Below are 226,292 nucleotides of genomic sequence, written 5' to 3' on the forward strand. Positions count from 1 at the left end.
GTATTCAGGGTTTGTTAATAGTATATTGTTGAAAGTTGACACTTACTGTCTTACATTTGATACTCTGTAGAACATAAAAAAAAGTTTTATAACTTGCCACTGTTTGTTGTGATTATGACAAGTTGAGGCTTATGCCAAAATATTCATGTTATTGCTTTTTATTTGGCAATTTAGTGTAGAAAAGTCTTTCTAGCATTGTTAATCAAAGATGTTGTAAAATGTAGGAGAAAAATGTTGTCATTGTAGACATTTAATATTAAAGGCCAGTGCTACTTTTAATGGGAAACATTATTATCTCCCTTTAACAAGATTCAAAGGGGACATACTTACTGTTTTCTTTAATTCTAAGGGTAACACTGGTTTTACATCTGAATGAATGAGTCCATGATAGTTAAATAACTCATTTGCTGGAAATATATACAAATTATTGTGAAAAGTACAATAACAATGACTGATTTTTACATCCTGCATGCTACATTCTAACATGTAGAATTTCTATTGCTAGGTAAGCTATACATGTCTTGCTACAAGTAGATCTGTTTATAAATAAGGGGAAAATGAACTACAAAGATGAAATTCAAGTCCTGAGTTATAAAGTGCTAGTTTCTTGGCTGTGTGTTTTGATGAGTTCTACATTATTTTGACTACAAAACAATCATCTTATACCAGGAGCCATTTTGAGATAATAAATTATTGCAACAGTCCTGAAAATGCTGTAGAAGTAAATAATAAAACTGACACAGACCATTCAAATAACAAATATGTATTTTTTTTACATGTAGATTGACAGAATTGTACAGTTCTTTAAATTAACATATGTGATAAATAAATCCCAGTTAATACTTAGCTAATATGCTCTGTCCAATGTTAGGAAGCTTGTAAATGCTTTGTGTGCTGCAAGGAGCTTGTAAATGCTCTATGTATTCTAGGGAGCTTGTTAATGCTCTGTGTATTGTAAGAAGCTTGTATATGCTCTGTGCATTGTGAAGAGCTTGCAAACTGCTAAACAAAAGCGTTAGTAGGTGCTTCAATGTTGTAGACACCACTTGTTATGTATAAACACATTAGGCCATGTTGGCTTGTTTGCAAAATATTTGTGTATATAGGCATAGGTAATACTTTAGATTTCTTTTTCAGTTATAATTATTGTGTATTAAGGATGTCGCAACAAATATTAAGTTTATAAATTGTTAAAATGCAAGCTATTTTGTAAGATGCAAATTTTAAAAAGATGTAGCAAATTTTGATATATTTGTATGGAATTGAGAATGTTACATTGTATTGAAAAATAACGGATAGACAGGAGAATGAATAAACTTTAAGTTTCATATGGACTTCTGAAATAATTTTGATTAAAATAGGTAGAAATAATTGAAAAAGACAGCATTTATAAGTGGAAAGACTGCAAAATCCTTCTTACGCCTTAATATTTATAACTGAAAATAGATATTGTTTTTGTTATTGAAATGTACTATAGGAATGTAGACATTTTTTTGTTAATAATCTATATATATATTGTTATTTGTTATATAAATAAGAACTAATTTTGAACATGTATAATTATCATGTATTGTCTGACCACTCTATTTATTTCATACAAAATTATAATTGCAATAAACATATTAAACGTGAATGCGTATTTTTTTACCAGACCAAACACCCTGAAAATATTTGTGAAAAACTTTATATGCTTATAGACTTCCTTTAAAATAAAATTCTTGATTGACACAATTTATATGACTACCATATATAAGAATACTATCAGTAGAGAATTTAATTCATAAACCTTAACAATCAAAATACCCATTCATAAGTTTGAAATATTTCTACCATCGTACAAAACCAAACTTCTACATTAAAAACACTAGAGAAAGATAATTGCACCAACATTAACTGTTCATAAAGAAGTTTGCTATTACTATATCACAACAATATTTCCTGAATAAGGGGAGGTTAGCAGTTGTTATCTCACCAAAGTGTCCGAGTGAGATATTCCCATCACTTGGTGTTTGTTTTCTGTTGTGTGTAAGCTTTTACTTTTACTCTGAAAACTCTCTTGTGATAAAACTGCTGGGCCATTTGGAACAAAACTCTCTTGTGATAAAACTGCTGGGCCATTTGGAACAAAACTCTCTTGTTATACCCCCGCTTTAAAAAAGGGGGGGTATACTGTTTTACCTCTGTCTGTCAGTCCGTCCGTCCATCAGTCCGTCCGTCAAGCAGTCCGTCCCATGAAACTTTCGTCACATTTTTCTCAGGAACTACACATCCACCCTTTCTGTAATTTGGTATCAACATTTATATATGTCAGCCATACCGTGTGATGCGTTTTCAGATTCATCACTTGACAACTTCCTGTTTACCGAACACTTGTCTGATTTTACACATGATAGCCAAGTTGAAAATTTTCGTCACATTTTTCTCAGGAACTACAATACAGGATTTCTGAAATTTGGTTTCAGGATTTATATAAGTCAGCTATACCGTGTGATGCGTTTTCAGATTCATCACTCGACAACTTCCTGTTTACCGAACACTTGTATGATTTTACACATGATAGCCAAGTTGAAAATTTTCGTCACATTTTTCTCAGGAACTACAATACAAGGATTTCTGAAATTTGGTTTCAGGATTTATATAAGTCAGCTATACCGTGTGATGCGTTTTCAGATTCATCACTCGACAACTTCCTGTTTACCGAACACTTGTATGATTTTACACATGATAGCCAAGTTGAAAATTTTCGTCACATTTTTCTCAGGAACTACAATACAAGGATTTCTGAAATTTGGTTTCAGGATTTATATAAGTCAGCCATACCGTGTGATGCGTTTTCAGATTCATCACTCGACAACTTTCTGTTTACCGAACACTTGTATGATTTTACACATGATAGCCAAGTTGAAAATTTTCGTCACATTTTTCTCAGGAATTACAATACAAGGATTTCTGAAATTTGGTTTCAGGATTTATATAAGTCAGGTATACCGTGTGATGCGTTTTCAGATTCATCACTCGACAACTTCCTGTTTACCGAACACTTGTATGATTTTACACATGATAACCAAGTTAAAAATTTTCGTCACATTTTTCTCAGGAACTACAATACAAGGATTTCTGAAATTTGGTTTCAGGATTTTTATAAGTCAGCTATACCGTGTGATGCGTTTTCAGATTCATCACTCGACAACTTCCTGTTTACCGAACACTTCCATATTTTTACACTATTAATATTATCCACTTGCGGCGGGGGTATCATCAGTGAGCAGTAGCTCGCAGTTTCACTTGTGATAAAACTGCTGGGCCATTTGGAACAAAACTCTCTTGTGATAAAACTGCTGGGCCATTTGGAACAAAACTCTCTTGTGATAAAACTGCTGGAACAAAACTCTGCCACAATCATCATAAGATTATGTAGTTTAATTGCTGATTCCATTTCAGTGACAGATATAGGAAGCGTCGATTGTAGAAAAAGAAACCACAGAAAATTAAGAGTTTTTTTTCTTATGACATTTTCAACAGTTTTCATGATTAAACTCCATGAGGTGAACCAACGCCTGTGTGAATCATTTCGATAGAGTCCCTGAAGTGGATACCTTGGTATGCAGGGTTGTCAAATTATGCAACTGAATGCAACATTAAAATAATACTCCAAATTGACAACAACACTTCAAATGGTCTGCAATTTTATTTGCTATGGTCTACATGTTTCGCCTGCAGGACAGTTTTCATGATTGTTTAATCACTGACTCACTTCCATTATGGTGAATTTTGTGTAAAATTGGAAATTTAATATGGCTTTTACTGGTTGAACATAGTTTCTTGTACATGTAATCTATTTGGAAACATGCTTACAGCAATCAACATAACATAGTCTTTTTATACGACCGCAAAAATTAAAAAAATTTGGTCGTATATTGGTATCACTTCTTCGTCATTGTCAGCGTCGTCTGAAGACAGATGGTTTCCGGATGATAACTTTAGTATAAGTAAATAGAAATCAATAAAAATTTTACCCAATGTTTATTACCACAAAAGGAAGGTTGGTATTGATTTTGGGGTTAAGGTCCCAACAGTTTAGGAATAAGGGCCCAAAGGGGCCAAAAACAAGCATTTATCTAGTTTCAGTTGTGTATGAGTATTTCAATTGCTCCGAAATTGTACCACAATGTTTAATACCATAAGTAAAAGGTTTGGATTTATTTTAAGGGTAATGGGTGAAACAGGAATTGAGGGCCAAAAAGGGGACAAAAAACGAGCATTTTTCTAGTTTCAGGACAAAGCATTGTGTGTATCTGTGTGGATCTCTCTGACATTGTACCATTGTTCCATATAACAAAGGGAAGGCTGAGATTGAGTTTGGGGTTAATTTCCCCTAACATGTAGGAAGAAGGGGCCAAAAAGAAGCATTTTTCTAGTTTACAAACAATAACTTGTGTTTAAGTATGTGGATCTCTCTGAAATTATACTACAAGGTTTCTTACTACACAGGAAAGGCTGGAATTGAGTTTGGGGTTCTTGCTCCAAGGGGGTTTCAATAAGTTGGGGGTAAAAAAGGGGCCCAAATAAGCATTTTTGTAGTTTCCAGTCAATAACTTGTGTCTAAGTGTACAAATCTCTCTGAAATTGTACCACAATTTTCCATACTACAAAGGGATGGTTATGGAAGGTTGTGGCTCAAATCATTTAGCAAAAAAAAAGGAAAAAAACAAGAGTTTTCTGGTTAAAGGACAATTTAGACAAATTAAAAGCAGTTAAGGGAGGTAATCCAGTTCCATTTCAAGATATAGTTATATATATATATATATAAGAGAGGTTATCAAACATTACCTCCCTTACACTGCTTGAAAATTATGTATTAAGAAATGATGATTGTCTTGAGATGATAAGCTGTATAAAAAAAATAGAAGTTACTATTGATTAATATTAATTTTAACCATGACTGTATGACATTTTATACTTTAATATTTTATGATGTATTTAAATTAGTAGTTCATGTTGCAAACTCAATTAGAAATTAGATTATTATTGGAATACTGGAAAGGGGGAGGTGAAAAAAAAAATTGAGGTACAATTTTTCTCATTTCAGATTTCCGAAATTAAAAATCAAATTTCTTCAAAAAAAAATTTTCTAATATTTTTAACAGCATAGTAAATTGCTCAAAAGCAAAAACAATATTTTAACTTCATTAGACCACATTCATTCTGTGTCAGAAACTTATGCTGTGTCAACTGTTTAATCACAATCCAAATTCAGAGCTGTATCCAGCTTGAATGTTGTGTCCATACTTGCCCCAACTGTTCAGGGTTCAACTTCTGCGGTCGTATAAAGCTGCGCCCTGCGGAGCATCTGGTTACTGGCTGTTTGTACATGTATTGAAGGTGTGCATGTAGTCAAGGTTTGGGTTTTTGTCTAGCCTGCGACTTATGTTGCAGAAAGCTGGACATATGTATAGTGATCCAGTGGCAGTGAAGGCATTAGCTATCATCTTAAAAGCTTTATTTTTTAGAAGGTTCAGTGTCTACTTGAAAAAAGGTTAAGATTTTCTGAAATGTTAATTTCTTTCTTTTTATGACATGCCAAGAAATTGCCTCAGTTGAAATTCTGCAAACACCCCATAGAGCAAATTACATGGATGATTAATTTTGACCATTTGATATATGGTCGTGTTCTAAGCGACACGTACATGAAGGTCATACATTAATTTCTTGAATGAAATCAAATCTTTAGCTACTAATGACTGCCGTAGGGGGTCGACCGGAATTTTTAGCGAGGATTTCTTGGCATGGTAATAAGATAACTATTTTAGTATGTGTGTACTTTACAACGTCCTCATTTCTGTCAGACAGTTTTCAATTGACCTTGACCTCATTTCATGGTCAGTAAAGAAGTCGGAGAAATTTCATGGTGTGTACTCTTGTTATTAATATTCGCTCTTTTGGGAGCTAGTTGATAGTTATCAAAGGTACCAGGAACTTAGTCATTTTTGGAATACCAGGTATATACTTGCATAAGAAGTGCAAAGCGTTTCGGGGTAACTCCTACTACATTGAACCATATACCTATGTGCTCCCATGCTCATCTTTGTGTATTTAAAAATAACAATTTGCATCAGTGGGGCATCATTGTGTCTCCCAGACATCTCAAAGAGAGTCCTACATTGACTTTGTTATATCACTGTTACTTCAGAGTGGAGTGCGGTGGCATCAGTTGTCTAGTTTATAAGATTTGTGTTTCTGCATTTGACAATTTCCTTATCTTGAATTGTCATTGATATTAATAGCTAGCTCCTGTATACATTACGAATTGTATCGTTTCACTATTGAGTATTTATGAAGAGCAATTTGAGTTGACTCCCTTTATTTCTTCATCGGACAATAGTTAATCAACTGAAAACTTAACTTGAATTCCTCCATTTCACAGACATAGAAGAAAAAGAAGACTTTATATATATATGCTTTCTATTACATGGGCTCAAAAAGAGCATAATATAATTTTAAAAAAATGTGTATGTCATCTGAATGGAATGCAAAAAATAATAGTTTTTAATAATAGCCTACAAATTCAACCATCCCGTTGAACTGTGAACTATATAACTACCGAACAATAAAAACTAATGTTAATCCCTTTGTAATCCACTCACAGTTTGATATAGAATTAAATGTCACCTTTGTTTTTGTCAGTCATTCAACCTGATAGAATGGCCTATTCTGTTGGTAGGGGAATATACCGATTTTAATCAGTAAAAAATATAAGACATATAATTATTTTAAAAAATAAGTATTTTTAGTTGTCTAAGATTTCGGCAAGTCCATCCAGAAATATTCCTAGACATAAATTTCTATAAATCAATGTCATCGGGTGTTAAATCATTACCGTCATCTAAGTTATAAATACTTTATGAACCCTATTTCGTGTAATTTGAACCAGTCGGATTTGTTTGATTACAATAGTAGATTTAGGGTATTATCTTTTTGGTATCAATTACTTGTAGTGTATTTTAATCTTTTGATATCGAACATTACTATTGAAGATGGCACTATCTCCGGAACCCGGAACACAAGGATTTAGTAGTGATTCTATTCTGGACAGATACAGGCCCATGAGTAATACAAAGTAAGTCAAATATTTTTTATGATGCGGACTAGGTTCCATGTGTAGATTTTATACATATGTACTAGTAAAAGAGTACCATTACATCTATGGTATCCCGAAAGACTACAAAATGGCATATTTAATTTGGGTTTCACGGCGTTGAGCGCATGGAAAATTTGTATTTAAAATGAGTTTTTACCATTTTGTATATTTTAATTGTATATCGAGGGAGTTACCTCCCTCAACCTCAAACACTTCATTGATAGAGATGACTAGAAAGAAAAGAATACAACTAATAGTGCAATTCGAGAGTGGATAACGGATCTTTCTTTTTTTTGGCGTCGATTGTGCAACTTAGAAAAAAAGGAAAGACACACTTGTAGAGTTTAGATCTATGGATGATAGTTTGTGATTTGTGTATTTCCTTTACTTTTCTGTTTATGGAGTTAAGAAAATGAGATCTGACGAAGTGAGAATGTTTTCTGGCGAATCAAAACTGATATTAAACTTCCATTACATTATATCTTAGAAAGTCCATCTTTCTTAAATAAGTATACCTTCTATTACAAGGTTTTTGGTGGCCATAGCCAGAGTTTGGCGGAACAATTCGCTGTCATTGTATTATAATTTCTTTATGGTGCTATAGGCCCACAACAGTATTTATTCCTTAATGATAAACGAACAGATTCCATTAAATTATCTAACGTGTCCGTTCAGCCTGACCGTTGGTATTTAACTGACCATGCCTACACACAGAAACGATATAAGAATTGTACAATCTTATTGCCAGCTGAAGGACGCCTACGGGTGTGCCGGGAGTTTCTCGCTACATTGAAGACCCGTTGGTGGCCTACGGCTGTTGTCTGCTCTATGGTCGTGTTGTTGTCGCTTTGACACATTCCCAATTTCCTTTCTCAATCTTTACTGAATTCACGAAAAGATAAATGAATGTAAATTGTATAAACGAGAGAGGAATAAAAGGATGATTTCAAATACATGTAATATAAAAGAAAATGTATAACTTATAAGATCAAAAAACCTTGAGTAAATCTATTTAAATGAAAAACTTGAATCGACAAATTGTCGCTATTACCTTGGGCCAATACATAAAGACAGTTGGTCCCAGCTATTACAGTTTTCATTACCACATAAAGATATTGATGTGGGTGTTTTTTACGATAGGTAAACTTTTGATTTGCAAATAACTTTTTCATTTATATACCTCACATAAAAGATTACATAGACATAATCGTTTATCATTTAAATCACTGTGATTTCAGGGGTCTCGAATTTCAAAAGAATTTGACTTTTTTAGGTCACATGGTCAAAGGAAATATGAACTTTAGCCATCACTTGGCGTCCGTCGTCGCCCGTCCGCTGTAAAGTATTTCAAACATCTTTTCTTCCGAAACTAATGAACCAATTCCAACCGAACTTAAACTGGGTGGGCTTAGAGTATCTAGAATAAAGTTTGTGTTTTATTTTCTGGTTCGTCAAAAAAAAAAAACCAACATAAAAACATGGCCCCAATGGCTAAAAGTAAAACAGGGATAAAATGCATTTTTAGGTTTATATCTCAAAAACTAAAGCATTTAGAGCAAATCTGACATGGTGTATACCATTCAGTAGGTCAAATTCTACCAGCCCTGGTGAATCTGATAACCCTTTGTTGTGTTGCCGCCACTAAATTGACAATGTTAAGGAAATTTTGCAGTTTTTTTGGTTATTATCTTGAATATTGTTATATAGATAAAGATAAGCAAAACAAAATTTATAAATAAGTTAATTTGACAAAACTTGGCAATTGACCCTTTAAGGAATTATTGCCCTTTAAAGATGATTTTTCACAATTTTTGTATACAGTTTGCTTACTTTAAAAAAAAATCTTCTCTTTTGAAACTGCTGAATCATTTTCTGCCACATTTAGGCTGAACGAGTTTCAGAGTATCTATTATAAATTTTGTATTGTATTCCTTGTATGTAAAAAAACATAGCCACTATGACTAAAATGGAACACAGGCGTAACATGCATTTGTTTGCTTTTGGATACAAAAGAAAATTTGAATGGCATGTATCATGATAACGTATTTTGTTAAATTTGAATTGTGTTTATTTTTTATGTTTTTGGGATTAAGTAACTTTCGATATCGATATATCCTTTTGGTGGAAGTATCTAACATCGAAATTATACAATGTGTTTAAAAACATCGATTTATTCTTGGTATGAGGAATAAAAAAAACTATAAGTGAACATAACAATTTCATATGCATGGGTACTTTTTACCGTTGTGTTATTTATCATATCAAGCTATCAATTTTAGGATTTGTCCATTAGCTATTTCTTTTTGATAATAAATATACACAGGTTATTATAAAATCGCTTTTTGTTCGTTAATTTCGTCTTTTATTTTGAATAAATTCTGTAATATCAATTCTCTAAATAATAGTAGGAAGTTTTTATGCATTGAACTTCTGCATACATGTGTAGGTTTTTTCTTTGCATTAGAAAGTTCTATGTCTTCGTTCCTGTATGGATTATGACACTCTAGTGAATGGGTCGGCATGATACCAAACCAGAACTTTGACCTTACATTAAAGATCGATAGTTTCTGTTCAGATTCGGCCGATCTACATCTGGGCATGTTGTATAAATAGACATTTAATTGACATCTGGATGGCATCTGGTTTTTTGGTCGTTGTGTTGCTGTCTCATTGACATATATCGAACACCTTCTAGTATCTCAAATTGAATCGAGAAGTTAACAGGGGAAGTCCCATCATGTAACAAATGGTGAATAAATTGTTCCCCAACTAGCATACAAGGACAGTCCCTTTACTCGTCTTTCAGCTTCTCTGTTCAATATTTAGATTCATTGATAAATATCACATGTAATCGGTTGTAATAATAAGCAACAAACAAACTGTCAAAAAAGTGCTCAGCAATACTAACCTTGTTGATCTGTTAAAAACTTGTTTCCAAATCAACATACATGAGATATTTGCCACTTGACGTAAAGCAACAAGTTACCCGTGAAAGTTATAAAATGTGCATCCATCTGACACCCTCCCCCTAACTAAAAAACTGTTGTTAATTTTATTTTAAGTTTGAAATTTCTACTCCATGTCTGACTTTTAGTTTTACCTTCTCGAACCTCAATTGATCCGCATGCAATTTTGTGCATCAACACAAATGAAATAGGTTTATTTGAAAAGCTCGTTTGTTTGTTTTTGGAATTTAAATCTTGAAATTTGATATGATTTATTAATTTTTAAACAATCAGTCTGTCTGAATTGGCTTGTAAAGTGTTATATATATCGATCTAATATAATATACAAACAGGTGAACAGTTTCTAGATCGATCAAAAACCTACCCGTCACGGTTATACGTATCTAGGCATTATAATGCAATATGTAGATATTCTTTTTATTAATAAGGGATTTGCTAAAGTTCACTCTAACAGCTTATCTCTTTCAAAAAGTATGTTTAGAAGTCTATGTAGACAAGTCTTGCACCATACAATTTAAATCTCAGAAGTTTACGAAAGGTTAAATTAAGTTGCCAAATTGGCACCAAATCTGAAATTATAAAAAAGTCCCCCCGTATGGTCCTCTCATATATTCAAATTAATGTGAACCGTTAACTTTCAATTAATCACAAGCAATTTAAAGGTTCATTTTTAGGTTAGTTGCTTGTGTGGTTGGAGTTTAAGTTTGTTATGGTGTAAATTTAGATTTTTTTCGGATTAAATGAATAGTTACGATTTCCCAAGGAGAATGTACTGTGAAGACCCAACTCCGTCTGTTTATTTCAATAGACCACTAACAGCTTCTAGAGTTATTCCACCATGTTTTTCACAGGATTTTGCGCCCCCAGAAATGCATAGAGAAAGGTATGTAGCGCGAAAAGTGTTTTTTTTTTTATATCAAGATAGTTTTTAAATCAGTATTTAACTACAACATTTAACTACAGCTTTTAAATTTGAACTTTAAATTATACTTCGACAAACTTTTTTATTTATTCAGTTGTGTATACGTCTATTCTTTATTATAGTATTTATAAAGAAAAATAGTTTGGCATATAAAGGAAGAATTAAATATCGTTTAGTATTAATGAATATTAATTTCTTGTGCTTCTAGTAAAATAGAATTTCCTACACTTATATGAAAACAATTTCCCATTAGCGATTTATTCCGTTGAGTCACACAAACTCATCAAACTGACATAAATTTTCCTGGATTTGATTGAAATGTTTGCCGTTGAACGTTACACATCCTACTATAATAACTATGAAACAAGCAAATATAACCTAAATACAGTCAAATTGAAAAGTTCGTGTTGGCATTTCGGAATCAAAATGCGAATTTCGTGGACAATTCGTGGTAGAAACAGCCATACGATTCCAAGACTTATGTCATGGTTTTAAGTTGCGTCTACAACAATAAATCATTCAACAGAAGGCGCATTTATCATACTTAGCTTTTTAACAAATGTTCAACAAGAATTGAATTTTATTAAATAATGATGATTCAGAATACAATATTAAAACTACAGTCATCATTTGTCTTTCCCACGTCGGTATTTTGCAGAGACATATAATTATATATGTCTTCAAATGGTATAAATGATTAATGGACCAATATAGTCTATGTCTATCATATTGGATGGCACGAACTGTATCGGTTGTTCTCTGGATAATAGTAAGGTATTTGTGTGTGAGCGGAAGCTTGCAACCATTGCATTACCATGTTGTCACGCACAAAACTAATTAATCACTTTATGAAGTTGGTGCGTCTGCGGCGCTTCTTGATTTACCTTTATCAGGAACGCTAAAACCCCTAGATGGCCACAGATTTTTAAATGCGGATTTTGAACTGAGACAGAAGCCCAACAAAACTTCGAAATACATATAGATGCAAGCATATGGCTTCCTACAATATTTAAGTGTCTATAAAATATGCCAATATAAATAAGAAGGTCCGGTATACGTGCCAATGAGACAACCCTCCATCTAACGACTGTTTTTACTTTCTTTATACCAACACAGTAAAATAATCATAGATTTACAAAAAATTATCTGTCAAACCAGTGAATTCCGATATTTATTCGATGGTTCAAGCTTGTCTACTGATCCTTGATGTTCTTCTTCAGCTCATTAATTAACATTTTCATAAATTTGTAGAAACAGATAACATTAACGCACATTAGAAAATTAACAGAACATATTCCAGGGGCGGATCCAGCCATTTTAAAAAGGGGGGGGTCCTAACCCAGGACAAAAGGGGGGGGTTCCAATTACATGTCCCCATTCAAATGCATTGATCGTCCAAAAAAAGGGGGGTTCCAACCCCCGGAACCCCCCTCTGGATCCGCACCTGTATTCATCCCAAACTAATTGTTATTTTCAATGTATTGTAGAACCACCTATGGATATATGAACAGTTGGACAAATTTGAGAGACGCGCCATCAGGTGTTCCACAAACCATTGGAGACACTAACTATAAAAATGCACAGAAAGTACGTTAAACGTTTATCTTGTAGTTGGGGAAAACAAACGCACGCAAAAGCATGTCGTCCATATATAATCATAAAGGTTCAAATGTAAATCACCTTAAAAGGTTTTTAATTATTTAAGTTTGTCATCTTGATATCCGATGAAGGAGTACAGTGATACGTATGCTGAAAAGACTGGTAATTATAAATGGCACTTTTAAAATCAATGAAGTTAGCTCGGCGTATAATTTTACTGTGCTATCTATAGACTGTATTTTTGCCAAGGAGGAGTTAAAGGCAAATTCAGGAGTTAATTTTCAAACTTTTATAGACCAACATGCAAAAATTAATAATTTTAAAAAAGTATCCTCCTTTTTTCAGGACGAACACGACGTATTGTACAATAAAACATATGCAGATTTGACCTCCAAAATAGCCTACAGACATCCGAACCCTGGAGTACCAAGGTAAATTTAACAACGTTTATAACTGTCGAACTTCAAGTGTTACTGAAGAGCTACCAAGACGATACAACTGGTGTTTATTCCAATTGAAGTCTCTCCGTGGGCAACGACTAGAAAACTGACCTAATTCAGTCATACATTGTATCTACATATACCCAACAATATATTACAAGAATATAATGTGATATTAGCAAAAACAATAGAAGATGTTATCTTTGCCGTAGGAAGGTATTTCTCGTGCGTTAAGGACTCGATTGTGACTGTAGGCCGTTTTCATCCCTTTTGTCTGGTTGTTGTTTCTTTGACACACTCCCCGTTTCTATTCTCAATGCTACCAGGTCAAACAAAGCATAAACTTTTACAACATTTTCTAAGATTCTTTTTAAACAGTTTTTTTAATGATTCAATATTGATATTGACCAAACCACAATAAGCTTTGTTTCCAATAAATGTCTTCTATTCGGCACCAAAAAGAAAAAAAAGCAATGAAACGAATTGCAAGATTCATATCTGCAATTGAATGAGATAGATTGTTTAAAATTTAAATATTGGAGAGTTAAATTTATCTTTGATCATTCAAGTAGAAGGAAATGCATAACAACGTCGAGCACTTAGTGCATTATTTGCACCTGGAGAATTAAGTGAATGTTTTAAACACTTAAATTTATTTAAATTTACTTAATACTTTATTTCATATTGAATATAAATACATAAATATTTAATTGAAAATACAAAGAAAATTTCCTAATTCAAGCAATTAAACTGGGTAATAAAGATTAGTGATTGTAACCTTATCATGCAAAATTTAATGCCTAAAACAAAACTTGAAATCGGATATGAAAATTAAGCTTAATAGATTTATAAAAAAATACAATCTAAAATAATATATCAATGTATAAAGTATAGCTGCCAGCTATAGTTTCATTGTATTATACTGATGTTTCCAAAACCATTTCAAGATGGTTTCATTAAAATGAACTGGTTTTAATAGAAACAACATCGCCTGCTTTTACTTTGATTAATTATTTTTTTTCTAAAAAATAGATAAATCATAATGGAATATTTATTTTTAGGCAAAGACAAGGAAGAATTGGAGGTAGTTGGAGACATATAAAAGAAGTTTTAGGACATGGTGGTAGTAGAGTGGTTTATGTTGATGGTAGGTGGGACATAAGATGTGGATCCAGGTTTTTAAAATAGGGGGCCCTTAACTAGGCACGTTTGGAATGGGATAGGTAAAAGTTCTATGCATTAACCATAAATGTAGCTCCAGAAGGAGGAAGCCCTAATTCTGCCTCTGGACATATAAACAGAATTTTACTGTGTTTCTTTAAGGTTCTTTACGATGATTGAAAGTGAAACAAAATGATTAATGATTATAAAAGCCCATATGATGTCATATACAATTTTCTAGGAAATGACGGTAATGTCGGATTATTTCTGTTGACAGTATGTGACCGCGTGAACAGATGACAAAAAAAAATCATATTCCAGATTTCCCTCACACCTTCTAGACTAGTTGCTAGCGAAAAAATTATGTTAGAACAAATAATTCTAACTAAGACCCCCCCCCCCCCCTATTAATACCAATACCCCTTTAAAGTGAAAGGTTGTTCCCTAAGTAGTATTAGAAATTGATGTTGCCATTATGTCGCCGTATACATTGCTCTAGAAAATGGTGGTAATGGGTTTTATTTGTAGACGGTAATTTGCGAATACAATTATCTTGCCCTTTGAGATGGTGGTAATATGGATTGTTTTTGTTGACGGTATATTATCGTTAACATTCTTAAGGATGTATAGTAATGTATGATGATTTGTGTTGACGGTTTGTTGCCGGATGCTTTTCTCTAGGACAAGATTATAATGTAGAATTGTATCTGATGACGGTTTGTTGTCGGATGCTTTTCTCCAGAACAAGATTATAATGTAGGATTGTATCTGTTGACGGTTTGTTGTCGGATGCTTTTCTCCAGGACAGTTAATGTAAGATTGTATCTGTTGACGGTCTGTTGCTGGATGCTTTTCTCCAGGACAAGATTATAATGTAGGATTGTATCTGTTGACGGTGTGTTGTCAGATGCTTTTCTCCAGGACAAGATTATAATGTAGGATTGTATCTGTTGACGGTTTGTTGTCGGATGCTTTTCTCCTGGACAAGATTATATTGTAGGATTGTATCTGTTGACGGTTTGTTGCCGGATGCTTTTCTCCAGGACAAGATTATAATGTAGGATTGTATCTGTTGACGGTTTGTTGTCGGATGCTTTTCTCCAGGACAAGATTATAATGTAGGATTGTATCTGTTGACGGTTTGTTGTCGGATGCTTTTCTCTAGGACAAGATTATAATGTAGGATTGTATCTGTTGACATCATGTTGCCGTTTACCTTGCTTTAAGTGTTGACAATACATTGTCTTATACGTCGCCCTAGGACATAGTGGTAATGTAGGATTATTTGTGTTGACGGTTTGTTGCCGGATGCTTTTCTCTAGGACAAGATTATAATGTAGAATTGTATCTGTTGACGGTTTGTTATCGGATGCTTTTCTCCAGGACAAGATTATAATGTAGGATTGTATCTGTTGACGGTTTGTTGTCGGATACTTTTCTCCAGGGCAAGATTATAATGTAGGATTGTATCTGTTGACGGTTTGTTGTCGGATGCTTTTCTCCAGGACAAGATTATAATGTAGGATTGTATCTGTTGACGGTTTGTTGCCGGATGCTTTTCTCCAGGACAAGATTATAATGTTGGATTGTATCTGTTGACGGTTTGTTGTCTTTCTCCAGGACAAGATTATAATGTAGGATTGTTTCTGTTGACGGTTTGTTGTCGGATGCTTTTCTCCAGGACAAGATTATAATGTAGGATTGTATCTGTTGACATCATGTTGCCGTTTACTTTGCTTTAAGTGTTGACGATACATTGTCTTATACGTCGCCCTAGGACATAGTGGTAATGTAGGATTATTTGTGTTGACAGTATTTTGCCGTTTTAATACATTGCTCTATAGGACATATTGATAATGTAGGATTGCATGTGTTGATGGGTTGACGGTATGTCGACGTACATATTGCGCTTAGCCATTGTGGCAATGTAGGAATGGTGAAGTTGTCGGTTTTTAACGTACAGATTGCTCTAGAAGATGGTGGTTATACATGTAGGATGTTTTTGTATGATTTTGTAGAAGAGATTTTTTATATTATACCCAATATTTGTAATTGTTGACGATGAGCAATATGTATGTGTCTTGGAATAAGATTGTGATTTTACGATATTAACTTCTAAAGCAGGTCTTAGAAGACGAAGAGCACAACTGTTCACTGTCATCGACCATCCAAAACCAACGCGACGTACATGTAACAATGCGCCAAGGCCTGGATTATATAATATTATCGATTCTTAAATATAACTGTTATTTTACCTTTTGTATCATTTGCATGGGATGTACAAAACCACAATGATTAATTACAAAATATAAAGCAATGAACTGCGTGTTGTCCATTAAACACATCACAATACGATCACTTTAAATTTACAATAATATGCCTCTATTCATGTAGATGGATATATGTCGATGTCATAACTAGGTCTATAATATTTTATATTTGAGTACTTTAATTTTAGAATAATGAATTATGATAGAGGAAAGACACAATAAAGTTTTGTTTGTTTCTATAGACCAAGTTTGTTTAGTACTTCACTTTTATGTGGTCTGTCGACACAATGTTAAGAAGTTTGACTGGGTAATCTGGTCCAATTTATAAAAACCAAAAGGATTTAAACATTTATATTCTTAATAACGGTTAATTGTATTTCCCCTTTGATGAATTTAATTTACCAAAGTATTTAAAACTAGTAGACGCTACAAAGTTGTGTCCTGGATCTAGTACCTTTCATTCAAATATTTTTAATATCCATCTTTACTGGCAACTATAGAATACGAGCTGTGATCTATTAACAGTCATAATTTATAAAAATTAAACAAATGTTTAAATATTGAATATCATGAACAAATATACAGAAGATTGAAACCTGACGTATTGCATATATAGTATAACATGTTCTTTTCTAGGTTTGATAAGTGTATATGACAAAGAGAACTTTAACCAACACCTAAATGCTCAATTGCCATTCCGTCCACACTTGAAAAAGACTTTATATTCACCGACCCGCCATGACTATACAAAGCAAACTTACAATCCATGGGAAGACTGTGAGGGAAAAGTAGGCAAATGTAAGTATATTCGACAAAAGCCACAGCATCATACAAATTAGAAATCTTAAGCTGTATTGAAAAGTATTCAGAAATTAAACAAGTGTGCTATCAAGAAATCATTGTGAATAGTTGCATTGCAATGGAAAAGAATCTAGGAGCGTTTTGACTATCTCATCCTGGGGATTGTATATGGTTTTCATTTATGTAAATTGTGATTTGTTTTGTTTTTACGTGAAAAAAAAACGTACAACCATTTTCACAACTGCCCGATTAAAATTCGGTGAGTTTTTGAATAATACATTAAACTGCTTTTTCAAAATAGCAAGTGCGAACTGTCCGATTTAATTGTGTTTTAAATTTTTCCATTTAAACCACTTTTTGTCAAACTGGCACGTGCGATCAAGTCGTTATATTGCCGCACATAACTGTTTTACAATAATACGAATTGTTTTCTTTTCTTAAAACTTCTCTTCGTCACAAGAGAGGCGAAATATATGAACGGAACATTTAAAATCATAAGTCGACAACGAACTTACAGTACCATGGCAACGAAAAGCAGTAAAAAGACAAACAACATTATATACAAATGACAACGTGGAAAACTCAAGACTGAGAAAGAACAAGATAAACAAGATCCGGAAGAAACCACAACAATTGTTCAATATTGTGAATTTTTAATTGGCAAATATATTAGATTTATATATATTAAGGTTTAATTGGCAAATATGTTTAATAATTTGTGTGTTCCTTTTTAGTACCACCAGTATCTGCTTCCCATGATCCTGACTTGGAGAGAAAGCTCAATATACAGAGTGCAAATAAATACAAAGGATTTTACCATTACAACAAAAACTGAATGTATTAAAGCACTGTAAAGACTATGAGGCTCGCTCAAATTACACAACAGTATTACACAGAACAATTAACACTCATTGTTATTATTTAATTGTTTTATTTATTGATGGAATTATCTATTATAATCAAAATAAAATGTTACTGTTGTTTTTAAATGTACCTGTTCCTGTCTTTCAAAGCCGGTATAAGAGAAGCATTATTAATAATCTCCCTGAGAGTTGAAATATTTTTTTGTTTCTTCACATAGAAAACAGTAGTCATAGAACTAATACGTTGCTGGGTATGTCGAATGAAAGTGTCTGTCCGCCAATTCACGCCCTCTAATTTACAAGTGTCCCTACTTTGACAACAAATAGGGCATTTAATTCCTTTTTTGCTTAAACTTACCAACAAATTTGCAGAAATGATTTTTTATGTGAAAAAGAAATGTATTAATTAGACATAGAAAGATGTGGTATGAGTGCTATAAGACAACTCTCCACCCAAGTCACAATTTGTAAAAGTAAACCATTATAGGTCAAAGTACCGTGCATGTCTTCAACCCGGATCCTTGGCTCACGCCGAACAGCAAGCTATAAAGTGCCCCAAAACAGACTAGTGTAAAACCATTCAAACGGGAAAACAGATGGTATAATCTATATAAAAAACGAGAAACACGTATGAACAACATAAAAAAAAACCGACCCACTACGTATACTGAACATCAGTGTAGACCATTTTGAGCAATAATTTACTTGTCTATGGGTTTGCGTTAAAATTGAGGTTTAATGCGCTCCATATTATACTAGTTTAAGATTTCCAGAAAAGCAAGGGTTGTTTCAGTAGTAGCTGTCTCCGAAAAGGCAGTTCTTTCTTTTAAAACATGTACAATTCAGGAGATAGCTGGTTTCTATGAAGTTAAACTTAAGGTAAAAGAAAGCTGTGAAACTTGCAAAAGGTTGAATAGATTTTGAATTGGTGGTCTGACGCCATAAACTTGCTATTGTCCGGATAGCCGATAAATAAGTGTACTACTGTTTTTAGAAAGTGCGTGAAATAGTTGCCCTTGAAACTATATATATATTATCAGATTTTTACATGGCATTTTTCATATCGCATGTATTATCAGCCCAAGAGCCTCATGGCTGTTCAAGGGCTGATAATACATGCGATATGAAGAATGACATGTTATGATCTTTTTATCATATGCTTCAACAATGGAGAAAAATAACAGATTCATATATTGATACTTTAACGTGGTTCCCAAATAAAAGTTCAAAGAGTGAAAAATTCACGGACGTCGGACCCCAAATTTAGTACATACGATATGAAATCTTTTTATCATATGCCTCAACAGAGAAGAATCATATTCCAAAATGGCCGAATCGACAAAAATATACACAATGAACACTGTTTGGAAAAGTCAACTTTTTTAAAGTAACTTTCTAAATTATGTTCGAAACTTTTAAAAATGCATTTTTTTAAATAATATGTTTGTAAGGTTTTTGTTTTTTGTTTTATTATTTTACACAATATACTTTCCAGTATCCAAATAATTGTTTCGTACACTACTTTGTAATGTTTTTCATAGAAAACGTAGCATTGAGGTGTATTTACCGGAATTTGCCGAGTATCACCGGAATGCCATGCGATAACGTTACGGAAAGGCATGTGATAAAAATCGAAGCATGTGATAAACTTTTCATTCAGCACGCTAAGCACCAATTCGAAAACATATGGATAGTCTTTAATTTTTAATAAAATTTCATAAAAATATAGTATTTATTCGTTTATAATTTTATAAAGAAAATTCACACTGAGGTATATTATAAAAACACATGGTTAACGTTGTATAATGCGTCACCAATGGGTCAATAACTGCAGAGAAATGCACATGTGAATTAAGAACGTATTTACATATCTATCTTAGTCTTGCAATGATATATTGTCATAGTCATGCCGTTATATTCCAGTATAAGTTGTTTTTCTAAACTATATATAGTACATTCACCATAGCGATTACTAAATATATTTATGGCTTGTCTTGTGTGCACTACATTTACTTGGGTGAATTTTGACACACGTATCGTGGTTTAGTTGTTAAAGATACAACAGATTCAATAACGTTAACTTGATACTTTAAAGCTGTTGTCTCAAAAGTAGAAGATGTTGTTATATTGAGAGTTAAACATGGGGTTTGACATCGTTAAGACCTTGTTACTCTTCTCTTAGACATTGAAAACTGTCAATTTCATAAAAAAAATATTTAGATTTGGTCTTTGGTAACCATCATCCAGAGCCCAATGACGTAGATGTAAGCAACTTTATGTCACTTTAGTACAGGTTTCAACAATGAACAAACTCATACCATATGGTCTGCTGTCATATAGTTCCCGATATGAAAAATTTCAAACAATTTAAAAGAGAATACCAGTGGCCTGATCTGTGACAAAACAATCAACGAAAAGCAATACAACAGACAGCAAACAGGGACAAACTATGGCAAGCCGTTTTGCTATTTATTCTTACTTCAAGATATCTCAGAAACTTTATAAGATATCTTATATAGTTTATAAGATATCTCATATAATTTATCAGATATCTTTTATAATTGTCTTTATAAGATATCTCATAAACTATATAAGATATCCTATAAACTATATGAGATATCTTATATAAAAATTGTTTATAAATTATCTCATATACTTTATAAGATATCTTATAAACTTTAGAAGATATCTTATAAAGTATATCAGATATCATATAAACTTTATGAGATATATTATATAACATTACAGATATCTTATGTAATATATGAGATATCTTATAAAAATGAAATTATATAAGATATCTTATATATTAAAGGAGATATCTTATATATATATAAATATTATATAAGATATCTTATATATTATAGAAGATATCTTGAAATTCGAATAAATAGTAAAACGGCTTGCCATAACAAACACTAAAATACAGGCTCATGGCTTGACACAGGTCTAGAAGAATGTATGAGAGCTCTCAGCCTTCCCCTGCTGACCTGAGACAATGGTGTAACATCACAACATAAGAACAAACTGTAAAAATAACTTGGGAATGTATTGGCTAATCAGATTGGCACAAAGCACGAAAAACTTAAAAATAAAGACAAAGACACAACGAACCGATCTAAGAATACTCGCAGTCACTGAAAGCTATAGTGCAAAGCCAATAACAACTAACAAATAAACAATGTGAAAGTTCTCCCAGACTAAAGTATCAATCATATATATCGATGATTCAACAGGCTTAGTGGAAAGACGTCATATAAATAGTCATAAGAAAAGCATGACATTACATGCAGTACCAAAATATAAGTAAATATTATCAACAGGATGAAGGACTGGATAGCACTGCATAACAAAATCCCTGTTAGTACCGATAAAAACAAAAATTCAAAGGTCTTACTAAGGGCTCTATAAAACTTTTAAAACTATGAAGTCATATCCCGTTTGTAATAAAACTCAAACTGGTGCAGTCAAACTTCCAAGGATCTTATATCACTTGATTCTTTAAGTTGATAGAGTTTCCCATCTTATGCTTTTAAAATCTATATTATTCATATAAAGAGTATTAGATTTTAAAAAAAATACTAGAACACACCCGCGAAATCGCTGGAATTTAGAGCTTGGTTGAAAGTATGTATACTGTTGTAGGGAGAAATTTTGTAAAATATTTTGTGTCTGGAGAATTTCAGTAAAATAGTTCATGTCTAGAGAAATTCAGAAAAGGTATCAAAATTCATAGGTACTTGGAAACAGTTTCAGTCCTCTCCCTTTTTTTCCAAAGTCGACCGTTATTTCTTTTTCTGTTAAATTCCATTATTTTCGCGTTTCTGTATACTATGAACATAGTTAAATAAAGTGTATTTGTTATTAACTTTCAAATTTCTTCTCATAGGCGATCACTGCTATATTATAGAGAGCGTCTCTATCAACACGATAATTATTGTGCTGTCCCCGAGTACTCTTATGAGATTTATGTGCAAGTTTAAAACCGGAAGTCCTGTTTGACTTAAAAGCGATTTTGCGGGAATTTTAAGCTTGGTTGAAAGTATGTTATCTCTTTTATTGAAAGTGTGTTATATTTTTATTGAAATTATGTTATCTCTTTTAGGAAGAATTTTTGTAAAAGATTTTATGCCTGGAGAATTTAAGAAATGATATCAAAAGTCATATAGGTACATGGAGACAGGACAACATTTTTAAGCCCTCTCTTTTTTTCAAAGTCATTTATCATTTTGTTTTCTGTTATATTCCATTATTTTGGCGTTTCTGTATACTATGAACAGAGACATTTTCTGTATACTATGAACACATTCTATGTCTCTGCCATGAACATACGTATCCATATTATAAATATAAAAGTGTATTTAATTTTCTATTCACTATTAATTTTATTAGTTTCTTCTCCATGGCGATCACTGTGTTATATCATATAGAGTGTCTATATATATTATTGTAGTACTTTAATCATAGTATATAGTGCATGCAGATAAACTCAAAAATTAATTGTCCTGTCCCCGTCCGAGTACTTGTGAAAATTATGTGTAAGTTAAAACCGAGGTATAATAGTAGTGGTTCTTATGAGCTAAAAAAACCACGATATGGACAACACTCTGATTGGCTTATTTATTTTTTCATTTTTGTTATCTATCATACAATTGGTTCTCAATGTTAAAAGTCTTAAAACCGGTAGTCATGTCTGACACAAAAGTCGGTCTGATGACGGAATGAATAATCGGACGTTTTTTTTTCGTTTTTCTCCCAAAATAACCCAAACTGAATAGTCATAAGAATGGATGACAAATGCGACTATGCATGGTACCTATAGGACACAGAGGCATGATGATCAGTTTATTGTGGGAGGAAGAGAAGCGACACATAAAATGAGGTCTTCTCGTTTAATAGTACAGAAGATATATATCTGATCATCAGATGTCGGATTCTGATTGGTTGTCATGTTTTTTTTATTTTTTTTTTTATTGATCGTAACCTCGAAGAGCTGAACGAATGGTCAAGAAGGTGGCTTATGTCTTTTAATCCAGACAAAAAAGAAATAATGATATTTTCAAATAATGATGCACCAGATCTAAAATTTTGCTTAAATGATAGAGAAATCCCTATAACAAAATGTCACAAACACCTTTGGGTAACGTTTTGCTCTGATACTCGTTGGAATAGTCATATAGACAATCTGATTATCAGTGTTACGAAACATGACATTTAATATACTGAGAAAACCCAAGTATCATGGCAACTTTGTAGGAAAAACTTAGAAAAACTCTTTTTAGTATTTATTTCGATTATGCAACTGAAGTCTGGGATAATTGTAGGATAGGATATATGCTAATAAACTTGTAATTCTGCAGCTAGAATATATACGGTTTTGCCTATATTTACAAAATCGGAAAATCTGTATGAGGAAATTTTGGGAGAAACTTATGCAGACAGAAGGAAAAGACGAAAATTAAAAATATTTTATAAAAGAGGGACGAAAGATACCAAAGGGACAGTCAAACTCATAAATCGAAAATAAACTGACAACGCCATGGCTAAAAATGAAAAAGACAAACAGACAAACAATAGTACACATGACACAACATAGAACACTAAATAATAAACAACACGAACCCCACCAAAAGTACCAGGATTATAATTGTATACGCCAGACGCGCGTTTCGTCTACATAAACTAGGGGTGATCTCAGATGCTATAACATTCAACATGACCAAGCTCCGGATTATCTATGCAATCTTGTTCCACCTAGTTAACAGAGCACAACTGTATATCCCTTGAGATATGGCAATGCTATCATTGTTTCTTTTTATAGATTTTCTTTTACTAAAGAATCTTTTATACTATCAACTATTAGACTATGGAATCATACCGATTTTTCCCTACAAAAATCAGACTCCATATCAAAGTTTAAACCCCAATAAAAAGGTTAAATACCACAGATAAATATGGACCGAGGAAACTTAATATGATTCTAACACAATTCAGATGCTACTCATCTTTCTTAAACTATGACTTGTTTAGAGTCAATGTAATTGCTGACCAAACTTGTTTTAGTGGATGCTACATTGAGACTGTACACCATATGAACCTCTTGCCATTTAGTTTTTCCTTATGATGGAACGATTCTTTTTTGAGATAGGGAATGAAGTTGGGTGCGGTTGTTTGAGGATTTTTAGATTTGTTTTTGGCTTTGATCTTTGAAATGTATGTTGAACTATTTTAAATGCATGATCTTAGAATGTTTAGTGGAATATAGAGAGTGCTTTAGTTAATATATTTTGACAGTGTTTGGGACAATACCCGTCTTAAGTTTTCTAGCAAAATGACAATATTAATGCTAAACCGTGCATTTTTTGTTGTTTATTTTTTCATCTAATTATCATAATATAAATGTTAAGTGTATTTCTTTCTTACAAGTATCTAAGAGAATGAAATTGAATACAAATGAAACAGACGAAGGTATGAATGAAAAATTATGCTTTATTTTTTTCTTTGCACTCAAAGGATAGAAATAAAGTCTTAGTACTTTATCTACGAGCAGTCAACTTTCAACATGAAAATCGAAACCAGAAACAGAATCATGTCACAGATATCATTCAAATAGACAGGCAACAAGAGTACAGTAAACACATTGATATATTACATTCAGATGGGAGGTTGAAGAAATACACAAAAAAGACCAGACGGTTACAATCAAGAGGGAACAAAGTGTCGATCCTAATCTTCTGATCTTAGTTTCACTGTCAATGCCATGTATGAAACGGATTAACGTCCGCAGTGCCATTGGTCAACGGTGGCGAGGTATTCATAACATCAAACATAGGCAAATGTAGCCGCCAAATCATGGGTCCAATTATCGGTCGTATTATTATCTTGACACCTTAAACATGCATTATGCTACAAATACTAGTGCACTTGTAGTATACAGGTTTAGGTTTAATTGTAAAGTTGACATTAAAGAAAATTTCACAAATATAACTTCTATAAAAGGATCTCGAAATTGTATGATTAATTTGACAGTAAAATATACGAAAAAAACTAAATAAGTAAAAGAACGCAAATGATTTTTTTTCAAACGTACTTTAAAATTATTACCAAAAAGTTTTTGTTAAAGACTTATCTTAATAATTTTTGTAGAATTCTACATGAATAAATGCAAAAGAGACATGGATTCGGGTATTTTTATCTAAAAAGTGAGGGAAAATTGGAGTTTATGTAGTATAATGCAAAATTAGATAAATATATATATAAACCATAGTTTGAAATGAAGGTTTATCATGTAAAAAAAAAACCTATAAAGTATCTCTAAAATCGTGTTCTACTTTTGCAAAGCTCCCATTCATGCAATCTGAAATATAATTTAAAAAAAAAATTCTCATCTCATAAACATACATTATATTAAGACCCCCATAAAGGACAGAGAGATAAATAAAAAAAAACAAAACAACAAAGAGAAAGATAAAACAATGAAATAGAAAATATGTTTATAATTTTTCGACATAAATGAAAGACAGATAATCTGATAGATAGTGGTATCATCTATTAATGATATGTAGTATCTACATGGAATGTTATGTTTATATTTAGAACTTCTTGTTTACTCCCCAACAGATGATCATTCTAGCAGGAATCATGTGATTTCATAGATTGTTGTTGTATCTTGTCTTTTGGGAGGATCTTAGGGGTGACATACAGTGCTGTAACAAGTGTTTGCTGATTGTTTCTTGAAAATTTTAATCAGTTTAGTAGGATCTTGGAATGGCGACGGTTCAGATACAGAAGAGCGGCGGACAACCGTGGGGATTTCGGTTAGCAGGAGGACGGGATTTTAATGTACCACTTCAAGTAAAGAAGGTAGGCGTGGTAGCATTTCAATGTCAAGTTGTTTTACTTCGATAGCTGATATAAGAAAAGTTTTTAGATTGATTTCTATTTCGATCACAAAACTATTACACATTTTTTTGGATTGACTGAGGTTATTGTTTTAATTACATTTTATAATTTTTCATTGTTTATTTTATATTTCTTTAGGGGTGCTTGTTTCATTGGCGTATATGCCACACATACATGTGTCTTTTTCTTCATAAATAAATTTCAATTGAAAATGCAATATGATTGACCGATAATATTTAGTTTCATTTCAATTGAACAATCTACAATTGATAAAAGCACAATAACGTAATTTTTCATCTTATTGCTAAAACTTCTTCCATGCCTCATAGAAACATAAGTGCTACATTTTTAAGATAAAGGCGCGATAAAACGTACAATTTGATATTTATATGATATACTGTTGTGTATAAGTTGTTTTAAATTAGACAAGAAATTAGTTAATTGTTCTTTGCCGGAAAAACAGAAGCTGCCATCAATTAACCTCTAATCATTGTATAGACACGGGCCAAATTAAGTCCGACTGAAACCTAATATTTACTGGTTCTCTGTCAATATATATAGCATATGCTCCATGTACTACGTTATTGCAGACGTCAGATTGATAAGAAATCAGAAAATTGTTCAAACAGACAATATAATTGGTTTCACACGCCCCAACATACGCATTGTATTTGTACAACTATCAGCAATAAGCACTTCAATCAAATAAACTCTGTAAAGAATAATTCTGGTACGAACTTTTCTGAGGAACTTTTCAAATGTCAAATAGATATTTTGCATGAAGCTTTACACGTGTGTGCCGCAATACACGCCTAGTGGTGTAATGAACAACTTCAAAATATAAAATGATTATACTGGAACCAAAGTACTAGCGAATTGGATAAACATTTTGTTGTCCTCATTTTCCCTAAATTTGTTATTTTAGTTTTTTTTTCGTTTAGATTTCAATTATTTTCCCGTTTTTCTGTGTTTTATATATATACACACACACGTAAATATACTACAAATAACATGGATTTACTATTTCCTATCAATTTTCTAGTTTTAATATCTACAGAGGTCACTGATAACAATATATCCAGAATGACATTATCAATGACCTCTGTGGCTATTAATTTAGAAATTGATAGTAAATAGTAAAAACATGTACATGATATATCTAGCAAAATCACAGAAAAACGTGAAAACAAGTATAATTATAACAAAGTTTTGAGAAAAGGGGGAAGGGCTTCAAATAACTGTCCACCCGTTGCTCAAGTACCTATGGCTGGATCAAATCTCGCTTTTTATCTATTTTTTTAAGGAACCAATAAGTTGTTTTACTATTTTGCTGATAACAAGGTCCCGTCTTGCATTTTTTTTTTGCCGGTGTTTGGTGTTTTATTGTTATTAGTATATATAATGGTTTTTGGGCGTAGATTAGCAATAGTGTTTGGAACTTTTGGTTCCAGTTGAAAATCTGGAACTTTTCCCTCGCAGTGATGGTCAATTGGGTTTTGCATTTGATATTTCACTAAAGTAATTCAATTTAGAACCCAAATAATTGAGTGAATTTAACAGTATTTGGTGTGTTATAGAAGCCGTTTGGTTGTACATTTTCTTCATTCACGCATTTGACATTCTTGTAGTATACCGTAGTAAAACATAAAAATTGAAATTATATTTTATCTATTTCTTTCTTAGAAAAATATTAGCAGAACATAAATGCCTTTTGTAGTTGTTTTGACCATTAACATATGTGTATGGCACATACAAACTTTATCACAATTTGCATTGTCCATGAGGAATTTTCTGATGATGGAAGAACTTTGGCAGTCACTGTGAAATGTGAACTCTTGTGAAGGCTTATTATCGTTATCGGTATAGACACCAAGTCTTGTTAATTGTTGGGGATTATATATTGACGATGCATCATCTTGATTTTGTTGTGTAGTTTGGTCGTCTCGTTGACTCATGTGCCACATCTTTTTTTACCTAGAGCCTTTGTTTCATAACCGAAACAATCAATCGTAAGAATTACACAAGAAAAATAACATTGTTTGATGCTTGGCAAATGTTCCTGGCATTGTGACAAGCCTCGACATGAGAGGAAAATTACATCTCCAATGACACCAGACTTCCACACTTCAAACAGGAACATATATATTATTACCCCCATCATCTAAGATACGTATGATGAAAGTTTTCTTCATTATTTTTTTACCAGAAAAGTTTAAACCAAGACCTAACTGTAGGAGTAATATTCAAAATCATCAATATAACATTACTGCTTAACTACTACTGTTCCGAAGAAAACCGTCTTTTTCCTCCTCTCTGAAAAGGACGAAAATTTTGGATCATAGTTCATGTCATTTTATATTTTTCTTTAAAATATGCATCAGATTTGACATACAGCTTAAAACATCCTCTCTACTAATACAAATCTCCACATTCAAAATCAGATTTCAACGGTTTTCAAACAAATCAAGTATTGGAAATAATGTATTGTATCTTTATTTTACAATTCAAACCTATTTCATACATGTTTTTAAGTTTCTGATATATACTTCATTATCTCCATTTTTTGCAAATTATCGATAGTTTACCTCGACCTAAAGCTATCTCTTCTTAATTAGTATACCACCAGCATATCAGCCACACACTTAAAACATTTCGTTAAATTGGCATATACATAAAAATTCACAGAAAAAAAATGTATGTTTCTTCGACTTGTTTATTTTAAAGTCATATATTAAAACTTTTTATGTATATTTCCTTTTTTTGGTGGTTAAATCAGAATCCGTAATTTTCTAGTTTGTAAGTTGTCATTTAGTTTTACAAACATGATTTATTTTCCAGGTTGAATCTGGTAGTCCAGCGGCCGGTGTTTTAGCTCCTGGTGATTCTATAATAGGTATCGGAAACTCCGATGCCAGGGGCATGACACATATGCAGGCACACCAGACAATTCGAGGATCAGGAAATTATCTACAGCTTACAGTTGTTAAGTATGTACTGATTATCATAACACCTGCATTTTGGATCATTTCCTCTAGATAAGTAAATCGATGATGATTGCAGTGGGATTCGAGATAAAAAAAAACTATAAAAAAACTCCTTTTATTCATATAACATATATATAGACAATTAAATACTAGTAGATCAGAGTGGAATACTGTGGAATTTCGGCCGAAGAATAATTAAAAGATATTAATGTTTCATATATTTTGTTAGTAGCACAAAGATAACTTGAACATAATATAGTAAAAAGTGGATATTATTCAACAATTTAAAAATGAAAAATATAATGAAAAATTGTGTGTTTTTCCTATACTTAGATGATGTTTAATACAGTATTGCTTATTTTACAAGCTTTTTTTGGAATTCTGCAACAAAGGGCGTGATCTGTTATCGTAATAATTTGATTTGTATCTGAAAAGAAAGCTTATCTTTACTACCAATAGAACTCGGTTTGGGTTTGGAATGCTCTGCCCATGCATCAACTATTAACCACTCCGACTTTTCCATTACCCGTATAATGTGTGGGACATCTCTTATCACTTATAGTTTGGTCATTTGTTTTTTATCCGAAATACGTGATTATGTTGTACCAAACTCGGGCTACGTTCACATTTTAATAGCCATTGGTAAGTGAAGTGCATGCTGTTCACAAAAACCAAATGTCCTAAATCATGTTTTTTTTCTGAAGTTGGCTTACTCTTAGGTAAATATATGCTTAGCAGTAGTCCCCCGCTACCTTTTTTTTAAATCTCAAATCTGCAACAGGGTCCTATATCTTTTCAAAATACGCTAATGGATCATCAAATTAGCTTTGATAATATGTATTTTAGTTTCATAGATGTTTCCTCCAAGTGTTGAAATCATAAGACATTTTAGAGTGATAATTACAATATACACAGTCAGCAATTTTCACCACCACAGTCAGACGACTACAGTAGAGATGCTATATATAAATCAGTAGAATAATTAACTGTCAATAATTAATTCCTTCTGACAACAGCATACTCAAACACAGGAGTCATCATTCTATTATCTACATTATCATCTGTTTTCAGACAAAATATTCTCTATTGTTTATGAATAAGTTTATTTTGGGTATAGGTTTCTATAACTGTATTTTCCTTGGCGCATTTGTGTACTAATCCCGATCTCAAATTTTATTGTCTTGTTTATATGACCCTGCTCGTGAGACAGTTTTTTTTTAAAAGTCGAAGTCTGAAAACGGAGTTTATTGTATATGTCTCTTCTTTTCTTGACTTAAAATAAAAAAAAAATATAGAATTTAATTCTTCTTTTAAAAGTTCTCACTAAATTTTTGTCTTTCTATGATGTGATGTTACACAATTGTTTCAGATAATGGTGAAGGTTTGGTACCATTAAAACCCGCTGCAATTGTTTTCACTTGTCGTAAGTCAAGAATTGTTTGTTAATGTGGTTCATAAGTGTTCTTTTTTTCTTGATTTTTTTTTATATGGATTAGACTGTTGGTTTCCCTGTTTGCATGAATGGTTTTTACACCAGTCATTATTAGGGCCCTTTATATATAGCTTGCTGTAGTGCGGTGTGAGGCAAGGCTCAATGTTGAAGACCGTACTTTGACCTATAATGGTTGACTTTTATAAATTGTGACTTAGATGGAGAGTTATCTCATTGGCACTCATACCACATCTTCTTATATCTAATTATTATATGTATTTATTTCAGAGGACACGGCGGAATGGATAGACTATCTTCTATAAAACCGAAAGGTCCCGTCAAATTCTCACCTTGGAAAGCACAATCAGCACAATGAAAAATATAATGATTGAAGTAAGTCATCAAGCCATTCCTTGGACAGTCAACAAGTCAGAGACGTATCAAGAAGAATAACTAGCTGGAATTCTATTTCGAGTCTTAAATTTGTGGACGTTCAATTCGAAAATGTATATTATCTTTTTTGTATATAACATCACGAAGTTGTGTGTAGTCATTTCAATTTGTAGTGATATAAATTAGGACCACTACGCTCTGCTTTCATTATTGGATTCGTCATTCGCTTTGGGAATAGGAATGTGATGATTCATATTTAGAATTTTATTCGAAATCAAGGTTTCAAAGAATCGACATTTATCAGTGGTTCCAAAAAAGGGGGACATTATCTTCCCCGAAACTGACCCTTGGAGATTATCATTGATTTCATATTTGTTTCTATTTTTCATGTTTAATTTTTTCATCAGTCGTCGTACAAGGCCGTTACGTGCAATAAAGGATGTGAATTTATCGTTTTTGGTGTATAATTTAACTTTTAATATATATGATACATATTTATAACATTCTGTTAAATCATGAAGGAAAGTTTTTATTGTATAATTTGTTTAGATAAAATAAAGATTTTGTAAGTGATCTTCGTTATATTTGTTGTACAAAATAAATAATGAAGAAAATACTTTATTAATATGCGCCCGAGGAACTTTTCCTAATTTCCTTCATCATCAGGAATGCTCAAAGCCTTATAATTGAAAGCCAAGGATATATCAGAACCGAACTGGCCAGTTGAGTAGTATAACTAAAAAGGACGTACTTAAAATAATACTTCAGCCAAATCAATCTAAGGTCACATCGACACGCTGATGTAAAAATGAATACAAAAGTGTATAAATTTCATGCGTTTGATGGGAGATAACTCGGATGTGACTGTTATGTTGTGTACTCCTGAGTAGCTGCGCTTAGTATGGAATATGATTTTGAATTGTTAAAATGACAAAATTGTAAGTCGGATATTGTTCAGATAATGGTTGAAGATTAATTAATCATGATGGTACGGAAAATTATCATAATTATTAAAATTAAAATGTACAATTATAGTAGCGAAAAAAAAATGTTTTGTTTTTATAGTTCAAATATCATATATTACAAATTTTATTATATTGCCTTATGCTTTTGCAGTAATTGCTACTTTTTGTATAAGACATACTAATTGTAAATTATCTGAACACCATATTATATACGTGATTGTGTGCTTGCCAGATACTTAATTATTTATTTTACGAAAACGTCTTACAGAACCAGAAGCCGACAATAGCTCTCATCAACAAATTAACATTGATGCAGATAATCTAACATTCTACAATGTAACTTAATTTGATACCAGCATTTTAACTTCTAGTCTTTACAAGAATCTGAAACGCATGATGATCAAACATGTTGAAAGTATCAACCCAATTACATCCATTCGAAAATGTATGTACGGTATTAGGTTATACTTAAAAAGGTTATCTTATAAACAACTTAGATACATCTGTATGTATGTGCCTGTCCCAAGTCAGGAGCCTGTAATTCAGTTTTTGTCGTTTGTTTATGTGTTACATTTAAGTTTTTCGTTCATTTTTTGTACATAAATGATTAGGCCGTTAGTTTTCTCGTTTGAATTGTTTTACATCGTCATTTCGGGGCCTTGCATAGCTGACTTTGCGGTGTGGGCTTTGTTGAAGGCAGAACGGTGACATAGAGTTGTTAATTTCTGTGTGTCATTCGGTCTCTTGAATGATCTACAAATATGGTGAAATGGTGGGAACTGTAACTCGTCTCATCATAGAAGTTGCTGCCTTTAAATTAAAAAAAAAAAAAAAACAAATGGAAATCTTATTTTTATTTCAATTTGCTTCTTTGCTTATATAATCTTAAAACACGAACGAAAAACAAAAATTTTCATGATAAAAGCAAAAGTAATCTGCAAGAGAAGTTCTATAAATGATGAAAATCAGTCTCGATAAAAATCAATAAATGCATTTGTTGTGTTCAAGCCTCAGTCACACCTTACCGGAAAGCTCGAACGGACGCCTAACGGATAACTTTTTTTTCAACCGTGTGAGACATTTGATAATTTGATAATACTATAATACACTTCAAAAAATTAATACGGATTGCTTTGATGATACTGGTACCCAGCATTTGACAAGTATGACAATTTTCCGATGGCATATACTGAATAGTTGACGGAGGAAACAGTCCAACCTAACTTTGGTGGTCCTCTACCATTAACACTACAAAAAAAAGATATAAGAACAATGCCCATGAGACATACTTAAAATGTGTGTTTGGGCAATTTTAAAGGATAAGTGATAAACTGCAAAGGTGCTGCGGAAGGTTAACAGATCCTGCTCTACACGTGGCACCCCATCGTAATGCTCATGTTATAGTTTAATTCGCTAGGTCACATTCGGAAAAAGGTGACGGGATAGTAGTAACGACATAAGAACATATTCCTTATATTCCATAACGGTCAATCAAAAACTTACGAAGGGATGATATCAACTTTCAAACATGGAACTCTTTGTTTAATAACTTCCTTGTGAGCTGTAACCATCTATCAAAGAAATAATGATAGGAAATACAAACCCTGGTATATCGTTTCAAGTGGGAAATATATACTCCGTATGCAGGCGCTGGTGGAATGTTGCTACATAGTATTGAAAAGTTCACTATTGGAAAGCTGAAATCATCTCTTTTGACGCAAAGTTTGTTTCCAAACGACCCTCATTGTCAATTGCAAGATATAAGGCAGACATATTTTTTACAAAGTAGGATTTATCCTTCTCTAATAAGACAAGACACTTTGGCGTTCTTTTTTATGAAACAAAGCAGGACCAACTCGTTCGATTTGTTGTTCAGTTTGGAATAGGGAATACTTGTGTTAAGTGTAGAAATGTCAAATGTTTTAATACTATTGCAATATAAAAGAGTCTTAGATTGTATAATCTCTAACGGATCTTTGAAATGTTTTCCTAATTTATAACTTAAAATTATGTAGTTAAGGTGTCCAATACAGTGATAGAAAATCCAGTTCTTCATCTTTGGTTAAAATTCCAAAAGAACATAAAACAAACCTATAATTATCCAGGATTTCATTTTTAGTAAGTGTCGTGATGTATATTTTGAGTTTCCAAGTGAATTGTCAATTCCATAGTTATCAAACAGAAACGCAACCTCTGATGTTAATAGTCGATCGGTAGTGCTTTCGTCCGAAAAGAAGAGTAAAAAATGTTTTCCTATAAATTTTCATCATTTCAAATCTGAACCAAAAGCCAAACATTTTTAATGACTTCAAAACCAAAAGAGTAGAACAACCGTCCAAGATCGTTGTTTTAGTAAACTGGCATTTTTTACAAATAGACCGCAAGGATGTATACAACGACATAGTCCATCGGAGACGGGGCTCTACAACCACTCCATCTCTCTTTACATGTGTCAGATAACTTTGTACTAAACAAAAAAAGATGTTAAATCTATTCATAGGATATTCCTTTGTGATTTATGAATCCTCAAAAGGAATCAGACATCTTGAAAAAGTATTATTTTATATGGATCTCTTTTATAAAATTTGATGGAAAAATACCTTACACCATGGAATTGTTTGTGTAGTTTAACGATGAACTACATTCATGAACTTTTGTTTTCTATTTTGAATCGTTTCACATGTTGTCATGCCAGGGCCTTTTATACCTTAGTACACAGTATGTGTTTTGCCCATTGTCAAAGTCCTTGCGAATACTTAATGAATGGCTATTATTTATTTTTAATTTATTGAACCATAAAATTAATTTTTGACTCTTCACATTGAATAATCCGCGAAGCGGATTATGTAAAATACGAAGAGTCAAAAATTAATTTTATGGTTCAATGAATTCAAAATAAATTATTGCCATTCATTATAAATAAATTTCTATCAAAAATAAAGCTCAAAGAACTTTTTATATTATGTATATTAACAATAACAACGTACACACATGTTGGCGTATGAATACACAACGTCAGCGGAGAGGGCGTGTCGCCATAAAAATTGACAACATTGAAAATAAAACTAATAATTTCAACCAATCAGAAGACAGTAAATACACCAAATTTATTTATATGTTGTTGTTTACAAACTTGTCCTTTGATTTCTGGTAAATTGTTATCTCATTATATTTTATTTTTTATATTATATAAAAACGACTACAAAACAGTCATTTTATTGATAAAATTGAATATTGTCAATGCATATATGCAAATTTTTACATTTATTGAAAAAGATGAGAAAAAGGTTACATAAAAAACAAAACAGAAAGCGACCTTATGCTACAGAGTTATTAAGTTCACAAACATGTCATATCAATACGATTTTTTATGGAAATAAAGATAAAATGTAATAAAACATAACAAATCTTAGGAAAAAGGTTTAACATAAACTGTAGGAGTGACGGATATTGAATACAAACAGACAAGCATCCGTGCGTCCTTTTGTTTCCCATTTCAGTCTCTGGTCTCTTGTTTTATACAACACATATTCATACGTCTTCCTGTTATGATATATGTTATTAGAAGAGTATAAAATATTCCACAATTGCATCCGCACGACACCGAAGACAAAAACAAAGACGGTGTCGTGTTTGATTCAAAATCATGTTTTACTCTCAGGGTGAATGTTAATATTTTGGTATAATGAAACAGCTCTTTCTGTATGTTCATAACGTAATGTCTCTAGAATCGATATTTCACATGAAGCAGTCTCCAAACGGATATGTAAAATAACTATAATAATTTCGAATTGACTTACTGAATAAAGTTAGGAATCAAATCAAAAATTCGTTTATATCTCTTACTATCTCTGATATTTACTGCTCTAAATATTATGGTTTGTTTATATAAACTAGAGACCCTAAAGAGCCTGTGTCGCTCACCTTGGTCTATGTGCATATTAAACATTTGGACACAGATGTATTCATGTCAAAATTTTGTGTTTGGTGATGGTGATGTGTTTGTAGATCTTATTTTACTGAACATTTTTGCTGCTTACAATTATCTCTATTTATAATGAACTTGGCCAAGTAGTTATAGTGGAAAATATTCTGAAAAAGTTGAAAAATGACTATACAGGGCAATAACTCCTTTATAAGGGGTCAATTAACCATTGTTGTCATGTTGACTTATTTTTAGATCTTACTTTGCTGTACATTATTGCTGTTTACAGTATATCTCTATCTGTAATAGTATTCAAGATAATATCCAAAAGCTCCCAAATTTTCTTAAAATTACCTATTCAGTGGCAGCAACCCAACAACATGTTGCCTGATTGGTCTGAAAATTCAAGTTCAGGCCAGATAAAACTTGACCTAATGAATAATTCTATCCATGTCAGATTTGCTCTAAATGCTTTGGTTTAAGAGATATGAGCCAAAACCTGCATTTTACTCTATGTACTATTTTTAGCCATGTCGGCCATCTTGGTTCGCGGGCGGATTCATCGGTAACACTTTTCAAATAGATATCCCAATGATGATTTTGGACAAGTTTAATTAGATATGTCATAGAAGTTTCAGAGGAGAAGATTTTGAAACGCGCGTCTGGTGTACTTAAATTATAATCCTAGTACCTTTGATAGCTATTTACACCACTGGATCGATGCCAGTGCTGGTGGACGTTTAGTCCCCGAGGGTATCACCAGCCCATTAGTCAACACTTCGGTGTTGAAATGAATATCAATAATGTGGCCATTTTTATAAATTTCCTGTTTACAAAAGTTTGATTTTTTCGAAAAACTAAGGATTTTCTTATCCCAAGCATAGATTACTTTAGCCGTAATTGGCACAACTTTCTGGAATTTTGGATCCTCGATGCTCTTCAACTTTGTACATGTTTGGCTTTATAAATATTTTGATATGAGCGTTACTGATGAGTCTTATGTAGACGAAACACGCGTCTTGCATACTAAATTATAAATCTGGTACCTTTGATAATTATTTTGTAAAAGATAACAAAAATTTACGAAAAATTGTTAAAAATACATAAAGGGCAATAACTCCTTAAGGGGTCAACTGACCATTTTAGTCATATTGACTTAGTTGTAGATCTCACTTTGCTGAACATAGTTGCTGCATATAGTTTATCTCTATCCATAATAATATTCAAGACAATAACCAAAGAACAGCAAAATTTCCTGTCCGATTTGTCTGAAAATTTCAGGGCAGACAGGCCTTGACCTGATAAACAATTTTACCCCATGTCAGATTTGTTCTAAATGGTTTGGTTGCAGAGATATAAGCCAAAATCTACATTTTCCCCTATGTTTTATTTTAGCCATAGTTGTTTGGCCGGGTCACCGGACACACTTTTAAAACTAGATACCCGAATGATGATTGTGGTCAAGTTTGGTTAAATTTGGCCCAGTAGTTTCAGAGAAGATTTTTGTAAAAGTTAACGACGACGGACGACGGACGCCAAGTGATGAGAAAAGCTTTGGGCAGGTGAGCTAAAAAGAGGATGTGGTATATGATTGTCAATGAGACAACTCTCCACAAGAGACCAAATGACACAAAAATAAACAACAATATGTCATTGTGAGGCCGTCAACAATGATCAAAGTCCATACCGCATACTATACCCATAGTCAGCTATAAAGACCCCAAAATGACAATTTAAAACGATTCAAAAGAGAAAACTAACTAATTGTACCAAAAATGAACGAAAAACAAATATGTAACACATAAACATACGACAAGCACTGAATTACAGGCTCCTAACTTGGGACAGGCACATGCATAAAGAATGTGGCGGAGATAACATGTTAGCGGTACCTGGGATGGTGGTGAAACAGTACAACATAAGAACGAACTCTAAAAATCAGTTGAAAAAGGCTTAACTCATCAGATGGATACAATACAAATAGTACACAGAGTGAACGTACCAACATTGTCATTGCCACCAAGATTTTACAAGAAGACACATGCATTAAGTGTTTTGTATGAACTGCAGACTCATTTCTTTCCAAATTCCAGTAAAGGATTCAACGTATGATAACTTCAAATTTTGACCAATGTTTCGTGTTATAATTGTAGGCGTCAGGGCGCTTACAAGTTGGTCTGATGGCAGACGACAGTCGTCCACGAGTAGCTTCGTCCCAATGACAACCATACTTTAAAGAGATTCCTGACTTGGAACAGGGTTGAGTTCAATATCGTAGCACTACGTAGCTATCAATATCTATGTAGCAACTAGTCTATAGCTTCACGTTCAATAGTCCACATCTACGTAGCACTACTTAGCCGCTACGATATTGAACGCAACCCTGGTGATGATATCCTCAATCCTCCCGGTATTACTAGTATACCGATTATTTTATTATATTGAAGGAGTACAGCGAATACCCATGCGAAATCGATGTAGAAAATAACTAAGTTCAATCTTTAAACAACGGTGTAACACACAACAATAAACTTATATTATAGCAAGACGATAATAGATGAAACCTTGATAAAATGAAGATACTACAACAACGTTCAGTATCTACTTTTACAGAATTTTTACCCTCTTACATTATGAAATCGACCCACTGTACTTTCGACTAGGTTTCATCCATACAGAAATGTCATGACCAATTCAGAAAAGCAGAAAAAAATCCTATATACATTTTGTAACTTTTTTCTGAGGACTTTAAATGTGGATTAATTTAAGGACAGTTTACTTGAAATCGAAGAAAGCTTAAACAATGTAGAGTGTTCTTAATAAGAAATATTGAAATGCGTTTGAAACTTCATTTAGAATTGGCTTCCCGTAATTTCCTAACCGGATTAGCAACATAAAAGAAAGCAAGATCTTACTTTCTTTAATCGCATACCTTTATAACTTGTAAAATGTTAGCACCAAAAGATGTTTTTAAATAAATTGAATTAATTCTTCATTTGATTACCCTGTTTTTCATGTTTTCTCCATGATATTAAACTCGGCGGTCGCTCATTACCACCACGTTAGTTGTAAAATGACATTCATACAAGACAATGAACTAAGGAAGACTTCCGATACAGTAGCAATCACCTTTTTTATCTTCTTTTAATGGAAGATTAGTCCTTTTGCTGCCGAGACGCTGCCGGAGTATTTTTGTTCGGATGTATAGGCGCGTAACTTAAAGACATTTTATTTATTATTCCTTCCTAAGACATCAACAGCGTTAACACAGAAAATGAATTAAAATTGACGGAGAAAAACAAAAGTTGGTCTATAAGACGTTATTGACTAATATATCACGAGGCAATTAAAAAGATATTGTGACTTTTCCGGAATAGAGACGGAAATCCGATGACGACCATTCGGAAATATAAAATGCCTCAGCTATTGTTCGAAATCAAATTACTCTCTGCCTTATTAACATGTGTGTAAAATTAAGCATTAATCTTTAAATTATTTATAGGTATATACAGTGTAAAATTAATCCGCATATCAATCAGAAACTCGTACCTTAGTACCCCCTGCATTGATCTGCGGCAGACGATTTCAGCTCATGTCAAAATATCGCTGGCATTTATATAGTATTAAAATTCTAAAATCAGATTAAAATTTTACTAACATGAAATCCAGGGTATCTGTAGAAAAAGATGAATAGCTTGAAGACAAGACAGGAGATACAAAATACCGGTTATCTGCTGTGCTTCCAAAAGGTCAGGGTAAAAATGTAGTAGAACACCACTGGGCGGGAAAAGAAATCGGAATAATTTCACTGCTAACATTACATTATCATTCTGAATATTCATTAAAACACATTTGAAAATGGCAATCAAGATAATGTAACTCAATAATTGACGACATTACACTCTGAGAACTGCATTAAAGAAGCTATTTCACTGTCTCATTAACATCAGAGGATTATGCATATATTTATACAAATCTCTTTTTTAGAAAAAATACAACCTTATTTACCCTTTAACAAGAGTTTGCTTATATCTTGAATGGGATTAAATCTGTAATCCGTTTTATGCAAAGCAATTTTTCTTTTCTTTTTTTCTAATTTTTGTTTCCAAAATGTTTACTACAAAAATCATGTGTAAATCATTACTCACTTTCAATACAATTCCAACAGAATTAACAGATTCATTCTACAAATTCGTTTTAAATGTCGTAGAATAAAAAGAGAAATATACTCGCTCACATATTATAGAATATAAAAACTTTTATTCAATTGTTATTTTTTTTCTTCTTCAAAATATGGCCTTTTCCTTGTATTTTAGTGATACGTTTGTTCCAAGTTGAAGGCTTCACCCCTTCTGTGACTTTTCAATGAAGAGAAAGTCTATGATCTAAGCCCAAGAATTTGCATGAGGGTTTGGATGGGGTTAAATGATTAAAGAATAATGCCCTTAAACAATGAAGATTAGAGAATAACGGGCAAACAAATGAAGATTAGAGAAAAAAAAGGGGTTAATTTTTTGAAGATCAGAGAAAAAAGGGGTTGTGTTTTTGAAGATTAGAGAAAAAAGGGGTGAAAATTAAATGTTTACAGAATAACAGACCCCTCCCCCCTAATCCAGACTCTCTTGCATCAAAATGAAAATGATGTTGAATAAAAAGTGAACTTATCTCCTGCACCACTTAGAAAATACCATATTTTTAAATTAAACTGTCATATCAATTATATTATGTTAGTTCACAGATACCACATGGTTTCTCTCTCAATTTATAGGTGACAATGGTTGAATCATGGTTGCAAGAAGGGATAAAAAGGAATACACAATACCAATCAAGTATCTTTTTTTCATTATATATGTGATTTTGATTTTTTTTACAAAATTTAATTTTTCAATAAATTGCAAGATAAGAATGATTTAAAAACCATATATAAAAATAATTAGTTTTCAAATAAATCTTGAAAGTCATGATAAACAAAATCTAAGAATATTTTCATTTTTTTTTTAATTAAAAAAAAAGGGGGAGTCTAAACCCAAAATGTGCCTGTGCATTTTTCAAAAACTGAAAGTTTTACAATTTTGTGTTTAAAACATTTGTTTGTTAAGTGATATTATCAGTCGCCTTATCAGTATGAAATGACCTATTTATAGCCTTACTTAACCATTTTATAATTGAGAGAAGATATGAAATTTTCACTTTCTTGTGTATGGATCTAGGACTGAAACTAGTTTTTATTTGAATGAAATACCCACCTTTATATCAGAAAATGTCATAAGAATAAGAATTTGGCATACAGACATCTACCATTTAACTGTTAATAATTTTATCCAAAAAAATAACCCAATTTCAAACGCGTTTTTTTTTTGTCATAATGTTTTTGCAAGCTGCATGTAGGTCCATGGAATCAATTCTGGTATTCCAACTTTTTCATAAAAAAATACATATATAGGTTTTATGATTAATTAGAAACAAATGCAAATATGCAAAGTTCTCAAAGAGGCTATTTCCGTTTATTTTTTTCTGCGACTTTAGGGCAGACATTGAATATTCTTCGAAATATTGCTTAGTCATAGGTCTATTTTTTTCCAGGCCGTGAGAGAATATTAAAATGTTCCCGTTCCCACACTGAATTGGTAACTTGAATATTTTTGTAAAAAATATGTAAAACCAGAATCAGTTATTAATTGACTGATAAAAGATATCATTTTAACCACAAACCATTAATATTCGCTACCTTTTTATAACATGCGTTTAAATTAATTTTAATTTTCTAATTTGAATCATAAACAAATAAAACGATATCATGTTAAATGCTCCGAGTAAATACAACAAAATTTATGAAGTTTTGAAATCAGAGATTCTATTCAACTCAACAAAAGCTAAAACTTTTCTCTCTCATTCAAAATAATGTAAAAATTAATTATTGCATTTTGTATAGATGACAATTTATTTATACCCATTAGCCATAAATGACGCACGCAATGTTTATGAATGGGACTTTTTAACTGTAATTTTCAGGTTAAGTTTAGAATAATGAAAATGAATTTCATGGTCAATTGTTTTTGAGAGGCTTAAACATCAGATTTCATAACTGTTTAGGTTTTAATGCTCATCATCAACTAAGATTGCATCTGAAATGACGCGCAATACATCATATCGGGTTAACACGTTTACCTTGAATTTCAAAAGCGACTGGCACAAGTCAAACATTTTATTCGATCCTATTATTTTAAAAAGATAAAGCATTACCACACGCGCAGGCACGTGCCCTGTTTTAGGAACCGACACCTTAAACCTGTAATTTCTGTGAGAAAGTTCCTAAATGAGAAAACAACATTTAAAATAGCTTTGATGAACCTTTTAATCACGTTGTTGTAAATTAAGCCAGATAAACATAACGACATATTTATGGATATGGTACTAATGTTCTTTTTAAACAACCATTCCTGATATGCCTTTTATTTCTCAATAAAATGTGATTTAAGGTGAACAAGCTCCAGTTTCATATGCAGTTTACATGTTGTTATTACATTAACTAAGGTATCACTAACTGGTGTCTTTTTAAGATTGCAAAACGATCAATTCCAAAAGAAAACTTCAATATAAAGTCTCTGTCATTATTCATGTAACGGTTAAAATCATGAAGCAGAGAATAAAAATTCGAAAGGCGAACTTCCGTGCTGGAAGGTTTGTTCTTCAGTAGTTCGACAACTTAGACCAGTCGGCCATCGAGATCCCGTCGTGCTCTTTATTGTTTATAAAAAAGTTAATGTGTTATACCTTTATTATATATATAACAAAATATATCATGAAAAGTAGCATGGTCAATCACCACTACATTCAATCACGATTTTAGTACTACAAAATCTTTGATTTAATCAGAAATATCTAATAACGCTTATGGTACTATATGTTTCCGATCTTATCGTTTCCAGCTACAGAAGATTTTACTTTGGGCTCACTCTAGAACAGAAAATTAAATGAGGCATGGATGAAGTGATATGTAATTCTTTAACATCAACGCTGAGGTGAGAATTATTTCCAATTAGAAACCATAACGAAATTTGAAAGTTTGTATCCAGTTCGTTGAAACAATATTTTCGTCTCTTGATAGAATTTGTGTGATATTGTTTGTCGTTGTACATTGTAAAATAACCCTGAAGACACAAAGCAAAGCTTACAATGAATATGTAAGAGGAAGACGGCACCAAAAAACATAAGCCAATAGCCAAAATTCAGGTCGAGACCCAAAAAAACTAAAATATTCAGAAACTAAAAGCAGACAACCCCTTGAAGGTGATTACAGTTAATTGTTAAATAACTGATTGCGGCTATAAATAATCAAGTGAGGAACAATCAGCAAGTCTTAAAACGGGGGGAAAATATGATTCTGCAGTGGTCGGTATGTGTAAGTTATTGTGTTCAATATGATTACCTGTGTAAGTTTTATATTTGTATTAACCAAAAAGGGTCGTATGAGCTTAAGCCATAATTTTCGTCTGTCCGTCGGTCGATTCCTTCACTTTGTTAAGTAAATTTTCATGGTTCTCCTCTTAGACTACAAGATGCAGATTGTAAATTCGAATATCATCTTAACAATCTATATGTAATGTTGATCGGGTGACAAAAATAGAGTTCGTGGCAAATAGTTCACACTGAAACCGTGTGGAAATCATGATAATAGTCTTCTTGTGTGCTTAAATCATCAACATGATGCATGCCACATATGGAACAGTATACAAATACCCTTCCAGAGCACATGAGATCACACCCGGGTTATGTTGGAGTTCAAGTTGCTCAGTCTTCAGTTTTATATGTTGTGGTTTTTCTTTTTGTCGTTTTTCGTTTTGTTTTAGGCATGGATTTGTCATTTTTTTTTTTGACTTACGAAGTTATGAGTCTGAATTCTCTCTTGTATCTTTCGCCTCTCTTTCCTAAACTTGGCTAAGTTTACAACTTATTTTTGATGTTATTTTTAAAGCATTATATTAGTGTCGAATGGTAGCTATGTATAGGTCAAAATATTTGTTGGTGTTAATTTTTGTATGACAAAGTTTCTCATTCCATTTTACGTAGTTTAGTTTTAAAAATAAGAAAAATGAAAAAAATGGGTTAAGGATTAATGATTCAGAAGCAACAACTTCCAAAAAGTAGATAAAAAACAATCTTCATTTAGACGTAATTGTAGATCTTGTATTGCTTGTCATTTTCCATTTCAAAGTTTCAGTATATCTTTGATAGTTCAACGATATAAGGAAGAAAGAACTACTGAATAGTCACTTAAGGAAACCTTATATAGATAACTATACCTCATTATCGAAGGACGTACGATCGCCTATAATTGCTTATATCCACATTATTTGGATTTTGGTGGAAAGTCACATTGGCTATCATACCACATCTCCTTATTTTTACGCAAGACGTCAACTGACAATTTTGATAACTTTCAGAATTTATGTTTTGAGAATTCAATAAGTCTTATTTCAATTCTGAAAATTATTAGTAATTTTAGTTTCTTAGAAGGTGGACAAAATTTTTTTTATCCAAAGAATGATTGTTCCCATTATAATATAAATAAAATATCTTAAACAAACACTTCTTGAAACAGGTCTTATGAATAATACTTTATAAATTCAATAAAAAAAAAAACTTTATTCATAAATTTTAAAAACAAACAAAATTGAATTGTTACATAAGCTATGGTATTTGGAATTCAATTACAACTGATATTGACTAGCAATTATTTTTTTTGATAGCAAAAAAAAATATGAGTATATAAATAGTTGTGAAACTTTGATCTTCTTCTATACGATTACCATCCCTTGAAGAAAGGCTTCATGGTTTACTTTTATAAATTGTTATTTGAATGGAGAGTTGTCTCATACCACATCTTCTTATATCTATTAACACAAAGTTGGTTTTCTGCATTTTACCTAAGGTGTAAGCTGACTCTTTTGTTATCCTTTTACTCAACATATTTTTGAAGGGCCAGAATAATACATTTATTTATGTAATTTCAGGAACCAAATAATGACTCTTATCATATCTCCTTATATAAACAGCATTGATTAATTGCTTGTTTAAGTCTTTAATTTGCTTACATTACCCTGTATCTGTGTTCTAAAATGCAAAGATGTAGTGTGATTCACATCTAGCAAATAATTCCAAACAAACTGATAACAGGGGCTATCTTGAAAGTGCAATGAGGTGTGAGTTTTCAGTCGCCATTGTTGGCCACACTTTTGTTTTAGAGATAAACAAAAACAAAAACAAATGCTATTCCTCTGCTTATAGTAAGTTGAAAAAATGGAAAGAGTTTGTTCCACGAAATTATACATCATACCTATTTCCCAACTTAACTTAAATAACATTATTAACTACCCATCAAACTGCTATACCAGAGCAATGAAAAACATATATTTTATGAAAGCTTACACCAATCAATACCATAAATACATTGGAACCAATCAGTTTTATATAAAAACACAAATATTTGAATGAAAGCAGACAACACTTCATTTGATTTTGTTAGACAGTTGTTTCATTGGCAATCATACCACATCTGCTTATTTTTAAAATGTACTTCACATGTAAAGATCATTTTATTTTCAGCTATAATGGTATGATAGTTAGGCAAAACAGCTTTAAAGATTGTGAAATGTGGTTTCTAGTTTCTTTGTCCAAGAGAAGTATGCTTAGTCAGTCCAAGTCATCCTAAATCAACTTCATGTCAGACATGATGTCAATGATAAATTAGAATGACTTCTGGATAATTGTAGAAAAGAATAAAACAAATTCATATACTGGTATATATTTTAATTTATTGTCATTATCTCTGTTTAACCTTTTTTGGAGGTGGTTGTGGAATTTTTTGTCCACTTAGTCTAATTTGTTTCTTTTCCATATAGTCTTTCATATTCTGGTCTATTTTTTGTTTCGTCAACCCTTGGTACATACTTGGAAGATCTTCTGATGCTACAATAAATATTAAATTTTATTAATATACATGCAAGCACAATAAGGATGTAATAATTTGAAACTAAGTTATTTAATTGAAATAATATGTTTTAAAAATCTTACATCATCTGATATTAATGCAATTCTGTATATTGCAAAGATCACTAAAAGAGGAGCCAAAAATACCAGAGGGACAGTCAAACCCATAAAAACTCATTAAACTGACACTAATAATTCGGTGAAATTTGATAGGGTTAGACCTCAATTATCCAGTACATGAGATATAGAGATGCCCTTCCTTTCATAGTTGGATTTTTCTTGATGTTTTGGTGTATAATATGCTGGATTCAAGTGTGGTATCTTATACAATGCTGCAAATCCAGGTTCAACCCACCATTTTTTTTTTTTTATTAAAATATCCTGTACCAAGTCGGGGAAAATGGCAGTTGTTATCTTATAGATTGTTTCTGTGTGTATTGCATTGTCGTTTTGGTTTTTTGTTGCACTTCATTGTTTCTGTTGTTTCGTTGTTTTCCTCTTATAGTTGATGTGTTTACCACAGTTTTATTTTTTACCCAGATATGTTTTTTCTCAACCAATTTATGACTTTCAGTAGTCTTTTTGCAATCAAACTCTAAAGGAGCAATCAGTTTCCAATAAATTAACATTTACTTCAAGTTATAAAAAAGTAAAATGTATAAGTTAAAATAAGACAGCTGTTCATAAACCATAGTATTATTTTTTAAATATCATTTTACTTCCTTTTTCAAATACAAGCTGTTTTAATATTTATTTCTTATGGGTTTTGCTTCATTTCTTTGGACATGCTCTCTCTGAACTTCCTTAATTAGTACTAAGTACAGGGAATTTATTTAAAACTTCATATCCGTTATAGTAATGAAATGATGATTTTTTTGGTGGACATTTATTTGGAGATGAAACATGTGCCTGGCATAAATATAAAATTTCAATCCTGGTATCTATGATAAGTTTATTTATGACTGTTAATTGCAGATTATATCTAGGCATATAGTTTTTAAATTTTTATAAATCAAGACCACAACTTTGTTTGAATTAAGCAAGTTAAAAAAACTAAATATTAAACTGATTGACTATTATTTTAAATAAGAGCATAGACTTGATTGACAGAATGTCAGAATAAATCTGCTTCAGAAGGAGTTTTCTTAAATAGACTTACATTCTGAAATTATGAATGTGAGAAATGTTTATTTCAAATTTTAAATGATTTTTATCTTGTTAATTCATTCAAGATAGGATTCTATTTCAATATTAATGAACATTTAAGACTTTAATAGGACAAACTCAAAATTTATTAACAAAACACTATACCCTGCTTTAGCTTTGTTCTTCTTCTGATACTTAATAACCTACCTTGGAAAAACATCCAGTCTTTGTTTAAATTCTCTAATGCTGTTACCCAGGGATCTGAAGTTTCTGATTTTGCTTTCACTGCCTATAAGATAAAAAAAATATCAGCAAAAAAAAAACATTTTAATGCAGAAAAGTGATCACATCTAAAAAACTACTGTTAATTCGTTCATTTTCATGAAAATTGATTTTCGAAGATAGCAGAAAATTTCTACATGTATCTTAATGCATTATGATAACTTGGTTTTGCCAAAAAAAAAAAAAACGATACAAAACTTCTACTCTGTTGAAAATTTGAATTGATGATAAGCCTTTACCCACAAAATACAGAAAAAATACATAAAAGTAATCCATGATCAATCATTAATTATGAATCCACATCAAAATTATTTTACAGCAAGAGGTGCAAGAACAAATGTTTAAGCTATGGCTGATCTCATAAAAAAATATGCTAAAAACCAATTCATTTAAGCATTATTTTTCAAAAATATCCTCTTTCTTGTTGTAAATTAAAAGTAATCATAAATGGTTTAAGAGCAGCTACAATAACTGCTTTAACTTCAGTTCAAGTAATATCCCATAACAGTTGTCCTAAAGAAGAAGTGCCAGGTCTGGTCTAACTCTGTTTTGCTAATTAATGTCAGTGTTTTTTCTATATAAGAAGTCTATATTATTTCAATACAAACCTTTACTGTATCATTCTGACAAACCAAATTGTATACTACGATTGTCTCCCCTTCTACTGGCTGTAACACATTCAAGTTTTGACATGAATCACAGCAGATATCCCAGGGTTCCTTGTTAACCAATATAACATCACATAAATCACAGCTAATCACACCATCTGTGATGTTCAATTTGTATACATGTACTCTAGTAGAACTAAAAGAAAATTCAGAAAATATTATTACTTTTTTAAACTTTATAATAGCATATCTTTTTTATGATCATCAGTCCTATGGCATGCAAATTTGTATCCTTAATCAGTTGAATATAACAAAAAAAGCTCTTGAAGCAACAAAGGTATATTAATGTTAGCATACTTAAGTTTCTTTCTATAACACAAAGTTGTGTTTTTTATGTATTATTCAATGATAATTTTCACAACTTGAACTAGCTGTTTTTTGTCATACATGTAAATATTTATGTAATCATGATTTCCAATGTTTTGTGAACCCAAGGCAACATTCTGCAAAAAAAGTCATATAAATGTCACATGTGTCTCAAAAATTTGATTCGAAATAAATCTCATTCACCTTGAAAATCAATTTTCTGAAAATATTGACATTTATTTATCAAAAGGTCAATTAAAATCAGAAGCTTTCGATTTTGATTTTGTAAAACTGCATCACAATGTGTGGGGGGAGAAAGGTGTAAATAAACATTACCATAAGTTATAGACATATGTATCAAATGGATATAATAATATGAATGTCAAACAGAAAAATTATCATAAATTATACATCAAACACTAATAGCATACTCATTTTGAATGCTTTCTTACTCTTTAGCAATAAGAAACAAATTGAAACTAGAGGCTCTCAAGAGCCTGTGTCGCTCACCTGTTACTGTATATACTGATGTCAGCCATCTTGGTTGGCAGGCAGGGTCATTAGACACTTTTTTAAAATAGATACCCTTGTAATGATTGTGGCCAAGTTTGGTTAAATTTGGCCCATAGTTTTAGAAAAGAAGATTTTTGTACAAGTTACAAAAATGACGAAAAGTTGTTCAATATTGACTATAAAGGACAATAACTCCTTAAGGAGTTCTCTGACAATTTTGGTCATGTTGACTTATTTGTAGATCTTACTTTGCTGAACATTATTGCTGTTTACAGTTTATCTCTATCTATAATAAAATTCAAGATAATAACCAAAAACTGCAAAATTTCCTTAAAATTACCAATTCAGGGGCAGCAACCCAACAACCAGTTATTCGATCCATCTGAAAATTTCAGGGCCAATAGAACTTGACCTGATAAACAATTAAACTCTGTTAGATTTGCTCTAAATGCTTTGTTTTTGAGTTATAAGTCAAAAACTGCATTTTACCCTTATGTTCTATTTTTAGCCATGGTGGCCATCTTGGTTTGATGGTCAGGTCATCGGACACATTTTTTAAACTAGATACCCCAAGAATGATTGTGGCAAAGTTTGGTTAAATTTGGCCCAGTAGTTTCAGAGGACAAGATTTTTGTAAAAGTTTACGGACGCCGGACGACGGACGCCAAGTGATGAGAAAAGCTCACTTGACCTTTCAGGTCAAGTGAGCTAAAAAGAGAAAACATGGCCTGATTTATACTCAAACAATAAATAAAAACAACTATGACAGACAGCAACCAAACATCTGTTGTCAACAGAGAAGTAACACATGTGTCGTACTGTTTTCAAGGCAAGATCTGTGACATCTAGCTTCTGCTTTCTGTTCTATGACAACATTTTATCAACTTCATCAAAAACAACCCCTACCAAAAACTTTAACCTGAAGCGGGACAGACGGACGGATGAACTTCAGATGACTGCCATCACAGTCTTGTACTGGCATCCTATCATTAAAACCAAATTATGATCGTTATTCTCCCATATTTTGCTTAACGATGTAGTATTAAATACAGGTATTGATGTTATTCACATATATTTTTCTATTGATTTTGAAATCATATCAAATAATTGATTTTATAAATTGAAACAGCCAAATTATATTTATTGAATACAAGAGTGCACACACTGAAATGTCTCGCCTTTTTTACTAATCATTGATTTTATGTTGATAGTCCTAAATGTAAAGCTTTATTACAACTGTCACATAAACTTAACATTAACCAAGAAAACCAAACATTGATCAATGAACCATGAAAATGATGTCAAGGTCAGATAAACATGATAAACCATGCCAGGTAGACATGTACAGCTAACAATTCTTCCATACAACAAATATAGTTGACCTACAGCTTATAGTTTAAGAAAAAACAGACCAAAACACAAAAACTTAACACTGAGCAATAAACTGTGAGAATGAGGTCAAGGTCAAATAAAATCTGCACGACTGACATATGATCATAAAATATTTACATTCACCAAACATAGTTGGCCTATTGCTTATTGTATTAGAAAAATAGACCAAAACTCAAAAACTTAACTTTGACCACTGAACCATGAAAATGAGGTCAAGGTCAGATGACACCTACCAGCTAGATATGTACACCTTACAATCATTTCATACACCAAATATAGTAGACCAATTGCATACAGTATAAGCAAAACAGACCAAAACACAAAAACTTAATTATAACCACTGAACCATGAAAATGAGGTCAAGGTCAGATGACACCTGCCAGTTGGACATGTACACCTTACAGTCCTTCCATACACTGAATATACTAGACCTATTGCTTATAGTATCTGAGATATGGACTTGACCACCAAAACTTAACCTTGTTCACTGATCCATGAAATGAGGTTGAGGTCAAGTGAAAACTGTCTGACGGGCATGAGGACCTTGCAAGGTATGCACATACCAAATATAGTTATCCTACTACTTATAATAAAAGAGAACTTAACATTACAAAAAATTTTAACTTTTTTTTCAAGTAGTCACTGAACCATGAAAATGAGGTCAAGGACTTTGGACATGTGACTGACGGAAACTTCGTATCATGAGGCCTCCATATACAAAGAATGAAGCATCCAGGTCTTCTACTTTCTAAAATATAAAGCTTTTAAGAAGTTAGCTAACACCGTCGCCGCCGCCGCCGGATCAATGTCGAGCTTTCTGCAACTAAAGTCGCAGGCTCGACAAAAATAATAACACTTTGAAAAGTTCCTGAAAATGGTGGTGATAAGGTACTTTTATCAAACTGCCTCCCTTCAAAAAGGCTTGATCTTTATCATAACTTACTTATAAAAACACTGCCTCCCTTCAAAAAGGCTTGATCTTCACATAACTTACTTATAAAAACAAACACATATAAGGTTTAATTTGGTGTTGTAAACACATTTCTTGACAGGATAGCTATCACTTTCTTCAGCCATAGGACTATCAGTAAGGAAGCTTTCCTCTGCTGTTTTACACTCAACTTCACAAAGAGCTTCTCCATTCAAATTCCATATAATGACCTTACCATCCTGAAAGTATAAAAGAAAACAATATTATCATTTTGTCATAAATTAATGAAGAATCAAAAGCTGATGGAATGCATGAAAAGTGGACAAAGCAAAAACAATCAAATTTTACTGAATAAATCTCAAAAATTTTAAGTCATAAAACTTTGCTCAGTGCTCGGAGCACAAACATTGTGCTTGAAACATGAAATCCAGCATTTTTAATTGGTTGATTTTGGAGTATGAGTACAAAAAACTGACTCAAAAGTTTTATGACTTTATGATCTTTTCTAACCATGTGAATTCAGTTATCTCTATGTCCAGAAAGGTATCAGACATTACTTACTTTGACTTTGCAACAGTTGTTATGATATTGTAATTATTATGTTTATTTATGTTGGCCTAATTTGTGTTGTATGGCCTGATAGTTGTTTACCAAATAATCTTATAATTGTGCAGTTTAGGAATCACTGGAACAATCACAGAATGATTGGAACTTTCTAGAATGATCCTTATAAAAGATGCGTAATTTAAACTTCTACGTTATTCCAGAAACTTCCGTTGTAACTTTCCAGGATTTTCCACAATGTTCCATGATAGACTGTTCTAGAATCTTCCATGACAATTATATATATATACAGACACTAAAGTTAAAAACACACACTTTTGGACTTAGACTTAGACATCGATAGACATTTATATTCATAGCATTTGGATTTACACTTTTATTCTACAAACAACATCATACTGGATTGTGACCGTAATATTCAGATTGGATTCAGAAAGATATCCGGATACAGATAAAGTTAAAAGATTGGACTCATATTTTGACAGTTAAGTTGACAGTAATATTTGTGTAATACCTTTTGTAAACTTTTGTATATTAAATATTGTTAAATTTTACTATTGATTTGTGTCTTTTGTTGGCTACAATTTAAAGGCGATTTCTGGCCGTAACAGAAATTGGGGGCTCGTCCGGGATAACGAAAATATCTTTTTCAAAATTTATTCAATATTTTTATTATAACTAGCCAACAAAATTCTACAAAATGGCATTTGATGCTGGTAAATTTTTGAAAACGCCAGACCTGGAGAGTTTTGATAATTTAAAGAAAGAGGAATTAGTGTTGCTTGCTAAAGAACTGAAATTAGTTTTTAAAGTATCTATGAGAAAACAAATTATAAAAAATTTGGTTATAGACAAATTAGTTGACGCAGAAATTTTAGGTGAAGAGGCTCTTGAACTTAAGGTCGAAAATATTGAGGCCTTTAAATTAAAACAGCTTGAATTAGAACATGAACTCAAACTAAAAGAATTGGAAATGAAGGAGATGGAGAAAAGAAAAGAAGATGAATTTAAATTAAAACAAGCAGAACTGGAAATGAAGGAAAGGTTGGAAATAGAGAGAAAAGAAAAAGAAGATGAATTTAAATTAAAAGAACTGGAAATGAAGGAGAGGGAGAAAATAAAAGAAGATGAATTAAAATTAAAAGAACTTGAAATGAGAGAAAGGCTAGAGATGGAAAAACTGAAAATTGAAATGGTCAAAGAAGAAAGCAACACTAAAGTCCAGTCGAAATCAGATTATTTTGATGCAGCAAAAAATATACGTTTGGTTCCGAAATTTTGTGAAAAAACAGTTGATAAATATTTTCCACAGTTTGAGAAAATTGCTAATAATTTGAAATGGCCAATGCCGTATTGGACTACGATGCTGCAAAGTGTTTTTGAGGGTAAGGCAGCTGAAATATACTCCGCACTTCCATCAGAAAAAAGTTCTGATTATGACACTGTGAAACAGGAAATTTTGAAAGCCTATGAGCTAGTACCAGAAGCATATAGACAGAAATTTAGATCTTATAAAAAGTTTGATTCGCAAACCTATGTGGAATTTGCTCGGGAAAAAGAAGATCTATTTGATAAATGGCTTACTTCAAAGAAAACAAAAAACAATTTTGATCAACTAAGACAATTGATGTTATTAGAAGAGTTTAAACAATGTGTTCATTCAGAATTAAAAACACATTTAGACGACAAAACTGTTGAGTCAATACATGATGCGGCTGTAATTTCAGATAATTATACTCTTTCACATAAAAGAAGTTTCAAGAGTCAAAATGTTAATACTTCCAGTGGAAATTACAAAAATCAAAGCACTGAGCGTACTGATAGTAAGCCTGTTCCACAGAATAAGAGTCAGTCCAGTTATAATATGTCTAGTCCAAAATTTGATACTTTTGAGAAGAAGTCACTGACTTGTGCTTATTGTAAGAAGATTGGTCACCTGATGGCTGATTGTTTTAGACTCCAGAAGAAGAATGAACGAGATAATAAGTCGAAGACCAGTGCTTGTACGACATCTTATATTACCAGTACATTGGAATGTCCTGCGAGTCAGGCTTTTAAGTCCAGTTTTTGTGATTATATGGAGGAATATAAACCCTTTATGTCTGATGGGTTTGTTGCTATTGTTGATGATACCACTCTTCAGCCTATTAAAATTTTACGGGACACTGGAGCTTCTCAGACTTTATTGTTAGAAGGTGTGTTGCCTTTGTCCGAGAATACTTCTGTTGGTGCCTCCGTTTTGTTACAAGGTGTAGAGTTAGGTTGTATAGATGTTCCTCTCCATCGTATTTATCTGAAGTCAGATTTGATAACTGGACCAGTTGTTGTAGGTGTTCGTCCTAATCTCCCTGTTGAGGGTGTTACCTTATTGCTAGGAAATGATCTAGCTAGGAACAAAGTGGTTGCTGAACCAATTGTTACCAGTGAACCGGTGGTGGATGTTAAATCACCTGAAGATGATGCTGAATTGTATCCAGCTTGTGTTGTTACTAGGGCGATGGCTAGAAAACAACAAAATGAGAATTTGCAAGAAGACAAGTTTGATTACATGGACCTTTCTGACACTTTTATAGCTGATATTGAAGATCCTGGTAACTCAGAAAAGGCTATTATAAAACCACCTAGTGTTAACAAAAATGTTATTATGCCATGGCCAGATGTAAACAGCCATTCATTAGACCGAAATAATTTACTCGAAGAACAACATAAAGACCCTGAGGTTCTTCAGCTCAGCCAGAGGGCTCAACCACAGGAGGAAGCAGACAAAGTGGCCGAATGCTATTACCATCAGGACAGTATTTTAATGAGGAAGTGGAGGCCTCCTGATGCTACCCCAGAGGGGGAATGGAGAGTGCTATACCAAGTGGTGGTGCCTAAAGTTTATAGACAAGAAATTATTGGTCTTGCCCATGACACCCCCTTGGCTGGACACTTAGGTATAAGGAAGACTTGCCTTAAGATCTTGCAGCATTTTTACTGGCCTAAACTTAGAAATGATGTTGCAGAATACTGCAAATCATGTCATATATGCCAGGTTGTTGGTAAACCTAACCAGAAAATACCACCAGCACCACTTCTGCCTATTCCAGCCTTTGACGAACCTTTCAGCAGAGTTCTAATTGACTGTGTTGGACCTTTACCAAAGACCAAGACTGGAAATGCATATTTATTGACAATCATGTGTACATCTACCCGCTTTCCTGAAGCTATTCCGCTCAGAAATATCAAGACACCTACTATCGTCAAAGCTTTGATCAAATTTTTCACATTAGTAGGACTTCCTAAGTCTATACAGTCCGACCAGGGATCAAATTTCATGTCAGGTTTATTTCAGCAAGTCGTGTACCAGTTAGGGATTGCTCAGTATAGATCAAGTGCGTACCATCCAGAATCTCAAGGTGCCCTAGAACGTTTTCATCAAACATTGAAGAACATGATTAGAACTTTTTGTCTTCAATTTGACAGAGACTGGGATGATGGAGTTCACTTTCTACTTTTTGCAGTCCGAGAGGCTGTTCAAGAATCCCTTGGATTTAGTCCCTTTGAGTTGGTATTTGGCCATACTGTAAGGGGACCGTTAAAATTGATTAAGGAAAAGTGGCTTACTGAACATAATGACTTGAATCTTTTAGACTATGTATCTAGATTTAAAGAAAAATTGTATACTGCTTGTCAAATTGCTCAGAAAAACTTAAAAAATGTACAGAACAAGATGAAAATTTGGTATGATAAAGATGCCAGGGATAGAGTTTTTGAGCCTGGTGATAAGGTACTTGTATTTTTGCCAGTCCCTGGACATCCTTTACAGGCTAAATATTGTGGTCCTTATACAATAGAGAGTAAAATCAATGATTTGAATTATATTGTAAAAACTCCAGGTCGGCGCAAACAAAACAGAGTGTGTCATATTAATATGTTAAAACCATATTTTGAGCGTACTAATGAATGTGAGAGTAAACCAGTTGCCACTTTAGGCATGGTTAAATTTGAGAACAATCATGACAAACCAGATGTAATTGAACCACCTTTTAGTTCTAAAACTTTGGAAGAGACAGTTAGATTGAAAAATTCAGAAATTCTGTCAAATTTAGACTCAAAACTTGCACATCTGTCTTTTGATCGTAGAGAAGAAATAAAAACTTTGGTATTTTCTTTTAAAAATCTTTTTCCAGATGTGCCAAACAAAACCACTGCTGTTTGTCATGATGTTGATGTAGGAGATGCTTCTCCAATTAAGCAACATCCTTATCGGCTTAATCCACTCAAACTTGAAGCTATGAGAAAAGAAATTAAATATATGCTTGACAATGATATTATTGAGCCGAGTAACAGTGAATGGAGCTCTCCTTGTCTCCTTGTGCCAAAACCAGATAAAACTTTTCGTTTCGTGACTGATTTCAGAAAAGTAAATTCAGTCCCAAAATCTGATTCCTATCCAATTCCAAGGATAGACGATTGTATTGATAACATTGGTCAAGCAAAATTTGTGAGCAAATTTGATTTATTGAAAGGTTATTGGCAAGTTCCATTGACACAGAGAGCTCGTGAAATATCAGCTTTTGTTACACCAGATGGCTTATTTCAATATACTGTAATGCCGTTTGGCATGAAAAGTGCACCAGCTACATTTCAAAGAATGATCAATAATGTTATAAAAGATTTAAACTGTTGTTATGCTTATATTGATGATCTAATTGTATGTAGTGATAGCTGGGAACAGCATTTAACACATTTGTATGATACTTTTGATAGATTGTCACAATCAAATTTGACTGTTAATCTTGGTAAAAGTGAATTTTGTCAGGCCACTGTTGATTATTTAGGGCATAAAGTTGGCCAAGGTCAAGTGAAACCTATTATGGCTAAAGTGGAAGCTATTTCCAAATTTCCTCCTCCTACATATAGAAAACAACTTATGAGATATTTAGGCATGATTGGATTTTACAGAAAATTTTGTTCAAATTTTGCTACTGTGGTTCAACCACTGACTCATCTTTTACGAAAATATTCTAAATTTTTCTGGAGTGAAAATTGTCAAAACGCTTTTGAAAATAGCAAATCACTTTTAATTAATAGTCCGGTTCTGATTACTCCAGACTTTGAAAAACAATTTAAACTTGCCGTTGATGCAAGCGATGTAGGAATTGGAGCTGTTTTATATCAAGAGACAGATGATAATGTTGAGAAACCTATATCATATTTTTCTAAGAAATTAGATAAACATCAGAAAAATTATTCAACTATTGAAAAAGAGTGTTTTGCAATGCTGTCAGCACTTCAACATTTTGATGTATATTTGAATCCCACTGTATATCCTATTCTTGTTTATACTGATCATAATCCTCTTACCTTCATACATAAAATGAGAAACAAGAATCAGAGGTTGACTAGGTGGAGTTTATTGTTACAGGAATATGATGTAATTGTAAAACATATTAAGGGTAAAGATAATGTAATAGCAGATGCTTTATCTAGAGCTTATTAAATCACTTTGTATATATAATGTATTTTTGTTCATATTATTCATGATAAGTTTTTGTTACACTAAAACTTCTTTTAAGGGGGGAGGTGTTATGATATTGTAATTATTATGTTTATTTATGTTGGCCTAATTTGTGTTGTATGGCCTGATAGTTGTTTACCAAATAATCTTATAATTGTGCAGTTTAGGAATCACTGGAACAATCACAGAATGATTGGAACTTTCTAGAATGATCCTTATAAAAGATGCGTAATTTAAACTTCTACGTTATTCCAGAAACTTCCGTTGTAACTTTCCAGGATTTTCCACAATGTTCCATGATAGACTGTTCTAGAATCTTCCATGACAATTATATATATATACAGACACTAAAGTTAAAAACACACACTTTTGGACTTAGACTTAGACATCGATAGACATTTATATTCATAGCATTTGGATTTACACTTTTATTCTACAAACAACATCATACTGGATTGTGACCGTAATATTCAGATTGGATTCAGAAAGATATCCGGATACAGATAAAGTTAAAAGATTGGACTCATATTTTGACAGTTAAGTTGACAGTAATATTTGTGTAATACCTTTTGTAAACTTTTGTATATTAAATATTGTTAAATTTTACTATTGATTTGTGTCTTTTGTTGGCTACAATTTAAAGGCGATTTCTGGCCGTAACACAGTACTGTATCAAGTCAGGATAAAAGGATCTACAGTACTGTATCAAGTCAGGATAGAAGGACCTACAGTACTGTATCAAGTCAGGATAGAAGGACCTACAGTACTGTATCAAGTCAGGATAGAAGGACCTACAGTACTGTATCAAGTCAGGATAGAAGGACCTACAGTACTGTATCAAGTCAGGATAGAAGGACCTACAGTACTGTATCAAGTCAGGATAGAAGGACCAAGTCAGGATAGAAGGACCTACAGTACTGTATCAAGTCAGGATAGAAGGACCTACAGTACTGTATCAAGTCAGAGTCAGGATAAAAGGACCTACAGTACTGTATCAAGTCAGGATAGAAGGACCTACAGTACTGTATCAAGTCAGGATAAAAGGACCTACAGTACTGTATCAAGTCAGGATAAAAGGACCTACAGTACTCTATCAAGTCAGGATAGAAGGACCTACAGTACTGTATCAAGTCAGGATAAAAGGACCTACAGTACTGTATCAAGTCAGGATAAAATGACCTACAGTACTGTATCAAGTCAGGATAGAAGGACCTACAGTACTGTATCAAGTCAGGATAGAAGGACCTACAGTACTGTATCAAGTCAGGATAGAAGGACCTACAGTACTGTATCAAGTCAGGATAGAAGGACCTACAGTACTGTATCAAGTCAGGATAGAAGGACCTACAGTACTGTATGAAGTCAGGATAGAAGGACCTACAGTACTGTATGAAGCCAGGATAGAAGGACCTACAGTACTGTATCAAGTCAGGATAGAAGGACCTACAGTACTGTATGAAGTCAGGATAGAAGGACCTACAGTACTGTATCAAGTCAGGATAGAAGGACCTACAGTACTGTATCAAGCCAGGATAGAAGGACCTACAGTACTGTATCAAGTCAGGATAGAAGGACCTACAGTACTGTATCAAGTCAGGATAGAAGGACCTACAGTACTGTATCAAGTCAGGATAGAAGGACCTACAGTACTGTATCAAGTCAGGATAGAAGGACCTACAGTACTGTATCAAGTCAGGATAGAAGGACCTACAGTACTGTATCAAGCCAGGATAGAAGGACCTACAGTACTGTATCAAGTCAGGATAGAAGGACCTACAGTACTGTATCAAGTCAGGATAGAAGGACCTACAGTACTGTATCAAGTCAGGATAGAAGGACCTACAGTACTGTATCAAGTCAGGATAGAAGGACCTACAGTACTGTATCAAGTCAGGATAGAAGGACCTACAGTACTGTATCAAGCCAGGATAGAAGGACCTACAGTACTGTATCAAGCCAGGATAAAAGGACCTACAGTACTGTATCAAGTCAGGATAGAAGGACCTACAGTACTGTATCAAGTCAGGATAGAAGGACCTACAGTACTGTATCAAGTCAGGATAGAAGGAGCTACAGTACTGTATCAAGTCAGGATAGAAGGACCTACAGTACTGTATCAAGTCAGGATAGAAGGACCTACAGTACTCTATCAAGTCATGATAGAAGGACCTACAGTACTGTATCAAGCCAGGATAGAAGGACCTACAGTACTGTATCAAGTCAGGACAGAAGGACCTACAGTACTGTATCAAGTCAGGACAGAAGGACCTACAGTACTGTATCAAGTCAGGACAGAAGGACCTACAGTACTGTATCAAGTCAGGATAGAAGGACCTACAGTACTGTATCAAGTCAGGATGAAAGGACCTACAGTACTGTATCAAGTCAGGATGAAAGGACCTACAGAACTGTATCAAGTCAGGATAGAAGGACCTACAGTACTGTATCAAGTCAGGATGAAAGGACCTACAGTACTGTATCAAGTCAGGATAGAAGGACCTACAGTACTGTATCAAGTCAGGATAGAAGGACCTACAGTACTGTATCAAGTCAGGATAAAAGGACCTACAGTACTGTATCAAGCCAGGATAGAAGGACCTACAGTACTGTATCAAGTCAGGATAAAAGGACCTACAGTACTGTATCAAGTCAGGATAAAAGGACCTACAGTACTGTATCAAGTCAGGATAAAAGGACAATGTGTTGTTTGTTATTGTTTGTTATTGTTGGTCTTTGTTTGTCTTTGTTTGTAGGTCTAACTTCTCTGAGGAGTTTGAACATGGTGGTTGATGGGGTATGTTGTACAGTCCAATATTTTATGTAATTCATGCTTTTAGTTACCTGTTCATTGTACCAAAAAATAGTTTTTGTTTAATTACTGTTTCTTTCATGAAACTTTTTCCTTGACAAAAAAACCCAGGAGAATGTACCAAGGATATTTTCAAGTTGAACAATAACTGACAAGACATATAGGCAACTGGTCAACCTTTTACTGTACATACTGCAACTATTTTGTTTGAGAAGAAAAATAAATGAATATAAACCATTGAAAATATATCATCTAAGATCTTTTCTGAAAAAGAGTGCATCATTAAAATTGAGAATGGAAATGGGGAATGTGTCAAAGAGACAACAACCCGACCCAACAATTTATAAATTACTATAAAAGCAAAACACCCAAAATTTCTGCAAATATAAGTTGGTATACTGTATTTGCCTAAATTTTTATTCAATCTCTGCAATTATTGTTTTTATTAAAAAATAATTGGTTAATTATCTTCAATTTATTGTTATCCTGAATTCTACACCAATACTAAACAACATCTGGTTGTAATAATAACAGGACTGAAATATTATCTCAAAATGAATCTTCTCTCAAAAAAATTAATTAAGATCATTTATAATTTGATAAGATAGAACTTCATAAAATTATTTGTAATTCAATTCAAAACAAATAATGCAATAAATATAAATAACACCCACATATATCATTAGACATAATTAACAAAAGAATACTGTCACATCTGGTAAAAAAACAATGAAAACTGGATCACAATTTATCCAAACTATATCATATTATCCATGAAAAAAAATCTCAGCAATTATTAATTTTGTATTTTTATGCCATATTTTTTGAATACTTAATTTATCATGAGCAATTAAAATGTGTTATATTATATCTTAGTCTTTATCTAAATTCTTTTTTTAAAATGATATCCACATCAGTACAATTCCAAATTTATGTTGCTGAAATAAAGTACACCAATAATAAATGATTCAATATCATGCTAAGCAGGGATGGACCAAGCCATTTTTAAAAGGGGGATGGGGTCTAACTATATGTCCCCATTCGAATCAGGGGCGGATCCAGCCATTTTAAAAAGGGGGGATTCCAACAATATGTCCCCATTCGAATGCATTGATCGGCCAAAAAAAAGGGGGGTTCCAACCCCTGGACCCCCTTGATCTGCCAATGCAAATGCATTGATTTTAAAAAAGAAAGGGTGTTCCAACCACGGAACCCTCCCTTTTGGATCCGCCACTGATTTTTATTGAACCCTTCTTTTTTTCCTTTCTTTATCTTCAAAGTGTTTCTTTATTTTAACTTTTGCCTATAGAATCTACCTGACCTTCAATGTCCTTCATGACAATGCTTCCCAACATGAAAGGAGTATCTTTTGACTTCATTTCTATAAATTCAACTGATGTTAAGTAATAACACAATTGGATTTAAATTTGATAGAACAATTAAGGTTGATATTCACACAAAATTAGACGTCTATTTATCAATCGAAGTAAAACTACTTCAGCTATGTTATCTAACATCAGATTCCAAGTAAATCAGATATATTGTTTAATTTCATTAACAGAAGTAGATTCAGGGGGCAAAAGGGAGTTGGGCTACCCTTTTGAGGGAAAAATTTTGTTTATTTATTTATTTAGGGAATGACTTGAGCAGGCCCTATCTTATAGCAGTCAGTGGACCAACCCCCTTATGAAATTGTTGTATCCGCAACTGATTTAGAACATGGAATAAAAGTAAATACAAGGAAAGCCAGAGGCTCTTTCAAGCCTGCTTTGTAGCTTTGTATATGTCAAATCTTGTTAAGGACTACAGGAGCAACAAAAAAGTAATTTGCATTTGTATTTCTTTTTGTATTATAATTTTTCTTTAATAAAGTTAACGAATCAGAAAAGATTTAGTTGAAAAGATATTGTATAACATTGTTACCCTTCATCCACACTACAAAGCGAAAGAGTAACCCAGAAGGGGATTTGGAAGGGCCCCCCCCTCCCCCCCCCCTTATCTGGGAAAAAATTGGTTGATTATATAGGGAATCACTGAAGCATGACCGGAGCGGGCCCCCTTTTAGGCAGTCAGTGGGCCCTACTTATGAAAATTTCTAGATCCGCCACTGTAACCAGTGTTGCTATCTCAAACATGGAATGGAAATGTTACCTTAAGTAATCAAGCTTTGTTGAACTTTGTCGTAATACATGATAAAAGTGTGAAAATTTCAGTGTTGAAAATGTATTCTGTTTTCATAAACCAGCCAACTGTAGGGTTAATCTATAGATACTTCCACTTTCATGGTCAGACCAACTTCATTGTAAATCTATTGACCATTCCAACATTTTAATTCCTTGCAACTAATGTTATAAAGGGCATAACATAAGAACAGTAAAAGTACAAATTTTTACTTGAAATAAACATTGTGTATAATTAAGGTTCATAAGATTTTGATGAGGCAAACTTCAGTAAGCGAACAAAAACAAAACATTCAACATTTTTTTTAATTGTAAAGGGGACATAACTCTAGAACAGTAAAATTGACACTTCCCAAATTCAAACTAGATCTGTGTTTTCTGGTAATAAGCAATATGTATCAGTTTCATAACATTTCGTAGAGACAGACTAAAGTTAGAGAACAGAAACCAATTTTGGGAAGTATGGACAGACATACAGATGGAAAAGGGTCAAACTTTATGCCCCTCTGGCACTGCTACGGCATAAAAAAGTTCTGTTAGCTAATAAATGATCTGTGTCCAATCCTTATACATGCACCAGTTTAAACCAAACATAAAAACAAACATTTTTAAAGAAGACTGAAAACAGAGAAAAACAACAGTTATTTTAATTCCTTGAACCATAGTTATCTGGAAACATCTTTTTGCACTTATTTCAGTTGAGTTTATTGACTAGTGAGTAATTTAGACCTTGACCTCAGACCAAGTGATATCCAATTCTATAGGGATTTTCATCTTTTGTATATGACCATTTATCATAGTAAGGTCACAGAGTGAAATATAGTATAATGATCTATCATCTACAAAACAGAATTATTATTCCAACGAGACATGGAAAATAAATGTATAACATCCCCCCCTCCCCAACACACACACACACACACTTCAGAAAATAGGGATAAAAACATTAAATTAGAAAAATTAAAACCTATATGGAACTTTTGTCTCAACAATTTGTTTAAAAAACATATGGACATTTCCATGAAATTGGCCAGATGTAGGGGCAGCTCAATTTAATATTAATGCAACAATTTGATGATATTTGGTTGTAGCAAACTCAAGTTATTTAAGAAAATGTGGACAGACATCACTATATCATCATACATGTGTTGTCAAGAAATATGTAATAAAGATGACATGTACAATTTCAATTCCATTATATAAATTACATATCTTTACAAATTTTGATTATTTCTGACTCAATATTGGTTAACTTTAAAGAAAATATGTCAAGGTGGCGATCTATCCTTGACAGGTAAAACTAGTGGTATGTGAATTCAACTTAACTGGGATATCATTGCTTATATCATTATGAGATTAAAGTATAATTCTTCGGGACAGATTCAGACAGGGGGCATGGCAGGTATGCACCCTGCCCCTAAAATTTGCAAAGCATAGGATGTCCTCAGCTAGATATCTTCATTGTACCCATGCTAGAAAATATTTCAATAATGTTACCTCAAAAAATATTCACCATGATCTGCTCAGTAAAACTCATAGTTTGCTTCCCCTCCCTCCCCAGACTAAAAATCCTGGATCTGCCCCTGGTTCTCAATCTTTAAGGAAATCAAATGTACAATTTATACAATGCATTTAAATCTGTAAATATGGAGTTGTTTGGATAATACCAGCTAACTACACAGAAACTCAGATGCAATAACCAATTTTCATCTGAAAATCAACAGATGAGACAGGGGCCAATCTAGCCATTTTTAAAATGGGGGTTCCTACCATATGTCCCCATTCAAAAGCATTTATCGTCCCAAAAAAAGCAGGGGTCCCAACCCTCTGGATCCACCACTGCTAATTATTTTTACCCAACATCTGCATGGAAGATATTTTATAGCACTACATGTATTTGACTTTAAAAAATTATGAAAAAAATTTTAAAAAATATTGTAAGTAAAGATGATAAATTCAAAATTAGTGTGCATAACACGCAACCAAACCATTTAGAACATTATCTTTTAATGCTATAGGTAAAGATAAACAAAAAGATTTATGGATCGCAATTATGATTGCACAACACTGCAACCATCTGATACTAAACATATAAATTATGTTCTGATTAAACTTAGGATAAGACAATGCACATAAGATGTCAGTTTCAATATGTCATATATTTCAGGAAAACAGCTTGAAATCATTTTTACACTCTAAACAAAATGCCATAAAATTGTCCTTTTGTATTAATATGGCAACATATGTAAAACTGAAGAATAAGTCTACAATTGCCTTCAGATTGGAGAGATAATTATGTACTTTATTCAACAGATATTGCCAACCTGTTGCCTCGTAGAATGTTTTTATCACTAAGCATAGCTCCTATTGTAAACTGCAGATAATAAATTATCATGTAGCGTTATGCCTTTTATCATGAAATAATTAACTATTCTAATGTTAAAATGATTCCATAATAAGATAATGACCAATTACCACACGGCTGTAAATTTGCATGTCACATTGTAGTACATATGTGGGAGTGGGATTAATATTTTATAATCAATATTAATCCAAAAGGGATTTGTTTTCTAATTATGTATTGTAAATAAAGCATGTACAGATAAATGATACTGGATAAATGAAAATATGGAACTTTTTGCAAGGTCTTCAATAATAAGCTGATCTCCTCACTCTAGTGCTTAAGTCAGTTCACATTGGTGCAAAATATTTAGACTTAAAATTCATCTGCATTTATTAAAAAGGTTTGACTTGGGATATATATATATATACAGTAAATTGGGCTTCATCAGTCTGGCAGTACGAACCATGCAGTCTTATTATTATTAGTGTCTATTTGGCTTTGCAGAATATTGAAATATATATATAGCTGAATTGATGGCATTAAATTCAATGCTTCATATTGATAAAGGGTCTCTTATTGGGTTATTCTACAAAACTGTACTACAGCTTGCTAACTGACAAATTTACTCAATTTGGAACATTTGAAAAATTTCGTTCAGTCCCAAAAAGATTTGAGCAAGGTCAGAGGTTTTAGAAATACCTCTCTTACATGTATGCAATAGATGTATTTATACTTGTATGCAAATTTTTCTGCCATTATGTAAAATCACACAAATTCCTCTAAACTTTGACATCGTAATATCAAAATTTGGACGTCACTATCAAAAAGTGATTGTTACTTGATGTCTGAAGGTTATTTGGAGTAGATGTAAGGTCATTCATAGAAAAAAAATCAGCTAAATACCAAAAGTGCAAATACGTTTATACATGAGTGTTGTGCCACGATTATTTGCAATATTCTTTTAATAATAACCTTCATTTATGTCCCTAGAATTGACATAAAATGAATGAATATTCAAATTTCAACATAAGAAGCATACATACAATGTATATAAACAGTAAAACAATAATATATATATATATAAATCTCATTCATTTAAAGTTCAACTAGATATCATTGAGATGGGAGCCATCTCTGTGGGCCCCGCTGTGAATAATGTGCATTAAAAAATTGTATCTTTACCATAGGACATGGGTTTGTCAACTGAAATCAAAGTTTTTGACCTTGACCTTTGACCTATGAAGTTGTAAATAAATTATGACACACCCTTTGGTGTTGGTTTATAAACATGTCAGGTATAAACTTTGAAATGATAAAGGTTCTCAAGATATAGAGCGGACACGATCTTTACCATAGGACATGGGGTTGTCAACTGAAACCAAAGTTTTTGACCTTGACCTTTGACCTAGGAAGTTGCACATAAATTATGACACACCCTTTGGTGTTGGTTTATATACATGTCAAGTATAAACTTTGAAATGATAACGGTTCTCAAGATATAGAGCGGACACAATCTTTACCATAGGACATGGGGTTGTCAACTGAAACCAAAGTTTTTGACCTTGAACTTTGCCCTAGGCAGTCGTTCATAAATTATGACACACCCTCTGGTGTTGGTTCATATACATGTCAAGTATAAACTTTGAAATCATAACGGTTCTCAAGATATAGAGCGGACACGATCTTCACCACAGGACACAGGGTTGTCAACTGAAACCAAAGTTTTTTGACCTAGGAAGTTGTACATACATCATGACACGCCCTCTGGTGGTGGTTAATAAACATGTAAAGTATAAAGTATGAAATCATAATGGTTCTCTAGATATGGAGCGATCACAAAGTGTTACAGACGGATGGACGGACGGACAGACTGATCACTATAGGGGACCGCCTTTGGCGGGACCCCAATAATGAGTTAAGCAGCAAAAAGAGAAGAAAAAAATAGCATTATAATACTTACTCCACCACCTGATACTAATAAGTCATGGTCTTTAATGTATATAATACTGGCCACATACCTGTAACAGGAAAACATATATCTTATATTATTCTAATGTATTGGAAGCAGTATGATTATTATAAAATTAATGGCATGTTTATAACTTCTAATATAGACTTCATTCTAATAACAAATACCTACTAATCTAGACTATCACCTGATGGCAAGAAAATAAAAGAGGGGAAAAAGATACCAGAGGGACCTTCAAACTCATAAATGGAAAAATTTACTGACAACACCAAGCATGGCTAAAAAGAAAAAGTCAAACAGACAAACAATAGTTCCCAAAACACAACATTGAAAATTAAAGACTGATCAACACGACCCCCAAGAAAAACTGGGGGTGATCTCAGGTGCTCCGGAAGAGTAAGCAGATTCTGCACCACATGTATCACCCGTCGTGTTGCTCATGTTAGTACAAACCCAGAAACAAGTATAATTCGGTAGGTCACATTCGTGAAAAGGCAGCTGAATTGTAGTTATGACATTAGGAACAAATTTGCTATCATGTGAAACAGATTTTCCATAACAGTCAACTTTACAATCAATGGACAACTAGCAACTACTAGCTTTTGCAATCAATTGACAACAAGCAACTACTAACTTTGACTATCAATTGACAACAAGCAACTACTAACTTTGACTATCAATTGACAACAAGCAACTACTAACTTTGACTATCGGTTGACAACAAACAACTTTGAAAATCAATAGTCCATTTTCCAATTCCTGTTATTGACCCGGTAATTAGAGATCCCTTTTTTAGTTGTCTCCCTTTTGAGGGACACTTATTTTTATTAACAATGAAGAGCTAGCAGAGAGAGCAAATCTGTGTGTAATGTGAGTGATCTTTAAGGAAAGAAATTATTTTTCATGAAAATTTAGTTAAACTGATGATACATCACTTTCAATTCATCATGCTTTTCATTGACAACTAGTAACTACTTTCTTTGGCAATCAATTGACAACTAGCAACTTCTTTCTTTGACAATCAATTGACAACTAGCAACTTTTAACTTTGAAAATCAATTGAAATATATCAACTTCTTCCTTTGACTATCAATTGACAACTAGTAACTACTTCTTTTGGCAATCAATTGACAACTAGCAACTTCTTCCTTTGACAATCAATTGACAACTAGCAACTTCTTCCTTTGACAATCAATTGACAACTAGCAACTTCTTCCTTTGGGAAACAATTGATAACTAACAACTTCTTCCTTTGACAATCAATTGACAATGAGCAACTTTGACAATCAATTGACAACTAGCAATTACTTCCTTTAACAATTGATCGATAACTAGCAACTTTTAACTTTGACAATTGATTGAAATATATATCAACTTCTTTCTTTGGCAATCAATTGACAACTAGCAACTTCTTCCTTTGGCAATCAATTGACAACTAGCAATTAATTTCTTTAACAATTGATCCATAACTAGCAACTTTTAACTTTGGCAATCGATTGAAATATATATCAACTTCTTTCTTTGAAAATCAATTAGCGACTAGCAACTTTGACAATCAATTGACAACTAGCAACTTTTAACTTTAACAATCAGTTGACAACTAGCAACTTCTTCCTCTGACTATCAATTGACAACTAGCAACTTTGACAATCAATTGGTAACTAGCAACTTTGACAATCAATTGACAACTAGCAACTACTTCCTTTGACTATCAATTGACAACTACTAACATTGACAACAAATGACAACTAGCAACTACTTCCTTTGACAATCAATTGACAACTACTTGCATTGACAACTAGCAACTTTTAACTTTGACAATCAATTGAAATATATCAACTTCTTCCTTTGACTATCAATTGACAACTAGTAACTACTTCCTTTGGCAATCAATTGACAACTAGCAACTTCTTCCTTTGGCAATCAATTGACAACTAGCAACTTCTTCAGTTGGCAATCAATTGACAACTAACAACTTCTTCCTTTGACAATCAATTGATAACTAGCAACTTCTTCCTTTGGCAATCAATTGACAACTAGTAACTACTAACTTTGACAACTAACAACTACTAACTTTGACTATCAATTGACAACAAATGACAACTAGCAACTACTTCCTTTGACTATCAATTGACAACTACTAACTTTGACAACAAATGACAATTAACAACTACTAACTTTGACAATTAACTGACAGTAAGCAAGTATTTACAATCCACTGATGCTTAGTGGTAGTGGTTTTTGATCTGTATAATGTTTGTAGTAAAATATAGCTAGTTCTGAACAATAATGTTTCTTAAGCAATACATGCATTTATGTCATATGAGGAGAGAGACCTACTTACCATTCCTGAGAACCTGATATCAGGTTGCCCCCAGGTTTTGGTGAGGTTATGTCATATGAGGAGAGAGACCTACTTACCATTCCTGAGCACCTGATATCAGGTTGCCCCCAGGTTTTGGTGAGGTTATGTCATATGAGGAGAGAGACCTACTTACCATTCCTGAGCACCTGATATCAGGTTGCCCCCAGGTTTTGGTGAGGTTATGTCATATGAGGAGAGAGACCTACTTACCATTCCTGAGCACCTGATATCAGGTTGCCCCCAGGTTTTGGTGAGGTTATGTCATATGAGGAGAGAGACCTACTTACCATTCCTGAGCACCTGATATCAGGTTGCCCCCAGGTTTTGGTGAGGTTATGTCATATGAGGAGAGAGACCTACTTACCATTCCTGAGCACCTGATATCAGATTGCCCCCAGGTTTTGGTGAGGTTATGTCATATGAGGAGAGAGACCTACTTACCATTCCTGAGCACCTGATATCAGGTTGCCCCCAGGTTTTGGTGAGGTTATGTTATATGAGGAGAGAGACCTACTTACCATTCCTGAGCACCTGATATCAGGTTGCCCCCAGGTTTTGGTGAGGTTATGTCATATGAGGAGAGAGACCTACTTACCATTCCTGAGCACCTGATATCAGGATGCCCCCAGGTTTTGGTGAGGTTATGTCATATGAGGAGAGAGACCTACTTACCATTCCTGAGCACCTGATATCAGGTTGCCCCCAGGTTTTGGTGAGGTTATGTCATATGAGGAGAGAGACCTACTTACCATTCCTGAGCACCTGATATCAGGTTGCCCCCAGGTTTTGGTGAGGTTATGTCATATGAGGAGAGAGACCTACTTACCATTCCTGAGCACCTGATATCAGATTGCCCCCAGGTTTTGGTGAGGTTCAAGTTGCTCAGTCTGCAGTATTCTTTATTGTGTTTTGTTTGTCTTGATATAGTTTTATTATGTTTTGTCATAGCATTGCCAATTTGTCTTTGACATATGAGTTTAATTATCTCCCTTTGATGACTTCTGTCTCACTTTCATTATTAACATTCACGGTGATGACCTTTGACATACGAGTTTAATTATCTCCCTTTGGTGTCTTCTGTCTCACTTTCATTATTAAAATTCACGGTGATGACCTTTGATATATGAGTTTAATTATCCCTTTGGTGTCTTCTGTCTCACGTTCATTATTAACATTCATGGTGATGACCTTTGACATATGAGTTTAATTATCTCCCTTTGGTGTCTTCTGTCTCACGTTCATTATTAACATTCACGGTGATGACCTTTGACCAATGAGTTTAATTATCTCCCTTTGGTATCTTCTGTCTCACTTTCATTATTAACATTCAAGGTCATGACCTTTTCCTGTCGATAATTATTGTAAGTTCGTAACATACATTTCAACTGTAATTTTATGCATAAATATCAAATAAACATATATGTATATGACAGCTAATGACAATTCTACCCATTCTATGAAATGTTATAAGGTAATTTGCAAGTCTAAATTGTAGACAGTCAAATCAAATGTTACTTAAAAATTTACAAAATTTGATGTAGAAATATAATTCCTTTCCATGACTTCTTATGTAAAAACATGTTTTACTTATTTCAGTGTTCAATAAATTTTAACATTGTATGAGTTACGAGTATCTAGTAACTTACTCTGTATGTTTTAAACAGTAACTGTGGACATTATACGAGTTAGGATAACAACTGACTCTGATCTTTTCATCTCTATCGCAAGTTACCACAAATTCATCATTTCTTGCAACAACCTGCAATGGTAAAACATAATATTAACGAGATCTAAAAAAAGGCAAGAAGTTCCTGTAGGCAAATTGTTTTTAATGTTTGAATAAAATCAAGATTTGATGTTCCAATTATTTCTAATGGTATACATTGATAAGAAGAGTTACTTCCCTTTCAATACATTTTTCTTTTTACAATAATGGTAAGTAAAGATCTCTAAATCCTATATTTTGGGAAATTTTTATGTTAAGAAAATCAGCAAATGAAAACATGGAAATAAGGGGCATATATACATGCAATTAAAAGTGCAAAATAACAACACAAGAAAACCAAAAACATATCTAGATGTCCTTAAAAGAGTTTAACAGTGTCAATACAATATGTTAGTCTCTAAACTATACAGTCTACATAAGTTCTGAATAAATTTGATTGAGACTAAAACAGATGTGAAAAAAACACCAAATTTGTGAGTAGAAAAACTAGAGGCTCTAAAGAGCCTGTGTCGCTCACCTTGGTCTATGTGAATATTTAACAATGGACACAGATGGATTCATGACAAAATTGTGTTTTGGTGATGGTGATGTGTTTGTAGATCTTACTTTACTAAACATTCTTGCTGCTTACAATTATCTTTATCTATAACAGTACTTTCTGTGGAAAATGTTATTGAAAATCTTCAAATTTTAAGAAAATTGTTAAAAATTGACTATGAAGGGCAATAACTCCTTAGGGGGTCAATTGACTATTTTGGTCATACTGACTTATTTTTAGTTCTTACTTTGCTGTACATTATTGCTGTTTACAGTTTATCTCTATCTATAATAATATTCAAGATAAAAACAAAAAAACAGCAAAATTTCCTCAAAATTACCAATTCAGGGGCAGCAACCTAACAACCGATTATCCGATTCATCTGAAAATTCCACGGCAGATAGATCGTGACCTGATCAACAATTTTACTTCCTGTCAGATTTGCTCTTAATGCTTTGGTTTTTGAGTTATAAGCCAAAAACTGCATTTTACCCCCATGTTCTATTTTTAGCCATGGCGGCCATCTTGGTTTGTTGGCCGAGTTACCGGACACATTTTTTTAACTAGATACCCCAATGATGATTATGGCCAAGTTTGGTTAAATTTGGCGCAGTAGTTTCAGAGGAGAAGATTTTTCTAAAAGATTACTAAGATTTACGAAAAATGGTTAAAAATTGACTATAAAGGGCAATAACTCCTAAGGTGATCAACTGACCATTTTGGTCATGTTGACTTATTTGTAGATCTTACTTTGCTGAACATTATTTCTGTTTACAGTTTATCTCTATCTATAATAATATTCAAGATAAAAACAAAAAAACAGCAAAATTTCCTCAAAATTACCAATTCAGGGGCAGCAACCTAACAACCGATAATCCGATTCATCTGAAAATTCCACGGCAGATAGATCGTGACCTGATCAACAATTTTACTTCCTGTTAGATTTGCTCTTAATGCTTTGGTTTTTGAGTTATAAGCCAAAAACTGCATTTTACCCCCATGTTCTATTTTTAGCCATGGCGGCCATCTTGGTTGGTTTGGCGGGGCACCGGACACATTTTTTAAACTAGATACCCCAATGATGATTGTGGCCAAGTTTGGTTAAATTTGGCCCAGTAGTTTCAGAGGAGAAGATTTTTGTAAAAGTTAACGCAGGACGACGACGGACGACGACACCGGACGCCAAGTGATGAGAAAAGCTCACTTGGCCTTTCGGCCAGGTGAGCTAAAAACCAAACAAACCATAATATAACTACATCAAGATAACTAAACCACTAACAAGCTTCAACCTTCCTGCCTTATACGTAGGCTAACACTTTAAACTAAAAATGTCTTAGCCATTCTGTCACATTGATAACCCCCTGGCCTTTTTTTAGCTTGAATGATTTTAATTCTAGTTTGGTGTGTTGTCCATTATCACTGAACTAATACACATTTTTGTTGAGGGGCCAGCTGAAGCATGCCTCCTGGTGTGGGATATTCTCGCTGTGTTGAAGACCCACAAGTGGCCTTATGCTGTTTTCTGCTCTTTGGTCAGGTTGTTGTGTCTTTGACACATTCACCATTTCCATTCTCAATTTTACTTTCAGGGCAAGATTTTTCATCTGCAAGACTGTAATATTCAGAGTTGATATACATAGAGGGTCATAATGGAAGTGATATGCAAGGCGAAAAAAACACAATTCAAGAGGTCATTTCATGATGAAAGAAAAACATGTAGTTTGCACATTGCTTTTTTATCAGTTTGCATGAAACACAGTGAATAATAGAAATTGCAAACATGTTGCATGAAAAAAACACCTTAATCAACCACTATAAATAATGATGTCCTACACTATGGGGTATTTTAAACATATTTGTTTGGTCAGTGTATATACCATTCACATACACTGTACAGAGAGTATCTGATCCTCTCCCCTATGACATATTTCTTATAGTTTCTAAACGGTCACATAAACTACATATAAAACATCCATCAGCAATTCATATACATCTGTAACTCCTGGGACAAACATTTTCTTCATCAACTTTTTAAGGAAAGTAATATAATTATCCAGTGCAAGAAAATACCTATATAATGTTCAGACTGGGTCAATAAATATGTCAAGTTTTGTATTGACCATAATTTCTTACTATTTTTTTTTATCATTGGAAGCACCAGGTAAAAATGTCTATGACACTGATCAGTATGTACATATCAATGCAATTTATAATAATTAAAGTGTTAGATCCAGCATTGCTCTTTTAACTTGCAAAAAATGTTTAATCTTGAATTACACATGTGGGTGTGATTGTTTCATTTCCGTAACATTGAAAAGTGAAAGGCTGTTAAAGGAAATGATAAATATCTGAATTTACAGCTGAAACCAGTCATGTGGTTACTGATTTTCTTGGCCTTATTTTTCCTAATTTTTTACTGAAAACAGAATTTTTACTAAAAGAACTTCAGTGATGTGCTTTTTAAAATTATTTTGATACAAAACTTAAGCAAGAAGCTCAATCTGGAATCATAATGTGTCACAATAAATGTAGTTAAGATCTTTATATTTCGGTAGATTTTCAAATGTGTTTTGGACCTGTAATTCTAATGATCATGTGCAATTGACAGTCTCAACTTTGCATTGTTATCGGGTTTTTTTTGTAGAAAATAAAATTTGTGCTATCTTTCAACCATTTAATCTCAAAAACAGTGAAATACCATAAAATATTAACTTTCAAACATGTTTTATGAGTTACTTTGATTGTATTTACTTCATTTTGAACAATAGGGTCCTTAGTGTATCTATGCTGTTTGTCCCAAACATAGTATTCTTTGGAATGTTATTATATTGAAACTATAAAGACCATTCATTAAAACTCTTGATTTAACTAAGGTCAGGGAACAGTATTGAGTAAATGGGCTACTGATTCTGGAAAAAAATTAGCATACAACTTTAACGTCTTGAATTATTTCTGAAAATTGAAAAAAAAATAATGCATGCATCTCTTATATTTTCTGAACTAATACTGATTGAATTCTTTCGGAACAGGTGTCATTTCAGAGTTTTACTCATTGTTGAAGGCTTTACAGTGACCTATAGTTTTTGATTTCTATGTTCTTTGGTTTCTTGTCAGGAGAGTTGTATCATTGGCAATCATACCATATCTTATTTTTATATTAATATGGAAAGTTCATAAATAAGCGAAAAACGTTTATAAAGTCTTAAAATCTTCAATTTCAAATTCATAAACTGTTTAAATGATTTTAAAATAATTCTATGGTCAGCAACTTCCTTTTCCATGTATAGACCAATCTGTTACCTTATTGGTAGTGAAACACATCAAACATTGATGTTTACAGACTACAACGCAATAATGTTACGATCATTTCAACTTTTTTGGGTAGCCCTATTATTTTTTTCATCATTAAACAAAAATTTTGTACTTTTCCAGTATTACACCTATTAAATAATTTATCAGGAAAAGAGAAAATGAAACTGTTTTTATAATTACATATTAAAAATTTAGAGTCAAATGCACGATTTCAGAAAAATAGCTATTGTCTACTGCAGATGGACCAAAATATCATAATTAAACAAATCATTTTGAAATCCACAAGTTAATTATAGTTTTGATTCCTAGATAGTCTGTTTTTCTAACTTTACACATGCAAGTCAGAAATCTATGTAGTGCTTGGATCAATAAAAATTTTCTGTATGATTTATCAATCTAGTGGTAACATCTCCTTATTGTCAGGGTCAGAGGGTCAAAATAGAAAAGTATGGTCCTACATTTTAAAAAGAAGTCTGTTAAAATTATTGCATTAGCTTAATTCGTCTATGTGAACGACAGAGAAAAATGTCACATAATATGACTTGCCCAACCTCAAGGTTGAAACAGAAAATAAGTAATATCAGAACTCTCCTATTAAGTCTCCTAAGGACTTATAGTACAAATAAGATAAAATGGCAAGGGACCAAAATAGTATGTTCCACTTTAGATATACTGGTGGAAAAAAGAACAATAAGTAGTTCTGGATATATACCATATATAAAAGAAACTTAAGATTTCTTTACAGTATGTGGTTTGTTTATTGTAGATTAAGGTCAAATGGCAAGCCATAGTTGCTTATTTCGATATCATTTATTTCTGGTGGAGAGTTGTGTTATTGGCAATCATACCACATCTTTCTTTTACTTATATCAAAACGAAAGAGATATATTGCTTATGAAATCATCTTGTTCATGCATAGCTTATCAAGATTTTTTTAATGTTTCCAAATCTCTACTGTATCTGTAGAATAAAGATGATAATATACGTTAATGAGACAGCAACCAAACAACAACAAAAACATCCCAAAGATTTACGTCTGAAAGCACCATGTAACCATTGACACCTTTTCTTTTTGAAACTGCTAACTTTTAAAATGTATAATAGGTTCTAAGTTTTCATAAAAATTCCTAAAATGGCCAATAATATCAATCTCATGTGTTACACATTCACACATCTACCATGGATTTATCTAATACATTGTAATTAGATCAGTTTCCAACTTTATGTAAGACCACCATATTTAGTCTAGAGTATTCCCGTCATTCTTATGTAATAACCTGTACCTACCGGTAGGCTAATAAAGCTTAGAAATGTTTTATACCAGTCAGGAAAATTCAAAACTCAGTAGTTAAGATATGTCTGTGTTGACTCTGATAAATAACCCTCTGTATTTTCCTATGCTGCATTATATAAAGCCTCGGAGAGCAATGAAAGTTAAGACTCATGAAAATACATAATTTTAGTGCTTTAATTAAGTTTATTCTTTTGTAATATATGATATCCCTTCAATAAAAGTGGCATTCTATATGAAATTTATATGACGCTCTTTATTCTTCAACAAAAGGAAAACCGTTACAGCATTTCATTTAAACCTTAAACATGTCTATCTAGGGATTCTAGGAAAAATCAATAGTTTTTTCGCTACACGTTGATGTATCAAATGAACCATTTCTAATGTGTTATTTACAACCATTTTATAGCTTCAACTATTTTTTTGTCTAAAAATTGTTTTTCTTTTTCCGTTTTACTGTTTCCTTTTATTCAAAACAGCTCTATGATATCTGAAATCACAATTTCATTTCTGAATTTGTAAATATTAAAATATGTTTATTTTCAGAAGAACAGAAAGTTTTCCATCCCAGTTGATTATTTTTTTTTTTTTTTATTAGAAGCTGTCATACATATGTATGAGTCAGAGAATAGTTAAGTTTTTTTAAGGATTGGTGATGTATAAGGCAATAAACAGAGTGAAAGTCATTGTATTCTTGAATTCTTTCATATTTTTCATGTCAAGGCCTTTTAAAGCAGACTATACAATATGAGTTTTTCACATTGTAGAAGGCAGTACAGTCACCTATAACTGCTTACAACCACTTCATTTGAACTTTGATAGAAAGTTTTCCTATAAGAAATCATATCGCATACCCTTATTTTTATATTCAGCAGAAATTATCAGTATTCTTCAGCATTCTGATAGATCCACACTATAAATTATAATTCCCATTGAAAATACATTCTTTCATCACACACTTACAGAATAGTCAACAATATCAAAAACATGCTTTGTTAGGTCTTGCAATAGTTTGATATTTGCGAAGGAAAAAAAACACACAGATTTAAAGAGAACAAACTTAATTAGGTCAGAAATGATTTCAGAATGTGAGTCTACAGGGGTCTAACAATTACAAGAGCTAAAATAAGTAAATAGTTTGTTATGCTCATGCATGTTTAAACTATATGAACATCATCAACAATGGTGCGCTCATAATACAAACACTTCGCAGGAAGAACACTACACAATGGTGCGCTCATAATACAAACACTTCGCAGGAAGAACACTACACAATGGTGCGCTCATAATACAAACACTTCGCAGGAAGAACACTACACAATGGTGCGCTCATAATACAAACACTTCGCAGGAAGAACACTACATACATGTAATGGTGTGCTCATAATACAAACACTTCGCAGGAAGAACACTACACAATGGTGCACTCATAATACAAACACTTCGCAGGAAGAACACTACACAATGGTGCACTCATAATACAAACACTTCGCAGGAAGAACACTACACAATGGTGCGCTCATAATACAAACACTTCCCAGGAAGAACACTACACAATGGTGCGCTCATAATACAAACACTTCGCAGGAAGAACACTACATAAGTTTTAAAGCCAACAACACAAATCAATTAACCAATAAGATGTGTTTGTGTCTGAACTCACTAGCAACATGTTTTCATGGACTTTTTCAGATACCAGAATAGTCATCAGATCTGTAATGTTACTGATTGTGTTTGTGTCTGAACTGAAGAGCAATATTTCCATTCTTCTTTAGATACCAGAATGACAACAGCTATCAAGAATGTGTCTAATAACTAGATCTTAACATGAGAGCATGACTTGACAACAGTTACCTAGAATGAGGATAAGATGACCCAACAACTCTCCAGTATGGATCTACTTACTATATCTAACACCATAGATAGATGACCTAACAGTAGCTCTCCAGCATGTGTCTCATCATCTATACAAAATCGGTAGGCATCTCCTGTCTTGTCTGAGAGTAACACATACTTTTCATCTTTTGTGAAGGTCAGGGATGTGCATCTTCTTGGAACTGGTCTAAAATATAAAGAGAAAAAGATATAATTCTTCAAATGCTATCAAAACATACCTACTAACAGAAGAAAAATGATGGAAGACATACATCTCTTTTGACTATGTTCAAATTTCAGAGATGGGTTGTCTCCCTTTGCATGATTATCATAATGCATTCTATAGAAATAACACCTACTTACTAAATTTCTTCACTTTGTTTTCTTGTGTGTCATGAAAAACTAGATCTTTTTTTAAATATATTAACTAAACATCTAGTTTTTGGTTTTGTTATGTTGTTAGATTACTGTATCATAGATAACCTCAATTCTAAATAAGCAAAATTCAAGAACTACATAATTTCAAAAGAAAGTATACAAATTAAAGGGTTAAACACTTGCAGTATATTATATGACTAAATAACTAAAGCAAATGCTTAACTAAATTAAAATAATTGATGATACATCAACATCTATTAGCAGTATATGCTCAAAACTGCTTCATACCCTTTTAAACACTTCATGCTATAAACAATGGATCAAATTTGAGACACTATATATCAATTTGGATGTCTATAATAAGGCAATACATATTTAACAGATAAAATGTGTTTTTTCACGGTTGTATCTATGTTTGGATGACAAACGAAGCCACAGACATATCATTCTTACTGTCACATTCACAATCTATCAAGCTAAACCAAACATACATTCAAGCATCTAACTGAAGTCAACTTAAACGTTTGACTGATGCAGATTACGGTTCTTGTCAGCAGACAATGTAATCAGCCATTTTTTATTATTTGAGTTATACAAGAACAGTGGGTTAATACCATTAAATAATAGTATATTACTGTGTTATTTTTTCTCATGATCGTAAAATGTCAAAAGTTCAGCATTAAGAAAAGTAGGAGGTGACAGCTGGATGAGATTTATAAAAACAATTATCCCTCAAAGTTGGGTCTCTTCATGCACTTGCATATATTCCCTTATAATGGAACAAAGCATTAATTTTCAAGGGCAATAGCATTGTCTTTTCTAAATTTTGAGTAATTCATTTTCATTTTCAGTATTTTCACTATGGAGCAAATCAGTGTCAACAGTTACCAAATCAAATCAAACCTTATTTATGCATATCTGTTGTTAATCTATCATATATCTATTGGTAAATTTTGATATATTTGTTGGTTGCTAAACATCCAGTTAAAAATATAAAATCCAAATTGGCGCAGAACAGAGTTTAAAACTAATTAAATAAAACATGTTTTTAATAGCGGAGAAGATGTCACTAATGAAGAAGAAATGAAGAAAGTACACTAAAGGAATTTTGTTAGACACTTAGTAATTACATTTGTGTATAAACAGCATAATAATCAGATCGGCTCATCGAAAATGTCGATCGTTTATTTACTTGCAGCTAAAATCTGATCAAACTTATCGTACATTAATTAAAGAAATAGAAGTTGGAAGATTGATACAGAGCCATCAATCAGGCATAGCTTTTTGTCTGATCAGCACACTCGGAGGTCAGCCATGTTATCCACTTTTTCCATTTCATCTCCCCAATACATGCCATTCAAAATGCTCGTAATTTATATAAATCAAAATCTTATTAACCATCATGGCATACAAAGGAGTTTGAAATTTATTTGTTTTATTTTTGTGCATTTTCATTGTATATTTGTCAGAAATGTCATGTAATCTTCATTCGTCATTTAATTCCAAGTGGGTGGGTGCCAATCAAATAAAAAAAAGAAGCTCCAGACAACTGCATAAAAATAATGCTCCATCCTTTAGGTAATATACAACTTTGTTAGTTTTTATTCCACAGAATTTCAGATTAGAAGCCTCATTTTCACTTACATTAATTGATTGATTGATTGTTGTTTGCTTAGCCTTCATTTTCATGTTTACATTTAGATTGAATCAGTTTCAATAGAGTTGGACTAATAAATAAACATACATAAAGTACATTTGTGCAGTTATCAAGAAACCACAAATATATCAAAACAAGATTTTTTTCTTGTGCAATTGTGCATGAAATTTTATTTAATAATTCTTTATCATCTTCGCTATCATAATTACGTGTAAATTGTTTAGTTTTTCTGCAATCTGTTTCTATAATTGGTATATTGTTTGAGACAACTCCTCTATAAATTATTCAAGCTAGTATTTTGAATACATATCAGTAAAGCCCACCAGCATTATTTCAAAACTTCAACCTAACCCACCAGTATATTTGATTCCTGAACATTTATAATGATAAAGAATTAAAAGTACACACTCATTAATGTTTCATATATACAGCATGTATTACAAACTGTTTAAAATTACAACATTTTTTAACAAGATATACCATCTATTGTAGTCAAAGTTCCCTACTGTCTGATCCTCTAGTTGAAAAACTATATTTGTCTAGATATATTATCATTTCATCATTTTTGACATTCAGTTTCAGATTACTGGAATGACATAGTTTTAACATTCACTCAGTAAAATATGAAAACAAACACAATAAATTGCATGCGTGCACAGCGCTTTTCCGAGTTTATCTTCATTAGGCATGCTCAAAGTCAAATATTTAAAAAACCAAAAATGTATAAGAACCAAAACAGTGGAAGAGCTATATGAGGAAAAAGGACCTAAAACAAATAGCTAATTCTATCTAAGGTCAACTTTGCTAAACATAGTTATCAACAAATGTATGGTATAAATTTATTAAGGTCCTGATTTTTTGATTTTTTATTGAAGTTAAAATATCATACAGGAACTTTCTTTTGTTTGTCTTTGTAAGGTATGGACAACATACAGAGGATTTTAGGTGTCCTTGTGTGATACCTGATTTCTACATGTGTATTATGAATACATTTTGTCATCAATGAGCCTTTTATAGCTTACTATATGGATAATGGTATGGGTTTTGCTCATTATTGAAGGCTTATGGTGCGAGTTGTTCTTCATATCATTATCCAAGGTTGTTGCACCATTGGCAATCATGCAACATCTCCTAATCTATACATTTTTCCTTTTGCTAAAATGTATTTGTGGGTATTCATTTCTATTCATTATCATAGTATGCTACAGATTACAAAGGTACCATCTTTTGTGAATTTGTAAGTATCATGTAGCAAAATTTGTTACTGCCAGAAACAGTCTTCATGCTATACCACAAGACCACCAGCACAGACTTATAACATTGCTTTTGTGCTGGTAAAATTCTCCCCTACAAGCCAACCAAAGCCAACTAAAATATTTTAAAAATTGAGCTTCTAGCATGTGGATTCACAATAAATGCCATAAGGACAAGCCTTACTTCTGTAAATGCTAAATATACAGAGAACACTTGAATAACCTCCTACATATTTAAAGAGACATTTCTTTGAATATTTTACACTGCCACGAATGGCTACGATTATCTTGTAGTTTTATAATCATGACGTAAAAAAACAAAACCCCCAGAAAAACTTGTATAAATTCAAGGCACTTCAACTTGACAGTTTCAAATATTTCATGTTAAGATGGACATGAAACCTTATAGCCTAATTGTTAAACTAGCACGGTCATGTAGAGAAAAAAAAATAGTTGCCATTAATAATGTGCTAAGCTGGTTCATAATGTGTCTATATAAGGATGATTAGATTGTGCTTAAGCCATTGTAAGACTGATTTAACTAGGCTTCACATTCCTATAGCGATTCACAAACAGAGCTTTTCAAAACTTCAAAGATTTATTACTGAGGCTCATTTAAGGAGATCTTAAATTAATTTGTCTCGTTTTTCTATCTTTAAGATCAGTTTTCATCTTGCTTAATTTTTCTCAGACTTTTTGAACGCTACGGAAAAAACTGGAAATGAACACACCATCAATTATTTGACAAACTGCCAATTATTGTAATTTAATACCCCACAAATCCCTGTCATTGTTATAGCAGCTTAGTGCATTAAGACACAAGCACAAACACTAAGAGTTAATTTGTTTCTTTCAGGCTAACCTTTGGTATTTGATAAAAGACAATAATGTTTGTGGCACTCAACTGCCATACACAAAGTTAACCGCTTAACTTCATACCTGAGATAACAACTTAATTTTTACCTTAACGAGGTATAGATGCAATAATTGCAGTAATCGTCCTCCAGCAGGAAGAAATGATTCATTTGAGAATTTAAGCCATTAAAGTACATCGTTTACGAAAGATGACAAAAACATTTCCAACAAAAAAGGCCAGTTGTTAATGGTAACATAATATCTACCAGAAATGGGATGAATTATTCACATTTTAATGTGCAAATGGAACATAATTGATGCTACAAATAGACTTAAGATATTATAATTTTATCAATATATAAAACTGTGTACCTGTATAAAGGTTAATGTGGTTTACTTTGATTTTTCGCTGTTCATTTTATCCTGTAATCAAAGATGTTCTGTTTATTTTAATTAAAAGGCTTTTACTGGAACAAATGTAACAAAGTTTAAATAGAGGGCTGATTATATTAACTTTTTTATTATTACACTTAATTTTTCAGTAAATGATATGTTCTTCTATGGTTAAGTCCACAATATAAGTGGCTATCATATTTCTATGCATAAAGGTCTAGGACTTCTGGTCCAAAATTAATATTGACAATTTGAATGTTGAATGAATGGATGAAATATATTGTGAATTGTCATGAATGACAGGTAAAATAAATGGATGAATGGATGAGAGAGAGAAGAAATAAATGGATAAAAAGACAGATGTAAGTTGTAAAAGAAGGAAGAATAAATGGCCAACTAGCAAATAATATAAAGATGGTTGAATGACAAGTAATAAGCCTTGCCTTAAATTGATGGGTCAGAATCAGAAAATAATAAGGCAATGACTATATGGATGGTTAAATAACAAGTAATAAGCATTTGCCTTATAATGATGGATGGATGGATGGATGGATGGATGGATGAATAATTAATTCTTGTCCCAGGATGGACAATGGAAAGAATGGAATAAGGGGTGAATAAAATGAAGGATAATGCTACAAGTAAAGGATGGAGAGATGGATAGAAAAATCGGATTGATGGATTACTACACTGGATGGATGGATGGATGGATGGATGAATAATTAATTCTTGTCCCAGGATGGACAATGGAAAGAATGGAATAAGGGGTGAATAAAATGAAGGATAATGCTATAAGTAAAGGATGGAGAGATGGATAAAAAATCGGATTGATGGATTACTACACTGGTACGGATAAGTTTGATAGATAGACAGACAACTTTCAAAATGAAAGGCAACTTCTCAACCATATTCCATCAAATAACTATCAAAATTTATTCTATAAGATATATAGCTACTCAAACAATTCCATTAAATAATGGCTACATATTCTAATTCTATTCAGATGGATAACCTGTAAAATTTCACAATGTGGGAAAGTTTTGTTCAAAACAAAACAAGATTTATTCTTCCTTGAAATTTGCAGAACAATAAAATTAATTAAGTTAGTTATGTTCAATAAATGTATCTTTTTAATACAGGTAATTTGCATAAATAAGAAATTACTATTTGTATCACAAAGAGATGAAATAATCGAATTTTTCCCATCCATTGATATTAACATGCAAAAATATTCTAGATTTTATAATAAATTCATTTAAGAATTCAATACTATCATAAATTCTTAAGTTCTGAATTCAAAACAATACAACTTGGAACCCTTTTACCACTAAACCATAACCCAAAAATTATAATGATCAAAAATACAATTATTCGTAAAATTTGTTATTATATAACTTAAATTACAGACCAAGACCCAATAAAACCTTGCTTCATCATCTTATTCAATAATTGAAGTAATATTACAATGTTACGAAATCTTTTCAATTTGATCAAAGCTCAGCTGGGTTGGTTTTGTAGGTTTGAATACAAGTAGTTAACAGCTTACAAGAGCTTAAAACCATATGTTGGTAGATTCAACAAATCCCTCAGCTTCAGAATCTAACCAATTAAATACTATTGTTTGACAATGAGCCCTCACAATAGAAAAATTTTCTTTATAAAATGGGCTCTTTAACACTCGTTACAGAACAAACATAGAACAATTACACTCCAACATCATCAATATATTGATCTCTTCTATAAGTAAATATGGAGCGATTTCATTTAATACCAATTGTTCTATTATAAAAACATTACTATGGTGAAATAATTATTGATTATCACCAATTATAACGTAAACAATGGCTTTAGACCTCAAAAACCAAAAATTTTAGACTGAAACTTCAGAAACATTTTACGATGTGGTAAATCATCAGTGGTCATTGTTTGCCGTAACAAAACCCTAACTACTGTTAAACGCTTAATACCATTCTTCTTTTGATAACGCTAAAACATGTTATACCACTTAAAGAGATGTACATGTCCGAGCTGAAAGTTTTCTACAAAATACAGGAAATCAGCGCTTTTGAAAACCATGAAGCTTGCCAATGTTTATTTCAGTCACCTTGGAAACCTATTATCTCTCCAAACCTGAATGAAAACACCATTATTAATTTGTGTTTGCTAAATACATTTGATAAAGTAATAGCTAACAGTACCAAAATTAAATTTGTCATTTAAAATCATTTTCTACAAGATAAAATGGTTATGTCAGACATGAAGAAAATTATAACATTTACAATTATCAAATGGTGCGGAGAATTTTCTCACAGAAGATACGAGTCTCATAGAATGGTAATGATCCTTAGTGACACAATTTCTAAGGGGAAAAAATAATGTTTTCCGACTTTTACTTTAATAGATACAAGTCTCATAGGATCGTAATGATCCTTAGTGACACAATTTCTAAGGGGAAAAAAATAATGTTTTCCGACTTTTCCTTTAATATTTGTGTCATTGAATATTTCAACCATTTGTTCTAATTATCTGTTTGCGAAAAATTCTCCAATGAAAAATTCCTAACAAAAACTTTTAAAACTAGTATCGCAAGCAATTTTTTTTTTATTTTCGGTACATCTGATCTTAATCTACTGTATGTACAACTCACAAAATGATTCCTAATCTTCCCTCAAACTCAGTGTTTTGATATATGAAACCACAAAACATTTAAATAATAAATGAAACAGGAAATACAAAATGACAATGCAACAGTACAATATGTGATGCTTCTAAAACATTTATGTAAAAAATGTTATTGTAGACGAAATAGGTCAATATGAAAATAAGAAATGTGGTAGAATTGCCAATGAGACAACTCTCCACAAGAGACCATATGACACAGAAATTAACAACTATATGTCACCCTACAACCTTCAACAACGAACAAAGCTTGTACCATATCTGAAAAATAGATACCATTGTCAATTTTTTTTATAGGGATCCCCAAAATCATTCCTGTGACACAATAGATCAATACAATAAATTTACTCAACAGTTAGAGTTTAATGGAAATCAATTCATTGGTTACAATTTACTTATAGAGTATCTGGTATGAGTGAACCCCAGTTTGGTCCTGATATCTTTTGGACTGACACACTCACTTACTATCTATCCAGCTAATATCGTATGGAGTACAAAGCGTTTACTTAAGGTTATAAGTATAAATATTTTGCAGTGCTTGATCATTTAAAATAATCAGTCCTATCTTAGAGCTACAATATTTTTATATAAAATGTCTGTCACTGAAACCATTTATGTAAATACATGTTTGAATAATTTGACATAGGAGTAGTAATTTGACATAGGAGTAGTAATTTGACATAGGAGTAGTAATTTTACATAGGAGTAGTAATTTTACTCTACACATATGACAAATGAGGGACTTAAGTCAATTTATTTCTAGCACTGTCGGAGTTCTGGTCAGTTCTAAATATAAAGGAAGGTTTAACAAGATTTCTAACCTTGTTGGTCATTTGTAAGTAAACTGACACATGACAACCCCTTACGCAAACTCTCCAAACTGCCCACTACTAAATAAAGCCGAAAGTTACAAGGTTTATTAACAGCACAGCCTAAGACTGACAGGATATTAAATTTACAAGATGGATATAAGCAAATCATCATGTTTGATGAGAAATATTGGTAATTAGGAAGCCTGCAATTTGAAATCCACGAGAGACCTAAGACTGACATTGTCTTTCCATGACAGAATTGGTTTGGCATCCTGCCAACTCAGCTTATTGCACATCTTGAGTGACCAGAAACTTAATTAAACAGTACTGGGTAACATCATTTACTTCTAGTCTTGGAATAACATGACCATTCAGAACACCTTGTCCACGGCTAAATATAACATGACCTAAATAATATTACGTTCTGTGTACTGTATTTAAGTTGTAATCGACAATTATATTAAATTTCAAATAAATTTCGAATTCTCAACGGGGTCAAGAATTGGTATTACTGAAGCATTTTCTACCTCTTTACTATTTATTTGTCTAATGAACAATGTATGCTGATAAACACAGTAGTTTTTCCAAATTTTCTTTGGTTTTTCATCAAATATTAACATGAGTTGTCTATATCGGTTAGAAATCTAATTAATAGCTAGTGGTGGAGGATAGATATATGGTATGAGATACAAAATGATGCATATTATATTCCTTTTTTTCATATGTTTCTAATGGATATAGTCATGGCTATAAAAAAAGATCAGAGTTTTTATATGGGTTACATTTTTATCAAGATAAATTTGATGTGAATTGGGTTCTACAATGTACAATACAAGATCCAGAATTGAGCAAAATTTTAACATTTTAGCTTAGAAATAATGGTTAATTATACATGTAAACAGAGATATGTTATTCAGGTTCTGATTGGATCACTCTTTTTACTTCTCCTAATTGCAGTATGCTTAAGCGTAACCAATAATAATGTTAAAGTTTGTGGTTTGATTATGATGTAATTCTCATCTATTCCTGAATAGGAGTGTTATACCAGTGAGACAGTTCTGTATTGTTTGGTTATATATTTAGAAATATTTATATTTCATCTCCATATATATATTTCTATTGATGTTTTATCTGTATTCTATCTTTTGATATTTTGCCTGATATACATTGACTCTTTGCTTTAATGAGTCTGAATTGGTCACCTGGTGCCTGTTATCAATGTCAAAATAACTACTCTACAACCAAATAAACCCTTTTTAGTTTCCTTTTATGTGAATTCAATTAGTCTTGAACAAGATCTTCCAGAATTCTTAATATTTTGACTACTAAACAAGTGCCAATCACTAACAAAAATCTCATGTAGGACAGAGAACACATGTATATTTTAGACAAACAATCACAAACGACATAATATGTCAGGGCACAAAATTTTGGGTTTGTTTCAACTATAGCTACTTTTCAGTTCTTCAAATTTAACAGGAAACATTACTATTTTTCAGATACCAATTCTCTTAGAATTCGGGGGTTACCTTAACCACTTTACATGTTCAACAAAGTACAAATGTGTAATAAGCTTTGTATGCAGATTTTGGCATGACCACAGAATTCAATATCTACAAAAATACCATTTTTCCTTAATCCACAAAAAAATGTAAACATGAAAAGTTAACGAATCGTAAGTAATTTGTGGTAAAGATGTATGTTGTTGACTTGACTTAACAGAGTAAATTATTATCCCTATCTCCAAATGTTTAAAAGTATTCTACTGGTATATAGATACATAAACCTAAGATATTACCACAACTTAAAATCAATTATTAATAAACAATGTTCATCATGGTGGATTTAATATGCACTACATCACAAATAGTAACTATATAAATCTATTGTCATAACGAAATTAGGAATGAAATATTTTGTATACATATCTCTATTCGCTGAGCATATACTGGGCAAATGGTATTACATATATATGACAAACGAAATTTTGAAGAACAAGAATGTGTCCATAGTACATATTAGTACACAAATGCCCCACTTGCATTATCTTTTTCTATGTTCAGTGGATAGTGGATTCGTGTCATAAATCTAATTTGGCACTAAAATTAGAAAGATCATATCATAGGGAACATGTGTACCAAGTTTCAAGTTGATTGGACTTCAACTTCATCAAAAACTACCTTGACTAAAAACTTTAGCATGAAGCGAGACAGACGAACGAATGAACGGACGGACGAACAACGGATGGACGGACGGACGAATGAACGGACGGACAGAGGCACAAACAAAAAACATAATGCCCAAACATGGGGAATAAAAAAAGCTTTTAGTAAATATGATATTTGTTTTTTGTTGTTATTAGTGTTGGTGGCTAACTTACAATGTACGTAGTAATTGAGTCTTAAAATCATTTTTTTTTCTTTTTTTTTTTTTTTTGCAGCTGTTTTGATCCTTGTCCTTTACAAATATTTAGTTGGTAGTTGCCACATTGGCAATCATATCATTGCGATAGAGGAACAAAAAGGGAGAGATTTTACAAACCTTGATACAAAAAAGGAACTATTTTAAAAAGTGTCCTACATAAATACATTTTTATATGGTTTGGCATCAGAACATTGCACCAATAAACTAATCTAAATAATAATGAATATGGCACATCTGAAATGAAGTAATCTGAACCAGCATTAACATTAGTTTTAATTACGCTGTTCCTATACACGACAATATGTCTTCCTGTATAGTAAAAGATACTGTATTGCTCATGAAATATTCAGAACATGGAAATAAAGCAAGAGACAGAAGATTAAAGAAAGAAAATAACACAAAAACTTAGCAGGTTGTGATAGTAAATCATGACAAGTAACATGACAAATGCACGTTTTTTTTTTCTTTTCTTGATGGATGAAGAAATGTTAGAATATCCTGTCTTCATACTGCTTGTTTGGATAAAACCATTTCCATTATTTTTTTCTATGGCAGCTTCATGAATGTTATGGTCTTATGAACTTTGGATTCTTCCTGAATTAATGCTAGAATTCAGATTTCTAAAACACCTTTATGTGGATGTTGATGAAGCAGATAATCACAACTACAAAGTAACAGGTAATATGGGGTTCAGTAAAGGAAAAAAGCTCTGATGGGGTTCATTAGGGAAATTGATTGAAAAACTGTAGGTTATTATGTTGAAAAATTGTTAACTTATTGTCTTAATAAGTTCCAATTAAATAAATATGGGCCTTATTGACAATAGGAAATTAACAATTACAGCACTAGAAAGATTCTGAGTATAAAAAAAAACAACCTTTGCTCTGTAAGCACAATTCTACTCTTTTTTTAAATGGCAAAAAAAAAAAAAATGATAAATTTAATATATTTCCTCTATTTTGTCTTCTTTCAGGAATTTCCTGATTTTTTTGTTCAATCCATCTTCATCTATAAATTATTGAAAAGTAGATCAGTTACAATCCCACTATGCATTTATCACTTTAATTATACATGGAATTAATTTTTGAAGGATCAGGTAATAGACACCACCGCATGCAGTATCGTGCACATGACATGCATGCATCATGCAGACTAAAAAACTAGAATTCTGGTATAATTTTTTCTTCAGGAAGTTAATTGTTTAACAATAGCAGTGTGCAAAAGCATTTATATAAATAAAAAAAAGAAAAAGTCAAACGATATTTTATTAATATTAATTTTTGTTTAGATACAGATCCAATATAAATATCATTTTAATAAAGATGTCAAGAATATGGCAAAAAAATGCACAATTCCAGACTAAATTCTAATTGAATTACATTGCATCTGAAATGATGTTGTCGAGAGGTATTGTTCCTATCACATCTGTGACAGGGATGTTTTAAACTTCATCATCGTTCGGTCCTTGAATTTCTATGCACATCAGAAAGCTATCTATTTCAACTCTAAAAAAGCATATCATATTTTTCATATCATTTGTCCAGACAAAAATAAGTTCTGAAATTTCTGTTTGACAGCTGTTGTGTTCTACAATGTTATCTAATAGTAAATCTGATTGGTTCCCCTGAGGGACATATAAGGAAGAAATTCGACCCTGTTCTAAACAAACTGTACAGAGCTTAAATGACAAATTGCATGATAAAATACATTGACCAGGCCTTTGAAGATATTGATTTTCTGTCTTAATTGAATCAAACAGTTTTAGATTGCTCCCATGATTAGCCATATTTTTATGGCTTCCACATTATTTTTACAAAATTTTCTGCTTTGTTTGATTTTATTTATATGTAAATAATGAGCTTCAAACAAAAAATTATTGGAAAAAAAATCACTTATAATAATCTTAAATTGCTGTGTTTCAAAAAAATTTAAAGCAGCAAATTGTCTTGAAGGAGATTCTTGTAGCTATGGTAACAACTCCACACTTCATTTCCTACAATCATAGGCTGAATCACCTTCCAATTCAATTATTAGTAGACTGCATTTACAAACAGATTGAATATTGTAAAAAAAATTTCCTGTGGTTTAATTTCAATCAAAGGATACCTACATTATAGATTATTTCTCCTCCACCTTTTCTAATCATGAGACCTTAATTTCCCTTTGAAATCAACAACTTTGAAAGTACCATTAAAAGATTATTTCTTATATGGATATACATATGTAACATTTAAATCCTTATTAATCTTAAGAACAATATATCGCACAGATCAGAATTCATCACAAAATTTGAATACATACATATTTATAAAAATTTATCAAGCAACTCTACTGCCGATTATAATTCATATAAAAAGGCAGAATATACTAAAGGGATAGTTAAAAACCAAAGTCGAATAAAAAAAAAACAAACAGGGAACATGATGATCTGTCCAAAAAATGAAACTAAACAAACAGGGAACATGATGATCTGTCCAAAAAATGAAACTAAACAAACAGGGAACATGATGATCTGTCCAAAAAATGGAACTAAACAAACAGGGAACATGATGATATGTCCAAACTAGAGGCTCTAAAGAGCCTGTGTCGCTCACCTTGGTCTATGTGCATATTTAACAAAGGACACAAATGGATTCATGACAAAATTGTATTTTGGTGATGGTGATGTGTTTGAAGTTCTTACTTTACTGAACATTCTTGCTTCTTACAATTATATCTATAATGAACTTTGCCCATTAGTAACAGAGAAAAATATTTGGTAAAAATTTACATAAATTTACCAAATTAATGAAAATTGTTAAAAATTGACTATAAAGGGCAATAACTCCTTAAGGGGTCAATTGACCATTTAGGTCATGTGGACTTATTTGTAGATCTTACTTTGATGAACATTATCGCTGTTTACAGTTTATCGCTATCTATAATAGTATTCAAGATAATAACCAAAAACAGCAAAATTTCTTTAAAAATTACCAATTGGAGGGCAGCAACCCAACAACAGGTTGTCCAATTCATTTGAATATTTCAGGGCAGATATATATTGACTTGATTAACAATTAAACTCCTTGTCAGATTTCCTCTAAATGATTTGGTTTCAGAGTTGTAAGCAAAAAACTACATTTTACCCCTGTTCTATTTTTAGCCGTGGTGGCCATCTTGGTTGGATGGCCAGGTCATCGGACACATTTTTCAAACAAGGTACCTCAAAGATGATTGTGGCCAAGTTTGAATTAATTTGGCCCAGTAGTTTCAGAGGAGAAGATTTTTGTAAAAGATAACTAAGATTTACGAAAAATTGTTAAAAATTGACTATAAAGGGCAATAACTCCTAAAGGGGTCAACTGACCATTTCCGTCATGTTGACTTATTTGTAAATCTTACTTTGCTGAACATTATTGCTGTTTACAGTTTATCTCTATCTATAATAATATTCAAGATAATAACCAAAAACGGCAAAATTTCCTCAAAATTACCAATTCAGGGGCAGCAACCCAACAACAGGTTGACCGATTCATCTGAAAATTTCAGGGCAGATAGATCTTGACCTGATAAACATTTTTACACCACATCAGATTTGCTCTAAATGCTTTGGTTTTTGAGTAATAAGCCAAAAACTGCATTTTACCCCTATGTTCTATTTTTAGCCGTGGCGGCCATCTTGGTTGGTTGACCGGGTCACGCCACACATTTTTTAAACTAGATACCCCAAAGATGATTGTGGCCAAGTTTGGATTAATTTGGACCAGTAGTTTCAGAGGAGAAGATTTTTGTAAAAGATTACTTAGATTTATGAAAAATGGTTAAAAATTGACTATAAAGGGCAATAACTCCTAAAGGGGTCAACTGACCATTTCGGTCATGTTGACTTACTTGTAAATCTAACTTTGCCAAACATTATTGCTGTTTACAGCTTATCTCTATCTATAATAATATTCAAGATAATAACCAAAAACAGCAAAATTTCCTCAAAATGACCAATTCAGGGGCAGCAACCCAACAACGGGTTGACCGATTCATCTGAAAATTTCAGGGCAGATAGATCTTGACCTGATAAACATATTTACCCCATGTCAGATTTGCTCTAAATGCTTTGGTTTTTGAGTTATAAGCCAAAAACTGCATTTTACCCCTATGTTCTATTTTTAGCCGTGGCGGCCATCTTGGTTGGTTGACCGGGTCACGCCACACATTTTTTAAACTAGATACCCCAATGATGATTTTGGTCAAGTTTGGTTAAATTTGGCCCAGTAGTTTCAGAGGAGAAGATTTTTGTAAAAGTTAACGACGACGGACGACGACGACGGACGCCGGACGCAAAGTGATGGGAATAGCTCACTTGGCCCTTCGGGCCAGGAGAGCTAAAAATGGAACTAAACAAACAGGGAACATGATGATCTGTCCAAAAAATGAAACTAAACAAACAGGGAACATGATGATCTGTCCAAAAAATGGAACTAAACAAACAGGGAACATGATGATCTGTTCAAAAAATGAAACTAAACAAACAGGGAACATGATGATCTGTCCAAAAAATGGAACTAAACAAACAGGGAACATGATGATATGTCCAAAAAATGGAACTAAACAAACAGGGAACATGATGATCTGTCCAAAAAATGAAACTAAACAAACAGGGAACATGATGATCTGTCCAAAAAATGGAACTAAACAACCAGGGAACATGATGATCTGTCCAAAAAATGAAACTAAACAAACAGGGAACATGATGATCTGTCCAAAAAATGAAACTAAACAAACAGGGAACATGATGATCTGTCCAAAAAATGAAACTAAACAAACAGGGAACATGATGATCTGTCCAAAAAATGAAACTAAACAAACAGGAAACATGATGATCTGTCCAAAAAATGAAACTAAACAAACAGGGAACATGATGATCTGTCCAAAACATGAAACTAAACAAACAGGGAACATGATGATCTGTCCAAAAAAATGAAACTAAACAAACAGGGAACATGATGATATGTCCAAAAAATGGAACTAAACAAACAGGGAACATGATGATCTGTCCAAATAAAGGGCTGCGCTTTAGCGCATGATACGCCCGTTGCTCTTTTAACTTGTCTTTTATGCTTTAAATGAATTTATATGATCAACTAGAAATATATATACAAATCAAAAGGGATATTACATTAATATATTCACCAAAGTTTCATAAAATCCCCCTTTTTTAAGTATAAAAATTCATTACTTAAGAAAACGTAAAATCTAAAATTTAAAAAAATGGAAAGGGAGCTTACATCAATAGATATAAACAATTCACCAAAGTTTCATGGACATTGGTGAAAGCCTTTTTGAGTTATTGTCCAAAGTGTTGAAAATCCCCCTTTTTTTTATGAATAAAGCCCCATAAATCCAAAACTTAAAATCTGAAATTTATAAAAATTGAAAGGGAGCTTACATCAATAGATATAAACAATTCACCAAAGTTTCATGGACATTGGTGAAAGCCTTTTTGAGTTATTGTCCGAAGTGTTGAAAATCCCCCTTTTTTTTATGAATAAAGCCCCATAAATCCAAAACAAAAAATCTGAAATTTATAAAAATTGAAAGGGAGCTTACATCAATAGATACAAACAATTCACCAAAGTTTCATGGACATTGGTGAAAGCCTTTTTGAGTTATTGTCCAAAGTGTTGAAAATCCCCCTTTTTTTTATGAATAAAGCCCCATAAATCCAAAACTTAAAATCTGAAATTTATAAAAATTGAAAGGGAGCTTACATCAATAGATATAAACAATTCAACAAAGTTTCATGGACATTGGTGAAAGCCTTTTTGAGTTATTGTCCGAAGTGTTGAAAATCCCCCTTTTTTTATGAATAAAGCCCCATAAATCCAAAATTAAAAATCTGAAATTTATAAAAATTGAAAGGGAGCTTACATCAATAGATATAAACAATTCACCAAAGTTTCAGTGACATTGGTGAAAGCCTTTTTGAGTTATTGTCCGAAGTGTTGAAAATCCCCCCTTTTTTATGAATAAAGCCCCATAAATCCAAAACTTAAAATCTGAAATTAAAAAAAAACGAAAGGGAGCTTACGTCAATAAATATAAACAATTCACTTAAGTTTCATGGAAATTGGTGAAAGCATTTTTGAGTTATTGTCCGAAGTGTGGACGACGGACGGACAGACGGACGGACGGATGGACGGTATACCATAATACGTCCCGTCTAAAAGACGACGGGCGTATAAAAATGAAACTAAACAAACAGGGAACATGATGATCTGTCCAAAAAAATGAAACTAAACAAACAGGAAACATGATGATCTGTCCAAAAAAATGAAACTAAACAACCAGGGAACATGATGATCTGTCCAAAAAAATGAAACTAAACAAACAGGGAACATGACGATCTGTCCAAAAAATGAAACTAAACAAACAGGGAACATGATGATCTGTCCAAAAAATGAAACTAAACAAACAGGGAACATGATGATCTGTCCAAAAAATGAAACTAAACAAACAGGAAACATGATGATCTGTCCAAAAAATGAAACTAAACAAACAGGGAACATGATGATCTGTCCAAAAAATGAAACTAAACAAACAGGGAACATGATGATCTGTCCAAAAAAATGAAACTAAACAAACAGGGAACATGATGATATGTCCAAAAAATGGAACTAAACAAACAGGGAACATGATGATCTGTCCAAAAAATGAAACTAAACAAACAGGGAACATGATGATCTGTCCAAAAAAATGAAACTAAACAAACAGGGAACATGATGAAAAATGAAACTAAACAAACAGGGAACATGATGATCTGTCCAAAAAAATGAAACTAAACAAACAGGGAACATGATGATCTGTCCAAAAAAATGAAACTAAACAACCAGGGAACATGATGATCTGTCCAAAAAAATGAAACTAAACAAACAGGGAACATGATGATCTGTCCAAAAAATGAAACTAAACAAACAGGGAACATGATGATCTGTCCAAAAAATGGAACTAAACAAACAGGGAACATGATGATCTGTCCAAAAAATGAAACTAAACAAACAGGGAACATGATGATATGTCCAAAAAATGGAACTAAACAAACAGGGAACATGATGATCTGTCCAAAAAATGAAACTAAACAAACAGGAAACATGATGATATGTCCATAAAATGAAACTAAACAAATCTACAAAACATAATACAGGGAACAAAACGATGCTGGCCAAAAAGCAGTGTTGATCTCCAGAGCTTAAAAAGAAGGGTAGGCAGATCTTTCTTCTCTAGTGGTACCCTTCATGTTACTCACTGCATGTAAACAATCATGGGATGTCACTATCCAGGAAAATTCATTTATACAGTATGCATTTGTTTTCATCAAAAGAGGAGATAAGCAGTGTTTTTTGTAAATTTATGCCAGTGTATAATGAATGAAAATTATAGAAGCTTGACCCTGAGCTTGTATCTAAATCATGCCATTAAATTTTTTATGAACCTAGAAATAAGCAATGTCTCCATCTTAAGGGTTTATCACTTTCACTTCAATGAACATGTATCAATATATACAAAATGGCCATAGAATGCATCTATTCTTGGTATCTAAGACTTTGAACCTTGAAAGCAATTATTTCAGCAATAAACCCTCTTTTTTTAGATTAATTCATTACGCCAAGGGACAAAATAACAAAGTACTGTATGTTTAGTTATCAACGTCAGATAAATACTGTTACCTATTTATCTGCCGTTCTAGGTAATGTAAATATATAGTTTCTGACTGGCTAATTCCCCACCGATCCATTATCCAAGGCATATAAGACTGGACAATTACAGTTAGCTATTATGGTCAACATACAACATAAATACATGCTAGACTGAAATAAATAAAGTCCCAGGAGACATTTCCTCCATATTTACATTCTTCATGAAAATAGTAATATTACTACTGACTGAGTCTCTGTATTAATTCAACTGTAAAATTAATTCTAAACAATGCATGCGTGTTCATAAAACACACACTATGCATATATAGGAATAAATATTAATTGAAACCACATAATATTGTATGGAAATGAATCTCCAGGGAATGACTCACAAATAATTCAGACTGTTTATAAAAAATTAATTTCAGCTGTAAAAATTTCCAGATCATTGCCAGTTAGATCCAGGGTGTCAGATTTTTCAAAGGATATAATTCTAACTTTTAAACACAATGTTATATATGTCATCAAATATTGATAGCAATATTATCAAAACAAACTTTTCTGAAATTTCAAAATCAGCTTTTAAATGTAAAATGATTATCTTTTTCATTTATATTCTAAGTGGAAGTAATGCCAGTGAAGCTTCTGAACTGATACACCTGTACCTTGATTTACTAAGAGAAACTCCAAAAATTACCATGATGACAAAATATTGAATTTGCACAAAAGCACTATTTTTTTGACATTCGAAGAGAGTTTCAATAAATTATAATAAGGGTTTAAGGAGGAGTTGTAGGAACAAAATTGTGTTCACCACAAATGTGTACTTTAGTGTGCAGACAGAGACATATAATATGACTTATCGCTATTTGTCCGCCATTACTGGATATAACACAGGTTCCCGTAAAATTTTGACATCATAAAACAAAATATCTGACGCCACAATGGAAAAGTGATTGTTGTATGCATCAAAAGTTCAAGCGGCCAGGTCATCTGGATTAGCAATAAGGTGTATACAATATGTATTATATTTTATGTCACTGGTGCAGATATTAAGAAGTCCATGTCATCCCAAAGTTAACCCCAAAAATCATTCAGATGAAGAAATGATTGATTGATTGGTGTTTAATACCACTTTCAACACTTATATAGTGCTGTTTCTAGGTCATTTTTGTAGGTGGAGGAAGCTATAGTGCCCATAGAGAACCATTGACCCTCAGTAGGAAAACTGACAATGCTAGTCAATTGAAATAAAATATGAAGTGCAGAATAACATCAGGTGTGTATTACAGTGAGATTCTGTGCGAGTTTTCATGAAATTCTGTCAAGTGGTACAGGAGAGTTTGTGGATTCAAGAGTGGGTCTGATGGACAAACTGACTAGACTTGCTCATGGACACTATACATGGCTGCTTTAAAAAGCCTGGAGTATAATAGGCCATTTACTTTTAAACATCAAAATCTGGTTTCAACAATACACCTCATAGCTATTTAAAAATCTGAGCTGGTTGGCCTGAGAATCTACGCCCCTTGAACCATTAACATCATACAACAATCACTTTTCCAATGTGGTATTTGATATTTTGTATTATGATGTCAGATATTTTTGTTACAATATTTGCTACTGAACAAATATCAATCAATTCAGTCTTAAACAGTTGACACAAATATAACTGACAAACTTTTTCTTGATAGTTTCCATTTAATTCATTCAACACTTATATCCATGAGAATGACATAGAGCTCATATTGAATAGACATCAGTCAAGTGCTGATGACTGGTCACGTTGTCTTCTTGATTTCCTTTGGTTATTTGTGATGCTAGGTTGCTGCCTCATTGACGTTTACCCCACATCTCCTTTCATTCATTTCAATTAACTGCTGTTAGGGAAACACATTAATTTATTCCAAGCTCATGCTGGCTTTATTCAGATTTTTTTCAAAATTTATTGATTTTACTATCAGTATTCAAACAAAACGATCTAAATTTTTATTTATTTCTGCTGCAGAAATTAAAAATAAAACAATGTTTTCCATACATATTATCATATGTTATTATCCATATATAGAAATATCCAATCATTCTTTATCTTTGGGAAAAATCTCATTAGTAAACATTTATCATGGAAATTTAATGAACTACATGACCGCCACTCTTTCTTTTCTCTCTGCTACTTATTAATTATTCACAACAATAACACGACTTCATTGTGAAACACTTCCATACACCCTGTATTCACCGAGGCCTGAAATGGGTTTATTCATTTTATTTTTTTCTGTCTTCCCCCACACAACAACTTCATTACAATGTAACAAAATCTGTCTGATGGAATTCTAACATTCGTGGCAATTTTTTTCTTTGATGGAGACAAGAAATTCCTTAACATCAGAAAACAGCAATAAAACCTTTTTCTTCTTCCATCAAATGACATTCATAAAATGCTGATATCTTAAATTTAACTTTCATCTTCATAAAAGTCAACAAAAAGTAACAAAAAATATCAAAAGCCCATTCTCCTATCACAATTACCCACAATTTTAAATTGGACAGATAGCATCCTGGTTGCCATGACGACTTGGCATTATCATTCTACAAGCACTATGAATGTAACAAAGTGTGACAGCGGAGAAATAAATTAGATTGTATCCGGCCTCCATGTTTTCCATGCCACTTGGCTGATAACATAGAATGTTTAATAGTTGTGTTTCTGATTGTACAAATATAGCAACGATAGCTTTTTCTCTTCTCTTTCACTGATTTATATCAAAGCCAGGCATTTATGCCTTCAAATGGATACTTCGCTTAATTCACTTTTATGATAGTTCGTTTTTCTTACAACATTTTGTTCGTTTTTAATTTACAGAAATATAGCTCCTGGGAATACTAGTCTTTTCAGCTTCTGTATTTTTTATGATTAATTGCAAATATTCCCATACAAATGAATAACTGACAAGTTTGTTTCCTCACATGGGAATTTATTGCAAAAAAAAATGTGTAACTAATAAATTTTTAAGGACGAGACCTTACTCAAATAAAGCTTTAGAAATTAAGAACAAAAACAAATGGTAATACAATATTAGAAGAATTAATTACATTATTATTGAAAACAAAGCAGTTACTGACGATGCTTGTTATGTCAGTTATTGAAACAAGACCTGTCCAAAAACATGAGCAATATCAAACACATGATATCTCACACAACAGAGGTAGTCATAGCTTCTCAATAAAAAAAAAAATAACTCACTTTTAAAGTGGCAATTTCAAATTTTGTCTTACAATCTGTCCAGGTAATTTAAATTTCTCCATAAAACCTTGGAAAAAAAACCATGTTTATTGTAAGAGTTCTAAAAGATTTACCCATCAAAAACTAGCATGAAAACAGGTTTAACACATAATTAAATGTTAGGTCACAATTTCCAAAAGCAGAAAATATGGAAATGGATTATGGCCATTTATCTTTGTATATTCATTCCTCATTATACCCTTATTTATCTTACAGAGTGGTCAAACCTTATACTGCAGTGAACTAGTATCACTCAATCTCTGTTTAAATTGTCTCAATTGTTAAAAATTGGTAGCCAACAAAAAAAAAATGTATCTACAGTATATTGTAATAAACATAAAAACATCCTAAATAGATTTTTCTCCAATGAACAAAAGTAATATGTATACATTGCATAAATAATGAGCGATATTTATATGTTTATATTTTACATATGTGATAATTGTTCTTTGTATGTGTTACTAGGGACAGCTGGATGCAGTCAGGTGACACAAAAGACAGGAGGTGACAATGGTCATGTCCACATTAAACCCTTCTTGCTCAAGCAGTAGTGCGTCCATGAGAGATATGACGTTTTAAATGTTTGTGTCTGCTGGATGGTTAAATGGTTCCTTGGTTTTAAATGTTTGTGTCTGCTGGATGGTTGAATGGTACCTTGGTTTACAGGCTAGCACAAGTCCTATTTATAGTCATGTGGATGAATGGACAATGACATACAGCCATAGACAAGAACAGATTGGTTTAATGCATGTGAAAAACTTAAAATACATTTGTACGTAAAACAGCAAATAACCTTTACGGTTAGTTGATCATGCATTTCAATCAGTCTGCATAAAAAAATATACGAATAGTGTATAATTTTATATACATGTATATCGACAACATATGTCATATATATATTTATACACATATGTCGTCTTAGAAGTAGAACAGAAATTATGACAATGTAATTATTTCTATAACCAGTTCTACAGAGAGCAGTGCATTGACCATATCTTTTAGTATTCATTTGGATTTATTCAGCTATCCAATCATTTTTGTAATATAAATCAAACCAAAAAAGGTGATAATAAGATATAAATCTAAGTAAGTATTAAGTACATGAGTTTTCTGAGTAATTATTCCATATGCCATCAGAATATATAAATATAAATGGTTATACATATATACAACTAATAATCTAGATCATCGGATTAAATTCTTCAATATTTCCTATTCTAGACTTCTAATTATCATGCTTATTCTGTTGTACAATTAAGATTAATAGGTTTGCACGAGAGATGATAAAGAAGATCAAGATAGCTTCAATCATCAAAACCAGGATATGCAAGAGGTACAGCAAGCAAAGCTAACAATATTATACCCTCCCTCGCCTGCCTCTTGTAAATTCCATGCTTTAGTAAGAGAACAAAGAAAAGATTTGAGTTAACAAAAAAAAAAAAAATGAGGTGGGCAAAGGCATCCTAATCTAATTCTGATTATGGTAAAAGTGAGGGGAAACATTAAAATGTGTACTGTATTGTGCATCAGATTGGCTGTGAAAATGATTCGAAACAGAATACAAAACAATCGCTTGAGCATTATAAGTTAAATATTGTGAGAAAGGTTCAAAGAATTGTAATAAGGACTTAGGAAGGAGTAACCATCCTGAAATAAAGCAATAACAGATTCAATGCTTTGGAAAGGGAAACCACAAATAAATTTTGACAAAAAAAAAACAAAATAGAAGGGCTTTTTTTATATTTAAATCAAAACTATAATGAGGTTTTAAACTTTAGGAGGGGGAGAGGATACAATTGTTTATAATAGTCATCCAAAAATAAACCTCAAAACACCATAATGATGAAGAAATGAAAAAGAGTAGTGCAAAAGTAAATCATATCAGTAAGATTCTGTCAATGTTTTAGAAAAATCTTTCAAGCAAATTCATAAGCAGCTGTGAACACAAAAGTGGAATGTAAGGACAAACGAACAAACCAAACAAAAGACTCCCATATCACAATATACTTCTTACTGGTATGAAGAATTTCTTACAGTGGTAAATATATTCTGGTCTCAATATTTAACAAATTTAAGAATCATTTTCTGAGATAACAGTAAACACCAAGACCTAATAGGTGACAAAAGAACTTTTGAGATGTGTTATTTTTCACTAGTGCTGTCAAATAAATATGGTTACCTTTTTAGTCATTTAGTAATCACAAATGGGAATATTTTTTAACCAGAAACAGCCAATATATAGATCTTTTATATATATATTGAAATTATAAATATTTTTTTGACCATACACATATACAAAGATGTAAGATCAAACTTTAAAAAATTGTGTAGCATCAAAAATTACGTTGTTCTAACATCTAACTTTATTAAAAAAACAAAATGTCATTTATCATGTTTATAAAGAGCATAATCATGACTACAAGCACAGTCAGAGGAAAATGAAAAGGAAGTCAATATGACATGTGCTTTTGTGAAGTCTGTGTTGATGCTCCCCCTTTCATTAAAATTTAATTTTCTGTGAAAACATGATATAAACATGAAAAGTTGACTGCAGCATTACCCTTGCCTCCAATGAAATCTAAATTTAAGATAGGGAGACGGATTATTATAAGGGAAACCTTGTTTCCGTATCCCCTTGTAATATTGTATCACTGTATCTATATGTGTCTGTCATGTACCTGATTTTTTGAAATAAAATATGTTTAAAGTAAATTTAAGATAAAAGTTGAAATCATCTCTTTGAAAGATTTATGGAAACCATCATGAGTTGGTTGACTGTTACAGATTATTTGTGTCACAGATTACTATGAATATGTTTCAATTGTCCAAAATCTGTTCACTTTTCCTTGCTTATGACATCAGCATTAGAGAAAGGGAAAGTACCGTATAGCGGGTTATTTTCGCAGGTGTAAAATTAATATTTTGCCCGTTATTATTTTGGCAGATTCAAAACTTTTATCAATACCTTTGCATGTAAACTTTTAAATTGGCGGAATTTATTTGGGGATTATGTTATATCCACGAAAATAAGCTAAAATTGGCACCCTGCAAAAATAACTCGCTATATGGTATATTAATGAAACTTAGATTACTTTTGGTGTTTCTGTCTTTGGGTTGCTGTTTCATTGATGTGTATACCCCATATTTCTGTTTATTCATTAACTCTAAAAGAAAAGGTAGAAATGAATCTATGTACTTATTCAATAACTATTTTCGCTCTTTTCAAAAAAGATCATAGTATATTCTAAAAGCAAACAACACGTTGTTCTTGTGTGTCAAAAGTTATCTTTTAGATTTACCTACATCAACAACACTCAAACCCCTAAAATAATTTGCACAATTTTTTTCTCTGTCCATTAAGGGAATATGAAATTCCATCTTGTCTTTTGTTGAAGACCTTGTGTTGACCTCTAGATGTCATTTGATTATTTTTTGTTGTTGGTTGTTCTCATTTATATATATATGCAACATATCCAACATCTCCTTTTATTCCTTCTTGTTTTTTCTTTCTTTTATAAATATATAAGCAAAACTATTCAATTTATCCCCATAGTAATAAATAATATGCCTTCAAATCATAAAGAAATTCAGCTTAGTGACATCTTTCACTGACAAGGCTTTGAGTCACAGATGGTAACCTCCATTAACATCTTATTCACAAATGTCTTGATTCAAAAAATTTATGACTATTTAGCAAGGGCATATAACTTATTTATTCCCTATCAAGATAAGCTAAACATTTACATGCAAATAAGGACAAACTGAGTCTAAAATTTTCAACAAAAAAATTGTTTAATATCTGCGAGATAAAAAACCTAGAAAAAGTCTATATGAATACAATATAAATAAAATCAGATGCTCCGCAGGGCGCAGCTTTATACGACCGCAGAGGTTGAACCCTGAACGGTTGGGCAAGTATGGACACAACATTCAAGCTGGATACAGCTCTAAATTTGGATTGTGATTAAATAGTTGACACAGCATAGGTTTCTGACACAGAATGAATGTGGTCTAATGAACTTAAAATATTTTTTTTGCCTTTGAGCAATTCACTTTGCTGTTGAATATTAATCCTCTCAAAAAAATGTTTGAAGAAATTTTCTTTTTATTTATGAAATCTGAAATGAGAAAAATTTAACCCCCCCCCCCCCCCTACATTTTCTTTTCACATACCCCTTTCCCTTTTTCCAAAACTGATCTCAATTCAAATTTCTAATGGAGTTTGCAACAATAACTACTCATTTAAATACATCATAAAATATTAAAATGTAAAATAAAGTGCTTGTTATCACTGAATGGTAAAGATTGTTTTAATTTATCAGTTGGTAGTAAAAGTGAATATACATTGTATATTGTATAAAACAATGATTTAAGTTGACTCAACTACTATTCTGGACAAAGAAAGATAACTCCAATCAATTGAAAATTTCTTGCTATTGCACAATATTGTGCAATTAGATATTTCTGGCTATTGCGCAATACTGTGCAATTGAAAATATTTGCTATTGCACAATACTGTGCAATTGAAGATTTCTTGATATTGCGCAATACTGAGCAATTGAAAATTTCTTGCTATTGCACAATACTGTGCAATTGAAGATTTCTTGCTATTGCTGAATACTGTGCAATTGAAAATTTCTTGCTATTGCACAATACTTAAAATAATAATTTTGGATCCTGATTTGAACCAACTTGAAAACTGGGCCCATAAACAAAAATCTAAGTACATGTTTACATTCAGCATATCAAAAAAGCCCAACAATTCAATTTTTGTTAAAATCAAATTTAGTTTAATTTTGGACCCTTTGGACTTTAATGTAGACCAATTTGAAAACGGGACCAAAAATTAAGAATCTACATACACAGTTAGATTTGGCATATCAAAGGACCCCAATTATTCAATTTTTGATGAAATCAAACAAAGTTTAATTTTGGACCCCGATTTGGACCAACTTGAAAACTGGGCCAATAATAAAAAATCTAAGTACATTTTTAGATTCAACATATTAAAGAACCCCAAGGATTCAATTTTTGTTAAAATCCAACTAAGTTTAATTTTGGACCCTTTGGACCTTAATGTAGACCAATTTGAAAACGGGACCAAAAATTAAGAATCTACATACACAGTTAGATTTAGTATATCAAAGAACCCCAATTATTCAATTTTTGATGAAATCAAACAAAGTTCAATTTTGGACCCTTTTGGGCCCCTTATTCCTAAACTGTTGGGACCAAAACTCCCAAAATCATACCCAACCTTCCTTTTATGGTCATAAACCTTGTGTTTAAATTTCATAGATTTCTATTTACTTATACTTAAGTTATGGTGCGAAAACCAAGAATAATGCTTATTTGGGCCCCTTTTTGGCCCCTAATTCCTAAACTGTTGGTACCTCAACTCCCAAAATCAATCCCAACCTTCCTTTTGTGGTCATAAACCTTGTGTTTAAATTTCACTGATTTCTATTTACTTATACTAAAGTTATTGTGCGAAAACAAAGAATAATGCTTATTTAGGCCCTTTTTTGGCCCCTAATTCCTAAACTGTTGGAACCAAAACTCCCAAAATCAATCCCAACCTTCCTTTTGTGGTCATAAACCTTGTGTCAAAATTTCATAGATTTCTATTCACTTAAACTAAAGTTATAGTGCGAAAACCAAGCAAATGCTTATTTGGGCCCTTTTTGGCCCCTAATTCCTAAAATGTTGGGACCAAAACTCCCAAAATCAATCCCAACCTTCCTTTTGTGGTCATAAACCTTGTGTCAAAATTTCATCGATTTCTATTCACTTTTACTAAAGTTAGAGTGCGAAAACTAAAAGTATTCGGACGACGACGACGCAAGACGACGCAGGACAACGCCAACGTGATAGCAATATACGACGAAAAATTAAAATTTTTGCGGTTGTATAAAAATAAGAGATGCAATATGAATGGCAAGTAAACTGCTATCCACATAGACAAAATGATGTTGATGTAAGCATTTATATGTCACTGTCCAATCTTCAACAACGAGCAAAACTTATACCCATAGCAAGCTATAAAAAGCCACGACATGTTCATATTTTGGTCTCTTGAGGATAGAAATCTTATCGTCAACCATACCACTCTAATTATTTTCATAACAAATTCATTAATCAATTCTGTAAGTGGAAGACTGTCATATTCATTCTAGTTTTAACAGAAATCTAAATGGCATATATATTCTATATAGTGTTACTTAAAACCTCCAAACCCATCCTTATTCATGTCATTTGAAAATCACAATTTCTAATACTAAAGACCATCCTGAGTGGTAGTTATGGCTAATGACCTTCAACTTAACGTTCTTAATGTTCCATAAATATGAGGTCAAGGTCAAAAGGGAACGTTCATTCTTTACACACAATATAGGTGTCTTAATTCAGATAGTATCTGAGATACTTAACTATTCCCAAAAACATTACTATGAACAATGAACTAAGAAAATGAGGTCAAGGTCAGAAAAACCCTATAAGTTGAACACCTTACAATCACACTTCTCAACTAATATTGTTAATTTATTACTTAGGGATGACATCAAAAGTTCAATGTAGGATAAAAAACTTAATTCACATAGTTTTTTCGCTGACCCCCCTACCCCCCTTCTAAACTTAATTTGGGAAAAATTGATTTACCTATATGGATATATGTAAAATCGATTTTAGATTAACAAAACTTGCAGCAATGTTGACACCCCCCCCCCCCCCCCCCCCACCAAACTATTCGATTTACGTTTTTTATCCTACATCGATCTTTTGATGTTGTCCCTTAATGTATCTGATAAACTGAAATAATCATAACAACATTGACCAATGAACCATGAAAATGAGGTCAAAATCAAATGAATCCTGTCTGACAGACATGTAATACACCTTATTTTACATAACCATAATAAAACAATATGTAATTTTTAAGATTGCTTGATATCAATTGTTATAAAACATTAATATATTTTTTCTAAAAAAAAATAGGCTTTCTTCCAATCCCAAATCCAGTCCCCCTAAAATAAAATTAGTCAGTTCACAAATCCTTATTTTTTTCTGTGACTTATTTTCTTTATATGTCATATTCCATAAAAGTATTATTTATATACAGTAACACCCTCTTTTCACAGAGACGTGAACATAAAACTTGGAAATAATTGCCTACGTCATTTAATTGTATCCTATACAAATAACAGCCTATAAATGACAAATGGCTGTTCTACAACTGTTACTCTATATAACTTCAATTAACAAACCACAAATTATATATACGTAAAAGGGTATGCCTCTCATCATTATTCCGTCCGTAAAAGGTTTAAGTGGCTTAACAAAAGCATAATGAGAAATTTTAAATAACGTTATTCTGTTTAGATAACGGGGAGCTGTTGCTCTTTGATTCAGCATCATTTGACACATGAGTGACGATGAATGAATAGTGTCAAGTTACATCATGATACCAATCCAGATATGACTTACACACAATGATTGATAAGGCGCTGTTATAGGCGAGAATGATAAATCATCAACAAAATATTAAATAAAGTCAAAAATGACAATCGTGGAGAAAAACAGATATAGAATATCAGCATAATTTTATCCTACCTGCGATTAATGATTTTCCATTCCGCATCAAACTTGTATAGATAAAGTTGTTTTATATCATCACTAAGAGCTAAGTATTTCCCAGAATCTGAGCAACAGGATGCTAGAATGTGATTTTTGGTTGAGGTGACACTTTTGTCTGCATTGTTGTCTGAACTGTAAAAACAATAGAAAATCCAATGACATGATTAGAGTAGAGACACAGCAAAAATGACGAGCATATTGCATAGCAGAATAAGCTAGAGATTTCATCAATAAAATTGACTGAATCCAAACCCTGAAAACATCATTTCCGAGACATTGTACACATAAAGTCAATATTTTCTCCACTACATATATTGATGATTTTTCTCCTACAATTCTTCAGGGATTAAACTATTCAATAAATCTATTTGTGCAACATAATTAAGTTTATCAACAAATGATATGCACATTTGTATCAATAGGTCAAGGTTAAGTCTTAAGATTGAAAAAAATGAGGTTAAATGGAAAAAAATATTGAATTTGATGAGATATTAGTATGCCATGTCATCGACAATGTATGATGATGCCGAAACATCCATAAAATAACCTACATTCAATGGTTTTAGAAAAAAAAATATTGAGGACATCTGCACTTTATTTAACCTTTGTACTCAATAGAAGGCTTTGTAAGTATGTACTGCAGCAACAAGCAACATAAAAAAAATCAATAATAATTCTTTAATTGAAAACTGGGAAAGAGCCCCCCCCCCTTTTTGATATATAAACATGCTTTAGGATGAAGTGGTATTTTAAAAGCTGTGGTGGGGTTCGTGTTGCTTAGTGTTTAGTTTTCTGTATTGATGTTTATCACTTTGTAGTTTTTTATTTTTTGCCATGGGATTGTCAGTTTGTTTTCATCTTTCGAGTTTGTATATCCCATTGTTATCTTTGACCTCTCTTTTCAATCATCTGAAGAATGAGAATTTAATCAATTAAATATAGTATTATAGTCAATGCTGCTCTTTTTAGGAAGTATTTTGCCACTGGCTTATCAGCAAACAACAATCAGTCAATCTTAGAAAGAAGCATCTCTGATGTATTTCGCCGGAAAACCACAAAACTGGTGTTTTTATCATCATATTATAACACATACATTTCTTTCCTAAACAGGATTTTTTATATTATGTAAATACCTAGGCCATTTACTTTGTGCTTATTTTATTACTAGAATAGGGATTGCTAATAACTGGTGCTTAATAATAATTTGATGATGTTTTACTTTTTCTATATGAACTCAGTATCTTAATTTCTGGGTTTAGATATACAATCTAAGAAGGAGGCAAATGAATGACGACAAAGTCTTTTGAGAGATAGGAATTGTTTTTTGTGTATAGAGAATGGACTCCTTTCTTTCCGTCACTAAGTCTTTCATTTATTGAATTAACTCAAAATGCCATCTACAATGAAAAAAGTGTTTATAAAAATAACTTGCAGTTAAAAATAACTATAAAATTATACAAAGCAATAAAATAAATGTTCATAAAAATATCTTTTAGCATGAACAACAAAACATTACACAATAAATTTCTATAACAATTGTTTAATTAAAGATGAAACAGGAGTAATTAAATACTTAAGATATAAATCAATAATAGAAATATAATGCTACTAGTGTTTACCGGGGAAAAAACACCATACAAAACTTCAAACGCAGACAATACAAACAAAACTATAATCTGTAAATGTAACATCCAATTTAGTAACAAGGCCGTCCAGATTGGTCATTATAAACCTATTGTTTAAGTCATGTACCTGGATATAACAATATCACCATCATCTTTGCAGATGACATTTGAAATTGTGATATTTCGACAATAAACACCTAATTGTCACAAGAATTCAAGTTAATTATCATCTTCTGTTCCAATTAACCTTTCAGATGGCCAACAGTCAAATCTTTCCCATTTCCGTATGTATTCATTCTAATTGTTGGCTTATTCAATGTTGCCGCTGTAATTTCCACCACTCGTAAACATGCTGATAATTGTCGTTTCTACGTGACTGACAATATATGGAAATGTTGGCAAATAATAGCTGCATACATCATACAAGAGAATAAACAGTTAATTTCTAATGTCCAAAACAAGAAAAATCAATACTTGGTGATTATGAACGACAGATCTTCAAATTTCAAATTTCAGGTCTTGACGTTATTCGACTGAAATTTGTAATAGAAGATGATAAGTGGTCCAATCATATCGCTAGCCCTGAAGTTGCAGAGTTATTAAAACTGTGATCGGTGAATGGAAAGATAAGAATTTTTACCTGACAGTCTCCAACAGTTCTGATAGTTTCAGCGCAAAAATCACAAAGCATGCTGGGAGATAAAGTGGTTTATGACTGAAAATTCCACAGAAAAATAAAATCTCCCTGATACCGCGACATTATGATTCCGTCTTTGATTGATGACAAGAAATAATCTTCCAAAAACATAGGATTTGTTTACTTTCTGTTAATATTCCATATTCTAAATCACAGCATTGGTCAGTTGCTATGGTGATGGGTCTTAGCATACAGTTTGATAGAAATTTTGCTTTCAGTAAAACTGAGTTGAGACTTTTCAATTGACTTTCAACCTATACTATAAATAATGACTCAATAAAAGTAGAATAAATTATAGAATCTAAATAAAAAAGGGTTCATTCTATGATACCTGGCCTATCCTTGTCAGTCCCTCGCTAGAATTCTATTATAAATACCCCTTACTTTCAATAAATCAAAAACAAATACTCTAACTTCAATTTTAAATTAAAATTACAAATAAATAGTACTTTTGAGACATATTTCATATGTCTTTACTAAAATTTCTTTCTCTCTATATTTTGTCTTCAGATGCAAAACATGGTAAAATTTCCATAATTTCCTCACTGAAATTGCTTTGTCCTTTTACTTTGTATTCAGATGCAAAGACTTATAAAAATATCTTTACTGAAATAACCCAGTGCTTCTCTCTTTATGTTATCTTCAGATGCACAACCTGATAGAATTTGCATAGTTTCTTGACTGTAATCGCTACCGGTATGTCCTTTATTCTGTTTTTACATGCAAAACTTAGTATTACTGGTAGGGTATTTTTATTTTCTTTGACACTGGCTAACTTCTTTTGTTCAAAAATCTAAAGTGCACTTGAATAAAATTAACTGACATGTAAATTAAGCAACAACTTTTTATGACAACTTCCTCTTATTTATTTTCCATTTCAGATCCAAATCACAATCATGTTTGACAAATAATGCAATATGTTGCCCAGTACAAACATAAAAGTGACCGGTTTTAATTTTGTGTTTATACCTATAAAGGTATGTCACATCTGGCATATTGTTTGCTCTAGCTGAACATAAAAGAAATATTTTCTTATTCTTACTCATGTTGGATGATGTAAATACATTCTACACTGTAAAGAAAATAGGGTTCAACTATAGTGAATTCCTGTGCAATATGTGACTTTAAGTACAGTTGTAAGAACTTAAACGGTAAATGATGAAAACAAACTAGGGGTTTATACAAAAATCTGGCTTTTATTCATTAACCATAAAATTAGCATCACTGGCAAATCTTAGTCTCAGGACAAGGTTCAACTTTGGCCAAAAGAGCCTTCAATTTCTACTTTATCATAAAATATCAGAAAGGTCTTTATTTGGTGCTAAAAATAGTCTCTTGCCTTACTGTTAGGTTTAAAAAAATCTCTTCATAAAAGTACTTTTATAGGCTATGAAATCTTCACCTTTTGAATATATTGTCAAATAAGGTGATTCTGTGTCTTTACTTTGGCTTAAGCTTTAGGGAAACCTTAAACCCAACCCACAGCCCTTTTATTTTGTCTTGATGGGAGTTGAAGGGAGGGGGTTTGGTTTATCATTCCCAGCAGTTTTTATTTTTTACACTTATTTTCACTATTCAGTTGTATTTATTCACACCATAATTAAGCTAGTTATGACTTAAGATAAATACAAATTATTGTTCATTATAAGGACCCAGGGGTACATTGACAATACATTCATTATATCATTTTAGTCCCTTTAGTCCTAGTTGTGAGAAATAACAATCTAAACAGAAGCACACATTGTGTATCTTTAGAATCATGACAGCTGTTCTGTTGTAATCTTTATTGTTATATATATGAAAAAATAAAAAAAAAAAAAAAAATACATATTAAACATGTTTTTTGGTCATGGATTTAATACAATGCAATAACTACCATATAGCATGTTTAACTGCTACCCAAGAAAGGTCTGTTTACTTATCACACATAAGTGACCAAAGGTCTCAACATCATAACTATAACCCTGATTGAAAATAAACTGTGACCCCTAATATTTTCATACCATTAAAACTGAAATATTAAATAGGGCTCTAAATGCACACAAAATTTCATCTAAATAATTAAGTACTGCCAAATACTTATACTTTGCCAGAATATATCTGTTATCCTTAAAATGAACAGAAAACATGTCTAAATAGTTGTCATGACTTTGGTTAATTTGACTCTTTTCAGCACACCTCAGAAAAGATATCAGAAACTAATGGAAATATAAAGATTATACCTTAATATTTACCTCCTTTTTTGGAATAAAGTGTTGATAGCCATCTTTTAATGTATTTATTGAATTTATTCCACTTTTTGTCTAGACAGTGCCAATTTAGAGCATGTCATTTGTTGAAGACCTCTAGATCTTTTTAGGTTTAATTGCTTTGGTAAATGGTTGACGTCTTATTGATGAAACCCCACATTATGATTTCAGTTTTTTATACATCATAATATGTAATCATTAAAATACTTGGCAAAAATATTGTAAAGTTTCCTAAACTAGAGGGCGCTTCTATCACTCTTCTGCCATCCCATGTAATTTGTTTTTTACAGAAAATGAATTGCACAAATCCCCATGTAATTTTTTTTTTACAGAAAATGCATTACAAAAATATACCTATATCCCAATAGACAGATTTTAAGTAAATGCTGAGTATTTCTTTTAAATGGTGCGAGAGTCACATTATTTATTTACATAAAAATTATTTCCTATTGTGTTATCACAACATTAACGCATAAGAAAATGATATACAGATCTCAATTTCATATTTTTTCAATCTTTAACTTAAGAATTTCTCCCTATCTTTTATCATTCGCCATAAGATATTTTTAAACACTTTGAGTTTGTAAATGCATTTAACAGTTTTGTGTAGATATGATGGACATTGAGTTCTTGGCATTTATGAAATTTTAACCAAAATGTAAATATTGTGGAAAAGGTCAATTTCTTCAAAAAATTACCAATTCAAAGATTTGGACATTAAAATTATTGTATGCTTTGCCATGATTGTTTTGCTGTTTACAGTTTTTGATTCATTCATACTGGCATTTGAATAGATCTTGTTTGCTTATCATTTTTTGCTTGTTACAGTTTCTTTTCATCTACTCTTGTTTTTAAGAAAATAGCAAAATGGTACAAAAAAAATAAAGATCACTTAAGGTAAATAATTCCTATATAGAGCCATCTCACAATCTTACTTCGATAAGAATGTAGGCAGACCTTTTTTTCTTCTTCTTCATTTTTTCTTAAATTGTCAAATTGAAAAATCTTATGAAGGTTGATGGATGAAAATAAATGCCAATTGCAGTCAAAAACCTTTTGGGCCATTGCTAGGAGCTTAAAATATCTTTTGCACTTTTTCATTTCTCATTTCATCTATATCACTTTTAGTGGGAAAAAAATGGCTTCTTAAATTTATACTTTATATATTTCAACAGTTATAATTTCATAGAATTTTTGTCTTTATTCATGAAATTTTGAGTAAAATTAATTTTTGTTTGTTATATCATGTAAAATTTAAATGGACATTACTGAGGTGTATGACCAGACCTGTTCTAACGTTTATCTTGACACTGACCCATACCCCAGTTTATTATGGGTCTTGGTACCATTTATAAACATCTTGGATTTTTTTTTATTAATGTTTTGGACTTAATGAATAAGTTGAAATACCAAAACAATCTTAATACTATCCCCTGCAATGATAAGTGCAGTTGATTTTCAATGGTATTTGGGCTAGTTTTTTTTCACTTGACATACATGGCATTTGTAAGAATAATTTCACTAATGAAAATTCACATTGCTTTTTAAAAAGGACATCTTAAGGATAATCTGAGTCAATATGCATACTGCTTGGAAAACTACAACAAAAATATTTCTTAATAAGTTTTTATTCAATTTTTATGCCTTTCATAACGAAATAATAAGTTTCGTTTTTTTATGAATACTGGTAAATATTCCCAACATCATACGATTTACCTTGAACCTATGTTAGACCTTAGCATTAAATTTATGAAGCACCTCACAATGATAAAGCAAGGGAAAATTAAAATTCAAAACATTGACAACTTTGATATTTTAAAGTAAGCATGTAATGATTGTTTCAAAGATGACATGATAGCTGACTTAATCCCCAAAAAGATTTAAAATGGGTTTCATTTATCAAATTTTGTCAAACTTCAAAATCCCTTACTAAAGTCCCTGTCCAATCGCGGTATGATTTATACAAACATTTTGCTGTTAAACAAACTTGTGTTATATGTGAAGGAGGTCTTTATGAATTTCATTCCAGTTTTGGAAGGTATTGAATCTTAAATTTTTGACAAATTATGTGAAAATTGACATCAAAAGATGAAAATTATTTAAATTACAAACAATACTTAAAGAAAGTGAAAAAAAAAAATATTTGTTACGGTTTGGAAATTTTATATTAAAATTTCAGACTATTTGCCTAAGATTAAAACTAAAAAATTAAAATATTAGAATAAATATTCCACAGGAGGATTCCAAAAACAGCTACAGTATCACCGCTCAGTTTTACTTGAATGGAATCACTATAAACCTTCAAATATAAATCAACCTTGTAGAAACTGACACAACAAAAATGAAAGGACGCACCATACAATAAGTATCCAAAATCTCAACATCTCAGATCTGTCAAAATAAGGATCATCATATCCTAGAATATTTATAAAAAAGTAAGACAATAATGAAGTAGCAATGAAAATAAGAATGCAAAGAAGAACACGCTATGGCTAAAAGAATAAAAGAACAGAGTTCCAATGTCCCCTTGTTTCACATATTTAATATTTCCAAGGGGTATATTAACTCTTTTTAAACAGTGGATTGGCCACCATTATACTAGTTCATCTACTGTATCAGTAGCCTGTCAACACTGAGGTGGTGAGTTCATCTACTGTATCAGTAGCCTGTCAGCACTGAGGTTGTGAGATCATCTACTGTATCAGTAGCCTGTCATCACTGAGGTTGTGAGATCATCTACTGTATCAGTAGCCTGTCAACACTGAGGTTGTGAGTTTATCTACTGTATAGGTAGCCTGTCAACACTGAGGTTGTGAGTTCATCTACTGTATCAGTAGCCTGTCGACAATGAGGTTGTGAGTTCAAACACCAGCAGAGTGGCCAGTGCATTCCACTGCAATTTTAATTGACCAGGATTTTCAGTTTTCCTGTCGAAGGTCCTGGTTCTCTCCAGGCACTCTGGGTTTATTCACCAATAAATACTTATGCAATATTTAGCCAATATAGCTCAAAGTGGTGTTTAACACCAACAATCAATCACTGTGTTGGCTTGTAAGCAGCAACCCTTTTTGAAAGAAATCTGTGTACTAAATGCAAGCTATATGTATCTAGCATCACATTAACTGGGAGATATAGACCCAATATGAAGTTCATTCTTAAGTATTGCTAAATAGGAATAGAGAGTTCACAATGGGAAAACTGAAGACATCTATTTTTTTTTTTTTTCCAAATTCGGTTATCTTACACAAAGTTCTATAAATAGCACAATATAAAAACAATAAAATGCTATTTTTATACAATACCCAGAATCCTTTGAGTCTTGATCTTTTTCTTTAACATCTTCTAACGTAATCTTCTGTTGATTGATTTCTTCATTTCTAAAAATATAAAGGGTTTATTTAATTAATGCACAATTCCAAATCTAAAAATTTGTATGGCTTATAAATATTGAATATTAATTATTACATTCAAATCTTTGTATATATATGGTAACCTTAGTTTCTTGTTTCATATACAGCATAATAGGCTGTTTTCCCCTCTCGAAAATTATTCATCTCATATTTGTCTCTCATTTACAATGATTAAAACATACAGATGGCTCACCTGCTTTGCCTTATAAAACACAAATTTGAAACTGCCTACATATGGGGGAGTGGATATCATTTTTAATTACTTCTTAAGCTTAACTGATCAAAAGATTTCCCCCACAACAATGTCATGTGAATGTAATTACTTCTAATTCAGGAGAGCATGACACAAAAATTAAGCCTCACAATATATTTGCAAATGAGATTCATGTTTTCATAATATTTTTTTTTCATACTAGAATCCTGGTTTGAATATGTGTATTCTAAAAAAATCAGATAAATACTTAACCTAATTTTGCAAAACATGTTAAACAATTCAAAAAGAAAACGAATATATAGCCAAATCTATACTTAGATAATAACCTTAAAATAATCATTTGCAGACAGCAACCAAAGACTACCACTGAAGTTAAAGACTACAGATTTGAGGCAAAAACAGGAAGAATGTGTCAGGATTAAACATGTTTGTGAGCACTCATCCTTACATAGCCAGATACAGTAGTGTTGTAACAGCACAACGTAAGAACAAACTGTTAAGTTCAATTGGAAAGTAGCACCATAAAAATCTGGCACAGCTAGATGGTATGGCACGAAGCAATTTTTATTATCAGATCACTGTTACTTGTTTTTGTCCAGATTTATATGTAATAGTTTGATATGAATAAAAAAAGATGTGTGGTATAGGTAAATAGGACAGCAACTCAACAATAAAAAACAAGAGACATCTAGTGTGCAAAATACCATCTTCTATAAGGACTTCATAAGTATGGCTTACTTGTGTCCAATCCATTTTACTTTGAGTAAATAAAATATGTTTAAACTATAAGGAGAAGACAACATAACAGACACAAGCTAAACTATAGATTCCTCATCTTAGTTTTGAGAATTAAATACAAAGAGTGGAAGGAGCATTAGAATGAATTTTAGGAAAGAGATTAATATTTGGTCAAAAACGACCTCAACTTGAAGGTTCAATACATAAGAAAGATGTACATGTTATTTCATGTACATGTATTCAGAATAATTAATTCATATTTTTATTTTTGTTTAATTGCTGTTTAATTGTCCTGATGATTGATTCCACTTTCCATAAATGTAAAATCAATTGTTACAACACAGAAATCTAAAAATTGGAAAGCACCAAAAGTGAAAAATGTTAATTTCTCCAAAACTGAATTTCAATACAAGCAGAAATTTGACCAAATAAAAATTGAAAACATTCTACATCATAATATAAAAATCTGGAATAAAATGGTGCTGGAATTAATTGTGATATTATCCCTCCAGAGTCTCCTCTTACTATCCATGTAAGCTGATGATATGAATGGTATGTTTAATAATTAATAAGGTAATAAGATTCATGTTACAAGCTACCTGAATATATATATATATATATATATATATATATATATATATATATATATATATATATATATATATATATATATATATATATATATATATATATATATATATATATATATGTCACAGTATGTGTATATTGCTATATGATGGCCAAGACGAAAATTGTTTTCCTTTGGCCACTTAGCATTAAATTCCATCTAACTTCGTTTTATAACAGAGGAAAAAAATATTGGTAGATGCAGGAACATATATATTAGATATACTGATCCCAGGTAGATGTTAACAAGACAAAACTCATTTTATATTCTGTTCAATAACAAATATATCAAAGAAATTGTAAAATTGCTGAAGCATTATTCTTCATCTTGGCAAGTGCTTCAATTTTTTACACAATGAACCTAAGAGCTTACTCCATACAACAGGCACAGATCCAGTATTTGATTGATGAAGGGGGGAGAATTGGGAATTAGGGCACCTTAATTTGACACAAATTAGCTGTAATTCAACCTTTATGTCTTTCTTTTTTAAGGAGTGGGCATGTCTTTCTTGCTTTTTCATGATTTTTGCTGTGCATGTACAGATTTTGAGTCATTAATGGATATCCTTTATTCTTTCTTTTCTACTATAGAGTATAATTATCGTTTAATTAAAATTGTGATGGGTATTCCCTGAGGTTGTAAGTTCAAGACTGTATGAGGCAGGGGCATTCCACTCCAATTCTTATTGACTAGAATCCAAGTTTTTCTATCAAGCATTAGTGGTTCTCTGCCCAAGCTATGGCACTCTAGCTTGCTCTGTAATACCTGGCCATCATGAAATAGACAACTGTTTTAAAGGTGGCATTTAACTGCAATCGATCAATCAATCTTTATGAGTTACAAGTATGCCATTTACAACAGATTTTAACAGTTAGTTTTTTATGTTCCACTGATACACCTCTGTCACTGGTAAATGAGAGCCGTGGTGTAGTGGTTAGTGCACGACTACTAACAAAGGTTCCTGGTTCCATTCCCATTCCGGGATGTAAATTTCAGGGACTGAATTTTTTACTCTTCCTTGACACCATTTGCCAGTATGGTCTTGAGGAAATGATGATAGTCCGTTGGAAGGGGACTATAAATGGCTGACCCGTGTTAAGAGAGAGTCATAACTCTTGCACATTAAAGACACCCATGTAGATTTCTAAAAAAGAGCAGGCTAATGCTGCTACAAGGCAGTACTCGCACCCGCAAAGTGGAAAGGGATTAATATAAGTTTATCTTGTTTCCCAATCCACTATAAATAAATATGTTTAAACTAAGTGGAGGGTTGAGTGCTTACAAACATGTTTAACTGCCATAATCTTTAAGTCCCTATCCCAAGTCAGGAGCCTGTAGTTCATTGCTTGTTGTTTGTCCATGTCTGTCATATTTGTTAACAAAAAGTTGTTTGTTATAAATTAGGCAATCACTTTTTTCATTTGAACTGTTTCATATTTTCATGTCAGGTTTTTTTATAGCCAACTATAGGAAATGTGATTTTCTCGTTGTTAAAGGCCTAACAGGCACCTGTAATTACTTACATCCACTTCATCTGATCTTTGCTAGATACTTGTCTCATTGGCAAACAGACTACATCTCTTTATTTTTATATAAACCCCACCATATTCTTTATGTGCCTGTCCCAACTCAAGAGCCTGTAGTTCAGTATTTGTTGTTGGTTTATGTCTGTCATATGTTTTTCATAGATTATTTTGTTGTAAATTAGGCTATTGATTTTTTCATTTGAGATTTTTAAACATTTTTCATGTCAGAACCTTTATCTATATGATATTTTATTTCATTGTTGAAGGCCATACAGTGTCCCATAATTGATTATATCCATTTCATTCCAACTCTGGTGGATAGCTGTCATCATACCACACTCCTTACTTTTATAAATATCTTGACAACACCAATAAATACAAAAATAAGGATTGCTGTGTCTTGTTTTCTCTAATAAGTACCTACAACAATTGAGCCAAGGATTACAATGTCTCGCTATCAGGATGTACTCCACAAGTTGCACAAAGAATTCTTTAATCCGAATCTGTATGTCATACTTACATATTTTTGCTATTCACAGAAGATGGAATTAATGGCAGATCTTTGAAAGTCCCTTAAATGCCTCCCTGATCCTTATTTTTTTCTATATTCCATCTTTAAAATTGTCCTAACCATCCTTTAAATTTTGGTTTGTTTAATTTAATACTAATTGTATAATAGTATGGCTAGTTAAAACCAAATAAATGCAAATCCATTGATTAAGATTAAAAGGTGGAAACTCTATGTGTCTTTTAATTACTTTTTGGTTTGGGTTTTGATATATTTCATGTAGTTACAATTTTCAATGTTATACTTTTATACAATTAATTTATGAAATATATCAAGTCAACTGATGCAGCATTCACAGTGCCGATTATGGCTCCCACTAAAGATCAAGGCACTAGGACCCAAAATGAGAAAAGGTTGGATTACTATCTTGAATGGTCTGGATTGTCCTATCATTGTCTGAACGCAATCGAATATGTTGGTAATACTGCAGTCCCACTAGGCCACAATCGCACTAGTGACTACGATCTGTGAAAAAAATTAAAAATTTGACGATCAGAGGGCGATTGTGTAGATTGCAGTAAGGTTGTATCACAGTCGTGGTGCATCCTTAAGATGGTGGCTAACTTTGAACATGTTCAAATCAATAGGGTGTTCAAATCAATAGGGGTGTGGATGTGGCGAAATCAGGTCGTAGTAGAAGCTTAGTAAGAGCAAAGTAAGTAGTTGGTGAGATCGGAAAGGTCAATGTACCATTGTAGCGAAGGTGTAGCGAAGGCGTGATTCTATTCAGAGAAACTTTGCTTCCATCTCCATCTTCATTATTACAACCTCACTATGACCATCATGTTCTCACCACGACCCAACTACGCTTCAACTACGACTATGCCACATTAACACCACGCTGTTCAAGACCATAATACAATTCTAGCATGCCCATGCCATCCTCATCACGCTCTTCTTACGATCTGACTACATTCATACTACGACCAACATGCTCATTGTCATTTTCACATAATATTTATGTAATGTCTGTGTGTAATTGGAGCCTCTTGTCCTTTTATCTAACGGATCAAACATGCTTGACACATCTGTGTCATCCCTGCTATTGTTCACTAAAACATCTTTATTTTAAGTTTAATGGACCAACAAAAGGTTGTGATTTAGGTTGGATTAGTAGGTCCGACATCTTTGCTGTATTAGGATTCGTTACTATCAGAACATGAATCTGCCTCTACATCTACCCCTACCACCACGCCCGCGTGTTTTGGTAGATTTTGGTGGCATGACTGTGTTGTCTCCGAGAAATCTAAGTATTAATCAGAAATACTAATAGAAGGAATAGAACAGTATTAATATGCAACACAGATGTTGACGTTATTGCTGAGGGTGTAGTAAGATCGCGGTATTTACATAGTATAATCATGGTAAGAACGTGCTATAATCGCAGTAGAAGCATGGTAAGATCCGGTTGCAATCGGTTAACTTGTGGTATGGTCGTAATGAGAACGTGGTGAGCGTAGTAAGATCATGATAATTGTAGAAAAAACGTAGTTAGAACACTGTATAATCGTAGCAGGATTGTTGTAGAAGCGTAATGAGGACGTAGTATCATCGTGAAAAACAAAGAAAATAAAAAAATAAATCATGCCCCTCATACCGTGGCCTCACCACGATCTGAATTAATTTAAGATCGCAGTGAGCTTGGTGTGATCGTGCTCTAGTGGGACTGGGGCTTAAAAGATTCCTTGGGATTGGGAATGGTCCAAAGTGGTCAGCCAAACACCTGGACGGTTAGGTGTGTAAGGTAACATTCAGGGAAAATCAGACAATTCTGTTTAGTCGAATTAAAATCATGACTATGTCATGACAGATTCTGCTATATTGGATAAAAATCTTTACAATGTTCTGTGTTTTCTACAGGTGTCCTGACGAACGTGCATGATCTAGAGAAATTTGTCTAATGTCATTGCTGTTTTTTAGCCAATTGAGTCCAGATTGCATCCAGATCTTACCAAATGTGAACCATCTTTGCAAAAATCATTCCTGAACAGTTCCATTATTATTACAAAATTCAGCAATGATACCAACGTCAGAGTCCCAAAAATTACCGTTCACAAAATGATTGAGTTAAGACAAAGCCATTTGTAATACAGCGCTCCAAACTGTGATAGGATTGAGTTCCGGCAGTACCTGATGATCACGAATATGGCTACAGTTTCCAAACGGATATCTTCTGTCAGTGCAAGTTCACTGTCTGATCCCTGTCTGATCTCTGTCCAATCACATTCAGTTGATTCAGGACTCTTTTGGTTTACAACCATCGGAAAGATACAAATCAGATTTAAATTGGATAGAGAAAGGGGATAATTGGGTCATATTCGTCTGGAATTGGCTGAATAAAGGCGCTTCCTGAACAAAATCGTTTTGTTGTAGTTATTAAATAATTGTTTTTGAAAATTTTAATCTAAAGTTTGAATTTCCAGTCACAATTCATGACAGGATCTTGATCAGACTTTAGACAAATTTTAATATGGAATGGTCCTGCCACTGACAGCTGTAAAAATCGTGAATGTGTGACCCAGCTTAACACACGTAGTCTGTTACCTTCTTAAGGAGGCTTGAGGGTACAAAAATGTCAGCAAAAATTTAAGCATAAATTTTATATATTACACTCTTATGGTATGGTTCAAAAATAAACCAAAAAAATCAATTCATTTTGGCCCCAGATGACTTTTTAAAATGTTTATATCATTGAAAAAGCTCCAAATTATCTCCCTTTAGTGCAAAAAAAAAACATTTTTTGCATTAAAATTGAAATATCTTTTTTCACTCATCAATGACCTATATTTTTTATTATATTTTTCAAATAAGTTGTACTAAAACTAAACAATTGTAAGATTTAAGCGATTTCTGTAATTTAGTTCTTTTTTTATTTCGATATTACATTGGTCCTCTATTTCTGTTATTAGTTCAACAGAAAAAAAGCACCTTAACAAAAATTCATGCTCCTTTTGAAGGCAGATCGTGAGCTTAAATTAGCAGTGACCCCATATTTTAATTTTATTTTACTATTAAGTATATGATAAAGTTCATTTATAGAAAAATAAAGCAAAATCCTAGATTCAAAAACAAAAGAGATTTATACAGCGAGCTTAAAAGTTAAGATTATCATTATATTATAACTTATTACATATGAATGTATTTATTTTGCATAAATTATTAAAAATTATTTCAACACTGTGTGTTTATTCAAAAATGCACATTAAAAAAAGTATCATTTATTAATGAATCCTGTTAATTAATTATTTTAGTTTTCTATCCAACATTAAAATACAGTGTATAAACAAATATCTGGAAACCTTTTTTTCATTATTAAAATAATGAATAATAATTGGGTTAACTTAATCTCAATTAACTAATTAAAGAAATAACTGTACATGTCACAGGTGTTCAAAATAAGCTTGTATATTATTTTTCATATCTGACATGGTCTAGCTAATTTAATTAATTAATTAAAGAATAAAAAAAAGTAACAGATTGTATTACACTTGTCATCAGTGAAGAAAATGAGTGAACAAAATTTGTTCTGTAGCACTATAGGTGTGACAAATTATCACCTTTAACATTTAGCAATGTTTAGTGTTTGTGACAAATATCACATCCTGATATGCTGTCAGATATAACCAATGTGAAAATGATTAACTTTAATAAAATAATATGTTAAGATTTAATGATAGCCTGGAAAACTCCATCAATAGTTTAAGAAGTGTATTTGCTCACTCAGACACAATCTATGTGTGTAACAAGTTGAACAATTAATCTAAGCGAAATAATACTGGTTTGTGCACCGATCATATTCACTGTAAAATATTCCTGCACATGCACACAGTTGCTTATAGTACCAATCAGTTGCTTATCGTGCTACACTACAAAAGTAGTGGTACTCCAGATAGTGGAGGAAAGAATAAAGAAGAAGTGGAATAACATGACTTCAACTTTAATTTGTTATTATATAACTTTAAATCACAACAGTATTCATTAAATAGCCAAATATGTATATATGCAGAAAAAAATATATTTGTTTCATTAAACATGTTTTCTCAATAGATATGTTATTTGTATTTGATGTACTGAACTGGTCAATCATGGAAAATATGTAGGCTGCTATCTAAATCCCTTAGATTATCATTAGTATAAAACATTTGGATAGACTTCTATATGAATTTTATTTCAGAATGATTCATTGAGAGTTTTTTTAAATATGACCTACTAACATAATTTTCTCCAAGTCATTGATTTCTGGCCATATTTGGAGACAAAATTACATTATTTTTCCTAAACAGCTCTCTGGTGAATGCATTTTTATTGTCATATTTACAAGATGAAGGCATGGTTGTGATATATATTTGAACAGTTAAAGTAAAGGTATATCTCAATATATATCATTATCTGTGTGTGACAGTAGTAGCTTGAATACAATTTTGGGGGGTTCCTATATTGGTTCAGGTCTATATTTTAAATGTGCATTTTGCCATTTGTCTCTGTAACAAAAATTGTGTCTGTGATGAAAGAACTGCAGTTCAACGTCAAGTGTATTTTTCTTACGCACTGATTAATCTAAATATACATCTCTTTGTAAACTTTAAATTAAAACGATAGCTACCTTGCCGTTTGAGAAATAAAGTTGCACCCACTAATGCAAATAATACCACACGTGAAACTTTTTAAAGTTGCCATTTGGATACAAATTATCGCTTAAATCGTTAACAATATTAGAGCTGATTATCAAATATCAAAGTTTCTGTGGAAATATAAGCAACAATCCTGATCAAAGTAAATTGAATTAAACAATTAAGAACAGGTACAAGTTTGTGAAAAACAGATAACAAAGATATCATCTACTTTCACTTTCAAATTAATTATCGTAAGCGGCCATAAGCACCGGTGAAAAAGTAAAAGTATAACTTGTGACGGGGTTCAGCATCAATATTCCGGTATTTATTTGTTTGCAAAAAAAGTAAAAAATAACCAAAAAAAAATTCATATGCAGGCCCGTAGCCAGCAATTTCCAAGGGGGGTTCGTTGGACACATGAACTCGACTTTAACAGTCACAATTTGAACAAAACGTTGACTTTAACAGTGCTTATTTGATTTCAAGGGGGGAAAGGGGGGTCGTCCGACCCCCCCCCCCCTGGCTACGGGTATGATATGTTTGTAAAAAAGAAAAGTAAAAAAAATATATAATCAAAACACCATACAACAGTGCCAAACAGCTTGAAGGAACTTGAAAGGGATGAAATGAATATCTAAAGTTCCAAAAATCCTATACCGAATAAACTAACTCAGACTGGAGCAGTTCCAACGTTCGAGAAATTTTACAAGCCGTCCCCAAATAGATATAATAATGGGCCAGACGAAGACATCATCAAGTTAAAACAAGAAGCTGTTTTGAAACTGACTGCTTTAAATCTGGGGATTTGATGCAGTTATTTCATATCAAGTTCTATAAATGTAATATGGATGGGAGAAAAATCAAAAACATCGAGAGCACTGAATATTGGACCTTATATAACAAAGTAGGTCCAACGCTGACTTAACGATATTATGAATTATTTAACTATTCGGTGGCGGATCCAGAACTTTTTACAAGGGGAGGGGACCCGGGTGAGTGACTGACATAAGGGGGCCCGGCGCTCCAGTCATGTTTCAGTGATTCCCTATATAATCAACCAAACTTTTTACCACGAAAGAAGGGTGTCCACTCCCTTCTTGGGATCTGCCTATCCTATATATTGAGCTTTGGTCAGTTTCGTTGTTTTTTTTCATTTTTTTTTCTTTGCATTAATTTTAATCCTACAGTCATAGAATTTAACTAGCTAGGCTATTGATTCAAAGGAGAAAGAACAAAATGAATATTCCGAAATTTTATACCTATAGAGAACAACAAAATGAATACTTTGCAAAACACAGATGTCCTGTATAAAAAAAATTCCTGTAGCAGAAAATGGACATGCTATAGATTGTGTTAATTTGTCTAGTACGTGCTGGTTTTAACACATATACAACCAAAATTGCTTATATTTCCTTAATAAATATAAAAAGACTTTAAGTCTTGGTAAAGTCAGTTAAATTAATCATTGTCCTATTCTTTATCCTTCAAAATGTTAAAACGTTTGTAATGACTGTAAATATAGTGGATAGTAGGATAGATAATCATATATATTAGTCCTGTCTCTAGAAAAGTACTTTGATATCGCTCTCTCTGTATATAATATATAATGTTGGTTTTTTTCTGTCTCTATTTTACTTCATTTCCTTTTTTTCCCAAAAAAGGGAGGAAAGGAGCAAATCAACAATTAAGAGAATATTTACCTTAGGTCTGTAGTCTAGAATTTTGTCTTACATAAAAATATGAAGGGGAAGACTCAGTGTTGTTATGTTTCTATCATTAATTTTTTTGTCTATTTATATATGTAGGACTCTAAAGTGCGATGGTACTCTAAAGTGCGATGGTCACGCTAAAGTACGATGGTCTACGCTAAAGTGCGATGGTGTCAGACGCTAAAGTGCGATGGTTGTTTGTTTTTTATTTTGTGTTGCGATCAGAAATCACGCTAAAGTGCGAAGGTATGACACGCTAAAGTCCGATGGTATAACGGGAATGTGGTTCAGGCAATGGTTTTCGTTTTTTGCTGACGTCCTATTACATTTTCGTTTATTGTTTTAATTATGTGTCAAGTCGTAGTCTTTCTCTTTTGATTTGTTTTACACTGGTCATTCTATACATTGTAACCCTATATAGCTAGTTGCGGCATGGACCAAGGCTTTACGTTGACGGCCGTATGATTATTAGCTGCATACATGAACAGCATTTGGGATTGGATGGATAGTTTATTCTACATCTTCTTATGTTTATCTAAAGTACGATAGTTGTCCAAAAAGGTGTAATGGTTACACTGTAATATAGTTAGTACATCCGGAATTTAGTGGAAGTCGTTTTTTAACAATAAAATAATATGTTATAAGACAATGCCCCGTGTTAAAGGTCATACCTAAAGTTGCATATTTCAATGACATTAGGTCGAAGATAGATAGTTGTCGTATTCAATTTGGCAATCATACACACATCTGTTTGTTAGGTTGCTGTCTAATTGACGTATATTTATTATTTAACAGAAATAACAAACCATGTAGTATTTTTTTTTTTTTTTTGTATTGAATAATTCAATTAGAAAGTGACTGTTTTGATTAAAGTTATTTCTACAATTTCACAAATTAAGTTAACCTCTTCCAGCAACGACCAAAAATTCCAGATTTTGCATGATTATTTGTTTTTCTCTTCTTTTCTTTCTTTTCTCGTGTAATAAAAATCCTTAATCTGGACAAACATTCTCGTCATAATGCTGTCGAACGTTGCTAACGTCGATGCATGTATTTGCAGAAAAACGCACTTTAGCGTATCAAACCATCGTACTTTAGCGTAGGCCATCGCACTTTAGCGTGACCATCGCATTTTAGCGTCCCCATCGCACTTTAGAGTCCTACATATATAACTTTATTTGACTCAGTCATGTTATCATGTAATGTTTACTAAGAATCAGGATCACACATATTGCTAGATATACTGTTCCCAGTAAGAATGTAAGTCTATAACCACAAGGAGCTAACTCAGACTGTGATTCACAACTTTTTAAACTTTTATATCTTTATTTTTCGTGAAGTAACCATAGACGTATAAAGTACTCTCAGTGGCTGATCCAGGGGGAGAGTTCCTGTCGTTAGACCCCCCTTTTTTTGGACGATCAATGCAATTGAATGGGAACATATAGTTGGAACCCCTCCCTTTTTACTCAGGGTTGGGAACCCCCCTTTTTAAAATGGCTAGATCCGCACCTAACTCTCATATATATATATATATATATATATATATTCACCATGCCAGATAAATAGAAAGCCATGCAACTTACGATTCTGCATAATCATATCAATCTATTTCAGCAAATGCATGTACAAGTAGATATTTATATGGAATGAGTGAAACTGGTAACATGTTCCTCTTTTAAATTAAGGATTTTGTCTAACTATTCAAATCCTTGTTTAAATTAAGTTTTAAAATCAAATATGTTTCTATCACATATGGCTCTGAATTAACTAAAAAGAAAATAATATTCCTTCAACTATTTGACTGTTATTATATGAAAAAATATATATATATATTTTAAGTTTCCTTGACAGTCACATTGAAATATGTCAATAAAATAAGTGTTTAAACTTTTGTATTTCAACTTTTGCAACCACTTGCATAGAGAAGAGTATATCATATATTCTGAAAATTAGTTTCTTAATAATTAATAATGCCGTTTTTCTCTCCTATTTTCAGTACAAACAAAATGGAAATATTTAATAAGCTTTGTTTTCTTGTATTTTTCTATTCTCACATTCTATGTCGTCGTTAAATAAAATTATAATTTAATATCTAACAACTTTTATATATATTTGAAAATATTTAAAGCCGTGAAGAAAAAGTTATTTTTAACATGTCAAAAGTTATATTTTTGCCTACTCACCGAGGGAAAAAAACTATCCAGTTTTATAAGAAAACATTCTTGTGTTATTTAACTTTATTCTAAATATTGTTAATCGAAAGAAATTGATGTGGGAATAGATTTATTCCCAAGAGGAATTGGCACGCTTCATTATGCTTTGAAAGTTGTACACAATTTAGTCTTCGCGGAATCGGAATACGCATGCTTAGAATAATGAACTTGCGCAAATCTCCAATGCGCAGGTCACAGCTGTCTAAACATGGAGGTTGAACTAAGGAACAGCTTTCTTGTTCCCAAGCGTACGTAATAGCCCCCAAATATCGACTAACCAACCAGCAAACCGCTACCAAAGGTTACTTTAACTGACAGTTTATCATTGTTTGGTGTTCGATCGTTTGTTGATCTTTGGAATGACGATGGAAAACATGGGTGATATCCCGGATCAACAAATTAATGATTCGACAGTCGCTACCCCAGTCAGTACTGGATTGAAGATTGAACCCGAAGGTAGTGCTGACATCGGTGCCGATAGTACAAGTCAACTAGCAGTTACTACTCATTCGGATACCGACTACCAACAAGTGAACAGTGTAGATGCAGTGTCAAGTCCGGAAGCTGAACAACTTGAACCAAGCATTGATGAAATAAACCGAAGCACTAATGCTATAGCCGTAACAGTAGCAAGCATGATTGATAGTACTGAGTACAGATCCCAAATGGGAGAAATGACTTATCAGACTCTTAATGGTAGGATGAGTCCATCATATAGTCCAAACAGTTATGCGACTCTGACTCCGCTGCAGCCTCTGCCTCCAATTTCTACAGTGTCGGACAAATTTAACCAAATTCAGACTACATGTGGAAATGGATTTACTTTGATGAACAATGGACTTGGAACCGTTATGGATATTAACGCTATGAACACTTACCGTTATGATCCGAAAATGATGAGTATGAATTTAAGTCCTGCCAGTATGGCTAGTATGGGGAATACTACAATGAACATGATGACAACAAATGGATATAATCAGGCAATGTCTCCGTACAGTTACAGTGTAAATGTTAGTGTTAGTCAAAACGGACTTCCATCCCCTAAATCGGAACATAGATCACCAGTTTTATCACCGAACACATTAGCTTCATATGATTATCGCAATCTTGGTGCCCAACCGGCACGATTACATTCCCCGAATCCAATGATGTCCTCAGTGAATGGATTGCATGTCAATTCAACAGTGACACCTGATGCATCCCCACACAGTCATAGTGGTAGTCCGCAACGTGAAAGATCTCTGGGTCCAATGGACACGCAAAGCAATAAACAACAAGAACTTGAAGAAATAAATACTAAAGAATTAGCACAAAGAATTAGCAGCGAATTGAAGAGATATAGTATTCCACAAGCTGTATTTGCACAAAGAGTTTTATGTCGAAGTCAAGGGACATTAAGTGATCTTCTACGAAATCCCAAGCCTTGGAGCAAACTGAAATCAGGAAGAGAGACATTCCGAAGAATGTGGAAATGGTTGCAGGAACCAGAATTTCAGCGCATGTCGGCTCTAAGATTGGCAGGTAACATTTGGTTTTTATCCCCTCCAACGGAAATTTCGTCATAGATGGCTTTCAGTGGTGAATTTGCTATTTTTTGCATTTGCCCTTTATTACATATATTTAATTTCTGTGTTGTGTTTAATTTCACTGTCTTAGTTGTTTCTTTTTGCAGCCACGTGTAGTTTAATAGTAACATTATAGTATATTGACTAAAGTATTGAATATTTGAAAGTGTAGCTTTCATTGATAAAACTATTTTAGATATGAGGCCCTGATAAACAATCGACTTCTTTATTGCTACAAATATTGACTATTGATGTCCCATAAATACGATGAAAAATAGTCAGTACATTTTTTTTCAGAAAATATTTGGGAATTTAAAAAAATTACTTATAATGTTGATTTTAACAATTTTCTTTGTCTACTTAATTTAAATTAAAACAAGAAGCTTAGCCTTCTGGCACACTTGGCAAATTTAATTGAATTGATATGTCAAATGCTCATTAGTTAGTAGAGATGTATTATTCATAACTCGACAGCAAATTTCTTTGTCATTCACTCACACTGGTAGCAGTGGCACACACATGCAATATTATATTCTATTGTTCCCAAACTAATGTGTTTGTATTGAGATATATGTGTTAATACCTCTGTATTTAGTTAATTACGCTTGAGAGGTGGTCACCTGTCGGAGAACAATAGACCAGAATGTACTTAACATCTGTTTTTGGTGTAGCCTTGTGGCACCTTTTTGTCAAACATCAAAGAAATATTTACCTGGATAAATTCACTGAACAAAAAAAAAACTTGAAATTATAAAAAAAAAAACATAACTGAATCATATGAAGTAAAGAAGGTTTTTAAAAAGTTCTAATTGTATGTAATTTGAATTGTCAGCTTTTTATTGAAAATAGAGTTCTAGTAGTTCCCTAACTCAAATTTCATGTGTATTTCTATTGCTCTTTCATTTTGATAAAAGAAAAATGTACATGTACATATAATCTAAATATTTGTCCTATTTAAATGTTTGAAATCATACAAAGCACAACAGTTTTTAGATAAGAAGGTACAATTTATAACCAAGCTAATACATTGCATGAATTGTCAAACTATTGTCAAGCATGTCAAACATGTACATGTATTTTGCACTTTCTTTATAAACAGGAAGCAAGTCTTGAAGGTTGTTCATACATATACATGTACTGGAAATTGAAAACAGAACATTTTAACTTTCTCCATTTACTTTACTTAAGCTTTAGAATTTGCAGTAAATTTAAGTATTTGTTAACTCTTGCAAGTACATTATCATTGTTGTCATACACATACATGTACTTTATTTTCTAAATTGATCAAATTCACAAGATCGACCAGCCTCTTTAAAAGCCTTTTGGTAAAAAGCATAGATTGTCTATGTTTTGCAGAAAATGTCTTATCTGTTCTTTGTGAAATTTGATCTTATATACATGTACATGTAATTTACCAGGTTAACAGTGAACTGGAAATTTAAAACTGAATCTTTATTTTATTTGCAAATAATGTATATTTCTACAGTAGCAATCTAAAAAGTTATTTTTTTCTAATTTCATTTAAAAAAGAAGTCAATCAAAAACTTTAGAAATCTAAAGTAAAAAGTGCAGTTGTTATCTATCTAAAAGGTTTGTAAACAATGGTAAAAATGGCATGTTTGTAGATAACATGATAAATCAAAGTTATTATAATCTAAAGAAGATATGAATCCTTGCAGAATTTAATAATGTAATTCCTGCTTCATCTAACAGAGAATGAGTCCACAGTTTAAACTTAATCCTTTACGTTATTTTGACGATGCCATATGGTGCTAACCAGTTGGTATTGTTTGTCCAGATTCGTTTGTCACTCAGTATTGAAGGTATGGTAATCTGACATGGATTTGACAATCCAATCTAATACCAACATTGTTTCCAACTTGGTCGTAAATTTTCTCTCAAATATCATGTACCATCATCCTGCTTATCTGGATTTTGTCACTCTTCATATTTACATTCCTGTTTGATAAACGCCAAGTTATATATAATTCTTCATACTTTTGTAAATTTAGTCATATTTCTGATAAAAAAAAATCTAGTCCATACTCAGGCATACCTGTTACTTAAAAGACAAAGTATAGAATACTGTTACAGTGTGTAATGTGAGAAATTTTTGTAAAGGGTAATAAAAACAGTTATTAGGAATTTTAATTTAAAAGTCCATGAAAGGTCCACACCAGTATTTAGGTGTACACAAACATTATCAATAGGAGGTGAATTATATTCATGCTAGAATTTTAAATTTTAAATACTTAATCACAAAAATTACTTGTCATCACTAGTAAAATATTTTTACATTTCATGTTACTTTGAACATGTTTGTACAGATTACAAAAGGTACACGTAAGGTACACAACGTGTACATGTTCATTTACTAAGTATCATAATAAGTACATGTGTATAACTGTAGTTATAGATACTCTTCAATGTCCAAGTATTCATGCACTTTTATTAAAATAATTATTCTACACATTTTAGTAATGGTTTACATACATGTATTTATTTGAGAGAGAAAGATACATTATTAATATACACATGTACATGTATACATGATTTAGTAACATGAGACTTGTATGAAATAAAAGTGTAACAGGTGTGTAGCTTATAACATTAACAGCTTTTGTTTTATTTTTAATGACATCATATGTCTAACTTTTGTCCAAGTCTAATAAAAACGCTCTAATCTAAAGAACAAAAATGTATCACTGTATGCCTTAAGCTTACATAACTTTAATTTCTCAATTAGATAATTGCAATAAAGGCCAGTAAATAAAGAAATTTTAAATTCAAAACCTAAATAAACAATTGCAATAAAACATGATCCGAAAACATGTACATGTACATATACCGGTGAAATAAAAAGCTAACTAGATTCCAGTGTTTCAGTTTACTATACAGCTATTACAGCGTTTCCTTTAATAGGTCTTTGTTACTACTTTGATATTGCGTTGAGACTAGTCCTACATGTATGTGCTTTTAAAACTCTTGAGATACATTGTTATTGAATTTGCAAATTAGTCACAAAGAAAATGAAATTAATTCAATAAGTACATTTGTTGTTAAAACACATACTTGTATGACACTATGATCTATTAGTTATTTTTTAAGGTGTTTGTCCATCTGTTAGATATGTCTTTTCCAAAACAGCATCTGGTCTGGTCATTTACACAATAGTCGTTACTTCTATCTGGGACTATAACATAAATTATTCACATTCATTTCTTATCTAGAGAAATTACATACAGAAGTTTAATCATAATTATATTTCATACTTTCTATGGATTTGCCACAATTTCTAGGATTTTCTTTTTGTTTCTCTCTTATTTTCCTAATTTTGTATAGCTTTCTGTCTTTTCAGTTTAGTTAGCTATGTACTGATCTACGATATGGATTCCATCGACAGTCGTTGATTGGTTAAGGTATTATATTATACATTCTAGGAATGGGAAGTAGTGACCTTTATATACTAATCAACGACAGTATCCCGCCTGTGCCTTGCTCACTACTAATACTAAACATTTAAATTGTATACTTTTGTACCTTCTTTGACTGAAAACTGTTGTGTGATTGAAAAGTGAAAGACTCAATTAAAAAAAAGTAATCAAGTGTTATGAATATTTTGTTTCTTGGCATTATGGTTGAAAATAATGAAAGCTATTTTTTATTATTTTATTTTGCATGATTGCAAAGTTGCACGGTAATTATGCATGTTTATTAGTTTGTTGGAAGTACACAAGCGGCAATTAATTAGATTTTTTTTTTATTTACAGCACAACAGTTATATGCATAGCCATGCGTCTTACAATTCTGCTTTATATTATATTTTATTACAGCAAATACATGTACAAGTAGATCTGTCTGAAAAATGTACCTCTTCTTAAATTATAATTATACTTATATCTATTTCTATATTTTGACATTTAGATCGCTTTGAAAATAAACAAGTACATGAAATTTGCTATTCATTCTGTATATAATGTATATAGATGCCTAATAGTTTCTGTCTTTTCTGATGTTACACATGTACATGTATATTCTATGGACTTTAAGACATAAATTGCTACTAACCCGGTGTTTGCATGCAGACATAGACATAGAAGTTTGAAGGTGAAACTGGTCATTAATTTAAAAATTAAAGAGAAATTCCTACAAGTCAGTAGATTGGCATGTTAAACTAGAAGAACATTTAATCTCCAAAATATCTCTAAGAAATAGTGATGGAAAAGATTCTGTTTTAACCTGTGCATGTGTAGATTTTTCCAAGAGAGTAAACAATGATGGAAAAGATTCTGTTTTAACCTGTGCATGTGTAGATTTTTCCAAGAGAGTAAACAATGATGGAAAAGATTCTGTTTTAACCTGTGCATGTGTAGATTTTTCCAAGAGAGTAAACAATGATGGAAAAGATTCTGTTTTAACCTGTGCATGTGTAGATTTTTCCAAGAGAGTAAACAATGATGGAAAAGATTCTGTTTTAACCTGTGCATGTGTAGATTTTTCCAAGAGAGACAAATTCTTATTTTCTGATATTAGATTTGGTTGCTCTGCACTCGTTGAATAACCCTAAGGTCTCTCTAAAGATTCTATAATACATCACTGTTTGGCTGTGTTGTGATTGAAAAAGAAACAGTCTCCAAGATTTGATGGATTGTTTTACAAAGCTATACTAGTATTCTAGCCTGTATGCATAATGAAAGGAGGCATTAAAATTTTTTCAAAGATCCAATTTGTTTGTAAAGGAGAATAACTGTTATCAAAATTTGCTTAAAAAGAAATTCACATTTTATTCCTCTGAAATTAAAAAATGATGTATATTTTAACCAGCTCCCAATTAGAAATCCATTTTAAAATGTTGGAAAATGGTACTTTAGGTAGGAGTTTGATGGATGAGCCAGCTTAAGGTTTATAATGGTCAAACTGTTAAAATGTATGGATGTGTTTTAATAGTTTAATTTAAGCAGGTGCAATGCAATTTTGAAAGGGCCATTGTCCAGTGTGTTCCCTTCCATAGACAGCTGTTTAGTAGTTGCCGAAAGGAAGACCTTTTTGTTGAAAGTGCACACCAAACATTGTACTCAGTGCAAGGAAGAGTTTCAAGATAAAAACTATTTGTTGAATACATGTATTATCTTTTAAATTTGATTTTAAAAAATAAATTTAATCTGTGGGAAACAGTTTTAAATCTCACTCAATGCTTTTATGGGTTTTGCTGATGAAAAATGAGGGGAAAAAGGTCACTTTCACAAGGAAATCTAAAATTTAATATTCTAATAATCAAGCAACAAGAAAATTCACAAATTTATAAATGATGCATACGGTGAGAAAAACAAAGAATTAAAATCATTCTGCCATCATTATTTTGGATAAATGTATTTACATAAGAATACAGAGTAGAAATATTGAATCATATCATTATTAAAATTTTTGTGTTGATGAATTCCTGCATCAGAATTTTCATCTCGGAAAATTTCACCAAGTATAGGTAAAAGAATGTTCATGAGAAATAATGTTCCTCTTAATTTGAGATTTTTAGAAAGGTAAATTTAGCTAAATCATTGTAAGTGTCATGCAGAGCAAACTAAGCATATAAGTGGACAGTAGATAAGATTTCAAACTTTAAAAATTTTATCCTCAGAATTCTTCAATCCATGTTTCATTTCTATGTAATTCATAAATTGTCACTCATTTGGTATACATTCTTTTTCGGACTTGTTTAGTATATGTATATATATTCCCCATCAGTTCCCATAGCAGATGTCCATCTTATCAGTCCTCCATGGCTAAACTTGACAAGTTTTAGACAGATGTTAAATGAGAGAATTGTAATCCAGAAACATACATTCCTCCCCTAAAACATTCCAAAGAAGGGAAAGTGAGAGAGGTGTGCGTCCTATCTTGATCATGTCAGATCAAAGTTATCTCTGTTCTGACAAGTCCCCCTATTCTCAATGTGATTTTTTAGTAAACTCTGCTGATTAGGTGTTTGGCCTAGAAGTTTTCAGCCAAAAGATCTACCCCTCGATGGGGGTGGTCGTGAGACTTCACAACCAAATTATTACGACTGGGTAGTAATGATTGACAACCAGCTTATCTTGTACAAAGTCTCATCATATTAATCTAAATAAATGGCTTGCTCAGGTATACCCCCTTCATAGAAACTCTGATACCAGGCTAATATACAATGATATTGTCATTTTTTCAAAAGTTCAATCTGCTTGTTCTGAAACTACTATTTTTAGGCAGACTTGTAAATTTAAGTCCCTTAGTTATTCATATACTGATAAAAAACAGAGGACTCACAGAATTTATGTAGACCCTGTTCTTTTAATCCTGAATCAAGAATTTATTGTTGAAGGGAAAAAAAAGGTTCAGTTGTTCAGTGGAAAATGCATATATGTAATTGTATAATAATCAGAGAATTGAAACCTTTGGAAATAATTTATATGAGGGTAATGGACATTCCTCATTGAAGAGAATGAAGTTCCTGTCCTCTTAAATGAGTGCCAGCTTGAGTCATTTCATTAGGCTATCATCATCATCACTGTCTCATTCACTTACTCCATATACTGTAATTGGATGTTGCTTCAGTCAGTCTTGTTAAGTCTGCAAAATTTGACCTCTGGTTAAATACAACACAGTTCAGCCATTTTCCTAAACAAAATGATTACCAACGCTGGGACAAAACTCGCTCTTCAGTTTTCTATGGATAATAATGATGCTTTTTCCTCTGAAATGGAATTTCGCTGTACCCAGTATATGATACAGTTAAAACACAAATAGCTTCGTTTAGATAGATTTCATTTAATCACCAACATACCCATTTGCAATTTTCTGTAAATATTGGATTTCTAAATTCTCTTTGTAGTTGTATGTACATGATGGCAAGTCTTGTATAATTAAGGCTGGAATTGGTTTGAAAACAAGATACTTGAAACCAGTCAAATGTTGAGTGGATTCTTCCACAAATGATCAGATTTAATTTTGTGATGGTGAAAACAAAAGAAGTCGGTCCTCATTACAAACCAATTTGTCCATATTTCTTGTTGCTGTTTGGATTTTTTTGTTTTTGCGTTCTGTTTGATTAGAAAGATTGTAACTATAACATCTCATCCCTCATGGATATCAAATCACTGGTTTTTTTGGTTTTGATTTTTTTCACTTCAGCTTTGTAGTAATTTTAGCTTTTCCTTTCAATTTGTACAACTTTTTTCTTGACTGAAAATTGGATGTCTTAATATTTTCTAGTTGTAGAGCTTTCACAGAGTTTTTTCACTGGCCTAAAAAAAAAGATGGGTCAAGTATATAGGAGACATGGTCTAATAAACTTTTCACTGTTGTCCGGTATAGGAAATAATGTTATTATTCTTCAAGCTATGTGATTTTCTTTACTATTTTAAACTTGTTAAGTACCATCATTCATTCGGATCAAGGGGGCATGAAATCAAACATTCGCTATTTATGACAATTCAAAATACTCAAACTCTTTTCAATTCATTGTATTTCCTTTGAATAAATATGAACACATTATCTTTTTACTTAACAGTATAACAGCTTGCTTATAAAATGACAAATTCTCATTTCAATGAAAACTTTTTACTGTAACGCTAATATGTTTTATTCAACGTAGCCATGTTTGTGTTGAGATTTCCGTGATTCATGCATTGTGTGTACACATAATAAAAAGTAGGAGATCTCCTGATAGAGAATATTGCCTTGCTTTCTCTCTGTGTGAAAAAAATGTGATTAACGGTGGTCATTATATCGATTTTTTCGAAAAAAACACCGACCAAGAATTAAAATGAAAGTTGTTCTGAGAAAGGAAATAAGCTGACTGAGATAGACACGGTTGATAAGTCACCAACACAAGTATCATTTTGTATGAATATAATTTTTCCATTTATTTGGATCCGTCATTTAGATTCCTGGTTACCATGGCAAGAAAGCTGCTTTAGTTGTAACCTGTAGAAACGTTGTTAGCTATATCACATCCCACACCTGTGCTCAGGTACAGAGTCTGAATAAGACACACACATGATAAACTTCATCATGACTAATAATACTACGACAACTCGCCTGATAAAAAATATTCTACCTAAAATTATCAATTATTCATTCCATCCTGAATAAAGCTGTTTATACATTATGCCTAAGTATGAAGTTTCAAAACATGTTGGTCGTAGGTTTAGTTTCTCGAGTGCAGAATGATTTAATTTCAGTATGCAATCAACTAAAAATTGACAACATTAAAAATGAAAGAGTGTTTTACGAGTGAATAGACTTGAGAACAAAGAAAGAGGATAGTAATTGTTATTAACCCTTACTTGGTAATGTTTGAAAACACAACTTCACAAGAATTTCTGGTGCATGCAGTTTCAAATAAAACATTTTACGTTATATGCCTCATTGGTTTGAAACTACAGTTTCAATTATAAAGCATTCACTATACTTGTCACAATTCAAAATAAATGTATAGAAATTGAACATTTTTACTGTATTTTATAATTGGAAACAAAATATTGCTTTTTATATTTCAACTAATTGAAAGTAAATTTGAATAGATCATAGCCCTGGTACTTTTCAGACAGATTGAATTCTTACTACACCCATAAGTAGCACAGTATATTATAATTATAACATGTACATGTATTTATATTATTATTTTTTCAGAGAAGTAGTGATTTATTTTCTTCATCAACTTCATCATACTTTATTGTAGAACAGCTTTTCAGGTACAAACAAGTTTGATTGAAAGAATGCCTCAGTAGTAAAAAAAAGTCTATCCTATGGTGTTAGGCTGTTTGACAAAGTCAACTGTTAATTCTTTGTCAGATATGTAATGGCTTTTCAAGAGAGAAAATGGTTTTGTCCTAACAATTATAAGATATAAAGAATCACTTCTAAATGCATTGCCTGAGCCTGAGGCAGACTTTCTCTCAAACTTGTCATCTTTTAATCTTGTTTTATTTTTCTCATTCATGTAGCATGCATCTGTGACCATACGAAAGTACAGAAGTTTTATTTCAGATCTTACCCTGTTTTTACTAAGATATATGAACATGTAACAAAGAAATAAATTTCGTGTACAAATCACTTATAAATCTCCACTTTTCTCTCTCTGTAGGCAAAACGTTCGGTGAAGTGTCGATAAAAAAGGAAGAAGGAGGGTTTGGCACATCTTTAATAGGTAGGCATACAGATTGTTATCAAAATATATGTTGTTTCAACTTACAATGAGCACTGCAAAGAAAAGAACAAATTCAAAATAGGTACCAGTTATTTTGATGTCTGAATGTTGTACATTATAGTTGTCTTCATTTTGGGAATTGAAGAATAAGACTGGTGAAAAATTCAATTGAAAAAAACAAACATTGCTGAAATGTCTAGCAAGAGAAAACTCATTTTGATGTAGTGTTAAAAACATTTCTAGTTGACTGTCATTCACCACAATGGTTTAGATAAAGCTTATTAACAATAGCCAGGTTAGCATTGGGGAAACATCTGTCGTGTTTCCTTGTCAAATATACACACACACACCATGCATGCTTTTGTTACCAATGTCGACAAATTATTTTGACTTGTATATATGAATTTATAAGGAAAATATCATATTATATCCCATGAACCATGTGTGTTATTGTCAAACCACACCAGATGCATGCTAAATAATAAATTCTTACATTTTATGTTTCAAATTTTGTGTTGATTTTATGAAATGTTTTTCTGATTAATTTTTTTTTACTCATGGTAGATTTTGATTTAATAGGTAGCTTCATTTTTTATGTTGTCCTATTTTGGCTTCACAGTCTATTGAACAGCATTAATCTAGACCATCAGAAATAGTTTAAATCCTTTGTCATAAAAAATTACATTTTAAAAATATATAGCACAGAAATTAATTTTGCATGTTCATTTGATGAAAGCTGTTGTTCAAAAATAATTCTTTGTTATGAATGTTGTATGCTACTCCAGTCATTACAAGGGAAAATTAATCGGTTTAAACAGTCTTTATAAGTTGAAACCCTTTTCTCATAGTAATATAAAATTTCATTAGAAATGGGATTTAATGTGGTTGTGATAAGAATGACATAATTCTTCCCTTAAGGTGTCCATTACAATATGGTCAGCTACTACTTGACATAAAGGAAGTCATTGTATAAATTATTCAAATGCAATCTATTCCGATACTTTATGGGGTACATCATTTGTAGAAACATTTATACTGAATATATAATGATTGGAAGTCCTTCTTTTGTTAAATGTGTAAAGAGGGCTGATTTTCATTAAGACAAGGTACCAAAATACCATGGGAAGAACTTCTGACTTTTGTTGATAAATACACCCCAATAGGTCTTTATAAAAAATCAGTAAACATCAAATTACAAATTGAATTTAATGTGAAGATATCTTCCATGTTCTTATCTAAGCGTCATTCTTCTATTCAATCCTTCTGTTTACATTTTCTGACACAAAAAGACAAATGTGAGACTTGTTCAACAGAATATTTAAAATTGTCCACACAAAAGGTAAAGTGAAATGAATGTTTATCAACCAGGAAAAATTCTTTATAGAAACCTGTGACAAATTTTGCACTAATAATAAAACGTTAGAGGTTTGTTTGCTTGTGACCTTTTGCAACCCTGTTTTTCATAAGAAGTAGGTTCGTGCCGTCATGCACACTTCAGACTGCAGAGGTTACCACTATTACATGATTGAAGCATCTTATATTGATATGAAGATTGTATTGTATATTTGGCTATTTTGGTATGTTTTTCGTTATTAGAAATACTTTGTTCTACGGCTTATCTGTGTCATACTGTGTTTTGTCATTTAAAGCACTCCAAAGTAAAAGGCTGAGCAGTAATAAAAGGGTGTATATCTTATTTTCTGTCTGGTGCATGTTACATTAGTTGACATATTACGACCCAGTATCAGCAAGTTTTTTTTATGTCTTTAAAGATTTCTGCTGTCTTTTTGTGATTATATTTTTTTTCTTAGTCTTTTGAAAATTTTAATTTATAGGTTTTTTTCTAGTCATTTAAATTTATGTAAGTTTTTGTTTTTTCGTATGATAAATACTGCAAGTAACTGTGAATCTGTATGATAAAAAATAAATTTCCATAATCACATATTTTGGATAGTTCAAACAGTATTTCGATCAGATTTTTTTTAAGTATATAATTTTCTAAATCATTTTTAAAATGGATTTGATACGATATATATGAAGTTCTATAGTGGGAGGGTATCCTGTGATTATGGTTGATAAGAATGTCTCTTGTGACGTCATATTTGATCTTTTATTTTCTACTCAATTTTTCTTCCTTCATTATTCATAAATTGGGGAACTAAGACAAAAAGACAGAATAGTAATATTTGTGGAGCTGTTTGTAAATATAAGAAAACATGTGTCATAGGCTATTAAGAGATAATGATTTATTGATTGCAATCATTTTCAATAGTTGAAGGTTATTGTGTATTATGGTAGAAAACGATAAATCATTAAAACTTTGATGTTAAAATAAACACAGATTATTTTGGAGTAAATGCTGGTTTTGTTATAAAATATTTGCATGGGAGCCTGAGAAAAGAAATCAGCTGCAGTATTCACACGTTCTACCAGTTTCTGAGTATTCCGTGGTGTACTCCCATGAAACCAAGCACTAATGAATATTTACTTTCCGCTTAATGAAACACTTGTAATCTCACACTGAAACAAACACAGAACGAAATATCGTGTTCAGAACTTCGTAGAATCGTGTCAGGGTTTTTTTTCTCCATTTTGATCAAGTCTTAATTATGTTGTTGACTTTTCTGAATTGAATTGGCTTGTCATTTTTTTTACAAAGTCTGCACAAGTCTGCACAATCTTGGTTTATATCTTATATATGGAAAGAAGAATTCAAGAATCAAAATAAGCTTAAGCATTACCCAGTCAAATGTTTACAGTCACTCCCTTTCCCCTGAAAAGTAAAGAAAAAACTCAATGTATTAAACCAGTATAAGGAAGTCTTAACTTTTGGTTTTCTCAATGTCCTAAGCAGTTAGACAAAACTGAAAGTGTTATGGAAAAAAGACAATACATAAGTTAGTGGGAGCTGCAGTACAACAAAAACATTAAAAAGGCAATCATAATATAGAAATGGTGGTAATATATTATATCTGGGAATTAAATATTGACAGATTGTTAGGAGATAAATTATAGTTGAGAAGGACAGCTAGGCTTAAGTACTTAGATATGATTAGAACTGATAGCTAGGATGTCAAGTTTTACTTCTCTCTCAACACCAAGCGTTATATTTCTGCCTTTTAAGGATATGCTTTGTTTATTTTTTTCTTGGTGATTTTGGTCTTGCAATGATGAAAAGACCAATATATGTATCAAAAACAATATGTGAAGCTGTATGTATATAAATTGCTTTCAGAATTTTCATTATTTTAACAAATGCTTTAAAAAGAAATATTTATGAATTTATTAGGTGTTTAGTTCATTCAATTCACATATTCTTTTATTAGGCCAAAAAAAAATATATGTCTGTTTCCTGCTGCCAAGGCAAAAAAATCAGGGTCGGTAGGTCGGGATTTTTTTTTTTTTTTTTTTTTTTTTTTTTTTTTAATTATTTTTGCACTCCCTGTCAGATTTGCAGATGGTTAAATGTCATGTTTGGTTAGGGTCCTGTACCCTAAAATCATTTAATCTCTTTAAAGAAGCTTTAATTGAATAATCCTCCCAGTGCCGACATTTTTTAAACCTTAATTGTAGCACATTTGTGCTGGGAGCAGCCATTTTGATTGTTTGGGTATAGTAAAATACGGATCTGGATCGGACTGGAACCGAATTTTTCTGGACCGGAAACGATTTTTTTCCGGAATTGAATAAAAAGATCTAGGGTCGGGGGCTTTGAGTCAGAGTCGGTCGGGAAACAGGAAACAGACATATATTTTTTTTTGGCCTTAGAGTAATTATTTGCATCCATATGCATTTGCAAGTGAAATTTAAGAAAAAAATAAAAACACCAAGGATTAATAACATCTTTTGTTTAAATTTAGATATCTCTCTTAACTTTATTTTTTGTTCACTTTATTATCTGAAATCCAATAAGAACAGTGTAGTGACCAAAATTTCTATGATAATATGTTAACTTTTGTTGTTGGGTTGCTTGTTGTCTTTTTGAAGTTTACTCCACCCATAAGGGTCCCTTACTATTATTATAGAAGCACAAACCTTTTTACCAAGATTGTAACAATGGTATTTTAATAACTTTTCTGAAGAAAAAAAACATCATTAAAAATCATATGAATGGCTAAATCTTTAGAAGACACAATTTTCTTGCCAGACATTCATCGTTATGTAAAATTATTTCATCATGCTCTTGGATACAAAAAAAACCCAGTTATAATACATTGAAGGTTGGACATGGTAGATTATTACTTTAATTCAATCATCCATATATAGTCTTCATGTGTAAATAGCACCAGATGATAGCAAGCTCACTGTAATGTTATGCTTCAACGATTCATTATATTAACTAGCTGGTTAGGGAAAGTTGAGTATTTCCATTTCTCTGGGGGAAAGCCATTCCGTCTACTTCGTTCTCCGAGTTAAATCTCCATGGGCATGTCTTGCCATATTAGTTTTCTTTGTTAAATACCATAGCAACAGAACCTTAAGCTAAGGTATAGTCTGCTTATTAAAATTCCTGACAATGTCCTACATGAAGAAATGTTTCTATAGTAAACCTTAGTAGAATTATATTGTCAATTCTTTGTTCAGGGAAATACAAATGAATGTTTGGTATTTTTATCAATAGATTTAATTATGTTTAAGCCATTTGTATATATCTATTGGAATTAAATGTACAACACAGAATTCTACATTGTAGACTGTGCTTATCAGTTTTATTTAGAACAGTTTTTGTCCAACAATAACATGAAATTATGCAAGAAAATGGCAGGAATCCATTAATTTTTTTAAAGTTTGCGGTAAAATTGTTGTTTCTCTAATAAACCCTTATCTTTAATTTTTTTTTTAAACTTTGCTTAAATTAATTTTAAAGGTCACCAGACATATAACCAGAATGATTTTATGTGTTGGTTTGAATATATTTCACCAGAAAAAAATCAGTGGCTTTAACTGTTCTATTGCAGGAATTATTTTCATTGTTTAGTACTAAGTTAATCCTTCACAATTTTTTTTGAAGGCTTATGGGTTATTACCCAGAATGCTTCAGAGATCTGAAATAGGTTTAAAATGTGATTACCAATATATTAATTTAACCTTTTATATATTTCAGCCTGTAAGAGAAAAGAACAAGAAATGTCTCCACAAGACAGCAGAGGAGCTCCGAAAAAACCTCGTTTAGTGTTCACAGACATTCAACGGAGAACATTACATGCAATTTTTAAAGAAACAAAACGACCTTCAAAAGAGATGCAAGCTACAATTGCCCAACAACTCGGACTTGAGGTCACAACAGTGGCAAATTTTTTCATGAATGCACGTCGAAGATCGATAGACAAATGGCGTGATGACAATGGAAATGACAATCGTGAAGGGGTGATCAAAAGCTGAGTTGTTGTTCATATGATTTTACCCTAGCAATATTTTTACTGAGTACATGACTAGATAGATGTTGTGAGAAGATTGATATATATGTGTGTATGATTTCTATGAAGCAATGTAGATTTAGACAAAAACAGAAGTGATGTTCGTCCATTTTTTATGTGCAAATATTATCTTGTAAATGCTGATTTTTAATAGCATGACAAGAAAATTGTACTAGTGAAGCATAATTAAACCATAGTGCATTGTCTCGATGACAGAAAACGCTGATAGCGCCCACACTGGAACAGAGATCTGATGTACCGACACTAGTCTAGCAAGCTGAAGATCAAGACTTTTTTTCAGTGACGCATTTTAACATTATTCTTATGTTATTTATACAGTCTGTATTGACACTTATGGGGTGCCAGTGCAGCACTTTAAATATCAAGTTTGTGTTTAGTTAGGCTCATGGCTGACATACGATTTTTTTGCTAGTAGTTTGGTGGTGTTTTAAATGTATTACACATTTATTGTCTCATAACTTGTTAGATTAACCATTCGATCAAATGGTGCAAAGATTTTTTAATGTGTCATTCCTTCTCCACAGTATGGTACATTCCATTTTGTTTCTTTTCTTTGTTTAAGAGGCCAGAAATCATCTGCATAAACATTCCATGTTGGAACTTACAAAGTTCCGCAAGTTGTTTCTTATGTCCGTATCATGTGACAATTTATTTGGCAAATTGTCATTAAAAAATTGAATGAAGATCTATTTTTTAAGCTTGTTTATCATGAAAAAAATATACAAAAAGACTATGAACAAATTATGAATTAGCAATGACTGAACTAAAGTCAACTAGGGAATCTCACTTTGTATTTTTTATCTGTAAATAATGACTCTTTTTTTATTTCACTTTAACAATCTCAAGACAATTTATCACTTTTTTTCGGACAAAATCTTGCATTTTCATTGTCATTTTGTTTGCCATGACATATCAGGTAGCTAGATAGAGTTTTCATTGTGTTCATTAAAAAATCTTACAATTGGTTGTAATTATCTAGTCGTAGCTTGTCTCTAAGGTAACAGAAATCACCACAGAAATTCTGTGTTGTGTGTGTGTGTTATGATCATACAATCACTGTATTCAATTGTGCAATATTTATTGATTTTTTTTTGTAATGGATTTTAGGTGATTATTTTGTTAATTATTATTTATTACATTTGTTGATTAATTTATTTGTTTAATGAGGACATTCATTGATGATTTGGGTGATTGTCATTATTGATCCAATGAAACATTCCACTGACTCAGATTCTGTCAAGAGTATCCATGTCATTTAGATGCTTCAATAAGGTTTCGGTAGTTAGATCTAAATCTCATTTTGAACAAATGGCAAGTATCCTAGCTTATGCTTTTAGTTTTTAGTGGCAGCAAAAAATATTACCAGATCTTGAATATCTTGTAAAACAAATACCTTTTGATCACTTTACAATGTATTTGTTGTTTTATAATGAATTATAGCTGGTTAGTCGGTTTGATCTGCATTTAGAAATGTACTAGATCATTTAATCTTTTTGAATGGTTGTACCGTTGTAACTTTTATATTTAATCTCAAATTCCTTGAAGTTTCTGACTACTTCTTGAAGAAATCCATCCCATGAAATGAAATATCCAAAGCTCTACAAATTCCCTGCAACTTACATTGCAAAACTATGGTAATGAGTTTTATAAGTTTTCCATATTGCTCATTTTATACAAATCCCTTTTACCATTTACTTGGCTTTTTAAGAAATCCATTATTATACACTTTTCAATGTTTTGTTATCTTTTTTTTTTTTTATAGATTTTGCCCTTTTATATATATGACTGCCAACTTTTTCTTTAATGAATCTTTTTCTATGTTATGGATAACCAACAAGTAGAAGATTGATTCTGTGTAATAAGAGTTTATATCAGTCTGCATTGTTGAGAAAAGGAATTGACACCAATCTTTTTCCATTCATCAAAATTTAATGTTTTTGACTTACAGTAGGAGTAAAAAATTAAGGGGGGAGTTGTATGTCTTTTCCAGTATATATTTTCTTGATCCTATTTTAACATGATTTAGTCATACTGCTTTCTAAGAACGTAGTTGTATCATAATTTCATTAGTCAGAAATGGGGAAAATAAATGCTTTATTTAATTTATTAGTCACTGATAAATGTACTAAGCTATTTCTTTACTCTTGAACACACAGCGGCTTTTCTGGTTGTTGGTTGTCTTTATTTGTTAATGTTGGTGTAAGATTTTGTGTTTATTTATTAATTTATTGAATGTTGTGTTTATAAAACATAACTGTAAATTTTTGTGTATACATTGTATATGTTGGAACAAAATGTCCTCTGTTGCATGGGGCATGCAATAAAAAATGTATTGAAACTTTTAGCGGTGTACAGTAATCTCTTTGTCATATGTAAATATCGGCCATTACATCATAGTGGTCATTTCGACCTGTATATATATTGCCTTTATGACAGTGATCAGGAAATATGTCCCCTTAAAGTACCTCACAGAAACAGATATAAATATTTGCATGGTTATTTCTGTTTTAGATATTTTTATAAATAGATGTTTTTTTGGACGTGGTGTTGTAAAACGATCAATTTTTATGCATTAAAGATAACTTCTCCTTAAAGAAAAATATTTTTAAAGATCTGAACAATTTTCAATTTGAATCTCAACAATTAATTTTATTACTAATATTAAACAGAAGAAATTAAAATATTCTCAGTTGTGTGTTGTATACAATTTCCCAAAGTTTGATACATAAAGATGACAAGCTGTTGTACTACTTTGGAAAGTGCTATTTTATTTTATTACTATACATGATATATGGTCCAGATTAACATCTTATTAGCTATCCTCCTGTTTTAGTTTTTCCTTTATGTATAATATGTCCCTATAAAATGAATCACATTTTGTGGAATTATATAAATAAGGAGAATAAACTAATTTTCAGGATACTTTACCTAGGAGTCCTTTCTTTAATTTGTCATGGTTGTAAATTCTCTGTTTGCAATTAACGATAAAAAATATATAAATATTAAACATTTTATTCTTATTGTTTTGAAACCCCACATTTAAGAATTATGTGGCAACATGGAGTTATCATTTGTGAACAAATTTGTTACTACACATGTATCGAGCCTTGAATAACAATAAAAAAAATAAGTATTCTTCTAAGGTGAAATGCAACATATAGTTATCTTTTGTGAACAAAATTGTTACTACACATGTTTCGAGCCTTGAATAACAATACAAAAGGAACTTTTCTTCGAAGGTGAAATAGTTTGTCTGTTGCATAGAATTCCATTTACACTAGAATCAGTTACTTGTCAGAGTTATTGTTAAATAATTTATGAATGGAAACATGTTGCTACTGAACAAATAACTTATAAAATTTCTTTTAGAAGTAAGGTACTGTAACAGTTTGTCAAAGGATTATTTGCAAGTTAATTTCCATGGTAACAAGGTCATGTGATGGGAAGTATAACAGCTGTTCTCCTTTTGTGGGATATTTAATGTTTTATCAACAAACAAAACAGTATGAACCATAATTTTTTTTTGCAGAAATTGCTTTTGCAAACAAAATTATAACGAAATTACTAAAACAGGAAATCTTGGTCATTGAGAATCGTTAGATATATAAAATTTTCTAACAAACCCAATCTGCTCCTGAAATAAAATAAGATAAAAATGTTTCCTGTAGAGTTGAACTTGTATTTCTAGGTATTCATAATAGCAAATTCATCGCTGGCTTTAGGATTCAGCTTTTAACATAAAGTAGTGCATATCATGACTGTATATAGTATTATGGGACATTCCGATCAGTCAACACTTTCACTTAAACAGAGATGGGACCCAAATTAGGGTGACGAAACAAAGTATCTTAAAATAGAACAAATTTAACACCATAACTGTTTATGTGAAAGTGAGACAAACTTCAGGGACCATTAAATGATGTATTTTCCTTCATAAAATTGCCATAAGGAATTAAAAAAACCTAGTCACATAATTCAAACAGTCCCAATCATGTGACTAGCCAGTCACATAGTATATGAATCATGTGACAAGTCACATGGTTTCTCATTATGATCAACTTATTTATTGTGCAATATACATACTTGTGTGTTGTGGTGCATATAGTGTTAAAATTGTACAAGTTATGTGTTTTCATTCATCACCATTTTTATGCATTCATTTTATGATTATTTATTTTTAACAGTGACATCTTCATACATAGATTTTCAACCTCATTGAAAAACATTTTTATTAATAGTGTTGAGACTCAGAAAAAAACATATTAAAAGATAATGAACAAACAAGGAACTTTTCTGTTGTTTAATTTAGTATAAAAATTTCCTTTTCATATCAATTGCTCACGTCCGAGCTTTGTATTTCAATGTTTTTGTAATCTTGCATTTATGGTTTAGAACACGTCATTTCAATGTGTTAATCTGTGGGAACAAAAGAACTACAAACATTAGGTAGTCTGTTTTTATGTGTCTATTTTTAGAATGTGTGAATCCTATGTTTCACACTTATGCAAATGTTGGAAACATAACTTGTACTGATTATGAACAATAAATAGTCACCAAGCTATAAATTTTATCATATTTTTTTTACCCCTGTCTATGAAGAATATGTTATGGTAAGCTGTTCTCCCTCTGTCTGACCTTTGTATATAAAAATAAGAAAATGTGGTGTGGGTGCCAATGAGACAACACTCCATCCAAGTCACATTGGATAGAAAATAAAAAAGTATAGGTCAAAGTACAACTTTCAACACAGAGCATTGTTTTACAGAACAGCAAACTATAAAAGGTCCCAAAATGACTGGTGTAAAATTAGTGTACGTCTACAAATATACTGAGATATTGTATTGAAATCAAAGAGACAACAACCAAATGACACCACAAACTAAAAGTTATCTAAAGGTCAGCATAAGGTTTCAACAAAAGACAAGTTTCTGTACAATATGCCAATGAGACAACAACTGAATGATGTCAAAACCCAAAAGATATCTGAAGGTCAACAGACAAGGTTTCTACAAAAGACAAGTTTCTATACAATATGACAATGAGACAACAACTGAATGATGCCAAAACCCAAAAGATATCTGAAGGTCAACAGACAAGGTTTCTTTCTACAAAAGACGAGTTTCTATACAATATGACAATGAGACAACAACCGAATGACATTACAAACAAAAAGATATCTGAAGGTCAACATAAGGTTTCTACTAAAGACGAGTTTCTACACTATATAACGATGAGACAACACCCTATGACATTACAAACAAAAAGATATCTGAAGGTCAACATGAGGTTTCTACAAAAGACGAGTTTCTATACAATATAACGATAAGACAACACATGAATGACATTACAAACAAAAAGATATCTGAAGGTCAACATAAGGCTTCAACAAAAGACAAGATTCTATTGAATATGACAATGAGACAACAACCGAATGATAACACAAACAAAAAGATATCGGAAGGTCAACATCAGGTTTCAAAGAAAGAAGTTTATTTTCAATTTGTCAACGAGACAACAACCAAATGGCATCTCAAACAAAGATATCTGAAGGTCAACACAAGATTTCTACAAAAGACGAGTTTCTTTACAAAATGTCAATGAGACAACAACCGAATGACATTACAAACAAAAAGATATCTAAAGGTCAACACAAGGTTTCTACAAAAGACAAGTTTCTATACAATATGTCAATGAGACACAAACCAAAACATATCTAAACGTAACAAAAGACAAGTTTGTATATATATGTCAATGAGACAACTATCAAATGACACCACAAACCAAAAGATATCTAAAGGTCAACAAAATACAAGTTTCTATACAATATGTCAATGACACCACAAACCAAAAAATATCTCACGGTCAATAGAAGATTTCTACAAAAAAAACAAGCTTCTATAAGATATGTCAATTAGACAACAACTGATTGACACCCCAAATAAAAAGATATCTGAAGGTCAACAGCAGGTTTCAAAGAAAGGAGTTTCTTTTCAATATTTCAATTAGACAACAATCAAATGACACCACAAACAAAAAGATATCTGAAGGTCAACATAAAGTTCAGCAAAAGACGAATGTATAATATGTAGAGGTTTAAATCAACCTTAGGCTTGGACAAATTTTAAAACAAAACTGGCTGTTCGTCCATTCAAGCGTCCAACATGTGTTGAACACTACCTGAAATATGCTACTTTACCTAATGACTACAAATGGTGGTCTCAGTGTCATCTGCTTACTTTTTACTATTGTCACTTCGGATTTTCAAGACGATTTTTATCTTCTTTAATAAAAATGAACATGTTTTCAAAGGCAATGCACTCTTACAAGGATATACATGTACTGGGTGAATACTTCAAGATGTTGGCTCTTTATTTTTTTAAAGTTCATCCTTGTAAACAGCTGTATGGTCTATGGGGTAAGTATAGAATTGTATTGGCATAGTACAAACGATCTATACAGTAATCTCGTCAGTTGAATCACTGTTTAAATTGTTAAATTGTCTTGTTTCTAATATGGTACTGCAAGTCATTAGACTTCTTATACCACTAACTTGTACATGCCCTTGAAGTGTTTGGTTCTGTCATCTGTTAGAGATATACAGGGTCTATATAGTCCGTTCATTAATATATCCACGACTTCGGTTTCTGTCCTGGAAGATTGTTGACAAGTGCAAACAAGCAAGTTGTTGGTCTTGCAAGCTTCCCACTAATGAAGATTCTGCAAACTCAGTTTTTTTTTATGTATCTAAGCGTGTTGAGTACTTTCCTGTCAGCTTATTGTCGCAAGTATATGATCAGCAAGTACTTGGTCCTGTCAGCTCTGAAATGTGCAGGCGCTGCAAGACATATGAGGAGTTCATCTTTCCAGAATATATCGATTCAAGGCAGGAAAATGATTGGTCTTGTAAGCAAGTCGCATTTTAATTTGGGTCTGCAAATGATTTGTTGTCGGTTTATTGATAGATATAGGGATTTGCACTTTGCAGCTGGATAATATGTCCATATGGTCTAAATATAAGCATGTGATAGATTGATCTTGACTGGTGATAGTCAAGTATTTATATAATTTCATCAGCTCATTCTGTGGCATTTTAAGTTTACTTTATTGGCCTGAGATATGAACACTTTTGGATTTTCGAGGCTAGTGGGTATGTACAAATATCTTGTTTTAGGAAGGATAAATAGTTCTCTGTGAGAAAAACCTTTGCAAACAAGAAGTTCTCTAAAACTAACATTAATAAGATACTTTATTTTTTTTATTGACAACCTATTTGTAACGTTTGGAGGACATGTTTTTACAAATTGTCGGCATTCCCATGAGACACAACTGTGCTCCATTTCCAAAGGACTTTTTCCTTTATTTATATGAGACAGACTTCACAGAGGAGTATCTTTGAATGAATGAAAATAAGCATGCATTTCCTTTATCTTAACATTCTTTTATATAGGACAGAGTTTTGACATATGAACCCCTCGAAAGAGTAATATCGAGTTAAAACGAGAAAGCCTTATTGTTTATACACTTATTTTAGTCGCTGCCTTAATGAGTGTAAAACTATTATAATGGGGGAAAACATATTGACATATACATGATGGATACTTTATATTTCTTAATCTGAGGTGATGGTAGGTAGCTGTCTCGTTGAAATAGACCAACAAATCCGTTTGTCATACAATATATTGCAATGTATTAAGGGGGTAGACTAAACTCGTTCTTCTGCAGTTTCGAAGAATATATATTGCTAGACATATAATTTTGCCAGATCGTTGATGAAATATCAAACAAATATATGTATGCTACTAAACTGAAAAGTCCCGTCTTTCCGAATTTGAAAAACTTAACATCAATTTAACACCTGTTCTCAATTTATAAATAGCTTAAATTTTGAACAAAATGTGCTCCACGGTCAAGCTTTTACTCCCAATAATAAGATACAAGCCACGAAATTAAATGTCCACGCGGACATGCAAGTTTTCCTCCATACACAAAAATTGGTACCCACGAAAATAAATTAATCCACATTACATGATTAGGTGTAATTTGTTGATTTGTTTGTGCTTTGTATGTTGGATCAAGCTAATGCAAAAAGTAAATAGTAGGAAATCGCCAAATTTGATTATACGCAATTTACGGTTTCAATCACACATGCGAATATATATTTTGATATTTTACTGTGTGTTTTCTGTGTTATGATGTTACACTAATGTTTCAGGTAAGGATGAAGGTTGGTACCCGAGTTTTTATATAAAAACGTTTACACCCGCTGCAATTGTTTTCACCAGTCTCAAGTCAGGAACCGGAAGTTCAGTGGTTGTCGTTTGTTGATGTGGTTCATAAATGGTTCTTGTTTCTCGTTTAGACCGTTGGTTTTCCCGTTCGAATGGTTTTACACTATTTGGGGGGGGGGGGGGCTCTTCATAGATTGCTGTTCGGGGTAAGCCATTGCTCCATGTTGAACCTTACCACGAGCGGAATTTTCAAATTGATTCACAAACTCGGTGTTTACAGGTTAGTTATCACTATAGATCATGGATTTCTTAAACAACTCCGCCACCGATGTCCTAATTTTAACAGGAAATTGTGTTCTGAACTAAAATTAAGTTTAGAAATTGTTTTGAAGGTAGACACTTTTCCCTTCAAATAATTCCAATAAAATTGTAATCCTGCAATTATTTCTACGAAAATAATGCGGATGATTTTCAATTAAACCATAAAAAAAAATAAAGAAATATGAGACTATTGTATCTTGTATTTCATTAGTCGTTATTCATATTTTGCAAAATCGATATTTTTTATAGAACCTTGAAAATATTGAAAACAGAATATTTAAGCGAATCTCATTTTTTGATAAATCAGTCGGGTTATGGTCTGCAATTACAAGCATAGTTTACAACTCTAAGCGTTAAATTAGATTCCACATGCATCAGCAAATCAGATAAAAGTTTTGCCCTGTTTCGTTTTGCGCAATGGTCGCAATTTCACGATTTATTAATCCTGTGAAGTTGCCAGAAATATTGACATTTATCCTGATTTTGGTATTTAAAAAAAAAACACATTTTATTTCTGGGAATATGTAAAATTCAAGACTAATTTGAAGCAATGGCCAAACACATGATGATGTAAAAGATATGTATTTTCTATGAGTTAATAATGAACTGGTTACCTGTTGTCTACAGTAACATCAAATGTTCTTATTATAGTATTGTCAAAATAGTTTTTATTATTAATTTGTCATACTTAATACCATATGTTATTATATTAGTGTTAAAACAGAATCAAGAATATCAAATTTCACTTGTCATTATTGTATGCTGTTACACCTGTCCTATTCGTTTTTTTTCCATATATTTTTTTTATAATGGTGAGTTATGAATACAATTATCTAATTAAAGGTGCAATTGTCGTTTCATTATTGTTTTGGGTGTGACAACTCATGATCGTTTGAATTGGTCGGTATAATGAAGTGTGACCAGACCTATTTGACAGGTGAAAGAAACAAGGGGCAGTGTGACAAAGTCAGGTGACAGGTGTCGCCAAATCTTTTGATGTCTTTTGATCCCCACCTTTATGAGAATTCATAATCTTAATTAACAATTAAAAACATTGTTGAAATAGAAGGTTTTACTCGAGGCTACATCAAATTTTCCATCTGACGATAGGTAAACATAGCAATATGTTATTAAGCCTGTACTTTAAATATTTGCTCATGACGGAGGCTGAGTTCGTATACCGTTATTTGGTTTGTCAATATTGCCGTTATTTGGCACGAGTCATGTTGGACAAACAAAAGGATTGTTTAAATGGAGGGGCGGGGCATACGTTAAAACCTATGTAAAATAGTCCGCGGTCCATTATTTCTTGTTCTTTGATAAATCTAACTATCCCCATTGTTTGCGTGAGATTTCGCCACGTGGCGACAATTATAGTCGTGTGCCACAGGAGGGAGCTAATTCTCACTTTATTGTGTACATAAATACAGCCTTGTTTGGTTTACAAAAACTACCTATATATTTCTGTTTACCTAAAAGTAGAAGTAATTGTGGTTAATGGTCCTTTTGAGAGTTTCACATTAATTACATACGAAAACAAGGTTTCTGGCTAATAGTTATTGATTTCAGACGCCGTAACTAAGTACATGTAATATTACCTTTAAATACATCTGCTTTCTTTCATAATATTTGAGCAATTTTCAACAATGTTTTTGGTTTAGAAAACTTCCAATGGCAATGCTGCTATGATGTGTGCTTTCATAAAATACTCTATCTTGATCATAATGGCACTGAATAAGAACGAAATCGAGAAAATGCCTCACAATAAACACTGAGCACATTAATCGAATGCACCCATCTCAAACTAATATTTCCAATTTTTTTGAATTCTGTTAATGTATTTTCAGAGGTCTATAGTCAGTATATCTGCCAGAAGATTATATTTTCCAAGCGAGCTTTACTTATAAAACGGCACAGGATATAATAAGATATTTCTTCATAAATACAAATGTGTCCCCAAAGCTTTCTCTTTTTGCACCTTGAAGTAATAAACGGGCTCAATACATGTCAAAAGTTTGCCTTCACACAGAACAAATGATTGTCAGAAAATCTTTAAAAGAGGTCGTTTTTTATAGGAAAATTGGAAATCTTTATGCGGTTAGGGAAACGATTATATTATTTGGTTGTATGTCGGGGAAGCTATGGGTAAATCTATAAATGTACTTTATTTCAGATCAAACAATATAGATTTTGGCAAATGTATGGCATTCTTATCAATAAATTCCTTTTTAAAAACCTCTAATTTTCGATTTCCCATAGTTATTTCATTTGTCACAAATTACAAAGATTTAAGAGAAACGAAAATCGAAGGTACGAAACTCCAGTAATAAGCTTACATTGATTCTGAGAACTTGATATAAACCGACTAAATTTGTCCAGAAATTCATTTTCTGCCAGTTTCCTCAGCTGTCAAATATAATGGATACACCTGTTTACATTCTGGGATTTTATGTTTTCTAAAACCATAATAACAAAATGCATGTTCTAGCAATAGAAAAGATAATACTGTTTACAAGTGAATTTTCATTCGATATTTTGTTGAAACAGATGTGGGATATTAGAGAGATTTTTATAAATGCTTGGAAACTAACAACTTGTCTTGTAACTTCTAGAGGTGAGTGATGACTATTTGACAAAGAAGATCATTATTTCTCTTGTCAAGAGATATTAGGAATGATATTAAACCTAAAAAAAGACGCCAAGGTGCGATTACTATCAAGAATTACAAAAGCCACCAAAATAATAACCAGATAAGTTCAAATTGTCTTGTTATTTTTCTAAAATCGTGTTTTAGACTTTTATCATAATTATGAAGATTGAAATGCAATTCCTTTTATTTGTCCGTAATTTGACAAGCTTGTCGGTATGGACTGTCTTATTAATGAAATAGCCGATAGGCGGAGCAAACTGTCACCCATTTTACCAGTTGAGACTGCTTAGTTTAAAAAAAAATGAATTTCTATAAATTATAATTCTTATTATTAACGGAGAGTACCTTTTTTAACATTCTAGACTGATTTAATTATCTCAATAAAAATAAAACACAATTGCATCTTGTTGTTTTGGAAAGAACTTTGACGTTTAATTTGTAAAAATAAAAATAGGTTGAATTAGTTAAAAAAAAATGTTTGGTTACTTTGAATAACGGTTTAGCAGGAAAACAGTAACATTTATATATATATATATAAAAAGAAGAATAGCTGTGTCACACAAATCGTGCATATTTTGGTGGTTGGTTGCACCCGGTAATATTCTCATACCTAAGTTGGACTGCATGAATTGACTAGCTCACTCCTTGGGGTAAACGACGATTTTGGAAGATGACAACTTAAATCTGCAACAAGTATAATATTTCAATAAATATCAAATAATTTGTTTACATAAGAAATGAGAGGTGTAAAATATACCATGGCGTTTTTATGCTATGAATATATTTCGCGTTTTAACTTTGAAAAGGTGCATATTCTGACTCGAATTTATTTGAACTTAAAAAGTTTGAAGTGAAAAGATGTAACTATTGAGGAACAACAGTAATTTTGAGTCAAATTTTAAGGCTCATATTAACAATTATATAGAAATGCGTATTCTTTAACATCAAACTAACCTCCTAAAGGACAGAATTTTCTGTATTCCTGAACCAGCTCTTTTGTTTAAAAAATATGTTGAATTTCCAGCGTTTAAAAACAAGTTTAAAAAAAAGAATGTGTTGCTATTTACTGAGAAAAAGATATTGAACAGACAGGAGTGAAAATTTCCATCAAAAATAGCAGTAACATCGTCAAAATCTCCGATGTGAGGAAATGTAATACCGTATTTATACTTTTTTCAGGAATTGTCTTGGTATAATTTTGTAAAATTCATGATGCGGGTTTACAAAAAAGTATCCATGTAGCTTTTTGGATTACTTATTCTAGAAAGCGTTCCTCGAGTAATATATTATTTTCCGTGACTGATGAGTTCGTGACTTCAAGTGAAATTCCTCACCATAGAGCATAATAATGTGATATAGCAAATACTTCAAAATTTAATACATTTTAGGTTTAGAATTCACAATTAGTAAATTAATAAATTATAGAATCACAAGACTTTATATATATGACTTGAAATGACTATTGCATTGCTTAGTATAAGCAGAGACATATAAGATTATGTAATAATGTCTTTAAGTATAACTAAACTGTAGAACAATTAAGAATAAAAGATAAGAGCATTTTACAAAAAGGAAAGAAATTTCGGTGGTTATTTAGTTTTTCGTCAGAAAGCTGGTTGCTGTGCCAGTATTGTCTGAATTCAAGTCACTTAATCATAGTTCAGGCCCTTTCACACCATACACAGTCAGTAATCTTGCACGTTTATGAATACTGGCCTTTTACAGAATTCAATCAGTATTTTTCCAGTTCATTTATAGCGCTGGCTTGTAATTTTGTATGTTTTCTAATAACACCGGGAGATAATTTGAACCTAGCAGAGGACTTCATTAACATGACCGTTAATGAAAACCTTTCTCAATATCTAGGCAAATAGCAATATACATGTCTAACATTCATTAAATGTATAAACATCAACGAAAAATATTGAATGTTAACTAGTGAAAATTGAACGTTATTCAACAAATTGCATACATTTGAAATTTAACTGTAAATATTAAGTGAAATTAACCGCGTCAACACGGACGAAAAGTAATGAAACAGCTTGTCGTCTGCTTTTATATTCAGTAATTAAGGTAAAATAATTATCATCTGTGATGAAAATTATGGGTTTTAATATAAAAAATTATCGTCTGTGTTCGGGCAATACAGTAAGAAGTAATAAAAAGGTAATAATTTTATAGGCAATGGAGCATGCATGATATAAAATTAAGACAAAGTTATTAAATAAATGTAAAATATTTAATCTTGCAGATTTTACAAATGTTGCTGTTCCAATGGCGAGAGATTGTAACACAAAGTAATAGAATAGAAGTCATACAGTAAATGGATTTCTGTCAACTTGAGCAGGATAGGTGTATTTCTTACACGGTTTTCTTCGGCACTGACTGTGGTCTAATTAAAAAAGACAGTGGACTTAAAACACAGAAACGTCGTTTTTTTTCACCTGGCCACACGACCATAGAAAATATCAGAAACGGAAATGCTAATTTATTCAAAGAACGAAAGCGACTTGCTAGGAACTCAGCACAATTAGCATAAAGACAATAATTGCACTGCAGTGGCTATTTCGACCATTTGACAACCACCATTGGACTTGACCACATCAGAGCTAAAAGAGATGAATATACAAATACCCTCATTTTTTGAATATAAATATCTTATTATTATAAAGCACCGTAAGCTTAGCGTGTGTGGAGTTATTACAAGACTGAATTGTGATTCCATGCATGTCCGACGTAGCAAAGGACACGTGTTGCAGGCACCAAGAGACTGCTTTTGTTCAATTATAGGTCGGTAATGACGCAGAATATAGTTGTAGGCAGAATAATTATATATAACGAGAGTGGTTCAGTCGAAAATAACTTTGTATTGTTATACATAACACACAATAATATCATGATACTTTGAAGGATTTTTTTATCCCCGCATGTTGTGTTTTCAATTAAAAATTATAAAAGAGTTTCCACCTAAATAAAATTTCTAGCATAAATAATATGTCTTTTAGTTTTCATTTTTCATTTTATCTTATTTTTTTTTAATAATTTATCATTTAACAAAGACAATATCAAAGAAAGATAGAAAAAAAGCCCAACATTGTATTCAAAATAAATGTCGCCATCACAAAAGTTCACGAATGAACAAATACAGTTTAGATTTTAATTTTCAAAACAAACCAATTTTTTTCAAAGTATATGTATTACAAATGTACGTTTGCGTTTAGAGTTTAAGAAAAAAGGAATAGAGGTATAACTACAGATAAGTCTTTTTTTTACATATCTATCATTATCATGTTGTGACCCACATTAATATATCTTAAAATGGTAAATTTATTGTCTCCCATATCTACTGACAATCCGGCTGTTATGACAAAAGAGGAAATTGAGACTCGTTTGTAGTGGACAGTGCAATTATGATCACATAATAATTACAGGAGCAGGTGTCCCGTAAGATATTAAATATTTAAATGATTTGTATAAGTGTCCATTAGGCTTCACAATAAATGACAGATTGTATCTGGACTAACTGTCCACCCCTGAGTCAACATTACGTCATTGTGTCGCGTGCGGTGGTCATTGTCAAATGAAATGAGATTACCAAGAGATTTGGAACAAAAGATCGCTTGAACCCCTACTTCTCCATTTCATTATAAGCTGAAAATGACAGGTTTTTGAAATAGTTACAATTCGCACAAACCTTTGTAACGTAAACAAAGAATATGCCATTAAAGTGTGTAAATGAGGAAAAAGAAACTTACATGATTACATAAACTGTAGAAGCGCTTAAATATATATATAAAAAAAACATACATTGTAAAGGTTTACGTTTTCCCGAGACCCCAAAAAATACGGGGAAAATATTAAGACTCTTCCATAAAAGTATATAGAGAGGAATTAACATAAAATTCTCTTTTTCCTTGACAATAATAAAGGAAAATGTGGCATGTTTACATTCAAATTGCTGGAAATCAATGCATAGTTATTATTATTATTAAATTGGACATCATTATATTTTTGTGCATATTTTAGATTTAAATTTTTATAAAACAAGAAAATTTAATTAAACGCGTATTTCAAAATAACTTAAAGACTCATATAACTAGTCAGTGAATGCTCTGACGTCTGACGGCTAGTTTTTGGGACTGGTTGGTTCCCCAAAAAGGGATGACGGACGTAACAACCATCACGAATTAAACTGTTGCATATTGAAGCCAACACAATAAAATCTAGTGTGAAAACTGTCCAGACAAATATGGCGTTACTAGAGTAAGTTAGTACCCCAATGAGGGGGGTTCGAATTTGCCAGGGTGTGAGGGGTATATAGCCCGTTCTTCATGACCAAAAGAGCTTTGAAAGGAAAAGAGGGGATAAAAATCAAAGCAATATCAAATATATAACCGGGAAAACCTTGACATTACATAGAAGTTCTCAGTAGTTCTCTAATATAATACGTTCCCATGTGAAAACCAGGTGCAATATCAGTCAATATATAAAATCGGATTTCAATTTTGATTAAGTGATTTGAATCAATAAGAACATATTTGACTAAAATCCCAGAGATAAACATGATTGGATAACTAGCGGGTCATTATTGGCAATCCGACACGAAATGGTTTGACTTTCAGCCCTCATTTTACATTAACTTAGATAAATCTACATGACAACTATGCTGAATTTAATCAACTAATTGTTTATAGAAGAAATTGACAGTAAAGCGTCGGGTTTCACAGTGACAGCACTATAAAAAATTCCAATTGATACTCTAAAGGCCATTTAAGCCGAAAATAAAAATTGAAAAACATTGTATATAAAAATTTTGATGCTTATAAGACAAATGATTGCCTTTAAGTAAACCTTTAAAATCTACATTAAACATCGTTGGGGATATGGTAATACTTGGTGTAAACTAAGTTTTAGTCAAATGATCTAATTTGCTTTGGCAGGTATGATAAGCTTCACTTAATGAGGTAACATAGATATATCAGGTATAGCCGTTAGCATTATATATTTTAACATAGCTCGGTAACTGAAAGGGTTTTTCTATAAACGACTTTTTACCATATTTATGACCAAAGTTTTTAATGTACAAAGTTGTTATTCAAATACATGTATACATATAGCTGTATTTAGGGGTAGACTGGCAAGTCATGGTCCTTTTGGTACTATGCATAGAGCTGTATTTAGGGGTAAACTCAGTGTCATGGTCCTTTTGGTACTAAGAGTCGAACACATTTAATACATTTAACTTCAAAATTGTTGGTCTCGATGAAAGTGTGATACATACAGACCGTATATCGACAGTTGGAATGTATTTTCATGCACAGCTCAAGAAGAATCTTCTTTTATCGATGGGGATATTTTGGGGGTAGGCGTGTGCAACCCCACATACGGGTCAATCATTTACGTTCCCTGCGGAGAACAGGTCGCACATTTGTTAGTTCCCGCACAGCGCTTATGGTAAATTGGGGATAAGGGAGGGTTCTCGTGTAAATCAGTCGGATAATCTTGGCCCATCTTTAAACCCGAGGTGCCACACGGAATGCGGCCGGACAAATAATCTGAACATAGCCTTCCAATGCTACAATTATGTTTTCAATAACGAATACCACATTTTGGGGTACTAATGAGCTAAAACTTAAATCCACCCATGATTTGTTTCCACACCAAAATAAACTGTGGGAGATCAGTGACTGTGACTTTTAGTCACCCGTGACCTGTTAACAGAAGACTATGGGCATTTAACTAAACTGCTGTATGTATCTGTATTCCCATAAACCAAAATCCCTGGTACCAGAAAAATTATAAACCCTTAGAACATAGAAAATAGCCAGTAAAAGAGGGGCGAAAGATACCAGAGGGACAGTCAAACTCGTAGATCGAAAACAAACTGACAACTCCATGGTTAAAAAATAAAAAGACAAACAAAAATAATAGCATACAAATCACAACATTGCATACTAAAGACTATAAAGCAATACGAACCCCATTAAAAACTGGGGGTGTTCTCAGGTGCTTCGGAAGGGTAAGCACATCCTGCTCCACATGTGGCACCCGTCGAGTTGCTCATGTTATTGCAAACCCGTTAATTAAATAGTCTAACTTGGTATGTCACATTACGTTCCCTCTAGGGAACACGACGCGCATATGTTAAGTTATGCAAAATAGTTTGCCTTGGCAAATTGAGGTTTCGGGAAGGGTTCTCGTGCACCTAACGGTAGAAAAGTAAGTTCAGTCTTTGTTGCAATTATTTTTATAGTAAAATTGGGAATTCTATATTAGTATGGAAATACAAATGTATGTGTTATTATCACTAAATGGGCTTTCGTGAGGCATGTTATATTGTTAGACCAACAATAAAATCCCATCCCCTATAATATAATTGTATTATGTCTCTGGAACAAAGTGCAAACCGTTTTAACCTGTTTAAACTCTAATCATTTATAAAATATTTAAAACTTTTAAGCACAATAAGAAGTGTTTTTAATAAATTGTCATTTCAGTGTCAACTATATACTACATTGTGTAAAGAGGGACAACTCTTGAATTCCTTTTCATCGAAACTAAAGCGTCTGCATCATTCTTCTAGAATAACAGTAATGGTCACTCCTCAGATCCACTCTCCTTTGAGGATCATATTTGATGTGTATTGCAAATTAAATGCGTAATTTTAACGAGGAGCCTTCCATAGATTATTCCTTTGTCACGTTTGGTGCAGATAAGCCATGGAGTATCAGAGAGAAAGTTTCTCAAACAGGTCATTAGGAACCTGGGTTGCTGGCTTTACAGAAGCTATGAATATCTCCCGATCAGTAATGAATTAGGATTCTCAAAACACATTCCACATCAAAATTCCTAATAAAAGTTTTTTTTAAGAGACAAATCTAAGTTTTTTTTCTTTTAAAAAAGACGGTGTGTCAGTGAAAGGCCTTAATGGGTCCAATTGTTTAAAAAGATTTATGTTTACATGTTTTTAAGTTTAGTTAATACAAAACTTCAGTTGGTAGTTCCCGATCATTTAAAATCTGAATAAAATACAAATAAGTGTCCAAGTGCTGCTTACAACCAATGCATGAACACATGATCCCTAGTTTAATCAGATTGAGATTCTTACATCCAAATAATAAATATAGTTATGGCACCATGGAACACTCCTACTCGCCAGATTTCCATCGAGATTTCCATATATAGCTTTGGAAACTTTCAAATAGCTACAAAGAATGCAAGTACCAACTAAACTCAGTGTGCTTGAGAGCACTGAAGGATAACTATTGCATTCAAACTAAAAGTTAAACATTGTATTAGCAATGAAATTATTGTTGTTTGTCCAATTATACGTATGAGCAAAGAAAGATAACTCCAATTTTAATATTACCTTCAGTGGCCATTTTTGGAACAGGTTGATTCACTTGTGTTACTTTCTATAAAAAAATTTTTTATGTGGCCTCAGCGTGCTATATAATGTGAATTCAGAATGAAGAAAAAAGATAGAGCCTAGTAAAATGGGAGGAAAAAACATCCCATTTTATCTTTTTGTAATTAACTGATAATCTTAAGTTTTTCTTTCAATAATTGGTTTTGTTCAATGCTTTAATATTTTAGAGTTGACTGATCCATTTTCAGTGTGAATTTACCAAGTAGAAAACTTCAATCAAACTGCATCCCCAAACATGATTTGAAAAATGGTAATTAATTATTGTATTATAGTCCTATAAAAGTTTTTCAAATTATAAATAATGTGGTTAAACCATATTTCCAGTTCCATTTCCTCATTTAACAAATCACATAATACTCAAAGACGAGGCATTACCTGATTATATTGTTTCGATTCTCATGTATATCTTGACATTTTCCTGTAACCTAATATATTATGGAAAGAATTCATGTTGGACAAATGATAATTCTTAGTCTGTATTTACCAATATTACCATTTATGGCTGCATGTCACTCAAAACCAGAGTTTCTAACACACACTTTTGAACTTCTTCTGACCTAAAAATTAAACTTTGTGCTTAACTTAGCATTTATATACTATATCTAGAAGATGCTAGCCTTTGATCTTCTAACAATGTTTCACTGTTGCTTATTTTATTTTACCGTGATAAAACTGTTTGAACAGAAGTAACAGCGTATTTGAATATGAAAAACATGGATAACATGCATGTTAAAAAATACCAAGAGGGTAATTTAAAATTAAGCTTTTTTTGACTGTTTTCTTTTAATACATTACTCATGCATTTTTTATTATATATGACAGATCTAGAAATGCACTGCACATTAAAAACTGGCATATTAAATTATAATCATGGTACCTTTGATAACTTCAGGGAGTAGAACTTTTACTAGATCTGCTTTCTGCTTTTGTGACACTGGTCAAATAATAGAAATCCATGTGTATGCATTTCTCATTTGTTTTGATGCTTACAAAGAATGATTCTGAAGTAGTTGATATCTGTTGTTTCTGATTGTTATGTATTGATGATGATTGGTTAATGTACAGTGGTCAATAATGCATAGTCAGGACTCAAGAAAATTATGCACTAGTATTCCTCGGACAAAAAGAAAATACTATAGGTCAACAGACATATTGAGGGTAAGGAAAATCAAAATAAAGCTTGGAAGTTAAAACCACATATACATAGCGGACTTGTAGTTTGAAGAACCCTTTTTGTGAATTTATACTTGATTTACATGAAATATTTTTTAGATAACAAATTTCATTCTATACCAGTTTCACAAGAATGTGTCCATAGGATCATAGATCCAAGTGCTCTGAAATGTGAAATTGGGGTTTAAACAGCAATTTGCCAAAATTCAAATATTATCATCATAATGAACATGTTAACTTAAATAGGACCACAGCTGTATGGAAAACTGTTTTATCCAAAAGCTTTCAGCCGAGAATGTATTGGTTTCACACAATCACATGTCCATGTACAGTGAACATGTAATTTTCCATAAACACATACTTTGAATATGTGTAATAAATTAGAAGTGACCACAAATTAATGGTTAACCACCTTAACCAGAAACTTTTAACATTAGAATGTCCTGGTTACAAACTTAACTATTCTATGTTCAGCGAGCCAGGAAATTGAAGTTGAAACCTCAATATGGTATAATTTCATAAGTGAAGATTATAGACTAGTAAATGTGTGTTCCAGTACCAAATTTCAAGTTAATGTGACCACAACTTCATGTCCTTACAAATAAAAACTTTTACCTGATAAGGCATAGACAAATGAACAGATTCACTGACCAGAAAACATAATGCTACCTACAATTGTTAGAGGTGCATAAGAAAAATACAGTTGCATTATAAATAATATGTTGTAATATGTTAATGCAAGCTGGTTTCCTCCTTTAAACCAGGTACCTAAGTATATTATATCCACTAAATACAGTTTGGAAATTGTTCAAACCTGAGCCAATGGATACAGCAATCTGTAAAAAGACAAAAAAGACAAAACGAAAATCTATTTCCTGTTTTTTATACAAATGTTTCTTCAACAGATTTTGACATGATATGCAGCACAATGTGACATAAACAATAACAACACATGACATGATGGCAATAAATACAGCAGTTTTGATTGGTCAATAATTGATTTTTTGGTGGGATGTAAGTACATCTTTCATTGGATTTCTTCAAATCATAGCACAATTCTTTATAAAATGGCATTATAATTACAAATTTCATTAACAGATTTAAAACCCCATTTCTTTCATAAAATTTGACCAGCAAAACAAATTTTGTCTTTCTTTTAGTTGATCAATATATACAAAAATAAATACCAGAGTTGCCTTCTATACTAAAATACAGTTCCTTTTTTAGATTTCTTACTCAACAACTAACAGAATTTACTTGCAAATGTAAATACAGCTCTATCTTAATTAATACCTATCCTTTTTTTTAATGAAATATTTTGTTAACATGGAATTCAAAATTAATGTCAAATATTTTATTCATCCCATCCCTTGCAATTGATTCCACCAACATGCTTCTGCAAGATGGATTATTTTGAAATTAAAATTGTAGTTACTTTTTTTACACAATTAAAATTTTGAACATTAGTTTCCAACAATGCCTTGCCAAATTCTCTGTAATGACAATCTAGATATTAAGGGTTCCTCTTTTTGTTTAACACACAATACAACTGATTCTTGAAGAATAATTTGAATGGATTAAGCAGAAAAGAATTGCAAAATATCTTTTTAAAGCACCAATCTAAACAATCCTATATGTATGGCTAAAGGTAGATAACTCTACAAAAACATGAAAATATGGGTGTATTATTAACAAATGAATATTGACTACGCAGAACATTCAGCGTTCAGTACAAAATTACAAAATAAATCTAAAAAATAAATAATGACAAATTAATCTGACATATATAATATAATTTATTTCACATTATCAATAGTTTTGGCAATTCTTTTTCACATTTGTAACTTAATGGCCTTTGGTAATACACAATACAAAAAGGTCCAGGGCACTTATGTACATGTTTAAAAAGTAAATTAAGTTTAGTGCAGGATAATTTCAGTGCTTTACATATGTTTTATGTATTTGACTTACAATGCTTTTGTCTAGAGCTTACTGGATATGGGTTGTTCCAGACTGTACTTTTATGTTATCAATTGAAATGAAAACTTCAAATTGAACATTCTCTAAATTTCTTTTTAAAATACTTACAAATTAAATTTCTTATCACAACTTTGTTTGCTCAAACAACCATAAATATTAATTTTTGCAATACAATTTAAGAATTTATCGAAATACTGTATAAATTAAAAATTGCACTATGACAATAAGACAAAATTTCAAAGAGATATATATATAATCATTTATAAATACTGATCTTTTATCAATATTTCCAAGAATAAATATTTTGAAATTTTTAATACATTCTTGTCCTACTACTACATTAATTGTACCACTATACCTTGCTAGTTATCGTTTAATGAACTTTAGACAAAACTAAACTAAATTCCTGTCTCAACCATTATTTCATGCATTTCTGAATTAGGTGAAAGATACAATTTGTAATTCAAACATTTCTTTGAGAACCTGTTTGATACAGACTATAGTGTTTGTTCATTTTCATATCTGCCTACATTAAAAACCCATGATAAATAACAGAGGCAAATATATTACAACATATAAATACAAGTCACAAAATCTGATTGTGCCCTGTAAAACCTTTTTGTAATAACTAGAAAGTGAATAAAGAATGCTAAATATAAAATGGATTTGAACGAACAGAATAACTGTGCATTCTACAAAACACTAGCACTACATATAATAAAGTAAAAATTGGCAACTATTTTCAGCAAACTTTTGTCATGGCTTGTGATGAAGAAATAATTCTTTTACAATAATTGCAAAATGTTAATAAGTAAAAATTACAGATATCAACAATTATTTTTCAAATGATCTTGAGGACTCCCTAAGATTCTTATATTGAGTGGGGGTAGGAGGGGTCCTGATCCCAATTTCCCGGGCTTAAAAACATGAAATTCCCGAGGTCCTGAATTTAAAGAAACTAAATCCTGTCATTCAAAAAAAATATTCCCGGATCACGAAATCCTGAGCTTAAAAACACCCCATCCTGGAGTCCCAATAAAGGTCCTACCCCCTCTATATTCTATTTCAAAATGTTAAAATACATGTACTTTGTTTAACAGCAAAATCTGTATCAAAAGTTCAAACATTTAAATGAGTCTGATTATCATAATGGCCAATTGCAGTAAACATTTATTGTTGAAAATTTAAGCCATAAGAAATTTAAGCTGTTGGCTTTATGAGTAATAAATAATATAAAAATCTCTTTAATTTTTTTGGACGGACAAAAAATGATAGATTGTATGTTACGTACATATAGACCTTATCTCTATTTGGAAATTTGTGAAAATTGGACTATCGATGTCAACAACAATCACTTTTGATTTTAGCCGTCAGACATTTTTTTTGTTACGTCAATATTTTACAGGTAAGTTTGTGAAATGAAGTTAATCTTTTATTAACCAATGACATTAAAATTGTTCTACTGTCAAGACTAAGTAGTCAATTAACCCTAAAAATATCTTTAATGAATAAATTATCAATTATCATGATTATCATGGTAATTACACAAATCTGTATTTTTTTTAATGCAACACCATGTGCTTGTATTGTGACATCATCTATATTTGTCATGGTGTCTGTCATATGTTACCATGAATACAACAAAATTCACATACTGTATTTTTAAACAATCATGAATAGGAGACAGATTTATGCCATTTAAGTGAATAATATTTACAATTTGGAGATAGTTAAAGATACAATACATAAGTTTTTCTCCTGTTTATTTTTAGTACATAATTTTTATCATGTTTATGAAAAACCTCTTTTTGCAGATACTTAGATGCTCAGCAGTCCTTAAGTTTGATTTTTTGTTATGTTTTACAGACGTGCACAATAAAGTAAAAAAACATAATATACATGCAAGTTGTTGTAATAAATTAAATTATGTACAAGTTTTCTGCAAGAAACACAACCTTTAAAAATAGAAAAAAAATCTTCACAATTAATTAAGACTAAGTATAGAATTTATTGCACTTTCCATCTCTGCCTTAATTTTGTCAGCATTTTCTGATTCTTCCTCCATCTCTTCTTCCCATGATTCACTTCCTGTCATGTGATTATTTGATGAGCTTTCCCTCGTTGGGTTTAATAAACCGTAATGTAAATGTTGATCCCTAATACCACCTAAATTAAATGATGACGAATCATATTGAGGTAAGTAGTCAGAAAATGATTCACTTTGGTCAGCTTCAGGTGATGAGATGGGTTCATAATGTGCGAATGATGAAGCAGACTTATTGTAATCCACGTCATTGCTTAAATCCTCGTCTTTTATTGAGTTTCCGTCCTCACTATATGGAATTGTTTGTGTTGAATGAGCATCTGAATTATGAGCCGAATGAGCATCTGAATTTTGAGAGTATGATACATCATTTGAGATTTGATCTACTGATGCTAAACTAGATATTATATTATCTGCCGTAAAGGGATTTTGTTGTGTAGTCCGTGTATAGTATGACAACTCTGATGAGCCTGACTCGTACTTGTTTGAGAAAAAGTCATTGAAGTCATCATTTGATATGTCTTCATGCTTGATAACCGGTTCAACAGAAGATTTTCGAGAAATAATTTCATCAAAATTATCTCCCTTAGAATTTTCACTGTTATCCTCATTGTCATCCTCCTCCATCTCATTATCACCGTCCTCGTCCTCCTCATGATTATCGTCATCATCATCATCGTCTATCACAATAGCATCATTTGTCTTATTATCGTCATCACTAACAACAGTGACGTCAGAATCACTATCAGCACCATCATCTATGAGATCATCAGAATGAACGTTAGATTCACTGTGTCTGTCTCGTGAGTAAGATTCAAATGGTTCAAGTGTCCTATCTAATGGCACGTCATCACTATCTATATCTATTTGTTCCTCCTTTACATGAATACCACTCATAAAATTCATATCTTTGGTGTCACTTGATTCTAAGACATTAGTCTGCTCTATTTCTTCCTCCGTTATAGAACTAGAGTATCCTTGACCACTTGATTTGATGACCAGTTTGAATTTTGGCGTTGAAGGCCTGGAATTGTCACTTTCAAAACTTTCCTTCTTAATCAAAGGAGTAGGAGTAGAAGGAGAAGGAACTTGGACCCTTTCACGTTTGATTTGAATGCTGTTTGGATCAAATTTGATATCAGGGCTTTCATCTGTTCCAGGCTCTAACTTCAAATATTTTCTTGGCATTGGATCAAACTCATCTGCAATATAAAGAATGCTGTTATTATAGATGTTTTAAACATTAATGTATTTCAATTATAATTTTTGTAAACTTTAAGCTTACTTTTCAGCAAATATATGATATAACTGATTTTGTGTAACTGACTGAATTGCACTCAAACATTAATAGGACTTGTTATGTATGTACAATGCTTGCACCTGCCCACTCAAACATTCATAGGACTTATGTATGTATAATGCTTGCACCTGCCCACTCAAACATTCATAGGACTTGTTATGTATGTATAATGCTTGCACCTGCCCACTCAAACATTCATAGGACTTGTTATGTATGTATAATGCTTGCACCTGCGCACTATAACATTCATAGGACTTGTTATGTATGTATAATGCTTGCACCTGCCCACTCAAACATTCATAGGACTTGTTATGTATGTATAATGCTTGCACCTGCGCACTATAACATTCATAGGACTTGTTATGTATGTATAATGCTTGCACCTGCCCACTCAAACATTCATAGGACTTGTTATGTATGTATAATGCTTGCACCTGCCCACTCAAACATTCATAGGACTTGTTATGTATGTATAATGCTTGCACCTGCCCACTCAAACATTCATAGGACTTGTTATGTATGTATAATGCTTGCACCTGCCCACTCAAACATTCATAGGACTTGTTATGTATGTATAATGCTTGCACCTGCCCACTCAAACATTCATAGGACTTGTTATGTATGTATAATGCTTGCACCTGCCCACTCAAACATTCATAGGACTTGTTATGTATGTATAATGCTTGCACCTGCCCACTCAAACATTCATAGGACTTGTTATGTATGTATAATGCTTGCACCTGCCCACTCAAACATTCATAGGACTTGTTATGTATGTATAATGCTTGCACCTGCCCACTCAAACATTCATAGGACTTGTTATGTATGTATAATGCTTGCACCTGCCCACTCAAACATTCATAGGACTTGTTATGTATGTATAATGCTTGCACCTGCCTTTGTGGTGCATTTCTTTCTACCCATGTTAATGATGATGTCTTGTATAGAGTGAGGGTGTTCTTTATGCAAAAATACTTATAATATTGTCATGTATTAAAATATTCATATAACATAGATGCTTAAAAATATGTTTTATGTGAATAAAAAAAATGTCATAGCATTCATTATGCATGTATTATTCAAGTTACCCTCTTTAAATACATAGTAAAATAAAAATCAACCAATTGGAAGTACTGTGTTTAACAATATGTATCTGGTACACAAGTTAATACAGTAGAACGATTGATTTTTCACGTTTTTTTATACCTGGATTTCTTTTGATAACCCTTTTTTCTTCCTCAAGTGTTTCTTTGAGATCCTCATTTAACATTTTTTGTATCATCATTATTTCAGCTGTCTGTTTTTCCCTCTGAAAAAAAAGAAGAAAATTTTGATAGCCACAAACAAAATGCACATCTTAGTAACTCAAACCCTTCTGTTCCCTATTTGAGTATTTCAGATAGACTTTAAAAGGTGATTTACTAATTTACTATAATCTATGGTTGAAATAGCTGTTTTTGAAAAGTTTAACTGTAACTAAACTCATTGCTATATGCAGAGTTATAAGTAACCATAATCCTACATCCTGCCATACTGTTTTCTTACATTTTGCATTTGAATAAGGTCATGCATTTATCAGTCTATTCATGACTACTGTACACTAAATATGTTGGATATGAACTGATTGATACTTAAGTATTGGAAAAGACAATTAATTTGTTGAGGTGAGCCATTTGCAACAGATTTTTAACAGCTTTTCTGAAATTGAGTGCCACCAAACATGTATAACCCCACCATCTTCACAATGCACCTGTCCCAAGTCAGGAGCCTGTTATTCAGTGGTTGTCCTTGGATTAATGTCTGTCATATGTGTTCTTTGTAAATTGTATTGTTCTTTATATAATAGTCATTTAGTTTTCTCAATTGAATAATTTTAACATTTTTCATAGCTGACTATTCAGTTTTGGTTTTTCATTGTTGAAGGCCATATGATGACCTGTGATTAATTATATCACATCATTGGAATAGTTATTTCCTTGTCAATCTTCATTACAGCCAATTGGTTGGAAAGAAATTATAAACAGCCAATTTATTAACTTAATCACCTTATGACATAGGAAAAGCAGTGTTTTACGTGTGATACAGCTTACAGTCTGGTAATAATTCAAATCTCAATCTTCCTGTTTCAGTAAATGTTTTTGTTTTAAATGTTCCTCAATTTTTAGAACATACTTACCATACTTTCTTCAAGAATCAAACTGCGATATTTTTCAAACATCCAATCCTTCTTACGAACAAGGCCTTCTGATAAATCATCAAACATTTCATCATCTGGTAAAATATAAATTATATTTTTAGAGCAACATTCAATGAAGAGCAAACATTCTAAGACAAGAAGAAACAAGCATCTTTTAGTCATAACCAGATCAACTAATAATCAAGATGTATTAAGTAATAAATGTCCATTGCATAACATCCCCTTTGAGGAATAAGAGGTAAAATCAAAAGTTTTATGATAGATATCTCCTACAGAAATAGAGACAGATGTAGCATTCCATCCTTGCAATACAGAATATTTCATGTGAATATTTGTTGTAAAATATGTATGTAAATGGTACAAATCATTATCGATAAAAGTAATTTTTCAAATGAATAATAAATATGTTTTGTGGTTTCTTTGCTGTGTATGTTTTGATTTTGTGTCATGGATGCCAAAGGATACCCTTTATCCTTTTTTTCTCTCTCTATTGAACTAATTTATATTTTATGATTTTCTCATGTAAAAAAAGTCAGTTCTTGAATTCCTTATCAAAAATACAATGTAATAATTTTCATATGTTGTGACAAGATTCATTACTTTTGATTCCACATTGGTTACTTTGATTGTTATGAATACCTTCATTTACAAAGTAGGAAGAGATTTACAGTCAAATCATTTGAGTTATAGATTCAATCAACAGTTTTGGTTACCTTGCTTTCCAATTGAACCATCAAATCATTAAGTTAGGAATACTCCTTTAGGAGTAGTCTAGTCCTACAGACAGATATACTTTATCTGTCCAACCAGTGTACCCTTAAATGAGGGTAGTATATCTAAATTAATAATAATGATCTCATGATACAGCTAGCAAGCAAACTAACCAAAGATTTTGTTTGAACCTACACACTCAAGTCATTTGGCTGTAACCCTGCATTATACTATACCTTTCTTCACTAAATCATCAGGTGGATTTTTTGTTTGAAATACATGATATCTTAACAGCCTTCTATATGTATCACGTTGATTTCTAAATGGAGTTTTGGTATCTGTGACAATGGCATTGGCTTGGTCTTTTCCCATCTGTTGATGAATTCTGAAAGTAGCAAATATTATTTTGTGTATTTTCTGGTAAAAATATTTTTTTCACATGAGCTGCGTTGGATAGAAATCGACCTTCCACAAGGGTACGTAAATATGTACATGTATAAGACTCTGGTTGGTTTTAGAACATTCATATACGAAATACAATGAAAAAAAAAAGATGGAAGTTTAGTCCGTTTTGTAGCATTCAATTAACCATTCAACTAGCAAACAGTTCCAGACTTTCTGTTGAAATGTTTTTGCAAAACCGAAATTGGTCAACAGATGCATTGAGGTTGATTTACATAAGGTCGATTTCTATCAGATGCTGCTCACATCACACTATATTTAAACTAAGAAAGTATAAATTTTATAGCTGCTATTTGATCAAATTCACAAGGTCATTTTTTATGACAGCTACCAATAAAGTTCACACACCAGATTTGTTGCTCATCTCATATTGTACTTACAATTGATGTTTTGGAATAGCGGCTACAGACACTCTATGTACTATATTTGGTTTAGATGGTGATGTCCCAGGATGTTCAAGCAGTATAGTACTTGCTGTTGTACTTGGAACAATAGGAATAATTGTCTGAAATGAAATCACATCCTATCAACATAGGTAAAATACAATTTGTTCTGAAATCATTTCTGCTTTATATGTTTTGATATGTATGATGCATACATAAACAAAAATTTTGATTGAGTCAATGAAAAAGCAACCCATACAATAATTTAAGGTAAAAATACAGAGCTACGAATTCATTTAATTTAGTGGGTCGAAGATAAATAGTATTTTCATGGTTACTAGATTTCATGGTTTTGATAAAGTTTGCTAATAAGCCTACAGAAAATTTGTACTTTCTATCCCAACAATAATAATGAATCTTCAGTATTCAACAATGGACAAATGTCTAGAGAAACATACTTTAGGATATACAAATGGTTCAAACATCATAATAGTCAAATAATTATGTTTGGTCCCATCAACTTCTGACTTATTGATGTTAACTGTGGTAGATTCATGCAATTTTTTTTTTTACCATACATTTCCGCATATTCAACTATGATTTTTCTATCATATTCATTTAATCATTCTTAAATATAAATCAAGTGTGATAAAGACTCTTACAGGTTGTATAGTTGAAGGTAGCTGTGCCTGTATATTAGAAGTGCCTTGTACATTTTGTTGCAGCTTTTTCTGATGTTGTATCTGTGCTTGGACTTGAGCATTCATCTTCTGTTGTTGTTGAAGTTTAAGGAACAGTGCCATCTGTTGTTGTTGTTGTTCTTGAGGCATTGTTGACAACATCTTCTGAACTTTATCCTTCTGATCTGGGGTCAAGTTCAAAGTCAAGAGATGGCTGGCAATCTAAATAATATTATTTAAATTTTCAACAACAATAAAAGGAGATGCAGTGTATACACAATTAAGACAACTACCTAATTATCAATTAAAAGCATATTTGACAATGGTTGGCAAGTGATAACTATTGTAACTTTTTTTAATTGGTAGTAAACAAAGTTAATATATATAAATTCATGATTGTTTAGAAAACCTGCAAACGAAACAGCATTGTTCTTTGCACACTGAAGTGTTAATGCTATAAACTATGATTTTTTTACAACTGCAAATAACACAAATAATAGCTTCTCATTTTCATCTTGATAACAGTTCAAAAGATTGCTTCATTTAAATCTCTCTCATTGATCATGTTAACATGGTTAATGCTAAGTACTTTTTTCACCTAAAAAATTACATTTCAAGAACCTTGCAGGCAAGATTATTTATCTATTTTAATGGTGTAGATACCAGCTTTATGGAAATGAATAAAGTTAAAACAAGTTTGGCAAAATTATAATACATTTCAATTTTTTTTCTTCAAAAAAGTGGTATATTTAGTAATTGAAATAAGTTCTACCTTAATTTGTGTTGGTACAGCCACTTGTGGATTAGGATTAATCGGGACTTTCCCTGGTACTACAATACTTCCCATTTTGACAGGAGTGGACACAGTACTACTTTCTCCAACAGTTGGTGTGACATTTTGATTGGACTGAATTGCCATCTTAAGAACACTAGGCTGTCCTTGTTGTAACAACATTCCTGCCTGACTTTGACCTAATATAGTAACATTAGATGGTTGAACTGGTTGCTGTTGGGACTTGTTCCCTGTTGGTGAAATGGACATGATAGATCCAGATTGAGACTGTACTGATTTTGTAGTGCACATTGATGTAAATGAATTATCACTGGTGACTAGACCTTGTGCTGAAAGGAAAAACATTTATGTTATTCATTTGTGTAAAATGCAAAAAAGACAAAAGTAATAATGTATAGTTTACCTTATCGGGCTTGTATACATGTAGTTCGCAGTGGTACATAGTCCTAGCCCCCTTTTCCCCCTTGAAATTTCAGTTAAAAAAACTTTTTGTAACTTACTTAGAAAGTCTCATGAAACTCGGGTAATTTCAAATTGTGTGGTCGTTTGCAGTATATTTTTTTTAAAAACCCATTTGCAATCATCAAACAGAAGCTGAAACTGCTTGTAAATGATTCTAGAACACTTCATAATTGTTAAAATAAGTTTAAATTCATACGTAATAGATATCACTATAATACGACTTTGAAAGTAAAACAGTCTATAATATATCTATGACATTAATGTTTGAAGGGTCTTGAGCTAATACAAAACATATTACCCGTAGTCAGTATGAAATACCAAAACGGAACGAACAATTACGTTTTGTAGTTTACAAATCGGAAGCTGGTTAACGGTTCTCTTTTTTACTTTTTTTTGTATCATTTCATTCAAGCAGATACCAGTTTATAAGCAATGCATAGAAAAGAAACAATAAATTTGTGATGAAGCATTTAATTCTTAAAATTATCAGTATCAATTTGATATTGAATTAAAATAACTTTTTAATAATTAGGTAAAAATATTAGTTTGAAAAATAATGCAAAAATAAGTTGGTTTACATTAGTATATTAGTATATAATTTACCTGGTAGTCCACCACTAATTTGAGATTGCACAGCTCCTGCAGCTTGACTTTGATTGACCAATGGACTAGATGATGACTGTGATGGAGTCGTGGACTGGTGATGGGCAAGGACATGACCAAGCTGTGGAACAGACACAGCAGGTTGACCAATAAACATTGGTGTAGCATTAGATGTCTGATTGCTTATAACTTGCTGTAACTGCATCTGTCCTTGAGCTGGTTGTATTTTGATATGACCTTTGGCTATAATTTGTTTAAGAGCTTCACTAAATCGTACTAACTGTTGCTTTTGCTGATCTGTAGGGTCTTTCAATGATTGCAGTTTACGAATTTCCTTTTGAATAGCATTTATCTTCTGTTGTGCTTGAGGTGTCAACTGAATTGTTGTCATTGGTAGTTTTGGAGCATTATTGACAGCTGATAAGAATGGTTTACCCGTAGTGACAGTGGATGTAACACTACTTGCTACTGAAGGTATAGTCTGGTACATTTTTGGACTACTACTAATATTGATTTGTGAGACCATTTGTTTTGTTTGTGATACTGTTGTTGTCACTGGTGTCATATTGGCTGTGCTTGAACTTACATTTGGTAACAGAAATGTTGGAACTTGTGACGTTATATTATGTCCTTGGGACACTTGACTTGTACTAGATGCTGGATTGTTCATCATAGAAGTGTTCAATAATTGTGTTGAATTATGTCCACTAGATATCAAGTTACTAGTTGATGTTGATGTTGCCATCACCATGCTGGCGATAGATGATTTAGTCTGATGTAGATTTTCAGTGGAACTTGCCTGCTTCTGAAGCTGATTTAATTGTTGTTGTTGTATGAGCTGTTGGATATTTGATGGAAGTATGACATTCTGACCTCCAATGTTAATTGTCATCGGTAAATTGTTAGACTGTAGATGATTGCCAGCAGCAACAAGTTTGACCTGTTGCTGACCTTGTGAACTCATAATTTTCTGAACCTGTGGTAGGAGAATTTGTTGAGTAGCTTGAGTTGTCTGCGGTAAGACATGATTTGATGCAAGTGTTTGTTGCTGTGGTAATTGCAGAACATTTGGTGGTGTGACTTGTCGTAATACAATATTCTGGCCAGGTGTAGGCGTTGGTTGTCTTTGAATCAATATCTGCTGACCCTGTTGATTTAAACCTAAGAAATGTGTTGCTGTTTGTGGCTGAACTTTTGTCTCTTGACTAGAGCTTGTAGGAGTTGCAATTCTGATGTATCCCATTCCCCCTAAAGCAGCAGCATTAGTTTCAACAACCTGACCTCCTTGTACTAATGGAGTCGTTCCAGTGCCACTTGAAGTAGGAATAATCTGTGGCTGAAGCATTTGATTGACATTCTGAATCTGAAATTGGTTATTAGAAGGCAACTGAGAACTTGGAATAATGATATGCTTTCCATCAGCAGTCTGGATTAAAGTCCCTTGAATCTGCCCTTGTTGACCTTGAAACTGACTTGAACACAAAACATGTGCTACATTGACATTGACAACATTTGGATTTTGTATTACAGTATTTTGTGTATTTACATAGTTTTGTCCTTGATTAGGTACTTGAGTATGTCCATGACTTTGTAGCACCTGACCTTGATTCGATAATATATGGCCTTGAGATTGGATAATTTGTTGAGTCTGAAAGTTACTAATGTTTGAGATCTGACTACTGATTGGTAGATTTCTAATGATCTGCTGCTGTGATTGTGATCCTGGGATCTGAAGCATGTTAACATTTTGATATTGCCTTTGCTGCTGTAGTGGAGTAAGAGATCGACTCGCATGAGGTGAGGCTGATGATGAGGAGGAACCAACATGAGGTGAACTGATAGGTATGGGACTTTGGTTTGGTGTCTGATGGATGTGAGGAGATCCTTGGGGATGAGGCTGGATTGGAATTGGACTAGAGGATTGTTGAGGATGTTGCTGTATCTGTTGGATTTGAGGTTGGGTGGCTAACTGGAACTGTCCATTTGGTAATGTCTTGAGAAATAGCTGTCCATTGACTCCTTGAAACAGCTGACCACTGTAAGTATAAATAAAATAATTGTATGTAAATATTTATAAATTAGATCAGTGATGTAATTGTGGAAAATTAAAACATAGGAAGCCATATCTACCAGTTATATTTATGAATCTCTTTGAATTACCAAAATGTAGAAAACTTCAACTTGTAAATACAATCAGTACTTTTTTCAACAAGATAATTTTATGTTTGAGTATAATTATACTGCAGGTCTAACTATTAAAATGTTCTAGTTGTCAATGCAATAAACTGCTTTCAGCAAATGAATTATCAATAGTTTGAGATTGGTAATGATGGATATATATTGTGGATTCATTGTTATTTATAAGATACCAACTTTCGGGGATTTTGTGAGAATGAATAAGTGAACCAAACAGCGTATTCATTAAGAACCGATTGCCGATTGAAATGGTCGTTTATAATCAAATTCCCATCGGTTGTTTTTCTGATGTCAAAAAAATATAAATCGTACTTTTAGCTTTAGCTCGTCGGTCACTATCTAGGACAATCTAGAGAGATATATAACGGCATTTCTGATTGGTTAATAAAATTGAATTTCCGGTAAAATAGATGCTGGTTGTTGATTTCGCTGCAAAGTACTATAAGATTTTGTACTGAAACCAGGAATAGTATGCATTCATAGTAATAAGAGATTTTGTAACCAGTCAATAGCACAGTCAGAGAAATGAAAAGAATTTCAGATTTTTTTCAATCAAAAACAAAGTGAAAAAAGGTTTGTTCTATGACATTTGCATTCAAATAATTGAGACACCCTTCTTGGTAATGTTCATGAAATTGCATGATCGTCGTCCTACAGGCTGCCATGAAATGAAAAAAAGAGCAATGTCTTGTCTCGTAAAAGCAGACATCACATTATTTTCATTAAGTGATTTTCACTTTCTTGTTTTCAAGTGATAGAGCCTCTTAACAGCAGACTCTTTTTTTTTACCATAAAATCATAAATCATATGTATACCTGTCCCATGGCCTTTCTTTTGAAATGAAAGAAAAAAATGTAGAGATAGCTGCATGTCATTGTCGGTAGCTTCAAATAGAGTCATAAATACTAGGAGCATGCAACCACCTGACACCAAGAGATATATTGTGTAAAGGAGGATATACTATTATCACACATGACAGGTCTTGCTTAACATTCCCCAAACTAACATGACACAATGCTATTAAAAAAGAAATCTCACACAATCATGCCCTGACTCATCTGATCCAAGTAATAATAATAAAAAATGAGGATGAGGATGATGTCTCCCTATGATTATAAAGAAGTGTGAGTCTTGCATTATGCATTCAAGGATGTACTTTGGCCAGGTTCTGGAATATCTGTCAGATGTTTAATCTGTGTTTTTCCCTATGATACAGGGTAAAATATTTTGACCCATGACCATGATGACCCCATTTTTCCTTTCTTAAATATAAGACTTTAATTAATAACTCACAAAAAGTCATTTTAATACCAACATTTAAGCAGATCTTAGATTTCTTTCATTCCTTTTGTTTGCTTCTTAACTAATGCTCTTCTGAATTATGGTATCAATTTTAAATTCTAGATTATAGTAATTTCACCAAAGTGCATCCTTTTTGCCTTTAAACAACAGTCCATTGAATTCATCATTTGATTTTATGTGATAAGTATTTGAAATTATTAATACTGAAAAATGTTTTCTATGGGTTAGAACTATTTGAATAAATGCATGTCTACAGTTAAATTAAAAATATTTTCAACTAATAAAATCAAATTTAAATCTTTTCCTGAATGATCACCATGTCTCACAGAGTCATGCCTTCATTATTTTCCTCAAAAATCCGCAAACAACTTCAATAACTTGTTAGCTGAAAGTCTTGATGATATGTGATCAACTTTATAGAAAATATGACCATCTTGCTGCTCATTTACCTTATCATCATTAAAAAAATGGTGTTTGTGAAGAACAAAATTAGAGTTCAGGAGCCCCCCAGGGTGCAGGATTTTGCACCATTTTAAAAAAAAATTCGGGGGGCCTTGAGCGGCCCCCAGACCCCTCGCCGTGAAGGGCAACGAGCAAGCTTGTCGCGCCGAACGGCTATGCCGTCCGCCACTGTTGCCTGCTACTTTTATTATTTAACCTCCTACTTTAAATCTTATTGACAACCCTGAACCAAAAATTTAAATGTTTGACAAAGTACAAATTTTCTATATGGCTTAAGTTTAACACAAATTTTTTAAAAACCTTGAAAATCAAATATCTAAAAAATTCAATGTTTACTAGAAATCATTGATAAAATAAATGAATCCACAGTATTTATCTTCTAATACTAATGTTAATACACATCTTTAAAGACACTTAAACCAACTTGATAGAAGAAATCACTGTGTAGAAGACCGTACATGTACATATTAGATTGATTATACATGTTACAAGAAACCTAGTTTATGACGTTATAATAGTTTTAATGAATGTTCTAAAGTATTGCTCTAACAGTTCCTCATAAAAAAAAATTATGATTATTTCTTCCTATTTTCCTATTTGATTTGTTCAAAATATTCAAGGGGTTTCTCAACAAGTAGTTTGTGGTAATGTTTCAAGATTAAATATAAGTAGATTTTAACTACCTACTTATCAAATACAAATTTTGTGTGAAGTATCAACATCTTTTCGCAATCTTTCTGAGGTTTAATACTATCCTGTATCAGGTTTTTTTATTTCAAAAACAATATTTTCTTATTTTTGCCAGAATCATTAAAACAGCAAGATTATAAATAAAAATAACAAAATTGCTACTTGAATGATTATAAATTTTTACTCAAAGAGAAAATGGTTGCTGTTCAATCCTAAACAACTGATCATTTGTATGATAACTTGCAGGAGTTGGGCAGATAGCTGTACTAAACCCTTCCAAATTGGTCAATTTTGATGAGTATATTCAGGTAAAATTGTGTTTGCCCTAACCCTTTGCTAGCTTAATATTGATCTGAATGTTGTGAATGTTTTAACAACATCCTTGAGAAGTCAATAGATTTGGTAACAGTTAAAGACAGTGTTGATAAACTTAACTCCTATTTTACATATAAAGAGATAATATTTTGAGGTGTGTGGAATTGTTGTACCTACCCCTGGCTTAAGTTGGTAAGATTTGGCAGCAGTTGAGCAGGTTGTGGCTGGACAGTAGCCTGCTGGACTGTCTGTGTTGTATTACTACTTTGAACAAACTGTAAATTGACAGTACCACCAGCAGGCTGACCAGACAATTGTCCAGAAGTCTGGCCATATTGGACAGACTGCTGATTGTTATGAACAACTGATGTTTCTAGCACTGAACTTCTACTTGTTGGTCTATCCTCAACTTCTACTGCTGAAATGAGATCATCTGCCCAATCAAATCCGGAGGCCTGAAAATAAAATTCTCATATCTAATTACCACATTAAATATATGTCAGATAAACACAATAACTTTGTCAAGAGGAAAACAAATCTCAGAGCTTTTTAATGCATATATATAGATTACCCTAGAAGATACTTCTGCACAGCACACTGTAAGAGACAAGACTTTATAGTGATGGTAAAAAAAATATTATATACATGTTTGCATATTTTTGTCTTTTATGTATGGTTTTATAATTGCTTTTTTTTCAACAAGTAAGGTCATATACCATGTGGTATTGTCACAGGCTGATTATTATTAAATGTTGAATCTCGAAAATCATAAAATATATATAAATGAGAACAGAGAAGGTTTATTTAATACAAAGGATAGCAACCAAATAAACACTAAAAAAAGTTATGAAACCTCTTTTATAGTTAGTATACATATGCTTACCCCATCATCATGGCCAAATAAATCTGAATGACTGAAAAAGAAAACAAAGATATAGAAAAAATATACAATTTAAAGCGGCATTACATTTTTTTTTTTTTTACATCAATCAGATGTAAATAATTGTCATTATTAGGTCAAAACCAGAAAAATTTGAATAAGTTGATCTGTTAACTTCTTATTTATACAAAAACATTAATTAATCCCTATGCTGGTTTCATGATAAAAAAATTGATACTTAAATCCCCTGAGATTGTTACAGTCTGATTCTACTTGGCTCAAAAGGTTTCATAGGAAATTATTTTAGATATTTAACAATAATCAAAGACAAGTGAAAGCATTTTTATGAAATATACATTTTTAATAGCCTACCTGAATTCATCTATGAATGAACCATCACCCATGTCCATTCAAACTAAAATAAAAGAATAAAATTAATATCACTATTACTCATTGTATTCTGATGCATTCCTTATTAATACCTGAATCAACAAAACAAAGAATATTGACTTGTCATTTTAACAATATATCAGCGATGTCAGGAAATTTTGAAGAAGCTGGCTGAGTTTCTAAAGTAGCCGGCAAGTAATTTTTTCACGGCAACAAGCAAGCTCATCGTTACTACAACTGGGGGTCTCAGGCCAGCTTAAGGGTCCCATAATTTTTTTGAAAAATGGTGCAAAATCCTGCATTCTGGGGGTCTTCTGGACCCTTATTCAGAACACTGAAAACATCATTTTTAACGAAGATAATTTAAATGATTAGCTCAAATTAGTAGCATGATGGTTGAATTTTCTGTAAATGTGATCACATTGATCATGTTGACTGCAAAGTTAAACCAGGTGCTCCGCAGGGCGCAGCTTTATACGACCGCAGAGGTCGAACCCTGAACAGTTGGGGCAAGTATGGACAAAACATTCAAGCGTGATACAGCTCTGAATTTGGATTGTGATCAAATTTTTGACATCATATGTTTTTTTTTTACACAAAACAAATGTCAAGATTTTACAAATCAATTAAAGATTTCTTCAAACTTTTTAAATCTAAAATTAAATAGTTGACACAGCATAGGTTTCTGACACAGAATGAATGTGGTCTAATGAACTTACAAGTTTTTTTTTTTGCCTTTGAGCAATTCACTATGCTGTTGAATATTAATCCTCTCAAAAAAATGTTTGAAGAAATTTTCTTTTTATTTATGAAATCTGAAATGAGAAAAATTTAAACCCCCCCCCCTTTTTTTCACATCCCCGTTTCCCTTTTTCCAAAACTGATATCAATTCAAATTTCTAATGGAGTTTGCAACAATAACTACTCTTTTAAATACATCATAAGATATTAAAATGTAAAATAAAGTGCTTGTTATCACTGAATGGTAAAGATTGGTTGGTAGTAAAAGTGAATATACATTGTTTATTGTATAAAACAATAAAAAAAACTTCATCGGCAACATTTTATATTGGCAAATTTCCAATGAAGTTATTTACATAAAGTTATTGGCAAATAAAAATAGAAAATGACATCATAGTCATGTCTGGCAAATGTCCAACATACATTATCTAAAAACATTTTAGATAAGATAAGGAAAAAAAGCTTCATCAGCAACATTTTATATTGGCAAATTTCCAATGAAGTTATTTACATAAAGTTATTGGCAAATAAAAATAGAAAATGACATCATAGTCATGTCTGGTAAATTTCCAACATATATTATCAACTACTATTCTATACAAAGAAAGATAACTCCAATTGAAAATTAATTGCTATTGCACAATATTGTGCAATTAGATATTTCTTGCTATTGTGCAATACTGTGCAATTGAAAATTTCTTGCTATTGCACAATACTTGATATGGAATCCTGATTTGGACCAACTTGAAAACTGGGCCCATAATCAAAAATCAAAGTACATATTTAGATAAAGCATATCAAATAAGCCCAAAAATTTAATTTTTGTTAAAATCAAACTTAGTTTAATTTTGGACCCTTTGGACGTTAATGTAAACCAATTTGAAAACGGGACCAAAAATTAAGAATCTACATACACAGTTAGATTTGGCATATCAAAGAACCCCAATTATTCAATTTTTGATGAAATCAAACAAAGTTTAATTTTGGACCCCGATTTGGACCAACTTGAAAACTGGGCCAATAATAAAAAATCTAAGTACATTTTTAGATTCAGCATATCAAAGAACCCAAAGGATTCAATTTTTGTTAAAATCAAACTAAGTTTAATTTTGGACCCTTTGGACCTTAACGTAGACCAATTTGAAAACGGGACCAAAAATTAAGAATCTACATACACAGTTAGATTCGGCATATCAAAGAACCCCAATTATTCAATTTTTGATAAAATCAAACAAAGTTTAAATCTGGACCCTTTGGGCCCTTTATTCCTAAACTGTTGGGACCAAAACTCCCAAAATCAAATCAAACCTTCCTTTTATGGTCATAAACCTTGTGTTTAAATTTCATAGATTTCTATTTACTTATACTAAAGTTATGGTGCGAAAACCAAAAAAAATGCTTATTTGGGTCCCTTTTTGGCCCCTAATTCCTAAACTGTTGGGACCTAAACTCCCAAAATCAATACCAACCTTCCTTTTGTGGTCATAAACATTGTGTTTAAATTTCATTGATTTCTATTTACTTAAACTAAAGTTATTGTGCGAAAACCAAGAATAATGCTTATTTGGGCCCTTTTTTGGCCCCTAATTCCTAAACTGTTGGAACCAAAACTCCCAAAATCAATCCCAACCTTTCTTTTGTGGTCATAAACCTTATGTCAAAATTTAATAGATTTCTATTTACTTAAACTAAAGTTATAGTGCGAAAACCAAGAAAATGCTTATTTGGGCCCTTTTTGGCCCCTAATTCCTAAAATGTTGGGACTAAAACTCCCAAAATCAATCCCAACCTTCCTTTTGTGGTCATAAACCTTGTGTTAAAATTTCATAGATTTCTATTCACTTTTACTAAAGTTAGAGTGCGAAAACTAAAAGTATTCGGACGACGACGACGACGCCAACGTGATAGCAATATACGACGAAAAATTTTTCAAATTTTGCGGTCGTATAAAAACCCCCTTTCGTATAAAACGTTTCCCAATTTGCTGTATTTTATACAATCGTATACTCCCCAAATTATTTTTTTTGAAATTTGAGACTCAAAACCCTGCATTCTGAGCATACCTGGAGGTGATTTAGATGCTTGGGAAAATGTAAAGTTTGTCTTATTTTTGTTGTTGACTTCAATCAAATTAAAAAAAAAAAAATAAAAAATATTAAATATTAAATACAAAATGGGAATCCGTTGCCCTGTGTACCAGTTTTTTTTTAAATATCTTTTTAAGACAACTAAGGAATTCTGTCCTTGAATACAGGTAGATGAAAAATTAAATATTTAATTTTATTTCTATAATAATCTAATTTATTAAATATCTTGGTCGATTTATTTTGCGTACGTACTTTGTAAAAAAAAATAACCCCCTTTTCAGCAAGTTCTCAAAAGACTTGTACACGTATTTCAACAGCACTGTCATAAAATTGATATCGCCTCTGATTTTCTCTTATTTGTAAACTGTTCAGTAAGTAGTAAACGAAAATCTTTTTGAACTAAAGTTATTTGTTTACATTATTTGTGGTCAACAATATTCTACTTTCGTTATTGACCTTCATTCTCTGGGTCTTTGAAATGTGAACTACAAAAGGTGCTGTTTTCCAGATTCTTAACAACATTATATCTTATACTTTCTTTTATTTGACTGATATTATTTCATAAAATGCTATTGTCATCTTCTTTGACACCTTCGTTCTTTTGATTTATGTAGTTCAAACGCATTTCTCTATCACGTCTCACCTCTTTTTATCGAGTTACTTCCTATTAACTTATTTTATGAGTGTACTATTTGCCCATTAACTGCAATTGTGAGAAAAAATATCTGTATTTCTGAAAAGGTCAGTATCAATTATGAAGTCTAGACACTTTGCACTATGAACAGAACTGTTCCAATGACAGTGTATGAAAAGTTGAGATGACATTTCCTCATGTTCTTGATATATTTAACTTCTGATGTAATGAAATGTATGACATTTAACTTTTCTGACTATTTACAGGGTACGTCTGCAATTGTTAATTGAAATATAATATTTTAAAGACAAATAAAAAGGCAGTATCTTGGATCTACATGATGTCTTTGATATAAATAGTTTAGACAAACAGTGTATGTACTACTTTAACATTAAAGTTGTTGCTTACTCTAATAGTGAGTGTGATTCTATGCAGAGTCTGTGTTGGGGTGTCATTTGGAAACTCTGGTGTTAAGTCATACCTGGAAATAAATAAAACAAAATCTTCTAAATAAATTAACATAATGATAAGTTACTTATTGAAACAAACAATTGAACATCAGTTTAAATAATCAACATGTACCATGCAAAGAGTGATAACTCTATTGCCTTATCTAGAATTTTTTTCAAAACAATATACTGGTGTCATACAAGAAAACCAAATTGATCATTTTTTTCATGTGATTTCTGAATTATCAACATGATTCCAAAGGAATGCGGTGCTTGAATTAAAAGAATCAAGAATAATAGGCAAGGAGAAAAATGGCCTAAAAATTAAAGAATACAGAAATATAGGACACTTGTGTATAGATTAATGTCACTATCTACATTGTAACAACAAGCATCATGGTGTACTTGTTTTTACTGTTTAAAGGTGAAAAAAATTCCCACAATTTTTATTCTTTTTATTATTAAATGAACTAAATATTTGGTGCATGAACTGGAACACAGAAGATAATATAACATAATTCAGCTACCTGAACCGAGATTTGTCTACAAAGTAATTAGCACCTATAGTCATGGCAGTAGTGTACAGGTAAAGCAAGAGGTAACAAATGTAATTGTACATATAATTAGCTGACAACAACAACAGCTTGATTAAAGACAGATGTCTATAGTTAAAAAAAAAAACATGTCAATATATAATTATGTGCATATTCAATGGTGGTCTTCAAACCACAATCTATTACAAGGTTGTATGACAATAGAAAGATGTAGTCTGTTTAAACTTTCTGCTTTATAACCAGGAGGCCAAATAAAAATATATGTGTGGTTCCAGTAACCCGACCGACCCTAATTTAAACCCCCAACCCTAGAACTTTTTTTTCATTTCAGAAAAATAAATTTTCAAATGATTAAATTTTGAAGATTGTGAATTAAAATAATACAAGAGGCTGTCACAACGACAGCAAACCGGATTTATTAACATTTATTTGTGTCCTGGCAATATCACAAGAACCATAACTGATGAATGCTGAAAGTGAAAATCGTCAATATGAAATTTGACCTCCATTTTGTAGTCAGTATCAACATATTAAAATTTGAAAAGCTTAGATTGAATGGTTCATTAGTAAATGCAACAACGTGAATGGAAACGCCATTTTACGATCTTTCAAGAACCTTTACTCCTGAACGGTAGAAGTCAAAATCGTCATTATTGAACTTGACCTCTATTTTGTCATCAGTAACAACATATAAAAATTTCAAAAGCTTTGGTTGAATGGCTTATGAGAAAATGCACGGACACGACTGGAAACACCATTTTTCAATCTTTCAAGAACCATAACTCCTGAACGGTAAAAGTCAAAATCGTCATTATTGAACTTGACCTCCATTTTGTCATCAGTAACAATATATTAAAATTTGGGAAGCTTTGGTAGAACAGTTCATGTGTAAATGCACGGACACGACTGAAAACTCCATTTTTCAATCTTTCAAGAACCATAACTCCTAAACCGTAAAAGTCAAAATCGTCATTATTGCACTTGACCTCCATTTTGTCATCGGTAACAACATATTAAAGTTTGGGAAGCTTTGGTAGAACAGTTCATGCGTAAATGCACGGACACGACTGGAAACTCCATTTTTCAATCTTTCAAGAACCATAACTCCTGAACGGTAAGGCCAAAAAAAAATATATGTCTGTTTCCTGTTTCCCGACTGACCCTGACTCAAACCCCCCGACCCTAGATCTTTTTATTCAAATCCGGAAAAAAATCGTTTCCGGTCCGGAAAAATTCATTTCCGGTCCGATCCAGATCTGTATTTTACTATGCCCAAACAATCAAAATGGCTGCTCCCAGCACAACTGTGCTACAATTAAGGTTTAAAAAATGTCAGCACTGGGAGGATTATTCAATTAAAGCTTCTTTAAAGGGATTAAATCATTTTGGGGTACAGGACCCTAACCAAACATGACCTGTAACCGACTGCAAATCTGACAGGGAGTACAAAAATAAATAAAAAAAAAAAAAAAAAAAAAAAAAAAAATCCCGACCTACCGACCCTGATTTATTTGCCTTGGAAGCAGGAAACAGACATATATTTTTTTTTGGCCTAAAAGTCAAAATCGCCATTATTGAACTTGACCTTCATTTAGTTGTCAGTAACAACATATTAAAATTTTAAAAGCTTTGGTTGAACGGTTCATGAGTTAATGCACGGACAACATTTGATTGCCGCCCGCCCGCCCGCCGTACATCCCCAAATCAATAACCCACATTTTTGTCACAAAAATCCGGTTAAAAATTCGTACATTTCTGTCATCTGAATTTCCATCAGAAGTATCTGTAATTGATAAAATGCAAGAATTCATAACAATTTGTTGTCAAAATGCAACAAAATTAACTAAAAAGGTAAATGACTGTCTTTATTTTGCAACCAAACAAAATTTTGGTAAATACGATTTTGACAGTCCAAAAATGAAATTTAGAAAAAATAATTAAAATTTGCCGACCTATAGCTACCGACCCTATTTTTTAAAAGTATGTAACTGGAACCACACATATATTTTTATTTGGCCTGAATAGACTTTTCATATAATGACTTAGCAAAAGTAATTATCATATTGTAATTACAATGTAGCTGAATTTCCTATAGATTTTCTCTCATTTTGTATTTAGACACTTAGAATGTTAAGGTTTTTCTGTATTTCATGATTTTTGGTAGGAAGTGTTCCATAACCACCATAATCAGTGCTGTGCATGCATTTGCAGTGGTGGATCCAGCCATTTTAAAAAGGGGGGTTCCCAACACAGAGTAAAGGGGGGGGGGTTCCAACTATATGCTCCCATTCAAATGCATTGATCGGCCAAAAAAAAGGGGGAGTTCCAACCCCTGGAACCCCACCCCCTGGATCCGCCACTGAATTTGCACAAAGGCTTTATCAGTTGTTATTCTGTTGACAAAGTCACTTTATGCATTCCAGACCTTTTACATGTGTAGGTCTAAATAGCTTTTAGAATTAATAGCATATTACCAGTGCAACAGGATGGGTTTAATGTTTAAACATAAAAAGGGGGGGGGGGATTTACTGAGTGAAAGGACAGTCTTGATATTTTGATGGTTGCAATGTAATTGTTTAATAGATGGTGACTGTCAACCATGCTGGCATAGTCGTACTTCAGGGATTGGTACCAGCCTGATAAAGTATGTACAAAATATACTATATGCAATGGGTCAATCAGATGAAGGAAATTCAGTTTACACTTTATAACATGCATATGCACTTGACCATGATTAAGTCCTTTAACACAAATCATGTCACTCTGAGGGCAAAATGACTGCTGCCCAAAATGAATTAAAATGTGTAATTTCCACAAGACATGGGTTAGAATAAACTTCCGATGTACTTGTTCAAGTAAATCAGGCTTTTCCTAGTTACATGTAAGTTATCTGTTGAAGAAAAAAAAATGTTGACCCTATATCATGTACATGTTAATTTTATAACAACATTCATTTTTCATTGACAGTGGTCCACTTTTTGGATACACATGTACATGTACTACTTTGACCAGATTTCTTGTACAAGTATTTTTAACCTGTTTTTGTTCTACATTAGTATTTGTCACTGGATAATAAGCAAACAACAAATCAATCAATCTCATACTTGCCAACTTCAAGAGTTAAGTTGTGAATAACACATTGGCATGATTGCACTAACAGTCCTTTAAGAAGAATTTCAAAATGTCTGTAAGAAGAGCTAAAGGAATACATCAATCAGCAATATACTCCGTGAAAATAATTGAGGAAGATATTAAAAAGGCATGGGTCAATAAGGAATTAAAATTCACACATATCCACACAAAAGAAAAAGAAATGGAAATAATTTGAAGGTAAAAAATATTTTAAATGTCATTTGCAAAAGCGTCTGTTTATAGTCTTATATGTCATGTATGGTTTTTTCTTAATTTTGGTTCATTTATGTGTTTTGGAGTATAGTGTGATGTCCACTTTCACTGAACTAGTACACATTTATGTTAAGAGGCCAGGGGAAGCTTGCCTCCAGGTGCATGGTTTCCCCTAGTGTTGAAGACCTTGATCTGTTTTTTTTTGCTCTTTGGTCAGGTAATTGTCTCTCACACATTCCTCATTTCCATTTCTACTAGTGGAAAAATTATGAAAATTCAAGTTGTAAATAAATAAACTGTTAACACAGAGATGTCCAGAAATCTGATTGCTAATTAATTCACCGTTGGTGAACCAAGACAAAAGGGTTTCACATCTAAATGATCTTCAAACTGAGATGTACTGATAGTTGTGGTGTAGTGCATCAGACATGTCGGACTACTAACAAAGATTACTGATTCGATCCCCACTCCGGGGAGAAAATTTTAGGGATTGAATTTTCACCTCTCCCGCAACACCATCAGATGGGGACGATAAATGGCTGACCTGTGTTAAGAAAGACACATATCTCTTGCATGTAAAAGACACCCTTGTAGATTTCGAAACAGAGTATCATATGCTATAAATACCGCTACAAGGCAGCACTCGCACCCACAAAGTGGAGAGGGATTAATATAAGTTGCAATAACTTCTTTCCAAATCCACTATCAATAAATATGTTTAAACTAAAATACTGATAGTAATGCAATTTAATGGTTAAAATTGTTAAGTTTTACAAGGACATTTCCAGGGTATAATATCTTGTAAGTTGACGATGTACAAAACCAAAAATTTAATTGAATTTCGTCCGAGAAAAGTGTTGAGGCCAGGCTCTATACTTGGTATGCAGACAAAAACAAATTGGTAAAAAAGTTGTTTGAAAGCAGAGTCATTGTTGTAAGTTGAGATTCTGTGTTCAGTTTCAAACAGGAAGTAAAAAAAATAAGTTGTTGTTGTCACCTCAATTAACAAAATTTGGCTGGTCATACTGATTTTCAGGTTCATATAAACCTGAATCATAATATACATTGTTTTTCTCTTGGTCATGCTGCCCATCGAGGGCCAATAACTGGAACAATATTCTTAGAGAGACCACAACAAAAAAGCCCATGCAGTTAATCTTTTCTTTTGCCTATGGACTTTTTTCATTTGAATTCATGTTTAAGCATTTTAGTATGATAACAATTAAATATGGGAAGTTGGATGTAACGGTGAAAACAGCTGACAACATTTGTAACAATTGTAGGTTGCATGTTGATTGGTAACAAACCATATCTTCAAAAAATTATTGGCTATATACGAAATATAAATTCTTTTGGTGAAAATTGTGGGTTTAAAATTTCACACAATCATTTTTTAGAGCTAAATGTATATTGATATTTATCTTAGAGATGTGGTCTGTTGATTACAGAGGCGGATTTAAGGGGGGGCCCAGGGGACCCGGCCCCCCCCCCTTTTTGGGAAAAAAATTGGTTACTTATATAGGGAATCACTGAAGCGTGACTGGAGCGGGCCCCCTCTTAGGTCAGTCAGTGGGCCCCACTTATGAAAATTTCTGGATCCGCCACTGGATTAATTGCATTGTAAAGTTACAAAATTTTAAAACTTTGACAATGAATAATAATTTTATTTTATTTGGAAAGATTTTTTTATAATCTATAGATACTTTCAAACATGTTGATCATTTAAGTTCAACACTTAATGACAACTAACACCATTTGACAACAGATTGTAGGCCATTATAATAATAATACAAAAATTGCTGACGTGACAGATAATCTTTTTGCAATGGATTCTTAAACTATTACTATCGATTTTAAGTAACTGCGTAATAGATGAAACTTTTTAATAATATATCGTTTCTCTTTGAAGTGGTTTTACAGATGATATGTCGCCCAGGAAAATATACAGTTTAAGTATGTTCAAAGTGAAGGACAAATGTCAAAATATTTCCTTTAATCACGAATTGTTATTTTCCTCAAAACAAAATATTCCACAACGGAATCCCAAAATGAATCATCTCATGGCGAAATATAAATTTTGTAAACATCTAGGACGTGAAACCACCACCTTTGTCAAAGTCACGTTTGGTCAAATATATGATATTCGTGATCTGGTTCAAATAATAATGCATACAATCAACATGATTTCCTTGTCAAGACTTTATCACCTCAAAATATTTACTTCTTGACCTCATTCCGAACAATGCAATATCGCAATCAACAAATCACGACGTGACCAATCTGGTAATCTACGCGTTTCTTGCATTATTTTCGTACATTTTGCATATTTTAATGACAAAGATTGGCCTAAATACAACTGATCCCCTAGACCCGACTAATTCCCTGCAAATTTTATCAGCAAAATAATATTCAGAGAACACTCACCGTCATGTAACATGCCTGTTACCTTCGGGGCTTACAATTGGTTGATCATGGTTTGATTTCAACTTTGAACTCATGAGCTCATCTTTCATTTATTGTGTTAATTTTTTAAAATGCACATTAATGCGAAGAAAGAAGTAATTTCAGAACATTATTTTGTGTTATTGTATACATTTAGTATGCTCAAAAACTTGTTTTATCCCAAATTAAAGCGTAATTGGTGATAATTTCGGGGCGGTATTTCGTGGCTTAATTTGTGACGTAAATTCATCACCTTTGACCCTGGAGCAAATGTATTGGTCGTTGTTAGTCATCCATTTATAGGAAAATTGCAGTTAAACCGCGCCCATAACATACTTACAAAGTGTTATTTCATGTCATTGATAATAGTAATTTAACAACAAAACATATTGACACAATATATATTTCTCTTTATGCAGCATTTTATTATCGCTTTTTACTACACACATTGTACACATATATCTATGACGTAATACACACGGAAGTGTAAAGTAGCAGGTGCCCGTTTTCGTTATATTAGTGATTTATTATTCAATTATAACTCTTGTCTCTTTTCTGAAATACATGTGATTGATTTGAAATAAAGCTAAACCTTTTTTATGGCAGTGTTAAAGTTTTGCATGTTGTGCAAATGAATCGAAAACAATCGTGATTTTTTTCTTCTATTTTTATTTTGTTCTATTTTTAGATATTTTAGTCTTCTGACAGGCAGAGATTTACTGACAGCAATACAGTTCTCAGATTTAGACTCTTTCGTTTATGAATAATCATTATGCAGTGATCTGTAAGCTTGCCAATTCTCTGTAATATAAATAATGCCATGAAATTTTTATTATGTGGGACTAGAACTGAAACAATTTTTTCTATAATTGACAACATATTTTTTTTAAATCTCATAACTAATATATTATCATTTTTTCGAAATTTTTGTTTTTCAAGTAAACGTGCACACTATGTTGACCAATTGAATATGTTGAAAGATAGGGCACCTTTGGCAAAATTAAGGCTAAGTGCACACAATCTTGAAATTGAAAGAGGTAGATACATGCAAGTTAACAGAGAATAAAGGTTGTGCAAATTATGTCAGAATAAAAATATAGAAGACGAAAAAAAACAAATGTGTTACTTTAAATACACAGAATGTGCTATAGAAAGATTAAATTACTATAAAGCAGACTACGTTGCTTTGCGGCAAGAGCTAAATATAGATTGGGAAAAAGAACTAGAACATAAAAATACAAATGATATGCTCAAAGCTTTTATGGATAAGTTCAACCAGGCTGTGAGTAAACATGTACCAAAGAGCCGACCTAAAAATTCCAAAGGTAATACAACACTTAGTAAAGAGACTCTTAGTAGTGTTAGACGTAAACATAGACTTTGGGAAAGATATATGGAAAAAAAGAGTGAAGAGAGCCATAGGGAATTTTGCAAGGCAAGAAACAAGGTTAAAAAATTAACAAGAAAAGAGAGAAAGGACAAGGAAAGAGAAGTTGCAGAAACAGCAAAAACTAATAGTAAAAACTTTTGGAAATATGTTAACGCGAAAAGGAAATCCAAATCTGGTGTATCAGAACTACATAAAACAGAGAACAACACATTAACAGTGGCAAGTAGTGACTCAGACAAAGCAGAAGTTCTTGCTGATTTTTTTAGTAGTGTGTTCACTAATGAAAATGACAATAATATGCCGGCAATGGAAAAGGTAGATTATAGCCATCAGTCAAGTGATGATTTATTTAATAAAGAAGAAGTGAGAAAATTGTTACTAAATCTGAATATAACAAAATCACCAGGACCAGATAGAGTCCATCCAAAACTACTATTTGAATTAGCTTCTGTTGTTGACAAACCGTTATGTATGATTCTCAACAGCTCATTTGTAAATGGGGAGGTACCTGAGGATTGGAAGATCGCTATAATAACTGCTTTATTTAAGAAGGGAGATAAGAAATCAGCTTCAAACTACCGTCCAGTTAGTCTCACCAGCATTCTATGTAAAATTATGGAGAAACTTATCCGAAAGAGAATAATTGAACACATGGATAGACAGAATTTATTTAGCAATCAACAGTTTGGCTTCATGGGTGGTAGATCAACTTCACTTCAGTTGCTAAAAGTCCTAGACAAGTGGACAAAGGTACTTGACAAAGGAGGTATATTACACTCTATCTATATGGACTTCATGAAAGCGTTTGACAAGGTGCCACATATGAGACTACTACACAAGATTAAACACTATGGTATAAGTGAGCAAACTACAAACTGGATAAAAAGTTTCCTCAGTAATAGACAACAGTGCGTACAGGTCAATGGGTCGAGATCAAGTTGGAGGAACGTAACCAGTGGAATTCCACAAGGCTCTGTATTGGGACCAATTTTGTTCGTTTTTTTTATTAATGACTTGCCAAACAATGTTATATCCGATGTATTCATGTTTGCAGACGATACCAAACTATTTAGAGAAATAGTCGATCAGAGCGATCAAAACCTTATTCAGGAAGACCTCGACATCCTATTTGATTGGAGCAAAACTTGGCTACTGAAATTCCACCCAGACAAGTGTAAAGTTCTACCGATTAGTGGAAGGAATACAATACACGAACACCCAAACTACACTATGAAAAAGTATGAAGGCGGACGCACTAACCTTGAAAATGTGGAATCAGAAAAGGATATTGGTGTAACTATTGACACAAATCTGACATTTGCAAAACATATCCAAAACCAAGTCAATAAAGCTAACCAGATCGTAGGCCTTACTCGCCGTTCCTTTGTCCACCTAGACAATCGTACATTTACCTTATTATTCAAGGCACTAGTAAGACCGAATCTGGAGTACGCAAACAGTATATGGTCACCCTACAGGAAGGCTGACATTACTAGTATTGAGAATGTGCAAAAGAGAGCGACCAAAATGCTGCCTACAATGAGAGACTTACCATACGAAGACCGCTTACGAAAACTCAAGCTTCCAACCCTCCGTTTCCGCCGCTTGCGAGGTGACATGATAGAGACGTACAAATTATTGACCGGGTTGTATGACACTAGAGTCACAAGTGGTCTGCTAGAGATGCACAACACAACAAACACAACAAGAGGCCACTCGAAGAAACTTATGAAACAACGAAGTCGTCTGGATCTCAGGAAGTACTTTTTCACCAACAGAGTAGTAGATATATGGAACAGCCTCCCTGAAGAAGTTATTTCAGCAAAAACTTTAAACACTTTCAAAAACAGATTAGATAAATTTTGGGCCAACCAACCATTAATGTATGCTTTCGAAGCAGAATACGAAATTCTATCCGGAAGTGAGAAACGAACAATTAAATATAACGATGAAGTAGAGCAGAATATATTGGTGCAACAGTGCCAGCGTTCTGAAGATCCATAGGTATCCATAGGTATTTTATCTTGCATTGCACAAAATATGAATCACAAAGAAATGTTCTTATATCAAAATTGTCCAATTTTAAAAATTATGACAAACAATCTAAAACTGAGGATGAATATATCAAACTATTACTTTAAAATAACAAGTGTAGAAAAACACTTAGATTAATATCATCTTTTATTAATCAATCATTTGAATTAAGGAAAAATGTACTTATAAATGAGTAATATGAACAATTTGAAGCTATAACATACAATATACTTATGTCAGTAGTCTATTCTTACAAATTAACCTATATATATATTGATATTTATAACTGCCCATTTCATTGTTCGAAATGTGCACAATGATATTCTATGTAGTATTGTTTAATTGCTGCATCATTACTATTAGTATACTAGTTGTATGGGCCGTTGCCAATTATTGTAATTGAGTTTGTGCCAATAAAATATTTGTATTTGTATTTGCTATTACATAAATTCTTTACTTTAGTTGAATGGGGAAAAAGATTTATATTAAGGACAATATGTTTATGAATATTTGATGTGGATATGGAGTTAATCCCATTTGTACACATGATGGACATGCACCGACTCTCTCCCTTAAATAATTGAACAATTATTTGTTATATGTTTTAATAATTTTTATTGTCTATATTTGTAAACTTAATTGAGCCTTAATTATTATTATTAGAAAAAATTAAACAAATAATGTGGATTAGATTCATGTATTTTTGTGAAGTCTAATTTTAGTGGCTTGAGGACAAATTGTAGTTTCAGAGGTATTTGATTTTGAGAATTGCCAAAATCTGCATTATAACTTATTTTAATTCTTGGTTAACTTATAAATACCTATGAATTCCCCAAAAATGGTATCCTTTGAATTATAGTTAACGACGTCACAGCTATAGACTTTATAAGTATTATCAAACAACTTTGAAAACAAAATGTTTTGTAAAACAAGTATTTGTCATTGACTCATGAACTCAAATTGTTAAAATGGTGTTTTAATAACTGACTACAAGATGCACAAGAAACACTTATCCTTGCTCGATTTAAATTTGGTCAACGTGATCAAATGAAAAAGTGCTTCTGAATAATTTAATCAACGAAAATGAACTTTTTCAAATAATTTTTTTCTCTTTTGTATAATTATTAAAACAACGATTCCCACTTTTGTCCTAAGTAATTTTGTCCGTCTCGTCATTTTATTATTTATATTAAGTGACAGCATAAACATATTAGGTAGTGAGCCCAGGAAAGTGTAAGCATAAAGCAGTTTTGATTGTGAACTTGATGATCCCATTTTTAGACAACTGCAAACTTTTTTTTGTTGAAAAAATGCTAATATAAGACAATATAATAAATTTTTGGCATAGCTGATTTTACTGGCATAATAAACTAGTATAGGGTTTAGTTTGAATATCACATTTATGATTTTTCTTCTAAAATTGTTTTTTAAAAGGACAGATTTAACAAAAAAATTTATAATCCATAGAACATTACCAAAAAGTTGAATGGTATGCATTATGAATAAAAGGATATAAGGGTATTGTCAATGAGACGGCAACCCCCATACACAATAAATCCATAAAGAACACTTCTAGGGTTAAGTATGGTCTTCAACAATACAGAAATGTATACTATTTGGAAAAGTCTAAAACATCATCAAGACTAAAGAAATTGGGCTAAAAGAATGGTGCAAGAACAAATACATTTTACACAAAGCAAGAAATTTTGCATTCACAATTAAAACAATTTTCACAGAGTATTACATATGATATGCAGCTTGAATAAAGGAAACCGTAAGTTATTAAGAATTTATAAAATCAATTACTGATTTATTTGTTTGTTTTTAATTTTCAGTAGCTGAGTGTAGTTTATCAGTGTTTAAAAAGAAGAGAAACAATGTTTGATACTGGATGTGTAGTGTCTGTAAAGGTCAAGGGAGAAGATAAGAAAACATTGAGTGGGGTACTCATTGATACAAAGTCAGGACTTGTTCTGACACATGGGACTTTAGTCTCATCTTTGTTAACGGATCAGCAGATAAATTCATTACAGAACAAAGGAATTTTACAGAACAGTTTTCATCATTGGGATGCAGAAGTCTGTTTGCAAAGGACAAATAAACAAGACCCGAATAAAAATTTGAGATCTATATTAAATAGCTCTGACATTTGTACTCAAACAAAAAATGAAACATGGCAAAAGAACTTGTACTCTGAGTATTCAGCCAATGTTCAGGCTATATTCTCTTTGAAAAAATTACAGAATGTTGTTTCTTTTTTATTGCCTGAAAATAAATGGGAATTTGTGGAAGATTTTTCTTCACAAGAGACACCAGATGACCAGTCTAAATTTTACGCAATGCTATCCTGTTTTATAATATTGAAATTGAACAACTGGAAGAGCTATAATAACAATCTTTCTGTTCTTGCGTATGATCAACTTGACAAGGGAGATAATTTAGAAATAGAGGCCACACCTTTTGGTGGTTTGTGCCCTGAGATTTTCCTGAATTCCAGAAGTAATGGTGTGTTGAGTAACAAGGCTGGTGGGATATTGTTAATGACTGATGCTAGATGTGTGCCAGGTTCAGAAGGTGGTCCTGTGTTTTGTAGAAAAGGTCATCACAGGTAATGTAAATTCAAATATTATTGCGTGCATATAATTTTGCGATTTTTGGGAAAAGGACAAAATTGCGAGATGTATTATTACAATTTCAAGAAATTTTGCAAACTCTTAAGTTTATCAGATCAGAATTAGATTCTTATTATTGCTATTATCAACTAGTCACATTCAAAGGAGTAGGGGCAATAAGGCCCTTATTTGGCCCAAAAATTACTGCAAATTTAAAAGTTATCATACATATTTTAAAATTACTGAAAAGTATCTCAGGTAGAAGGTATTCAGAAAAACAAAATAATTTTGGACATTAAACAAGTTAACATGGCAACAAATCATGCCTTAATTTGCCTATTTTGTAAAATTTTGTGATTTTCCTTGTTTTTCATCAAATTTTTAAGTATATTTTCGATTGGAAAAGTATGTGCGCACGCAAGAAACAACTTTATATTTGGTGAGATTTTGTCAATAGTAATGATAAAGCTTCAGTTAAATTATTTTGTTGTTTCTTGGCTGCGCACGATGTTTCCACAACAGAAATAAAGATAGAAAACTGCATAAATTCTGAATTTTCATCGTTTTTGTGAAAACAGTATATATTATGACGTAATTGTGACGTCATCACATAAGAATCTTAATGTTTTTCATTTATATTTCTTGACCCTATGCATTTCTAAAGATTATGTTCCAATTTGAAAAAGTTATCAAACATTTTATTTTCTTGGGCCAAAACCAGGCCTTAATGCCCCTACTCCTTTTTAGACAATCATCCAAATAATTTTTAAATCTACAGTACATGTATATAGGAAATTTAATACTATTATAATAAATGCTTGATATTAAAAATTTCATTAACATTGGTTCAAAAGCCATCAAACAATTAGTAATTGATAAGAAAATTCAATAATCTATTGAAAAAAAAAGAGAAAAAAAGTTCATTATACCTCAAATTATTTCTGGAGTAATTGTCCTTGAATGATGATTTTAACATTTTTTATCTGTGTGAGTATCTTTAAATTTTAAATATATTTTGATAGAGATAAAAAGTAAACAGAAAAAAATATAGCAATACAAGCTCAACAAAAAAGATTTAAGCACTGAAATCAATTACTAGTCTATGATGTTTAGATGTGCCCATTGTTGAAGACACATTTTGTTTCAGGTCAGCAACACAGGCTCTTTAGAGTAACTCATTTGTATTTTACTATAACAGAAGATAGTGAATTTATTCCAAAATGAAAGATTTTATATCAGCCTTTCAAAGATATCCTTATATTAGCTTATATATATTTTTTTAGGTACCTTGTTGGTTTAATTATAACTTCACTTTGCTGGAAGTCAAATGAATGGGTTGGTTTGTCTATGGCTTGTGCAATAACAGATGTTTTAAAACGTGTAAAACAGATATGCAGAGTGGAAATGACCCCTATAGAAAACATATTTAGAGGTACATACTTTACATGGCAGATTGATCCAATTTTTGACTCGAGTGGATTGAGACTTTTCAAGAAATCCACTGAATTTAAAAAAAATCATTGGGTTAAAATATCTTAAATATATTAGCCAAGTGGACTCAGAGTTTACCTTTTGTTCATTTATCCAAACTTTAACTTTTTTCAAAGCCTCAATTAGAAGTGGACATTGTCTAGTGAGTCCTGTTAAATTAGATCACTGTCATTAATTTGTAGAACTGCATTAAGTAAAAAAATATTCTCTAACTATTGTTTGGAAGGAATCTGAGATATGCTAGCATTGTATAAAGAAGGAATGGGGTCCGGCAGTATTCTTATATTTGTCATATTAAAAATTGATAAAATCATTACCAATTATGATTTCTATTTCCTTGTTGTATGATATTTTTATATAGAAAGCAAGTTGAATTGTGTGATAAACTCATCACTAATGATATTTTGGTAAACAGAAAGTCAATAAGCACTAAATGTGAAAATCCATCATTGGTAATAAGATCTACATTTGAAATCCTAATATAAAAAAGTACAGCAGTCTTGGTTTACATTGAATTTAGTATACTATTCTTAGTTCACATAGATACATTTGGTTTGTACTGGTATAAACAGAAAAAAGGTGAATATCTTTATCAAAGATGCGAAAGTATCATACATGTATCATGCATTGTCATATTTTCTGTATCTTATCTATACTGTAAAAAAGTTATAGAAAGTTGGTAGAGAAACAAAAATAATCAGTTAAGGTGGTACCCAACACTTTAGCTAAAATTAATTTGGGTCGTTTAATTTTCTTAAAATTTTGACAAAGTATTTACTTTGACCCTTTTACAAAAATACAAAAATTTCAAAAAATTTGAACCAACCGTTTTATCAGAAAAATTACACTGGTTATATAGCAGTTTGACAAACACTTATTTTGATCATTGGGAAGCTTAATATTCCCTTAACAACACAACGTAATTAAAACGTTTAGCTGATTTTACAGAGTTATCTCCCTGTAGTGTTAGGTACCACCTTAATGTCATCTTTTAATTATTTTTACATACTGAGAATTGAATAAAAAATGTTTGATCTTTGTAACATACATTTACATGTCAATTTTTTGAATTTATATTTTCAGTTAGAAATAACTTGAGCCAGTTGATAGAGAGCATTCCATTGATTGTAGTAGGCAGTAATTGGGGATCTGGTGTTGTAATTGGCCAGGATGGTGGACATTCCATCCTTTTAACTTGTAGCCATGTAGTTAAAGAGTCTAATTATAATACAGGTATACCTTGACTAGGGTCAGAAATCTGGCATTGTAATTGGCCAGGATGATGGACATTCCATCCTTTTAACTTGTAGCCATGTAGTTAAAGAGTCTGATTATAATACAGGTATACCTTGACTAGGGTCAGACATCTGGCATTGTGATTGGTCAGGAAGGTGGAAATTCCATCCTTTTAACTTGTTACCATGTAGTTAAAGAGTCTGATTATAATACAGGTATACTTTAACTAGAGTCAGAGATTGGTAAATAGTGTCAAGAAGGTGAACTTAAAAATGACCTTTTAGAAGAGAATGTTTCTCTTTATTTAGATTATTGAACTTGCATTGTCCAAGAAAAATAAGAACACTAAGCTAGAGGGCATTACAGAAATAATTGTTTGGAAGCTGTTAATTTGAATCATATTGCCAACAAATGAAAATAACACTATAAAAATTTCTGTGATCAAAGTGCTTTTATAAATTTCCCTTCAATAGAACTGCTCAAACCCAAGCATTTTGAAGCCAAGGATGTATACCAGTAGATACTAGAACACATGAGGAGCTATGTACCATAACTACACCAAACAAATAATAGCTTAATTCATATGAGGGCAACAAAAGTGCGTTAAAATTCTTTTCTTTTTTTTTGCCACATAATAAAAAAAATAATATACAAGAAAAACACTTCATTTATTTAAAAAAAAAATTGTTATGGTAAATATAATGTTTTTTCCTACACTCTTTTCCAGTAAAACTTAAGTTTACAGATCAACAGAAGATACATAAAGGAAAGGTGATATACAAGACACCTGTAGATGAACAGTTTGATATAGCAGTATTGACCTGTCCACTCAACTCTGGAAAATATATCCAGATATCACCAAAACCAGTAGCACAAGGTTATTATTATGTTACCCTCCAACAAAAAAAAAAGCAAAAAAAAAAAGACAAAACGTAACAAAAACAATAAAAAGGCATACACCACCCCCATACCTTTTGTACATATGTTATAGAATGATATAACTGAAGTTTTCTTTGGTCAGTATCTATCTACCACAACAAATCTACCATTTACCTTATTATGGATATAAATGAAAGGAGATGTGACAGCAAGTAATGACACTTAAAAGCTTTAAAGGTTAAAACAAAGATGCATCAGAAAAAGAATAGTGTGTATTCCATTTTGTTAAACCCCAAAAAATTCTAGAAGTTGAGGAAAGGTTAACAGAGATTACCGTACCTAAGATCTGCCATGGCAGAAAAAGACAGATATATAAATAAAGATAGCCGTAATGAGTTTCTGACTTAGGACCCCCACTTTACCATATGTCAAGGTTTAACTAGATTCAAGAAATCAATCCCCCATCTTTTTGTTACTATTAAAGGAATAACAAAAGGAGAAACAAAGAAGTATGTAAAATAAAAATTGTTTTAGCTCTGCACTTGCAGGTGCAAAGTGATAATATGACACAATCAATGATTTTATTATCAAACCCTTTTTTCTGTCCTTAACTTACTTGTATGGGGGAGTTTAAAATATTATATAGATAAAAAATTTAGACTAGAAAGATGTATACTTGTAAACTAATAGTGTTTGTTTCTAGGAGATAAGGTGTATGTTATTGGACATGCTGTTTTTGGAGAAGAAAAGAATTTAGAACCAACAATAACATCCGGTATTGTATCTAAAGTTTTGTGTATCAACAACATTCCTGTTTTGATTCAGGTATTACTACAAAATGTATAAGATTAGTAGAAATATTTTACTTTTAAAGTGTGCTTTAAAGAACTTCTAGTTTTTCTTTCACCACTAAAATATTTTTGATTAAAGAAAATGTTTTTTTAAACCTATCTGACTAGCAGAGTATTAAATGAAGTATTTCACAACAATATTATTATTAATTAGATAAATGTTGTATTGAAAGTTTATTCAGTTAGGTACATGTATTATGCTTAGAAAGTATCTAACCTCATCTTTATACCCTATGCTGTAAAGTAGAGGTAGTTTACCCATAACTTTACTGTGTGAATGATTTAGGCTCTTAGGGACTTCTTGTTTTGTAAGTTTATACATTTGTTCCTGACTAGCTCAAATTTAAGTCAGGATTGCAAACTTTTTTTTAATCGCAAATACATGTTTTTTCAGACAACATGTGCAGTTCATGCTGGCGCCAGTGGTGGAGCAATAGTTGATCAATATGGACAGCTTGTTGGTATACCTGTCAGCAATGCAAAGTAAGTAGTAAATCTTACCAGTTTAGTTTATGTTAATTACTGTTCTTCATCTTTTTTACAAGTGTTATCAGCTTCTTTAAAGGAAAATTTGTGATTTTTTACTTATCATCTTATTATGTTCATAATACCATAAAAAACATATTCACCAAGTTTTATTTTGATATGAAAACTAATAAAGAAGAAAATTAGGAATTATTGATTTCATTTCTTCAAACTTCCTGACTTATGTGACGTAGTTTAAGTCTTTTTGCATGCCGGGAGTTAAATTAATCTCATTAAGTTTTGTTTGTTAACCATCTAATAACGCAATTTAAAACGCATGGACGACTTTTGGTGTAGCTATTAACCAACGAAAAATAAGTGATAGCCATGCAACTTTTAATATTAGATTGTAGGATTTATGTGTGGATTTTTGATACAAATTTTGGTAATGAAAATAATTCATACAATAGAACATTTTTATGATTTTTTTTCTACAAATACTTTGAACGAACATATGAAACTGACATGATCGATAGTGTATTAAAAATACATGTTTGTATTCTGACGTTTTTGCTTCAGTCCAACAAACATTTTCTTCTTGTACTGTGGAAATACAATGTGTATTGTTATGTGACACTTAGTGAATGTTGAATGCGTGGTTAAACTCAAGGTAATTAAAAGATTAGCAATTATGTAATTCTAATCTTTTGATCTTCATTCAGTGAATTTTAGCTGTCATGGTTCACTATTCCAGGTGTGAACAACATTTCGTATGAATGATAAATGGGAGTGATAGTTTTAGACACAGAAATGTAAAAAAAAAATTAAAATTAATTTACAGGAGTAATAAGGATGCACAATAACTGGTAGCCGTTGTATATTTTTAACTTACCTAACCCTTTGGCCAAGTGAGTTTTTCTCATCACTTGGCGTCCGTCGTCCATCGTCCGTCATCTGTCGTTGTTGTCATGGTTAACTTTTACAAAAATCTTCTCCTCTGAAACTACCAAGACAAAATTTAACCAAACTTGTCCACAATCATCATTAGGGTATCTAGTTTAAAAAATGTGTCCAATAACCCTGCCTGCGAACCAAGAATGCTGACATGGTTAAAAATAGTGCATAGGGTAAAATGCAGTTTTGGGCTAAAAATTTCGGAAACCAAAGCATTTAAAGCAAATCTGATAAGTATAAATTTGTTCGTTAGGTCAAAGTCTATCTGCCCTGAAATTTTCAGACGAATCAGGCAACCCATTGTTGGGTTGCTGCCATGGAATTGGTAATTTTAAGAAAATTTTTCCGTTTTTGGTTATTATCTTGAATACTATTATCGATAGAGATAAACTGTAAACAGCAATAATGTACAGCAAAGTAAGACCTGAAAATAAGTTAACATGATCAAAATGGTCAATTGACCCCTTCAGTAGACTACTACTAGTTATTGCCCTTTCTAGTTAATTTTTAACAACTTTCATAAATTTTGTAAATTTTTATTCGTTTATGATATGCACATGAACCAAGGTGAGCGACACAGGCTCTTTATAGCCTTTAGTTATATTTTGCATAAGCTCACTTTTAAATGAATTATGACTTCTGATTACTTTTGTAACGATGAAATACTGAATTAATTTAACTGAATAAATTTATGAATAATAATAGCGTTCTAAACACGAGTGTATGAACTAAAATTGTACTATTTTAAATTAGAATCGGTTACCTTTAATATTTGAAACAGATATTTACCAATTGCAATTATATAATTTAGTCCATCCAAAGCGATCTTTATTTACATATTCAGGAATTAATGTTCTCATCAAACGATTTTAAATCTCACAACCCATAAATATTTCAGCTATTTGAAAAAATAGATGTTTTAAAAAATAGACAGAAAGAATTTTATGTCATCTTTCCCTAATTTTGAATGTAATTATCAGTCTGTTTTAACTGGCAAGAATACCCCTAAAGCGGACAAGCAGTTTATTTTTTAAATTTCTGTTATTGAATATCAAGATAGAAAATAAATCCCGAAATTGATTTGAAATTTGATACTTTATAGTTTTCCTGAAAAATATTCACATCCCTTGGGGATTATTAGTGTAGGTCCAGTTGCATATATATTACATGCATGTCGGAACAATTGAGATGATGAGGAATTTCTTCCTTTATTCGAGAACAATCTAATGGAAATATAAATCTGTGATTTTACTATGTCCATAACTTCGATGAACCAAGGCAAGTTTAAATCGACCTGTATTGTAATCAAATTGGTTCTCCTCTTCTTCTTATGGTATACAATAGTCTATTGACATTCGATGATTACATACTGTTGGCATACGTGGACTAGTCTATTTACAAAACTTTTACCCCAATTTACACAAAATGTATGGTTCTTTCTTATGTTTAATGTATACATGTATATATTTTAAATTACGCTATAGTTCCGTAACATTCTATCAAGGCGTATAAAAGAATGGTCGACAAGTGTGTATATTTTTTTAAATCAATATTTCTGGTATGTTCCAATCTGTCCTGCACTATTGACACGAGTATATACTTATATTTTCCCAAATTTACCCTTGGAAAAATATGTAAATTGATTTTAATTTCATCAAATCTTTTTTGTTTGTGTATTATTTAGATTTTTGTAAATAATATTCTTTACACCAGAAATGTTATTTATAAACAAGCGTATGCGTTTAGTAATGAATAGTATATCACTTTCGGACACGCAAGACAGAGATGTATATTATACATCTGATAGTTCAAAATGGAAAGTTACAAGTTATCAGCCATGTACACTGATCATTACCCTCTGAAGTGAAACGATGCATGAACTTGCAGCCCCGACAGGAAATCGCTTGAATACCTGGACGTGTCACCTCACAATACCTTTGGGATTAATACCTTTAGCCATGCTGGTGATCAGATGAGGGAAAGTCCAAATTTATTTAAATTAAGTTTATTACATAAAAGAATTGTAAATAAATTAGATTTTCGAAAACAATTTTCATGAAACACTTATTTATGACTTGAACTTTGACTTTTTAACTAATTCCAATATAAACAGTTTAAAAATGACAGACCATGGTTATGTAAAAAAAAAAAAAAACATTTTCCGTATCAAGTTAGTTAATCTAATAAAACAACCGTACGATTTACAAGATATCGACACACAATTACGACTACATCAGGTTACTATAGTTTTGGTCCTTTGTGGTTTATAGACATGTCTTGGTTTCTTAACGTACAAGATGACAAAATGGCCGAACGTCGAGAATTGATACACTAAATTTAAAATCGATGGTGATCTCTTATCTAGCAGAATAAAACTTTAATATCTATGAATTTGAGCATTTTTATACAGAATGGACATAATATCAATTTTTTTGCGAGGTTTACCTTTAAGTAGAGGAAATGTTTTTTCAATAAGGGTATATGATACAGAAGATATCCCTTGTTGACTTTTCTTTTCTTTTCTTTTTTTTACAAAAAGTAAATTTTTATATGCACTTTATGCAAAGGAAAAAGTTGTTTCATGACTTACATTTCTGAGATATTATGATTTGATATTTGACTGTTTAAGATAAATACACATTTTCATATTTCATTACCTAGCTGAAAAGTAGCATAACTAAAAAAAGAGATATATTTCCCCCTTTTTTTTTGGTAAATTTTATATCCCACAGTATATTTTATGTTTCTATAAACAACATAACTGCTTTCCTATGAGACTCCTTTCAAATTCATGCATCAGATTAAATGACATCAGTGTGTTTTTTTGATAAATTTTCTATATGCTTTGTATGCAGAGATTGGCAAAACCTTGAAATCAAATACCCACAAAAATACCAGTTTTCTTTCAACAAAAATATGATTTCTAATTATTTATTCATTGTTTCATGAAGATACATGAACTTAATGTTTGATTTTTTTTTTATTTCATAGATGATACATGTATATTGTATGGCTATTTTTACAGAGATACAGAGTCAAAAGCTTCATACCCACATATAAACATGTGTATTCCCATGGCAACAGTTGCACCAATACTTCAACAGTACATGGCCTCCAGAGGTAATACTTTGAAGTAAAAATGATATTGAAAGAAAGAAATTTACAAAATATGCACTTTTGAAAAAAGTTAAATCTCACAGTAATAGGAACTGTCAGTTTTTTGTTTGTGGAAGATGTTGGAGTGCTGGAGAGAAACACAGATCCTCAGCTGAAAAATAAGAGAATTACAATTTAATTTCAATTAGCAAAATGTACATTTCAGATATCATTTTTGAGATATGCTTGTGACGCAGATTAGATAGCCAAAAATATGAATAGGAGAACCAAAAACAGTCTTTTGCTTGAGGGAGATGCATCTCTGGCTTTAGGAAAAAACAAAATGCAATGAACTGAAAATTTTTGGACAAAACAAATTACTTGAATAATGAAAAACAAAGAATTGGCTTCTTCTGGGATAGCTATCCAGCAACATACCAACACAACTGAAGTACCAAAATGGATATTAAAATTTTCCATGAGCACATAATTTGTTTCTAGAATACTAGTAAGCTTTATAAGGTGCACTAAACAACAGAAATCTGGAACTCCTCAATTATAAAATACTGGGAACTACAAAAAAACAATGCATGGGAGTCAAGTGCTTTTTTAAATTTTCTACTCTTGATTTTTAAGATATTTCAATATATTTTGTATATATAAATACCTCAGACTGTATTAAACCTGCCAGGAAGAGGACAAAAAACATAACTTGGGCTGACTTTGATATGAATGTAAAGTTTTCTTTCTTTCAGATGCAAGTATCCTAGGAAATCTTACTGTTAAACATAAACCTATTAAAAGGCTTTGGATGCTAGACCAAATACATACAGGTAAATATTTAAAAAAAAAACCCTATTTTATCATCTTCTAAAAAGTAAGATACTGTGGATTCATTTATTTTGGTGGATACCAATTTTCATGGCTTGAGGAAGAATGATATGTTCATGTTTTTTCACTTCTGCACACAAGCCTATATGAAAATTGTTATTTGTCGAAACAATTAATTCTACAGTTCACCTGTACCAACGAAAATCCACAAACATTGGTATACAACAATAATAATAAATCCACAGTAGATCGATGCAAATAATATGCTTATAGTCCCTAAATGAAATAATTTCCCTTTGCATGCAGGATCCAATTGGTATTGTGAAAGGACAAGACTTTTTAATATGCACACTATCATTACAAAAACCAAAACTCTGTCTTATCCAAACAAATTATTCAGTTCCCTTCTTTTACTTTAAAACCCCATCTAGACAGGCAATGAAATAAGGCTTGAGTTCAAATTTAAACATTTATCATTTAAGAATTGAATGCTTCTTTTTGTAACTTCATTGGGGTGTAAAAGCGTTGACTGAAGTTCCGCGCTTCATTCTAAAAATGTGTGCACGGTCAACGCTTTTACAACCCTATGAAGTTACAAAAAGAAGCATTCAATACTTATAATAACATTTTTTAACTATGATCATGAAAACTTTGAATTTTATAATTGTTTTATTTAATTCACCTGATGTGCACTTTATTGTGAGACCAAGTGTTATCATGAATGAAAAGTTTTATTGACTAATGCAATTGCTTAAGGAATAACATGTGATGTGCAGTTAGCCAATCAGAATAAAGTATTATAATGAAACGTACATCTAATATAATTATTCAGTAATGAAACTTGTCATGAATATCTATGTCTTCTAGAACATGTAGAAGAAAACTGTATGTTGGAAATAAACCAGGATTGAAATTATGTATTTGCGCCACACTACACAAGACTCATCTGGGACCCTCAAAATTAAAATAGTTAAAAAGGCCAAATAAAGTACAAATTTGAAGAGTATTGAGGACCAAAAAAGTTTTGCAAAATACAGCTCTAAGGTTATCTATTCCTGAGGTAGAAAAGCCTAAGTTTTTCAAAAATTCAAAGTTTTGTAAACAATTAATGACAAATTATGACCATAGCAATGATAATTCATGTCATCACAGAAGTGCTGACTACTGGGGTGGTGATACCCTTTGGGAATATAACTCCTGTACTGTGGAAGTCAATGTGAAAAAAAACCCAGAAAATATGAAAAAAGTTTTGCTGCTCCAAATGAACCATAATCAAAATAATCTGTGATGCAGATGTTGTTTAGCAGTCTACCAAATTTTAATGGTATTGGTAAAACTAACAATCTTTCTTGCTAGTACAATGTAGTAACAAGTGAAACTGCGAGCTACTGCTCACTGATGATACCCCCGCCGCAAGTGGATAATATTAATAGTGTAAAAATATGCAAGTGTTCGGTAAACAGGAAGTTGTCGAGTGATGAATCTGAAAACGCATCACACGGTATAGCTGACATATAAATCCTGAAACCAAATTTCAGAAATCCTTGTATTGTAGTTCCTGAGAAAAATGTGACGAAAATTTTCAACTTGGCTATCATGTGTAAAATCAGACAAGTGTTCGGTAAACAGGAAGTTGTCAAGTGATGAATCTGAAAACGCATCACACGGTATGGCTGACATATATAAATGTTGATACCAAATTACAGAAAGGGTGGATGTGTAGTTCCTGAGAAAAATGTGACGAAAGTTTCATGGGACGGACTGACTGACGGACTGACGGACGGACTGACAGACAGAGGTAAAACAGTATACCCCCCCTTTTTTAAAGCGGGGGTATAATTATAATATAAATGATAGTGTAATCTGCACAATAAAAACTTCAATATTTTTGTTTTATATTTCAGCCAGTAAGTTATAGAGGAAAAGAAGAAGAAACAGCTGTGATAGACATTCTGGTTAATTATTTATCTATTTTTAAATTGTTATATTTTTACTTTTAAGCATTAAAATTTACTGAAAAAAAAGCGTTATAATTTATATATCTGAATATGTAAATGAGTCTTTTTAAGATGGAAACCTGTACTGTTGAATAGGAAGCAACCAGAAAAAATGTTGTTGATATTCAAAGACAGACAAGAGGATATTTGTGAATATTGATTGATTGATTGGTTGGTTTTTAACATCACTTTCATCACTTCTGTGCTATTTCGTGGTGGTCACTTTTTATGGGTGAAGAAAGTCAAAGTCCCTGGACAAAAATACTTCCCTTTGGTAGGAAAACTGACAATCATAGACAATTAAGAATGAAGTAAATAAAAAAAATGGCCAACAGATAAACAAAAGTCTTCATAACACTGAATAAATCACAAATGGATTAACATTTTGTCACTGTGGTTTAGAAAGTAACAAACATACAATTTTACAAAAAAACAGTTTATCAAAAAAAATGTGTTTATCCTTATCAGTTGTGTGAGATGCTACTACTGCAATATAGTTTGAGTTATTTCCCTTAGAATGAAAATTGCATTTGTACACATATATTTATGCAGATGTAGAAAGGCTTTATTTGTCTATCTAATACATTTCAGTTATTTCCTGAATAAAATTTGTTTTAATTAGAACACTCAACAGAAAACCAAGGTTGACAAGCAATAATAAAAGTTATCTAAAGTCTATTTCGAAATACCATATGACTGGGGTTCTCTTTGATTGTAAGAACATCAATTTAGTTTTAGTTTATTCGTTGTTGTAGTCAAATATATCACTCCTCTTTACAAGTGGCAGGACTCTGATGAAACTCTGCTTTCCTTCTGAGACCAATACTTTAACTATGAAGCACCTACAAGTGGACAAATAAACACTACCATTTTGATAAGATTGATTAATTCAGTAGTTTTTGTCTCAGCTTTTATATTGCAATAATAACAGACTTAGCGATTCTGTTTTAAGAGACAGTGGTGTTAGCTCTTTGTATAAAGCTTTATTTTTGAGAAGGTATAAGATCTGGATACTTTGATATCTTATGTTACAAATTATTTGTCTGCAATATGTCCATTTCTCATTGCTTCATGTCCATGGTTTGGTTTTGGCTTAAAAAAACGGTTTGGTTTCTTAAAAGTGATTTTTGTTCAGTTATGAGTAATATGACAACTATATTTGGGATATAGCATCAATACAAGGTAAACATGGCTGGCAAATAGAGTTAAATTGACCTTGACATCCTTTCATGATCAGTGACTAATGATTACGTTTTTCATGATAATGTCCATCTCTTAGATTCTTTAAACAGGAGGTCAACTGTACTTGGTGTATAAATGGATTGTAAAGTGTACAGGTCTGTCTATCAGGATTTCTCTTAGCTTGGCTTCATTGGTAAATGTTAAGTTTTGTGTTTACACCAGTTTCCAGATCTGCAGGTAATAGGTCAACTGTATACAGTATGGAATTATTCAGTCAGGAATCTACTTCATCAAAATTATCTCCCCATTACGCCAGTTCATTTTATTAATCGTAGAAATGGAAGCCATTGTAGGGATGACGCGCTGCCAATTTTCCTTTTGGAAACCGATAAATTTATCTGCATAGCACCATTACGATCCTTATATGTCAGTTGTATTATAAAAGACAAATATATCTACTTGCTAATGAGCATCAGTTAATGATCTTGTCTGCATTGATTCAACTTAAAACTATTGTCTAATCGGTTGTCAGGTAGAATTTTTGAAAATTCATAAACATTTAAAAAAATTCTAATTAAATATTTCGTCGAAGGGCAGACTAGATTTTTTTAGTGGTTGAAGACTATAAACCTTAGTTATCACACACAAAAAATTGATTTTTTTTTTCGAAGATATGCATTTTCATCATCCAACTTGAAAGACTGTCGTCAAGTACTTTTAGTAAAAAAAATAGCTATTCGAACACACCTACTCTGTTTTTATGATTCATTAGATAGGTATTTCACTTGACCCATATATTTCATCTTTTAGTACTGTGATTTTTTTTATGTTATAAAGTCAACCTGTAGCTTTAATATATAAAAATATTAGAATCTGAAGTGAGATGATGTATCAAATATTCTTGCTTTGTACGAATTCAAGACAAAATATTCAACTCAAACACACCCTAACATAAAAAGGTGCACTCGATTTTCTCTTTTCGATACAATGGTTACCCTTTTTTTAGAATTTTTTCTTGAGTCACATAATGGAAGGGCAGACACGAAAATTACTGAACTAATAGATTAATATGTTCTCCGTCTGTGGTAATTTTTTTTTAAAAATCGGAGGTTATGCATTTTGTACATCCAACTTGATAGATACCCATGTCGTTGACTTGATATCTAATTGTTCTGCTTAACTATGTAATAGATAAATTGAAACCTTAAGCAAATGGTGTTTTTAAAATAGAACACTTCGTAATTGAGAAGAAAATTGTCCTTTTTTTTTTTTCAATTAACTTTTAATTTTTTTGTTACTATAGTACACATTACAGTAAGCATTTATTGCCTTCTCTAAAAAAGAGCTTCGATTCTTTTGTTCTGTTTCAACCGGGTTTACGCCTGTATTGTAAGAGGTACATGTTTGTCTTGCTGGGTTCACATGACCTTTAACTTATTTTCATGGATCTTGATAATGTAAGTTTATATATGATATCTCTTGTAAAACCTTCCCGTACAGAAATTGCTAACAAAAGCACATAAGTTTCACATGTGAAGCACATGAGATGCAAGTAAGAATTGTATGCAAATCAGGTTGCTCATATGTGCAGTTTGGTAGTTCATATGTGCCCACAAAAATCTAACATAATGCTCACATGTGCAATTCAAACCTCAGATGAACTTTTATCATCCATGTTAGTTTTATGTTAGGGAGCTACCATTTAATTTTTATGGGGGGGCTAGGATGAAATTTGAAAAAAATAGGCAGGACAGGAGTTTTGAGTAAAAAAAAAAGGCAGGATGAGACACTTGCAAAAAAAAAAGTCAGGACGACAAATTAGGTAAAAAAAGTCAGGATAAACAACAAAAAAAAAGGAAGGACCGAACAGAGTGAAAAATAAAAAGGCAGGACAGAGATTACAGCTAAAAAAAAATGCAGGACAAAATTTTTCATCCTAGCCCCCCCATAAAAATCAAATGGTAGCTCCCTTAGTTTTGTACTTTGAAAAGTTTTTCCATTCTTCTAACCATTCAAAACTAACCTACATCATTGCTCATATGAGCTTTTTCAAAATGACATGCCCAGTCATGTACTTCCTGTAAATTCAAATTCATGAAAAGCATGCAATAAATGGAGGTAGATGGATATGGAAAATGTTAAGTCCTATATTGTGCTATTTGAAGAAAGGCATTGTTGAAATCTGATAAAACCAGTGTGACTGTGGTTAATTATTTGTAAGTTATCATTTCTATTTCATTATTTTCATTTTTGTGTCAGATTTTGAAATATATTACAATTTTAAGTCCTTTATGGGAATATATATACAGGTTGCTTCAAAATAAGTACTACATGTATAAAGATTTTTCCTTTTTAAACTTTTTGAAATACAGTACTTTATATTAATCAAAGACATTCATTGTGTACTAAACTTGCAAGTCCCTCTATTAGTTTTATAATTATGTAATGTTATGTTTTTAGTCATGATTATGAAAATCAAAGTACTGAAGTACTGAACATCGGATGACCGCAGGTTCTTGTGGATGGTCAAAAGCACATGTCACAGAAACAGATCACATCTCTATACCTGAAACTGGGGTTAATTTACAGAGATATTTTTTTCTGATACAAGTTCGTGCTTGGATGATGAATAAATGACAGGAAATTCAACCTCACCGTAATAACTATTATATTGTAGTGCAAGAAATCAGTATACCTTGGACTATTATACTTATATAATAATAGTCGTAGAGAATACACTGGTTTGTTGTTATATATATTATTAATATTATGATTGCATATATATAATTTTCATCTATTTGTATATGATCATTCTATTCTACTATTATTATAGTGCAGTGCAAGTGCATGATGGACACTCTTCTGTAAAAAAAAATCAAAGGCTTAAAGGCTGTAAAAGTAATTGCTGCCTTGTTAATGTTTTGGGGACTTTTATTTTTCATCTACATATATAAGAATTAAACCTGACATGACATGGTTGTCTAGTGAACAGCAAGAAGGTTTTGACTTTTTATCAATAAAAGACTTAAGCAGGAAATCATTTTTAATATGTTTTATATTTCACAAGGAGACAACACGTTCACAAGGCTAAAGTTGGGGATAATTATGGATTATCCCCTGGTAGTGTTTGTAACTGGACAATAATTACTTTTATTGATTTAATTTTAACAATTTTCATAATTAATTTAAATTAACCATTCAGTTAAAACATTTCACCTTTCGAGACGCTTATGTTGAAAAAATGGGCCAGAAATAAAATATCTTACAAGACATAAACATGTAAAAAATAAATATATATTTCAGCTTACTAAAAATATTTTCATAGTGTTACTTTGACATCATTTCTTAAAACTAAGTCCCACACATAATTGTTCATTTGATAGGTGTCATCCTCATGCGATACGAGAAGTTTTCATGTCGCTTAATAGTCTTCTTGTCCGTTCTTGACGCTTCTTGTCGCTAAAATTCTTCTTGTCGCTAAATTTATTCTTCTTGTCCGTTCTTGACGCTTCTTGTCGCTAAAATCTTCTTGTCGTTATTAGTGAGACTGCTATTATTAGATTACAGGTAGTCATTTACACTTCACGTATAACCTGTGTAGTGATTTTTATTTTACGATAAATTTATGAATGGACAATAATTTTATGAATGAACACGAGCACCTGACCTCTTTCTTAAACACCAATTAAACATATAAAACCGTATTTATTATTAAAGATATAATTCAGTCACATTTTCACCACTAAATCAACAACTGAAATGATTCCATATTTTGTTGAAAGATCGTACAACCGGAGAACAGAAATCGCAGGTATGAAAATGCACTTTTTTCACTGGTGTTGAAAACCCAAAACTAATTTGACTAATTTATGCATGACGGAAATTTAAGCGATAACAATACATCGGAGTGACCTCAAGGTCATCCTCTGTAAAAAATGATATGAAAATCATAATTAACTGACAATAATTAAAGAATAACTCTTTTAACATGATGTATCAGTTATTTTATTTTCAACTGAATTATTTAAGATTTTCATTTAAATTTGAAAAATATTCCTTTTTTAAAGCAGCCATTTTGTTTTGGTCAACTATAATATTCACGTGTGCAACATGTGAGCAACTGCTCATATGAGCAATCTAATAAAATGCACATGTGAAACAAAGCTCATATGAGCAGTTGCACATGAGGTTTTTAACATGCAAATTAGGTTAGTTTCATATGTGCAATTTTTTTGCTCACAAAATGCTCACCTAATTTGCATGTTAAAAAACTCGTGTGCAATCATGTTAGTTTCTAACGTGAGCATCTTATGTGCAACTTATGTGCAACATGTTAGCACTTTTTGGTAAGGGTTGATCTTTAATGCTTTTAACATGAAATTCAATCATGATCAGTTAAGCTTAAAAGAGATATCTGAGCACAGTTGATATTTAATTGACATAAACTAGGTCATGCTAACAGTGTCCTATAGTTCTGCGTCATTTGGTCTCTGGCAGAGTATTGTCTCCTTGGCAATTATATCGTATTTTCCTATTTTTTTAAAAACTTACAGAGGCACAAACTAGATACCCAAACAAGAATCAAGTTCCCCACATGAAAAACCTGAGAAACAATCACTCAAACTTGTCCTAAATATGTGTGCATTTTAACAATAGTGCACACGCTGAAATGTCTTGCCTTCTTAACTAATCATTGATATTATGTTAATAGTCTTAAATATAAAGCTTTATTACAACTGTCACATAAACTTAACCTTAACCAAGAAAACTAAACATTGACCAATGAACCATAAAAATGAGGTCAAGGTCAGATGAAACCATGCCAGGCAGACATGTACAGCAAACAATTCTTCCATACAACAAATATAGTTGACCTATTGGTTATAGTTTAAGAAACACAAAAACTTAACACTAAGCAATGAACCATGAAAATGAGGTCAAGGTCAAATAAAATCTGAGCGACTGACATAGATCATAAAATATTTCCATACACCAAATATAGTTGATTTATTGCATATAGTATTAGAGAAAAAAGACCAAAACTCAAAAACTTAACTTTGACCACTGAACCCTGAAAATGAGGTCAAGGTCAGATGACACCTACCAGCTAGACATGTACATTTTACAATCATTCCATACACCAAATATAGTAGACCTATTGCATACAGTATAAGAAAATCAGACCAAAACACAAAAACTTAACTATAACCACTAAACCATGAAAAATAGGTCAAGGTCAGATGACACCTGCCAGTTGGACATGTACACCTTACAGTCCTTCCATACAATAAATATACTAGACCTATTGCTTATAATATCTTAGATATGGACTTGACCACTAAAACTTAACCTTGTTCACTGATCCATGAAATGAGGTCGAGGTCAAGTCAAAACTGTCTTACGGGCAAGAGGACCTTGCAAGGTACGTACATACAAAATATAGTTACTCTATTACTTATAATAAGAGAGAATTTAACAATCCAAAAAAATCTTAACTTTTTATGGCCCCGCAACAAAGTTGTCGGCGCCATATAGTTTTACCCTTGTCTGAAATTCTGAAATTCCGTAATTCCGAAACTCTGTAATTCTGTAATTCCGAAATTCATGACTGATCAATTGTACCTTATAAGTTTCTTAATAATTCTAACAGAACAGAGCCTTGAGTTAATAATAACATCATTACGAAATTCTGTAATTCCGAAATTCCGTCATTCCGTCATTCCGCAACAAAAAATTATACAGTGTTTTTTTCTAAACGCCTTCAGACATTGGGCTGATTTTAGGAATGTGAGTTAACCATGATGAGTTACAGATCAAGTTTAAATTTCGTTCTGCTCCGCTAATTTTTGCCGAAATTGCAGGCTTTGGACTTTGATAAATTGTTGAAAATCACAGTTATACAGACTTTTTTCCTATACTCTTTCAGATATAGGGCTGATCTTTGGTTTGTGAGTTAACCATGATGAGTTATAGATCAAGTTTAAGTTTCCTTCTGCTCCGCTAATTTTTGCCGAAATTACGGGCTTTGAACTCTGATAGATTGTTGAAAATCACAGTTATACAAATTTTTTTTCTAAACTCTTTCAGATCTTGGAATGATTTTGCCATGTGAGTTAACCAAGATGAGTTACAGATAAAGTTTTAAGTTTTTTTCCGCTAGGCTAATTTTTGCTAAAATTACGGGTTATGATCTTTGATAAATTGTTGAAAATCACTTTATAAAGACTTTTTTTCTAAACGCTTTTAGATATTGGACTAATTTTTGGTATGTGAGTTACTCATGATGAGTTACAGATCAAGTTCAAGTTTCGTTCCGCTCGGCCAAAATTTTTTGCCAAAATTAAGGGTTTACAACCTTAAAAATTGTTGAAAATCACAGTTATAGACTTTATCTTTATACGCCTCCAGATTTTCAGCTGATTTTGTGAGACTACTATCATGTTTATGTCAACATGTGTTATTGAAATTGCAGATTTTTCAACTTTTTTGAGAAGGGGCCATTTGTGTCGCTTTGACACATCTAGTTTTTCAAGTAGCCACTGAACCTTGAAAATGAGGTCCAGGACATTGGACATGTGACTGACTGAAACTTTGTAACATGAGGCATCTATATACAAAGTATAAAGTATCCAGGTATTCCACCTCCTAAAATATAATGCTTTTAAGAAGTAAGCTAAAGCGGCCACTGCCAGATCACTATCCCTATGTCGAAATTTCTGCAACAAAAGTCTAGGTACTGTCTTTTAAATTTTAGACAGGCTGAGTGTTGCAGCTACTCAATCAGCGCTTGAATCTGGCAACATGACCTGCAGATATTACAAGGACATATTCTACCTCAATATTAAAATAATCCCGACGTTTCACTATGTGCTACTGAGAATGTTATTTTATACATATCCCATTCATTGAATGTTGTATTTTTTTTAACTTGGGAAACTTTTACAGTGAAAATAAAGGTTTATAAAATTTGTCAAAATTTTCTTATAAATAAACTTATCATAGATACCAGGATTGAATTTTGTGTTTGTGTCAGACGTGCATTTTGTCTACAAAAGATTTATCAGTGATGCTCAAATATAAAAAAAATAAAAAGGCCAGTTATAGATCAAAGTTGAAGAGCATTTGGACCAAAAATTTCTAAAAGTTTTGCCAAATACAGCTAAGGTTATCTAGTCCCGAGGTAGAAAACCCTTAGTATTTAAAAAAAATCAAAATTAATTTACAATTATATGACCATATCATAAATTTCATCATTTTGTACTTTAGTTATTATAATTGAACAAGAAATTACTGTGAGTGTGAATCACTCATCAGGATTGCTGCCTTATTAACATATACTGGTACTTCCATCCTCATACTCATTTTATCAGAACTGCCGTATCACAGACTTATATATATGAACTTTTCGTCCTTTTATCCATTGTATATTAACATAGGTTCATCTTCCGTTTCATGTATTGTTTTAAATTTAAACTTAACAGGTTTACGCATTGATAACATACATTAATAGAATAAGAGTTTTCTACTGGGATAAAGAAATACAAAGAATAAGTGAAAAAGTGTTTTAATATAAATTAATAACAATATTCCGAGTTAAGACTACCAGTAATAATTAATACCATAAATACATATAACAAATATCTCTGATTACAATAAATAAATAGGCAAGTTACCCGACTCTTATCACAATCATAATTAATATCTTCTAATATGCTGTACATAGTACAACAAGTTCTACAGAACAAATAAAGCTGTTTTACAATGGCACATCTGTGTTGATATAGAATAGCAAAATACATTGAAGACTTAGGCTTTAAAAAACATGTAGTTTTAAGAGATGTTAAGACTTTTGACAATAGAAATAATTTCTTATGTAGTGAACATATCATGCATACATGTACATGTACATCATTTGTAAGGCAAATGGAACATTGGGTTATCTCCCTTGAACCAGAAAAATTAAATCTCAATATAACATACTTATACAAGCAAGTGCAGTTAAACAGTTACATATTAAACATGATTACATTTCACTGCTTTTAAAGTTAGTAAAATGTAATGCTGAACATGTGTAATTCAATTTGATTCAAACTATGTTTAGTTTTCTGGAAACCTATCATAAAATTAAAAAAAATAATAATTTAGGCAAAGTAAAATAGCTCTTTTATGTAAGATTTTGTTGATATTGTTAATAATTTTATTAAATTTCTGATTTGTTAAGTTGACAACTTTGATAATCAATTAGAATTTAAATTTCAATTGACACATCAGTTATTGATAGAATACCAACAAGACTTCCTACATGTCGTTACAACAATTTCACATGAGCTGGTTTGTTCAGTTCCAACAAATACAAATAAAATCGAATTTTAACTGGCCATATTGTTAACCAAACCAAGTTGTTTGAAATGCAAATCAAGACATTGTGACAATGTTATTCTTTGGATAAAATTTTTATTGGTACATTCCTTGTACTCTATTTTCTGATTGGTTGATCTTATAAGGAAGATGTACAATGTTAAACAAAAATGATCCAGCACCAAATAAATTAATATAATATACATCTAAAATGAGGTAATCCTTATATAAAAAATGTAAAAGTTTGATTTCTAAAAATAACTTGATTAGTACCGGAATTTTTAACAATGAATTTCACTACAAGTACAATTATTTAACATAAAAAAATGTTGTTACTGTTCAAAATGACGAAGGTACATTTTGAAGATTATCTGGCCATAATATTCATAAATGTAAATGAAAGTTTGTATGAGAAATTGACTGTGTTGTAAATTATATCCAAGCACATGCAAGTGGAAGTCAAATGAACTGTGTAGTACTATGTTTATAAAAAGAAAAAGGCAATACTGAGGTAATTGAATACATAGATTGTAGATATTTAGAAATATCTTTGTTTAAGAGACAATTAATTAGCCTAAATTGTAGTTTCTCCATGTTATTCATACATGATCTTAGTATCTTGACATTGAACAACATCCATTAAATCATAAACTTAGTCACATTTAAGGATTTTAAAAGCATTTAAACTCATTTATAATGAGCCTATAATCCTGGTACCTTTGATAACTATCTACACCACTGGGTAGATGCCACTGCTTGTTGACGTTTCGTACCCGAGGGTATCACCAGCTCAGTAGTCAACACTTCGATGTTGACATGAACATCAATAATGTGGTCATTTTTATAAATTTCCTGTTTACAAAACTTTGAATTTTTTGAAAAACTAAGTATTTTCCTATCCCAGGCATAGATTACCTAAGCCGTATTTAGCACAACTTTTTGGAATTTTGGATCCTCAATGCTCTTCAACTTTGAACTTGTTTGGCTTTACCTGTTTACACATATTTTGATATAAGCGTCACTGATGAGTCTTATGTAGATGAAAAGTGCGTCTGGCGTACTAAATTATAATCCTGGTACCTTTGATAACTATTATGGCAGATCTTATTTGAGGAATATTTAAACTAGCAATTTATTACAATTGCATGGATTGCATTAGAAACCAAAGAAATCATTACAATCCACAGTACAAATAGATTAAATTCATTCTAAGTTCGTCAGTATTTCCCTCTTTCATCATTACGGTACATACATTTTCCACATTTTGAATCTTCTGATTTATTGAAAGAGACAGTAGTATCAATACAAACTTTAGCATATATAGGTTATTTCTTAGTACAACATTACAGAAAGGGAGAGATAACTTTTCAGACATTTTAGTTGATAATGAGACCTTATAAAAAAGTTTTATAAAACTATCTCGCATTCAGAAAATATCAAGTTTATGTAGTACATGTATTAATACATAATAAAGTTGTTCTATACTACCGTTAGTCAAATCTGATTGCACAAATACATTTGTATCACAATGATTTCAGTTAATACTTAATTCCCTGCTACAAAAAATAGACAACCAATGAATAGATTTCCTCCATAATAAATATTAAATTAAAAACGACACTACAGTGCTACTGACATATATCAACAGCTTTTTCAACAATTTCACTGTTACTTGAATCTTCACGAACTATGACCCTTGATCCTACAGGTGATGAAGATTTCAAACTATGTCTATATGCTAACTTGACATGTTTTCCAGAACCAATTTTTTGTAAAAGTTCTGGGCTGACATATTCTGTTGGAAGTTCATATCCACTACATACATTGGGAGGTGCCATTGACCTATTGGTTAACCTCTTATAACGAGGGGAAGCATAGCCATAAGGTACAGGATTTAATGTATTTATCAAGTCTTTAGTGGTATCATCAAATTTCTTTTTATGCTTAGGTGGTTTTTTAAATAACCGTTTTTTACGAATTTCAAATCTTTTTTCTGAATCTGAACACATCTGACTTTCATCTGGCAGTGTTTGTTTCAATGTTAAGTTCTCTACTTGTTGAACAACAGTGTCAACCTGGGCACTTTCTGTACAGGTACAATCTTGATTCTGTGGTGAATCTGTTCCCATTTCTTTTAGAATATCACTCACAGCATTGGCATTCTGATTCAAATCAAGTGGCTTTTCACGTTCAAGTGTTCCAATTAAACTAATGTAAGACTGGTCATTCAAAAGAGACCTTGTAGAATTAGGAGGTACTTCACTCTCATCCTCACCAATGGTTTCCTGGGGGGATTCAGATGTGGAATTTTTGGCATATCTATTATGTATCAATTTCAGATTGACTTTGGCCTTTGCAGATGCTGAACGTTTCTTTTCAGTCTTGTCTTTTTTGCGCATATTCTTTTCTGATTTTGATCTTTTGAACCTCTCTGTTTTTTTAACGTTTCCTCTCTTACTGTCCTCCTTAGCACTTGTCGTTGAAATCAATTTTTGGAACCCAGTACCAAGAGCAGATTTTATTGTTTTAATTTTATCAGCTCTGCTTTTACTGTCATCAGAGACAATGGAGTCTAATTTTTTGGTACTTGTAAAACCAGCAGGTTCACTTCTTGTGGTTAGAAGTATATCAGATGGCAATGTCTTTTTAATTCCAGAACATGAGTTGACCACATCTTTGACCACATTTTCAACTACTGAATTATTTAAATGTATATTACTGTAATCTGATAATGTTAATTGTTTAATACCATCCTTGACACTATCAACATCATTTTGTACTTGTATACTTATAACATCACTGTTACCAGAATGAGGTTTTTCATTGGTGGTTGACTCTTTAATCACATGAGTAATTTTGCTTTCCTGTTCAGATACAGTTCGATCTAAAGAAGGCACTATGCTGTCAGTTAAATTAACAGCTGTTTCTATAGATTTTTCTTTCACCACAGAATTAGAGGTATCATTATCTTTCTTACTTGCAGATTTGTTCTCACTATTTAATGAAGATATTTTCTCCAATAATTTAGGTCTACCTGATGGAACATTTCTGTCCGTATTTTTGTTTGTTTTGATAGGTAATGGTGCCAACTTTTCGGGTGATATTTTTATTTTCTCAGCAGTAGACACTGGTTTGGCTTGTGTAATTTTTCCACTACCAATTTTACCATTCGGAGGCCGTGTTGTCATTGCACTATTTCTCCCTGACAGATACTTGTCTAACTTCACTGGTGCTGGTGATCTTGTATTAGGAACTCTTGTTGAAAAATCCCTTTTTTGTCCATTGTTATTTGGACCATTTTTCTTAATATCATTTAGAAGACGATTAGGTCCATTTTTAATTGTTGCAGTTCCCATGTTGTTTTTCATTGACCCAGTACTTCTGACTCCTCGTCTTCTGAAGGATTCACTCTTATATCGTTTATCTTCATCAGAACTACTTTCAGATGATGACTCTGTCTCTGAATCAGAAGATTCGTCAGAAGAACTCTCCATACGCCTCCGCCAAAAAGCATTTGTAATAGGTTGTGTTGTAGCCTTTTGCTTTGGTCTGTTAGCTGCTCGCTTAGCATATTCAGGAGAACACTGAAAGCATATTATGAAAGTATTAGAAAAGTTTGATCAGAAATCATGGGCAAAAGCTCTCATACTTGACGCACTTTAACTTCACTTGTGGCAAACATGTTTTTTGGGGTAAAACTGTTGCTCATTTCTTTATATTAATGACAAGATCTCAAAATGAGGCTATTTTGACATTTTTTGCTCTATATACAAGAAGTTGATTAAAATCCTATTGCCAATATCAAGACAATATTCAAAAATATTACCAACCAATATCTGAAAGAATCATGTCTTAAGAACACCTACAGATTCTATTCGGTTGATTTAAAATACATTTTAAATTTCAAGTTCAAGAGGCCAAATAAGTGGCATTGTCATACCTTAGTTCTATAATGAACAAATTTGCTTTGTATCGATCTGAAGAGGTAAGCCCTTCATAACTATTTTATTAAAAATTGGTATGTTGTACAGTTACACCTCTGTCTCAGGTTAGAGGGATCTTTGGTGCCTTTAAACATGTTTAAACCTTCCACATTATGTGCCTGTCTCAAGTCAAGAGCCTGTATTTCAGTGCTTGTACATTGTAGTGGGTTTAAGTCTTTCATATATGTTTTTTTTATAAATTAATTTTTTCTTGTCTGTGCATTTTATAGCAGACTAGATGGTATGAGTTTTTCACATTGCTGAGGATGTACCGGTTCCATATAATTGCTAACATTCACTTCATTTATACATTGGTAGATAGTTGTCTCATTGACAATCATACCACATCTCCTTATTTTGATAATAAAGGCAAACATTTGACAATTTTATATATTAACACCCACTATAAGAAGTGACCCTTCATTCTGTATAATTAGTTGTTCAATTTCAGACTTCCATCCTGTAATCCCAGCAAACTTCTGTACACTTCCAATTAAATCACCTAAAATTCAACAAAAATATCTTTACCACACAAATCTCATTTTGTTGTTCCTCATAAAGGTAAACAAAAGGTAAATCATTTAGTTGTTTTTGCATGCACTTTATATTAGCAAGTTATTTTCATTAAAATACAGAAGTGTAGCATTTTTATAATATATTTTGTATTAACCCTTACCATGCTGCATTGTTATCAGAAATTGTCTAAATTTTGAGTATTTGCAAAAATATGCAAATGATATGCAAATGAGCTGTACCCTGATGCTGATGCATACTGATTGCAATAAACCTAAGATAGGGGTTCATGGGGTGGGGTGCTCGGGAATTTGCCCCAAAGTTTGTTTTGACGTTTTTTCGTTCTTTTTCTCGACCTGTAAGTCCGAGAGATGCTAATAGATGCATCCATCTGTAGTTTTCATGTAGAGTGGACCCCAGTGAACACTTTTATCACAACAGTTGTTAGGTCAGAGTGAAACTGATCTTGGTTCATCAGTGTAAAGAAGGTAATTTGCACCAAAATTCACAAAATTTCCGATTTTTTCCTGATTTTGAACTTTAACTGGACTTGCAACCAGAAGCAGTCATTTCCTTGGCGTATTTTAATAATAAACACAATCAGTAGTTATGTGCCTTTAGGTTAACAGTATTTGTCAAGGTTTAAGTCCTCTTAACTCCTTGTTTCAGAACTCCAAGGTAAGCCTACCCCTCCAAAAAAAACAATTTTGTCCAATATCAAATTTTGAAGTTCGTATGAAAGAAAATGAATATTAAAAGTGAGAAACATGACAATCAATAGTGTCAGATTGAGGAAATGTGCATACACTACGAATTAAATGGCATTACGATGACCTCACAATGTATGGAGCGCCATTGATGCCAAAATAACGGTGGTCTGGATACGGCCCCCACACGACAAGGGTTAACAAAGCAATAACCTGCAACATAATTGCACCTTTCCGTAGTCAGGTATGTCTAGCTTTTGTTTATAGTCTTGTGTATTTATTATGTTTTGTTTCATTTGTAAAGTTCAGAGTTAAGTGTAGCATCCATATTGCTCAACTATTATACATATTGTGTATCTTTATTATTTTTTATTTTTTTTTTTTTTTTTTTTTATAATACATATTTTGTGACGAGTGAACCAACACCTTCTAACGGAAAAGCTGGTAGAGTAACCAAGATGGATACCGAAGTATGCTGCGGTTGTCTTAAAACCTCATGGAAATATAATATGTAGAGACAACAACATCTGGGTTACCGCAAGGTGATAGTTTTATTGAGTCGACATGTTTCGCCGCTAATGCGGCATCATCAGGACCTGATGATGCCGCATTAGCGGCGAAACATGTCGACTCAATAAAACTATCACCTTGCGGTAACCCAGATGTTGTTGTCTCTACATATTATATAATACATATTGTTTAAAGGCTAGCTGGAGCCTGCCTCTGGAGGTGGAATTTTTTCACCATGTTGAAAACCCATTGAAAGCCAAATAATGTTTTCTACTTTTTGGTTTGGGTGTTGTCTCTTTGAAAGATTCCAGTTTCCATTCTCTATTCTCATTGTGATGTGATGGATCCGAAGCTTAAACTACTTGTTTAATATCTAATCTAATCTTATTTACACAAAGGAATAAATCCTAAAGTAAATGTTCAAAGTTTCTTGAAAAATATAGCACCTTGTCCTGCGAAATATTTACCTGATGCTACAACATCCTGAGACCGTTTACCATTTTTAAATGGACCTACAGCATTCCAGTTAAATAACACTCGTGGTACACCATACTTCACAGTATCTATAATACCTGCAAATGGCTGCACCTAAAATTACATTAACATATTTAAACAGATTTAGTACATTGTACACAAAAGTAAGTGTGATTTCAATGCAAATTTATGAAAAAGCTCAAATGTGTTTTTTTTTTAATTTTATCATTCTATTTTAACACTCTATTTTTCAACGTGGGAGTGCACATTCAAGACTGCCAAGTTAAGTTCAACATAGGTCAAATGAATAAAGGTTGGTTTCACGTAAAATTATTGTCTGATAGACAATAATAAAACTACAGGTATGTAACAGTAAAAAGCTTCTAAATGCTAAATGGGAAGTAAACAGTGATGGGTTCATTTATACTTTTTTTTTAAAACTTTTTGTACAAAACCCTGCAAGATTAAGATTAAAGAATAATTTTTAATGGAAATCGTAGTTACTATCCATTTTAGTGGATGCAATGTTAAGCAGTGGCGTATCCAGAAATTTACATAAGTGGGGCCCACTGACTGACCTAAGAGGGCCCCAGTCACGCTTCAATGATTCCCTATATAAGCAACCAAATTTTTTCCCAGAAAGGGCCCCCCCCCCCCCTCTGAATCCGCCTCTGTTAAGAATGTACAGTTGAGTCTCATTTTATCATTTGCAACTTTTTAGGAATTATTTAATAACCTTACTGTATTTGTACTATTTTACATGCACTTATTCTATAGAATGTATGTTTTGCTTGGATGGTTAATTATTTATTACACACTGTATTTCATTCTTTTTCATAACATGATTTAGGAGATAATGGTGTCATATTTTCAGCTCTGACAGCATCAACAGGTGATTTGATGGTCGCAAATTAAGTTTACTGGTAACGCATTAGCAGGTATTTGTGACCAACAAATCACCATTTTATGGCTTCGGAGTTAAAAATACAATATTGCTATCTCCCTTCTAATAAAACTGACAGAAAACAACACCAAACCATACATTTAAAATCTGTCATACGCTGTTTGTGCTGGCACATACATTTCATAGCATCAATTGTGAATTGATGCAATGTAAGTTTGCGTCATTATCCAATCAAAATGATTGTTACAAACTATATTGAATTAGAATGATTACTGACTTACCTCCAGTGATGTTCCCATAACAATGACTAGATCAGTTTGTAACATGTCTCTGAGGTACAAATAAAATCTCTGTGGTAAGTCTTCTCCAAAGAACACAATATCAGGTTTTACAATGCCCTGCAATTAAATATAAATTCTGATAATGAACAATTTAGGGATTGTTATTATTGATCTGCCTCATTGAAGAGCCCTATAAAATTATTAAATACCTAAAAATTCAAATGTTACTTTTTAGATATCCAGAATTCTAATATAATATGTAGATGGATCAGCAAGTAATTTAAATTTTTTTTGTTTATAACAAATAATTAATATTTTTTTAGAAAATATCATTGATCTATCACACATTGTATATCAAACTGACTTAACCCTTTAGCCCCCAATCCCGCCTTTTAGGTGAAATGGCGACAACAATTCTTTGATGGCCCGTATGACCCTCCATACTTTTATTGAACTTCCCCAGCTGAACTGTCATGATAGCAGGGACTTCAACCAAGCAATTCATGGTCCCTACACTCTCCTCAGATGTCTGTTCATGAAAATATGGCACTTTGAAAGTCGTTTAAGAGTTCAAATTCGGAAAAACGGGAAAAGTAGCCAAAATCAGGAGGGGGTTGGCATCTTTTGATGGCCACTGACTACGTAACTGGGAGTGACTGTAGGTATAAACTATTATCATAAATGCATGAATAGGTGGTTCAGGAACACAAAGAGGTATAATATGGCCAATAGGAATCTAGTCTGTAAAATCTAGGTCACT

General features: G+C 32.1%; 7 protein-coding genes and 1 long non-coding RNA gene across 20 annotated transcripts in view; 5 read left to right on the plus strand and 3 right to left on the minus strand.

Moving 5' to 3' along the window:
• The first annotated feature begins 6,935 nt into the window (after nucleotides 1-6,935).
• LOC143082808 (uncharacterized) lies at nucleotides 6,936-18,286 on the plus strand. Of its 2 annotated transcripts, none has more exons than XM_076258662.1 (6): nucleotides 6,936-7,117; nucleotides 12,514-12,613; nucleotides 12,971-13,056; nucleotides 14,127-14,212; nucleotides 17,133-17,294; nucleotides 18,032-18,286. In XM_076258662.1, the coding sequence occupies exons 1-6, from the start codon at nucleotides 7,035-7,037 to the stop codon at nucleotides 18,130-18,132; spliced, it is 618 nt and encodes a 205-aa protein (XP_076114777.1). In that variant the 5' UTR covers nucleotides 6,936-7,034; the 3' UTR covers nucleotides 18,133-18,286. The 2 variants fall into 2 exon arrangements, with proteins under 2 accessions (XP_076114777.1, XP_076114776.1); XM_076258661.1 differs by lacking the exon at nucleotides 6,936-7,117 and adding an exon at nucleotides 10,766-10,987.
• Nucleotides 18,287-25,787: 7,501 nt separating this feature from the next.
• LOC143082809 (PDZ and LIM domain protein 4-like) lies at nucleotides 25,788-31,444 on the plus strand. Its single transcript, XM_076258663.1, has 3 exons — nucleotides 25,788-26,023; nucleotides 28,901-29,049; nucleotides 30,767-31,444. The coding sequence occupies exons 1-3, from the start codon at nucleotides 25,928-25,930 to the stop codon at nucleotides 30,852-30,854; spliced, it is 333 nt and encodes a 110-aa protein (XP_076114778.1). The 5' UTR covers nucleotides 25,788-25,927; the 3' UTR covers nucleotides 30,855-31,444.
• A 14,112-nt stretch (nucleotides 31,445-45,556) lies between these two features.
• On the minus strand, nucleotides 45,557-127,020 carry LOC143084185 (tRNA (guanine-N(7)-)-methyltransferase non-catalytic subunit wdr4-like). The gene is made up of 11 exons (XM_076260596.1): nucleotides 127,011-127,020; nucleotides 126,665-126,677; nucleotides 114,375-114,449; nucleotides 106,478-106,633; nucleotides 77,496-77,652; nucleotides 70,370-70,482; nucleotides 66,350-66,407; nucleotides 51,053-51,228; nucleotides 47,788-47,983; nucleotides 47,105-47,186; nucleotides 45,557-45,730 (listed from the first exon to the last, which is right to left on the minus strand). Exons 1-11 carry the CDS (start codon nucleotides 127,018-127,020, stop codon nucleotides 45,585-45,587), a joined length of 1,182 nt encoding a protein of 393 aa, XP_076116711.1. The 3' UTR covers nucleotides 45,557-45,584.
• Nucleotides 126,875-147,446, plus strand: LOC143082813 (one cut domain family member 2-like). Of its 2 annotated transcripts, XM_076258671.1 has the most exons (3): nucleotides 126,877-128,215; nucleotides 137,381-137,443; nucleotides 142,548-147,446. In XM_076258671.1, exons 1-3 carry the CDS (start codon nucleotides 127,054-127,056, stop codon nucleotides 142,823-142,825), a joined length of 1,503 nt encoding a protein of 500 aa, XP_076114786.1. In that variant the 5' UTR covers nucleotides 126,877-127,053; the 3' UTR covers nucleotides 142,826-147,446. The 2 variants fall into 2 exon arrangements, with proteins under 2 accessions (XP_076114787.1, XP_076114786.1); XM_076258672.1 differs by lacking the exon at nucleotides 137,381-137,443 and having other exon boundaries at nucleotides 126,875-128,215.
• Nucleotides 147,447-153,706: 6,260 nt separating this feature from the next.
• On the plus strand, nucleotides 153,707-156,391 carry LOC143082814 (uncharacterized). Its single transcript, XR_012980478.1, has 2 exons — nucleotides 153,707-154,044; nucleotides 156,332-156,391. It is a non-coding gene; the product is annotated as an uncharacterized LOC143082814 (long non-coding RNA).
• A 9,825-nt stretch (nucleotides 156,392-166,216) lies between these two features.
• On the minus strand, nucleotides 166,217-190,920 carry LOC143082815 (uncharacterized). Of its 2 annotated transcripts, none has more exons than XM_076258673.1 (13): nucleotides 190,767-190,920; nucleotides 184,403-184,475; nucleotides 180,515-180,557; nucleotides 180,146-180,176; nucleotides 179,440-179,717; nucleotides 174,298-176,333; nucleotides 173,212-173,561; nucleotides 172,422-172,661; nucleotides 171,757-171,881; nucleotides 171,151-171,299; nucleotides 170,183-170,277; nucleotides 169,213-169,315; nucleotides 166,217-167,908 (listed from the first exon to the last, which is right to left on the minus strand). In XM_076258673.1, the coding sequence occupies exons 3-13, from the start codon at nucleotides 180,550-180,552 to the stop codon at nucleotides 166,647-166,649; spliced, it is 4,707 nt and encodes a 1,568-aa protein (XP_076114788.1). In that variant the 5' UTR covers nucleotides 180,553-180,557; nucleotides 184,403-184,475; nucleotides 190,767-190,920; the 3' UTR covers nucleotides 166,217-166,646. The 2 variants fall into 2 exon arrangements, with proteins under 2 accessions (XP_076114788.1, XP_076114789.1); XM_076258674.1 differs by lacking the exon at nucleotides 190,767-190,920 and adding an exon at nucleotides 190,550-190,568.
• On the plus strand, nucleotides 188,105-208,647 carry LOC143082816 (peroxisomal leader peptide-processing protease-like). 8 transcript variants are annotated; one of them, XM_076258679.1, is made up of 10 exons: nucleotides 188,105-188,327; nucleotides 196,044-196,816; nucleotides 198,104-198,252; nucleotides 199,395-199,544; nucleotides 200,275-200,424; nucleotides 201,130-201,251; nucleotides 201,672-201,760; nucleotides 205,722-205,816; nucleotides 206,548-206,625; nucleotides 208,528-208,647. In XM_076258679.1, the coding sequence occupies exons 2-10, from the start codon at nucleotides 196,086-196,088 to the stop codon at nucleotides 208,539-208,541; spliced, it is 1,578 nt and encodes a 525-aa protein (XP_076114794.1). In that variant the 5' UTR covers nucleotides 188,105-188,327; nucleotides 196,044-196,085; the 3' UTR covers nucleotides 208,542-208,647. The 8 variants fall into 8 exon arrangements, with proteins under 8 accessions (XP_076114794.1, XP_076114795.1, XP_076114792.1 ...); XM_076258680.1 differs by lacking the exon at nucleotides 188,105-188,327 and adding an exon at nucleotides 190,208-190,295; XM_076258677.1 differs by lacking the exon at nucleotides 188,105-188,327 and adding an exon at nucleotides 191,024-191,068.
• An 8,703-nt stretch (nucleotides 208,648-217,350) lies between these two features.
• The window catches only part of LOC143082818 (uncharacterized), a 33,428-nt gene continuing 24,486 nt past the window's right edge, over nucleotides 217,351-226,292 (minus strand). For all 3 annotated transcript variants that reach the window (XM_076258684.1, XM_076258686.1, XM_076258685.1), the window contains 4 exons: nucleotides 225,533-225,649; nucleotides 224,341-224,461; nucleotides 222,548-222,645; nucleotides 217,351-221,744 (listed from right to left, as the gene is read on the minus strand). In XM_076258684.1, coding sequence (XP_076114799.1) covers nucleotides 219,789-221,744; nucleotides 222,548-222,645; nucleotides 224,341-224,461; nucleotides 225,533-225,649 — 2,292 coding nt within the window. In that variant the 3' untranslated portion in view covers nucleotides 217,351-219,788. The remainder of the gene's footprint in view (nucleotides 221,745-222,547; nucleotides 222,646-224,340; nucleotides 224,462-225,532; nucleotides 225,650-226,292) is intronic.

This window comes from Mytilus galloprovincialis, chromosome 7 (assembly GCF_965363235.1).
Source record: "Mytilus galloprovincialis chromosome 7, xbMytGall1.hap1.1, whole genome shotgun sequence".
Classification (NCBI taxonomy): domain Eukaryota; kingdom Metazoa; phylum Mollusca; class Bivalvia; order Mytilida; family Mytilidae; genus Mytilus; species Mytilus galloprovincialis.

Coding starts and splice junctions, on each gene's coding strand:
- LOC143082808 (XM_076258661.1), top strand. CDS start 10,845: ATGAATAGTTACGATTTCCCAAGGAGAATGTACTGTGAAGACCCAACT. Junction 10,988..12,513: donor CCAGAAATGCATAGAGAAAG/GTATGTAGCGCG, acceptor AATGTATTGTAG/AACCACCTATGGATATATGA. Junction 12,614..12,970: donor ACTATAAAAATGCACAGAAA/GTACGTTAAACG, acceptor TCCTTTTTTCAG/GACGAACACGACGTATTGTA.
- LOC143082809 (XM_076258663.1), top strand. CDS start 25,928: ATGGCGACGGTTCAGATACAGAAGAGCGGCGGACAACCGTGGGGATTT. Junction 26,024..28,900: donor TACCACTTCAAGTAAAGAAG/GTAGGCGTGGTA, acceptor TTTATTTTCCAG/GTTGAATCTGGTAGTCCAGC. Junction 29,050..30,766: donor CTACAGCTTACAGTTGTTAA/GTATGTACTGAT, acceptor TATTTATTTCAG/AGGACACGGCGGAATGGATA.
- LOC143084185 (XM_076260596.1), bottom strand. Junction 66,408..70,369: donor TACTGTTTAAAACATACAGA/GTAAGTTACTAG, acceptor TTCCTGTTACAG/GTATGTGGCCAGTATTATAT. Junction 47,984..51,052: donor ATATGTGTTTGTTTTTATAA/GTAAGTTATGTG, acceptor ATTTTCTTTTAG/TTCTACTAGAGTACATGTAT.
- LOC143082813 (XM_076258671.1), top strand. CDS start 127,054: ATGACGATGGAAAACATGGGTGATATCCCGGATCAACAAATTAATGAT. Junction 128,216..137,380: donor GTCGGCTCTAAGATTGGCAG/GTAACATTTGGT, acceptor CTCTCTCTGTAG/GCAAAACGTTCGGTGAAGTG. Junction 137,444..142,547: donor GTTTGGCACATCTTTAATAG/GTAGGCATACAG, acceptor TATATATTTCAG/CCTGTAAGAGAAAAGAACAA.
- LOC143082815 (XM_076258673.1), bottom strand. CDS start 180,552: ATGGACATGGGTGATGGTTCATTCATAGATGAATTCAG. Junction 173,562..174,297: donor AATTAGTGGTGGACTACCAG/GTAAATTATATA, acceptor TTTTCCTTTCAG/CACAAGGTCTAGTCACCAGT. Junction 170,278..171,150: donor TGATGATTTAGTGAAGAAAG/GTATAGTATAAT, acceptor ATATTTTACCAG/ATGATGAAATGTTTGATGAT.
- LOC143082816 (XM_076258679.1), top strand. CDS start 196,086: ATGTTTGATACTGGATGTGTAGTGTCTGTAAAGGTCAAGGGAGAAGAT. Junction 200,425..201,129: donor ACCAAAACCAGTAGCACAAG/GTTATTATTATG, acceptor GTTTGTTTCTAG/GAGATAAGGTGTATGTTATT. Junction 201,761..205,721: donor ATACCTGTCAGCAATGCAAA/GTAAGTAGTAAA, acceptor CTATTTTTACAG/AGATACAGAGTCAAAAGCTT.